Raw genomic sequence first — 242,821 nt, 5'->3', positions numbered from 1 at the left:
ATGGGCCAATGCAACTATTTCGCTTGTATTTATTGATGACAAGAGTGCCTACAAAAGGAGGGACAAAAAGTGTTTCGGGCAATATTATCCGCTCATCTACGGCCAAATGCTTTACAACATATTGGACAGCGCTTCACAGTGCAGATGGACAATGACCCATAGCCAAGTCAAGCTCACCTGACCTGAATCCAATTGAGTGTGCAGTTCAATTGCTGAAGAAACACCTAAATACACGGAGGGTTGAGGGGTAATTATTATATTCTGCTTAACATGTTTCACACCAATGGGTTCATTTCTTGTCATTTTCAGTCATGACCCAGATAACAACACCGGCGGTCTCGTGGGCACCGTCGGCGTACCCTTCCACATCTGTCACACACGAGCCTCAATGGAGCTGTTCCGGAATGAATGTCACCAGGTCACCCCCGAAGGCAGCGTGATGCCGCTCACATGCGCCCGACATCGGAGCACAGGCTGCCCCCCGCATCGAAAAAGGAAAGAAGCATGCGTGTTGCATGAGCAAATCAAATCCTTTTTTATTAATTTTTTTCATCCAGACAGATAAGAGTCAATTATGGCAACAATCAAGTGTGCATAAACAAATCAGACATCATCTTGTGGCAACTGTTAGCGAATACATAAGTGGTAGTTGCACTTACAAGTAAAAAGCGGGCAAAAAGCATTGGCTTATGTGTGTGTGTGTGTGTGTGTGTGTGTGCCCCCAGCAGGGAAGAGACGGACTGAACGTTTTTTTGAGAATCTGGTGCTTTGGATCTGTAGCAACAATACAGCAGCCGCTTTACATTCATGTTCAAGACTTTGCCCAAATGTGCATTTGGCGTGGCCGACCTTCACCTGCTGAGCGCACAGTCTGGAGAGCAGAGCAGAACACAACTTGCTGTGAGTCGACTGGAAATATATATCGTATATGGCTCTGGAAAAAAGTATTCGGGTTGGATGAGTGCTCATATTTTCAGTATTCTTGAAATAACATATTTGCTCAGAAACTATTTCATCACACAAGCGTAAGATGAGTTGTTGGGGAAAAGTGTTGTCTCTCTCTCTCGATCTCTCTCCCCCCACTGTGGATGTTATCTACTGTACGGATTATTGTGAAAAACTTACATTGCTATGTTTTTGTTTACATGGTTTTACATGCAGTCAAATCATAATGGAATACAATATATAGATTTTTAAAAAATATTTTCTTATTTTTCTGGATCAAGTGAGAGTTGTGGGAGCAGTGATGTGGCCAACAAATGAAATAATGTGATCATTCAAAAGGGGTGGATTAAGCAGGACAGGGGGACCATTATTCCACCCCCTGCCACCCCCTCCAAATAAAAAACATTCCCAGGCAAAACTAGCCACTGATAAAAGAAGACAAAAAAGCGCATAGCTTTCTCCAAATGCATCGGCCAAGAAACTAGTGCCCTTCTTTGCAAGCAATTTTAGCTGGTCATCTAATTTATGAATTTAAATTAATCTAACAAAATTTCTTATAATTATAGATCTTTTTTTTTTTCATTATTCAAAATAATCTCAATATGATACACATTTGTCTCTGTTTATTTACTATATACAGAAGTGCAAAAAGTCACAACCTTCGTCCCTTAGGTTAGAACTCATCATCTGCAGCATTTCTGACTTCACCAGCAGGGGCAAGTCTTCTCTCTCCGATTCACGCCGGCCACCCCTCCCCGCCCTCCCCCCACCGAAAAAAAAAAAATAAAAACAAACAATAATAATACTAATAACAATAATAATATCCAAACACCGCAAAATCTCAACTGCTCATTTTGGCCTGACATTCAGGGCAAATTTAAGAAATATTTCCAACCAAATGACATATATATTTTTTTTCTTTGAAATGGATACAGTAGAAAACAACGTTTACCCTAAAACACGGACAACCTATAGATTGATACAACATATATTCAAACATGATCTTGACACGCCGACATGGAAAACGGTTGTTGCTGCGATCCCAGCAAAACTAATTCCACATGTTGCACATATCAAAACAAACATCATGTAACACCAACTGGAAGAAAAAAAAAAGACATCCAGCTATACGAACGACGTGAATATTTAAAACGTTATCATTTATAAATGGTTTGAAGAAAAAAAATTATGAATGTCATACAACCTCAAAATCTACAACGGCTATATCGATGCTGTCAAGTAATATGGTTATATAGTAAGGCCCAAAAAAAAACAAAAAATCTACAACTACGCATCTCAAATAGATTCAAATCCTTAAGTAGTACATAAAAGCTCTTAAATGGATTTTCAAAGAGAAGAATCGTTACATCGAGAAAGACAAAAGCACAAACGTATCGCAAGCGGCGTGGTGAGAGAACTAGAAAACATCATTGGTGCTCTTTACCTGCATGGTGATTGACAAGTTTGGGCCGTGACCCAATTCATGGTCGTCTAAGGCTTTGTTAGGTACGATTACAATCGCTAGAGATGCGCGGTCACACCTCTGTGGCAACACAACGACGGTCAGATGAACACAACTGCGGTACGAACACAAACACGCGTGAACCAAAATGATTCCTCGACGAGAGACGCTGTAATGTAATTTTTTTTGGCTCCTGCGATTTTGAAGTTAAGCTTTCTAGAGGGTGCGGGGGGCTGGGGGGGAGCTGAATCCCTTTGTGTGTGTTTTGGCTAGAGGCAGTGATTCCCAACACTGTGTTGTAAGAGATCATCGGGTGGGCCGCGAGACTTTATCAGTCTGAAAATGTAAAAAATTATTAAATTATTAAATTTAATAAATAAAATTTTAAAAATTAATTTTTTAAATTAAATTATCCAAAAATGTAAAAAATAAATAAAAAAAGGACCTTTTCGCATCTACTTTGTGTAACTATAGTGACAGGAAGAGCAATAAAAAAAATCAACTAAACGGACCCAGAATTTATGCTGAAGAAGTTAATTTGTGAGTAAACTGAGACGAGGTTTTTTTTTTGTTGTTTTGGGGAGATTTTGGTTTGGTGGTGTGCCAAGGGATTTTTCGCATCGTCGCTTATGGGGCGAGAACCCCTGCATGCCCAAATATGGTCACGTCAGTATTTGTTTCATAGTCTGCCTGTACGCATCATCAACCAAATTAAAGTGTCGAAATAGCTTGAGGACAAACATATTAAATCTCCCGAAGGCCGCACTGTCCAAGACGCGTCATATATTCCCGCCTCTTCCCTCGCGTTGTGAATTATGTCACTGATTGAAGGTCTGGATGTTTTTAAGACCGCTGCAAATGATTAGGTTGGATCCATTTCGGCAAGACTTTTGTTAGTGTGGTGCGGTCAGGCCATCGCATTTATTTTATCTTTTGTGGCTTTAAGACCTTTAAAAAAGGTGTTTGAGAAGAAGATTTAACGACACTCCTTTTCGTTTGTGAAGTCAAGCCTTTTTCGTCTTGTTCGAGGCTCTGGAAACAAGCGCAAACTTGGATGCACACGTCCATAACATTTGAATCAATGACTGTGTAACAAATGAGTTGGGTTTTTTTTGGGAAGCTAGATGAGCACTTGGGTGTTGGGAATCGCTTCTGTCTGTGACATGTTACTCAGATAAACAATCGTTCAAGTGTACTTTTTTTCTTGTTGTTGTTCTAATGATCTAACAGACCTTATTGTCTTACATCGCTATTAGCGCGCGGCTCGACAGAGTTTCTTGAACAGAGCAACTCTTTAAAAAAGGACAAGGTAACAACAAGTCAGCTTAAGCAACACACTCCTATTCGAGAGGCTTGAGCGACAACAACGTAATCTCGACAGGACAAAGGGAGGGCAAAAAAACCCCCCCACCCCAACCAAAACAGCACTCTCGTCGATTAAAAGAGGAACTACATTGTTTACATTTAAAAGTCATACTTAAAAGATTTAAAAACATAAAAATTAGCACAAAAACCCACTTCTAAAATTATTAACACTTCTTAAACAATAGTAAGAGCCATACATTTGTTTTTTGTTGTTGTTTTTTTTCTGTTTCAATTTTTACCCTCGGTAAACAAATAACACTGCTGAGACAACACTCTGGTTTGAGCTGTATGGCCTCCATGGCACGTGACAAGGTGAGAAGCGCAAGCCTGGCTGTGCTTTCAAGGTACACAGGTAATGTTGGTTTACCCACAACATTCATATGTCCACAACCCTCATTTATTCATCCATCCGAGTCTAGTTTGACTAGTCGCGCGCGCACACACATACACACAATACCGCACGCGCTCAATCGCCTTAGCAGATTTCCTGTTTCAAAATGGCTGTGCCTTTCTCGTTTCGATTCAAATTCAAGGTGCATGTCTTTTTTTTTGTTTGTTTGTTTTGTTTTGTTTTCTTTCTTTTTTTTTTGTAAACGACGAAATATGGCTGATTAATTAAAAACAAAAAAAACAAAAAAGGAATAAAAAGAAATCTTGGTCGCCTGACGTACCAGAGGTGTACTTTTTAGACTCGCGCAACGTCACTCTTTGACCTTCTCCGCGTCCGGTGAAGTGAATTACAAACCGATCGAGAGCCATGATTTAGATGTACAGCGGTGTGATGAGACCCACTGACCCCCCTCACCCCCCCCCCCCAACCTTTTCCCTCATCCCTCCCCCCCCAGGCACCAAGATGGCCTCTTCTCTCTCAACTTTTTTACATGTGGGCAGATGGCACGGGTCGCACCCTGGATGTTTTGACAGACGGTAGACCCTCCTCGGTGCCGTTGCTTGACATTCTTAAAGTTTTATGGAAATAAAGGCTGAACTGTTTTGGCTCGGACGGTGCCAGCACACATTCATTTGATCTGGAAGGGGAGGAAAGAGGAGTTGGGCATTAGATATACCGCTACCTTTTGGAGGTTTTCACAGGAAAAAAAACACACGGGGGGGGGGGGGGGGGGGGGGGAACAAATGAACAGGAAAAAAAGAGCAACGTGACTGTCAAAAAGATTAGGATATGTGGCTTTGTGACTAGATTTCAGGATGAATTTAACAACACCGATAGGTGAATTTAATTTGACTTTCTATCTTCTGGAATTCCTGCCCAAAGTTTCAGTGCTTTTTTGCACACGCTGTTCTATAACTAGGACACCAAAAGTCACATCCCCATCAGGTTAGAAACCCAATCCAATGCTCCTTATCTCAGTCGGAAAAAAAAAAAAAAAAAACAAGCCGAACCCGAATGGAATTTCAATCAGGATCTCGGGAGTAGGAATATGCTTTGGACGAGCAGCATACAATAACCCCGTCTATTTATTGCCGGCGTTGTCTGGAACGTAACCTCTACGATCGACGAGAGATTTAGACTACAGGTGTCAAAACCCCCATAATTCCAAGGCCACGATTCTTCGGGGTTTTCCATGTTTATCTCCTCATCACATCTGATTCAAATGATTGTTATCAGGCGCCTGTACGCAGAAATTGTGAATGAGTTGATCACATCACCTCTGCGACTATATAGTTATTTTATTTCTGTGTTGGGATACGCTTAAAGCTTTATACATAATATTGCGGTCTCATTACGCATTGGAGGTGCGCTTGTTTTTGCCCAATTGGGGTCGGCACAATATCTATCCTCGACCACCCGGTGGAGGTTTTACAATTCATTCCAACAAGCGCAATCAAAAATGAAGAGACAATATTTCCCCACCAGTAGCTGTGCGTTTATGTAACTGAAGCCACTTGGCATGCGTATTTTACTTTCTTCAATGAAGTGCTTTTTATGCACTTTTTCCTTCTGGCTGTGCGGAAAGAGCCCATGTGGCAAATTAATCAGGGCCTCCAATCTAGGTACCGGGTTTGATTCCAGCCCCGGCCTCCCTGTGTGGAGTTTGCATGTTCTCCCCGGGCCTATGTGGGTTTTCTCCGGGTGCTCCGGTTTCCTCCCACATTCCAAAAAAACATGCGTGGCAGGCTGATTGAACACTCTAAATTGTCCCTAGGTGTGAGTGTGAGCGTGAATGGTTGTTCGTTTCTGTGTGCCCTGCGATTGGCTGGCAACCAATTCAGGGTGTCCCCCGCCTACTGCCCGAAGACAGCTGGGATAGGCTCCAGCACCCCCCGCGACCCTAGTGAGGATCAAGCGGCTCGGAAGATGAATGAAAAGATACGTTTTGAAAGGAGCCTTGAGGATTTTTTTTTTTATGGCTGTCAAAGCTCACAGCAAAATGCGAACCACTTCCTGAAGCGGCAACGTGGGACAGCTGAGTTAGCAAAGGCTTTGTTAGGCTGCGCCCCTAAAGGAAGCAAGCCTCGAGACGCGCTTTGCGGAAATCCCCCTATTCATTACTAGACAACTTTTCTCTTCCTTTAGTTTTCTGTGATTTGTCATTTGACTTGTTCAATAAAGATTGTTGCTGGAAAAAAAAAAAACAATTGGGCAACTTTTCCCTGCAACGTCACGACTCCTCACATTTTGCCATCGTGCAACCCAGACGATAGCTCACAACAGCACCTCGCTCTGAGTCACAGAAAGGCACTGAAGCGGACGTGCTTGGATATTTTCTCATGAATTTTCTCCTTCGGGAAAACAAGCAAGTTGTACAAGAAATACTTGAAACGGTTGCAAAAGTTTAGAAAAGGTCAAATTAAGTTTACTTGTCACGGTTCTTGTGCATCCTGAAATTTCAACCCCAAAGCCAAACATCCCCAACATTTTATAAGCGAGTGTATGCGTGATGGATTTAAACAAAGACTCACTGTTCTTGAGAGGAACTACATTTGAGTCAAGTACTTGTGACTACTCAGATGATCTGCAGATATTATTGGAATCTGGGTAGGGGTAGAAAGCAGACACGTGATTCAACCGAGTGCGATTCGAACACAAAATACAGCCGAACGCCATCCTGTCACTTTATGAGAAGTTCTCAGCTGGGAAAAAAAAAAAACAAAACAAAAAAGATAGAAGCTACACTTGAGAGAGAGAGAGAGTCAGCGCATCTGGACAGCATGAAGAAGGGGAGAGGCATTATTAGAATGATTATTATTATTAAGGCAGTGAAAGGTTCAGTGAGTTGGCTCCCCCCCATGCAAATTTAAGTCCTCCATGTTGTTGACCTGCACAACTCAACAGCAGAATGCACAAAACTGGCTCCTCCTCAAAAGATGTCGTTGGACAAACTTTTGCCTACAACGCGCCCGTAACAATATCGAGACTGTCGGGCTGGTAAACATGGTCAAGCTGGAATTTTACGTGCTGGAAGCAGCAGCGAAAAAAATGTCAAATAAAAAAAATTAAAAAGGAGAAAAAAAAAAAAAGCCAAGCACCAAAGGGCACAGAGAGCAGCTGTTGCACGAGCTGTGCGAATGGTGAATGTCGAGGGAGGGGGGAATTAAAAAAAAAAAAAAACAACCAAAAAAACTACCTCATACATACCAATTGCATGTATTCGTTGGTAGTCAACTTTGATAAGGAAGAGTCCTCAAAATAGGAAAGGACAAAAAAAACGGGAGTTACAAAGGAGGACAACACATTACAAATGCAACATAATTTGTTTTGTCAAGAAGGAAAGACGAGTATATTCCCGGTACACGTTGACATGTCGGACTCTCGTGTAGGCCAACAAGAGGGGGCAGCGTCGATTTTGCAACCCACCCGCCGGCTGTGAGACGTGAGCATCCCTTCGATCGTCCTTTGTGTAGTCAGAGAGAGAAAGAGAAAGAGAGGCGGTGGAGGTGCAAACCTGATTGGTGGAGGCAGTTGCGAAGGGAACGCTTGTGGCAGATGTGGTGGCTGCAGACACACTGACCGGGGTACCACCGTGCATCATGGGAACTTTTTTTTGGGAGGGGGGAGAATCATGTAAGCAAAAAATATACAGAGGGGCCAGTGTCGACGCACACACATGTACACACAACACAAGGGTAAAACAAAAGAGTGCCAGACAGGAAGTTCTCGAGGGATTAACACAGTTTTTGTTTCTCTGCCGACAGACCGTGAAAGTGTGGCTGAGGAATAAACCGGGCGAGTCATTCCCAACCACTGTAGGGCGTGAAATTACCCAATTTCAGTGAACTTATCATTTATTGACTGTACAATATATGCCAGTGGCAAATAGTGAGCAGGCAAATGAGAAATGATAAAATGGCAGATGGCAAGATTAAGCCGTGGATCCGCCGGTTGCCATTCATAGAACAGAATACTTTTGAGATCAATGGCCGGAAACGGGCCGTAACAAATATCAATCATCTAAAAACTGAACTGAGTAATATTTACACCCGCGCTGCAAGAAGGAGAGATACCGACGCTCGTTCCTACCGACTGCTGTCAGGCTGATGAATAAAAAATAACAATCATAATAATAATAATAATTTTTATCCATTTGTGTTCATATTGTATTTAATTGGAAGATGTTGTTTTTTTTTTGTTTGTTTGTTTTTTTCTTCTTTCTTCTTTCTACATACATTCTTCCTGCTGGAGGCTGTAAATTTCCCCAGTGTGGGACGAATAAAGGATATCTTATCTTATTTACTCATAAAGTCATTCCGGCAGAGATGAGCAGGGGGGGGGAAAGGTTCGAAACGGATCTCCCTCGGTATGTAATGGTTTGAAGTCTTCAAGTGAAAGGCACTCTTAAGTGTGAGCAGCCAGAAGCGAGGTTGACAACAGGCACCAGAGTGTAAGTGGTCAAAGCGACACACAGTCAAAAGAGCAAAATCAATTGAACTAAATACAATGAATACATGTGAATGAGAGGTAAAAAACAACACTGAATTATTTGTCTTTTGCGTAAAAAAAACAAAAACGTTTGGAGTGGTGTCAGCAGCGCAGTTTGCCACATTTAACGAACACAGCTCAGAGTAAAACTGGTGACATTACGATGCCGCATGCGAGCCACAGACAGGAAGTCATACAGAACTGAAAAAAAAAGGAGAATTGGAACCTACCAACGCCGGCTGCAGGGGTCATGCACAATATTGAGCCTGCCCATCATGCAATGCAACAGGAAGTGGATTGGATAAGGGGAAGAGAAATCAAAACAGCCCATCACAAGGTTCGTTAGAGTGAAGGTGGGGGGGAAGCGTAATATCTGTTGGTCAGTCATGTTTTCAAGTATGGTACACATGGCAAACCCGAGAAGGCTCAAAACATTCTAAACACAGGCTTGGAAAAAAAGTCCGGAAGCCACACTCTGCAGCCTGTTAGATCATCATGAGATGTCACCGCGGTTAGCGTCTTAAGCTCCACCACAAGCCCCAGTCATGAAATATGAGCGGCCACTCTCAATGAGCAAACTATGGGCTGTTTACAAAGTTGTGAATCCGAACCCAGATGCCTCGTTTCCACCAAGCGTGTGGACGGTTTGGTTCAGTTCGATACGTTTGTCTTTTTAAAAAAAAAAATTTTAACCTACCGAATACCTGACTATAGTCATCATTTCATCTGTACCCGCGGCGATAAAGAATGACAATCTACGTATTTGTATCTGTACGTGTGATAATTTGAGATTTTTTTTTTTTACCAATTAAAAAAAAAATCGATTTAAGATAAAATAAAAGCCACTACGTTGATTAGAAATTCATTCATTCATTCATCTTCCGAGCCGCTTGATCCTCACTAGGGTCGCGGGGGGTGCTGGAGCCTATCCCAGCTGTCTCCGGGCAGTAGGCGGGGGACACCCTGAATCGGTTGCCAGCCAATCGCAGGGCACACAGAAACAAACAACCATTCGCACTCACACTCACACCTAGGGACAATTTAGTGTTCAATCAGCCTGCCACGCATGTTTTTGGAATGTGGGAGGAAACCGGAGCACCCGGAGAAAACCCACGCAGGCCCGGGGAGAACATGCAAACTCCACACAGGGAGGCCGGAGCTGGAATCGAACCCGGTACCTCTGCACTGCAAAGCCGACGTGCTAACCACTGGACTACCTCGATTTTTTTTTACCAATTACAAAAAAAAATCGATTTAAGATAAAATAAAAACCACTACCTTGATTAGAAATAAAATGTTAAAATAAAACAACTGTGTCCAACAACTAAATCCAAACCATGTTGTGACTGGGAAGATAAACCGTTGGATTACAATAAAAGGAGGCTCCAAATTCAAACTTGAATGTGACGAACTGAAGTGAACCGTACCGCTTGGTGGAAATCGCCCATTTTTCCATCAGTAAAACTAGTAGGAGGGTTTGTGACTTCTTTTATGTGGCAATGCAAAGCAAACAGTGGCTACGTCTTGAGCTATCTATCTTTGTCATGTCCCTCTATCCAAAAGCTGAAATAAATAAATGAAATAAATCGCACGAGTTGGATAAATGGTTCCAGAATGTTATGAACAGCCGTCAGTCCAACCGGAGCCAAGCGGGAGCCGGGTTAGGCCGATCCGGGCACCGTCCCCGCTGCTCAGAGGGCAAAAGCTTGCGGTTTCGCATACCTGATGGGAGGAAAGCAGCCTGCTGCTGAAACTGCATGCTGGCCAGGGCCTGTTGGTACTGGAGCATGCCGGTGTTAAACACAGCAGAGGCCCCGTTGGCTTTCTCCAGGGCTGCCCGCTTTGGCAGGGGAGCCATGACACTGGGGCCGAGACCCTGCCCAGCCAGATGAGCGCAGGCCAGTGATAGAGAGATAAGAGTGTGTGGAGGGAAAAAAAAAAGATGAGTTGGAAAAAAAAACAAAAAACAAAACAACAACAACAAAAAAAAGGGGAATATATGTTAGAAGACATCATAGGAGAAGCATTACATCATCCTTGTGTGTACATCAACAATATGTTCATATCATCAGTAGCAAGCAAGCAGCACTCGGACACATGTACTACACAAGCAGGAGCATGGTGCCTACTGGAGCTACTGGCTAGTAAGCATTCGTGAATTATCATCTTCACTGGGAATATTAACTCGGGTATTTGCGGCTAAGTCACTGCAACAATAAGCAAGCATTCACAATCAAAGGACGACAATACAGCTGCTAACAAGAGGTGGGACGCACAGAGAGAGAGAGAGAGAGACAGAGAGAGAGAGAGAGGGAGGCTGCACTGCTAGCTCCATGATAAACTGTGGAAGCCGTGTTCAGTGATGGTTCACGCTCAGACAAAAGTCCAAAAAGGTCTCGGGTCAAAGCGCAAAAAATATCTTTTGACGCAAGACCACCTTTGAGCTCTGATTGGCGTGATTCATCTCTTTTGAATCACCTGTTAAGGGTGTGATCCCCCTGCCCCCCTACTGTGTAGCTGCAAGACGGTAAAGACCTCTTAGCCCCACCTGACGTGCACTAGCATCACATTCATGCACACACTCGATAGCTCCACCACAGTGAACAATTTGGACATTAGACAAAAAGCCATGCCACCGTTAAAAAAAAAAAAAAGGCTTCTCCTAAACCCTCACTAGCTTTGTGTTAAGAGACACGACAGGAGACGAATTGATGGCGGCTCATTGTGAATTTGTAATTGAGGTGACGTCATTTGGAATCCCCCTTCCAAACCCTAAACGGAAGAGCCGCAGTCAGTTCGTCACCCACATTAAAGACAGAAGGAAGAAAAACCAAAACAAACAAACAGACATTGCATCGAGACAAAGACGACCAAATAAGCATTAGTTAAAACACTGCTCAACAACAAAGCCACATGCCAAGCTAAAAGGTGAAAGGTCATAGTACCAGGTCAAAGGTTGCGTCGAGGGGTCGCTTCAGTGATTTGACAGCCGACTGAGTCTTAATTAGCAGGCAGCGAGCACATGATGGCAATGGGCCAATGGGGTTCAAGCGCATTAACATAAACCAGCAAGCAGAGGTGCATCATGGGGGCAGCAGTGCAGTTTGGGTATAGGTGAGAAAAAAAAAACAAATAAAAAAACAAATCATTGGAATGCATTTTTTTTTTTTTTTTTACAAGGGGATTACTGGACTAAGGCATGCACAATGTGGAGACTAGCTCTACTGCTGAACGGTTACACGATCATCATGAAACTACGTACAGTACTACTCGTCTACATTAGTTAACGTCACACACAAATGGATGGACGTAGCGATGAAAACATTGTTCAATCGGTATTTAACTCGATAATCGGATGAAGCGGAATACAGTGAACCCCCCGTAATCATGCAGGTCATCGTTCGCGCCCCGGCTGGATGGAAAATTTATCCGGAATAATTTTGGTAAGTTGTTTTCACAATCTACAAGTCTGAATTGAGAGTTGTGCTTTCATTGTGCTAACATGTTGGGCCACAACACGCTGGGGGTCTACTGGAAGATTTGCATTGTAAGAAAGAAGAGGCAGAGAAGGCCCCCTACTGTGTTCTAGTAATCGTCATTGTTGCCTGTGAAGTATCGTAATTTCTGTTACAGCTATGCTCATTTCTGAACAGGCGCCATGGGATACTTTTAAAAGTGGAATTTAATAAGTTGTAATCAATTTAACACACAGCTGCTTTCAATTCCACATATTGCTTGCCATTTTATAGAGAAAAAAAAAGCTTTTTCAGTTCTTTGGTTATCGGCAATAGAAAAACGTGTTTGCATGGGTCCAAAAAGTTGCAAAATTGAGCTTTAAAAACGACTTTCATTTTTTTAAAATGATGTGTTCTCCCTATTGCAAATTGTCAGCTATTGTGAGTCGGTCTGTAACATGTTCCCCGCAATAAATGGAGGTTCACTGTATAGCATCTGAGGTTTCACTGTGCACATCCTTCGTCACTTTGCAATGATTCACTTCCAGCTCACAGCCGCTCTACATCAACAATAGCGTATAAGAAACAAAACACACAAAGAACCGCCCCCTCCCTCCCCCCACAACAACCAGAAGAAAAGTGGGTGTGATAGTCCCACTTAAAGCGCAACAAAACCCGTTTATAAAGTCAAGAGGACAGGAAGTAACAAAGAGGAAGCCCCCCCCCCGCCCCTCCAAAGGGAAGAACTATCTTTCCTATTTGTGGGCTAGTATATTATCATAATGCTTGACCCGAGCCAACATTGAAATTAAAAAAAATTGATCTCGCACACGATGAATCTGTCAAACGTTGCTCACCATGGCAGCGGCGGCTGAGGCCTGGTTCACCTGGTGCTGGGTGGCCTTAATTTTAGCCTGCAGGTGCGCCGGCGGGTGGAAGTACTTGCACTTCTCGCGGGAGCACCGCCCCTTGATGTAGTCCATGCACACGGTGACGGTGTTGTCGGTGGTGTCGATCATGGTGCTGTCTGCGGGGTGGGCAAAGCGACAGTCGTCCTCCCCCCGGGAACAGTTGCCCCTCTGGTACTCGCGACACACCTAAAGCCCAAGAGACAGCCATAAGAATATACAGTGGTACCTTGACTTATGAGTTAATTTGTTCCGTGATCAAACGCGTAACTCAGTTTCGTCGTATTACAAATCAGGGTTACCCGTTGAAATGAACTGAAATACCAATAATCCATTCCACACCCCCAAAAATTTATTTGTGCTGATTCTGAGTCTGCCCTTGTTTTTTCTCAAGCACGTCAGGTTTTCAGAGTAATAAAAATAATACAAGGATCAATTTAAACTGTAATGTAGAAATATATTCAGTAATGAATGAAGGGTGGCGGCTCGGTAGTCCAGTGGTTAGTACGTCGGCTTCACAGTGCAGAGGTACCGGGTTCGATTCCAGCTCCGGCCTCCCTGTGTGGAGTTTGCATGTTCTCCCCGGGCCTGCGTGGGTTTTCTCCGGGTGCTCCGGTTTCCTCCCACATTCCAAAAAAAAACATGTGTGGCAGGCTGATTGAACACTCTAAATTGTCCCTAGGTGTGAGTGTGAGTGCGAATGGTTGTTCGTTTCTGTGTGCCCTGCGATTGGCTGGCAACCGATTCAGGGTGTCCCCCGCCTACTGCCCGAAGACTGCTGGGATAGGCTCCAGCACCCCCCGCGGCCCTAATGAGGATCAAGCGGCTCGGAAGATGAATGAATGAATGAATGAAGGGTTTGGTTCAGCAACAGCTGGAATGTCATACCTATAAATGACAAGATATGGTAAATGCGTATTGCGCGAGCTGTTAGAGGTCAAATTTAAAAACTAAAACTGAAAATATCTCAAAAACCTGATGTGAGGAAAATAGGTAGTTATGTCTAACATGTATTTTGTATTTAATACACTGCAGTGACTCAAATGCAAGCGGACATCTTTATCAACAATCCTCATTGTGATGTTTTTGGAGCTTCCTAATTCTGGCTTCACGTCATTTCAACAGCGTTTCATAGGCCTATGAGGTTACTATGATTATGCCAGACAACAACACTGAAAAAAAGAAAGAATTGGAGCCGTTCTCTTGCTCTGTGTAAAAGCAGCCGGTAGACATTTGGAGAGCTATTTGTTTTATTGTTGCAAAGCTGCCCACTCGATTTATAATTACATGTTTCGTATAACGTGCTACAATTTTTGTGGTATCCATGCCATTAACGCTCCATCATTTCTTGCTCTCATAAAACCAGCGCTTGGTACTGCACAATCCATTCGGCTTTTTTATGTTGATGCAGATCAAGTATGAGTCATCAAGGCATTTAGCTGTCTCGTTGAATGGTGCGCAGTTCTAAGAACTACAAAAAGGTTAAAAATGGATGAGACCAGCAGTGTTTGAAACTGAAAAAAAGGACTCTTACGAACATATTCATCCATACAGATACAGTAGCGTTTAGCAGTGATTTCCAATCACTGTGCTACAGCACATTAGTATCAAGTGTCTTGCAGGAAATCATCTAAATTCACTTAATTTACGAGAATTAGACTTTATTCACTTCAAATATATTTATTCATATACACTAGTTACGTACAAAAAAGGGACAAGCCGAAAGGAGAAGAAGAAGACGACGCTGGTTAGTACAAGACGAAGAGACATGAAGTGTAATTCAATCGTCTTCCACTAGAGGGCAGGAGATAAGGCTAAACTGTGTCGTGACCTGTTGCCATTCGGATAGATTTTATTGATCAAGTTGGGAAAATTCAATTGCCACGGCGGCAACATCCACATATTAAAAAAACTCACATTAATAGCACAAACCCATTAAGTACACATAAAAACAAAGAGTAGGAATGAAAATATGTTTATATACTGTACAAACAAGAAAGGAACAGCAACTTCAGATGTTGCTTGTTAATATATTGAGAGAGATGTTTCCACTGTAAAATGTGTGCCTTAATCAAAACTTGATTAAGTTAAAGTTGGCAAACGCTGCAGTAGTGCAAATATGTTTTATGTTCAATAAACAAACAAACAAAAAACAAACAAACTTCTTGTCAGACGATTTCTGTAGTTCACATATGAGACAGCGGGTGGCAGCACAATCCAAGTTGTGCCCACGTCCTGGGCTGTGAGTAAATACTTCAGCATGTGTAGTTTGGTAGCATGTTTTGATTAAAAGCTCAACATGCACATCTGGATACGCGCTTGATGATGCAAATAATCGCGAGGATTTGTCATCGTCTTGCATAATTTCAATGAAGATCTTTATACGGAATGATTTGTAATCATCAACATCTCTCCAGATTTGAACTGATGAGACTAAAAAATGTCTGTGGGTAGTTTCAATGGTTGAAAACCACTTTTGTTGTTTTACATAAGGATGGATTGGGATTCTGTTTAAAGTTGTTGGTCTTACTTTTCTGAGTAAAAACAATAAATACTCCAGGAAGCATTTTCATTTTCAGGGCTGTCGGTTTCTGTCATTTCAGTAGAAGAAGGCTGCGGTTACCTCAAGTCTGTCTGTTCTCAGCAGCTTCTGGGCTGCAGCGGCAGCGTTGGGGACTTGGCTGACGGCAGGGCTGGAAGCCATGAGGACTGGGGTGCTGGGCAGGATCTCCGGGGGCATCAGGCCTGGCGACACGGGGCTCAGGTAGGGATTAAAGGCCGCGGCTGCAGCTGCGGCCGCAGCGTTGGCGTTGGTGGCCAGGCCGGGTGTCACAGAGAACATGTGCTGAAGGATGGAGGAATGAGCTTAGGGTGAACAAAACAGATTTTGTTTGTGCAGACAATAACGCAGATGATCAAATCTGCTGCGGAGATAGTAAATGAGCCGCATTTACGGATTGAAAGATCTCTTCTCCTTCAATGATGATGATAAAAATAATCACACTAATAATGAACCACAATATGACAACAAATAATTTCAGAGACATGTACACATAATTATGAATTGCCAGACAAAGCACACACTGTAACCACGACAGCATAAACATAAGCAAGCATAAACAACCAACTAATAAATGATAATAATCACTAAAACCTTCATTTTAATGTCTGTGCAAGTGGCCAAGGATAGTTGCGGCCGCTAATCGCTTGAGTGAACAAATGCTCAGAAAGCAAACACGTACTAAGCAAAAATATACACGAGCTGACGACGGCCACAACTCACGCCGAGTCACTCAACAAGCGGACTGGTTAACCGGTTTGCCTGTCAACAGCCAGCCAACTCCAGACTGCAATTCACCGACACCCACGTCACTCACCAGACACTTGCCTTTTAAAGCCATACACACTCAAAGTCACTGATACTACAGTCAAACGTATGCATGCCGACCCCAAATAGACAAAATCGTGCCGTGCATATGCTATGAATGCAGAATCTCAAATATGTGGGGGTCCGCTATCGAGGTTGGCGTATTTGTGGGTGTGTCTTCTCACCATGGGCGGTAGCTGGGTGGCAGGCATCATGGCGTTGGCGAGCTGCATCTGTTGAGCCAGCATGACCATGTTCTTCTGCTGAATCAGGTTGTTTCTGCCATTGATCTCCAGTTGGTTCTTTAGGTGCGGAGGAGGGTGCAGGTATTTGCAGTTCTCTCTGGAACAGCGGCCCTGGAAAAGGAAGGACAAGGGTTTTCCTTATCTTATCTGTATTTATGGGCATTTAAAAAGGCAAAAGTGCTGGTGTGAAATTGTAAATGAGTCTCGTAAATCCGTCTGTCCGTTTACATTGCAAAACTCAGCTATGCCTCAATATGGACTACGCTGCAATTGGTTGACCACTAGTCTAGGGTGTACTTGGACCCTTGTCCAAAGTCACCTGGGATAGGCTCCAGTTCCTCAACAACTCTATAACGAGGACAACAGTACAGAAAGAAAATAAATTGATCGATAGCTTTTATACTCTTTTGTAAAAATCCACGAAAGGAGAATGACAGTCAAACAAACCAATTATTCGTCTCTACCTTGTTCTGAGTTGAACAAAAGCCACGACGGGAAGGCAAGCTTGGCAAAATATTGTCCACTTGAAAGCACATGCCCTGGGTCAAAAGCTTCCCATAAAGTGAATAAATCACTGATTGAGCAACAGAATAATTTTTTGGGCAATGATCAGCGCAACTGATTGACCAGGCAATGTGCTTTCCGCACATTGAACCCGCTATTCAATTCCGTTGCTGATTCTGATTCAGATTCTTGCTAGTGCCAATCGCATTTTTTTTTAATTTTATTTTTTTTGCATCCAAGTCCGAGTCATTTGTTTTCAAGTTTTTGCCGATACCAAGTCGGGATCCGATACCTCCGCAATACATGACCAAGAAAAAAAAAGAGCAAGCATTCACGCATGCTCTCAGGGTCACGCAACAGGTGGCCCGAGCGCACACACCACACATTACATGACGTAAAGGCCAACACAGACAAACAACGTTTGGAATAGACAGACGGGCCCAAGGGCCTGCTTGACCTCACTCAGCAACCCCCACTGGGAGACATCTCAGTCCACTATCATGACTTCACTCTCCTTCACTTTCACTCATACTGGATTACCAGACAGGTGCAAGGGTGAGAGGAGTGGGATCATGGTGAAGAAGTATACTTTGATTGCAGGGGGGGAGAGAGGGGGGGGGGGGGGAAATTTTTGGTCCCCTTAGATTGAAGTTGCTGTCTCAAGTTGTTATTGGATCTTGCTGAGCTAGCCATATATAGCGGTCACCTAGCATGACCGAACTGCAAATAATTGAGATTGAAATGAAATGGAAAAAAAACTGCAAATAATTGAGACTCCTTAAAATGTGAGAACACAACCATAAGAAACACTCATTCATTCATCATTCATCTTCCTAACCGCTTGATCCTCACTAGGGTTGCGGGGGGTGCCGGAGCCTATCCCAGCTGTCTCCGGGCAGTAGGCGGGGGACACCCTGAATCGGTTGCCAGCCAATCGCAGGGCACACAGAGACGAACAACCATTCGCACTCACACTCACACCTAGGGACGATTTAGAGTGTTCAATCAGCCTGCCACGCATGTTTTTGGAATGTGGGAGGAAACCGGAGCACCCGGAGAAAACCCACGCAGGCCCGGGGAGAACATGCAAACTCCACACAGGGAGGCCGGAGCTGGAATCGAACCCGGTACCTCTGCACTGTGAAGCCGACGTGCTAACCAATGGACTACCGGGCCGCCCCATAAGAAACACTCGATCATTTAAATTGTAAACACAGCACAAACTATTCCAAAAACATGTCAGAACATTCCACTTCAAAATAAAAGTAAATACAAAATACAATACAAAATAAAAGACACAAAAATAAATTACAACTTGCGGCTTTCCTTTATGCTTTTGAATATCCGCTCGGCATGCAGCGAAAAGATTGCGTGATTTATTAATAATCTGGCAAAAGCTGGCATATATATATATATATATATATATATACACATGCATCTTTTTTTTTAATTGACTATAATTTATGTCAATAGTAAAGCTAAACTGAGCCGCAGAATTATCCTCACCTGGGTTGAAAGGTTGAAATTACACGCCATTAAGTGTACGTGTTCTAATAGCACCGTCATTTAGAGAATGCCAGCGGCAGGCAGTGCGCTTGATGAGGGCCAAGCGTGTGCTAACGCGCGTGCGTTACGCCGATCACATTGCGTTCACCCCGTTTCACCCTCCCACGGCTGCCAACCGGATTCACAGCTGAGGCACTATCATAATTCTAAATAAAAGTCTACTTTTGCTGGTAGCCATGACATATTCAGAACAACAACAACAAAAAAAATGTCCGACTGGAGGAGAGGTTTGCGTCAGGGGAACTGTTAGAACTTGCGTGAGTGAAGATCATTCATCCGCACGCCGAGAGGAAACGTGGAGATGATTCAAAGAAGCAGGAGGAAGATTAGAAAGAAGAGGACATCACACCTTCCGCCCTGTTTGCGGTTGCTCGTCTGATCGTGACATCAACAGCCTCGAGTCGCAGCTCGAGACGGTATCCAAGGCAACAGAGCAGCCAGACACTCTCACATTACATCATGGTGCTTCCTTGAATTGTTTTTTTTTTTTCTGATAACAGAGTTACAAAGAAGCTTGGCAATGAAAATATTGAGGAAGACACCGCCCCGGAGCAAGGGCTGGTCCACAAAGAAGCCTCCTGATGTCAGGCCTTTTGCTCCCGTGGTTCCGTGGTTTTAATGAGTGTTGTTCACGCAAACATTATACAGTTGAAGGGGAAAACATTCATGTCTTAAAGTAATTACTTATCGACCCGGAGGAAAGAGTTGTAAATAGAGTACGCTTGCGGACAAAATGCTGAATTAGGGCTGGGCGATGGTTCAATGTCAGTGTTTAATCGTAGTTAAAAAAAAAAATGTGATCAACAGCGATAGAAATTGCACTCAATATGGTCTTGATTAAAAAATGTACCGGTACATATGTATAAAAAATCAGGAAGCAAACCTCGACCCTGTCATTCTGCGTCTACAGTACGACGTGAGATGCGTGCCGTAAAAGCCTGTTTTACAAACAGATTATCTCGAATGGTATTTTTCCTCTTGATATTTGTGTTTTACTATAGAAGTGAGGCTGCGTTCAAATCTCGCCACCAGTTTTACAATTGCACCCCCGCCCCCTCCCCCCTTTATTTGGTCAGAGAATGATAACAACTTATTTTTTTTCTCTACTATTATTACAAAACCATTTTTCCCATCTCGTTAGCCTAGCTACTTGATCGTCATCACGTCGGAAATGATTGCCTTACGATTCCATTCTTCCAACTATACGACTTCCTTTTCATGAGATTCTGATTTTGAGAAGTTCCGTATTCTCATTCTTGGTGACTTCTTAAGTGGCACACACTTAGCTCTCTTCTCTCGTCCTCAGCGGTCCCCAACCCGATCGGTTTACTGTCAGACAATATTTTCAGGGACTGGCCCTTAAGTCTGGATAAATACAAGCAAGTAATATGATCTGAGCTGAATGAAACCTGTGGTATTTTCTAAACATAATAATAAACATGGGCGGCCCGGTAGTCCAGTGGTTAGCACGTCGGCTTCACAGTGCAGAGGTACCGGGTTCGATTCCAGCTCCGGCCTCCCTGTGTGGAGTTTGCATGTTCTCCCCGGGCCTGCGTGGGTTTTCTCCGGGTGCTCCGGTTTCCTCCCACATTCCAAAAACATGCATGGCAGGCTGATTGAACACTCTAAATTGTCCCTCGTTGTGAGTGTGAGTGCGAATGGTTGTTCGTTTCTGTGTGCCCTGCGATTGGCTGGCAACCGATTCAGGGTGTCCCCCGCCTACTGCCCGAAGACAGCTGGGATAGGCTCCAGCACCCCCCGCGACCCTCGTGAGGATCAAGCGGCTCGGAAGATGAATGAATGAATGAATAATAAACATAAATCATGACGTCCAACGTCCTATCTGGCTGCAACACTCTCGTTGCCTTCATGACGCTTGCTTACGCCTCAAGCAAAACTTAAAATTGTCATATGTAATCCAATCATTACATAGAGGTATTGCAGGCATGATCTCATTAGGTTCTTATGACATGAACGTAAACGATAGCTGAACTAACCATTATTCTTGACTTCTGATTTCAAAACTCGTTATCCACCAAACTGTTCCAAAGTTTTGTCACGGCAAAATCCAGGCCATAGCGGAAACAAAATGCGTCCGGCTACCGCGCGGCCTGATTGATGACGTTCACTTGTAAAAACACGTCCCGCCCAGATCGCGCACTTGTCCAACTCTCCCTTCTAAATTGTTACACGCCCTTGCTTTAGACTCTGCAAGGTTTGAGCAAACAATGAAGTGAGGGTGAAAGAATGCCGGGCGGGGCTGCGTCCCATCCTTTTGGAGAGGAGAGGAGGCATGCGGCAAGCGGTATGCACAAAGAACGATGCACTTTGCTTCACCTAAGCCATCTGAACGACGTCGTACTCCCACGGCGAGAACAGAAATATTCTACTCCCCTTAAGGAGAAACAAAAGAGCAGCAGACAACGTGAGTCAGTTATACAATACTGCTGCTGTTTGCTCAGGGAACATTTAGCAGCATTTTTGGTCGCTGCGTAATACTCCGAGGCTAACGTTTGGATCAATTTTGCAAGATTAAATCCGGCTGTTGTCAAGTGTTTGTTAATAAAAGTTTGCAAGGACTTGTATAGCCATGATAAAAAAATAAAAAATAAAATAAAAATCATAAAATGAGTCCACAGCTAGTTTCTTCAGCTTCCTGTTCATTTTAAAGACCTTGTGAATTTACAGGCACATTTATGTGGAGCAACATATTCATGACAACCAAAACAGCTCGCAAGAGTTGAATTGAAGAGCCGATTGAGACATTTGGCAAAGGTTTTCTTGAAATAAATAAAAATCAATTTTCACGTTCTTATCAATAGCTACAATGGCATTGTTATGCCACACGCCCCCTAATAAATAAACACAAATTTTTAAAACTGTACTTTTAGGTGTTCCATGTTTTGATTTTGTGTCATTGATGTACTTTTAGTGGTGCCTGGCATTCCAATGAAGAAGAAATTGAAGAAAATATGGCGGTCTCGATGTATTATGAGTTACTAAAATCTTTGAATTTTAATGGACTAAATCAAACCCCAAATCACGTTCATATGTTCTAGTCGGCTTTTGCTGTCATTTTTTTGTTTCCTCGCAGGAGTTTTTGGCACGGTGCGATGAAACCAAGGTTGAACTTTCGGAACATCAATTCCAAAAGTTATGTTTGGCCCAAACAACACCGCTCATTATCAAAATAACGCTTAATGACGCACGGTGGTGCTTGTAACCTGATTTGGGGCCGTTTTTCTTCAGCTGGAACTGGTGGAAGGAATTATGAACAGTTTCGAATAGCCGTCAGCTTTAGTAAAAACAAAACAAAACATGCAGGCTTCTGATAAATAGCCCCCAAAAATGTAAGGGAAAGCCTACTTGAACATCAGGAATTGATTTGAGGTTATCTGAGGCACTTTAAATTGTCGTAGGTGTGGCAGATTGAATGTGACCGATTCAATTTGAACACAGCCACAGCCCAGTTATAAAAGAGACTGAGACAAGTCCTTGCCAACAATCAATTTGAGGAGTGGAAGCTATTAAATGTAAAAAAGGACAAATACATTTTCGTCCAATATCACGTTCGTTCCAAGTCCATGAGTGACGGACAGATTGCGTTACTCTGAATATCTGATCATGTTTACATATCGTGATAATTTAGGATGACGTTCACCACGGCAGGGGAATCTTTGATGGTCTGTCGTTGGGTAGGGATGGTTTAGATCACAGTATGTGAGGCTCTACTGTTCTCCGGCCGGCGTTCCAGTGACTTCTGTCCAAACATACACGGAGATGAAAGCGCTTTCTCCTCTCGCGCACACTGTGAATGAAGCTTTGTGTTGCCGGCCAGCGGCAGCCACTCAAAGGCTCACGCCCAGTGGTTGGTCTTTGTTGAACATGCCCTACCCTAAATAGCCTACAGCAGAAAAGTGCGGTTTAAAAAAAAAATATATATGTATATATATGCTGTATATATGTACACCAAAGACAGGATTAAACAATAAATATTGGAACACAAACAATGCAGCAACACAAGTAGACAGACAATAGAACAACACCCACAGGCATACATTCTTTATCCTTCAAACGACTATGACTGCAGTGACTGACAAGGGAAATGCGCTCAAATAACCTTTGAGAATAGGATTCTAAAAATCATCGCTTTGGACACAGAAAACCAAAAACCCTCTCTATGGATGGTGGCGGTGGGCAAAAGCAAAACCCCACCCGCTGCTTATACGAGAACTACACTTTGCAACCGTTTCTAAAAAAGAGTGAAAAAGTGACCCACGCCGGCTCGGTTTACTTGTTGCCATTGCATGTCTATTTCAGACCAGATATGTGATCAGCAGGGCTTATGAAGATGTGGCCGGCTGGGGCTTGTTAATCTACAATAATAGTTACAGTTTGCCCCTGGTGACGCATTACCACCCTGTCAGAACAATGGCAAAGGATTATGGGTGACAGTTCAGCTATAAAACGAAGACACATGCCAGCATTCCAAATATTGATGGATAATCGTGTCGAAATTTGAGGTTTTGAAGAATAGATGGAACGGATATATGTGGACAACCATATTGGGACACATGATTATTGCAAGTAATAGTGGACATGGAAGGAAATCCGGAGTTGATCGCAATCTTTTAGGCAACCTAATCATTCATCTCAAACAGGTTTGTTTAGGTTGAAAGCAAAGAATCGTGCAAAATGTAATGATCAAGTAAATAAAGTGTAATAAAGGGTCAAGTCCAAACCGTTACGCGTGCTTCTTCCTTTAGGGGAGGTGCCTGCATCTTCTTGAGATTTTTTTTTGGTTTTGTTTTTCAACCTATTAAGCCAACTCCAGAAATGTCAAAGGCAAAACCGATACATTTGAAACATTCCGATGGGTGCTGGAGAGGGATTTTATAAAATCTGTGAACAGATATTAAAAGCTTTTAAATATGGTATTGAGCTGGGATGGGATGGGATGGCCACCTTAGAGCGCCTTGTTGTCAGCCACAAACGCATGGCTGTGCAAGTACTTTATTCCATATAGTGTGTGTCATGGGGCGGCAGTCTCGTTATTTGTGTACACACAAACAGCCGAACGCTGTGAGTTATTCACACCGACAGGGTGTTGTTTCGAAGAAACGCCTGAGGTCAGATGTCACATACACGGACGGGAGCCCTGCGTCCAAAGTTAGACCGCTGTGGATTTGTTTTTCTTTTTTTTATGATCCGCCCCCTTTGCGCTGCATTTGTTGTCCCAAACTTGCTTTCCTGTGAATTTCTTCGACGCCGGATGAAGTTTCAAAAGACCACGCTGTTGTTTTGACAAGGCTGAGGTGTGCTCATTTCTATGCTGTTGATGTTAATTCATTCATTCATTCATCTTCCTAACCGCTTGATCCTCACTAGGGTCACGGAGCCTATCCCAGCTGTCTTCGGGCAGTAGGCGGGGGACACCCTGAATCGGTTGCCAGCCAATCGCAGGGCACACAGAAACGAACAACCACTCACACTCACACTCACACCTAGGGACAATTTAGACTGTTCAATCAACCTGCCACACATGTTTTTGGAATGTGGGAGGAAACCGGAGCACCCGGAGAAAACCCACGCAGGCCGGGGAGAACACGCAAACTCCACACAGGGAGGCCGGAGCTGGAATCGAACCCGGTACCTCTGCACTGTGAAGCCCACGTGCTAACCACTGGACTACCGGGCCGCCCTTGATGTTAATTGAGCTTTTTTTTTTGGGGGGGGGGGGGGTGATTTCATTTGAAATGATTGAATTTCACGTCTTGAATGTTTAATTCGATATTATGTCACTGGTAGAAATGGAAAGTTAAGGATAAGGGGAGGAGAGGAAGACGCGCACACAAATAAGGAAGGAAACATGAACCGTAGACTAATATAGACTTTGGAAACTACTCTCAGCATTTCAAGAGGTGAAAATAAAACCTGAGCGATATGCCACTTCTACTTCTTGAAGTCATTGATCCATGCGCTCTTTTTTTTTTTTAAATCTCGTCTGCAGTTTCAATCTCAACTCTGGGACGCCTGCATTGTAAAATCTACATTCACACACGCGCATGCTCCTCCGACGGTGAATTTATAGAATCAATCCAGCACATATTACACTAATCTGATCTCCAAAACGCTAATCCTATCCGCGGCTCTAATCCCACTGTCAACTGGCCCTAATCCTGTTTCTGTATGATTATCCCCTTCGGACTTGGCACCAGCTAGAGCAGGATCTTTTCACCCTCGCCCCCTTCCTGTTTCTATTAAGGACAAGAAAGCCGACAGCGGTGTAGGAGTCATTTAATTTGTTTCTGACACCGTTTTAAATTATGAGCAGACGTTAACGTGAAGTAAAACGAGAAAATACAATTAGCCGCTCCTCAAGGCGCTTTCTCATTTAACTGAGTTAAGAATACTAATTGGATTGCTAATAGAGATGATATACAATCCTATATGGGGGTCAGAACTGCCGGGATGAATAAGAGACTAATTTGATGGTGCATTGCAGCACGGATGAGTTGGGGAACATCGGCAGACTCAAAATGAAGCGCAAACAGCACAGGTACGAGACACAAGAGGGATTTCAAGAAATTCCCTTTATGGATCACCTGGAAAAATAATATGTGGTTGCATGACCGTTAAAAGAGTCAGTAACCAAGAGAGACTGCCGTTTCTAAGCCAGTTCAGAATAGAAGTGTGCTTGTGCAAAAAACAAAAACTAACAAGAAAAAAATCTCACACATGTAAATAAAGACCGCACCCAGAAAATCCAGACGGATCCTCTGTTGTATTTAAAAAAAAAGAAAACTGCCGTTTAGCCTCAAGGTTGGACACCATCGAAAAAAAAAAAGGCATCTTTCAGCTCCTTACGACCACAAACGAGAGGCTAATGAGTGGTATGGCTAAAAGCGAAGGAAAGTGTTTTTTTTTTTCATACTGGAATCTCCATCTATTTTCAGCATCGCTTGTCCTCATTAGGGTTGATGGCTGAGTTGAAGCCCAGATGATTTTGTGCAAGAGACCCCCGGAAGGGTTGCCAGGCAGTTGTGGGGCAGATTTACTAAAACCGTGTTGCCCCACAGTTAAACGTGTATTCCCCCACGCCCTCCCCCCCAAAAAATGCTTACTATTTTCTTAACATGAACTGTTAATGCAAATGATCACTAAATAATAAATGTCTACTCATTAGAATTGAACTTAGATGCAAATATCCAAATTCAAATACACTGTTCGCTCCGAGTACTTCTGGAAACAGCAAAAAAAAAGTGGTCGACACCCTGACAATTTTCTAATGGTAAAAAGTGTTATCTACACCGTGCAGCCCTCAAAGCGCCATACAAAGCTTCATATTCACACGTTCACACACACTCATACATCAAAGCAATGACCTTTCTAGATGGTTCATTCTTTATGCGTATCAATGACGCGGCGTCATTTTTAGTTAGACGTCTCCATGAAATGAGGAGATCGAGGAGTGTTTACTCTTATCCGCAAAATATTTCTACCTCCTCCCGCCTCACTACTCTGGCAATACGAGATGATTGGCACTCAACGTCCTGCTTTGTTCACAGTCATTTCACATCATGGACACGCTGCGTTCACATTAGAAGTGGCATTTGTTTTTTTTTCATTCATCTTCCGTACCGCTTGATCCTCACTAGGGTCGCGGGGGGTGCTGGAGCCCCGCCTACTGCCGTCTCCGGGCAGTAGGCGGGGGACACCCTGAATCGGTTGCCAGCCAATCGCAGGGCACACATAGACGAACAACCATTCGCACTCACACCTCGGGACAATTTCGAGTGTTCAATCAGCCTGCCGTGCATGTTTTTGGAATGTGGGAAGAAACCGGAGCACCCGGAGAAAACCCACGCAGGCCCGGGGAGAACATGCAAACTCCACACAGGGAGGCCGGAGCTGGAATCGAACCCGGTACCTCTGCATTGTGAAGCCGACGTGCTAACCACTGGACTACCGGGCCGCCCTAGCATTTGTTTTTGTAATGTGAAACTAAGAACTAAACCACATCATTTCAAGTGATCCCACTATGTTGGAGACTGAAATGTTGTCAAATTCCCAATACTAAAATGTAAAGAAACCTGTTTTAAGTGGCAAACAACCAGAGCAGCCCATCCCTTATGTCGCCCGTATTTCAAGACAAAGTTACGACGCAGCACACCTTTGCAAATATGACCATCAAACATCAGATGAAATCTCACCGGTGACATTTTTACAACTTATCATGATCATTAAAAAAAAAAGACTTAATTTCGCATCAATCCAAACGCAACGGCTGCATGAAAGAGACGGCAGAACAATAAAAATGTTGACAGGCCCAGACACTGCCATTTTATGAAGGAATGTAGTTATGAAAACAAAACGGCGTCACGGTTACAGCAAACCGGGGTCGAATAATAAAACGAGTCAGTTATGAGCTACGATTCGGTTGTCGGTGACAAGCGCTAGCAGCGGCCTGGTTGAGCGTATGTAGCTTCTGGCATTTGTCTTTCATGTTTCATGAGAAGGAAGAGGGGCTGAGAGTAAACCTGACTGACGGTGCTAAACGCTCACGTGAGGGAGGGGCGGCTTGCGCAAGTGTTTAGTAAATGAAGCTAATGCCCCCGGGGCGCTACGCTCACCAGTCAAGTGGGAGGGATAATGGCAGAGTTGTGTTGTTTGTAGGTGGTATTGGGCGTGTGAGAAAGATATGCCATTAGGAAAAAAAAAGATTATGTCGGACTACGGAACCAGAATAGCTCCCTGGCTACGATAAGAGGGAGTCACCGTGCCAAGGTTGACACCAATATTCCTTCCAGATGGCCAATCATCTTAAATCGAGCCTGCACCCGAATGTCTCCTCCCCCCACTTCAGCGCAAACACGTCCATTCGGAGCCAGGACATTACCACACAGGCAACAGCAAACATTCAAAACCCATCCAAAGAAAACATCAGAAAAATCTTTGCCCCCATCACTTTTGTAACAACGTTCCGAAAAAAGAGTTTGCTCACCATATGCACGCTTGTCGTTTAAATGTTGCACACCCAATGCCTTGTTTGGAAACTTTTCGGTTTGCGAATGCACTTTGTGGCTCATGCAGATCCCTCAGCGGTGATGGAAGAGATTTGCTGCATGCTTATGTTTGTAAGAGGCAGCCAACAATAATGTTTTGCATGGGCCGAAGTATTGGAATAGCATACAGAAAATGCTGATGAAATAATGACGGATCGTTTCACCGTATGGAAGGATACACAGAAGAACCTCAATTCATAATTTAAAGTGACATTTTAAGAAGCATTCATTCATTCATTCATTCATTCATCTTCCGAACCGCCTGATCATCACTCGGGTCGCGGGGGGTGCTGGAGCCTATCCCAGCTGTCTTTGGGCAGTAGGCGGGGGACACCCTGAATTGGTTGCCAGCCAATCGCAGGGCACACAGAGACGAACAACCATCCGCGCTCACACTCGCACCTCGGGACAATTTAGATTGTTCAATCAGCCTGCCACGCATATTTTCGGAATGTGGGAGGAAACCGGAGCACCCGGAGAAAACCCACGCAGGCCCGGGGAGAACATGCAAACTCCACACAGGGAGGCCGGAGCTGGAATCGAACCCGGTACCTCTGCACTGAGAAGCCGACGTGCTAACCACTGGACTACCGGGCCGCCATTTTAAGAAGCATATGATCTAAAATATTATTTATGAATTTCAAAAAAAAAAAAAAAAAAAAAAAGATGGTCATATGCTTCTAAAACGATTTTCCTGACATCTTCATCGCTACCTAGGAAGTCATCTTTGGCACAATGTGGATTGAAGATTATTTAACAGGGATAATTTGAGCGTCAACTGTCAAGGCATCACTATTTGCTCCTCCGCTGAACACGCGCACCCCTTGAAGTGTTTATGGTGCACGCCTGCGTAGGGGCAAAATACACACGGGAGGCGGCAGGTCGACAGAGAAGTGCTCATTGTATTAGCGGTGTTATAAAGGGAGCCCAGTGTGATGGTGGGACAGAGTCAGCTGACACGGAGAAGAAAAAAGGGGGCAGTGATCAGTGATCTGAGGACGATGTACTGTACACGCCGCAGAACGGTCGGCGAAAGAATGCTTCGGTGTACAGTATGTGAAAATTACTGTGCGACTGCGTGTAAGGTATTAGATCTTCGCTAAAGAATAGAAGCATCCCAAACAATAGCGAGAGTAAAACTAAAGCTCCTGTAAGGTAGGTGAGCTCTTAATAAAATTGGAGACGAATACACCCCCGCCCCCTGAGCGGCTTTGTGTCATAAAAATAAAACAAATAATAAAAGCTCACTTTGAGAAAACGCTTACACCTCACGCATGACGGAATTCCGGTCAAATGCTTTCAAGAAGGATTTTGCCATGGATGCGCCCACAGATATCCAATTAAAAATCCAATTAGAGGTGGAGAATTTATCTGTGGACTGCAGCAGACAGAAGTCCATGTGGACCCCCGGAGACGGTCTGAATTACAACATCACCGCAGGATTGGCTGGAAGTCAGCATGGCGCAACTAAAAACAAACCGAGCTAATCATAGGGGCGAAGAACTCCTCAGCTTGAAAACACATTCGTCTTAGTCAGATTACGTCTAGCATTACAATACTGCAAACAGGTGTCTTTTTTTTTTTACTTCGCATAAACATGTCTTCTTTGGACAAGCAAACAGGCAGACAAGCAAAGATTGGAATTCCACTTTTGCGAAGTTCACATGATGATATGCGGATAAACACCGAACAAACATATTTTGATAGCTATCAAACGGAAGGTTCGGTCTGTTTAGCATCACATCACCTTCCCTCGGTAACTCTACAAACGAGCTTTCGACAGGTGTGTTCACACCGAAAGTTATGATGAGTTGGCCCTGTATTAAAATTTGGACTTCAAGTTGAAGTTCAAGTCAACTTTATTGTCAAATGTGCAACATACAGCACAGATGAAATGTCTTTCCTCAGGAGAGAGAGGAGCCGCTGCGGGTGCCCGCGCCACCATCAAAAGAACAGTTAGCATAAAATGACAAAATAATAGACTTATGTTATAGACACGCGTTTGATAACCCATCCATCCATCCATCCATCTTCCGAGCCGCTTGATCCTCACTAGGTTCGCGGGGGGTGCTGGAGCCCATCCCAGCTGTCTTCGGGCAGTAGGCGGGGGACACCCTGAATCGGTTCCCAGCCAATCGCAGGGCACACATAGACGAACAACCATCCGCGCTCACACTCACACCTAGGGACAATTTAGAGTGTTCAATCAGCCTGCCACGCATGTTTTTGGAATGTGGGAGGAAACCGGAGCACCCGGAGAAAACCCACCCCGGGGAGAACATGCAAACTACACACAGGGAGGCCGGAGCTGGAATCGAACCCGGTACCTCTGCACTGTGAAGCCGACGTGCTAACCACTGGACTACCGGGCCGCCGCGTTTGATAACCCATATCATAAATTTAGATACCGAAATAAGCAATTTAATAATGTGGTGCCTGTGGAGACCAGGTACTGCCAAAACACCACATCGCTTGCGGGCATTGTGATTTTCTCAGAATGGGGTAGAATTGATCATTTGGAGAAAACACACACACACACACACATACACACTGAACCGCTTTATCCTCACAAGGGTCACGGTTGTGCTGGAGCCCAGCCCGGTTGATTTTGGACAGTGGGCGGGGCACACCCTGAACTGGTAGAAAGTCAATTATGTTTTCGAAAATCTTGTTCTTGCACAGTATGCACTTTTAGTCATTTTCGCCAGGTCATTTTTTTAATTCTTTACTTTAAACTCTGACTTTGTAACCGCTTTTAAGTGCACTTTTAATATAAGCATATCGAGTTGCCTTGTGGAAGAAACGCGCCATACTGTAAATCAACAACACCTCAGTAAACTGCTAAATGTCGAAACAATGTGAGCATTTTCATTTCTGCTTCAGCCCCCTCGACTTGGGATATTTTTTTTTTCAATGAGTGTTCTTGACAAGAATTTACCGTACATCAAGTTGGATGATCCCTTAATTTATCTGCAACTGCTTCGTCATCTACTAAAAAGGTAACTGCTGCTCGAACGGGGGCCATGTGCATTGTGTCATTCCATTTGGTGTACGCCGTGTGACAGAAGTGTCAAATACACATTAGCCCTCCCCAACCCAAAACGAACACAGCCACACACCGAGCGCGGCATGTTGATTTTACTCCTAAGCGGGATCACCGTCGTCGAGTAGCAACCTAACTAATATTTACACCACCGTGTATGTTTGCCTTTTACCTCACGGTGCTACCTAACCGCTCCACATAAACATGCTGTCATAGCCTGAGAAAAATAGGAGCTGGAGAGAAAAGAAAGACAGAAGGAGAAGGGATAGAGGGGAAGATAAGGTATGAGGGCCTTCGGCTCTGTGGGAATGTAATCTTGGCTCGGAGTTGGAACCTGCTCCGACAGCACCACTAACACAGACATAACACGCACGTGCATGTGCACACGGTCGGCCTGTTTTTTTTTTTGCACACCAGTCAGACATGATGATGGTGGGTGTGTCGGGCGAACCGGCAGACAGACAACGAGGTTAATGGCACGGAGGTATGTGTTCAAACTTCACTTGTTCCAGACCGTTACCACTCTGCTTGTTTTATGACAGAGTGGGCCTTGTTTGGTTGGATGAGACGACTGCTGCTGCTGCTGCTGGGTTCACACTAGGTCAGGGGTGATGTCATTTGCCTAAAAGCACATGCACTCGTTTATGTGTGTGTGTGTGGTGTGTTCGTGCGCGCGCGTGCATGTATGTAATGTGACCCATGGGTGTGGCCTGAGGTAAAAACCAGAGTGAGCAAGTGAAAATAAGCGCCAGTGGAAAGAAAATGGGCGACGAGAGTAGGCCGCTTGCTTCAAGTAACTTTTTCAGTACATTCTTTCCAGAGATTAAAAATGAGAAGAGTAAATAGGTGAATGTGTTTCTGTCAGGGCAATAACAAAAGTCCCACATAACAACTTAAATGATGCGGTTGCAGGTAATTACAACATTTCGCCCATCAGGTTTAGCATACCTCTCATTGCTGTTTCTCCTTTCGTAGGAGAACTAATACAGTTTAGGACGGAAAACAGAGCCATCATGGCAAATTGTGCATTATTGGTGTATAAAGTAGAACGACAACCAGGATGTGTCAAATTAATTGCATATCATTTTTATGAAAAAAAAAGTTGTGTACTTTATATATAAGTAATTACATCGTAGTTAATGTATAAACTTCATCTATGGAGACAAAAACAATAATCCTTCCATGTTTTTTGACTGAACAAAGCATACGAACATATTGTAGGGTGGAAAAGGCATGTGAACTTTTGTATCTAATGGTTGACACTCCTTTGGCAACAACAACCTCAATCAAACATTTCCTGTATAGCAGAAGTGCATAACCGTCAGGAGGAAGAAGACCATTCTGCTGTACAAAACTGGAAGGTCCAGCAGTATTCTTGGGATGTCTGGTGTGAATCGCTATTTTCTTCTGTTGTAGCCATTGTCCTGTTAAATTGGCAGACAGACTGTAGAATTTACAGTTATTAAAAAAAATCGTAGATTTAAAATGTCTGCATGACCTGTCAGTGAAATATTCAAATGATCTTTTCAAAAAAAAAAAAACCATCTCTCTGTGGTCCCATCTTATACCTCTCATGTCATTTTTCATTTCATTTCTTTCCATGTTATGGTGAGACAAAATTAGCCAATCAGAGAGTATAGAGACAGAAAGCGTGGCTGAGGGATGGATCAATCATTTGCGCACACGCACAGCTGCTCATACAGATGCATGCGGTTGCAACCGCCAGCGCCTATGTAAGATGATCACCTCTCTTATTTTTTTTTTTAATTATTGTACATTCCAAAAAAAAAATACAACAAGTCGATAACTATTCATGTTTCGCAACAGTCCCAACAAGACTGAGTCATGCTAGCAATGTAGCTGCCCTGGCGTATCATCGTGTAGTGAGCTAGAGGCGTTTCTTTGGGCAGCAATGCAAAGATGGGCAGGGTGGAATGAAGGGAGGCTATATTCAAATCTTGCTAGCATCTTGAAGACCGTATAATCTACCTTTAAGTTCCCCAGCAAAATGTCTTGATAAACTTTCCATTTTTAATTGTTTGATGGGCCATGAGACAATTAAATCTCATCCATCCAATCTCATCCATGAGCTGGTTTGGGATTAAACCAAATCCCAAACCCTTCCTGCATACGTCTCACGTGGAATGAGGTTTTGGGTTTCTCCACACAGCATTTTGTTTATTCCAAACAATTGTTGGAATCAGTACTTTCATATGTATACCTAAGTTTCATTATGTCCACACGAGTTTGCCAGCAGTGCTGGGGCTTTTACAAATCTTTTTTGGGAAAACGGTAGCTTCCTCCATGGTGTCCTTCAATGACATCAATTGTTGTTTAATGTGTTACTTATTTTAGATTTGTCAACATGGATGTTAGCGTGCACCAGAGATTTCTGTAAGTCATTAGCCGACACGCTATGATTTCTGTTTTCATTGTACACTGTGTTTTTGCAGTAATATTTACAGCCACACTTCAGGAGAGTTTCTGCAGTGTTGATCTTTCTTAATTTATGGGCAATCTGTCTTACTATGGACTGATGACGGATGAACATAAAGGATTTTAGAAATACCTTTGTAGCTTCATGTAACTCAACAATTCGGAATTGCGGGTATTTCAAGAGATTGGGTGTAAGGCAGGGTTCATACTGGCCAATGCTTCTTGAGAAAAGAAAATTCAAACATGGTGTTTTTATTTGGCTGGCCAGCTTTACCCAACATGTCCCATCTTGTCGTGTTAATTGGACTTAATGTTCACTGACTCCTGACTCCAATTAGTTGTTGGAAAAGTCCATTGCCGAGGGGTTCACATACTTTTGTGTTCGGAAAAAAAAATTAAAACATATAATCATCTATTGTCACGATCAGGATAAAGAACAGATGACTTTTTTTTTTAAATTAAAATCTTGCTTATTCTGAAGGGTTTGCATACTTTTTGGGGTGTGAAAATAGTGGAATCTGAAAAGCTGCTCAACCAAAAGAATGCACATCATGTACGTGTACGTCAATTACAAATTGACAGGGAGAGACAAAATTAAGACATTACAGCTGATCACAAAATCTGTGTGCAATAAACGCAAAATACTGGCCGATCTGATATAGCCGATTAGATCCTTGGAAAGTCGAGTTGTGACATTGGCTGGTGTTTGAGCACGGAAGTCCTATTGCAACATTTTCTCATGCAAGTGCAGCAAAAAACGATTAGCCTGTGAAGTCTAACATCAAAACCAGTCCATTAGCATCGAAACATTCATTCTGTCTGATGCGTTGGACTAATTCCACCCTCATGCCCATTGCAAGGAGCCTCACTTTTCAATTGTGAGTGTTCCAAGTGTGACTATTAGCGAGGGTGGCACTTAACCTTTCGCTCAGGAGTTAATCATTAAAAAGTTACAAGCCAACTTTAAAATGAGGGGGTCCAGCCAGCCATTATCCTTCTCCAAATATTTACATCTCTTCCATGTGACTGAGCTGCCTGCGCTGCACCAAACAGATACTCACACAGCAGGGAGAGCAGTGTGCTGGATAATTTGCACACACGGCTAGTTAATGACATATAAAAAAAATATAATAAATGCAGTTTATCTTCTGTCTAGTCTGGTCCAAACTCCGTTCCCAAATTCCCAACTGGACAGGAAAGTGTGTGTAGCGTGGAAAAAAAACAAAAAGAGGCCCAGTGAGACAGACTGTTGGTGAAATGACTGGATTTGGGTGTGACCTATTCAGCTATGCGCCGAAGATCATGTGAGACCTGTTCTAATTATACACTCTCCAGAAGAAGGTCGATCCTCACTCACATGCAGTGAGAGTGAGCACATGCATATCGAAGAGGCTGCAGGACAGTGAAAGGGGCGGGGTCAGACCATGGCATAATGGGGGCGAGGAGCGACATGAAGAAATGTTCGCCGTGAATGTCGGTACAGTACTGATGGTTTTTAGGTTATCAACTCAAGTGTCAAACAGAAACGGACACACATATTCTGTCCTGTTTGCAATGTGAGGTCCAAGTCGGAGTCTCATAACAGACCGCTTGGTTCACTCAAACAACCCCCTGTATGTCTGCCACTTATTCATTTCCGGTCGGTAGCCGATTCTGTCAGCAAGAATGCCAATTTAAACACGCGTTCGTGTATCGAGATGCTTCAGCATGCACGTTGCGGCTGTCCTGCTGCGTCAGTGCAAGTCGACACCGCATTGAACGCAGGGATCACGACATTCAGAAAGATGAAGGTCATTTGTACTGGCTTCCGCGGCACTTCCTTGAAGTGGTCAAAATGATCGTCTATTTAAGTCTTACATGCACGACAGATTTTATTTTGCCATAAATAAATTACCATTCATGAAAGATTTTTTTTTCAGCTGTCATGACAATGATCAAAATGCTAGCTCACTGCTAGCCCTGCTTGGGTTTATCTCAGATAGGCTTTCCATATGCTTTTTTTTTTAAGACCAAGCAATGAACTCAGCAGTGGTGTTGTAAAATTTCCTGGGGTAGCGTTAAAGACAAAGCAGCACTGACGTCCACCATCCTGCAACAATTCCGTGACGTATATTTTATTCTCAGGGTGAAAATAGCATACCTGTATACATTACATGTACAATCAGTCCCAACTATTTTGTCCTTATTTACGTAGTTCATGCAGTCCCCGTTAATTGTATCCTTTTCCATGAAGAAATCACCCAAGCCTAGCGTCACCCGACTTCTTTTAGCTAGTTTATCATTTTGATTTACAAGAACACCCGACGTAATAGTCGAGTGCAGCGCATGTGCGACGACATCGCTCTGAACACATCTGGCCGTAAAACACTGTCTCCTTTCCGAATGGACTGTCATCATTACATCCTGCCAGTGACCATGAATCACCACCGTCTGCAGGGTAGGGATGCCAGCTCAGAAAATGTATGAATGGGTCAAAGGTTACAGGTGAGGCTTGCACATGTTATGAGACCGAGGCCCTGATAATATTTGTCTGAAAGAGAAGGAGCAAATGTGATTTCTTTCCTTTGCCATATACGGTGGTATGTTTTTTTTGTTTTTTTTTAAACAAAAAAGCTCCTTCGAACCGCCTAAGAGCACAGGATGTGTTTTTTTGCGCAACATAATGGCACCATCGCCTCGCTTCTCTCTAGTTGTGCACCCGTGAAGGGCATCGATGTTGCTGACATTTTTTTTTTTAATACGTTTCCACCCAGCTGAGGTCCGCGTGTGTTGATGCTCGACATACATGCAACAGTGTTTACAGTGTACTCACACTCCAAAGCGACACACTGAATCAGTCGAGCAAGATCTCTTGTCCCCCCCCCCCCTACCTCTCTGTGTTTTTAATCACATGTTCCCATCACCTGACCAGAAATGGGTGGAACGAGGAAGAACACATGCTGGGGCCAGATGGTGCGCACTCCGCTGACTGTAAAAGACTGCTATTTGTATCTTGTGACTTTATGTCTGCCACGCATGTGCTCACTGTCTTATCAATGGCCTTTATCGTGCACGTGTAGCTCTTTGAACGCTCACCGCCAACCCGCTCCTCTTTCGGTTTCTTACCTTGAGTGAGTCGAAGCAAGCAATGACACGTCCGTTTTCCACCTGGCAGCTCTTGGCCGGATGAGCGAACTTGCACTCCTGGTCCGAGCGGGAGCACGTGCCTCTCTGAAACTCCCTGCATACCTCGAGCGTCAGCCACTTTGTGTCACGGATCTGTGCTATGTTCATCGCCATGGCAACGTGCCGGCACACCAAAAAAAAAATCAATTCCCAGCTGAGATTGGTTCGACGAGCCTCGATCAAAGCGTACCGCTCGGGTTTGAATCCACGATTTCGCTTTTTATTGTGTTTTTATGCTGATATTGCCTGCGAGGTTGTGGTGATGTTTGGGATTTTTTTTTTCTTTTCAAAAGAAAAAAGTTTCCTAAGAGTCCAGGGTGAAATGTTGCAGGACGAACTAAGGCCGTGAATGCTATTGCGCCATCTTCTCCATCGAGTAAATTGGTTTTATCCAGGAGGCAGCCTGCCTGAATATTCACTCTTATTACTCACTGATTCTTCTTGTCTGGTGCGTTCATGAGCCAAAGTGGCGTAGGAGAAAAAGCCCTCTGGTTATAAGATGCAGTGAAGCAGGCAACAAAGGTGATAGTCTGGGGTGTAGTCTGCTTTGGGGTCGGGGGATTAAGGACACTGAGGACTGTGTGGAGGCTTAAAGGGTCCAAGGCGAAGGTAAGTAAAGGCAAGGTGTGCGATGCTCTGTGTGGGCCTTGTGGCGAATCGGGCTGCCGGGGGGCTGTCAGGTGAGGCTTAGTGGAGGCTGCGGTCCACTGGGAGGGGTGGATGGCGGTGATGGCGGATGGAAGAACGGGTCGGAGCGCAGTCAGAGGAGGGCGCGGCCACTTTTCCTTGCGCTACGGCAGCAAGCGAGCGAGGCGGGAGGGGCGGGGAGAAGATAGAGCTTCAGCGGTAGAAGCGGGTCAAAGCTGCAGCACACATCAGCAAAGGCACTTCCTCTGGGGAGAGAGAGAGAGAAAACAAATGAGATGATATAATTTTTCATTTTTTGGGGGGGGGTCATGCTTTGGGATCAGGTTGTGATCTTTTGTTTTACGTCAAGGTCCGACAAAAGTATGCAAGCTGTGGGAATCAAGAATGTGTAAAAATGTCAGAAATGCGTCGGTTGTCAGCTAGACAAATAAAACGTTCACCCCCGCCCACTGCTCTAAACACACATGGTGTGCACACACTCATCACGCCACGGCGCACACAAACACACGCGCGCACACACTCAACGCACTGGCGCGTACAAAGCAGCCATTCAAAAAACTTTCCACCGCGTCGACGCAATGAAATGAGATGAAAAAATCCCGTGTCACTTACAGTGGAGTGCAGCAAAGCTGGCCATTGCAAATATGTCTGAAGATGAAAGAAGGGAAGAGAGTGAAAGAAAAGGGGAAGTCGAGGCAGGGCACAAGGGGGGGGGGGGAGAGGTTAGTCATTTCCCTCCTTGCGAAGTTCCGTGAGCGTGTGGGCCAATGGGAGCGAGGAGAGAGTTGCAGCAACATTCTGGGCTGAGCGCCAGGTGAGAAGAGGCGGAGCCGGGCCAAGGCTGACCCCGCCTGCTGCCAGAGTGAAAAAGAGTCAAAAGGAATCGCTCGGTTTTCTTGTACGCATTCTAACATAAGAAGGTGTTCTGTCATTAAATATCACACAAATGAGTTCTTCAACATCTTTAGGATTCGCTCATCATAACATGAAAGAAGGAATGTGTGTGTGTGTGTGGGGGGGGGGGGGGGGTATTTATTTATTTATTTTGCAAATTACTTTCCAGTTCTGGTCAAACCACGAGTGGAATTTGAATGGTTAGGCTGCCGAGGGATGATTCTGCTCTTATCAAAAGGAGAGGGTTAAGTCACCACACCCTGTGTCGAGAAATCATTTTTCCCAGTAACAGCGTGTGTGTGCACTTGAACAGGAACTTGCGAATGTTACGGCACTGCAGCACTGCAATGTGCTTGTAACAGAGCTCTGCACCAGCGCAGCCCAGGTCATGATGACCAAGCATCGTGGTTAGATGTCGTTCAAATGAAAAGGGAGAGTGACGTTGCGGCCTTCTTTTTGTCATTGCACGGCAGCTTCATAGCAAAAGTAAGCCCCGTCGCTCTGGATGACCTTTGAATTGCGAGCGTTATCTTAATACAAACACTGCACTGCACCCAATGCGCACTACGTATATGTACAAAAGAAAAAAAAAATGACCAACCAAAAGCAATGTTTCCCAACTTTTGCTGAGCAAGGCACATATTTTTATAGCAGGAAAATCTCACGGCATACAATCACCCAGAAGTACCGTTCATATTCAGAAAAAAAAAATGTCAACGTACACCAAAATGTGCCTTTTCAATTAAGCTAGCTGTGAAAGTGCCATTTTAAATCAAGACGCAATGTACTATATTTGAGAATCCGTTGTATGAATGGCAACTAGTAGCTTGTACCTTCTGCTATCTAGCGGAAGAGCATCCGAGTGCATGTCCACTTTTTTGCGACGTAATAAAAAGCACCGACCTCGTATGTTAAAATCATCTAATTCCGGACATACCAGTAACATGGCATGTAAAATAGACACCAAAATGGAACTGTGCTGCTCAGTGAAAATCAAGCTAACAAAAACATCGTCTGCTCGACTGCAGCTCGGGGTATTGTCGCGCTCAAACATCTACAGCTGTACAACAGCTAATGGGGTGGGGGTGGAGCCATCACTTACAACATTGTTCACACCGATGGCGCCGTGGGCTCGCTTCAGTCAAATAAAGACGGCAATAGCTTCTAATATAAAAAGCTGGCAAACCCCCTCAAGTTTTTCTACTTTGCAATTTCTATGTAAGGCAGCGAGGCTTCAGCGCTGTGAAGTAATCCTTATAATGAGCCCTCGATATGACCCATCATGTCTGAACATGGATATCCATCCCTTATTGATTGCTACATCTTTTACCGGGAGGCCAAGCCCTTTTTTGTACATTCATTGGAATCGTCTCATTCCTCGCTCGGTCTTGAAGATCTGCTTTTTCCAAATAACTCATACCAATACAGACTATGTTTCGTGTCCAAGGTCTTAATGTGGTGCAAGGTCAACCGCGTTGGAAGGAGGCAAGATGGTGAGAGAGCTTCCACAGAGCCTTTAGAGCACATTGGAGAAACATTGCAAGGCAAGGGCAAAAAAAGTGCGTGCAACATCAGATCATGGACGGTTTCTGACATGAACAGCGGGCGAGCATGTCTTTCTCTTGCTTCACTTTGCCAATGAGTCACAAAAGCAACTTTGGTAGTGTCGGTAAGCTGGATGCAAGAAACCTGACGATGGGGCACAGACGACGAGCACAGACAGAAATGCAGGCACAATAAAAAAAAAATATTTAAAGACAGGCAGGTCTCGGAGTTGTCAGTATGACTAACTGCTTGAGTACCGATGAGAAAACAAGAGAGGGTGCGGTTCACAGTTATGATAGGCCTTCCTGAAAGAGCACATGAGGCCATTCACCATTAGTGACACTTATAGCTCGAGTCGAGTTGAATTTTATGCGGCATTCTGCAAAATCCACATATGGCGCTTGTTTTGCTGCAAACAGAAAGTGCAAAATGATAGCTTGCAGCCAGCGCTTCTATTTTCAGCTTTTGACTGCAGGGGGAGAAGGTTTCCTTTTGTTTGCTGCGACTAGATTTCAGCATACTGATAGAAGTGGAGGCAAGGTGACAGTGTGCTGAGATAGGTCATCAAAGTGGAGGACGTCAGGAGGAAACGCAACACCGCAGGGCTCCATCATGCTGCTGCTGCAGCTACTCGGAATATCATAGCATGTCAATAACGCCCTATCTGACCTTTACATATATGCTTACCACTCTGTCTCTTGGGGGCTTCCACACACCGACGGAGAAAGACATTGAGAGCTGGACATAAAAATTTAATGTCTTAGCGGAACCCGCATCGGAGATTTTTGCTATATAAATGTGGAAAAAGTGTAAGCATGGTGTGTAAAAAATATAATGCAAGTATTGCTGAATTAGCTAATTGAGTTTTGAAGATTAGCAATTTTGACAACAATTAACATGCAGAATTCAACCGCCAAAATTGAAACACAGCACTTTGTAGTGGAAATAAAAATGTCATTGGTGAGATTATAATAAATAACAAGTGAATATGAAATGAATGAATAAAAAATAACAATCATAATAATAATAATAATTAAATGATGTGAAGGAAAATTGTAAATAGTACTGCGATTTATCCATTTTGTGTTCATATTGCATTTAATTGAAAGATGTTTGTTGTTTTTTCTCTTTCTTCTTTCTTCTTTCTACATACATTCTTGCTGCTGGAGGCTGTAAATTTCCCCAGTGTGGGACGAATAAAGGATATCTTATCTTATCTTATCTTATAAATATTGTACATACCACCAACCATAGCACATATTCTTCTGGTGTTTAGATAACCTACATTTTATTTTATCTTAGCCGTTAGCATAGCTTCTCTGTCTTCTCCAGTCACATACTCCTCGTCCTCCTTCCATAATAGCGATACTTGCCACAAGTGTATCTTATTTGCTAAAATGAAGTGGATGATTAGTGGCTACCACGCTAGCTAGCCAGCCGTTGTGGGCTAAGAGCAAGTTAGCTAGCACACCTAGCATTCCTTCATTAATTTTGATGCATGGGTAGAAAAGCAAGGATGATTGTGTGACTATTTAACGTGGAAGTGGCAACAACAGTGCTTACAACTCCAATACCAGATATGCTTGAAGCTATTTTCACACCGGGGCAGAGATGATGGTGTCACCATCAACAAGTAGGACAAATTCACAAGGTAATTTATAAACACCGTATACTGCTTGTTGGTACTCTTTTAACCTATTTTACATCAGGTCAGACACAGTAAAGTGGTTGATTAAAATGAATGAAAGGATGATAAAGGCCAGCGTAAGAGGACAATATACAGACACACGGCACTATCCTGAATATCGCCACTATAGTTGGCTATGCCATCAACATTCACCACCCTTCTTGTCATTTTCAAAATGAAGTCATAGCCACCTCATGACTTTTCGTTTAACTTGAGCCATTAAATAAAAACGGTGAGGTTGTCTTCGGCCAAGAGCGCACAAACAAGCCCCGTTTATTCTTCCGTAAATTAACCTCTGGAGACAATGAGGCTACTTGTTTAGCATGCGCACACACTGACCAACTGTGTCCCGATGGTGTGTGTCCTTAAGTTGTCGTGAATATAAGATTGTGTGCAAAATTGCACTTTTGCATGTTCGTGTGTGATATTAACAACAACGGCTAGCCTTATGGCTTAATGAGAAGTTCATTGGCTCGCATTTATGTAATCTGGATCACCATACTGAAACATCAGCAGCAGCTCACAGGCTGATTTCTACATAGTAACCCGAAAGCCAATTGTTTCTTTCTCCAGAACCAGCATGAGTCAGACTGTTTTCTGGGGAAACAGACTGAGGATTATCGTCAACATGTCTGATGTCATGTGAGAGGAAAAGAAAAAAAAAAGAGAGTACAAATAAATATTAGAGGTTAAGAAGACAAATAATGGTGTGATGACGTGTCATCGGCAACTTGTTTCTGCGCAGTGAGGAATTTCATGAGAGCGAGGGGTCTCCCTGTCAACCGAAGCCGTCACACAACTGCTGAAAAGTAGTCACAACACAGTAAGAACACAGAGAAAAGCCCCTGTGTGTAATAAAGGCTTAACCTGTCAGCACCGATGCTGTCAATCCCGCGTTAATACTCTATATCATGGGCTCCACACATGCATGCAGAGCTGTTCAGTGAGAGCAGCACACATCTCAGGTTTCTGCTTGACTCAAAACGGGTTACCCGTCCAATTTTCTTGCTGCACGCCAATGCAATCTCCCCCCAAAAAAATCTCTTGCCGCATTTGTGTACATACTTGTGATCATGTGCGCGCATGAGCGCCACTGCCTGAGCTACCTACGGACTCCCGGAAAGTCACAACAACAACATTCCACATCATTGCCTCAACCACAGACACACCACCAAGAGGAAGCCAGGAAAGATGTGAGGGAGGAGGCCAGAGGTAATGAGCAAGGAGGGAGGGGCAGGGGGAAGGGGGGGGGGGGGGGGTGAGAACCAAAGATAATTATTTAAGCCTCACAAGATTCACTCATCGTGTCATGACTTAAGCAGAATCCCATGCTGATGTGATTTGGGCCATTTCAGAGTAAAAAAAAAACGGCCCGACCCTTCTCGGCCAGGACAGAAGAACATTGAACGCATTTCCGAAGTGAAGTCGTGTCATATGACTAGAAAACAAAAACTAAACAGAACGACTTACTTACAATTCAGTTGAAACATTGAGGAGCACATTCCCTGAAAAGTACATTTGCTTGTTTTCCTTCCCCGTCTTGCCCCCCCATTTCCTTTTCTCAACTTTGTCCCTCCTTGGTAACTCCCCCTCCACTAGACACATGCAAACACTCACCAAGTCTCACACACACACACTCACACACACACACACATTCTCCTCCCGCGAACCGGAATGCTTGGCAAGATTCTACTGTACTGAAATACTGTGCATACCATATAAGGTAGTAGCAGTTTCACATGTCACATGTAATTTACATGCGGCGGGGCGGTAGTTTGCAGTGCGCACACACCTTGTGACACACACACACACACACACACACACATGCAAAATCATGCTTCCCCTTTTGGGCTGACGCAGCAATGGAGGGAAGAGGCAGAATGGAATCAAATGTCACCCCGTCGTTAAGGTGTGCCGAGTCAGACGGGAGAGACGAGTGGGTGATCTATTGATCTTCCTGGATCAACATCGGCCCTCCGCGCATATGCACCCCCCGGTCCACGCGTCCGAAAATCTTCTCGTGAACAAGCCTTGGCAAATGGCTATTGAGAATCCCCGCTTCAAGGCAAGAATGTTTCTTACTGCGTGCGTGCGCCAGTGCCAGTAGCCATAAAACAAACTGTAACAAACAGCAAATCAATAACCCCTTTTGGGCACACATACTGGATCCACACAGCTACACACTAAGGAACACCGATCCCCATATCGTCGCCTATGCTCCGATGCACAGACGCCCACTTTGGAAAAGTCGAGACTGCAGCACCCACAGGAGGAAAGATCGAGAGAAACCAAGCGAGGCCGCGGGAGGAGGAGGAGGAGGGTTACGAAGCAAGCGCTTACCTCTCACATTGCTCTCCAGATCATGCGTGAGTGCTTCCGCGTGTCGACCGACTCTTGTGTATGTGCGTGTGTTCAGACAGGCTGCGACAGCAGACCCCCAGGCACCGGCTGGACCATTCTCAGGCAGGCAGGCAGAGCACAGCACGGCAGAGCGACTGGCGGAGAGGAGAGGCAAGCGGGTGAATCAGCAATGAATGGAGTGGAGGAGCTGTGCGGAGCCCAGCACCAAAGTGAGAGAGGGAGGGAGCGAGGGAGGGAGGGAGGAAAGAGAGGAGGAGTGTATGTCTGCAAATGTGCACGTTGCAGCGTTGGCCGTTAACGCCAGTGTCTCCCCCACCGCTGCCTCCAAAAGCGGTCCAGCTAACTGCGTCGAGGGGGAGAACCGGCTCGAGTTTTCTCCCTAGATCCTGGATCTGCTCTGTCTGCCGCCCGAGGAAAGCGTCCGGGTGGGGGGGAATTCGGTAGCAACAGCTGTGGAGCAGGACGGCTATTAGGAGAAGGCGGAAGGAAGCTCTGACGGCAGAGGCCGCGCAGACCCCGCAGTCTCCTCACCTTCCTTCGATTGCTTGCTGCAGGCGGACCACGCCTCCTCCTCCTCACCCCCCCCCCCCCACCCCCCTTCCTTCCGCACCAGCAACATATGCTATCAGACCCGGAAGTAAACAGGGAAGTGGGTGGGGGTAAATTGAGACTTGAGGAAACAACACGGCTATGAGGGGGATGTAGGAAGATTAGTGACAGGAGGCCACAAAAAAAAACACAAAAAAAGCAGAGGAAGACGGGGGGAAGCACATCAAATGGAATATGAGGTCAATCCAGAGAGGAAAGGAAAGGAAGGCAAATGCAAAAAAACAAGGAATATGCTGGCTTTACATTTCCCTTGGACAATCGGTGGGCATCAGTGACCTCCAAGTCAACGGTTGCTTCACAATTTTATGACTAGAGAACCATTCATTCATTCATTCATTCATTCATCTTCCGAGCCTCACTAGGGTCGCGGGGGGTGCTGGAGCCTATCCCAGCTGTCTTCTGGCAGTAGGCGGGGGACACCCTGAATCGGTTGCCAGCCAATCGCAGGGCACACAGAAACGAACAACCATTCGCACTCACACTCACACCTAGGGACAATTTAGAGCGTCCAATCAGCTTGCCATGCATGTTTTTGGAATGTGGGAGGAAACCGGAGCACCCGGAGAAAACCCACGCAGGCCCGGGGAGAACATGCAAACTCCACACAGGGAGGCCGGAGCTGGAATCGAACCCGGTACCTCTGCACTGTGAAGCCGAGGTGCTAACCGCTGGACTACCGGGCCGCCGACTAGAGAACCAGATGTACGAAAAAAAAAAGAATGAAACCTGACCTTCTAGCAGCGATCAAGATTCTAGATAAGCACCAAAAAAATGACAACCACAACCAAGAAGCTGCAAGCCATGCTCGTAGTGAAAGTGCATTCGAATATTTCAGATGAAACACCCCAAAGCTTCGAATGCATCTTCCCGTTCCTTCGCAATTCTGGCACAGCTTCAAGACAAAAGCTCGCGATACGTTTGTCTAATTGACGCGGCGTGCCCTTAAACCCGGTGTTGCAAGCCGCAGTCACAGCTGCAACGCTAGCTCCCAGCACGCGGGTGCAATGTGCCCTGCACACCCAGACAACGGTTTGTTTGACCCACGGCAAGACAGACACGGTTATGTGATTCGGATTGGGCCACAAAGACAATGCTGTGGAGATAACGTATCACAATACCGCCAAAGATCTGCGCTCTCATGTGGAATTTCCCCTTTTTTACTGAAGCCGAGCACGAGCCAGCTCGCTTCCTCTCGGGCCTTCTTTTCCCATCATTTAAAATGATTATCATCGAGTGTTTACAGCCCCCCTCGAGTTGATCTGTCCATCACTTTGGCTCGATTCTCTAATCCAAATCTCCTGCACAAAAACCACAAACAATTTGTGACAACAACAGCCTTGTCCAATTGAACGTGTGATCCAAGTTTGCAGATGCCAGATGGGTTGCTCGTTTAGCTATTTAAGACTGGAAGACATTTGCTCCATCCATGTACAGTACAATAGAAACCAGTTCTTTGGTTAATGGCTTGCATCCGGTAAGAACAGCCAAGTTGAATTCTGTTTTCTTCCCTGACAACATCGTGGCTTTAACCTCTCCTGGGATCCATTGACATTTTTTGAATTCTACAATTTTAAGTACCTTATTGGTGTTCAAAAAACTACTTACACAATTAATAATAATTCAATGCAAGTCATGATTTATTTATTCTATTGTTATTATAAATGCACTAGCTGGTTCGCCGCGCTCCGGGCGGCTCATCAGCTAGTTCCTGCGGAAGGCTGGTAAGGTGGGCCTTCGGCCCACAAAAGTGTTGTTGCTTGGTTCAACTTTTTGTTCATCTTCATTGCTTATCGCGAAAATAAAGAGATGTTTAGCTCTACTAAATAACTAACAATTTCATTGCAATGCTTGTGGGTAGACAACATTTTTTCGCTAAGATGCCCGCGCGATCGTAGTGAGCCACTGCCGGAGCGGCGCAGTGGCGGCGCGGTGAAGTAGGTACGTTTTGAAAAGGGACAGACGGAAGGACAGACCGCGTGCGGGACGACGCGCAATATATATAGATTATTTTTATTTAAAAAACTCTGTGATAAAACTCTACTACTACAATTATTATTAGCGGTAGTGTAAAATAATAATAAAAATAATGAAAATAATAATAATACATTATTTTTTTATTATTATATAATTTACAAAAAAACATTTTACATCAGAATCGAATTTCTTTTTAATGGATATACATAAAACGTGTATACACTTACCCTTTCAGTGAATTGCAAATTACAAGAAAAAATCACCCTATTAATTTTTCTTTAAAAAACAAGAATTATAAGCAAGTGAAATAATGCTCCTCTCTAAGGCTCTGCGGACACACGAAACAAAGCGAGAATAAAACATTTTAAAAGACAAACCCCTGTCCCCAAAAAAAGGGGGTTTAACAATGAGTTCACGCACGTTAACGCTAACCAACCGAAAACAGGAAGTAGCATGTGTGTTATACAAAACGGAGTTGAAGGGGATTTCCACCAAATGGATACATCAAAGGTGTTCATTTTCAACAGTTTGAATGCTAAATGACAGCACGATAATAAACGGCTAACGTTTCCACTGCCGTCAAAACGTCTTTTTCCACTCTCTCTCCTTCCCCGAGGAAGAACAAATTGCCCACCTTATAAACTGCGCTATCATATCAGAGCTCGGCTATTTCCCATCTTCCTGTAAATGCCACTGGCTGGCAAACGTGAACTCTCACTCTCCTGAGGAAATGTCCTGCAGCTTTGGTGTGCCAACCTCTGACTGCTCATCTATCACTAACCCGCAAATACACATTAGGCTTCCATTACCGAGCATCCCAGCGATACAACTGCAATGGAGCACGCAGCCTGCCCGCTGAAAGGCCACCAGCTGGGAGTAGCAATCAAGCTAACCTATTTAACTTGAATATATTTTGGCGACGGCGGAATCAAAAAGTGAAAAGAACGCCGGCCGGGTCACTTCCTGATTGCGTTACATGTTATATTTGGACCTAGCGAGGCCTTTGCTATGTAAACAATTAGGCTGTAAATATGCGGGCAAGAAATCGCAAAGAGACAAGTTGTAAATAGGCGGCTGCTGAAAATCCACCGCGGAGAGCCGGTTTAGCGCTTTTCTGGCATTTTGTTTTATTTCATTTTTTTTCTTAACTTATTTTCCACACAGGGAGGGGGGAAAGGGAGGTAGGTGTAATTCAAGCAAGCTGTCAAGTTTGAAATACGGAGCGAGGAAATAGCACGCTGCCTCATCCTCATCTGGCACTGGAAAGAATGCGTGCGTGCATGGCCGTGTCTGTGTGCGCGCCTCTCCCTTCACAAGCTGGAAGCTTATCTTGCAGATAAAGAGGAATCGCATAGAAACACCCTTTCCGAAGAGGCCTTTCACTTGGGCTTCGAGCAGGTTCTCTGTCTAGATACGACGTGACATACAACTGCACAATCGAAAATATCCAACAAACCACCTTAACCCAAAAAATTTTAAAAACTTAGATACACTTCGACAATTGGACTGAACAATTGAAAGTCCACAATTCACAATTGGACTGAATAATTAAATGTGCTTCACAAGTAAACCTTGCCAAGCTAAAAAAAAAATGGAAACAAAACTGATCCATTACAAACATTGAAAAAAAAAAAATCAGTAAAGGTGAGCAGAGTGTTTACAGTGAGCTTACCTGCGCGTGTCTATCGCTGAAGTGCTACTTGGACGAAAAAAAAAAAACACTTTAAGCAAAGGTCACGTTGACGCAACGCGCGGCACCACGAAGGAACATTTTCGCTTCCCCCCCCCCAATTCGTCTGCTACTTTACTCGCTCTCTCCCCTCTCGCTCACTCACAATAGCGCCTTCTGCATAGCAACGGCCATACTGCAAGTGTGGTCAGGTTTACAGCGAACCATCACTGCGCAACATCAAGTCTCCATGACAACCACTCTTTTATCTCATTTGCATCTTCCGCTTGCATTATTTCATGCCAAATATGGTGACCTTATTCAGCTCAGTCTGCATCCACTTTTTTTTTTTTAACTTCCTCTTCCCCTACACTTTCACAACTGCGGTTGTAGTGCAACACTTATGTGTGGCCAAAGGACTGAGATGCAGCTCTTAAGTCGACCAAAAAAATGATGGCGTTGGTGGGCAGAATTATTATTATTATTTTTTTTTACTTTATAAAGATACAGTATTTCGCACAATGCTTCCATCTTTGTGAGATCAGTCTCGAGAAGGCCCTTGTCTGATACAAGTGTACAAAGCAAGGTCAATAAATGATCAAACAGACATTATGAGCCAGGCCCTCGCTCAAGTCCAACATCAGTGACCTAAAAAAAAAAATGTTCTTCAGGATGAATGGACAAAAATCTCAATCATCCCTCGCTGTTATGGCTGTGAAACTGGCAAACAACTTCAGCTTGAATAGCCTCGGCGTCCCAATACTTTTGTGCTCACAGATATGTTTGCATTCTTGCAGCCGGTGATCGTGTAGGGAGAGGAAGTGGCAGAGAATGAGAGCCGCTCGCACTGCGCAAAGATAAACCAAGATGCGGTTGCTTTTCAGAGAGACAAAAAATAAAAATAAAAATAAAAAAGAGAGAAAGGAAGTGATAACACCAACGGCAAGCAGGCAGGTTTCAACTCACCACCTTTCAATTGGTCTTCAGTCAGGGCCTCCGCTTATTTCTCCCCCAAGGACCGTGTCTCTGGAAGTATCACAGGAATGTCGATGCAGGCCTCTGGAGGTCTCTGGATGCTCCCCCACCACACACACACACAAGGCCACTCAGCACCTGTCTATGGCTGCGAGCGCACAGAAAGAGACGCAGTCAATCATGCTGGACAGCATAGCAAATGAGCAGAAAAGGGAAGGGCGAGCAGGGTCGATGGGGACTGGATAATTGTGACTCATCAGCCCAGATAAGACAGCAAGATCATATAAAAGTTGCATGTTTGGTCGAACAAATGATATTTGTGCCATTTGTGCAAACGATACAGTTCACATATTTTCTTGCGGTCACTCTGGCACGACTGTTTCATAAAAGGAAATAAAACTACAGGGTGCTCTGGAGAATTTGAAATCATGCAGATCGAGTTAAATAACTACGTTATCCAAGCGAAACTAAATAGGCTTCCTGGTGGAAAAAAATTGATTTGTTGAACAAAATTCCAACAGCATATTCAAATGGGTTTCGAATTTTATAGCCGGTTTCAGAAAGCTTCGCAGAATGTAACAGGCACTCCCCCCCGCCTGTGACATGACACTTTTTTTTAACCTTCTTTGAATTTGTTGTGCCAGAAAAATAAAGCACAGTTCACCCTTTTGCTTGACTGACATATTCTAACACACAAAATCTAAGGGATGGTTCATTTTACAGTGGAATGAAAGTTTCAATGGGTTAATAAGATAAGATAAGATAAGATAAGATAAGATGTCCTTTATTTGTCCCACAATGGGGAAATTTACAGCGTCCAGCAGCAAGAATGTATGTAGAAAGAAGAGAGGAGAAAGAGAAAAAAAAAACATCTTTCAATTAAATACAATATGAACACAAATGGATAAAAATTATTATTATTATGATTGGTATTTTTTATTCATCAGCCTGACAGCAGTCGGTAGGAACGAGTGTCGTCGGTATCTCTCCTTTTTACAGCACGGGTGTAACAGTCTCTGGCTGAAGGAGCTACCAAGTGCTGTCAGGGCGGGCTGGAGGGGGTGGGAGGGACTTGCCATCATAGCTTTTAGCTTAGTTAGCATCCTTCTGTTGCCCACCTCCATCCAGAGTGTCAAGGGAGCAGCCCAGGACAGAACTGGCCTTCCTGACCAGTCGCTCCAGTCTCTTTCTGTCCCGGGCTGAGATGCTGCCTGACCAGCAGACAATGCCATAATGGATGGCCGAGGCCACCACCGAGTTATAGAACGTCTTAAGGAGTGACCCCTGAACCCCAAAAGACCTCAGATTCCTGAGTAGGAAGAGTCGCCTCTGTCCTTTCCTAATGAGTGTGTGTGTGTGTGTGTGTGTGTTTATTATTTATTGATTTACTTGTGTTGAAATGCTGAATTGATGGATGAATTCCTTCTGTACTCATAACGGTGACACAAGTTCTCAACAAGGTTTCTCAGCTCCTCATCTCATGTGACTTACCAAGCAGGGCACCAGAGGCAGCGCCCGGCCGGCCTCTCCTCTCCTCTCCGGTGCTGCAGGGATGCTGGGACTCAGGGAATTGGAAGTCAATGAAACCATGCCTAATTTAGTCTTCGCTCCTCTCCTTGGGCTGCCAGGAATCAAGAGTGACACTCCTTCCTTTTTAGGGCTCCCAGGACGCTGTGATCGGCGAGTGCACGCCTGCGTTCCGATCCATGCTAAAGGGAGTGGTGGATGAGAAAGAGGCGACGGTCACAAATGGGATTATTCTCTAGATGTTAGCCGTGTCAATGTAACAAATTGAAACGGAGTACCTATCAATTAACTTTTCAGTTTACAAGCATCGTATCAACTCATTCAAGGATTTTGACAGGGAAAAGACTAGCATTTGGAAGTTGTGCGCCCCCAATAATTAGCGGCGATGAATAATCATGGACTCTATACTTAAACCCATTTAAAGAGGCTCCCACGCCATGTCACTTTATGTCATCTTGAGAAGCCCATGTGAAAATTAAACCACAGGCTGTGGGCTGAAGTCATTTTTTTTCTTTTTACAACTAAAATCATGATCTATATTTTTATCATTTGTGGGCTGCGTGATGGGCGACCCAGTTAGTCAAGTCAAGTACAACTTTATTGACATTTTTTCCCTCTCAAGACAACATACAAGAAGAACGCTGCAGGTGCCAAAAAAAACATAATGGAAGCAACTTTGGAATGTTTCCTTCCAACCCCTGGTGCATCAAAAAACAGCTAATATGCGCATTTGATCTTTTTATTTTATTTTATTTTTTTTTTTACCAAATCTACTTTTAGCATTTCCTTACAAAGTACAAAATAAAGAATGAAGTGACGTGAACAAAATCCTATCAAATTATCTTGACCCAACGGAGGATTGTCAAAACCGAGGGGAACTACTACTGCTACATCAAATAAGTGAGGTAGCAGACAGGCCACTAAGTAACCTAGCAACCAGCAAGCTCAACATAGCCCCTGTAATTCTAAAACTCATCAAAACGAGTGCCTGATATTATTGCATTACCTCAGCTAACCACAGGATCCGAGCCGTAAATACGAGCTCCCTGGACCCCAAGCACACGTCTGTGGCGGAAAAAAGAAAAAAAAAGTCAACAAAAGCTCTCCACTTGTTCTCTCCTGGATTCTTCTGCTTCAAGGAAGACCAAGGGAGGCAAAATTTGGTTTCATGGAGTGCTGTAACAAGAGAGTAGATAGCGACCAAAAGGGAATCGAGTGGAGCCTATGATTAGTGAGTCATAATGAGGGTTGTGGTATGGGACTATATTATTAAAGAGGAGCAGGAAAACCTATCGGTCTATATGTGAAGCACGCCGGGTGATGAGGACGAGTAATGCAAGGTTAAAAAGTCGACTAAAACCGCCCCGCAAGCCTTTAAGTCGCAAAATGGCATTATAAGCACTTCTCTTGTAATTTGAAGAGCAGAGGCTCCCTTTGTGGAATCGGGAATCTTTTTATTATTACCACTGAGAGTGTGTTTTGAGTCTGAGAAACAGCTCAGCCTTGGGGTAAGGGGGGGGGGGGGTCTTATATTTAGATTTTATGACCAATATCGAGTTCTAACCCAAGACGTTTTTTTTTCACCGGGGGTGATTAAAGCTGTCATGTCCGCTGGGCAAGAAGTTATGACAGCAATTTTGAGCAGCCCGTGTCACATGGCGCGGCGAGGACGTTGGTACGTACGTTCACCCCGATTCCCGAGTGATAACAGATGGAAAAAGTGCCAGTAAATAAGACAAAGTAACACTAGCAGCCATCTTGAAAGTCGTCTAATCGGTTTCAAATTGGTGCATGGCTTGCAAAAAACCTGTGGTTATCAAATGTTTTATTTACTTAGTACCATCTTAAAAACACACACACACACAGTCCTCAAAATACAGCCATCATCATTTTAATCTTGGATTAAAATACTGTGTCATAATTGTGGTATTGAAAAACCTTCGCCCTACAAAGTTGGGATGGGCGAGTACGGCTCGCGACGGCGTGGGTTTGTAATATAAAAGAAAGTACATTAAATTACTGGTAGCATCATATTATCTCTCGGACATACTAAGGACAAAAAGTATTTCTTGAGATGCTCGGAGGAGATTGTATGTGACAATCCTCCTCCCAATTGGGATTCCAATAGCCTACATTCCCCCGTTTCAAGGTCGACAGCAGAAGCAAATTAAATTACTTGTCCTGTTTTGTGCCGCCGGCGCCAGGTCAACAGCAACTTGGCTGAAATGATAAAGTGCTGGATTTTGCGGGGAGCGGTGTTTTTGTCCTGGCCCCCCTGTGGTGTCTATTTGCAGTGAATCGATGAAATCGAAAAACGACGTATTGACTTCAGCTTTTGCGATCGCTTGCGATGAAAGAGGGGAAAAAAAATGTGTTGGTTTTGCTTACGCTACCATGCTAACGACACATGTCTTCTGTCTGCACACCGAATGCCAGTTTGTTTGTTCCCGCCGCAATTATCACCGTTCATTGTTCACGCCCCCCGCTACATTGCGGACACATGCAGAACATTCATCAAACATTTCAGACATACTAACTCTTCTGCGTTCATTATTTGTTGATTTTTTTGTTTTTTTTTAAACTTCAGAAAGTCAAAATTTAAAGTTCATTCATTCATTCATCTTCCGAGCCGCTTGATCCTCACTAGGGTCGCGGGGGGTGCTGGAGCCCATCCCAGCCGTCTCCGGGCAGTAGGCGGGGGACACCCTGAATCGGTTGCCAGCCAATCGAAGGGCACACAGGAACGAACAACCATTCGCACTCACACTCACACCCAGGGACAATTTAGAGTGTTCAATCAGCCTGCCACGCATGTTTTTGGAATGTGGGAGGAAACTGGAGCACCCGGAGAATACCCACGCAGGCCCGGGGAGAACATGCAAACTCCACACAGGGAGGCCGGAGCTGGAATCGAACCCGGTACCTCTGCACTGTGAAGCAGACGTGCTAACCGTTGGACTACCGGGCCGCCAAAATTTAAAGTTGCGCGCCTTCAACGCTGTACTGCAACATGCTGCACTGAGGCCAAATGGGAAAAGATGTAGGGATGTTCAGGAAGTGTTTTTCGACTGATTTTAAAAGTATTTTAAGGCTGTGACAGGTAAAAATAAAAAAGTCTGATGTGGGCTTTCTGTAACTCTTGTGGATGGGTCCAAAATCCATCCCCTGTGATAAACAAAGGTCTCTGTAATTTCCATGGCAACCAATTGAAGTGCATGTAAAGACAATGCGCGTACGCTCAGAAATACCGAATTATCTCACTCTCTGCAGAGCCTTCTGGCACGTCTGTGAACATGTTGCATGGCTGCCTCTAACTGAGAAAAGTTTCTCTATGTGGCTGAGGGTGTTGCTTGCTATCAGCACTCAAACACACGATGATGTGGCTTTAGAAGAAAGTAAATGTCGCCGCTCAAAACAGTACAGGCAACCAGCCACACTGCTACTGCAACATTATTATGGGATACAGAGGAGCCATATTGATAGATGGTCCATGATTTCAAAACAGCCCTATCTCTGACTTTAGTGGATGACATTAAACTAAAAATATGCTTTGGGATGAAATCCCGCCAGTCACAGACATTAAACAGCAACAACTGCATTGCAAGAGTTTAAATAATGTATATATCAAGTACCAAGTGTAGACAAAAACCATACAGCTGGGAAGATAAACTCTTTAGAGGGTTTGCAGTGTTTGGGTGGAATATTGATGAGAAAGATGTATTGTGGTTAATGTGTAAGGTTCATGAACAGGAAGAGTGTTTTACAGGTCGTAAAATTATCAATCAATGAATGAAACCACTCCAACGGTTACAATCAACTTTTTGAATGAAAATGTGAACAGGTGAGTGTCAAAGTCCAAAGTGCTTACAATAACTTCGCTACGGTTACCTCCATTGCTTATTTAACTTCGTATTCAAACTATTTAGTATTTTATTCGCCCAATACGTCGTGGGCATAAATAAATTGGCCCCATTTGTGTGCACGTTGTGTCCAATTCCGTGTTCCTCAAATTATACTTTTGTGTGCACGTTAAATGCAGGCCGAGGTCACAATTTCATAGTCTCATGTCTGAGGCTTCTTAGTTTTAACAGTTTGTATGAGGACAAAATGCTTACCGTATTTTCGTCGTTTTTTTCCGTTTCATTTTGCCTCATGCGACACCACTGTTTGGTTTTCCTGGCGCCTGATACTATTGTCATCTAGAATCTTGCGAGATATTAATGTATATTTCGTAATAAGTCGGGTCTGTGTGTAACATATTTTGAGGAGTGGGGGGGAGAGAAAATAATGAACTGTATTTCCGTGTTGGCTAGCGACAGGCGACATTTTTTTTTAAATGATCACCACTCCTAAAAAAGGCGCAGCAGCAGCTACGTAATTATTTTTCGACCACGCTGGCTTGTGATGTCATAATGTCGTTTGTAACAAAGGCAAACTATTCGGCCAGCGCGCGTCCTTATACAAAGCTCTCCCCCAAACGCATCTCATGCGGTCTCTTATTAGTTGGGAGCGTCACCCGCCCATGAGAATCATGGCCAATCTCAAGGGAGAAACCAAGAAAGAATTCAAAATGAGGATACGCGCCTTCCCTGTAAGTATGTGACATCCTGCTCTCAGACAGTTGGGGGAAAAAAAACATTGCAAGCAGGTTCCCCACCGGCATGTGAAAAAAGAATACATGACCGATACTGACAAGCGCAAGCTGTCAACAAAACAAGACCAACGCCATGTCAGCCACATTCGTGAGTTGTCGCCTATGACAAGACAACCCGGACAACACAATGAATTGGACTCGCATGTGAAGAGTAGAAGAAAAAAAAAAGGACGGTAAAATGCAATGCGAATTTTGTGCAAGCAAGACAGGGGGCTATACTGTGACACTACTGTAAGCTTTTGCTCATTCTAAACGTAGAGCAATACATCTAAAACAGGCCGCTGTCCTGCCTGTTCCCAAGAGCAACACACCTGATTCGAATAATCATCATCATCTAACGCTGCTTCAGAGCTGACTGATGAGCTGATCATCTGAATCAGGTGTGTTGCAGCCGGGAGAGCTGAAACACTGTCTCAAATAGAACAATGGAAATGCCCTTCCACTAGTTGCCTGATGAAACATACCTTTTGGGTGACATTTTTGTTTGTGCCGTAAATTACGTGCTTGTCAGCCACACACCCACCCTTACTGAAGCAAGACACAAACATACGTTAGAAAATCGTATCAATCAGGGAACGGGAAGGGAAAAGAGCACTCGGGGAGAAATGTTTTATTTTTGTGTTGAATTTCCTGAACACACATTGTATTTGAAAAAGAAGTGTTTTCTTATATGTTGTGTCAGCTATTTTTGTGGGTGATAACCTTGAAGAATTGGTTTATTTCAAGGGGGAAAAAATCCAGAAAAGTGTAATGAAGCGATTTTGGGGGTGTTAATATCAGTATCAAGCGGTATAAATATCGGCGAGTGTGGACCTTTATTTACTGAGTATCAGATTGATACCAAAATATACAATATCGCACTCCATTAGCGGATAGTTGTGTACTTGTTCTGTCCACAACTCCACAAGATGAATTTGTGAGTGCAAAATGGCGGACTGCCCACAAGGGCCTCTCATTTATCGTGGGTTAAAAATATCCAGTTTGCCTTGGAAATTACTAAACTTATCACGTTTAAACATTTTCTTCATTTGTCTTAAGCTGCTGTGCTTCCTCATCAGGTCCTGTGGTGCCCTCTAGTGCATAGGTGTCAAACTCAGGTCCTGGAGGGCCGCTGTCCTGCATGTTTTCCAAGTCTACCTGTAGCAACACACCTGATTCAAAACAGGGAGACTCGGAAAAAAACATGCAGGACAGCGGCCTTCTAGGACCTGAGTTTGACACCCCTGCTCTAGTGGAAACAAAACACGCACGCGCATTGAAAGCAACCGGTCTCGCACATTGAGCCATGGTCTACCTTACCGTGTGTGATATCAGTCCCTTTCACCGATCCATTATAGATGACAATGGATGAGAAATATGTGGAGAACATCTGGGGCCTGCTAAAGAATGCCATCCAGGAGATCCAGAGGAAAAACAACAGCGGGCTGAGCTTCGAGGAGCTGTACAGGAATGCCTACACCATGGTTCTGCACAAGCATGGGGAGAAGCTCTACACAGGCCTGAGAGAGGTTGTCACAGAGCATCTCATCAACAAAGTAAAGAAATTGCACCCCGGTCAATTTGCGCATAAACCCACTGTTGATGAATACACTCCATCCCTTTTCCAGGTACGCCAGAATGTCCTCAAATGTCTAAATAACAAATTTCTGCAAATCCTAAATCAAGAGTGGAATGATCATCAAACTGCCACCATCATGATCAGAGACATCCTCATGTACATGGTAGGGAGGCAGAGTCATGCAGTATTATTATTATTTTTTTTGTAGATGTGTATATGGGGCACTCCCATATCACTCATCGGCCCCCCCTAGCAGTGGTGGCATTTTTATGATACTTTTATCTGATTAGTATGTTTTCATTCTTCTCATACTTTGGCAAAAATATTTATTCTTTTGTAATTAGAGCTTGGCCAACCTTGAAGTGTTTTGTTTTGGGCTCAATAACTGTCGTGCCATTCGTGAACTATTACTTGGGATGTTTGGGACCGTGTAAAATGACGAAAGGGCAGGTCTGCAGCCTAACTTTTCAACTCGGAGCGCAGTGGCCTGCAACTTTTAGGAACGCGCTATAAATCCAAGTGCGAAGCAAATATTCACATTTCCTTTCCCCTGTATTATTGATGCTTTCACAATAAATGCAGAAAGTGAACATCAGCGGCGGAATTTGCAGTTCATTGAATTTGCTCTGCGATTCCAGGACCGAGTTTATGTTCAGCAAAACGGCGTGGAGAACGTGTACAACCTCAGCGTCGTCGAATTCAGAGACCAGGTGGTCCACTACAGCTGCATTCGAAAGCACCTTTGGCAGACGCTACTGGACAAGATTGAACGAGAGAGGAGGGGAGAAGTTGTAGACAGGTATGGAGGAGTATTTGGGATCGCCTGCAGATAGCCGATCTCGGGGTAAAAGCGACTCCCATAAAACGCACTTTGAAGGCAGCACCTCATAACCGGCGCTGTGTGCACGCGGCGCATCAAACGCAAATAACGCCCGTAAATTTCACAGCAATCAAGTATGAGCGGTATCGGAAGCGAGCAAAACTCTGTGCTTCGCTTTAGACTTGAACGTGATCGCAGTTGAGTCACTCCTGCGGGGAATATCGTTGTATTTCTACAAAGTATCAATAAAGTTGAGTTGAGATTACAATCGTCTCAAAACTCGATTTTCCCCCTTTCGAGTAGCTATTGACTGGAAACATTTCAATTGCAGGGGATCCATCAGAAACACCTGCCAGATGCTGATGGTTCTCGGACTGGACAGCAGGATTGTATACGAGGAAGACTTTGAGCGTCCCTTCTTAGAAATGTCAGCTGAATTCTACGAGGTGAGTCCCTTCCGGGTGCTTGAGGGTACCCGGTGTCCATAACGTAACACCCCCATATTGGCCCCGCTTAGATGGAAAGCCAAAGGTTTCTCGCCGAAAACAGCACCAGCATCTACATTAAGAGGGTGGAGGCCCGAATCCACGAGGAGATCGAGCGCGTCAATCACTGTTTGGACAAGTCGACGGAGGATTCCATTCTCAAGGTGGTGGAAAGGGAGCTGATAACAAAACACATGAAAACCATAGTGGAGATGGAGAACTCCGGCATGGTCCACATGCTGCGGAATCACATCACAGAAGGTAGAGTAACCTTTGCAAATATTTATTGATGAGAATTTTATTTTGACAATCGTTATCTTTTCTCCTTTTGCCCGCAGACCTTTTGTGCATGTACAAGCTGTTCAGCCGTGTCCCCAACGGCCTAAAAACGATGTGCGATTGTATGAGCTCGTACTTGAGAGAGCAAGGCAGGGCTCTGGTGTCAGAAGAAGGAGATGGCAAAAATCCCGTCGACTATATCCAGGTATACTGATTGGAAAAGCAAACGGCACATTCGGAACTGCTGGGAAATATCTTGGGATGCACGGATGCCTTTTTTTTTTTTTAATGAAGTAATGTAATCATTGGGACGAGCGTATGCTCCTGGGAGGATCACTCGGGAAGCCGCGGGAGCTTGTGGGCGGGTGCACGTGGAGCGGAGGATGAGATTGAGTCAGAGAAACCTTTGTGATTGCTGGATGGGTCGCATAATTTTCGATCACTTTCAGTGTTGAACTATGTTTGCCTTAAAATACCTCCGCTCGCCCGACATGGCTCATAGTCCACCTGCCATGAAGCTCGATACCAGGCTGGTGAAGTGCTATATAGTCGATACGATATCCTTGACTTGTGTTTCCATGTTACGTTATCATGTTAGAAATGATCGCACTCAAAATATGTTGTGCTGTTGCCTCCTTAACAGGACCTGCTTAACCTGAAGATGGTGTTTGACCATTTCCTCCATGAGTCTTTCAACAATGACAAACTTTTCAAACAAACCATTGCAGGAGACTTTGAGTATTTCCTCAATCTCAACTCCCGCTCGCCAGAGTACCTATCGCACTTTATCGACGATAAGCTGAAGAAAGGAGTTCGAGGGGTACGCCCATCAAAGCATCGCACATCCCTTCATGCAGGAAACGCACTTATATTAATTATTATCCTCTGCGGTATTCTTATTAAGTTGACGGAACAGGAGGTGGAGTTGATTTTGGACAAGACCATGGTTTTGTTCAGATTTCTGCAAGAGAAGGATGTGTTTGAAAGGTACTACAAGCAGCATCTGGGCCGGAGACTGCTGAGCAACAAGAGCGCCTCGGACGATTTAGAGAAGAGCATGATCTCCAAGCTCAAAGTAAGACAAGGTTGGTTCTCTGAAAGTCACTCGTCCGGTAGTACGGCTCATCGTCTTGGCTCTTTGCAGACGGAATGTGGCTGTCAGTTCACCTCGAAACTGGAGGGAATGTTTCGAGATATGACCATCTCCAATGCTACCATGGATGAGTTCAGGCGACACATACGCGACATGTCGGTAAGACGCTAAAACTGAACTTTAGTAGATAAGGTACCAAGTCAACATAGGATGTTAAAAGACCCTGTGAAGTGATTTCAGAGAGAGGTTTCTCATGATATACTTATTTGAAGAAAATTGATGAACGACTGGGAACTATGTGAGACTGAATTGTGGAGGCGTACTGTTTTTGACTTAAGAACAAAAGCAGGTCTCTCCATCCTCAATTGTCTAAACCAGTGGTCCCCAACCGCCGGTCCGCGGATCGATACCGGTCCACAGGGCAAACTTGCCTTAATTCCGTTTTATTTATTTCCGAATACGAAATATATTTTATTTTGAAAAATTACCGGATTCTCCGTTACATCCGTTTGTGTCACGCTTGACTCACATCAAGCCACGCTTCTGCGTCACGTGACCGATTACGCTAAAAACAAAACGGCCTTAAAAGTACGTTTGAGACAACTGGATTAAAGTTATGGGTTTTTTTGGTCCCCATTAACCGCGAGAAACGAGGGATTGAGTATATTGTCCAAGAGTTTGATACCCGTCTGAAGGGAGGCCCAAAAGCCTGTTGTCTCATTAGCTAGCGATTTGCTAGCATCTTTCGTCACAGCGTGATTAGGACTGCAACGACTCGGTGTAATATACTCAGTCACCGGAAGGTTTTAACTGGATATATTTATTCGCTTCAAACATGCGCAGGCGGATAAAAAGATGCTAAACCAAGTCGCATCCCTTCTTTCAGTGGGGTGTAGCGTCACACGTTCAGCAGATGAATCCGCACTGTTAGATATATAAATAAATACTGGCTTGATTTTTCGTGATTGTGATGCCTCATTTTTTTTAAACTTTGATTTTTGGGGGGGCGGGGTTAGATTTGTGAGGTTTGTTAGCAATGTTGTCCTTCGTGGTGTCAAATTAAGAAGTTTATTTTGACTTTACAGAGACTGTAAATATTACATGTTTAGTTTTTAAAATACAATGTGATTGTGACTAATGTACGGTATGTATCGTGACTGTCTTTAAAATGTGTAAATACCTTTGGCCCCTTTCTGTCTCAGGCTTCTTTATGTGGCGTGGACCTGACCGTCCGAGTCCTCACAACTCGTTACTGGCCAACGCAGTCGGCGACGCCCAGATGCACCATCCCCCTAGCCCCTCAGCATGCTTTTGATGTGTTTAAGAGGTAGTAGTAGTTTAACTGACATGTTTGCCAGCTCTTAGTCCTTCTTTTTGAGAGGCTTCTCTTTGACAGGTTCTACCTCGCCAAACACAGTGGGAGACAGCTCACGCTACAGCATCATATGGGCGGGGCAGACCTAATTGCTACCTTCTACGGTGCTTTGAAAAAGGTTGGCGTACGATGCAACTTTGCAGGTTGTTGGAGGGCTTTTCTTGGGAGGAGGTATGAAAATATGGCTTTGTAACTCGTATCCAGGATGATGGTTCCGAAGCAAGCTTGGGAGGTGCCCAAATGAGTGGCTCAAACTCCCGGAAGACCATTCTGCAGGTGTCCACCTTCCAGATGACCATCCTCATGCTCTTCAACCACAGAGAATGCTGCACTTTTGAGGTTGGTTGCATCTAAAGCTTCATCCCATACCTCTGACTAAGACTTTCAAGCCATAAATTAAATGCTTTCTTTTTTTTTTTTTTTTAAGGAGATCCAGAACGAGACAGACATTCCCAGATGGGAGTTGGCGCGGGCGTTGCAGTCTTTAGCCTGTGGGAAGCCCACGCAGAGAGTTCTCACCAAAGAACCAAAATCCAAGGAGATTGAAAACGGACATTTGTTTACAGTCAATGACCAGTTTACTGCCAAAGTGCACAGAGTCAAAATACAGACAGGTGTGTGCATGACAAGACACAGTCGCAGCCGTTTGGAGCGGTGATTCTCAACTGGTGGGTCGAGACCCCGAAATGGGAACTGTTTTAGTGTGAGATTTGGAAAAGTACTCCAGAAATAAATCGGAGGGAGACTCGGCTTATGACGCTACCGGTTGCTGGCGGTTTACGTCACCGGCGTAGGACCAGTATGCTCACCGATTTGCTTTAACCATCGTCACGTAACTCATTCACTCCCAAAGACGTTTTTAAACGTCTTTTCAGACTTGGTCCAGAATTGAATGAGTTAATCATTTAATGAATACCTTTACTTTCACAATTGTAATTTCATTTCTTTTGAATTGAAACATGTGCATGGGTCCATCCTAACATTGAAGCAGACAACTCATCAACTTGCACCCTGTGTCCTTCCTAGTCGCTGCCAAACAAGGCGAGTCTGACCCGGAGAGGAAAGAGACACAGCAGAGAGTGGATGACGACAGGAAGGTCGTGATCGAAGCCGCCATCGTACGCATCATGAAGTCCAGGAAGAAGATTCAGCACAATGTCCTGGTGGCTGAGGTTTGTATTATTAAAAAAAAAAAAATAAATTATCTCCTGCTGTTGACAGCTCAAATCGCCGTCATTTGACATAGTGTGACTTGGATGTGTTCAGGTGACTCAGCAGCTGCAGGCGCGCTTCCTCCCCAGCCCCGTGGTCATCAAAAAGCGCATCGAGGGACTTATAGAAAGGGAATACTTGGCAAGGACTCCGGAGGACCGTAATATGTACACTTACATCGGATAGAAGGGGGGCGGTGCAGTGGGGGAGGATGGACGTACGCAAATGGGAGATCTGCACGGAAAATCCATCATCGCATCCTCACAACGCGTCTTCCTGCGATGAAGGAGCTACTTTTATTTTTGCACCCCCCCGGAGATGAGACGAACCAACCCGATGTGAAAATGTGAATCTGCACCTTATTTTTGTTGTTTCAGTACAGTCTAGAAAGTATTTTTAAAATGTAGATTGTTACAAAAAAAAACCTGAAATAAAGCGTATGGAGGCTCAATTACTCATAACTAGAATACGCTGAAGCCATTTTCATTTTGTATCATTGTATTTCTACGTTGAGAATTAAAAAAAAGCTTTATTAAGGAAAATGTTTGATAGTAGTTCTCCTGGGAGTTCTTTTTTATTGCATTGGAATAATTATTAAAATATTGTGTGGTATTTGATACTTTGAGGCACATTTTAGTATTTCTTTGTATATAGCTTGTCTTTGTTCGTACCTTTCTGTGTGGAGTTTGTTCTCTTGCATTTTCTCCCACCCAAATTCCCACACAAAATTCCATGACGGTCCCAAAATCTAAGCTGTCGACCCAAAATTGTTTTTCCCTTTAGAACTCAACATGTGTTGATATTAAGCCTGAGGACATAAGCAAAAACATGTTGAGTCATAGCTTTGAAAATCTTGATTTTTTTTTTTACTCAATGCAGACATTTTTGTACCAAATGTGTAGTTGTAAGATGAAATCTGTACAGTGTGGGTATGATGTCTGCGTCTGTGTGTCCTGGTAGAATGAGTCTTCAAAATACTGTTGTGCTTTAAATAAGCAACACCAAAATGCGTCTAGCTCCACGTTACTTGATTTAATCAGTTTGAATGGTCACGAGTTATACTACTTGATCCCTCAGCACTCCAGTCGGCTTTGCCTGCACAGCTTTGGCCAGCATCTCCAGCTGAGAGATGAAAGTCAGAACCTCCACTGTAGAACTGCGAGTCCAAGCAAGAGGCAGGTGGGTTGGGACGGCCTTCCGATCTGCGGCACGGACCGTTAACTTTTTAGAACGTGACGAAAAGGAAAGAAGGACACCTTGCAGCGAGCGTTGCCCCACCTTGAAAGAACTTTCCGCTGCGGGTTCCGCCGGCAGCCCTGGATAAGGCCAACCATACCACAGTGTCGGCTCCTTGCTCTGGACTGCGCAGCCTCTGCGCCATCATACTGTGGAACTGCGGCATTGATTGGGACACGGCTGCGGAAAAGGAAACAGCCACATTTAGAACGTGCAATTTACTATTTGTGTTATTGATCTGCTCGTTTGTATTGTGTCGAGACTCAAAACGTATGGTTAACTTTTCTCAACACGTTCGTGCCGAATTATTGTGAAAGTTGACTTCATTCGCAAGCAACGATGTCATGTCATGACACTTCCTCATCATCCAATTAAATCGCTCCGATATGATTACCGTAAAACAATTTCACCGGCTGGGTTAGAAAATGATTTTTATCTTTGACGGTACCTGGTGTATCCACCCAGCCCGGGTGCATCACAGAGAAGTGGATGTCAGGGTACTCTTTGGCCCACTGTTCCGTCAGCACCACCTGCTGTCTCTAAGAAGAACAACAAATTATTTATCCTTCAATGATACAGCATTGCCCCACCCCGCCCCTCCCTCCTAACCTTGTTCTGGGCGTACACCATGAGACCATCAAAGTCTCCTTTCTCTGACTGCAAGTCATCAATCTGGAGCTTCTGGACCAACATCCCCCCTGACGACACGGTGATCTAACAGAAGCATAGTTGTGCTGAGAGCCTTGAACAACAGGCACGGCTAATGGCGTGCACAAAAGTGGCACTGTGCAGTCCACTGGATCGTGTGCTGATTCATACCACCCTCGGTTCCCGGCTCTTTTGTAGAAGCGGTATGAGACTTTCAGTGAGAAGGTACATGCCTGATGAGATGGACAAAGGGCAGATATCACTCGGATGATCTCATACATCCTGGATGTGTACAGTACATGAGGTTTTCTCTACCCATTGTGTTGATAGCAAAGTTCTTCTCCAGGGCTTCAGTATTCACCTCTCTCTTGTGGATCATGCAGCCCGCGTTGTTGATCTATTGAAGATAATCAAATTCAGTGTTAGCTTCTAAGAAAATAGGCAAACTTTGTTGTTGTACAGTCCATACCAAGACATGTAAAGACGGATACTGCTTCTTGAAGGCCTCGGCAAATTCCCACACTTTGCGTGATTCGGACAAGTCCACAATATGGACGTACACCTCCTGGAATGAACACCATGATTACTACGCTCTCACTCCAACTTTGCAAAATACAAGGGGTCTTCAGTCCACCTTTCGCAGACCTGGCTGATATCTACCAGGCAGGAATTCCAGTCAAAGTAAGTCATTATAAACTAAAAAGAAAAACTTTTCTGGATTTACAAGCAGAATGTTCAAATCCAATCGGAACTCGTTTTCCTACAATTGAGGAATGGGGATTTTGGGTGTGAGTCCAAGGTCTAATTTTAATATATAAATATCACACGTGGAGCAACACACGTTTTCTGGGACAGACGGCTAATAGTTGCATGATGTCAATGACAACTTACAGTATTCCCAGATTCATGAATGATATCACCCTTGGCCTGTTCAGCTTTATCTTTGTTTCTACAGACCATGTGCACTCTCCCACCTGCAAGCATAAGTGTTAGTGTCATTTAATTTTGACATTTTAAAAAATGGCACAATGGTGTGTACCTTTCTTGGCTATAGCCATGGAAGTCGCTTTGCCTATTCCGCTGTTGGCTCCAGTGACCATAAAAGACCTTCCCACAACTGAAACATCCAGGTCCTGGGGCTCAAAGTTTTGAGAAGCTGCTTCATATCCCTTTCTACAAGAAGTAGAAATTACAGATTGAGCACACGCTTAGCAACAGGATCAGATTGGTTTGGCAATCATCTAAATCTGTGTCCAGATTTTAGTTCAATTGAGTTTGATTGCTGTCACCCTCAACACCAGTGAATCCCAACCACCGTGCCAGAGAAATCATGAGGTGTGCATTCGGAAATGATCCAATTTCACTTGATTGATCTAAAAGTATTTTTACTCGAAACGATGTAACTTTGTTCGGCTATCTATGCCAACGACGTAGAGCGACAGGCGGAACAGTGAAATGCTCTTCTACCTTCAACAGGGCTACATTTCGCGCGGAGTACATTGAGACAATGTCATTATTTCAATACACAATGTATACTTTTGTGAGATTTTTGTTTACTGCTGTTTGTAAAGTGTAAAATGTGCCAGCCTGATAAAGGTTGGTCAACTCGACACAAGACAAGAACTGTCAATGGGACAGTTGTGTTGGTACATAAAGGATGGCTTGTGTGGTGCCATTCAGTGATCAGGCCTTTCATAATTCCTCTACATCCGACCCTTTAGCTTAAAGAAATACACACAAAGAGAAGAATACTAGCACGAATAAGAGAGACAATCAGTTATATTACCCACCTATTTAGCATCGGAAAGAACAATGAAAGTAGTTGACTGACCTTGTATATTGGTGTATTCCGTTTAAAAACCAGATGGTGTTTCGGTACAGGGACATGGCATCAAATGGTAAGTTTGCAGAAGCCTGAAGTCGCTCGAGTTGCTTTGGACTACCACTGTGACAGACGAGTGTCACGTGGAGCTGGAGGGGAAGTAGCGTCCTGGCGCCCTCTGTCGACACTAAAATAGGTAGACTCATCGGGGGGCGTTCCGCAGCTCTAGTACGTCAGTGCGTCCGCCATATTTAATATTTTAATAAAATTATCCTTTGTTGTAAGTTAAATTTTGTTTTTCTTTCATGTTTGTAAGTTGACAATGTTATGCAGAGGTGTACTTATAACATTTTTATTTGCCAAATTGTATTATTTAGACTTGCAGCGGAGTTAGGGTAGCGTGAATGTTTTTTTTCCTCGGGGGTGGGAGGTTCGTAACAGAAAATAATTGAGTACCACTGTCCCAACCCCATGATCTCAGTACACGACATAAGTAGCCTAATTTGCCACATCCATTATGGCAATAAAGTTGACGTTTAATCCTGTCTATGCGGTATCACGCCCGCTTGTTTTAGCGTCTCATTTGTTCCAAATCGCGACGTAGTCACGTGATACTTCTTTAAATCTCGTGCTATAGGGCCAAGCGTACCCCCCTTTCAATCAGCCAATCAAGGTGCTCGAGGTGTGCGCATACTCACACGTAAACTGCAGGCACCGCCCATCGGGACGCGAGGAAAGGCGGAGCGTCGCAACTTTCTCCACTTGTGGCTGTCGACGGCGGACGACAGGACTGCTAAGTTAAGGTTATGTGCTTTAAAAGAATATCTTGACCCCGTGTGAGGGTTCGGTTTTATATTTTACTCTGTGGGACGCCTCGATTAACCAGCCGTCAACATGGTAAGTCAGCTCCACGCGTGCGTAGTAAAGATAAAAAGCTAGCATCACCTGTTTGCACCTGTTGTCGCTGACAGGTTGTTAGCATCAGAAACCTCCTAACAACGTCATCTCTATCCGGTTATTTGATATAATTATTATTGTTCATAAACATACGCCATGCCTTCTACTTTTAGTGAGCTTTTGCTGTGTTAAAAAAAATAAATGGGAAGAAAAAAAATCTACTCCCAATCATAAAACGGCAAAACAGGTTTGGTCACTTGGCCGTGTTATCCTCCTCCATTTGCCTGTCTGCTGAAACTGATCTTTTTGTCACTCTTTCTTTTTTTCTTTTTTTTAATTTGCCTTCTCCACACTTGACATGACATACATTTAAAATTAAATAAAAAGTTGCAATAAAATAACATAATAAACACTGCATTAAACACACCACTGTGATTCACTGCAGTTCTAGATTGTTGTAGAAACAAAACTATTAAATAAAAGCCAAAGTGGATAAAGGTACAAATTATAATACTGCTCTCATACTGAATTTCAATACATTGTATTCAATAGGTGTGTGTTTTTGCATTGCAGATTTGATTACTTTGAAAAAATATACAATACATTCAGTCGGGATGTGCTGATATTGTACTGCCTGTATTCATACTTGTAAAAATGCTCAAATACCACACACCGATACTACTTAACCAGCCAGACAAGTCTGTTTCGGGTAAGACATCCACCGTGTGCCGATACATTAAGGACACAGATGACATGACAACATTTTTAGATGGAAAAACTGCAAATAATGGATGCCATCGCAAGAAAAGTTTAGAATGGGCCTATATAAATAGTTTTTACTGTTTACAGGACACGTGCTTAACTCCTAATTATTCTACACACCACCCATTCCAAAATACATATTCCAAAAACAGGGTAATAACACCAATGAGCACGAAAAAATGGCATTCTAATACGACGCGAACGCCTCAGTTATGTTTTTTTCAGGTTGTCCCTGTGGAGGTGTTGCTATCATTCAAATCTTTGTTTGGACAGTCAAGTTATTCTTTAAAACGCCATGGCACTGGCAGAACATGCCTTGGTTAATTTAGTTAATAATGTCCTCAAGTAAACAGGCGTACAACTACTTTTGTGTCTCTATTGGTACGGGGGCCTGCGTTTGCCCCCTCTGACCAAAACCACCCGCCCCGTTGTCCTCGCTGTGTCTCCCGTGTCGTCAGATGCGCTTCCTGCTCCTCTTCAGTCGCCAGGGCAAGTTGCGTTTGCAGAAATGGTACACGCCCATGTCTGATCGGGAGAAAAAGAAGATCATCAGGGACATGACCACAGCCGTGTTGGCACGGCAACCGCGTACCTGTAACTTCCTGCACTGGAAAGACCTGAAGATTATTTACAAAAGGTGGGTGGGCCCTTGCATTCTTTCTTTACAGCCACTTGCAAAAGCGACTGTACCAGTTTCTTATCTTCCCTTCGATGCATACTCTGACTTCATAATGAGCCGACTGACTTACTGATCTTATTCTGTCCCTTTTCCCCCCCTTTTTAGATATGCAAGCTTGTACTTCTGCTTGGCTATAGAGAACCATGAGAATGAGCTGCTTGCTTTGGAGGTCATTCATCGCTACGTTGAGCTGTTGGACAGATACTTTGGCAATGTATTTTGTCGTTCGTCTTCTTCAATTACTATTCGAGCAGCAGTAGTCGTGTGGACATGATACGCACTTTTATTAGTAATAATGACGATCAGGACAACGATAATAATGAAAATAATCTCTTTTTACATACATTTAAATCGACATTTTTCATTCAGGGTTATTATATTCTCTGTAAGGTATTTGTAAATTCACCGAGTTGCATTTTTGGGGGCACCTGAACCTATCCTTTATTTGTCCCCCAAAAAATGTTTTGTGCTTTTTCTGCAATACCCTAAAATGCCACAAGATGGCGCCAAGCCCCGTCTAAAAATCGTTTACGACGAATGATGAGCTACAAATTTTTACTTTGCTTTACTCGGGCCCCTTTTTTCCTGAAAAGGTTGTTTTGTGTTCACCATCTTGGATTATCTGGAATAATCCCTGGCCCTTTTCTCCCAGGTGTGCGAGCTCGACATAATCTTTAACTTTGAGAAGGCCTATTTTATCTTGGACGAGTTCCTCATGGGAGGGGAAATCCAGGAAACCTCCAAACAGATTGTGAACCGCTCCATCGAAGCCTCAGACATGTTGCAGGAGGTGAGACGCTCCGGCGCACCGCACAACAACACAAAGTGGCTCGCAACTGTGACACGAGCGCCGAGCATCTGTTCTTTGCGACGCGCGAATCATTAACAAACGGCAACCACCAAGGCAGCCAAATGCAACGCCGGTATTTCCAATCAAGCGCTTCTATGTCACTCATCACACATTTTTGAGCTGTTAGAAATCCCCCCCCCCGCCACCCCTCATCTGTCTGTTCAATCAGAGTAGCAGGTGAGACTTATCCAAAACGATTTCGCATCATTTTGAACCACTAAACTGCATTTGCCTCAGTGTAAGTATTGCAATACATTACTGCACATCTCTATTTCATCCCACGCCCTAAAACGCACATTTAAGCGGCATTTACACGGACAGCAATTACCTGATGCCTAATAAATACCCCGATAGCTCCTTAAACATGACCACGTCTAATTGAGACTATTTCCTGACAGTCCTCACGAATAGAATATTGCTGTCCATGTAAAAATTGCCGCCGGCATGTACAAGGTGACGGCAACACCAGTCACACACAGTTGCGGCTTGTTAAGAAGAACGTGTTTGAAACTGCTGCGGACTGATTTCGGTTAAGCTCGGCATACACTACTAGACCAACAAACCGGTTTGATTTGCACAGTGTATGCCCAGCTTTTGTCTACGGGCCTCTCTCTAGTAATTTCCAGGTGGCATCAGTTTGACTCTTTTATAAACATGAAATAAAATGTTTGGGTCTGGGTGTTGGGTAGATCATTTCTTTGTTGTTCAATTCCCTTTGAAATGACTCGTGAGACTAAAAATGGCATTGTCACTGACTAACAACAACAAAAAAAACAAACATATTTGGGATATTTGAACACACATATCGAGGCAACATGAAAATACGTATTATATAAAAATATATGTTTCATCCGCGGCCCGGTAGTCCAGTGGTTAGCACGTGGGCTTCACAGTGCAGAGGTACCGGGTTCGATTCCAGCTGCGGCCTCCCTGTGTGGAGTTTGCATGTTCTCCCCGGGCCTGCGTGGGTTTTCTCCGGGTGCTCCGGTTTCCTCCCACATTCCAAAAACATGCATGGCAGGCTGATTGAACACTCTAAATTGTCCCTAGGTGTGAGTGTGAGCGTGGATGGTTGTTCGTCTCCGTGTGCCCTGCGATTGGCTGGCAACCGATTGAGGGTGTCCCCCGCCTACTGCCCGAAGACAGCTGGGATAGGCTCCAGCACCCCCCGCGACCCAAGTGAGGATCAAGCGGCTCGGAAGATGAATGAATGTTTCATCCTCTTTAAAGAAGGGCTAATATTACTATGACCTTCTGACCTATTGTGACCAGTTCCCCCATGTATATTATATTCGTATTTCTGTATTATACTGCACCCCGGTGGATAAAGTACACCCACAAAAAGGAGCGGCACAATGCCCATTGAATTGGAGGACCAAAAGAAGGCAAAAACGGTTGATTTTTTTTTTTTTGATTACTTCATTATAGAAAGCTTTTTATTATTATGAAAAAGAGTCTGGAATCGATGAATGCAGTACTCCCCCCTCCCTCAGGAAACAGAAAACATTTTGCAACCCCTACACCTCTCCGACTTCTAGGTATCATTTGTCCAGAGTCCAACATGAACAGCGGCCCCTGGGCCCATCACGTGACTGTGTTGTGCCACATGAAATTCCACCAGTACACACACACACACACACACGCACACATATAACAAACTCCAAGCATTGCCGCAGCAGAGAATGAATCGCCCAAGCACCAATGACCCAACTTTTTGTCTTGATGTTTATCTTCCTGAGCCGGTAGCTTTCCTACCAGGTTTTGCGCTGAGCTCCAGCATGGGAAACGTGTTGTTTCAGCGTAGTTGTGCGAATGTGAGCGTCTCCAGTAGTCAGTGTGATGGTCCAGTTTGATTCACGGTGGTGCTGCTGAGGTCTCCCGTTGCTTCTTGATGTTTGCTGTTGCGCGTGTGTGTTGCCCCCCCCCCCCACCCCCACCTTCCCCCAACACTTGTGCGTCGCTGTGGCAATCTCTCTTTTTTTTCCTCTCTGCCTGTCCCCCGCCAGTGTTAGTCGCGAGCGAGAGACAGATATTGCGTGGGAGTGGGGGGGGGGGGGGGTGCTGCGGCGTCGGTTTGGCGACCCTTCCCGCTCTGTGCGGTCAAGTGGTTTTTTTTCTTGGGTGTGTTCTGCTTCTCAGTAAGGCTCGACTAACACCTTGAATTTGGAATTGATGCCGTTAGCCGTCGGCTCCCATTGATTTTGATCATTATCGCTTCAGGATGGCAGCAATGATTGGTATGAGGTGGAGCTGTTTGGACCTTGAATATGGACAGACAGGTTAGATGTTCTGCTTGTGTGTAGTGACTGTGTGTCCGGTGTTCTCAGCACCTTTTTTTTTTTAATTCCAGGTGATGTGTAAACACACGTGCCTCTGAATATTCATCCTATCACACAATTGAGCAATTAAGACCCTCGGCAGGTGATTTATCCTTCCTTGTGTGCTTTTCTTCTTTTCTAGACAATGGAGGAGTACATGAGCAAGCCGGCATTTTGACACAAGGGCCAACGAAAGCGAAGGACCGAAGGGGGTGGGGGGGGAATGCAGCGATGACACGGAAGCCGGATTCATTGAGACGCAAGAAATCTTCATTTGCAAGTAAATTGTCTTGGTCCTGTAGTCGCTTGAAAGTGAAAAAAAGATTTTACAGGTGTGCTGAATGTTGTTAATATATTAGAATTGAATCGTGTGATAATTTAAATAAAACGTCTATTTAACGCAATTATTTCATGTCCAACGGCAAAGAAATCCGTTGCCAAATGAATCGCTTTTTAATCTCAAATTGATTGTGCCGCCGTTATTCTATTTTTTACAAGCAATTTATATCTTCTAATTAAATTTGTATTTTGTTAAACCAAGTCGCAGTGACGATTCCTGTTTTTTTTTTTTTTTAAATAATAATCAACACAACTCAGCAAGAAGAAAAATAATACCGCTGATGCTTTATTCATCTGTGCTTCATCACACATTATTGAGCATGTACAAAATGGTTTTAAAAATGAGCATACGTAGCACAACCACCGGTTAGGCTGACAATGCAGAGTTTTGTGGTATGAAAGCGATCGGAAGGCAGGCTGATATCGAGACTGGTAAATAACGATCCATACCCATGAGAACAACAACTTGACAAACCCCCGAATATGCGCGCAGCCATTCCGTTCCGGTCGTCTTGAATTGTAAAAGAACCTCGATTATATTCTGAAATGATAGGAAAGCGCTGGGATCTTTTTGGAGGCTGTCACAGTTTACATACACTTCAATTTTAACCGAAGTCAATTCCTTTTCAAGATAATCTAGTCTCTTTCGACAAACACGATGCAAAACTTTGAACAGTGTCACAAGACTCGATTATAGACTTTTATTGGATATTGATACTCGTTAAGAATTTTCGGATTGGTCAAAGTTGCAAACCCTGTCTTTTGAATAAGCTTGGTCTCATCTCCTATGATGTCACTATATTTCTATAATGACCTTGCAGCAAATAGGGACTTAATGTATAGTGTGTGTGTGTGCGTGTGTGTGTGTGTACAATAAAATTTGTAAACTAGATCACATCCACCATACAGAAAGTTTAAATACTACAATCATAGCGTTTACATTCCAGCCACGGCTTTGTCACGGTGCTCCTGCGCTTCTTCTCCCCCCGACGTGGCGCCTGCAACCGGGGCGGAGGTCTTGGCCCTCCCCCCCTCCTCCTCCTCCTCCTCATCCTCCTCCTTGCTGTGCACCTCAGTGGGCTTCTCCTCCTCGGCCTCCCTCTTGGCCACCGGTCTGCTCCCAGAGTCCGCCTGGCCCAAGTAGTCCTTCACGGCCCACTCGTACAGCTCATAGGGGAAGTGGCCCTTGGTCTGGGCCTGGGTGTCCCGCTTGGCGATGCCGTCGGGCGGGTACTCGGTCAGGATTTTGGCCGCCAGATAAGTGGTCACCTCGTCCTCCACGTCGTCGCCGCCGTCGTCGTCATCGCCGTCGTCAACCTGACGTCTGAAGGGCATCTTGTTGAGCTCGGACAAGAACAGATTCTCCCTGCGTCCGGCCGGAGGCGGGATTTTGACCGATCCGGCGTTCGGATCGGGGTTGCTCCCCGCCGGGATCCTATCCGAGGACGTCTTGATGGGTCTGGGCATCACCGGATACTCGTTACTGATCGTCTCCACGCCGATGATGTCCAAAAAGTCCTCTCGGTCCATGTCCTCGGGGGCAGCGGCTTTGCTCTTCACGGGCAGTCTTCGACTGAAGTAGCGAACTTTTGGGGTTTGTCCGGTCGAGTAGCGAGAAGAAGAGGGCGGCGGGTTACGGTGGAGCTTCCGGAGCTCCTCTGTCAGGAGCATGTCGATGAGGTCCTGCGGGGGGACGTGGAGCTTCAACGACAGCTCCAGGAGCTCCTTCAGCGTACGAGGATCCACGATGGAGGGACGGATTAGTCTCTTGCGTGGCTCTCCGGTCTGGTCCCTCTTCTGTGTCTGATCGCTCATCTCCAGAACTTTAAGGAGGTAATAATCGACCAGCTTGGTGTCGTCGTTGGCGTCCTCCTGGTCCTGACCCGAACGCCGCTGCACTTCCTCCCCGTCTTGGTCCTCCTGATCCCCGAGGGCCCCGTCTGCTTCCTCGTGGCTCCCGTTCACCATCTCTTCGGTCTCCTCTCGTTCCTCCACGGGCACCCACTCCTCTCCGGGGGCGGCGTCATCTTCGCCCTCCTCATCTTCGTCGCCAAAGACGTCTCTCTTCTGCCCCGCCGACATGGGCGTCCTCTCCAGCTCCTCGAAAATGGAGCGGAGGTTGGCGAGGCTCTGGGGTGTGTACTTCTGGTCCAGGTCCTCCGTAGCCCGCTTGGAGGCGTCCGTATTCTCCTCATCCTCAAACATCAGCGGGTACTTCTTGTGGGGCCTCGGGTAGTTGGCGTAATCGGCTGGAGAACTCTGAACGCTTTCCGTGCCTTTGCCGCGATGCCTGTGTAGGCGGCGGTCATTGTGGGGCGCCGACGCCGGGCTGAGCTTGGCCTGATCCTGGAGGGACTTGAGCAGGGATCTCATCAGCTGTTCCGCAGTGACGTCCTGGCGCTCCGCGGGAGCCGCCTCGTCTTCCTCCTCCTTCTCCTCCTGCTTCTGCCTTTGTTGCTGGGAGGCCAGCTGAAGCAAGACTCGGAACTTGTCCACTTCATCGTAGTCAGCAGGCGCAGGTCCGGGGCGACCCGCGCTACGCTGCTTCAGGTTCTCGATGTACTCCAGAGCTTTGAGCAAGTCGGAGCCGGCCGGCTGGCCTTCGTCGCCGTCGCCGCCTCTGAGACGGAAGTGGCGGGGGAGAGACGCGGCCTGCACGCCGCATCCGTGGAGGAGGACGGCGAGCAGGATCACGGCTGCCCCCGCGGGCAACTTGTGGTGGAAATGCAGCATATTATAGGCGAGTGATCCCCTGCACACACAGAAAAACAAGGCAGACTTGTTATCTATCGATACGTATCACTATTAATTATAGCCGTCTATTATATACCAAATATGTTACCGTTCGTGCGGTTCTGGTTGGAACAAAATGTCACTTATTTTCATCATTGTCTTTTTCAATTGCAGTCTCATTTTGATTTGACGTTTTTCAAGCTCTAATAATAATAATAATAATAATACATTTTATTTGTGGCCGCCTTTCTAGAAACTCAAGGACACCTTACAACAAACAGTTAAAATCATGAGTACAATGTTAAAAACAACATCAAATAAGACAAAAAAATAAATACAACAAAAATAAATAAATAAATAAAATAATGGCTTTATAAAAAGCTATTTATATTAAAGCTATCTATTCCATAATATAATTGAGGTTCCTGAGATTCTTTTTTAAATTATAAAATATGAATTAATTTATTACATTAAATAAATAAATTATAAAATATGAATTAATTTATTAAATTAAATAAATAAATGATAAAATATGAAATGTTTCCCTATCTATATCTATGTACAGTAGTAATAGGGAGAAATTTCATAAATAGATTTTTTTGCACCACCCATGATAAATTAGGAGACCAACATAATTGGGAAAAAAACACCTCTGAATACGGTATAGATGTTTTTCATTGTTCGTCGTCCTCCTCTTAAGATCATCTTATCACAGTGGTTAAAATCTCCCAAATATCTCCTCCGATTTTCCATTTATCTGCGTCTCCGTACGTATTTGCACAGGACGCGTTCGTTTCTATCCAGCCATCTTCGATCAATTCTCTGCATGACTCATTCCTCGCGTTGTGACGAGCAACGACGAGGTCTAATTGGATGGCAGCGTAAAAAAAAAAAAAAAAACAATCCCACCCTAGCTCTCAGACGTTTTCATTGCAATAATCCATATCAACAAATGTATGACGAGTCTGATTCATTGAGTGTAATCTATTTGGGGGGTCGATTTCGTGGTGGAATTAGTCAGGGAAATGCGCGTCTTACCTTTTGGGAAAAAAAATTTAAAAAAACAAGCGCTCAGACGACAGTGGAGGTGTTGGGCATGTCCTCTTGCAGCTTGATGTTGTGTTGTGAGTGCAGCACTCGGAGAGCTCCTCCGCATATATGAGAGGACACCTGACCACTGCGTCATCGCAGAACGCACGCACGCAAAAGACGGCCCCGCCCCGCCTGAGAAAAAAAAACAACATATAAATGATTCACGTTTTTATGGCATGGCATACCAAAAAGCTCTCGGTATTAAAAATAGCCTCCCAACGCTGTCTGTTGCACGGTGAGAGCTATTGATCGTTTATAAAGACTCCGGATGCATGCGTTTTGGAGCTGACGCTTGGCCCGACTGGCACTGCTTGCAGACAAAGGAGAAATCGCCATATCGCAACCCTTTTGTATTAAAAAATGTATTTACATTTAGGGTGCAGTGACTTGAATGGGGAAACAAAAACAATCGTGCATTGATTTCCCCCAGATGGGAGGGTAAATTAAAAACGAATATAAAATGATTATTATTTTTTAGATCGATAGAACGTGATAGCAGACTAGAAACAAGCATTGATGAATGTTCATCAATATTTAGTAGCAACCAAACATTTTAGGGACATTTTTTTTATCATCTGTATGCAAAGTTACATTTCCTTCTGTATCTTAAGGTGGTGAAATAGTTAAACCCTCCAGCATGACTCACAGGCGCTGTCGCAGTTCGGCAGCCCCTCCCCTCCCCCACCCCCTCCCCCCTCCTCCTTCTTCATCATCCTCCTTTTTCTTGAGATCAGCCAACCAGACGGTGATAAACAGCCTCCGGTTGACTCGGGGCCAAAGCTGCGACACTCCCAACTGGTGAGAAGATGGCGTCGCAGCGTGCCGCCTGCCAGATGAGGGCCAAGCATGTGGAGAGTGACAAGATTGATGGTGAGCTCCTACAAGCTCCTAAAGAGCACTTGTTTCCCCAAATACGATGGAAGCTGGTCATCAAACCATATGCCTCACGTCACCTATGCAGAAACATCCATCCATGCGTTTTAGACAGTGCGTGTCCTCAAAAGGGTCGCGGGTGGTCTGACGCCCGACTTCCTCCTGCATATCAAAAACATGTGGATTAGGCTCATCGACGATCTCACAAAACCAAGTATAGCCCTTACATTTGGGTAAATATATTTTCAATGGACATAAACTCAAGCTGGCGGCCCGGTAGTCCAGTGGTTAGCACGTGGGATTCACAGTGCAGAGGTACCGGGTTCGATTCCAGCTCCGGCCTCCCTGTGTGGAGTTTGCATGTTCTCCCCGGGCCTGCGTGGGTTTTCTCCGGGTGCTCCGGTTTCCTCCCACATTCCAAAAATATGCGTGGCAGGCTGATTGAACACTCTAAATTGTCCCTAGGTGTGAGTGTGTCCCCCGCCTACTGCCCGAAGACGGCTGGGATGGGCTCCAGCACCCCCCGCGACCCTAGTGAGGATCAAGCGGCTCGCAAGATGAATGAATGAATAAACTCAAGCTCTGCATGCACACACAATTGAAAACAAATGAAATAAGCAACATCTCTAAATTGGACCCAATTAGTTCAGTTGACTGAAAACTAAGTGAACCATAGGTGTGATTGCGAGCATGAGTGGCTGGCGACCAATCCGACCCTAATGAAGCGCCACAGAAAATGGATGCGTGGCTCTTTTATAGCCCTTTGTCGTCCATTTGTTTTTGTTTTTTTATTGCAACACTGCCTGGTTTTCCATGCCATTTGCATCTCTGTCCAGTCCATTAGCGTGGTGGGAAAGTCAAAGACGTCTCTTCATCTTCATTTTTTTTTTTACATGTCATCAGCCTCTTGCCTGGGATATCAAAGCGCAGATTTAAATCAGGTAATAAAAGGGCAGCGAGTATGTTTTGGAAAGTGTTTTCCAGTCTCGCAACCATCACGTTCCTCTTTCTGCGAGTGAGGCGGCAAGCAAATCTTTCCCCGCTTGCAAATCTCGATTGGCCATGAGCAGATTGCTGGATTGTGCATGTGCTGACATACCAAAATAGAAAGAAGTGCTCACTAAAGGCTCGGGCAGCCATTGATGCGGCTGTTGTGCCACAGTAAGGATGTATTGCAGAGCCTTATTGGCAATACTTACGCCCACATTCATTATTACTCACCAGAGGGTACTTAACTGTACCAAACACCAATCAATTATTTATATTGCACTTTTCATATAAAAATGCGACTCAAAGCGCTTTGCATTATGTTCAAAACAAGGCCTCAATGTGTGTGTGTGTGTGTGTGTGTGTGTCCTGATTTTCAGAATGATTAAAAAGGCCGGTGCCGGACAATCTCAGAGCACTGATGACTCAGTGGTGTGTTTTCATCATGTAGCATTTTCTCTTCTCTAATGTATAAATTCATGGTGTTTTTTTTTTTTCAAAGTCCCCCTCGAAGGATCTTTTCATCCATGGGTTAGAAATTAAAAAAAAAAAATGTAAAAAGTGAATCTCAGAAGTCCCCGTGGTGGTGGAAGAGGAACTGGTCCTTTGAGGCTCCTTTGAGGGGTGTCTAATGAGCTGTCATTCCATGCGGGTTTCAGAGGATAGTTTACAAGATCAAACGATACCATGAACAATTGCCAAAATCAACGATGTAAAATAATATAATTTTTCAAAACCAGAATTTGGTGAGCCGTCATTTCTGCAACGTGGGAGATTATGTGCAGATATTTTTTGTTGTTGTTGTTTTGCACTCAATAAGTTTGCCTCCAAAGAAAGTGGTGAGTGTGACGAGGAAGCGACCACATTAAAGTGTCCTTGGGTGTCTTAAAAGGCGCTTATAAATAAAATGTATTTTTATTATTCATTCATTCATTCATCTTCCGAACCGCTTGATCCTCACTAGGGTCACGGGGGGCGCTGGAGCCTATCCCAGCTGTCTAAGGGCAGTAGGCAGGGGACACCCTGAATCGGTTGCCAGCCAATCGCAGGGCACACAGAAACAAACAACCATTAGCACTCACACTCACACCGAGGGACAATTTAGAGTGTTCAATCAGCCTGCCACGCATGTTTTTGGAATGTGGGAGGAAGCCGGAGCACCCGGAGAAAACCCACGCAGGCCCAAGGAGAACATGCAAACTCCACACAGGGGGGCCGAAGCTGGAATCGAACCCGGTACCTCTGCACTGTGAAGCCGACGTGCTAACCACTGGACTACCGGGCCGCCGTATTTTTATTATTATTATTATTATTATTAGAGAAGAGGAAGAAACACTCTGGTGGTAGTGTGAGGGATTGCACAATGATTTATTATTATTTATAATATTGTGTTATTTCTTCATATATAAGCGCGTTTGTACTTTAAAAAAAAATTTGTAGCGCATGTATTTTGAACTGCACATTAATAAAAACAAAAGAGACATCACGCCCATCTGGGCTGGAACGGATGAATCCCTTTTCCATTTATTTCAATGGGAAACACTGCTTCAGTTCACAAATGTCGTTTGAGTCTGCAAACAAATTCAGTCCACAAACGGAGGTTCCGCGCTTGCCCCCTCCAAATGGCTCTTTTAAAAGTTGGGTTGCATATTTGTGTTTGAAGGACACGAGTCAAGAATAAATCCAAACATTTATTTTGGAACAAAAAGTCCTTCAAATGTGAGTAACTGTGAAAGGAGAGATGGACTCATGCTGATTTGTTTGTTTTCATCCTCATCTTCAGCAAGCCCGCTCCCCCTCCCCTCCCCACCACCACCATCGACAACAAGCCGCCCACCCACCCAAGGAACCATGGAGAAGAGAGGAGAGAATGGCACACCCGTTGTCATGGCACATCTTTTCATCCCACGTCTCCATGGCGACGCCGCCTCACGGCTTTTCAATTGCCTCCACCTTTTGTGTCTTTGCGCGGGTTTGCGTTTACGTTGCTCTCCTCCGACCGGCACCTCCTCTTCCCAATAGAGTCGCTTTCTTTGCTGATGCACCAATTATGGTGCCGGAGACATTGTGTTTGTTGCCTGGGCTGTCGGAAGGGAGAATGGAGCCTTAATTGAGTGCCCGTTTGGAGCAAATTAGGCTGGGAGAGAGATTTGAGCAGACGAGTGGGATGAAGGAGCAAAGTCTACTCTGCGGGCATATCCTGTATGAAAAGGCCACTTGTCCATGTACTGTCAGAAAAAAAACAGTGGGAGAGGACAGATCGCCGCATTATTGAGATCAATCGGGCTTCTATGCCTTTCACTCCTAATGGATATAGATTTTTTTTTTCAACGAAATTGCCTCCTATCCACTTGTGAGGTGTGCGGCATATGCAAGATAAAGATGGCCAACGTTGTGCTAAAAGATGACCATTTGCCACAAAAAAAAAATACTGACTAAATATTTTCTTTCTAAACAAAAATATACCTCTTTAAAAATACAAACCAGTCGCTAACACGAAAACATTCTCGCAACTCCTTCATGACGTCTCCCGACTACTGTCGCAGTCTTTATGTTGCTGTTCCATCAGAGGTCTGCTGGTGGTGTCAACGTGGATGAAGTTGGTTGCATTCACGTTGTCATACAGGAAGTCGAATAGAACTAGTCTACTTATTGTCTACCAGGTAAAATAGTCTATTTCTAGTACACAAGATAATCGAGTTTCCTTATAGTCTGCTATCTTAACTAGACTAGTTCAAGCTAAACCAATCTACTTCGAGTCGACTAACTTAACTAGTCTACCAGCCAAACATGTCTATTTCAATTCTACGAGCTCAGGTAGTTTATTTATAGTCAACCAACTAGTCTACTTCTAGTCTACAAACTAATCTACTTCGAGTCTACTGTTTTAACTAGTCTACTATCTGTAGTAGTTTATGTCTGGTCATATCATAGCGTCCCAATTGAATTGAAGTGCTGACCTTTGACTTGGCCACCCCAAAATCTTCATTTTTATATTTTTTGCCATTCAGAGTCAAGTCAAGTCAACAGAGCACTACAGAGTGCTGTACATGGAGCAATTTAACATGCACAATAAACAGTAAGACAAATCGGTAATAAAGGCGGTAGAAAGCACCAAACAGTAAAACCAAGAACAAATCTAAGTCATGCTGAGTCGAATGCCAAAGAATACAAGTGAGTTTTGAGGAGGATTTTGAAGATGGGCAGCAAGGAGGCTTGCCGAATGTTCAGTGGGAGGTCATTCCAGAGAGAGAGGGACCAGCAACAGAAAAGGCTCGATCTCCTCTGAGCCTCAGTTTAGTTCTTGGTACTTCTAAGAATGTAATAATTCAGAGGTGCACATAGAAACACCAACGACCATTTTTTTTGGTTTGTTTTCAGCACTTGATTTCCTGTTATTGCTGCAAATTAAGCCTTCCTTCATCTCTTGAAATCCACTGTGCTGCATTTTATTCTGGAATTGGTTTCCATCACTTTAAATGGTCAGCAATGGGGGGTTTGTTCATGAACTGACTGCACAAATTAATTCCTGATCGCTTCTCGTCACTTCAATGTTGGTTCTTGACATGACATTGTTTTGTTTCTTTCATGGATGCGCATCGGCGGGCGAGCGGCCTCCTCGGTGCTCTGGCTCATCCCTTTCAACGGTAACGACGCGCTTGCATACGAGCAAACGGATTATGTTAGTGTCTATGAAGGGCGAGGGGAGGGCAGGAGGAGCGGAGCGCGGTGGGCGTGTGACGCACACGCGCTGACGTCATTGAAGCCGCTCAGGCGCGATGCATTTGGGATGAAGGAACAATGTCATGCCGAGGGAGCATCATTAGAACGTACGCTGTCATTCATTGAAAAACACTCTATTTATAACAGCTAGCGAATGCACCACCGTCTGCATTTGCATTTGAAGTGACACACATCTCACTTGAAGTTGTGTCTTGTGAACACTTGCAAAATTTGAAATACTGCGTAACAATTTTCACTGCTCAGTTTTGGTGACTAGTCTGAGAGAGGTTTACTATTATTATTATTACTACAGTGGCACCTCGATTTACGAAATGAATCGGTTCTTGAACATTTTTTTAACGAGAAAATGTTGTAAGTAGAGACGTGTTTTCCATGTAAATGCGGTCGAGGTCCCTCTCAGCCACTAGCCAGGAAGATGTTCGGTAGTAGCCAATGGCAGAACAGCTATTAGTATGTTGCGTTCAGGAAACTCGGAGCTGCGAATAACAGCCCGTACTGTATCTTTCGTATCTTGAACATATCGGATGAAGAGACTTCGTGAGTAGAGGTACCACTGTAGGATTATTATTATTATTATTATTATTATTTAAGGACTAAAAATGAACAAGTTAGATCAGCCAATAACATTCCACCTCAAATGGCCTGTGCTGCAAGTATGTCAGGACAGTCTACTAGAACACTCGAACTTTATTTGAGGATGTTGAATGTCACATTCTGTCTGTTTTGATTGTGTTCCAGCTGCAGCTGGAGTGAAGGGCGTTTCCCTCCAGCAGGCGCACCTGTTCCGCGTTTCCCCATCAAGCCATGGAAAACAGACCCTTTCGATATCTTTCACAGTCGCTTTTATTTTCTCTTGGAACTATGTAAGTATTTTCATTATTCCTTTGTTTAATCGTTCTTGATCTTTGGTTTCCACATTATTGGACTTTCGATATGTCATTTGTGTATCCTCGGTGTTGTCTTGTACCTTGCCTTTGCGGGCGCTTTTTGTATTATGCGTTGTTTTTACTACTGGCTCCTTGTGACCCGTTTGATTGAAGAGGTTAGAGTTGAGAATCGGAAGTATGCGCTGCACTTTTTCAAAGTCTGTGTCTTATTGTTCCTTATTTGATTTGTGATTGTTTTAAAAATTATTTTTTGTTGAGCTTTTACCAAGATACCGTGATGTTTATTATCTTGCACGCATGCAAATAAAAACATACAAATAAACAAAAATAAGACCAAACCTAATACTAAAATGAAGCACGTTTGAAATAAAAAACTATTAAAAGCCAACAAACCCGATGGAACAAACTAAAACAATCGCATTTTCCAAACTCATCAAAGCTGAAATGTTATTCCAGGTTTAAAAAAAAAAAGCCCACAAATGTTGCTGTACACCTAAAGACACACGCTTTGAAATGACGATGAATTACTGTTGGAATTAAAGGACAACCATTTCATGTCGGCTCAGTCGCAAATGTAAGCCAGAAGCCAGCAGGGATGTCCACGAAGGCTTGACCGCCCGACTGCAAGCCACTCTGCGTTGCTTCCTACTTGTACCTCATCCACATTCGTCACTGTTAAGTCTGGCACACCCAGTGGCTGTTTTGTTTTCGACCAAGTGCCAATTCTTTGCCTTTCTCCGCAGTTCATCCTCTCAACAGAATTTCATTCACCCACGCCCACGGCCTCCTTCCAACAAGTTTCTGCTTCCTCCCTCTCAGCGCTCGCTTCTCCCGCCACTCCCCGTTGGCTGCGTGATGATGCTGTCCTCCACCTTCCAAGTACCCCCACCCACCCCCCTTCATTGATGCTATAAATACCCACCATCGGTGAGTCATCGTCCAGACGTATCGCCACCCCCCACCCCCTTCTCTCCTCCCCTCATCTTTCTCTGTGGCTGTCTCTTCATCATCACTGCTCCTCTTCACGTTAGTTCATGCATATTAACAGACGTCGTTTACGCACCTTCACGTTGGAGAAAATGCCCCCAATGGTGCCACAGGGGTTAACCGAAGGTCACTTTGTCACAAGCCGAAAGAAAACTACAGTTTGAACAAGCATGGCCATTTTTAATTGCCCTGCACCCTTTATACTATATTAGATTTGTTTTTTTGTTCCCCATTGAAATGAATAAACATGCCATGAAGCCGTTCAATGCCTCACCCGAAAAAAATTCACGTTTTTAGTTAAGAAAAATGGCACATTTATTCGATATGGATGATGTCCTTCCTTTTTCCCTACGGTTTTAGTGGTGCGCTCACTCTGCTCATGTCTCATCTAGCGGGGACATTTACAACATGTTAAAAAAAAAAAATCGGGTATCATTAGTTTTCCCATACAAGTTTAAGAAATCTTGTTCAAATGACATTTGCAATACACTCCCATGAAATTAGTCTATTTATCGCTTGTCTTTTTAAAAATCTTTTATTATGGCCTAAAATTCGATGGCTGTTTCAGCCAATATGAATGAACGATATACTTGTACGTCTCCATCATGAAAAGTGTGCTTTTTGTGAAACAATCGTCTATTTAATAGAGATTCTATTAGGCTCTGATTGAAGGACGCATCTTCGAACGGCGTGTTCTGTAACCATCGATATACCGCACGCACGCACACACTCTCTGGCCTTTGTTGCCATAGGAACACCAGTTTCAGGATGATCTCAAGCCAAGCGGCTGGTCACACGCCGCGCCTCAAAGGGAAAAAAAAGAGCACCCAACTTTACGCCACAAACTTTGAAATATTTTATTCCATAACATTCAAAGCCAAATCACAGAAATAAGGAAGGAGACACTTGTTTGAGGGGACCCCTTCCCTGCCCCCAGACATTAAGATGACTATTAAATCCTGTACAGCAATCATCTGCTTATTCATTATTCATAAATTATTTTTTAAAATCAATGCTCCATTATACACTGAAAATTGAACTCGTTATATTTTTGGGACTCTTTCTCTAACACTCCAAGATGCGGCCACCTCGGTGACAATGAAACAATTTTCAGTGAATCAAGGCGCTTCATTTAGTACTTTGCTGACAATGCGAGGCCATTATAGAGAATCAATTTTTGGGGTGGGCATCAATTGCTCTTTTACTTGTTATTGACCTCCTATTTTCACTAAGTCTTACATCTCAATTGAGAGTTGCGCAGAGGGATGGAGCTAAGTTTAGCCTGGGTTGTTAGTGGAGAGTCTTCACGTGTGTACGTACACACATTTTTATTCGACATAAAATGTACTTATAAAGAACGTGAGCTTGAAAAGAAATTGGACTTCTGATGTCACATTCATAGGAGCCCCAAAGACAAGCTCACGTGTCAGAAGGCAACAAGAATATAGACGCAAATATATGAAAACATAAGTTGCATTCCTGGGTGCTAAAATGTCAGAAATTCATTCCATGATCTCAATACATTTTTTTTTTGTTCCTTGGCTTTATGCCACAAAAAACTGCAGTAAATAATGTACATGAAATAAAATTTCATTTTTTCAGAACCTCATGTATGCATTTACTGCATCACATATTATCAATGTTACATGAAATCTGTAAAAAAAAACAAAAAAAAAAAACACACACAAGTGAAATTAATTCTGTAATATCAAGGAGTGTATGGAAAGCCCGATTGAGTGTATACTAGTCCCCTCTCTGTCCTCACTAGATCAACTTTGACATAGTAAGACATGCCATGAACGAGGAAAAACTGCGCACTAGTTGACACCTGCGTGTTACTCGTATTATTCGTGAGGTTACAAATTAGACGGGAAATGTACTAGTAGTGACACGATGTCAACTAGTGCAGTTTTGCGTCAAGACTAACCTGCAAATGGCCGACTGGTAATGCCAAAGTTGTGCAGGAGTGTGAAACAGAACAGTCATATGGGATACACTCTCTAACGGCTTTCCACAGGCCTGTGTTCATTTCCTCACATTCAGTTGCGCACATGCTACGTACGTCAATATTCGCCGTCTACTCAGGATGGGCATCGATGTTTGATTGAGGGGGATTTAATTTATTTTTTTGAAATATAATTTCAATGGGACAATAGATTTTTCAGAACTCTGAAAAATTAAGCGGTGTTGATTAAGATTTCTTTTCACGTACCAACAGAATTCTTTACCCATAAATTCATCAGTTATGATGGCCCATCCCTTCAAGTCTTCAATCCAAACAAAAGCAAAGTAACACACTTACATACACATGCTTTTCAGTGTCTCTCTACATTACTCCTATGGGTTCCGATGTCGTTCTCTTGGTTTTCTATGCCACCGCTTGAGCACTTTAAAAAGTTCAGTGAAGAGATGCCACCTTTTTTTTTGAAATGTTCCTATGTAATTGAAACCAAAATTGGAGAATAAATATTGCACAAGTAATGGTTATATTCACAGGTAAAAAAAAAAGATGCCTGAGGAAGGAGTGTAAATGTATTAGTACAATTTAGAAGGAAAAAAAAGGCAAAGTATTTACAGCACGTTCCCTTGGAGACATCCATTCCAATGTGATAGCTAAGTAATGCTTAAATGCTTGATTGGTAACTTTAACGTGAAATTTAGGTGCTGGGAAGCAAACTGCCTATAATGTGAGTTTGCCGCAACCCGAAGAGAAGAAAATAATGTCATAAGTTATCCACATGACAAAGCGTATTGCGACAATAAGGTAAAAAGTAAGCTAGTAGCGGAGAGGGAAAAAGGAAGCTAACCTAGCAAGTTAGCCGCATCCAAACACCGCGCATCATGAAGAGAACATGATGTAGTGATTCAGTCACAACCCAACTAGATTGATTGTAACGTTAAATGATCCGCAACCCGAGAAAATATAGCGTACATTATCTACAACCCGACAAGGCGCCTCATGATGAGAAGACGGCAATAAGTTAGCCATAAGCTTATAAAGCGCATCATGACAAAAGGAGCCTAACGCAGTAAATCGCAACTCATCAAGGCGCAACATGAAGTACCACAGCGTGGTCAACGAGCCGCAACCTAACTAGGCATGGCATGATAATGACAAGAACCTAAAGAAGGAAGTTAGCTCCAACCCGACACGGCGCCTCATTACCAACTCAGCGTAGCAAATCGGCTGCAACCCAACAAGGAGCAGAACCAAACATGGTATTCTCCCCAACCCGACAAGGCGCACGACGACTAGAAGAATTTAGGTTACCCGCAACCTGACGGCGCACATCCTGACGAGAACATCACAGAGTAAGTCAGTCACATACCAACAAAGCGGATCATGACTTGAATAAAACAAGATGGCCACAACCCAACAAGGTGCATCATGAGAACATGACATCAGCCACATCCCGACCAGGCACATCAAGACAAGAGTAACATAACGTAGTAAATTAGTTGCGAACTGACAAGGCGCGCCATGAAAAACACATATTGTGCTTGAGCCAGCTGCAACCCGACAGGGAACACCATAAGTTATCCAAAGCCTGACTCCGTGCTTCATGACGAGAAGAACGTTGCACGTTTGACTAAAGCGACTACGGGCTCCTCATATTGGGAGTGGAATCAAAATGGCACCAAAGGCCTAAGAGCGAAGTGGTCACGGCGTAGACAGAAGTCGGTGAACACGTACTCAAGTAAACAAACTTTTGGGACATGAGTTTATCCAAAAAAAAACGTCTTTGGGTGAACATACAAATCACAAATGCGCAAAAGTCGTAAATAAAACACAATGGTGCTCTTCCAATAAGAATAATAAAACCCACAAATGAACACAAAAACATCCGACTGACAACTCATGGCTTTGCAAGACTTTTTGCACCAAAAAAAAAAGTATATTTACAAGAAGAAGCAACAAAAGCAAAGATTGAAAACCTGGATCCTATTTGGAAGTAAGAGAGAATAGATGATCAGAATCATTGCAGTATTGAGCGAGAACAGTGATATTTGAATATCGCTCACGTCAGGTGGAATCCCTCGAAAATGATCTCTTTTCGGGACCCCCCCAAAACATGACCATTGTCAAAGAGCCGTTTCCAACAATTGGGATTGGTTAAAAATCACACTGAAATGTGTCGACTGATCACGCATATCTATTTGTGTGTGTGTGTGTGTGTGTGGGGGGGAAGAAAAAATCACCGCACAATAATGTCACAAAAGTGAACCAAAGGTCATTTGCCAATTTCATTGTTTTGTGTGTCACCAGCATAGATGCTGCGGATGAACAAAAACATTAATTATTGGCGGTGACACAAGTACCAATTAAATGCACTTCAACGTGATTGGCAGAAGGTACAAAATGAACTAACCGTGTATCAACTTTACTAGCATGTTTGAAAATGTAAACGGGACAAATGTTAAAAATGTCTCACTTCAGCCTATACCCTTTTTAAAAAATAAGAGTATTTTTGTTCTGTGAAAAAAAAGGATGACCCCAATTCACTATCACGTTTGTTTGACATTCTTGTGCGGTGACACGTTTCAAATATAAAAGAAAAAAATATATATATCAGCACTGGCTCAATTAAGTCCCCGACCGACTCTTGATGTTTTCACTCCTTACTGTTGATTCTAATGAACTCATTAACTATTGATGAGGCGCTGCTCAGATGGCCACATTTCCGCCTCCGGTTTATTTTGGCCACGGCCACCTATTTGTTTCCCTTTCGTGCAGAAGTCCGCGACTGGCCTTGGTTGCCGCGGCAACCAAGGCCGAAACGCACCGCTGAGAGCTTGGCAGGAGTGCGAGTCACTGGTTTGTGTGGAAGGTGGATTCTTCCCATGTGTTTAATCAATACCAGGGGTCTGTCTTGTCGTGTTTTTATCGAAATCATAAGGCACCCCCGCTCTCCCTCCCCCAAAGTCGTTTTTTCAGGGGCATCGGACCCTCTCGTGTTAGTACATGCTCTCGTGCGTGTGTGGCCGTGTGTTATTTGCCTCCGTACATCCTTGCAATGTCTTCTTGGTAGTGCGTTTTGAGCTCTTTGCGCTTGAGTTTGAATGCGTCTGTGACCAGGCCAGTCTCTGGTGTCCAAGGTTCCGAGCACAGCCGCACTTTTTTGGGGATCTCGAACCGCTCTAGTTTTGCTGCGTGGGCGAGAGCAGAAAAGGGTTGGTGAACATGACGGTTTTTGAAATATGAACATACAAGCACCAGACAAGTAAAAAAAAGTATTGTATACATAAACCATGATTATTTGCAGTTGGCGTCGTCTAGATATTTTTTTTAATGAAAATTATACTCTGGCAATTCTTTTTTAAGGACAGAAAACCCCCTACATGAGAGAGCAGCTTCAGTCAGGATGCGGAGCACTTCCTTCTCTATCTGGGGGTTGTTGCAGATCTCTTCCCACGAGCCCCGCACCTTCATCCGCTCCGCCAGTGCCATCAGCAGTTTATGGTTTGGCACCACGAAGCTAATCACGTACGACTGGTCACTGCAGACCAACATAAAGACGTTTAAAAACAAAACAACAACAACAAAAAAGGTCTGCCTATTTTGTCAAAGGACTTTACCTGTTGGCATAGGCACAGATGTTGTCTACTAGCGAGCAGTTCTTCAGAACGGCCTCCACTTTTCCCAAAGAGACGTACTCACCGGCCTGTAGTTTCACCAAGTCCTTTTTGCGATCTGTGGGAAGATAACATGTCACAATCCGAAAAGGTCCCTCTTGTGTATTCTCTGTTCTGTGGTTAAATAGCAGAAATTTGAGAATACAGTAGTTGACACCCTCCTTCAAAAAAAAAAAAATGTAATTGCCTAGAGGTGTCAAAGATGGTGGCAAAGAGGTACTTTTCTATTAATTAGAAAGTGATCTTAACTCGCCACCTGGCGGCACTTCATTGGTTATTGAACAATTTATTCTGACGAATTTTTTTTTTATACAGTATATATAAACAAAGAAGCTGCAAACTGTTTATTGCCACTGCCAGTTGGAGTTTACTGTCAAATTAAACACAAGAGAGAATTACAAGTTTTGTATTTGCTAAATGTCCATTTAGCTTTATATTTCATTTTCGGTCATGTTAGACTGCCCCCAAGTGGCCAGGTTGTGCAGACCAGAAGGAGCCGCAATGAATCATGATGCACAAACCGTTTCGTTCATTACATTCTATTTAATTACGTCGTTAGTACGGTAAAATTTTAATAATATCCACCTAACCCATTGAAAAAAAATGATGTCACCTTTCATTTTCATTCAAACACGACAGCTCATCTTTAACAGGTTTCTCACCGATGATCTTAAGACATCCGTCGGGGTGAAACTCTCCAATGTCTCCAGTGCAGAACCATCGCTGGCCATTCCCGTCCACGAAAAAGTCCTCGCGGTTCTTGGTTTCATTTTTGTAGTAACCCATTGTTACATTAGGTCCGCCGATCAAGATTTCCCCGCGCGGGTTGGGCTTGTCCGTACTGTAGTAGCGTCCTGTTGGACGCACAAAGTCACCTCTTCAGAACCGGTCAACTTTGAGTCCAAAGTTGCTTTGCTGAACTTACCCTCTTCCCAGTCCTTGAGCATAAATTCTGAGCATACAAGCGGTGCGCCCACCCGTCCGGTGCTGTAGTCCCAAACTGCAAAGTATCAAAAAAAAAAATAAATCACCTTTTTTTTTTTAATGGTGAATGACTGAATTGACTGGCAAATATTAATGCATCAGCAAGATAAATTAATGACAAAGAATTTACTCTTAACAAGAATTCACAAGCACCAGGGTTATCATTATAGTTAGTTTCTATTTCCTTTTGACTTTTATTTATTTTTTTCAAATTCAGTGAGTTTGTCACCGAAAATAACACAAATAATTGAATTTGTGAAAAGCCAAACGCAAAACGGCTGGGTGCTCGCTGCAAATGGGAGGCCAACGGTGTTTCTGTACTGACCCTCACTGATGGTGCCCGCTCCACAGGTCTCCGTGAGGCCGTATCCCTGCCCCACGGGGCAGCACAGACAGATGTTCATGAAGCGCTGCGTGGCGGCCGACAGCGGGGCTCCGCCTGAGAGTAGCACCCGTGTGTTGCCGCCCAGCAGTGCCCGGACACGCTTGAACACCAAACTAAGACGTTTTATAGGGATAAATGGTGGTCAGACAGTGGGGTGGGGTGGGGGTGGGGGGCATTCGGACAAGAGGAAAATTCGATTTTCTGTTGAAGATACTGGATGAAAACGATTTTAGTCCATTGCGTGGAGTGGGCCATCGTCACCTGTCACAAAGAGGCGTGCTGTAGCCTTTGGAGATCTGCTCCATCTTGTAGTTGTACGCCAGCACGAAGAGCGTCTTTTGCAATTTGCTCATTCCCTCCACCTTTGTCATCACGTTCTTATAAATGCGGTCCATTATTTCCTGCACATCCAGGCAAGGAGAGTCATCAGTTCACATTCGGCGCGTTGAAAACGCAGCATCCGAAGACTCACCGGTACGGCGGCCATGAGCGTCGGTCTCAACATGCTGGTGTCCCCTTTGCTGCCTTTTTTGATTTTGGTGGACTGCAACGATTGACAACACACCGCATCAACTCTCCGTCAGTGTCTTTGGAACACGCAATGTGACCCGAGCGTTAAATAAATGCTCAATGTCATGTGTGCAGGCGGCAAGCATGCGTTTCGTACGCCGACCTGGTCGGCGAGAGTCTGCGGGGAGGAATAGCCGATGCGACAGCCGTGAGAGACGCACACCAGCTCGGCGCTGAGTTCTAAAACGTGGGCCAGCGGCAGGTAGCCAATGTAGGTGTCCGTTTCGCTGCCAACACAGAAACAACAGCTGCTCGGTATCCTTATTTTGCAAATGGTGGCCGTTTCTCTTCCTGTAGACGTCCCAATACTTTTGTCCGAGTCGCATGTTAACTGACACACATTATCGTTAGCCATTATCGGTGGCCATTTAGCTCTGAGGTGCAGTGCATTAGACGGCAGTAATTACGCCGAGGAAGTCTCGGAGACCTCAGCGGTCCATTTTGATCTCTGCGTACTTGAGGTTGGGAATTCGCTCTGCCATCCCGGTGATGCCGGCGATGATGTTGCCGTGGGAGATCATGACCCCCTTGGGGATGCCCGTGGAGCCGCTGGTGTACATGATGACGGCGATGTCCGACGACTGCGGCTGTCTGCCGTGAGTCGCTACTGTGCACACAGACAAGATGGCAGACGCGGGTTGAACGCAGAGCTGAGGGGGGGGGGGAGCCATTTTGTGTACCTTCTCTGAATCAAATGGAAAAACGATTAATTCACGAAGAGCGACGCCCCGTTAATCCGATGACAATGTCTTTTTTGTGTGTGTTACACATCAATCCAATTTCACATCAGGGTACTTGCAGTTCGCCGGCAAAATGAGAAAGCTTTTTTAATCCGGTTGCGCAAACGCTCACAATTTTCAGGCCTGGATCCCATCTCTTTAACGGCGTCCATGCTGTGGATGGTGACGCCTCTGGGGATGTCCTGCCAGCTCGGCGGCTTCTTGTCGACTACGATGACATACTGCAGCCTCGGAACATCGCACAACATCGCCTGATGGGAGGAAGTATGATGACAATTGACATTGATTTCACTGAACCGAATGTTTGAAAATAGTACAGCGAACCCCCCCACCCCCTTTTATGTGCAGATTTTAAAGCAATTTTTTTAAATGGGTTTGACGGGTATACAGCCATGTCTAAATTTTGAATTTTGCGCTTTCAGTGTAGCACCACGACAGTCTGGTCAGCAGTGAGCTGTACTGGAAGAGATGCAGTGAAATTCATAAGACGAGAATACAGAGAAGCTCCCCCTACTGGACATTGTTGTTTTGTTCCCAAAGAACAGAGAGAATATATGCGTGTGAGTATCACTGTTTGTTTGTTCAAGTGAGTGTCAAGAGAGTAACAAAATTATTGAAAAAAAACCCGTTATTTATTACACATGTCAATTTGACATTTCAGTACAGATTTGAGCATAGATTCTGGAAGTTGACACACATGATTGGCTTTCGCGGGCCCCATGAAATGACGTGGCGGGCTGGATCTGGCCTCTGGGCCTTGAGTTTAAGACCCATGTTTCAATCTGTCAAACTATTAAAAAATTGTTTTTTTTTAATTGTCTCTCTCGATTGCGATTTTCACCAAAAGCCAGTGGATCTCAAATGAATATCCCCTTGCCACAAGCAGCGGTTTAGTGAACTATGATTCTATTCGAACGACTTTTGCAGTAATACGATAGATGTCGCCGGCAGGTACCTTGAGACGACTCTGCAGCAGGTCGTTACTGGTAATGATGTGGGTGACCTCGGTCTCATTCAGACCGTGGGCGATGGCCATGGGTCCCAGAGTGGCGTACAGGGTGACGACTGTCAAATAACAGAGGGGAAAAGCCACCAATCAGAGTACTTCAATAGTCAAATGACCCATACTAACCGCTGATTTTCATGAATTTAGAATGGGGAGAAAGGTGCACATTTCTCTCCATCCCAAACTGTTGCCGCGGTGATTGTGCGGCGCTTCGTGTCGTTTTGCGCTTAGGTGATTGTTTCAGGGAAGGAAATTGCAACCACCTGTGGATGGCCAATTGCTGAGCTCTGACCCGATTGGCTTGCAGCTCAGGTGTATTCCTTTTAAAAAGGGGTTGACAAGGTCATTTCAGGGCCGGTCGGCTGGCTGAACCTCGACGCCGGTGTACTTTAATATGGCTCGCTGTGTCCAAACGAAACAAGCTAAAAGGGTAAATATTAAACCGGCTGAACCGATTTTTACTCCTTTTCCACACAACCTGCCTTTTTCGCCAACTAACAATTGGAGTACATGTCACTCACGTGGGAAATTGTACATGAAGCAGGCTTGAGCCGCCACGATCCACTCGGCTCTGGTCTCGCAGAAGATGGCAATGTTGCACCGAGGTCTCTGGCCGAGGGACGCCAGGCCGCTTCCGAACATCCTGGCTGCCTGGTAAGTCTCCTCATATGACAGCCAGTTGTAGTTTCCAAGAATGACCTGCACGCGCCACATATTTCAACACTGTTCACTCGTGTGACCACTCTTAAGTTTATCTCTTAAAGTTAACGAAACTATTGAGGGGAATTGTTTGATTTCTAGAAATCTTTCTTGGACGGCTCATCGTGGTCTCGTTTCATTCAGATCTAGTCAAATAGTGCCACATGCAGGGCCCTCACTGCTACGGCACCGACTGCCTCCCTGTGCACAAAACGGCTTTTGTTTTTACTTGTTGAAAATAGACTCGGTGTTCTCTTTCTTTGCCTAAGCCTGCTAATTAATTACACTGCAATGAAATTGGTGGAAATCATGTGACGGTGCCATGAAACCGCTGGTCAGGAATAGAACATTTTCCACATGACGGTTCGAGATCCGAATATTTTTGGTCGGCAAATTATAGTCGCAAGTCGAGGCACTGCTGTAGGAATGTTCTCTCACCTTCTTAAAGACCTTCCCATTAGGTTGGAGCTCATCCTCCTCACTCAGCACTTCCCTGGTCCCCAGACAGTCCCTCTGGGGAAACCTTTTGGCTGCATATTCAAACACTTTATCCAGCGTGTCAACCCCGGGGTGCAGCCACGCCACCAGCTCCCGTTGGCTGTTGATGGCCCTGTACGGGCCCGCCGGGTGGCCGCTAATTGAACGCGCTTTGATGCGGCGGGCCCGTTCTAAATTGGTGCCTGCCCCGGAAAGGAAGTACCAGGGTATGAAGGTGATCACAGAGTAGACCCAGACAACAGATCGAAAGACCTGCAGGAGCAGGGGGTTGATGTCCTCCTTCAGCTTCATCTTTAGAGGAAAGATATAAATTGGGGAGGGGGAAAAAAAAAAAGAGGAAGACCAGGAGACGTCTTGGAGGAAGATCAGTGGTTGTGCTTGATTTCTGTGAGCGAGGCAACCTGACCTGCAATGCAGGAAAATGCAGCCTGCATTAGCAAAATCAAATGCACAAAACTCTATACAACCCTACAGACAACGGTAAATAAATCTATTCTTAGCACCTTCTCTCAGTCAGCAATGTTTGCCATCCGCAAGACCTCAAAATTATCAGCTGTGTATCAGAGCGAGAATGGCTGTCTATCAAGTTTTATCAGCTCAAGCTTATTTTTTTTTTTTGCATGTTTTTATACTTGAAATTTCCTCACTGTTGTAAAGTTAATTAGTTAATGACAGACAGAGTATTGTCATTAAATGCTCTGCCTGTCATTCATTTCTTTGATCTAAGCATTAAGAGACCAAAAGTTAATTATCCGCCTATCTGGAAAAGGTGATTCATGTATTAGATTTTTTTTTCTGACTAATCTGGAACAGCCTAAAAAAATCTATGCTAATCAGACTGTCCTAACAAAGATCTAAGCAACATAGAAAAATAGATGAAAATTGAAAACAAGCTCACCCTACTCTCGCCACAATGCAAAATAAAGATATATTAGTTGTGAGGCTAGGGTTCAATTTCTTAAATGGGATGTCTTTCAGCAAACTAATATAACGGTGTAGCATAGAATGTAACACTAGACAATGACGAGGGTTGGGCCAACATGATAAAATGCCAACTATCTGACTGTCATGGTGTGTGCGCCGATTCTGTTGATGAATAGGTTCCATCCCAAGAACTATGCTTGGTCCTTTTGGTGACCACAAGAGCTAAAAAGAAGTCTGCATGTTCTTAAGCATTCTCTATTCAGGCTCCAGTACTCTGGAATACCCTACCTGCAAAAAAATAGAGCAGCTATATTTTTCGAAAGCTCGATGAAAGATTTATTTTTACACTTAATTTAATAAACCACACCTACTTTGCAAATTGCCTCTTTGCCATCTGGGTTTGGCCTGTTTTAATGTCACTTCTCCGCTTTCCTCCCTCCTCCTGAGTAAATGAGGTGAGGTTGGGAGGAGGCTACACTGACCGGGGCAGGTTGTGAAGGGTTCCTTACTTTCCTTTTTTGTTTTATTTTTTTAAACCTACTTGCCCGGTTGCGAGGTTTTAACAAGGGGACGTGATCCATCCCTGTCAACTGTGGGCCTGTGCAGCTTTTTGAGACTCTTGCGATGACTAGCAGACTTGAAATTCAGAGGTTATGCTCAAGTATCGATTACTTTGGCCTTAAGACACACAGATAACATTTGACGAGACACACGACCACAGATCGGAAACGTATAGCATGTTTGTTCACAAAGACTGTGTGAGGAAATGTGGTTTAAAGGTACCACACAAAGCATCTAAAGCAACATCGCGTTTAAATTTAATGGGGGAAAAAGCCCCTTGCTTGTAAACTCGCAATTAGCTTGGACATACGCTCGCAAAAAAAGCAAATTTTTATCCATTTTCATTGAGACTGATGGCAGCTGCTGACGCCATCGAAATCCTTAAGTGCACGCAATTAAATCACAATCGAAGTTGTATTTTGGCAAAGCAAGTCCGGAGTGACGCGCGCTTTAGCATCCCGGATGCTAACAATCGGCAATATTTGCCAAGCTTCAATACATTCTCACCTCATCCGCTACGCGTGAGCCACTGCCGGATTGATTCAGGTACTGTTAACCTTCAGTGCTAAGTTCCTGCATTATGTTGAGGTCGTTTAAAAGCGCTGTGCAATTGGCCTCAAGTCAATATTTGCAGTAATTTATGAAAGCCGGATAAAATTGGTTAAAATGGTACATTTTAGCGGCAGTCGGGCTGGCATTCCTAGCCCGGAAGCGACTGGATGACGTTTCGCGTTTGGCGGCCCGTGATTGGAGAACTGGAGGTGGCGCGTGCTCGGATAGCGGGGACGTCAGTCGGGTTACTATCGGTCAATTTCACAGAGACAAAAACAGAAATGGGTCGCTGTTTATGAAATTTTTTTGTTTAGCTATTAATAAAATGTATTAAATGGAAACCAGTTTTATGTTTATAGGAGCAAGTATCAGCAAACCAGTTGAATGAATCCATATTAGTGTATTTATTTTACCTAGTGCAAAGTCAATTCCACGTTTACGTTCAATTACATTGTTCTGTTAACTTCATAAATAAAGTTTTGAAAACTAACATTTAGTAACATAGAACTGAGTTGCTCTAACTCAAAGCTTTTGAGGAACTATATCAAAAAATATCAGTTGGATATAATCAAAACATACAAGTTCAGAGAACTAGAACTTTTGAGTTCGCCAATTCCCAAAGAGTGAGGCTATTTATTCGGGTTTGCAGTGTAGCCAGTGAATGTCCATCCAATCCATCTATTATCTATAACCGCTCATCCTGTACAGTGTCGTGGGGAGTTGGAGACTGTTCCAGCTGACTTTGTGTGAAAGGCAGACTCTAAACAAACTCACTGAAACTGCCTGCACAGAAACCAAGCAAGTGAGTAGTAGACGGAAATTGTGTGTAACATTTCTTCTACCTCTGTTCTCAAATGATGAAAAACATTGAAAGTGAGAGCAACATAGATAAGTGCCTTTGACCCGTTGACTGTCAACATTGAGCCCTTCTTCGCTACTCCTCGGAGCATCCACACACTTGTGAGGCCATATGTCTGCTTGTGGGTCGTTCTTCCCTCAAATGCATGCAAAGAAGAACTTCGATGAACATGCTGAGATAAAACTTGCGATCACAAGACGAGTCAAAGCAAGTGCGTAATAATGGCGTTCCTCGGGGCTATGCTTCCGAGAAGGTCTTTGACAGGGGCAGATGTTCATATCGAGAACAGCGCTTTCATCCGACCCCCTCCTTCTGTGAAATGTGTGTCCAATCTGATAATGGCGCATGCTCTAGCCACATCTTAAAAGCAACACGGGCAGACAGGAAATGGAACCCCGTCAGTGTCTGTTTCTGGGTGACCTTTTCTTCCTGAAGGGCTAAATAGTTGTTCCTTGGGGAAACACCTTTGACTGAACTGACCCCTGTCATGTGACTTGTTGCACTTCCTCTCAATGACGTGAAAGCAGGAGATTGTTCCAAAGAGACAAAAAAGCAGAAGGCTCCTAAGAAGGCAACTTTGTTAGATTTCAATCAAAGCCAAGCAGGTGAACCCCCTAACTTGGCGCCTTTAGAATGAAACCCCTCGGTGTCCAGTTGAACGTCCAGAAATAGCGAGCAGGGGGAGGAGGGAAAGGCTTGTGTGGGGATTAGGGAACAAAAGGATCCTTCTCTGTCATCAAAGAGGATTGGCTCCCGACTCATCCTTTGCTCTGTGGCGACAGCTTTTTTTTCTTTTTGGGGGGAGAGGGAAGCGACGGCTGGAGGGAAGGCGGGAGGGCCGCAGCGGAGGAGTTTGATGGCAGGGATGCAGATTTCAAAGTAATCTTTAACTTTAAGCCCTGCGGTCCCCTATGAAATGAAGCTGGCGGCCCCAGACGCCGTGTTGCCTGTGGCTCTCAGTGGTAGGCTGCCACCCCTCCTTTTCTCTGCCGCTTTCGTCACGGTGGCATTTAAGCGGTGTTACTCACTGACTGGATGACCAAATGAAGGGCTGCCTTTGAAAACCTGAATGAGGTGGATTTTTATCTTTTTGCTCCCGAGACCAGTGTCGCCTCTTAAAACAACACTAAGCCCAGATAAATGCCCACTGTGTTAGTTGGATTCCACCGACTCTTAATCCAAAAAGAGACATCTTTTTGACTCGTGAGCAGATAACACAACTTGGGCCTTTTTCAACACACGAGGAGTTGTTCACTCAATTTTTTTTTGGGGGGGCGGGGGGGGGGGGTTTGACACGCGAGCAAAAATTGAAGCTACAAGTGCTTTACGACAGGCAGCTGTTTAGCATATCAAAACACATTTTTCGACAATTGGTCTCTTTCCTGCCACTGCCAGTTGAAGTTGACTGTCAAGATAAACATAAAGAGAATTGCCCGTTGTGTATTTAAAACGAGCTTTGTAGCTTTGCCTTAACTGTGTGAGCCATTGTTGTGAAACGAGAAATTTAGCGAGGAGTGCTGGCGACGGCAGTTGAAGTCAACTCCGTTTTTTGATTTGTTTTTTTAATAGAAATGGATGAAGAATAAAATCGGCCAGCTTTGGTTTGATTATTAAGCTGTAATGTAAAAAAAAAAAGAAAAAAAGAAAGCAAACATGAACTCTGGCCAGCAGATGGCAGCATTGGGTCGCTTTTGAATCGCCATGTCTCAATTGAACATGGCTACGGAAAACCATGAACAAGGGGGATCTTTAAAAACGTGACGTTACAAGTGGTTCAAATAAAATTGAACTTTTACTTCAGTAATGACATTCTAAAGTAATAGTATTCTTATTTGTGTACTATTTCTTTTAGTCACTAAACTACCTTTGTTCTTTTCTAAATTGGCAGTTTGTAAGAAAGCGTCCCCGCAAGGATCCGTGGCAGCTCCGAAAAGTGAAACATGATGATGATGATGAAGAAATTGTGGAGCTGGTGCTGGTACGAGCTTTCAAAGAGGTACCATTTTCATTTGCATTCCCGATGTCTTGTTGAGCACATCACTCACATCGATGTGGCCCACATCTCACGTGCCGCACAACAAATAAGACACTAACTGTCAGTCTGCTGCTGAATGAAAGGCTTTACTTATACTTTAGATTTTCCAAAGTATCTGGATCCAGATGATTTTACTTTGTGCAACCACTTGAAAAAAAAATAAAATGGAGTTAATTAAACACAAACAAAAAACTTTTTGTTAGGCATGAAGCAGATCGTTAGTGAAGTTGATCTATTCTCGTGGGTTATATGACTTGGAAAACAAACTTAAGGCCGTGAGATGATTTCAAACCCCTAGGAGGTCATCTGCACGCCCTTTGTCCCGTTACTTTACAACACTACTTATTTTGACCCCCTGCCCAAAAGTTATTTCTCTCATCTTGTGAAGGTGCATGTACCCTCAGGGTCATTGGCTCGGAACCCCCTGCTGGGTCAGTCCACCGTGGGGAGTCGGGCATTAATACAATGGAACATTTTGGTAGAAAAAGTGGATTTTAGAGGACACCAAGCTGGTCACTTTTTTAATAAAGAATTGGATTATAGTATTAGAAAACATCCTGGGGACTGTACAAGTACTTACATTTGAGTACCCGCCAATACCAAGTACTGATACTTGAGAATCTTGCAAATCTGTTTGATAATGTTTTTTTTTGTGAGTGTGTTAATCAAATACTGTTACAAACACAAACTTTTAGGCATAGCATAAGTTTCACTCAAATGCAATGCGTCACGCATGCACATATCACATCTACTTTATTAAAGTATGGTTAAAACTAGATTTGTTTAATCAAATGAAACTATTTTGCTATACTGATCTTTCCGTTCCAGTACTTCCGGAGGGGACTGTTTGTGGGTCAGATCTAAATCCTGCAACAGTCACTCCCATCATTGAAGCGTTTACACCTCTAAATACAAGAGGGAGCTTCTGCTTTTGGATCCCAGAGTTTATTACCATGACCCAGTCGCTGAAGCAGCTTGAGGCACAGACCGCGGACTCGGAACTCACACCAGAACTAACCACCGTCCTAATCCTGTGGATGGATGCTGTGAAATTGATTTTCAAATCTCTTTCCCAATTTGTCACAAGTTGGCATCATGTGCTTACAGTAGATGGAACCAATGTTAGATATGTTCGAATGCCCACACCCTTTTTTTTTTGTTCTTTCTGCTATTCAGCACTACAGCAATGGACAGCGCCAAAACGTTTCCATTAATGACTGACACCTACCTTCCTTCCTTCACAGGGCGTCTTAATTTTTTGGAACCCAGGGAAATTTTTCCAAGGGCAGTCCTCATAATCCTAACTCTAATTAAAGATGTGTCCCAAAGGGACATAGGACTTAAACACTTTCTTATTTTTGAGAAAAATAATATTTTTCTGCAGGCAATTTTTTTTAATATTATGAAAATAAAGTGGTGTATCGGTGCCTTGAGGTACAAGTTACCTGACTTGAAATTGTTACTTCCAGTTTAATTTGACTGTTTTTACATAACGTGGTTTGTGAGTAACAATAACAATATTAGAGGACTGTGATTCACAAGCGCCGCACCAGCAGTGGGTTTTAGTGGTTCATTTGTGCATCTTTCTACATTTCTGTTAAGTAGTATGCTGTGAGATTTTTCTTTGTAAAATATGTGCCTTGGTTCAATAAAAGTGGCCAACACGGAGCATTTGATGCATTCAGTGTATTAGCGACCTCGTGTGGCTGAATTCGTCAATGCGGCTGTCTTGTAGAACTGCCCAAATTGGCAAGCGGTTACTTCTATGAAATCAAGTGTGAAAACGGGAATCAGTCACAGGCATTGAGAGACGATAAATATTCTCAGAATTTTCGCTGGATACATTTTGACAAGCAGACAAAACATTATGACCAATGGCAAAATAACTATGTTAAATAGAGCAAATGTATAAAATATTTTACCTTGACAAAAACTATTCACTTTGTTGATTCATCAAGTGCCTGTGGAGGTGTAGGAAACACAATTCAAGGTGTGTGTCTCTCTCTCTCTCTCTCGCACAAACACACACGTGCAGACAGCATACTCTGTCGAGGGTATCCCACCTGACATACAGGTGGATAATAATCTGCATTTACTTTTTTTTTCTCATGGGCCCGTAAACCGTTAGCTAAACTATTAAGCGCTCCTTGCATGACCACAGGCTGTATTGTTAACAAATTCTGCTCTCCTTCTCTTTCTTTTTTTTTTTTTCCAGGCAGCTCACCTGGCCTCTACTGACAGTTCCCTTTTGTCATGGTAACACCGCTCGGTTGGAGCTCAAGCCCTCGGCTGTTGTGGGTCGTATGTATTTGATCACATCAAACACATCCGAAAAACAGTCCCTCTTTTTCGGCCTGCCGTCGTAACGATAATACCTTGAGGCAGGTAACCAGGGAATGGATTTCCTCCCTGAATGTCATCCTCTTCCTAACAATGCCCACTTTATGGTGTAAAAGCTGGTAGAAATCATCCCACAGCATCATGCAGTTTGTAAAATGCAAATGTTCAGTCGTGTAGATTCCTGGAAGGTCTGCACACTCAAATGCCAGGTCTTTGTGAGAAAAAAAAAAGACACCGCTATAAATTACTTTCAAATTTTCCCACCATTAATGTAACTTATGACCTGTACAATGCAATTGAATTAGAAAAAAAACCAATCTTTTTGCGAGGAAATAAAAATGAATAACTGAAATGTGTTTGCATAAGTGCGCACACCCTAGTACAACTGGAATGTGGCTGTGTTCAGAGTTAACCAATCACATTCAGCCGCCTGTTAAATAGAAGCTGGCACACCTTAAAAGGCCTCTGATGAACCCCCGGTTTCATGCTGTTCTAATAGGCTTTTCCTGACATATTTTGAACTCTTCTCTTTTATTTTTTTGAAAGTTTGATGCAAGCACACCACCTGTTATTTTGAACTGCTTATCATTTCCAACACAGTTTCAACTGAAGAGAAACCCCCCTCCGCCTCCGAAGCATGATCTTGCCACCACCATGCTTCACTTCAGGTAGGATATTTTTGTGGAGATGAAAAGTGATGTGTTTGCACGAAACATACAGTACCTTTTTGGAATTCTGGCCAAAAAATTCAATATTGGTTTCACTGCACCATAACAAACATGTGGTTTGACCGTGTGTTGTGGTCACAAAAACCGGGCATGTAAACTGGGGTGTGTAGACTTTTTGTATGCATGTAGTCAAGTATGACTCGGGCAAATACAACAGATTTAATGCTAATCCCAACAGTACACTGCGTCTTTTTCAACATTTCTGGGTGTTTCGCAATAACGTAGGGAAAAAAAATATTTTTAACAATTGGTTTGTTGACATAAAATATGATTGAATAGAATGCCTTTGTTCAAATTTTCAAAACAGCGCAATGTAAACTTTTCTGAAGCTATACATTTAACTTCAACACATTTTAATCTTTGAATCACCTTGTAGTATTTGTTTTTCTTGCAGAATAAGATCATTCTTCTCTCATTTTTCTGATCATGCTACAGTGCGTTTTGATTCAGATGCAATCCGATTTAGAAATATACACTGTTTTTGCAGTTTTCAATCCTTCAGATCACGATACTCCACAAAGGTTGAATTGAGGCAACGGGACTCCTTTTGTTTATTGAATGTGCTGGGGAAGGGGGGGGGGGGGGGGGCGGGGGGGTCCAAAACGTTCAAAAAGGCTATGAGACCAATATTTTGTTTATTACTTCCATGTCAGTAATTCCTGAGCTGTTTTCCGGCATAATAAACATTGGTGTCTATCTTCATAAATTCCTTGGCAAGACACGGAAGAAAAGAAAGACGATTTACACAAAGCCGTCTATAATGACGCCTGTGCTGACCATATAAAGGCCAACGCGACTCTCTTTAGTTAAGATTCAGATCAATAACTTTTTTTTTTATTATTAAGTGCGAGGATTATCTCAATTAGCCAATGCTGAGCGGTACAATAAATGAGGGATTTATTCGAACAGACCAAGCGCACCCATTTGCTTTACACTTCACGCCCAAATCTACAGCATTTGTATGAGAGCCATAACTTTGTCTTTGGGGACTGGCAAATGACTACTTGTCGTCATGTGTGCACTTTGAAGACTTGTGCTTCCCCCCCCCCCCCCCCCCCCCCAACCCCCTCGAAAGGCCAGAATGACTTCTTGCGTTTCGTGAAGGCAACACACTGTTTCTTTTCAGAGACATTTTGTACTTCATTTTTAATGCATTTTGTCCGCCGCCACAGTACATTTCTGACTCGGTTTGCCCTGCTAATTGATTTGACACGCTGGATCCAATGTCCTTTTCATGATAGTCAAACTTTACTATGACTTTTATGGACATATAATGTTTCCACATGCCCTCTTGTCACACAGTGCTGTGTGCGTGTGCCCCAAAAGCAAAATGCAATACAAATATTGAATTTAATATGGGGGAGGAAAAAAAAAAGGAATGCAACCCCCCGCCAAAAAAACCTTACATCCTTAATTTGATGCTTTTTCCTGCTTCATTTGCATATTTGTCGTTTTTCCTGAAAGTTACACGATCTTTATTAATAGTTATGAGAGAATGTTAGTTATAACAATGCACCAGTTTGTCCTACGGGGGTCATGACCAGTTATATCTTGGGGATGTCGGTCACTCGGCAGCCTATTGTCTTATTCCTGGGGGAGAAGGGAGCCAAAAATGTATCGGTCTGTTAAACACGCCTAATTATCATAATTATCACAACTTGACAAGGCTTCAGTAAGTCAAATGATCCCTCATGTGCTTCTATGTGTCCCTAATCGAGAATTTGCACGGCTGTGTTACACTGCCGTGTGTCTCCAACACATGTCCTTGCAGCTCTCATTGTTGCTGCAACCATTTGATGAAGCTTTTTTTTTTTTTTTTTTTTCTAGGGCGGTATTGTGTAGTTTCAAAAACGAAACAATAAAAGACGCTCATCACATTTTAGCGCACTCATTACATGTGCAATCGGATTTGAAAGTTCATATTTCCATCTGCTGTTCGGGGCGTTGAATGTGAACAACATGGCACCACTTTGTAAGGTGTTTACTGCCTTGTCGTAACACGCGGCCTGCAACATATTATTAAACATAATGCTGAATTAATAGGAATAAGCAACTAGTATAAATAATCCAATGCACAGGATTATTATACAATAAATGAAAACTGTAAAAAGTAAAAAAAAAAAAAAAAGGGAACCATTCTTGCAAATTTGTAAACACGTTTTGCAAAACGTAAAACTAAATTGTGCAAATGTAAAATGTGAAAATGTAACACAATATATGTGAAAGAGGGGTAAAAAAAGATGAATGCTTGCCTCCTGTTGTCCATCTAATATCTTGGCAAGTGTAAACGGATCCATGATTTTTATGAGTGTAAGAAAATAATGTTTTGGGCCTCAGGGGGGGAAAAAGCCTCCATCAGTTTGATTGTTTTCATTTCTATTCTTTGCCTGTAAAGACTTTCATCATTTTTTCCAGACCACATTGCAAAGACACCATTAACAGGTTATGATTGCTATTTGCATGCTGTGTCACGCTTGTATCCCTGTTTGAATGCCTTTTATTTGGGGGGGGGGGAACCCCCACAACCACCTCCAACTAAATAAGATAAGAAAACCTTTTATTTGTCTCACAATGTAGAAATTTGCAATCTACAGCAGCAAAATTTGGAGGGAAGAAAGTAGAAAAAAACGAAGTGTTTGCATGCACAGATACATTTTAAATGTGTGTGGATTTTTTTTTCAATGAGTCATTTCACAACATTGCTCATCACTGAAGAAAACAATCCCTTCACTGAAGCATGATTGTCACAGCATCATATGTTTTGGGGCTGTTTTTCTTTCCGCTGGAACCAGGGCCTTAGACACGGTGGAAGCAATTATGAACAATTCCAAAACAAAAAGCAGTGAGCGTTAGCACAAAACCTTCAGGCTTCTGCAAGAAGACAAAAAAAAAACTAAACTGCTTGAACACTGAAGTGTAGTTTGGATTAATCACAGGAACTTAAAATACCACCAGGTAGATTGAGGTTAAATGTGATTGGTTCACTCAAAACATAGTCACATCCCAGTTATAAGAGGGTGTGCACAATTTTGCAATTTGATTCCTGGTTCCAGTTTTCTTATGACAAAAACCTAGTATTTGACCAAGGGTATATAGACTTTTTATAGCCACAAGACTGTTTTAATTTGTATTAAACAAAGTCGAAGAAAAGTAAAATAATTTTAAAATGAATTTTAAGACCTTGGGGGTCACTCAAAAATGTTCAATGTTCAAACTGCATGTAATATTAAGCTTAAAATAATATTTAGGAATAAAACCTAGTTTTTAAAAAATGAACACTTAGGCCTACTAAGCGACTGTATTTTGGTCATGGTAATGCTACTTGGGGAGTTTAAAGTATTTTTGCAGGTGTAAAAAAAGTTCGAGAAACATTGATTTCGATGATCTATTGCAGACAAGTAGACCGATAGTCGTCCCTCGAGTGAAATGAAGGCAATCAAAAGACAATGTGGAGTTATGCTCTGAGCCTACAAGACATCAAACAGGTAAAAGCGTCATCCATTGCTTTTTAAAACCTGTGAAAAAAAGTTGCATCCACCATAAACTTGTGACATCGCAGCCAGATGACCCTCTTGAGGGCAAGCCACCATCCAGAGGGGCTAACTCGGGGTCCAATCAGAACGCCCCGCGACCTCTGGACGTCCGGAGACAGAACCAATCACCAGGCTCGCCTGCGAATTACAGGGGACAGCCACCACGGATAAAATTGTTTGACTACCCCTCCGTCCTCCCAAAACATCCTCGCAATCCTCAAAGGACGACTTGCGAAACTCCATTAAGTTTGACGCAAAACCCCCAGAAGAACTTTGCCCAATTCGGTTCTTATTGACAGTTTTTTTTTTTATTGAGACGAACAACCTGTTGAGCGAGGAAAGCAGGCAGGCTTCACCCTGCAAATAAGGAGTGCTGCTGCACATATTTTCTTTTTTTGACAGGGCTGGGGATTCAAAACAAGCATTTTGGAACGCACTTTTTTGGGAGGGGTGGTGGGGGGCTGACAGACGATAAAGAGACATGACAGCACTTGCAGGAGGTTTAACGAGAATGATGAGACCCGGTCCACACCAGAATTACGCGCGGGGAGGCTATTCTCTGGAAGGTAAAACCATTAAAAAAAAAGAAGCAAATCTATTATAGTATGTGGGTTTTGTTTATTATTTTACTACTTTCCCATCGTGTTAATATTTTTATGCATTTATATTTTGGGGCTGACCCCCACTTCACTGGACCATCGGCAGTGTCCACCCCACTTGGTCAGGGTCGCGTCAACCAGCTCGGCGGCGTGTTCATCAACGGCCGGCCTCTGCCCAACCACATCCGCCACAAGATCGTGGAGATGGCCCATCACGGGGTCCGGCCCTGCGTCATCTCCCGCCAGCTGAGGGTCTCTCACGGCTGCGTGTCCAAGATCTTGTGCCGCTACCAGGAGACTGGATCCATTCGGCCCGGAGCCATCGGAGGGAGCAAGCCAAAGGTACGAATGCCATTCGACGGATTTTGAAATTGTTATTTCGACATGCATGAGACCTTAGTGCAGCACTTTTGCGATGTTTTTTTTTTCTTTCTTTATTCCATTTGTCATCGAGATGCTTTCTTTAAATGGGGTTTTGGTATTTTTTTGTATCGCAAAAATAGAAACACAAACAGAATGTAAAACGATGCTCGACAACAATATATTCTTTTCCTTATCCGTTCCGTAATATATTGCATCTAGAAATAAGCACGCGTTTTTCCCCCCTGAAACAAGCACAACCGCATTTTGTCTGCATATGAAAAGTCAGATTATTATTTATTTCCCCCCGAAACATTCTTGCATGCTCAAACAAAAACGAAACATGCAATTTAGGAGCAGAAATCTGTTCATATATGCTGGATTAAAAAAAAAAGTTAACATTTTTAATATTCTTTTATTTTGGAGCATTATTCCGTGTCTGTCGGAGTAATCGTCAGCGTTTCCCCTCAGAAATATAAGCACAAACAGCAATTGATAAACATGGTGCATGTAAAAAGTGACTTGACTTGTTATTCTATGTTAAAAATAAGCATGATTTTTTTTTGCAAAAATATGAGCTCAAAAGGCATTCAAAATGCTATATATAAAAAGACAGCATGTTTTTTAAAATTCTCATTTTGATATTAAAATAATGTTGCATGCTTACAGAAATAATTATGTGAGCTCCAATAATTAATGCTGTACTGTATATAAAAATCGAACATGTTTTTGTTATTCCTCGTTTTTAATAAAGTTCATATATTGCATACTAATAGAAAAAATCGTGCTTTTTGTAAAAAAAAAAGTTTATCTCGAACAAGAACAAACATGCTGTACGTAAAAAGTGATCATATTTTTATTACAAGTCATTTCTTGAATGCGAGTAGCTCTTCACTTTCACTAAGATACAGAAAACGACATCATGTGTATTATTTTAGAGAAATGTGAGCACGGGCATTTTTTATGAAGTGCTAAATATAAAAAAAGTGATCGTGTTTTTTTATTGTTCGTTCCTCATAAAGCAAAGTGCTTCTCCAGAATTGGACAAGAAGATTGAGGAGTACAAGAGGGAAAACCCGGGAATGTTCAGCTGGGAAATTAGGGACAAGTTATTAAAAGATGGCATCTGTGATAGAAACAGCGTTCCTTCAGGTAAATAAAAACAAAAAAGCTCATTTCTGCTTCCATAACGTCTGGAGTTTTCCTTCAATTATATTTTTTTCTTCTTCCCAATTAAAGTGAGTGCCATCAGTCGCGTTATGAGGTCCAAATTCGGCAGTTTGGGTGACGACGATGAGGATGGTGATGAGGTGGTGAAGAGGGAGATGGAAGACAACGAACCGAGGACTAAACACAGCATCGATGGCATCCTGGGGGACAGATGTAAGTTTTCTTCCGTATTTTCGTGTCACACTACACGCGATAGTCAGAACCTCCGCGTTGGTTTTTGTAAAAAAAAAAAAAAAACGAAACTGCACACTTCTTTCTTCGAACTTTGTGCACGATCAAAATCTTGACAGAAGTCGGCCAAAACTCACAATTCCGTTTGAGGCCGAACGAAGCAAAGTGGGTGATGAATTATTCGTATTTATGCAAAAAAAAAAAAAGGCAGTTCGATTGGTGGAAATGGAGCGGAGCCAATTGATTGACACCTGTTGATTTAAGACCTGTTGCATTGTCTTTCCCCTCGAGGAAATGGGGGCTCAATGGAGTTAATGATTGATGAAGACTGTAACTCCCTGCGGTGTCCTCGTAAAAAAAAATCACTGCACGTTCGTGCACAGATTTCACGTCGACGGCCGGTTAAATTCCCCCTTCGGATAAGCGGTTCAGAAAACGCACGGCTGGAAACACCAAAACACCAAAACAGGTGATTTGAGCTCAGTTTTGCAAGTCCAAATTGAGCATTTAGCGCTTTTGTCACGGCTCTGTGCTCAAGGAAACGCGTTCCTAGCCGCAAGATTCAAATCCCAACCTTTGCTTCTTCACTTTCATCTACAACAAGGAATGCCACCCCCCTCGATCTTTTTTTTTTTTTTTTTCGAACCGCCTCGGGCGCCAACATTCATTCATTATCTGGGGGCAATTCGCTTCCCGAAACTTCACCGAACGGCTCTTATTCAGAAATGACTTTTACTACATCGCAAATAAGCAGTTTAATACGTGCGCCCTATTGATGTCAAATGAAAACGTTTTACATTTATGACAACATTGTCAAATCAATAATAACCTGGTGGAATTGTCACATAGTATAATTTGTCGTCGATCTTAAATTGCGTTTATGTCGTCGATCTAAAATAATGTTTACAGCTATTTAAGACCCACACAATTTCCTCTTGTTTGTTCTCATTTCCCAGACTTATTTCCTTTTGATAGAATCAAAAAGGGCATGGAAAAGTTTAGCATAAAACTGAAACTATGGAAAATATAATGCAATGTGACAAATAAGATTGTAGATAGCTAGCTAGCTAGCCAAATAGCTAGCTAATGAGCTGCTACATAAATAAATATTTTCACAGCGTCAACCTCTTATAGCACACACACCACAGATATGCTTAATGTTTAGCGATAAAAATGAATCGTGAAACAATTAAAAAAAAAGGCGCACGGGAAACATTTTAAAAATACAATATATCAAATCAAGTAAGCTAATATCTAAAAAATCTTGGACTTTTCTAGAGCTTGTTGATGACCCGCTTCTATGAAGTATTTACATCAAATAGACGAAATCCTACAAACAGCTTTCGTCCCATTCATATACAGAGCAGCAGTATATCTTTCTTGTGTCTCTTTGTGGAAGTAGTTGTTGTTTTTCCCTTTTATGGCTGCTCATTAGAATATGAAAAGGGAGCTTTCGGGGCCAGGGAGCAGGGGGGTGACTCAAGGAGAGTGTCTTCTGGCCAAATATTGATTAAGTAGGTGTTTGCAGAGGCCATTGTTGCGGCGCAGAGAGGCCTGTTGCTCTCTGCCCCTTTCTCCTCCAGCGCTATTGTTGCCTTTCCTTAACTGCTCACATCAAAGCTGACTCATTTAGATTTATTTGTCTGGGAAAAGGACAGCGAAAAGGTTTGGGAGATGCATCCAAAGTGCTGGTCCGTTTTGCCTTGGGGTCCGCATGGAATTAGCGAGCGGGTCTGTCAAGCTGTTGTTTGTGTTTTGGACGTTAAGCGTGTGCAGAATTTCAACCGCAGCGGTGGAGTGAGTTGTTTGTGTTTATTCATGGCATTTGAGTACGCGCAGCTTTTGAATTCACAATGAGGCAATCCATTAAAGACCCTGTAAGGTTCATTCAAAAATGTGTTTGTAAATACATTTGCTGGTTATTGTAGAAAATGTGCAAAGACTAGGAACTATGTAGCCTTATGGAGCTACTGCATTCAACTGTTTTTCACCATTTTGTTTTTGGGGCTTGGATTAGCATCCGGCATGAGTCCCTCTTCCTCTGATCCGCAGATGATTATTTGTTAGCTCACGTGCTAGCTGGTGTTTAGTGATGACCTAATATTCTCGATGAAGTCACATTGGCATTTACCTTTTATTTTTTTAAATTATACAGATATGGCCGAGTTGCTCACGACGTTTTTCGCTGCGGTGTGACAAATTTAGAAGGCATATTTTATTTCACTTGACAGGTACTTTAAGTGATAGCATCCTCGCTTCTGTTTACTACTGTTTGCATTTTAGCCTCATTGAACTAATTCAAGCAGGCCGAGAAAGAGGAGTCGCCACTCTTGCAAATATCCATTTATGGCAGCGGGGTGGGAGAGAGGGGAGGGGGAAAAAGAACAGCTCAGAAATGCAAACAGTCAAAGGGATATAACTTTTTCTTTTCAAGGGAGTCCCGCCGTGCCGCGTTGAATGAGGGCCCGCTTCTTTCAAATGTGCCATGGTGAACGCAGTCAACATGTAATAATTGCTCTCATTGAGGTGCATTCCAGCAATCTGCCGCCATTCTGCAGCTTCAATTGTGCAGCGGGGCAGGCGAGCAACCCCGAGGGCTCCAAGGAATCAAGCTTTGACAAAAACATGAAAGATTGCACCGCTTTTCTCGCTAAGGAGCCTAGCGGGACTTTGTTTGTGTCAACACGCCGACTCCCCGCAACTTTGGCGCGAGGTAGATTTGGAGCAAGCGAGGCGAAACCGTAATCCAATTCGAAAGCTTTCTAACATCCGAGAATATAAACAGCAGCATTTTTACAGCCGGGCCGCAACCTTATTAAGTGGCGATGGCGTTTCCATGGTGAATGCGTTTCAATATGGGATGTTTAGCGGGACAGTCGTCAGTGTAGCCAGCGGAATGTCTGCTCAAACGGCTACAGTTCCATTTTCCTCTCAGGGCACGGGAGCAATTTTTATGTGGGCTTCGTTCTCTTGTGTTTTTGGGGCTTATAATGGCAGTTTCGTCAAAAGGCCCGCTTCGAAAATAGTTTACGGGAACTGTGCCAAAGTCTTAAGCCTCGATCGTAGCATTGTTGATTTTGTGTCCTTTTTCACCGCAGCTTTGATGTTGACACAGAAAAATAGGACACGTTTCATTTTGAGGCAAGTTCCAGCAATTTGATGTTCAGTTCTCAGCATGTGCAGTTTAAGGATAGAGAACTACAGTATATGCTACACAAACACTGTAAAGTTAGGCCCCAAAGTAGTCATATCCTGGCCAACTTTGATTGAAAAAACGTTTTTTGGCGGATGAATATCGTATGGCTGAAAATAATAAAAGAACGTGGCAAATGACTGTAATATGTGAAAGATTGAGATTGTGCAATATTATGCCAAATTTCCTTTTTTTTTTTAGAAATTTAGAAAACAAATTTGACAAAAAGTTCTACAACCAAAACTATTCATATCCCTCCATCCAGGCATTTGGAGTTGATTAGAAAGCTCTTGACCACGTGTGTCAAACCCAAGGCCCTGGGGTCAGATTTGGCCAGCCACATCATTTTATTTGGGCCACGAAAGCAAATGATGTGACTTCATGTTTCTTTCTAAAATATCAAAAGTGCAAATTTTCTTCACTTAAAAAAAAAATTGAAATATTGCAAACATTTTTTTGTTACCAATTCCCCTTTTAAAATAAATATATTTAGGCGGTACGTCGGAGATATGAAACATTTTTACAAATGTAAAACAAAAAAGAAATCTTGCAATGTTGCTAACACTTGCTAGCTTGTTCTGGCAGTGTGTTGTTAAAATAAATACATAAAAAATAAAGATGATGGCCAGCATATAAATCCTTTTGGGTTCAACTGTAATGTATTATCATTGGATTTGTATTATATTACCAAACAATTTCGTCATATCCAGGAAAAAAAATATTTCCTGTGTACCACGGCAAAAGCAACACGTCTGACTTTTGCACATTACTGTATGTATACAGAGTGCTGGAATTCCTTCCCACTGTCCCACTTCTCTTATATAAACACACTTTCATTGGAATGATTCTTAAAACTCTGCACCCCCCCCCGCCCCCCTGAAAAAAGAGTGAAAGCAAATCCACTTGAGCTGATCTGCAACTGAATGCGACTCTATGCTTCATTAAAGCCTCTTTCTCTGTTGGCACCAGCATTGTGATCCTCCCAATATTAATTCAAAGGACAATTAATGAATTCAGGCCAACTTTGAAGTAATGGGCCGGGGTCTCGCCCTGTGCCGGCCCCCTCAGCACTGATGTACTCTCCTCCGCATTCTCCCCGCTAACCCCAGAGACAGCGTGAAGTGGCTGAAAGAGAAGCCATGAGCAATGGAAGGTCAAGGAGAGGAGCCCCAGTAGAAAAGGAGCTCTCTATTTCCTTGGAAGTATTAGCCAAGCAAAACTCTCTGATGGTGAGGATAAAGGAGCGGGAAGAGAAAAAAAAGGGGGTGGGGTGGGGGTGCGAGGGGACTCTGCAAAGAGGAGCACAATGGGATAGTTAATTGACTAAAGCCAGACAGCGTTGTCAATCACTTAACTTTGTTTAGCCTACCATCTTTTTTTTTTCCTCTCCCTTTTTGCCCTTTTTTTAAAATCAGTGGGCACATTGTGAACATGCCAGCACCGCTGGGCCCATGTTTTGAGTTATGCCTTTTTGATTCAGTCCTTAAAGTCATCGATGCTGGAAGTTCGCAGCCTCATACAGTTTGAATTTGCCTTTGCCACCACAATGGAGTTGAAATTTTATACTTGACTTGCATATGGATCGTTTTATTTCAAGTTTCATTGAAGAGGCTTCACAAAAAATATGGCATTTACCATTTTGGAATTGCAGCGATTTTATTCAGAGTCCCGCATCGCCTTTGGAGAATATCAATTTGTTGCCCTCATAAATGAAAAAAAAAAATACAAATATGTAAACCGTCAACATATTTATCAACACCTGAAAGTGAAGCTACTGTGCATAAAGTAGAAACGCATTCCATTCTAAAATGACCTAAACATAAAAGTACGTTTTTGTATTTCAAATCCGTGGCGGTGATGTTTGAAGGTAAAATCCCTAAAAAAGTGTCGTTGTTTAAATTACGTCTCGGCCTAACTGGAGTTAAAAGGGGACTGATGGAAAAGTGTAGGAATGCGAAGGTTGGTTCTGCGTCTGTGAGGTGGACTTGGAGGGTCGCCAGCGAGGTGATCTTTGCAGCAAAAGTGCGCAAGAGCTGTGAAAAGGTCAGGGGCTAACCAAGGGTCACTTGACTGTTAAAACTATCAGGCCCCATGGAGGAGGTTAGAATAATGTTTAGGGAAAGGAAAACTATTGCCCGCGCCGCTCATGTCACATGTCGGAGGCCGTTTGCATCGGGCTTTTAGAAGTAAAATCGGCTCAAACGAGTTGTTTGTTCACACGGTTTCAGGACTGCAAACAAACAAACAAAATAGGACCTCAAAGCAAAAGTCGCGCTGAGAATAGTACACACACAACTGTACAGTTTACAGCCATGAGCGGAAAATATTGTCAGTGACTCATGTGTGATGTTTCAGTAGTTTAGTTACTTCATGTTTTCGTCTTTGAATTAGCTTGAGCTTTAGCATTAGCATGTTTAGCTTACAAAAATCTGCAGCATGATTGAGACAATCTGAGGGAGCCCCCCCCCCCAAAAAATTAATATATTTATATACACATTTTCACTGATTGTGGATGGCGTTCATTGTAGTCGGTTTGCATATATTGTATACCGTATTTTATTTATTTTTTTAATGACGACATCGCCAGCATGTGACTTGTCATATATATTTCAGTTTTTTTTTTCAGATCACTGCGATCGTTTAAAAAAAATTTTTTTTTTTGGACAACATTCCAATTAAATTGTTCAAAAAGCCTATAATTAGCTCTTCTTTGAAATACCCCCTCAGTCTCCTTTCGTCAGCGCACTGGAGGCTTGAATGTGGTTATTTCTTGTCGTCTGTCTCGCGCAAACCCACGCAGGCTAGTTAGTGCCCATTTGAATGGAACACGCCACCTGTTGCTGCGTCCCGCGCGGGCTCACCGCTGCTTGCTTTGTCCCTGCCCCGAGGGTGGAAGTACCACCGTGAAAGTGTCACCTAACCGCACCACAAGTGGAACTAAATAATCAGCGCCGCACACCGGGCACATATAATGCCCATGCGGTGCCATTGGTGGATTTTGTTTGTCAGCGATATTAGAAAGAGAGACATTTTTCAACGTCGTATCACCCGCTAGCTCTTTCTAAAGCGCCAACCGCCTTTGGACTTATTCACTCAATCTTTTTATGTCCATCATCATCACCATCATTCCCCCCCCCCCCCCCCCCCCCACCCGGTTTCCCATGAAGGCAGCTGCAGGTTTCTGCATGGGGGCTCTTTAGCAAGTCAAGTGAGCAGCCCACTGACTCCCACCCAACACCCCTCCCCCCCTCCTCCTCCTCCTCCTCGTCCCCCCGCCCCTAAACTGTTCACTCCAGCTGAGCCTATAAGCTGTCAGTTAACTATTCTTTTCCTCCCATGCATCTGCTCTACGTGGGCCTGCCAATATTTTATTCAGGGTGCCGACTCGCACTCTGAGCTGTGGGATGAATAGAGCCAGATCTACTTCCCTGGGCAAATAACTAGTTCATTTGTCTCTTCTGCCCTTTGTTTTTCATTGGCAACACATGTCACAGGCTCAATTACCTTCTCTATTAACAACCCTGGGGAGGAAGGGCAAGCCGGCCCCCTTACCAAGGCGAGGCTGTAAAGTGGCCCATATGCTGCGCTTCTCTTTTCCTTTCCGTCACAATCACTTTTCATTTTGCTCTCACTCTCCGCACCCGATTCATACAGGGGGCTTGCTTTGGTAATAGAAATGGAAAACCTTTATTGTGCGGATACCAAATTGAGGTGCAGGCCCAAGTTTAGATGATTAAGATACAGAGATTAAAAAGTATACGAAGATAAGCAGTGTGGCACAATATCATCAACTTTAAATAAGATTTTCATTTATTATGATCTCCCGTTGGGAAATCCCCTGCTCTATATTATAAAAAAAATTCATGTCAGCGCAATATGGAGCAAGGCAGGGATGGTCCACTTTAATGATGGGTGGGGTGGGGGGTGCAATTTTCATCAGTGCTCCTGGGGAGCTACATAGGACCACGCAGTTTCTTATCACAAGTATGACAAAAATGCTGCAGATTAAATCTTTTTTTGGGATAAGCGTTGGTGTTTCTGAGTTCAATACAGTGCTGCTGACCTTCTCTGTTCATTTGCAAGATGATACAGAAAGTATAATTCATTCATTCATTCATTCATTCATCTTCCTAACCGCTTGATCCTCACTAGGGTCGCGGGGGGTGCTGGAGCCTATCCCAGCTGTCTTCGGGCAGTAGGCGGGGGACACCCTGAATCGGTTGCCAGCCAATCGCAGGGCACACAGAAACGAACCACCATTCGCACTCACACTCACACCTAGGGACAATTTAGAGTGTTCAATCAGCCTGCCACGCATGTTTTTGGAATGTGGGAGGAAACCGGAGCACCCGGAGAAAACCCACGCAGGCCCGGGGAGAACATGCAAACTCCACACAGGGAGGCCGGAGGTGGAATCGAACCCGGTACCTCTGCACTGTGAAGCCGACGTGCTAACCACTGGACTACCGGGCCGCCACAGAAAGTATCATTGTATTTTATTTTGCCAGCTCCAGAGTATATCATACTCATCTTTAAATTTGGATGATGCTCCAAAGTTTCATCCATACTGTTTTTTGTTGGCTTGCTTGCCTTTATGCCCTATTGTTGATTTTTTTTCTTCCTTTTTTGGATGAATCAATGCTACAGGTGCAGTTCAAGAAACTGGATGTGACTGAAATTACCCTGATTAACCCTCAGGGAGATAATCTCCCCCGGCCTGATCAGTGCCCAAGCTTCGGTGGCGGCTCAGTCGCCTAATCCACCCTGTTTTTGAGCGCGATATTGAGCCCCAACAATTTGCAAAAGCGCTAACCTGTTGAATTCGCCCTACGCGCGACAACGTCTCCGCTATCAATCCAGTTGTCGCATGCTTGTTATGATCCGATTAACCCGCATCTTATAAATGTCTGTTTTACGGATCATTCTGCAGTAGCCCCAATTTCCGCCCCCGCAGTAATAATCTATCTTGCCATTAAGATTCTTGTCGGAGCCACCGCCAAACTGTGAGCGGCCATGAAGTATTCTCAGCTCCCCAGAGCTTTAGCTCCAGCGTAAAATTTGATTTGGGTGTTTAAGTAAGGAGGGCGAGGCCTCCCTTTGTGTGTTTAGTATCCTCTTCTCCTGCTTGTAATGGGGAATGTGTGGGAACAAATTTGCGACTGCATGCGATGGAAAGTGGCCTCATCGGGAAGGTGGCGACACAGCGGGGATGATCTTGGCGCCCATGCACCCATCTTCAGGTGCCACCAGCCTACTCTCCAAGTCGACCCCCACCCTTGGCTTCACCACCCTTCCTACCCCGAAAAAAAAAAAAAAAAAAAAGCCAATGCCCCTCAGGCAGTCGAGGGAGGGGATGAAGGGGTTGCTCTCCCGCTGTGCCCCTCTGCATCCCCCAGTGGCACTTCTTGGACCCCTTTGTGGCCCAGCCCTCCCTTCCACCCTTCATTCCCCCACTGCAACCCCCCTCCCCTCCCACTCACTCCCCTACTGGGCAGGTGACAGGCCCCTGAATGCGGGCCCGGGCGTCCCTGATGGCTCCTACAGATGGAGCGTGGTAATCGGTCCAATAGAGGCCTGCCACAGGCTTTTCCCTGCGAAAATACAAAGGCTTGGCCACATCACTTCCACCAAAAAGCAAGGAAAAAAACAAAAAAACGCAAGACGGAGAGGAAGATTGCAAAAGAGAGTGCAAAGCAGAGGATGACAAAAGCAACACTGTCATCCGCCATTAGGATCGCGTCTGTGACGGAGTGTTTTCTCTAGTTTCTAATAATCAAAACAAGGAACAAGGGGGGGGGGGGGGGAATAAAAGGCAGCAAAAGGAGGCAAGAGCCAACCCCCGCTTTGCAGTTAACATGACTTACTGTGCCGATGGGGAACTTTATGAGCTCCCTTTCCCTCCTCCAGGAACCCATTCTGCAGCATCTTTAATTCTCTGACTTTTTTTTTTTTGTTTGTTTGGTGCAAATTAAGGAATGTTGCAAATCCATGACGAAGCAATGCTTATGTTTGAAGAGTATCAAGTGATGTTTCCCTGTAGGCCTCATCAACAAACCACAACCTCATAGTCCAGGAGTATTTGAGCGTTCGGCCTCAAATCGCCCTGTGCTTGCCTGCGTGCCAGCGTGGCATAATAAACAAGATTAGTTTTGCGAATGGAAACTAAGAAAATAACTAAAACGGAAATTGAAACAAAAAAAGTAACAAAATAGCGATGATCATCGCTAAAATGTCCTTCATGTTCGTTCTTGTCAATTCATTTCAATACATGAGCCCTTGGGGTTGTTAAAAAATATAGTTTTGGCAGTACGACAGAACAGCCGTTAGCCGCGAGAACGACGGTGGGACAGTCGTCTGAGAGAGGTGGTCCCCTTTTTTTTTTTTTTTTTTTTTTTTCACCGTGAAGCGATGTCATCTGGCAGCAGCACATGCAAAAGCGCCACCAGATGACCTCTCTGAGGCAATAAACGTGTTTTTATAGCTCGGATGTCTGCGCGGATTTTGGGTCATTTAACTCAATCCAAAATGTGATGCGATGGATCAAGTGCCCTTTTTTTTGGGTGCATGAATAAAAAATAAATAAATAAATAAATATTGGTGGGCGGCCCGGTAGTCCAGTGGTTAGCACGTGGGCTTCACAGTGCAGAGGTACCGGGTTCGATTCCAGCTTCGGCCTCCCTGTGTGGAGTTTGCATGTTCTACCCAGGCCTGCGTGGGTTTTCTCCGGGTGCTCCGGTTTCCTCCCACATTCCAAAAACATGCATGGACGCTCTAAATTGTCCCTAGGTGTGATTGTGAGCGTGGATGGTTGTTCGTCTCTGTGTGCCCTGCGATTGGCTGGCAACCGATTCAGGGTGTCCCCCGCCTACTGCCCGGAGACAGCTGGGATAGGCTCCAGCACCCCCCGCGACCCTAGTGAGGATTAAGCGGCTTGGAAGATGAATGAATGAATAAATATTTGTTATTTTTTTATAATCTTTTTAAAAATAAAAAACAATATTTTTTTTTTATCTTGCAGACAAGTAACAAACATTTTTGGGGAAACGACAACAAACACTAGAATGAATGAAACCTGAAATCAAATTTTTGAGAAACTATTATAAACCACTCTTGTAACTCATTAAAATTAACAATATCAAAAAAATGAATAAAAGAATCATAATGAAAATTCCAAAACGATTATAACCCGGGTAGCAAAGACCTCGCCTGAGCCTCCGAATCTTCTGCGCCGGCAGTTTGCAGCACCGCAGACTTCCCAGGGCCCAAATCCGTGTGTAATGCCTGGTCAGACGCACACTAGCAACCGGCGCAAACATTTCCTGCTTGGCTCCAGAGGCAAGGGGAGATCCCTGCAAGCCCCCCAGCCCTCTCCTGCGTCGATGTCTGACTTGGCACTTTTTAATTAAAACTTTAAATCTGGAGGGCAGAAGGAAAGTGGACGAGTGAGCCTGGGCGGGAAACAGACAAGCCTCAGTGCCGGCCGGCGCTTGGGGCTAACCTTCTCACTTCTTGTTTGGCGATGTCAAAAAAGGTGCAGTGAACCCTCCTTCGTGAGCTTGAGAGGGTCCTCTGGAGTGGATTTGGGGGGAGTGGATTCGTTCTTTCTGAAGTCCATCTGTGTCGAACACATTGTGCCAGACAGTGTTCTTTGAGCGAAAGCCCGCAAAGGCCCGAGACGTAGCAGATGCATGTTTGTGACTGAGAAAGAGAAGTGAGACTGCATATGTGTAATTGGGGACAATAGCGGGCTGTCACGCTAGTTAGCGAAGCCTAATCATTATTTAATAGACGGGTGGGGTGACCCCCCCACCCCCACCCCTGCAGACAATGCAATAGTCTCCGTCCTCTACTTTAAGGCCTTCATTGATTCAAATCTTCTGCTGAATTAGAGCCCAAAAGCCGTCCCTCGGTCGCCCGCTCGCTCTCTCCGGCCTTCAACTGAACAAACAGATTAAGAAGCACCTGCAAAGGGCCGAGCACCCTTAACTCCGGGACCCTATCGGCATATAGCGCACAGCGTGGCTAAGACCGGGACAGACACAGTGTCCCGTGGAATGGAAACCCCGGTGAGATCTCGTTCTCCTTAATCCGTGTTCAAGCAATCTCCGGCTTTTGATCCCTTCAGGAACCACCGAGGAGTTTAAAAGAAGCGGGAGAAGACAATCTAAAGTGGCTCTGGTACCATGTGCTGCATTCACTGAGACCTTTTGTCTCGGATCTGGCTTTTGTATCGCGGCTTAGTGCACCTCCGCGGGACTCCTCGAGTGACACTTTATTTGTTTTGCAGCCAGTCATTCGGACGAGGGCTCCGACGTGGACTCCGAGCCGGGCCTGCCCCTCAAGAGGAAGCAACGGCGCAGTCGGACCACCTTCACGGCGGAGCAGCTGGAGGAACTGGAGAGGGCCTTCGAGCGCACGCACTATCCCGACATCTACACGCGGGAGGAACTAGCACAGAGGGCTAAACTCACCGAGGCTCGTGTTCAGGTTCGTGCTCTCCCATCTCGCCCCCCCCCCCCCCCCCCCCAAAATCCAATCTTGACTGCAAGTGGCTTTGTTGTGGATCATGCGGGTGTTAAATGGCCTCGGGATGTTGTCACTTATTCCGTACAGCCCTGAGACACGTGTTAAATCGTCAAGCCCTCGACATGTAGACAGACACACTACGCCCACTGTATGTGAGGACGGCTTCCTATTTTTGTCAGCGGGGATGTGAAGATCCCCGAAATACATCTCGGCTTGTTCAGATGGCGTGCCGATAGAAGTTTTAACAGCTGGAACAGCCCTCTGGCTTTATTTGAACCCGGTGACTCGCCGCCGCACACAAAGATGTCTGTGGTTTTCACGACACGCTTCTCATGTTAAGATCTCTATCAGTTCAGCTCCCTGTAATGACACAGAATAGTTTTTTCTTTTTTTTTTAACAAGTGATGAAAAAGTCAACTTTTCTTTAGTGAGGTCATCAGATAAATTTGTGTCTTCCAACCTTTGCCACCCAAGGCTCCCATTTAGAAAACCCTCATGGCACGCCACCCTCCCAAAACATTCATTCATTCATTCATTCATTCATCTTCCGAGCCGCTTGATCCTCATTAGGGTCGCGGGGGGTGCTGGAGCCTATCCCAGCTGTCTTCGGGCAGTAGGCAGGGGACACCCTGAATCGGTTGCCAGCCAATCGCAGGGCACACAGAAACGAACAACCATTCACACTCACACCTAGGGACAATTTAGAGTGTTCAATCAGCCTGCCACGCATGTTTTTGGAATGTGGGAGGAAACCGGAGCACCCGGAGAAAACCCACGCAGGCCCGGAGAGAACATGCAAACTCCACACAGGGAGGCCGGAGCTGGAATCGAACCCGGTACCTCTGCACTGTGAAGCCGACGTGCTAGCCACTGGACTACCGGGCCGCCCCCTCCCAAAACAAAAATGTCACAAAATTTATGAGTTACAGTAATGATGATCTCGTTTCAATTTACTCCCAAACCGACTTATGTCATGCTTGCAGGAATACGTTCTTCCTAACCAAGATGTATGACAGAAGAATCATTTTGTACGTTTTATTCACAAAAATCGACTCCCTCAAAATTGTAACATTATTGAGGCAATATGTTTGTCCTTCCTAATCTGCAAAAAAAATATTAGGCCCGTTCACATTCTAAAAACACAGTGTCGGTGCAAGTAGGAAATGTCTGCCATCTACTGGTGATTGGAGAAATTACAATTTAATACAACAGTTGCCAGCAGGTGGAAACATACTGGTTTTATTATTCCTTCTGCCATCAGAACATTGCAATTATTGGCCTGTCGCAAACATAGATAAACAAAGATTTCGGAAATAATTGAGACAAATAACTTATACTATATATACAAATAGTTGATCTCCCATCACACGCCACCCCGGGTGGCAATCACCGCTGAACACTATTTTGTTCTGCTGTCAGGTGTGGTTCAGCAACAGAAGAGCCCGGTGGAGGAAGCAAGCGGGAGCCAATCAGCTGATGGCGTTCAATCACCTCATCCCGGGCGGTTTCCCTCCATCAGCTATGTCGGGCCTGCAGCCCTATCAGCTGCCTGAGAGTCCCTATCCTGCAACTTCAATAGCTCAAGGTGAGCCCCCTTAGAGAAGTTCCCGTACTGGAGCCTATCCCGGCTGTCTTCGGGCAGTTGGCAGGGGACACCCTGAACTGGTCGCCAGCCAGTCGCAGGGAACTCATAGAAGAACAGTTTGTGCTCGCAGTCACACCTTGGGACAATTTAGGGTGTTCCGTTAGCCTGCAATGCATGCTTTTGGAATGTGGGAGGAAACCGGAGTACCCGGAGAAAAGCCACTCAGGCACAGGGACAACATGCAAATTCCACACAGGAACGCTACAGCCCTGCACTGTGAGCTGCATGTACTGACCACTCATCCAACCTCAACGGCATACTTTTCATCATCTGCTCTCCTTTAAGCTTCATTCTAATATGACTCTTAGCGGGGTTTCTTTATTTGCGAACAGCAACCGAACAGCCCGGCACGGTCCATCGACCGCAGCCTCTGCCGCCGACATCCGTGCACCAGAGCGGGCTCGGCTCGTCGTCCAGCGCTCAGGACGGAGGTTCGGCGTACTGCCTTTCCTCCGGACGTCACGGCTTCTCAGGATACTCGGACGGCTTCGTGGCACCGGCCGGACACGGCAACACCGTCAACCCCGCTGCCATCGGCAACAGCCTCTCGCCTCAGGTTGGTCCATGCAGTTTGTCCATATCATTGCCTTGGCATTGACGAGATCCTTGCTGGTATTTGAAAAAAAAAAAGGGAGAATTTCATTTGTGTTCACACGGATGGGTTGATGAATTTCCAATGCGGCAAATGTCAGTCTTTAGAGGAAGTCGGCAGATAAGACGAGCGCGTGCGCGTATGGCTGCGGCGCGATGACGCAAATCAAAACTGAAAAGACAATTATGACCGATTACACAGTCATCAGGCTCCATCAGGGGCTCCCTACCGGGCCTGAAGATGGTCTAACAGGCGGAAAACGAGCTTTTAGCCTCCACAAAGGGTGGTCGGGCTCAGATGCAATGCATGCTGGGTACTAATTCCCACGAGAGAGAATCTCTGCATCCTGTCAGGCGCAGATAAAAAAAAAGTGCCTCAAGGCAGGTTTGTTACGAGTTTGCATTCCCTACGTTAAGGGTTATCTATCATATGGCCTGCGCTGGGAGGAAGTGATAGGTGGCTCACGGTCGGATGGACGGCTTTGAAAAGAAAAAGCAGGTGTTGCCGCCAAATGAGCTTTTTGCCTAACACATGTGTGGAAGCATATATCGACAAAATAGGTGTGATGAACCATCTTGCCGCACATTATCGGTTTGCAAGAGATTATTATTATTATTATTTTAGCGGATTACACTTTAGAACTTGTAGACGCTCCTGTCCTGTGAATTCATACACTCGCAGGGTCACAAAGTGCGCGGCGTGCCAATAAAGAAGGCCAAAGGTTGAGTGTCCTACTGGCTGGTTTCAGCATTAACCTTTGGGCGGGCAGTTTTGCACACAAGGTCTTACATGGATACGGCGTGCCAGGAATGTCAGTCTGGAATTGCAATCAGACGTTTGCCCGAGTGTCTTAATTGAAGGGGACGAAGTCATCTCTCCTCTTGTAACGCGGTGTGTAATTTATGCAAATGATTCACTTTGTTGGCTAATTTCTTTTAATTTGTGTATTCATTGCAGCTGTTGGAATGCGTCTGGCAACGTGGCTCTTTCCATTTCAGATTAGGAAATAATTCATTTCCTGATTTGGGCTAAATTAGAGAGCAGGAGTGATTACGTTCAATGACATTGAGAGATAATGAAGACTTGAAGAACTTCACAGTCACGAGTTAGCTTTTTTTTTTAAAAAACACTCTCTTTTGTTTCGTGTTTTTAAAATAATCATGACCTGACTGCAGTATGTGATAAATATATGTGGAAAAAAATCCATCCATCTCTGATACAAGAAACCGACGCACCCTTGCGAAAACAACCAATCCGAGGCAGATGGTGTGAATGAGGATGTAACGATAAAAACAAAAAGAAACTTCAAACCGATTTTAATATTATTATTACACAGCTTTATGAAAAATATATTTTTGTAGGGTAACAAGGTGACGGCAAATTTGTCCACGGATGATATTGATCACGTACTACTGTCAAGTCAAAATGATGACGAAGCTAACAAAATGCGGTTTATTTATTTTTTTGTGTCCTTAATTTGTAAACCCACCATTTAATTCTCCCTTATTTGCTTATCTGAACTGCAACTTGAGTGAGTGAGCCGGACTTGTTGCTCCTCTACACCCGTCAGGAGATTCAGATGTTCGCTTAACTCCAGATATGGTCATATCAGGACCTAGCGGCTGATATGGGATAAGGTTGTCTTTAGATGAGTGAGATAGTCGTCGGAGATATATGTGATCGGAGCGCTCGCGGTCTCCTCTTTCGGCGCAAGGTCTCTGGCATCCCTCTGCTGATCTGGTGCATACCGAAGCAATCCGTTCTCACCAAGGAAGCGAGCGGCTGGGATTTGCACCCCCACTGAGACCTAATCCCCGGAACAACCTTAAAACAGACACGGCACCACCAACGGCTGCCGTAGAAATGTCGGCTCATGGACGCGTATTATTTCCTAAGCCTACACCAACGACTACTTGAGACTAAAAATTCTGCATTCTAGCAATGCATGTTACGGCTTCATAATTTTTTTTTCCATATCCTATATAATTACGTGAAAGCACCATTGTTAGAATAATTAATTTTTATGCGGTGGAATATATATATTTTTAATTTCTAATCACACACATTTAATCAGTCTCACTCTACCCTACGCTACAGTTGTATACTTTTTAATTGGCAAGATTTTATGTATTAGCATGAACTTGATTCGATGAATTGAAAAAAAAATAGCATCTACTTTGATTATTTTTAAATTGTTTCAATCTTCTTTTTGGTCATTGTACATTATTAAGTGTGCGCATATCCCTTGTGAGTGTGCTGTGAGTGGTTGACCCAGTGAATTTATCTCGCCGGCTCATGAGCTAGTTAGCTAGCAATTTATGCTAGCTTGTAATCGATCTAGCTACCTATCGATCTAGGAAAGTTCATTCTACTACATGCGCTGTGCAGTGATCCCGGCAAAAAATATTACGGGTTAAAAAAATAAATAAACCGGTCCGATTACAGGGAGACATATCAACTTCAAATCAGAGAAGAAAAAAAAAAGCAGTTTTGTTTGATTGATGTGCCTGATGACTGCGTCTCTTCTGTTTCCGGTCGTTAAAAATATTGCGATTTTTTTTTTCTTGCACAGATCTTTATTGGTTGAATCGGGGTTAACATAAGTTGACGATATGTGAGGTCTGATCACTGACAGCCTACATCACATCCATCAGTCATCAATCATGATCACAGCACACATGCCAGATGGCCCCCAAGTTTGGGAAGCCTCATTTTCTGCCTCAATCTGCTTTACGTCTTAGTCATTCATTATTTCTGCTGTCTTTCCATCCCAGGCCCCCTCACCTCTTCTTCTCATTACACAGACTGTAACTCTTTCTCTCCAAGTCCCCTTCGATGTCCAGCCGCCCCCTTTTTTACTTTTAAAAGACAATTTCATGACTTTGTTTCTCACGCAAACCTGTGCGCAGCTGTTCGTGATGTATCACGCCCCTGACATCAGAGCAAAAACTGCAAAGAAATTATGCACACGAGCAGCGGTTCGGGTTCGACACATTGGCGACGTCTCATACACACACACGCACACACACACACACACACCCCAACCCCTTGTTCCCACGTACCCTTTTGGCCTCTCGGCCTCACAAGGACACGGTGATTTTAGGGCATCAAGGGATTTTGAAAGAGGGCGTGTTTTAGAACAGACACACCAGTCTGAGCGCAGACATAAACATAAATTTGGGACACTTCAAAGTTGCAGAAAGTGCGTATTTTCCAATTGTTTGATGCAAATATTTGACTAGATTAAGCCAGAACTGCTTCATGACTCCTGCAAAAAAGCGGGTTTTACAGTTAGCGTAGTGCTTAGTCTTTGGCGACTTTGTTTTTTAATTTAGCAGTGGTAAATTACACACACAAAAAATTGTGGATGAGCATCCACTTTCTCTGTTATGTATGTATGAATAAATAAAAAATGGCGACTAGATGTTGGACAGATGCTGGTCTGCTTGCTGGCCACTTTTGAGTTGCCCTTGAGCAAGGTGTCACAGCCTTTATTGTGGTGAATGAAATAGACGTACACATATTTCTACATACCATCTCATGCTGACGCTTCTGAAATAGTGCTTCCGCACCTCTGTTTCGAAGCAAACCACATCTCATGGCCTCGCGCATTGCGAAACGTGTTTTGACCGTAAAGTTGAACGCAAATCTTCTATAGATGTGACCAGCAATGAAAAAAAATAGGATTGCTCTGTCCACAAGTCTGACAGTGAAGATCTAATGAAAGCTTCCCTATAGTAACCCAGAGCCATCAACGCCCGTGTTCCCTTGTCAGTTCAAGCAGAATAAAAAGAAACCACATGTATGAGGTTTCGCCAGTGTGGTCTCACAATGAACAATGACTGCGCCTCCACTCCTCTGAGCCCACCTGAGTCGAGTTGATTGAATGTCTTTTAGTCCGTCTTCTAATCCCCCAAGCTTCCTTCTTTCTCTCTCTCTCTCCCCACAGGTGATGGGCCTTTTGAACCCGAGCGGAGTGCCTCATCAGCCCCAGAGTGACTTTGCTATTTCCCCCCTGACCGGAGGCTTGGAGCCTAACGCCGGCATGGCTGCCAGCTGTCACGGCTCCCAACGGCTGGAGGCTTTACCGGGTCTGACCGGCATGCCCGCCCTGCCGAGCACTCAGTCTTACTGCCCGTCTTCCTACACCTCGCCAGCCTACGCCGTCGACCACCACCCATCGTACCAGTATGGACAATACAGTCAGAGCAAGGTAGGCCTGAAATCCATACATTTTTCTCCGCAGTGAAATTTCAGGTTTTATGATGAATCTTTACCAAAAACTACCCTGAAACAAATTTGTATGAAAACCAAAACTATATTTCCCATAGGAAATCATTTAAATCCACCAAATTTGTTTCAGAAATCCGTTTTATGGAGAGTAACATTATTTTCAGAAAACTATACAATTACAAAGTGGATAAATGTAACGGCACGTTTACCTTTACTGAAGACTCTTGATGGCGTACGAAAGACGCTCTTCATGAGCAATGCAGAACTGCTTTATGAAAATTTAGGAATCCACATTTTCCTGAATATTTTTGAATAAAATGCATACTCTCGGCGTGACCTGGTGAGGTGGCTTGTGGTGTTGATGTGGGTGCCTGGGTGTGAGCTGTGGCCAACAGCAGGTCTTCTTTGAGTGTTCTTGTTGTGTTAATGTATTTTATTGAGGCCACCACAGCTCCCCCCCCCCCCCATGCAAGTACATTTTATGAAGTAATAATAATAATTCAGCAGTTTTGTCACACTTTTTCCTTCGAATCTGGTGTGTGCGCCTTGGCCACTTGGGGGCAGTATAAGACAGACATATAGATGTACTGTATTGGATGCTCAGGTCCTCACTCGTCTTCTCCATATGGCATTTTAAGAAATATTAGTCCTCTCTTCGCAGAGGAGAAAGCATATATGCCTGTGAGTGTTGGTAATATGGTCTGTCTACAGTTGTTGCAGCACAGATTGAGTTCAGCTAAAGGGCAACAACACAGTATAGATGCTAATTGTTAGCCTGCGTCCCGATGGCAGCATTGTGGAAATAAAAATTAAGTGGCTGTTTTAAATATACAATGTGTAAATCTCTTTGTTTTATGTTTAACTTCAGCTGAGCAGGGCAATGCAAAATTTTGACTAATTATATCTGCCCAATTGCTGTTTGTGGTCAACCGTATGTCAAGGCACAGCTGTATTTCATCAACACTAAGTCAACGGTTTATTTATTTTCCATGTAATGCCAACACCCCGAGAAAGTGAATATGTTCTTTCACCCACTAGAAAAGTATCACATTTATAGATTTATACAAATTTTAGACTGCAGTGAATGAGCTGCTGTTAAAGCGAATTACAAATAGTATGTATTCTCTTTTTATGTAAGCTCGTCATTTATCCCCGGCTCGATTGGGCAATTCGGTTTAGGATTTCTGACTAACATAAACCACGCTAATTACACCGGTCCTTCTGATGAGTGCGCGGCTCAAATGGGCTGGCCCTGCGCTGAGATTACATGTACATCCATTGTTGGCCAGGTTACCTCCGTTTACATTACACTCATCAAACGAGCCATGTAGCTTGACGCTGAGGCAATCCGGGGGTGGGGCTCCCTTCTCTGTCCTTTCATGACCCTCGTGATGATGAGCTGGCCCATCGGACTTGAGTACGGCTCACCTATCCATGTAATGACCCCCGTGTTGGCCCAACTCAAAGAAAGGAGCCACTTACCAAAAAGTGTGTTTGACAGGAGAGAGGGGAGCGTGTAGCTCCTCGTGGGGTACACTAGCACATGTTGACTGGCCCATCAGTGGCTACATCTTGATCTCGTTAATTTAGTCCGTCCTGGGAGAGAACCGCATGTAGCTTTTGGGGCAGGAGAGGCATGTATGTGTGTGTGTGCGCGTGTGTGTGTGTGTGTGCATACATGTGTTAAGGAAGGGGCTCTTTAACAGGGGGCGATTATGACCCTTGGCAGTCCTGTATTGAAACCATGTGTCCAACAGGAGGTCAGATTTAGTTATTGATCAACGGAGCAGAACTAGAGTGATCCAGGCGGAGGCTTCGCTCTACCAACCACGTTGGGTTGAAAAAGAGGTCTCAAGAGATCCCCAAAAGCTCTTCACCTGTTTTTGTAGGAGGTTTATTGTTCAACCCGGGAACCCGCTTTCCATTTTCACCTGCTCTGAAATGTTGTGCTATGCTCAGGTTAACACCTCTAAAAACAGAGGTGGCAGAAGTATTCTCTATATTTAAGAACAAGTTCATGTGTAAATTACAAGGAAAAAAAAGCTTTGTCATAGTTTTGGAAATGCCTCATCTATCTATCTATCTAGCTATCTATCTATCTATCTAGCTATCTAGCTATCTATCTAGCTATCTAGCTATCTAGCTATCTAGCTAGCTATCTAGCTAGCTATCTAGCTAGCTATCCAGCTAGCTATCTAGCTAGCTATCTAGCTATCTAGCTATCTAGCTATCCATCCATCTATCCATCTATCCAGCTAGCTATCTAGCTAGCTATCTAGCTATCTAGCTATCTACAAACAATGGTGCAACACATGTAGACAGACAATACTCACATATACAATCAATGGTGCAACACATGTAGACAGACAATACTCACATATACAATCAATGGTGCAACACATGTAGACAGACAATACTCACATATACAATCAATGGTGCAACACATGTAGACAGACAATACTCACATATACAATCAATGGTGCAACACATGTAGACAGACAATACTCACATATACAATCAATGGTGCAACACATGTAGACAGACAATACTCACATATACAATCAATGGTGCAACACATGTAGACAGACAATACTCACATATACAATCAATGGTGCAACACATGTAGACAGACAATACTCACATATGACTATTTATATTGTCCATTATTTGCCTGCATGACTGTAAAAAAAAATGCCACTCGAGAGTCAAGCGGCAAACCCCGAGGAGCCGCAATGAATTCATCATACTGCACAAATGTTTGCTCTTTGTTAGTTCCCGTCCCAAAATTCGTCCAACCGGCCAAACTTTTTAACCAACCCTTTGTCTGCCCTTCTCACCTTCAGGTGCCTTTTATTATTTAAAGCGAGATTGAGGCTTTCATCGACATTGAGGCTTTCCTGCACCGCCAGTCTGACCTCCCCCCCCCAATGCCCCTCCCAACGCCCCACCACTCCCTACCCCAACCGCTGCTTTTGCCAACCACCCCCAAGGCTGACCACGAGGACTACCACATTGAGAAAGAGATGCCAGTGGCGCTGGTGGAGGTATTTCATTACTGCAATGCAGGGCGTACTAATGGGGGGGTGGGGGTGGGACGGGAATAATTAGGACCAAAGGTGCAGCCTCTCCAGTTACCTCATGCGTCTCGTCGTGCGCCAAGGGCCGAGCCTGCGTGTTCATGCTTGGAGAGGAGAAGGAAAAGCGGGATTGAGACGGGGTTTGAGGGGGCGGGAAGGGGGGGGGGGGTTCGTAATACTTTCAAGATTCTGAACTTGATTTTTGCAAGGCTGACTTTAGACCCATTTCCACTATGCAGTGCATTGTCAAAACTTTGTAAAACATACTCAAATAATACTTGGGGTCCCAAAACAAATGGTGGAGCCTGACAAGTTGATTGGAATCACCATCTCATCTAAACATCTTTTTGGATTTATTATTTTTTTTAAACCAAGCATTTTATTTTTGCTTTCTGGGACCAAGTTGACCGAGGATGAATGGATTTTCCTTTTCTTCATCAAAAAAAAAAAAAAGGCCAGATGTTCATCCTCAGGCTGAACACGATGGAAAAGATATAAATCTACCCTGATGTGGTTTCTCGTTGAAGACGATTTAAACACGTCCATGGAAGGGAAGAACCACAGATGTGTGTGAAACGAGACAAGTAGACAACCCAAAGAAAGTGCAATACCTTCATACCTCATAAACGAGCGCAGACCACATGCACTCGATAGTGTTCTCCAAGATATGCTCCTGCTATTTTTTTGTTGTTGTTTTGTTGTTAACCGTTATTCATTTCGGGTTGTGCGCGTGACCAATCAGGGCAACTTGTTAAGACTGATGAAAATTTAAGCCAACAAAAAAAAAAAATTGAAGAAAACATTCGCAACAGGTGAACACACTTGACGGTTCCTTTCTTTTGCGTGTATTGAATGAATTTCCGTAAACATTTTTGATCCGTTCCTTATTTATTTAGTTTTTCTTAATTGCTCCGTGTCTTCTGTAATTACATCCTCGCAAGTGCTTATGTAAGTCTTACAAACAATGTTTATTATTCATGTCATTGCCTCCCCTCCCCCTCCTCAAATCATTTTGTATCATTCTCGTTTGGCTTAAAAACCATTTTGTTTGAAGACTTTTTTTGTGTACAATACAGCACTATTTACTATTTATAATAAACAATGTAAAAAAAAAACTTAAGCAGTGGATATTTGATATGTACATTACCCCTTTATCGCAGGTTTATCATTTGTGCCCCAACCACTATGGTGCTTTGAGATGTGGCTTTAATTGATTTAATTTAATTTCGCCACTACACTTCGTGACTCAGTGAACTGTAATATTAGTCATTTTTAACAGAGGATAAAGAAAATATGAATGTCAATTTGTCTGTACGCATGTGTTGCTCCACCATTGGCGTTCAAATATTCCTTCCACAAAGGGTTAAAATGCAACATATCTCAAAACTTGTGTAATCGGGTCACTCCCATCTCAAGGCACAACTGCACATTGCAATTTTTTGCAATAAATGTAAGGGTTTTAATGGTGCACTTCCTGCAATACCCTTGCATTTGAGAAAGGAGATGCGTGCTAATGGCATAAATGCCAAAGTCGTTTTTGGAGTACAAGAAAAAAAAATCAAACAAGGATAATCCAGTTGCTTTGATTCATCGTTTAAGATTCACTATGACCTGGTTGACTACCTCAAAAGACTTGGAGATAAAGACCATTTTAATCAAACGGATGGAGATTAAAAAAAAAAAAGACTTAAGGCTAGGGCGGTTAGCACACGTGCAGAGGTGTAGGGTTCGATTCCGGCTCCGGGTTTTCTCCGGGTACTCCGGTTTCCTCCCACAATCGAAAAAACAAGCTTGGCAAGTTAATGGGACACTTTAAAAATTGTCCCTAGGTGTGAGTGTGAGCGCGAATGGTTGATCGTCTATGTGTTCCCTGCGATTGGCTGGCAACCAGTTCAGGGTGTCCCCCGCCTAGCGCCCAATGGCGGCTGGGGTAGGCTCCAGCCTGCCCCGCGGCCCTTGTGAGGATAAAGCAGGTCAGAAAATTAATGGACTAAAGGCTACTATGCTATTAAGCGAACAATTTATCTCCGACAATATTTTTCCTGACAGCGATCACAATGTGTCCGTGAACTGCTCAACTCGTGCACCCTCTTGGAGCACTAAATCATAAATATATCCCATTTCATAATCACTCCTTTTGGACAAATTCCTTCTCTCGAGGGGGTCCTTCGCAGCCCTTGATGGTTAAAGCAGAACTGCTGTAAATCACCTGAGCGCCCACTGACTCGCAGACACACTTGGACATCAGTCACTGACATGGCTGCATGAGAGGCTCTTGTTCTCCCGCCCCCCACCCACCTGCCAAAAAAACAGACGAACAAGAAGAAGAGATCCCTCTTCCCTCTTCTTCACCGCTAGCCACCTCCACAAAAGGCTGCAGACATCCCTGGTGAGTTTTTATCACTGCCGCTATTTTTTTTTTTTCTTCTCATGTGGAGGATTGAGGGATCAGGTGTGCAGCTGTTAGCGTCATTCATGTGTCAAATGATTCAGTCCGCTAGTGTGGGAAGACATGCACGGAATGCACATGTTGTTTCAAGACACTCGACTTGTTCGGATCAGCAACTTCAAGTTCAAGTCACTTGTTTTTGTTTTTTTTTAATTGTTCTTAATGATATTTGGAACTATTGTCAAAGTTTGAAATGCGTTCATTTTGAAACACATAAACACATGCAATCATTAAAAAAAATAACATTTAAATTATTGACATTTTTTTCTCAATTTTGTTTCTCAGATGATTTTATTGATTTTATGATCATGATTTGCCTGGTCAACCTGGAAGGGGGATTTCCTGGTTCTGTGGTCCCTTCTCAAGGTTTTTTTGAGGTTTTGCTTGCCCTCTTGGCAGGGGGGGGGGGTGGTTAGATCAGGACATGTTGTCATACAGTATTTGTCAACTGAGGGCCAGTGAAGCCTTTTGAAACTCTTGTGATTAAGGGCTACAGAAATAAATTTGACTTGACTTGAACCGCTTATCCTCGTGAGGGTCTATTTTGGCTAAAAACTGCCAATCTGATATCGGCCAAACTGCACGGATCACTTTTCTTTAATTTCTCCGCATAAAAATGGATACATCTTAATGACAAAATAAAGGTATATGCAAAATGTTGCTATCCATGGAGTTTTAAAATGAATTATCTAATTGAAATTAGAATTGCACTGCAGTCAGTGCCAGTCTTTTTTTTGTTCTTCTTTTTCTTAAGAAGGGCGAAACTTAAATATACAATGACTAAAAAAAAAAAAAAAAAAAAAAAGGGCACAAGAGAAGCTTTGAGGTGGTGTGTCAGTCAAGCAGCAACACACTGGAGACAACTTAACCTTTGACCCCGGCCCTCTTTGAAATGAGTAGACTACTTGACCGGAGGTGACAACAATCCATGAGTTGATGCGCCTTCAAGCACTCAAATTGAAAGTGAAGAAAAGCGGACAAAGGAGTTGAAAAAGAAATGTTTCCAATGGGAAGAAAGGCAGCAAATGCTTTGAATCACAATGTCAGAGTGGAATGTTGATTGTAGATTCACTTTTTTTTTTTTTGTTTGGGGGGGGTTTGGGAATTTAACCTGCACAAGAATCAAAAGTTAATCACGAGTCTTTTGGTATGCTGTGTTCAACAGGAAACAGAATTTTATCAGGGAAACTTTCAGTATGCCTCTTGGTGCAACTTCCTGCTGTGTTGGCTTTGCGCTCCTCCCTCCTTGACACTTTCTTACCTTTTTATTCATTTGAGAGGAACACTCAGCCCAGCTTTGGACGTGAACCTTCCTTCTGATCGATTATCCAGATGCCAGCGGGCACCACGTCAACAGCACGTCCGCATCCAACCACCCGGAGAGCAACAACATCGATGCTTGATTTCAAAGGTAGATTTCATGAGAAGGATCATGGCGGAATATGTGTTGGACTTGGGTACAAAGCGCAGCCTGTGCGGCACAAGTTTACCCAAAACGGGGGTTCTTTTTGGGGGGGAACCATGGTCGAATCTAAAAGTATTGCTTTGGTTCCACCTTGTGGCAACTTGAGCCATAACTTGTCTCATAAGACTATCCGGCATGATCATTTGTTGCAAAGTTTCCAAGCTCCACCTCTTTGAAAACCACTGTTCTAAAAAGTGGACAGGCGATGATGTTTTGACAATGACCAAGCCAAAGAATCATCAGCGCTGACCACTTCAGCCAAGACCTGCTTGTGATTTAGCAAAAATGCCTGTACTAACATTTCACTCTCTCTCTCTCTCTCTCTCTCTCTCGCTCTCCCCCGCTCTCCCCCGCTCTCCCCCCTTACATCCAACAATCAAAAATGTCACGCGAGCCGGCCCGCTGGCAGGAATAGACAGCTGCCTCTGATGATCGCAGGGAAGGGTGGAAACATGGAGAACTGTGGGTCAACGGCAGGCTGGAATCTCCTCCCGTGAGGCCCAATCAGGATCAATAACACACACACACACACACACACACACACACACACACACACACACAGTGATGTAGACTCAACTTGATGTGTGGTGACGTTGGTAGGACTGAAAAGTAGTTTTAATTTCACAGAGCATCCCACATTATGGTCTTACTGCAATGTTTTTAATTTATTCAACCTTGTCTCAGACATGCGTTTTTCCCCGAATTCTCAATTTAAAAGGGAAGTCAACACAAAAACGTTCTTAACGACGATAAATTCGAGAAGCTCCACTAGTCCAAACATGGCATTCTCATTAATATTGTGTTTGTGGAATATGAATTAGGGGTGCCGGAGGGGAGGGGGGCATTTTACCACTTGCTGACTGAAAATGACATCACTTTTTCTCGGAGCTCACGTCTCATTTTTCTTCAAGAATAATAAATGCGAGTCTTGCTGCATGCTCTGTCTACATATGTTGCTGCACCATTTGTGTCGCTTAAAGGGTTATTCTGTCGCAATATCACTGCTATTCATTAGCTTGTCTATGGCGTTTTGGATTGCTTTTTAGCATTAAGCTAAATAGACGTTCATGTGACAAAGTAATGTTTGTTTTAAATACCCAACATGGCTCTTTGTTTCATTAATTTGGCAGAAAGCTTCAACTGCGTGTGGCATAGGCAGTTGTAAGCCTGTTTTTTGAAGATTGGTCATAATCTGGAAAACAATTTTTTTTCCTCCGAACAATGGTGTGTATGTTGGTGACTCCCATCGCAAGGCACCAATGTCTTGGAAAATAATTTAAAACAGCTCAATATCTGGTTAGTGATGCAGTTTCACACTATAACCACAATTTCGTGATAAAAAGTATTGCCAGATTTATATCTCTCCAACTGTGTCAAAAGTAAGACCTGTATTCCTTTGTCCTTTGGCGTGTTGCGCATAGTCAGTGTACGCAAATGTATGCCTGCATCGCCTCAGAGTAAAATTCAATGACATCCCACACTCCAATTGGCTCTCATTGAGAAAACAACAACAACAACAACAACAAAAATGGCAAGAGTCACCAGAAACAGGGCGACATTCCTTCACCGTGAAATGGTAACTGATCTTTGGTGAGGGGGACGCATGGCTACAGGGTTGCGTCAACCTTGTGCTGACCTCGTATGATCTAAGTTTACAAAGTGGTGACGAAACGTGAACCACAGTCTGCAGAATTAACTTCAATTGCACAGCCGGATTATGGGGGGAGGTGTGGGTGTGTGTGCGCGCGCGTGTGTTTTGTGCACTTTTCAAGAGAACACACGCTTCTAATTTGCTCACATGTGCGCGCACACACACACACTGCAAATATGACCCGTTCTGAACAGGGAGATGATGAACAGGCCAATAAGCAACGATTGGTAGTACTGGAGTCCAAATTCAATTCTGAATTTGGAGATTTTTTTCAGTGTACGACTACATACACCATCCTCAAACACTCAACGTATACATTTAACTATTTAACATCTCTCCAAGTAAAAAAAAAAAGGATGATGTGGAAAATTCACACCAATATTTGTAAACATTGTATGAAGCTAAATGTAATTTTCAGTCTGAACTGCTTTACAAACAACACCTGATGAAGTACAAGAGTTGAATCAGTACTCGCAAAATACTTTTGCCACCTCTGCTTATTGGCTGCTTGATACCATCAGATTCATCGAAGGGGAAGAGGGGTCGAGTAATGAAGTCATTTGCACACGCTCTTCATGCAATTGAATCAGCGAGGTCAAAGGTTTTGCAAGGACGGACAGCGCTCGTCTAATTTGAACGATCCGCTCAGTGAGGTTGTAGCAATCCCTGGGGCTGCGGGGACCTGCTTCCACTTCCTACGACGTAATTGCCTCATCCTTTTTTTAGAAGTGCGGGTCAACACGTAAGGAGGAGGAACTGCTGAGCGTATTCAATATTGTTTACACATCAAATAAAATAAAACAAATCTGTGCTGAGCTCTTTTATTGTCATAGCTTCACATGAGCATGCATTAAAGTCATCCCTGTGCATATAAGCACACGCCATGATTGACAAACAAAAGAAGAGTGGGCTTCTACCCTCTTGCACGCGGAGAGGTTAAACCTCCATCAGGGTGACTGGGTCACCGTCGTAGAATTAAAGTCAAGTTGGCAGTCGTCACAGAACTCACGAGTAGCATTCATGATGAACTATGAGGGAGCAAACATTTATCATGAGAGCAAGAATGTGTACTTGGATGCTGCACGTGTCAGGTATTGCATGCACTTACTTGTTGGAGTATTTCTGTCACATTAACTCCCAGGGTAAAATTAACCTGAGCTTTTATATGCAGGTACACTGTTGAGAAATACAAAAGAGAAAAGAAATGAAGTCACCGAAGCTACCGACCTACTCCTCTTGTCTCTTATGTTGCACGTACCTTTTGTGCCTTTGAGGGAATGTACCAGCATTACATTCGTCAAAAAAATTTTTTTTCTCAAGAGTATCTGCAATCGTCTTCGTTCATTTAGAACTAAATCAGAAAAACTCTTTCGAGCAGAACTGAATAGCCCGAACAGAAGATAGATTGGAAACTGCTTTCTGTCCGTGGACATTATGACACCAGACCTATTAAGGTAATGTCCTAACTACCTGTAATAATAGCAGAAAGTGGAATGACATCTATTCAATCCACTTTTAGGTCTGTCTACCTTCCTGTTGGGAGACTTTTCACACAACTTGTGACCTGTTGTTTCTTGTGACGTATTGTTTTGTGTTTTTTGTTATTGTAAAGTGTCCTTGGGTGTCTTGAAAGGCGCTTATAAATAAAATGTATTATTATTATTGTTATTATTTGTCTCACAGTCCAACAGGAATCGCCACCATTTGTAGATGGTGATTTGCTGGCCTCTACCGGTGAAAAGATGTTATTGCTCTGTTTTTGATGGTGAGCAAGCAGATTTGCTTCCTGCAGTTGCCAGTACAATGTCTGCGTGTGTGTGTGTGTGTGTGTGTGTGTGTGAGGAAGTACCTCTTCCTTGAATCTCGAGATCATCTACCAACAAAAGACAAAATTATCTTATTTTCTATCGGAGTGGTAGTAGTCAAAATTGTACAACACAAAAATGTATATATAAAAAATATAATCCAACAAAAATAACCCCAAAACATTTATCCTTAATTTGTTTTCATCAGTGCTCTTAAATCACAGTGTCCGCTCACTGGTGATCTATTTATTGATTTATTTTTAATATTTTAGAACAGACCCCATAACCTTACTCAACTCATGTTGTCCTTGGGGCAAAGTCGCACCTTCTGTCACAATGGGATTTTTGTTGTTTTTTTTTTAGGACAATGCCCATTAAAGAGCATAGCAAAAAGTCACCATATAGGTATGCTCCTCTCCTCCCACTTCCTGTGTGTAACTGCTCACCCTCCCCTCTCTGCTCAACTGAGCAGAAGGGGGAAAAAAGAGGCTAGATTCATATCATGACGTTTCAGATTTAGCGCTATCTGTAAGCAACCATCATGTTGTTGCTCAAAAACAAAAAAAAACAACCTTTAAAAAAAGTTCATTAGCAGTGACGGAATGTTTCAGCGGCAATTGAAACCACGGTAAACCAACAAACCATTTGGCCTCATGGCAAGTTCCCTACTGGACTCAGAGAGCCAGATAGATTGATGAAATGCAAGAAAATGCGTTATTTATTCAATTATTTTAATTTTTGAATGTACAGTATCACCTTATCTCTACATTTGGCATTTGGTCAATTATCGTCAATTATCAGACGCAGTGGGGCGTGTTTGAGTTCTACTTGTAGATCATTTTTCTGGTGTACAATATGGAAAGTACACATTAGGGGTGTGGGCTTACCTGATGTGCCGGGATCTGAAAAGCAAATAAAAGAGAAAACATATTATTTATTGCATTTTAATGGAGTGTTGATGACCGCGATATCGTTGCAATTGCGATATTCAACATCACATTTTCGTCATTGGCAAGGTAGCGAACGGGGAATGCTCAAGGAAACCCTGGCGGCCTCATTCAGATCAATTTTTGGAATACCGCCGTCAACGAGATTTCTATTGCGTAATCTGACGCCACCCAGGAAACCAGTTAATTGTACGCCATTCGTAACCAGGAAACCTTTACCCACAAGCCCATGTATGTGCTTCCGTCACTCACCTTGCGTCGGGGGAGGGTTGATAATGATATTGCATACGTTTCCCAGGACAACCTCGCTCACGTTCTGAAGAGATTGGAAGTCGTTGATCGAGAATAGGAAGTTGTCAGACGGTTGGTTCGCGATGGCCTCCAGCTCGATCTCATTGGCGAATCCCACTCCGATCGCGAAGACGGTGACCCCGTGTTGTCTGAGGCGCATCGCAGGCTGAACTACGTCGTCGGCGGAGCTTCCGTCTGTGATGACCACGGCGATCTGAGGCACCCCCTGGCTCGCTCGGCTTCCTGCGCTTTCGTTGAACAGCTGCGTCCGGATGAAGTCGATGGCCTTGCCAGTCTCTGTAGCTCCTCGCAGGTAGGGGAGGTTATCCAGTTCGACCAGCAGAGAGTTCTTATCCGTGAGTTCTAGCAACGAGAACTCTAGAACAGGGTCGGAGCTGTATTGTACCAAACCCACGCGGACATTGTTTGGACCGATGTCAAAACCAGACACCACGGTCCGGAGAAACCTTCGGACCTCCTGGAAATTGGCATTGCCAATGCTGCCCGAACCGTCCACCAAGAAGACCACATCAGCCACTGTGGCATTCACACATTCTGAGAGGGGGGGAAACAAAGTTAGGACCTTTTAATCTTCATCAGCAGAGAATGCGCATCCCGCTGAGCCTGGCGGGTTCAAGGAAACTGTGGCGGCCTGATTCAGATACATTTTCGGAATACCCCCGTCAACGAGATTTCTATTCACGTAATCCGACGCCACCCAGGAAACCAGTTAATTGTACGCCATTCGTAACCAGGAAACCTTTACCCACAAGCCCATGTATGTGCTTCCGTCACTCACCTTGCGTCGGGGGAGGGTTGATAATGATATTGCATACGTTTCCCAGGACAACCTCGCTCACGTTCTGAAGAGATTGGAAGTCGTTGATCGAGAATAGGAAGTTGTCAGACGGTTGGTTCGCGATGGCCTCCAGCTCGATCTCATTGGCGAATCCCACTCCGATCGCGAAGACGGTGACCCCGTGTTGTCTGAGGCGCATCGCAGGCTGAACTACGTCGTCGGCGGAGCTTCCGTCTGTGATGACCACGGCGATCTGAGGCACCCCCTGGCTCGCTCGGCTTCCTGCGCTTTCGTTGAACAGCTGCGTCCGGATGAAGTCGATGGCCTTGCCAGTCTCTGTAGCTCCTCGCAGGTAGGGGAGGTTATCCAGTTCGACCAGCAGAGAGTTCTTATCCGTGAGTTCTAGCAACGAGAACTCTAGAACAGGGTCGGAGCTGTATTGTACCAAACCCACGCGGACATTGTTTGGACCGATGTCAAAACCAGACACCACGGTCCGGAGAAACCTTCGGACCTCCTGGAAATTGGCATTGCCAATGCTGCCCGAACCGTCCACCAAGAAGACCACATCAGCCACTGTGGCATTCACACATTCTGAGAGGGGGGGAAACAAAGTTAGGACCTTTTAATCTTCATCAGCAGAGAATGCGCATCCCGCTGAGCCTGGCGGGTTCAAGGAAACTGTGGCGGCCTGATTCAGATACATTTTCGGAATACCCCCGTCAACGAGATTTCTATTCACGTAATCCGACGCCACCCAGGAAACCAGTTAATTGTACGCCATTCGTAACCAGGAAACCTTTACCCACAAGCCCATGTATGTGCTTCCGTCACTCACCTTGCGTCGGGGGAGGGTTGATAATGATATTGCATACGTTTCCCAGGACAACCTCGCTCACGTTCTGAAGAGATTGGAAGTCGTTGATCGAGAATAGGAAGTTGTCAGACGGTTGGTTCGCGATGGCCTCCAGCTCGATCTCATTGGCGAATCCCACTCCGATCGCGAAGACGGTGACCCCGTGTTGTCTGAGGCGCATCGCAGGCTGAACTACGTCGTCGGCGGAGCTTCCGTCTGTGATGACCACGGCGATCTGAGGCACCCCCTGGCTCGCTCGGCTTCCTGCGCTTTCGTTGAACAGCTGCGTCCGGATGAAGTCGATGGCCTTGCCAGTCTCTGTAGCTCCTCGCAGGTAGGGGAGGTTATCCAGTTCGACCAGCAGAGAGTTCTTATCCGTGAGTTCTAGCAACGAGAACTCTAGAACAGGGTCGGAGCTGTATTGTACCAAACCCACGCGGACATTGTTTGGACCGATGTCAAAACCAGACACCACGGTCCGGAGAAACCTTCGGACCTCCTGGAAATTGGCATTGCCAATGCTGCCCGAACCGTCCACCAAGAAGACCACATCAGCCACTGTGGCATTCACACATTCTGAGAGGGGGGGAAACAAAGTTAGGACCTTTTAATCTTCATCAGCAGAGAATGCGCATCCCGCTGAGCCTGGCGGGTTCAAGGAAACTGTGGCGGCCTGATTCAGATACATTTTCGGAATACCCCCGTCAACGAGATTTCTATTCACGTAATCCGACGCCACCCAGGAAACCAGTTAATTGTACGCCATTCGTAACCAGGAAACCTTTACCCACAAGCCCATGTATGTGCTTCCGTCACTCACCTTGCGTCGGGGGGGGGTTGATAATAGATTCGCATACGTTTTCCAGGACAACCTCGCTCACGTTCTGAAGGGATTGGAAGTTGTCGATCAAGAATCGGAAATTCTCAGATGGTTCATTCGCGATGGCCTCCAGCTGGTTCACATTGGCTCCTCCCACTCCAACAGCGAAGACGGTGACCCTGTGTTCTCTGAGGCGCATCGCAGGCTGAACTACGTCGTCGGCAGAGACTCCATCTGTGATGACTACGGCGATCTGAGGCACCCCCTGGCTCGCTCGGCTTCCTGCGCTTTCGTTGAACAGCTGCGTCCGGATGAAGTCGATGGCCCTGCCTGTCTGTTTATCTCCCCCCAGGTAGGGGAGGTTACCCAGTTCGGCCAGCAGAGAGTCCTTATTCGTGAGTTCTAGCAACGAGAACTCTAGAACAGGGTTTTGGTTGTATTGTGCCAAACCCACGCGGACATTGTCAGGACCGATGTCCAAACCGGACACCACGTTCTGGAGAAACTCTCGGACCTCCTGGAAATTGGCATTGCCAATGCTGCCCGAACTGTCCACCAAGAAGACCACATCAGCCACTGAGGCATTCACACATGCTGGGAGGGGGGAGAGAACAAAGTTCTTTGGCCTGGAATACAATGCACCATGTGTACGTGTAGACTGTTACCTGGAGTGCTGGCAGTAGGGGCTTAAAAGCAAAGAAAATAGAGATTTATTTATTTTTATTCCATTTGAATTTATGAATGAACAGTGCCATCTTCACTCGAAATTAAACGTTTGATGAATACTTTTTAAACAGGTTGGGATCATGTGACAGGTTGTGAAGTGGATATTTGCTGGTGGCCATCTGATGAACTGCTAATAACATTATTATAACCTATATATAACCTAATACTCTCGTAAAACCGTTGCTCGGCTAAAATGATCAGTGAAATATAAGGCAAAAAATAACAATGGAGTGTCTAAAATTTGTAACATATTTGCTGAAGACTTGGTTGGACGCTGTTAGCCAACTGAGTGTTTGAGCTTCCTTTACAGATGAATGTTGTGGAATACAATGCGCCACGTGTACGTGTGGAAGGTTACCTTGGCTGCTGACAGTCGTATCTTAAAAGCAAAGCAAAGAAAAAAAAACAGGTTATTTATTGCATTTGAATTTATGAATGGAAAACGCTGGGAAGTTACCTGTGCTGCTGTCCCCTGAAATGTAAAGAATGAAAAATAACGTGTTATTGTATTCCATTTTATGTCATAAATGGACTTATCGTCACATCAAAGAAGGCGTTTCGAGAATACTTTTTAAAAGGGGGTGGTGACGTGATCATGTGCCAGGTTGTGAAGTGGATATTAGCATGCGGCTCTCTGATGAACTGCTAGTAATGCAACATTGTCTTGGCGAAAACCCGTTGCCTGCCTAAAATTATTGGTCAGATATGATGTAAAAAGAACAACACTCTACAGAAGATCTTGAAACATATTTGTTTTCGACTTGGTTGGGCGCATTGGGCATTTGAGTGTTTGAGCTTCCGTTGTTGGGCAATGTTCTGGAATACAATGCGCTTTGTGTACGTGTAGACGGTTACCTTGGCTGCTGGCGGTCGTATCTTAAAAGCGAAGCAAAGAAAAAAAAAACATGTTATTTATTCCATTTGAATTTGTGAATGGAAAACGTTGGGAAGTTGGGCACTTGAGCGTTTGAGCTTCCAATTGTCGATCAATGTTCTGGAAAGCGTACGTGTTGACGGTTACCTTGGCTGCTGATAGTCGTATCTTAAAAGCAAAGAAAAAAAACGTGTATTTATTCCATTTGAAATGATGAATGGAAAACGTTGGGAAGTTACCTCCGCCGTCATCGTCTGAAATGTTTAAACGAAGAGACAAATATGTTATTTATTCCATCATATGTCATAAATGGACAGTGTTATCGTCACTTCGAATGAGGCTAAAACGATCAGTGAGATATAAGGCAAAAATAACAACGGATTATCTATAATTTTTTTTAACATATTTGCTCAAGACTTGGTTGGACGCCGTCAGGCACTTGAGCACTTGAGCATTTGATTTGCCCTTCAATCATTGTTCTGGTGCACAATTTGCCACGTGTATGCGTGGAGGGTTACCTTGGCTGCTGGCAGTCGTATCTTAAAAGCAAAGAAAAGAAAAATAAAACGGGTTATTTATTCCATTTGAACTCATGAGAGTGCATTATTACCTTAGGCAGTTGGTCAAACATGTTTTTTCAGTCACTGTGGTGATGGAATAGTGTGCAAAAGTTGTGAGCTGGGGGCCGTCTGATGAACTGCTAATTATGCAACCTTATACTGGAGTGAAACCGGTGCTCAGCTAGAATTACCATTAAGATTTGATGCAAATATAACAAGATTGTTTGTAAAATCTTTTAAGATATCGCTTTAGACTTGGTTGGACGCCGTTGGGCATTGGAGTGTTTCAGCTTCCCTTGTAGGGCAATGTTCTGGAATACAATTGTACGCGTCGATGGTTACCTTGGCTGCTGGCGGTAGTATCTTAAAAGCAAAGAAAAGGAAAAAAAAAAGTAAAACCATAGCCCGGCTAAAATTATCAGTAAGATATGATGCAAAAAGAACAACATTCTACTTAAGATCTTTCAACATATTGTTTTCAACTTGGTCGGATGCACTTGGGCATTTGAGCTTCCCTTGTCGATTAATGTTCTGCAATACAATGCGCCACATGTACTTGAAGACGATTACCTTGGCTGCTGGCAGTCGTATCTTAAAAGCAAAGAAAAGAGAACATGTTGCTTTAGACTTGGTTGGAGGCAGTTGGGCACTTGAGGATTTCAGCTTCCTTGACAGATCAATGTTGTGGAATCTAATGCGCCATGTGCACGTGTAGACGGTTACCTCGACTGCTGGGATTAGTATCTAAAAAGCAAAGAAAAGACAAAAGAAACATGTTATTTATTCCATTTTAATTCATAAGTGTAAATTATGACCTCATCTCCACATTAGGCAGTTGCTCAAAAAGGTTTTTTCAGTCACTGGGGCGATGGAATAGTGTGCAAAGTTTTGAGTTGGGTATAAGCTGGTCGCCTTTTGATTAACTTCTCATCGTGCAACCTTATACTTGAGTAAGAGCGTAGCCCGGCTAAAATGATTAGAAAGATATACTGCAAAAATAACAAAATTCTACATAAAATCTTTAAAAGCATTCGCCATTGGGCATTGGAGTGTTTCAGCTTCCCTTGTAGGGCAATGTTCTGGAATACAATGCGCCGTGTGTATGTGTCGATGGTTACCTTGGCTGCTGGCGGTAGTATCTTAAAAGCAAAGAAAAGGAAAAAAAAAAGTAAAACCATAGCCCGGCTAAAATTATCAGTAAGATATGATGCAAAAAGAACAACATTCTACTTAAGATCTTTCAACATATTATTTTCAACTTGGTCGGGATGCACTTGGGCATTTGAGCTTCATGTTCTGCAATACAACGCGCCACGTGTACATGTCGATGGTTACCTCGACTGCTGGTAGTAAGATCTTAAAAGCAAAAAAAAAAAAAAAAAAAAAAAAGGGGAAAAAACATGTTATTTATTCCATTTTAATTTTTGAATGGACAACATTGGGAAGTTACCTATTGCGCCGCCACCTGAAAAGTAAACAAAGAGCAAAAACGTGATTTATTCCTTTGAAATTTTTTGATGGACAGTATTATCTTCACTATAAATTTGGCATTTGGTGAACACTTTTTAAATGAGTGTGGCTATGGGATCAAGTGCCAGGTTGTGAAGTGGATATTAGCATGCGGCTCTCTGATGAACTGCTAGTAATGCAACCTTGTCTTGTCGAAAACCCGTTGCCTGCCTAAAATTATTGGTCAGATATGATGTAAAAAGAAAGACACTCTACAGAAGATCTTGAAACATATTTGTTTTCGACTTGGTTGGGCGCATTGGGCATTTGAGTGTTTGGGCTTCCATTGTTGGGCAATGTTCTGGAATACAATGCGCTTTGTGTACGTGTAGACGGTTACCTTGGCTGCTGGCGGTCGTATCTTAAAAGCAAAGCAAAGAAAAAAAAACATGTTATTTATTCCATTTGAATTTGTGAATGGAAAACGTTGGGAAGTTGGGCACTTGAGCGTTTGAGCTTCCATTGTCGATCAATGTTCTGGAAAGCGTACGTGTTGACGGTTACCTTGGCTGCTGATAGTCGTATCTTAAAAGCAAAGAAAAAAAAACGTGTATTTATTCCATTTGAAATGATGAATGGAAAACGTTGGGAAGTTACCTCCGCCGTCATCGTCTGAAATGTTTAAATGAAGAGACAAATATGTTATTTATTCCATCATATGTCATAAATGGACAGTGTTATCGTCACTTCGAATAAGGCTAAAACGATCAGTGAGATATAAGGCAAAAATAACAACGGATTATCTATAATTTTTTTTAACATATTTGCTCAAGACTTGGTTGGACGCCGTCAGGCACTTGAGCACTTGAGCATTTGATTTGCCCTTCAATCATTGTTCAGCTGCACAATTTGCCACGTGTACGCGTGGAGGGTTACCTTGGCTGCTGGCAGTCGTATCTTAAAAGCAAAGAAAAGAAAAAAAACCAGGTTATTTATTCCATTTGAACTCATGAGAGTGCATTATTACCTTAGGCAGTTGGTCAAACATGTTTTTTCAGTCACTGTGGTGATGGAATAGTGTGCAAAAGTTGTGAGCTGGGGGCCGTCTGATGAACTGCTAATTATGCAACCTTATACTGGAGTGAAACCGGTGCTCAGCTAGAATTACCATTAAGATTTGATGCAAATATAACAAGATTGTTTGTAAAATCTTTTAAGATATCGCTTTAGACTTGGTTGGACGCCGTTGGGCATTGGAGTGTTTCAGCTTCCCTTGTAGGGCAATGTTCTGGAATACAATTGTACGCGTCGATGGTTACCTTGGCTGCTGGCAGTAGTACCTTAAAAGCAAAGAAAAGGAAAAAAAAAAAAGTAAAACCATAGCCCGGCTAAAATTATCAGTAAGATATGATGCAAAAAGAACAACATTCTACTTAAGATCTTTCAACATATTGTTTTCAACTTGGTCGGATGCACTTGGGCATTTGAGCTTCCCTTGTCGATTAATGTTCTGCAATACAATGCGCCACATGTACTTGAAGACGATTACCTTGGCTGCTGGCAGTCGTATCTTAAAAGCAAAAAAAAGAGAACATGTTGCTTTAGACTTGGTTGGAGGCAGTTGGGCACTTGAGGATTTCAGCTTCCTTGACAGATCAATGTTGTGGAATCTAATGCGCCATGTGCACGTGTAGACGGTTACCTCGACTGCTGGGAGTAGTATCTAAAAAGCAAAGACAAAAAAACATGTTATTTATTCCATTTTAAGTCATGAGTGTAAATTATGACCTCATCTCCACATTAGGCAGTTGGTCAAAAAGGTTTTTTCAGTCACTGGGGCGATGGAATAGTGTGCAAAGTTTTGAGTTGGGTATAAGCTGGTCGCCTTTTGATTAACTTCTCATCGTGCAACCTTATACTTGAGTAAGAGCGTAGCCCGGCTAAAATGATTAGAAGGATATTCTGCAAAAATAACAAAATTCTACATAAAATCTTTAAAAGCATTAAAAGCATTTGCCATTGGGCATTGGAGTGTTTCAGCTTCCCTTGTAGGGCAATGTTCTGGAATACAATGCGCCGTATATACGCGTCGATGGTTACCTTGGCTGCTGGCGGTAGTATCTTAAAAGCAAAGAAAAGGAAAAAAAAAAGTAAAACCATAGCCCGGCTAAAATTATCAGTAAGATATGATGCAAAAGAAAGCCATTCTACTTAAGATCTTTCAACATATTGTTTTTAACTTGGTCGGGATGCACTTGGGCATTTGAGCTTCATGTTCTGCAATACAACGCGCCACGTGTACGTGTCGATGGTTACCTCGACTGCTGGCAGTAAGATCTTAAAAGCAAAAAAAAAGAAAAAAAAACATGTTATTTATTCCATTTTAATTTTTTGAATGGACAACATTGGGAAGTTACCTATTGCGCCGCCACCTGAAAAGTAAACAAAGAGCAAAAACGTGATTTATTCCTTTGAATTTTTTGATGGACAGTATTATCTTCACTATAAATTTGGCATTTGGTGAACACTTTTTAAATGAGTGTGGCTATGGGATCAAGTGCCAGGTTGTGAAGTGGATCTTGGCTGGTGGCAATCTGATAAAACTGCTTTTCGTGCAACCCTTTACTGTAGCTATAAGGTTGCTAAAATTATTTGTAAGATATTTCGCATGAATAACAGCAGAATCGGTCTACGAAAGGCATTCTCTTTAGACTCAGTTGGACGCAGTTGGGAATTTGATTGTTTGAGCTTCCCTTGTCAATGGGAGTTGCATCTTTTAAATTAAAATAAAGAAAGAAAGAAAGATAGTGATAGAGAGAAACATATATATATATATATATATTCATATTCATTCATTCATTCATTCATCTTATACATTTTATCTCAATAGCCTCTCTGCAGACCCTCCTGCAGTAGTGGATGTTACCTACCATCATCAGTGATTTGCGCTGTTAAAAAAAAAAAAAAGAAAAGGACATTGTTTACCTCATGAAACAACATACAAACACAACAGTGTGTATTCTGGCTACTGAAGAGCCATGTAACATTTGCGTTCTGTTTCTACAGTTTCAGGGGTGCTTAATTTTGGAAGGTCAATATGTTATTGTGAAAGGCACACCGGATGTTACTGCCTGAGTCACTTCCTTTTTTTACTTTGAAGTGCATGCAAGTGTCTTTCAGTTTGTGTTCCGTTTGACACCTTCTTGACTCGCCTCTACGGCGAATAAAAGGCATGAAACATCGACAGGTGTGGCCATTGAAGGAGTTATTAGTCTGTCTGGCCGTAGCGGGGACGTGGCATGTGCAGAACAGTGTGTCTTTTCATTTCTTCTCAGGAAAAGAGAGGAAAATGCATGTTCGTTGCGCCATTAACATGAAATCGTCAAAGACAGCAAGTCATTTTTGGCGCTTTAGATTGGTCATGAGAACAAAACAACAGACCTACGTCACTGACCAGTAGTATCCATTGTTGGGGGCAGGGGGGGAATCAAATGGAACAAATTTGCATCTATGATCCTGAGGGTGTTTTTTTTCTCTACGGTCTATAAAAGGACATGGATGCACAATTTGTCGTGGTTGAGAATCAGCTGTGAGCACTCTTTGCTAACAGCTGCCAGAGTGTGTCTCGACATGACCGAACAGCTCTGTTCATACTGCGTAGAGAAGAAATTAGTCTTTATTTGTTTGAAGATGAAGAAGATGAATTATGCCACAATAACAACCACAAACAAAGCGCGGTTATGTTTTTTTTCCTCCTCAATTTAGGTTAAGTCCAACTCAAGTGTCAATTCATGTCTCGGAGGCTTTGCCTTTCACTTTCACTTTCCTGGTGGGAGTGAGTGCAGATGCTTTTTACCGCGATACATATTCGACGCCAAAACGTTGAATGTTACAGATCAATGTGATATATATTTTGAAACTAAAGGTCTATTTAGTCCTTCATTTCACTTAAATCACTTTTTTTAATTGTTTTTTTTTCTCGAAACAACAAACCTGCCTACATGCTATGCGCTACCAAAAGGAGAATTGTGATCACAATCATATCCTGACAGGGATTTTTGTTTTTCATTTGCAGCATTGATGTACAGCTTACTTTTTATATTTCAATGCAAATTTTGACTCATTCAAGCCTTTAAATAACAAATGTAACAGTGACTCACCATTAACCAGCGCTACAGACACCAACAGAAAGCAATAGCAAATAAAGTGGTCCATTTCTGACCCAAACACCTGACGTCTCCTAGGAAGGACGCTTTCAGAAATGACTTCTTTTGAGTCATTTGTTTCCTCACCTTCCTTGTTGTCGACTAATTTGTTTCCTTTAATCTCAGTAGACACACCCTCTACTCTTCATTGACAGGAATGTTGTATGGTTACCTCGAGACGGAAAGCAGCTTCATGTCATTTACTGTTTTGGTGTCGTATTGAATTATTATTATTGCAAAACAGAAGAGAACATATTCTGCTTCGTCAATGCCGACGGAAATTAGGATTCGGTTAATTCTCAAAACGTAAGCACAGCACGTTTTCCAGCCACGCTGCTCCCCCAAAAACCCCCTAGTCAAACTCCACCTTTAAATTGCAATAAAATACTAGAAGTTAAACAGACAGACTCTGGGCCATTGCTCAACCGCGAATCCGTCATCATCTCCTAAGTGATTTGTCCGTTTCCTGGTCTTTTGTCTTGTGCTTGAGTACTGCAACTGTTTGTATTGTTTCTTTCAGGACGTCTTGCTGATTTGGTTTTTAATTCTGTCTTTGTAGTCTTAAAGTTTTATGTGTCTCACGTTGCTATTTTAGAAACCTCCCTTGGGACTACGGCTGAAAGTTAGCATTTATGCTAAGTCCAGGCGCATTGGGTCGAATTGTGGTGTGAGGGTACGTCATGGGTGCCGTCAGTTCTTCAGTTGTTGGTTCGGGTCCTGGATCTTCGGTTCCTTCGTCGACTGTTCCTGGTGGAGATTTGTTTGGAATTTCCGGGTGTGATCCAGTTGGCGGATCGAAGCTTTCTGTTGTGAGAGGCGTGCGTGTGTGTGTGTGTGCACTTTTAAGTGCACACACACGCTTCTAATTTACATGCGCACGCGTTCGCACACACACACACACACACACACACACTCACACACACATTCCTGCACTTGTGGCACAGTGAGGACCAAGTAAAAAGGAGTTGATTTTGGAGGGTGTCAAAGTGAGGACCGGCCAAAATGTCCTCGCTTCGTCAAAATGTCCTCACTCTGTTGGTTAAAAACTCATGCCGGTCCTCACAATGCGAAGAGTACAAGAACACACGCACACGCACACCCACACACACGCCATGATGAGAAGCCAAACACGGATTTGCACATGCTCTTCATCATCATCATCATTTATTAGCTATATATGTATACACATAACAGAATTCAACAGGTGCGGACGCATGCATAAATTGCTCGGATCAAACATTACATTACTGGACTAGTCAATGCTTAAAATGCTTAAAACACTCTGTGCTTAAATCTTTGTTCAGAAGACGGACTGCATTAGGGAAAAAACTTTCGCGATGGCGACTAGTTTTACCAAGTATCGATCTGTATCTTCTACCGGATGGAAGTTCTTCAAAAAATTCGTTAGCAGGATGAGAGTCATCTTGTGTGATTGAATAAGCTCTCCGCAGTGAGCGCTGAACATAGATCTCGTCCAAAGACGTTACATCATGACCGATAATTCTGGAAGCGGTTTTAACGACTCGCTCGAGCAAGCGCCGGTCGTCGACCGTTGCACGACCAAACCAGACCGTGATCGAGAGCGATAAAACGCTCTCGATCACCGCCCGGTAGAATTTGGTCAGAATGCGCTGGCCGACCCCGAAGCTCCTCAAGCGTCGCAGAAAGAACATGCGTTGCTGAGCTTTTGCTCTTCATACAATTAAATCAGCAAGGTCAAAGGTTTGTGAGGATGGACAGTGCTTGTCAAATTTGAACGATCCGGGGGCTGTGGGGACCTGCTTCCACTTCCTACTTCCTGCGGGTCAAAATGTAAGTAGGGGGAACTGCTGACCATATTCAACATTGTTTACATATAAAATAAAATAAAACAAATCCTTGCTGAGCTCTTTTATTGTCATAGCTTGACAAGCATGCATTAAAGTCATCCCTGTGTATACAATCAAAATGCCATGATTGACAAACTGGAAGAACAGTGGACTTCTCCCCTCTTGCACGCAAAGGAGTTAGACTTCCATCAAGGGACTGGTCCCAAGGTCAACGTGAAGTTAAATTGGCAGTCGGCACAGAACTCACGAGTAGCATTTATGATGAGCTATGAGAGAGCAAACATTTATAATGAGAGCCAGAATGGGTACTTCGGTGCTGCACGCGTCAGGTCTTGCATGCACTTACTTGTCGGAATCTTTCTGGCACAAAATCTCCCAGGGTAAAATTACCCAGAGCTTTTACCTCCAGGCACGCTGTTGAAAAAAAAAAAAAGTTAAGTCACTGTAACTACCTACCTCCTCCCCTTGTCTCTTATGTTGCAAATACTACTACTTGCTTGTGCCTTTGAAGGAAACAATGTACTAGGAAACAATGTACTAGCATTCACTGGAAGAATGTCCCAGCATTACATTCGTCAATTTTTTTTCCATAGTATCTGCAATCGTCTTCGTTCATTTAGAACTAAATCAGAAAAACTCTTTCGAGCAGAACTGAATAGCCCGAACAGAAGATAGATTGGAAACTGCTTTCTGTCCGTGGATGTCAACATTATGACACCAGACCTACTAGGGTAATGTCCTAACTACCTGTAATAATAGCAGAACGTGGAATAACATCTATTCAAGACACTTTTAGGTCTGTCTACCTTCCTGTTGGGAGACTTTTCACAGTATTTGTCTCACAGTCCAACAGGAATCGCCACCATTTGTAGATGGTGATTTGCTGGCCTCTACCGGTGAAAACATATTATTGCTCTGTTTTTGATGGTGAGCAAGTGGATTTGCTTCCAGCAGTTGCCAGGACAATCCTTGTGTGTGTGCGCGTGCGTGTGTGTGTGCGTGTGTGCGTGAGTAAGTACCTCTTCTTTCAAACACGTCACCTACCAACAAAAGACAAAATTATATTATTTTGGATATGAGTGGTTGCAGTCAAAATTGTCCAACACAAACATGCATATATAAAAATATAATCGAACAAAAAACAAAACTTGTATCCTTTCGTCATTGGCGGGGTAGCGAACGGGGAATGCGCATCCCGCTTTGCCTGGCGGGTTCAAGGAAACCCTGGCGGCCTGATTCAGATCAATTTTCGTAATACCCCCGTCAACGAGATTTCTATCCACGTAATCCGACGCCACGCAGCAAACCAGTTAATTGTACGCCATTCGTAACCAGGAAACCTTTACCCACAAGCCACTGTCTGTGCTTCCGCGACTCACCTTGCAACTGGCCGGTAATGGCTTCGCATATGTTTTCCAGGACAACCTCGCTCACGTTCTGAAGAGATTGGAAGTTGTCGATCAAGAATCGGAAGTCCTCAGACGGTTGGTTCGCGATGGCCTCCAGCTGGTTCACATTGGCTCCTCCCACTCCGATCGCGAAGACGGTGACCCCGTGTTCTCTGAGGCGCATCGCAGGCTGAACTACGTCGTCGCCGGAGACTCCGTCTGTGATGACCACGGCGATCTGAGGCACCCCCTGGCTCGCTCGGCTTCCTGCGTTTTCGTTGAACAGCTGCGTCCGGATGAAGTCGATGGCCCTGCCTGTCTGTGTACCTCCCCCCAGGAAGGGGAGGCTACCCAGTTCGGCCAGCAGAGAGTTCTTATCCGGGAGTTCTAGCAACGAGAACTCTAGAACAGGGTTTTGGTTGTATTGTGCCAAACCCACGCGGACATTGTCAAAACCGATGTCCAAATCAGACACCGTGTTCTGGAGAAACTCTCGGACCTCCTGGAAATTGGCATTGCCAATGCTGCCCGAACTGTCCACCAAGAAGACCACATCAGCCACTGTGGCATTCAAACATGCTGAGAGGGGGGAGAGAACAAAGTTATGACATTTTAATCTTCATCCATATTCTTTATTTTCTCATGTTGAATTTTCACTTGTATTGCTCAGAAAACTGTTCTTCCTGTTTTTGATACGTTAACCTCAGCACTTTTTTTTTGGACCTCATGTTCTTTTGCAAGGAAATCAGATCACAACTGAGGGGCCGGACCGGGGCGTGGTATGCAAATATCGGGGGCAGTGCTTTTCTTGTATTTTGCTTAATATATAAACAATAAAAGTCCGACTGGAGGACAAGGAACTCTAAGAGTGACCACGGGGCAACTACCGTCGTTCGCCCTCAGAGATCCTCTTCTGTCGATCAGAAAGACAATCTTCCCTGTGTGTCGAGTCATTTGTTTAACTTTGTCCGAGTAAAATCTCTGACAGATACTGAAGCCCCCGTTGCTTCTGATGCTGCCTTATCAGTATATAAATGAGGCAACAGTGTGAAGGGATTTGAGTCCCAAGGGTAGAAAAGCGCTTTTCAAGTGACAGCCCGTTTACTGAGGTGAGTATACCGAAGGTGTGGGAGGTTAGCTTTAACAGAGCAAAAAGTAACCATATAGGTATGCTCCTCGCCTCCCACCCGCCTTTGTGTGTGTAACTGCTCACCCCTCCCCTCTCTGCTCAACTGCGCAGAAGAAAAAATTAGATGCAAGATTCATATCACAAGCTTCAGATTTAGCGCTATCTGTACGCGACCATCATATTGGGCCCTCTTGTAAGTCCCCTAAAAAAAAAATTAAAAAGCTCAATTCCAGTGACAGAATGTTTCAGCGGTTATTGAAACCTTGACTTTATAAACCACGGTAAACCATCAAACCATTTTGCTTCATGGCAAGTTCCCTACTGGGCTCAGAGAGCCAGATAGATTGATGAAATGCAAGAAAATGCGTTTTTACATTGATTAATTTTTTGAATGTACAGTACCACCTTATCTCTACATTTGGCATTTGGTCAATTATTGTTAAAAGACGGTGGCGGTGGACAATGAGCAGACGCAGTTGGGCCCTTGCGTGTTTGAGTTTTCCATGGAGATGATTTTTCTGGTGTTCAATATGGAAAGTACACAATGGGTGTGTGGGCTTACCTGATGGGAAGGGATCTGAAAAGCAAATAAAAGAGAAAACATTTATTGCATTTTAATCTTCAAAGGTACAGTATTACCTTTCTGCAGTGATATATATACAACAAGAAAATTCACGAAATTAAAGTCGCAATCACTGTGGGTATTGGAGAATGAGTGGGCGCTAGGGCTGCATGTTATTGAAAAAAAAACACATAATGTGAGTGTTGATGACCGCAATATCGTTGCAATTGCGAAATTCAACATCACATTTTCGTCATTGGCGAGGTAGCGAATGGGGAATGCGCGTCCTGCTGAGCCTGGCGGGTTCAAAGAAACCCTGGCGGCCTGATTCAGATCAATTTTCGGAATACCCCCGTCAACGAGCTTTCTATTCACATAATCCGACGCTACACAGCAAACCAGTTAATTGTACGCCATTCGTAACCAGGAAACCTTTAACCACAAGCCCCCGTCTGTGCTTCCGCGACTCACCTCCCAACCGGTCGGTAATGGCATCGCATATGTTTTCCAGGACAACCTCGCTCACGTTCTGAAGAGATTGGAAGTTGTCGATCAAGAATCGGAAGTCCTCAGACGGTTGGTTCGCGATGGCGTTGAGCTCGTTCACATTGGCTCCTCCCACTCCAACAGCGAAGACGGTGACCCCGTGTTCTCTGAGGCGCATCGCAGGCTGAACTACGTCGTCCCCGGAGACTCCATCTGTGATGACCACGGCGATCTGAGGCACCCCCTGGCTCGCTCGGCTTCCTGCGTTTTCGTTGAACAGCTGCGTCCGGATGAAGTCGATGGCCCTGCCTGTCTGTGTACCTCCCCCCAGGAAGGGGAGGTTACCCAGTTCAGCCAGCAGAGAGTTCTTATCCGTGAGTTGTAGCAATGAGAACTCTAGAACAGGGTTTTGGTTGTATTGTGCCAAACCCACGCGGACATTGTCAGGACCGATATCCAAACCAGACACCACGGTCTGGAGAAACTCTCGGACCTCCTGGAAATTGGCACCTCCAATGCTGCCCGAACTGTCCACCAAGAAGACCACATCAGCCACTGTGGCATCCACACATGCTGAGAGGGGGGAGAGAACAAAGTAAACCATCAAACCATTTTGCCTCATGGCAAGTTCCCTACTGGGCTCAGAGAGCCAGATAGATTGATGAAATGCAAGAAATGCGTTATTACATTGATTTAATTTTTGAATGTACAGTACCACCTGATTTATACATTTGGCATTTGGTCAATTATCGTTAAAAGACGGTGGCGGTGGACAATGAGCAGACGCAGTTGGGCCCTTGTGTGTTTGAGTTTTCCTTGGAGATGAGTTTTCAGGTGTTCAATATGGAAAGTACACAATGGGTGTGTGGGCTTACCTGATGGGAAGGGATCTGAAAAGCAAATTAAAGAGAAAACATGTTATTTATTGCATTTTAATCTTCAAAGGTACAGTATTACCTTTCTGCAGTGATATATATACAACAAGAAAATTCACCAAATTAAAGTCGCAATCACTGTGGGTATTGGAGAATGAGTGGGCGCTAGGGCTGCATGTTATTGGAAAAAAAACACGTAACGTGAGTGTTGATGACCGCAATATCGTTGCAATTGCGAAATTCAACATCACATTTTCGTCATTGGCGAGGTAGCGAACGGGGAATGCGCGTCCCGCTTTGCCTGGCGGGTTCAAGGAAACCCTGGCGACCTGATTCAGATCAATTTTCGGGATACCCCCCGTCAACGAGTTTTCTATTCACATAATCCGACGCTACCCAGCACACCAGTTAATTGTACACCATTCGTAACCAGGAAACCTTTACCCACAAGGCCCTGTCTGTGCTTTCGCGACTCACCTATCAACTGGTCGGTAATGGCTTCGCATATGTTTTCCAGGACAACCTGGCTCACACTCTGAAGGGATTGGAAGTTGTCAATCAAGAATCGGAAGTGGTCAGATGGTTCATTCGCGATGGCCTCCAGCTCGTTCACATTGGCTCCTCCCACTCCAATCGCGAAGACGGTGACCCCGTGTTCTCTGAGGCGCATCGCAGGCTGAACTACGTCGTCCCCGGAGACTCCGTCTGTGATGACCACGGCGATTTGAGGCACCCCCTGGCTCGCTCGGCTTCCTGCGTTTTCGTTGAACAGCTGCGTCCGGATGAAGTCGATGGCCCTGCCCGTCTGTGTACCTCCCCCCAGGTAGGGGAGGTTACCCAGTTCGGCCAGCAGAGAGTTCTTATCCGCGAGTTCTAGCAACGAGAACTCTAGAACAGGGTTTTGGTTGTATTGTGCCAAACCCACGCGGACATTGTCAGGACCGATGTTCAAACCAGACACCACGTTCTGGAGAAACTCTCGGACCTCCTGGAAATTGGCATTGCCAATGCTGCCCGAACTGTCCACCAAGAAGACCACATCAGCCACTGTGGCATCCACACATGCTGAGAGGGGGGAGAGAACAAAGTTAGGACCTTTTAATCTTCATCTATACATGATGTTGACTCGGTAGCCTACCAGAAGTGGTTGGTGTTTATTTCAGCACTTTAGTTTCTCATGTTGAACAGTGTTATTTTTGAAGTGTTACCTTCCAACACTGTGATTTAAGGGTCTCTTATTAATTTTTATGATCCGAAGCAAATTCAGTGTTCATTACTTCTATTGCTCAGAAAAATGTTTTACTGTTTCTTATATGTTGACCTAAGCACTTTTTATGGACCTGATGTTCTATTTTTATCTTGTCAATGTCCCCCGCCTACTGCCCGGAGATGGCTGGGATAGGCTCCAGCACCCCCCGCGACCCTAGTGAGGATCAAGCGGTACGGAAGATGAATGAATGAATGAATGAATGAATGTTTGGAGATTTACAAAACCAAACAAAACCGTGACATTCACGCTGGCGATCGAAACTCAAGGTTCCAGGTTGGATTTGGGACGAGTCTCAACTACGGCAGTAAGTGAATGGCTCGTTCACTTACTGCATCCGTTCAATTCTGTTTGCAAACAATGAAAGACTTTGTAATGCCACTTTTTTTGTCTTTTGAATTACCTCAATAGTGTGATGAATTAAAAATGAAAATAGGGGTTTTCTCAGCACTTTTTAGATGAGATTAAAATATAGATTAATTAGATCAATTAATTACAGATCATAATTAAATAATCTTTTTTTAATCGCATTAAAAAATAGCTTAAAAATTGCATGAATATTCAATGACCTAGATTATTATGCAATGGCCTGGAATGAGCAGAAAATGCCAAATTGAATATTTTGAATTGATAAAACATGTAGAAAGCGCGAATGGTGAAAAATATTAATTTCTGTATTTTGCATTTGAATTTTGAAAAAAAAAAACGACAATGGCAGGAATAAGATGAACAGTTTAAAATTGGAGTCGGTCAAAAAAATGCGTAAAATTGAAAAAGAAAAGTTTGGCTAACATATTTTAAAAATTCAACAACCCAATCCAATAGACAATAGGAAGAAAGCAAAAAGCTGAAAAATGTAATGAAAGAAGCATGACTTGCTCCATAAAGATACTGAAGCCCCCGTTGCTCCTGATGCTGCGTTGTCAGTATGTAAATGAGGCAAGAGTGTGAAGGGATTTGAGTCTCAAAAGTAGAAAAGTGCTTTTCAAGTGACAGCCCGTTTTCCAAGGTGAGTACACCGAAGGTGTGGGAGGTTACCTCCAGTGCCGGTCACTGAAATAGTCAAGAAAAAAAGACCAACATGTTATTTATTCCATTTTAAGTCATGAATGGACAGTATTATCACCACTTCAAAGAAGGCATTTGGTGACTCCTTTTTCAACGGCTGTGGTTATTGGATCACGTGTCAGGTTGTGAAGCGGATATTAGCGAGTGGCTGTCTGATGAACTGCTTGTCACGCAACCTGATACTGTCGTAAAACTGTTGCCCGGCGAATATTATCGGTTAGATATGATGCAAATGGAACACAATTGTTTGTAAGATCTTTAAAAATATTGCTTTAGACTTGGTTGGACGATGTTGGGCACTTGAGTGTTTGAGCATGTTCTGGGATACAATGCGCCACGTGTACGTGTGGATGCTTACCTTGGCTGCCGGTAGTCGTATCTTAAAAGCAAAGGAAAGAGAGCATGTTGCTTTCGACTTGATTGGACGCCGTCGGCCATTTGAGCTTCTTTTGCAGATCAATGTTGTGGAATACAATGCGCCATGTGTACGTGTGGATGCTTACCTAGGCTGCTGGGAGTAGTACCTTCAAAGCAAAGAAAAGAGAAAAAACAAGTTATTTATTCAATTTTAAGTCATTAATGGACAGTGTTCTTGTCACTTCAAACAAGGCATTTAGTGAATACTTTTTAAAAACGGCTGTGGCTATGAGATCATCTGACAATTTATGACGTGGATATTAGCTAGTGGCCGTCTAATGAACTGTTCCTAATAATGCAACCGAAAACTGTTGCCGGGCGAAATGATCAGTCAGAGGTTCTGCAAAAATAACAACATTTTACAGAAGATCTTGAAACACATTTGCTTAATGAATGGGCAATGTTATCATCACTTCAAAGAAGGCGTTTGGTGAATACTTTTTAAACAGCTGTGGCGATGGGCTCACTAGCCAGCTTGGGACGTGGATATTTGCTGGTGGCAATCTGATAAACTGCTTATAATGCAACCTTGTACTGTAGTAAAACTGTTGCCCAGATGAAATTATCGGTAAGATATGATGCAAATAAAACAAAATTGTAACATTTTGAAACGTATTGCTTTAGACTTGGACGCAGTTGGGCATTTCGAGTGTTTCAGCTTCCATTGTCGGGCAATGTTCTGGAATACAATGCGCCGTGTGTACGTGTCGATGGTTACCTTGGCTGCTGTCAGCATCTTAAAAGCAGAGAGCAAAAACATGTTATTTATTCCATTTATAACCACGAAAGGACAACGCTGAGAAGTTACCTCTGATGTCATCGCCTGAAATTAAGATTAAGATATCCTTTATCTGTCCCACACTGGGCTTCCCCCCAGTATGGGACAGATGGGACAGCCTTACATTTACATTACAGAAATGTCAATGAAAAAAAGCCCATGTCATTTATTTCATGCGAATTTTTGTTTTGAATTTGCGGCATTGATGTACAGCTTAGTTTTTATATTTCAATACAAATTAAACTCATTCAAGCCTTTAAAATAACAAATGTTACAAGGACTCACCATGAACCAGCGCTGCAGACCCCAACAGAAATAAATACCAAATAGACGGATCCATTTCTGACCCAAACACCTGATGTCTCTGAGGAAGGACGCTTTCAGAAATGACTTCCTTTCTTTTTATCCCTTCTTGTTGCCAATTAATTTGTCTGCTTTCATCTCGGTAGGCACACCCTCTACATTTCATTGGTCGTAATGTTGTATTGTTACCTTGAGAGTGAAAGCAGCTTCATGCCATTAACCGTTTTGGTGACGCAATTTAATATTATTACCTAGAAACAGAAGAGAACATATTCTGCTTAGCGATGGCGACCTCACAGCTTTTCAAATCGGGGATTCTGTTTATTCACAAAGCACCAGCGCAGCACGTTTTCCAGCCGTCATCATCTCCAAGTGATTTGTCCGTCCTGGTCTTTTGTCTTGTGATTGAGTACTGCAACCGTTTGTATTGTTTCTTTCACGACGTCTTACATACATGTATTTGGTTTTTATTTCTGTCATTGTAGTCTTAACATTTAAAGTGTCTCATTGTGCTTTTTTTTTAGAAACCTGCCTTGGGGCTACAGCTGAAAATTAGCATTCATGCTAAGTCCGGCGCATTGACGCTGTTTATTCTTGTGTTGATTAGTGTGCGCTGTCCCAGTGAAACAAATAAATATATAAAACAATTCAAAAATAAAATATCTTAATGTTTGAAGGGGTCTCCCTTCCAAAGAAGTGGGCGTATGCATCATTGTGGTATAGCCAGTTGAGTTTAATGAATTCAGGCATGGTACCAACAAGCATGATGTTAACCGTGTACACCGATACATGCGATTGACTCTTCAGATTGTAGCTCGGTGTGAAGAAAATAACAACTCAGATGAGGGTAGACATTGTGGATCAGTGATATCCCGACAGGCTTTTAGGACTGCAGTTTTCTCATCGATTACTTTGTCACACTCTCCAGCTCTCCCCAAATTCTTGAACGGACTTGGCCACGGTGCCGTCCGGTTTCATCCTGTCATTCAAAATTCTCCCGTCGAAGTTTCCGCACAGGCCTCCCACTTTTCGTTTGTATGTTCGTGGTAGCGTGATTTCTGTGGGAATAGAGAATTTATTTTCAAGGTGGGAAAAAAATATTTACATAGGATAAGATTTTATAGTTTTCATTCAAATTCAATGCTGGGTAATCGTGACTGTTGAGATCCACCTGTCAAATTCAAGTGGCAAAGCGGCTAGATCGTTGGTGGTTTAGAAGGGGCCGGGGGGGGAATAAAAATAACAAAATAATCACCTGCGTCACTGTGTCCATCAAACTTGACAGAAAGACCAAAGTCGGTCGTGAGATAAATGTGAGACAAATGCTTCCTAATGTTTAGACCAAGCGAGGGTGAAACAGGTGTCTTAGTTCTCCGTCCATCCACCTGCAAGGAAATCGAATCACAACTTTTGAACCATTCACAAACAAATCATCCCAAAATATCAAATACATAATTTTAAATGCCCTCGAAACTCACAAACAACTTCTGAAGCTTCTTGAATTCCACAGTGTGATTGTACACTTTGATCTTGAGACTTTGCAATCCGTGGTGTTCTTCATGATCGTTACTTTCATCCTCGTCGCTGTCTTCTTCACTGCTTTGATCACCATCATCATCATCATCATTATCATCACCATCTGGTGTATTGATACCCTCTATGTAAACATCCTGGACATTACTGGGCAGGTTTCTGGTTCGGACCAGCACATAGGAGTGTTCTCCCTCAAAATCATGCTTCATGTTATCAAAGGTCCTGTACGCGGGGTCTCCATTGATTCTGCACTCATCAAAACCTGTTGCGTGACATAAATGCAATATTTTGAATTGATTAGAAATATAAAACGTATGGCCAGGTCTGACACGTCGAACATATTCATTCACCCTACCCGTTTTGCGGCAGTAATAATGCCCCTCTTCATTTTGAAGGCAAACATCATTTCCGTCGCACTCTTCTTCATCACACTCAATCGCCGCGGCGTCCTCCTCCTTCTCACATCTACATTTGTGACGGCAGTGTTTGGTGTACCACACTTGTCCCAACTGAAACGACGCCAAAGCAGCAAAATAACAGTCACGCACATGAAGCCAATCGATTCCGTGAAACTCTGAATTGTCACCTACCGCGTACTTATTGCCATCTCTGTCCACGCATCCACATTGTCGGATCGGCACACAAACTCCCAGCTTCAGCACATAGCCGTCGTCACACACGCACCCCGGCTCGCAAACCGCGCTGTCGTTACAATGCGGCGGACCGTTCAAAAATCTGCAGGTCGGACCGCAGGCCGGGATACAAGCGCTGTAATGACTATTCTGTCGGCAGGGAGGTGCTGCTGACAGAGACAAAGAGACGGAACATGGTACGGTATTCAGTTGATATGTAATACGTTGAAAAGCTATGCTAAGAATTTGTCGTACAGTAGTTAGTTTTTGCCGGCACTGGGTTAAGGTCTCCACATCGTCTTGTATTCTTTGGCGTTCGACTCAGCATGACTTAGATTTGTTCTTGATTTTACTACTTGGTGCTTTCTACCGCCTTGATTACCGATTACACGATAAACTTGCTGTTTATTGTGTATGTTAAATCGCTCCATGTACAGCACTTTGTATGCAGCGATGGCTGTTTGAAAGTGCTCGAGAAATACTGTTGACTTGACTTTCATTCATTCATTCATTCATCTTCCTAACCGCTGGATCCTCACTAGGGTCGCGGGGGGTGCTGGAGCCTATCCCAGCTGTCTCCGGGCAGTAGACGGGGGACACCCTGAATCGGTTGCCAGCCAATCGCAGGGCACACAGAGACAAACAACCATTCACGCTCACACTCACACCTAGGGACAATTTAGAGTGTTCAATCAGCCTGCCATGCATATTTTTGGAATGTGGGAGGAAACCGGAGCACCCGGAGAAAACCCACGCAGGCCCGGGGAGAACATGCAAAGTCCACACAGGGAGGCCAGAGCTGGAATCGAACCCGGTACCTCTGCACTGTGAAGCCGACGTGCTAACCACTGGAGTACCGGGCCGCCCACTGTTGACTTTATTAGTGTAATATGTTGCACATGTAAAAGTACTGCGTTGGTGATATTGACTGTAGGTTATTGCAAGGTTCCGAGTCTCTCAACGAGTTCATACTCACTCGATTCAGGTGTCGTTGGGGGCTGTGGTCTCCCGGTTGTCGCCGGTTGAGATGCATTCGGATGTTGTGGTTTGTGGGTCATTGTCGATTGTGGTTCAGTTGTTGCGTTTGGAGGCTGAGGTTCAGGACTCGTGGTTGATGGAGGTTCTGGTGTTCCTGGTGGAGTTTCCGGGTGTGATCCAGTTGTCGGAACGAAGATTTCTGTTGTTAGAGGTATGGGTCGAGTTGTGGTGTGAGGATACGTCATGGGTGGCGTCACTTCTTCAGTTGTTGGTTCGGGTCCCGGATCTTCGGTTCCTTCGTCGACTGTTACTGGTGGAGTTTTGTTTGGAGTTTCCGGGTGTGATCCAGTTGTCGGATCGAAGCTTTCTGTTGTTAGAGGTGTGGGTCGAGTTGTGGTGTGAGGGTACGTCATGGGTGCCGTCACTTCTTCAGTTGTTGGTTCGGGTCCCGGATCTTCGGTTCCTTCGTCGACAGGATGGTTGGTTGATGATGGGCGAGCTGTGACGGTTGTCCGAGGTTCAATCGTGGTGGTCGCGGCAGGGGTTTCGATTGAGACGTTCACATTGGAATTCGGAGTTGTCGTCGGTGTGATTGTTTGCGTTTCATAATCGGTTGTGTGCGTTGTTGTTTTTACTGTCGAAGTTGGGGGTTGTGTCGTTGATACGTTTCCTGCCGTAGGTTCCAAACCTTCCGTTGTAACTGAAGGAGTTGTCATGGATGCAGGGGTAGTAGGTTCCGCCAGGTCTGCAAAACGAGTCACTTTTTAATCAGCGACGCCGATTATAACCTAAGCAGATCGTCGGTTGAAGTAAGCGATTACCTGAACAGCGCCCGCTGTAAAGGGAAATGTCATCGATGGCCACATCTGACTGCTCATTAGAACCTCGTCGACCCTCAAAAATGATCTAATATGAAAAGCACATTTTGATTCTCCTCTTAGCACTTTTGTGGTAAAGATGCACGTGAAACTATTTTCCCCGACCTGAAAAGATCCAGTTGCGGTGAAGTCAACCTGAGCCAGACGCCACATATTCCCTTGATTATTCCTGGTCCAACTAATAGCTTGAGCCTTTTTGTCTTGGAGCAAATAGACATGAAGGCCCATGGTTTCAGCCGAGCCGTACATATGGTACCAGAAGTGCAGACACTGAGGACCAGTGGCAGAACACTCGGCGCTGATGAGCCGAGCTGTATCTCCAAGTGATGGGCCGTTGGCTTCAGTGTAAAGGTAGTGGCCATCTAAATTACGACACAAGCATCTCATTCGTTAACTCTTCACATTATGAACGAAGAATATGATTTCATAGGGAATGCGGATGGCGCAAGTTGAATTTTTAGGGGTGTCAGAGTGCACTCATGTGCGACTAATTGATTATCAAATTCATCGACAATTATTTTTGTAATCATATAGCGCCATCGTTGAACTTAAAATGTTGCAAATCCTAAAACTTCATTCAGCCTCTCAACAGTAATTATTCTCCGATTTGTGAAATTCATGAAAGCAGACTGATTATCTTTTTGCGTGTCATGAAATTTGCAAACATCTGCTTATACTTCAGAAAAGCATTCATGGACCAGGAAGTGAATCAGGTTGAGTACGACTTCAATTCCTCTCATGTGATAATGCTCAATTGTTTTGTTTTGTTACTAATGATGGCTCCATTTCATTCAAAACCAACACTTTTACTGTATTATTGTTTTGTCAGCAAAGTTCAGGCTTTGGTCAAATAAGTAGCATTTTCCAAAGGCTATTTTGACGACACCCAAACGTAACACTCGATATGTAACAGATGTAAACGAATATGGAACCGAGTCACCGTTGTTGAACTTTGTACCGAGAGGAGTGCCGACTTTTGTAATTGGCTTCTGTAATTATCATTAAAAACATTCTGGCCTCATTAAAAGAATGACAGACTAGGAATGAGTCAAAAGGTTAATTACGTCCTGTGGTGTGATCTGAGGAGGGCCCAGTCATGAGTGTATGGGTTGAGCCACTTTGTCTTGTCCAGTCAAAGACATCAGCGACCAGCTGCTTCCACTGGCATAGATCTTTCTCAAAATTACAACCGAGTTGGCACACTGGAAAGTCAGACATGGGACATTATTGACAGTAAATGAGTTATGAGTATAGAATAAAATAATGACAAAACTCCAAGGTCCAAGGAAAGCTACGCATCAATCACTGTACCCGAGTGAGGTGGTCTTCTGTTCTGTGCATCCTCAGGAACATTGTCACTCATAATTCCATTTGTTGTTGCTTCAGTGACAGCAGCCACCGTGGCGTTTGCTCCGGGTGGCCGAGCTGTAGCAGGGCGTTGATCCGTAACGTTGACTGCCGGAAGCTCCGTGACTGCAGTCACAGGCGTTGTGATACTTGGAGGAATCGTATGGTTTCCTTCAGGTTTGGGATTGTGCGTCGTCACCACACCACTTAGCTCTAAAGACAGAGGTTGATGTTGGAATTTCAAATGGCCAGAGGAACATATGCGTAATTCTACGGCATTTTTCAGACCTGAACAATGGCCATTGTACAGTGTCACATCGTCTATGGCGACATCTGATCTTTCATTGGAGCCTCTGCGCCCCTCAATAATGATCTAGAAGGGAAAACACGTTTTTTTTCCTTCTTATTTGCTAAATCGTAGGTTACTAATCCGTATTGCGACATGAATGGCAAACAATGTTTACGTGGTCGAAGTTTACCTGGAAAGCTCCTTTCACAGTCAAATCCACCTCAGCCAAGTGCCACATATTTCCTTGATCATTCCTCTTCCACCAAATAGGATCCGCTTTTTTGTCCCGCAGTAAATATAGATGGAGGCCCATAGTGTCGGCCGAGCCGGACATATGGTACCAGAATTGCAGACATTGAGGACCGGAAGCAGAGCACTGTGAACTGATGAGACGAGCTGTGTCTCCATGTGATGCGTTGTCGGCTTCAATGTAAAGATAGTGGCCATCTGGATGATGACACAAGAGTTTTATTAGTTCACCCGTCACATCATGAATGAGAAATATCCTGTTACAGTTTATCTTCAAAACTGCCATGCTGTTCTTATGTATAAATTATGATATCTTACAATAGGTGACGCGGCAGTTAGCTTCCCACGGTTTGCCGTACCGAAGGCCTTTTCACTATTTTGTGGGGAAAAACCTGGTTGTCATTATAAAGTATACGTTAGAAAGGCGTCCGTCGTAAGCAAAATCAGCGAATGGAAAATGGAAAATCAGGACTTTGAAATGTGAACGTTATAGGGGTGAAAACATTGTAAACGGGGTACGTTGAAACGTGTTTCGACTGTGTGTCGTACATGTAAAAGATAACCCATTTTTGTCCTTGGCCAATTGAGAACAGCTCAAAAAGAAAAATCAAAAACAAACAGCCTTGAAGTACAAGGAAGTTGGTACCAAAGGGCGTGCCTAATGTCAGAATCCACCTGACATTTTGTGTACCGGTAATTATTTTCAATCACTTTCTATTCTAACAAAATGATCATTACTCAGATGGTTGAATTACATTCTGTGGTGTGATCTGAAGAGGGCCCAGTCATGAGGGTAGGGGTTGAGCCTCTATGGCGTGCCCAGTCAAATGCATCGGTAACCAGCTGCTCCCATTGGCATAGGTCTTGGTCAAAATTACAGTTGAGTTGGCATTCTGGAAAGTCAGAAATAATTACGTGATTGGTAACAAACCCAGAAACTAGTTTAGAAAAAAAAAAAACTTCATGGAAAATCACAGACCAATCACCGTACCTGACTGTGGTGGTCCGCTCTGTGCAGCTCCACGAACGATGCCATCAATAATCAAATTCGTCGTTGCTTCAATGACAGGATGTTGTGTGGCGTTTGCCACGGGGGGCCAAGATGGAACAGGGAATCGATCTGTAACATTCACCGCAGGATGCTCAGTCACCAAAGCAGGTGTGACACTTGGAAGGGCGGTGACATTTCCCTCAGGTTTGCCACCTCTTAGCTCGAAACATATAATTGCAATGAGTTATAATTGGTAACCAAGGTTACCTATTTGTATTATTCAGGGTGTTCCAAACGTCTTGGGCACATTTTAAGTCCCCATATCTAGTTAATAATAATAATAATAACAATACATTTCATTTATAAGCACCTTTCAAGACACTCTAGTACTTAGTACTGTAGGTACTAAGATAAAAGTCGTGCCATTTTAAAGCGAATGACGACGTTTTTCGTGAGGCTATTGATTTTTTTTACATTTATTTTCAGACCCATTAATGGTGTTCACTCGACCAGAAAAGGCGGAATCATGGACTGTTGTTCAACGTGCATTTGCGCAGAAAATTCAGAAAGGAGCCACCAGAGAGGAAGTCCATTGTGACATGGGCTTGGTAAATTCATAACGGACGGGTGCTTATGCTTTAAGCTGAAGCACGAATAACAGAAGCTGTTGCAACCATTGCCAATGCAATGCTGGGACGGGTTTGGCAAGAATTTGACTATGGGTTTCATGTGTGTCGTGTGACCAATGGTGCTCACATTGAACATTCCACGTAAAAATTGAGATTACAAGCTTTCTGAATTTACCAGATGCGTTTTTATATCCTCAATAGTTTCCGAGATATTTAATGTCAAAATGTGCCCAAGACATTTGAAATACCCCGTATACTACTGGCACGGTGTGTGTGTGTGTGTGTGTGTATATATATATATATATATATATATATATATATATATATATATATATATATATATATATATATATATATATATATATTGTTTTTTCACACCTGAACACTGTCCATGGTAAAGTGTTACATCATCTATCGCGACATCAGATTCTTTATTGGAGCCCCTGCGCCCCTCTATGATGATCTTAGAAAGGAAAAACAACAGGTTATTTTATTTTATTTTTTTTAATGTCTGGAACTGCTGATATTCTCTGACTCCAGAAATACCGGCTGAAATGATGTCATGGAGATGACTGACCTGGAAAGCTCCTGCAACTGTCAGGTCCACCTGAGCCAAGTGCCACATATTTCCTTGATCATTCCTTTTCCACCAAATGGCATCAGCCTTTTTGTCCTGCAGTAAATATAGATGGAGTCCCATAGTATCGGCCGAGCCGTACATATGGTACCAGAAGTGCAGACACTGAGGACCAGAGGCAGTACATTCGGAACTGATGAGACGAGCTGTATCGCCATGTGACACTGTACTGGCCTCAATGTAGAGGTAGTGACCATCTAGAGAAGAGAAATCAAACTTTTGTCGAATAAGTTCTTCATCTCTGTGTTGTATGCTTGGTTTATCCAAGATCTTACCTCCAGTGTGGTCAGAGGAGGGGCCCGTCATTAGGGTCGGCGTAGAACCACTTTGCCATGTCCAGTCAAAAGCATCCGTTATCATCTGTTTCCAGGCGCAGAAATCCCGATCGAAGCTACAATTCAGGCTACAAACTGCCAGAGAAAAGTAACAGTAGCGCAACGTTGTAAAAATGGGCTACTTCAAAAATGTGGTTCCAGTTGAGTGTCCTGAAACATGCCTTGCCACCACCTTTTGGCAATGAACCTATCAATACTAAATTCAAAACTTTATTATAAATGTTCTTTATATTGTCTCCATAGTGTGAACAGTCTAAGACGTCTGCGTAAAGTTGAACTGTCTTTGCACTAACCTGGGTCGGAGGGAAAGACTTCTGTAGTTAAGGGAGGTCCCGTTCCACCTCCCAGACTACCTAAAGAAAGAGTTAGATAACATTGTGAAAACTCCATCTACTGGCGTTTTAATCGTAACACCACAAGATGCATTTTTGTATGAATCATTGATTACTTGAGCAAGAGTGGAACTGGATGGAAATGTCATCGATTGCCACATCTGATAGAGCATCGGAGCCTCTGATGCCCTCCACAATGATCTGTTAGGGGTCAGTATATGACAATAACCAAAGTAAGGCCAAAAAAGCTTTGGATACAAATCAACAGAGAATCCACACATTGTGCAAGGCTAACCTGAAAAGGATTGAAGACATCGATATCGACTTGTCCTAGATGCCATTCTTGCCCGCGGTTATTTTTTATGGACCATATCTTGGTAGCTATATTTCCTTGGAGCAGGTACATATTAAGGGTCATGGCCGTGGCAGAGCCGTACATATGGTACCAGAATTGGAGGCAGACCGGGCCACTGTAGTGGCACTCTGAGCTCAACAGACGAGCTGGGTCTCCTTGCGTTACACTGTCGCCCTCGATGTACATATAGAATCCCCCTAGAAGGACAATTACAGTGGTGGAAAGTTGATAAAAAAAAACATCCGGTATGCATAATACGGACATCAGGTTTTACCGCCAGTGGTGTGGTCGTGATTTGGCCCGCTTCCGATTGTCGGGGTGGCACCGGAATATCTCGTCCAATCAAAGGTGTCCTGTATGAGTTGCTGCCAGCCACACAGATTTTTCTCAAAGTCACAGTTTAGGGGACACGCTATGGGGAAAGAAATGTTAGCAACGACAAGAATTCAACTTCACTCTGGGAATATTACAATACCAAAGTCAACTGAACTTAATCCAGCTCTCTATAGAATTATAATATGCAAATGTTGAAATATTTCTTTCAAAATGAATAATTGGACGATATGACTGAAGAAGTGAAATGTCTTACAAACAGGCTCTGGTGTTTGAGATGGAAGAGTTGGAGAGGGCGAAGTTATTGGAGGATTTTCTGTCGTTTGGGATTCGGCTGAAAAGGCCAAAACATAAATAAGAAACTGCGATCGTAATGCACTATGGTTGTAAAGTCTGATCTCATAATTTTGTACAGAACACAAAATTAAATTCTTTCCAGGTCACACCGTGCTCATGATCAAGCCGCACAAAACTCACCACAGGGTGAACCTGTTGGCCAATCGGGTAGCGTCACTCCTGCCACACGGCAAGCAACCGTATAGGACTGAAGTGATTCACACAAGGTGTGTTGGTTGCCACTCGTGGCACAATAGTCGTGAACGCAACTATTGATGTAGACGCTCGGGTGAATGGTTTCATGGCAGGGCTTGAAGGGAGCCCCGAAGATGGCGAAACACTCGGCGTAAGCCTCATTCTCCTCTTCCGCAGTTTCACAGCGTTGGGGATCGTTTGGATGGGAAACGCATCTTGGGAGAAAAGGATCAAAGGCGATGACTATTACATTTATTCTTACTTTATGTTCCAATTAAGCACAAATCGAGGGAAGGGAATTGGATGGTTGAAAGTCCTGGGACAAATTCCTAATTCGAACACTAGAGGGCAACAGAGTGACCATAAAAAGCAATAAGAGCCAGCTCCGTAAATCCTGAACCATGAGTTTAACCCTTGTGTGCTCCAAATTAAAAAGGCCTTAAGTTACGCATTTTACAAATTTTGTAATGATGTATTTTGTGTTATACAAACATTCTTTTTTTTTCCAAACACTCAAAATGTTCAGAGACATCTGTGCTATCCATAGATACATAGTTTTTATTAGTTCTTTGGGATTTTTTAGTCTTTATTTTTTGCAAAAGGAAAAAAAAATGTGTCTGGAGGTCCCAACCAAGCCCTACTAACAATCCCGACCGGACGCGTTCATGTAAAATGCATTGGTTTGAAGCCTCCTGCAAAAAGGCAAACTCATTTGCGATCCTCTGGCGCCACCTAAAAGTTGCACAATTGGAATGACCTCAACCCAACAATGTGGCATGCATACGTCTGTCCAAGCGAAAACAAAGCGATTGATGTAAAATTCGCGTGAAATGCATGTTTACACATTAGGTTTACGATGCATTCAAAAATATGAATTATAATGGGTCTCTATGGTGCAAAATATGTAAATTGTGACGATTAAGGTATCAAAACGTTTTTTTATTATTGCTGCAATGCCTGAGAATTATCAGTCGGTGACGTCATGAAATTTAGGCCATTTTAGAACCCCTCCATGAGTTCCAGCTCTCTCGTGTTTTTCTGAATGCCTTTGCCTTTGATTCAAAGACATCATTTTACATTTATCGCAAGCGGTGCACTACGAGGGTTAAATAAATTATAAGATTAGTATCGGTTAAGAATACATACCAGAGTCAATGCTCTATAAAAAGCCTTACAGGATAATTATGTATTTAGCCAAGCTTAAAGAGCGCTTAAGGGAACAAAACATTCCTTTTCTTTTCTTGACTTTGCAGTCATTACTAAAATGACATTATTTAGAGTCACAAAGATATGAATCAAATGCTAAGCAATACTTATGAAACCGCTTTGAGTGAAGAAGGTTACATTATGACTATCGCTTCATCTCCAAGCAATGTCATATGATCCATTGGCTTTAATGTTCAAAAGTAAAATAACTCACTCGTTACGGTGCGGGGCCCTCCAGCTATCGGCAAACTCAAACGGGTCTGTGGCATTTTGGCCGCTTGGCTTGATGAAGTCATCATCCTGCTGTTCGGAGTAGGTACCGCACAGGCCGCACAGTTGATATTTGTAGCTCTCATCCACCTGCAAGAAGAACCTGTTCTTCCCATCGACCACCATTCTTAGTCCAAAGCTCGTCTCCAAGACAACGTAGCTGTTATTCTCATAAACCCAGACAGACCCATAAGATGCGGTAATGGAATAAGGCAGTTCCACATAAGTTGCATTGACCTGAAGAGACAAAGAGAGAGAGAGAAAAAAACAAAACATACTTTTGTGATATCTTGCACAATTTCTATTTCCCTACACCGTATTGTGATGCTTGCAGCTTAAGGAGCAGTCAAATGGGTCAACTGGAAATCTCGTCTAAGCGTTTAGCAGCAACTTCCTTCTTCTTCTTCTTCTAAATGTATTTTTGTGACATTTATTTATCCATTTGTACACCGCTAAGCATTTTCAGAGGTGTGGAAAACCGGAACCGATCCCAAGTCACATATAGAAACAAACAACCATTCATTTTCTTGTTTTGTAGCCAAAAAAAAAAAAAGTGATCCTATGAATGACCGTGATTTGATTTATGACCAAAATAATTGTGATTCATATTTTTTCATGATCGAGCGGCCCAACAAGCAGGCACTCATCATGCAGGTGAGGATGAGGTCGACTTTTTGGATTGCACTAACTGAAAAACTCTTGAATTTCTTGTTGTGTTTCACAGCAACTATATTCCTCGAAATAAAATTCAGCTGAAGGTTTTCAAGACCATTCAAGAAAGAGGAACTACAATGCATACACATTCATTATATCTAAAAAGGTCACTTTTGAGCACTGAAAAAAATGACAAAACTATTCCGATGGGGTTCTTACTTACATACACTTTGGCGCTCTGATTCAACGTGAGGTGCAAATCCTCAATTTGTAGAGTCACAGCATCCAGCTTGGACCGGGTGAAGTTATGAAGCGGAGGATGCATGTTGTGACCGGTCACCGTGAAATGGACTGAGCTCCCCGCTCCACATGTGGTAGCCAAAGTGTAACTGCATCCTCCTTCAAAGTCATACGCCATCCCGTCAAATGTGACATAGTGCGGATCGCCATACACGCTACAGGTGGCGGGTTCGATCGGGAAGCATCCTTTGACCCCGTCCTCCACTTTACAAACTTCACTTCTGGCGCATTGCATTTTAGTGCACTGGATATTATTGCCGCCCATGCAGCGGCACAGCTGCAAACACTCTCCTTCCAAGATCGTTTGGCCTCTCTGCAAAAAGATTTGTGAGAATCAAGAGCTGTCCTGTGACGGTAGGCAAGTACAGTGTTGCCTCTACTTACGAAATTAATTGATTCTTGAAGACATTTCTGAACTAGAAAATTTTGACAAGGCCGCTGCATAAACAGTATCTACACAATAACCTGGGTTCGATTGGCCATCACTGACTGGTTTATTTTGTGCACCGACGTATACCTTAAACTAATTGTGTGAAAAAAAATCCAGTTTTTAATGGATGCCTTGGTATATGTCTTGATTTTTTAAAAAAATCTTTATTTTTCACTAATGAAGGGTTAGGTACCTCTAATACGGTTAAGCATCCCTGATCGACACACATCGACACATTCTCAGCCAATGGCATGCCAGAATAATGCTCGGTAATAGCCAATGGCAGAGCAGCTCTAAGCATGTTGCGTTCAACGAAACTCGGAGCTGCGTATGGCAGGCCAAACTGTATTTTTACCTTTATGTTGAAATGTATTTCGTACCAAGCAGCAATATTTTCCTGTTGAGGCATTTCGTAACTTGAAATTTGAGTATGAAGAGACGTTCGTCATTAGAGGTACCACTGTAGAGTGGTTTGATTCATCCATCTGTCTTACCTCATAGTGTTTGCCTTCATGCCAACACCCACACTCCTCTACTGGAACGCATTTGCCCCCGCTGAGTTTGAAGCCTTCGTCGCACTCACACCTTTCCTCACACCTTCCACAAGATCCCAGGATGTCCTGGATGGAGCACACGTCGGGACATCCCCGGGCACACGAGTTGTAATGACTGTTCTCACCACACTGTGGAGCTGTGGGACAGAAAGAGATACGACACCTTTAACCGTCATCTTTTTATTGTTGTCATCAATTTCATCCCGTTTATTGCAACAGATGTGAGAGCAATTGGGGCAATGAAGTAACATACGGCAGATTGTAGAGTTCCACCACGCAGGCACAGCGACTCCAGCATCCCCGCAGGTGTCGGCGTACTTCCCCAATGTCTCACAGAGCACCGAAGGGTCACCGTGAGCGGAGCACATTTTGTTCAAACATCCCCTGAAGTAGCTTTCGGCTCGCAGAAAGGATCGGCACGCTGCAAACGGCCCAGTACTGGACAGGAGGGCTCCACAGTTTAGCTCATTGCCATACTCGGTCTCTTCCACAGGGTCACACTGATGAGGAACTAGACTTGTGTCACAGGTGGAGTTTGTTTGCCTGCTCTGCCAACTGTTCGCCAAATCTGTGGCATCGCGTGCAGGTGCTCCGTCAGGATTTCTCAAGTCATCTTCTTGGAGATGGTTAAAGTTTCCACATAAGCCGCAGACTTTCTCAGAGTAAACGCTTGGCAGAGATATATGTACATCCCCTGCATTGTCGTATGACACGGACAGGCCAAAGCGGGTTTCAAGTACAACCGCTGCCTGGTTACTCTTGATTTTAATTGTCTTACTCCGGAAGCTGAGTGGAAGATTCCTCCAGATCCCGTTGACCTAAAGGGACAAAATCATTTCGATATTTATTTCTCCTCAGTCATAATGATACTCAAAGGAATATGGCAGCTGAATTCAACAACCTGCTCAATTTGTACGTTCATTGATTTTTTTTTTTTTAAATCTCCTAAAAATGAGAAGTCATTCATTCATTCATCTTCCGAGCTGCTTGATCCTCACTAGGGTCGCGGGGGGTGCTGGAGCCTACCCCAGCTGTCTCCGGGCAGTAGGCAGGGGACACCCTAAATCGGTTGCCAGCCAATCGCAGGGCACACAGAGACGAACAACCATCCAGGTTCACAATCACACCTAGGGACAATTTAGAGCGTCCAATCAGCCTGCCACGCATGTTTTTGGAATGTGGGAGGAAACCGGAGCACCCGGAGAAAACCCACGCAGGCCCGGGGAGAACATTCAAACTTGACACAGGGAGGCCGGAGCTGGAATCGAACCCGGTACCTCTGCACTGTGAAGCCCACGTGCTAACCACTGGACTACCGGGCCGCCAAATGAGAAGTCATGAATGAAAAATGTTGAGTCAACAATCGGACACAATACCACTACATCGTTATTGAGAAGCCTGCGTCTTAACTAAATCAATGATTAAACGCAGCGGAACCATGAATTAAATTCCCCTTCCATTGCAACCAGTAATTTTCTGCTCACAAAATAATTGAAACATGTTTGGGTTCTGCTTGAAGGAAAATCATTCAAATTCATGGCATTTGCTAACCTGGCGCTCTTTGAACTCTCGAGGCTTCTGCTTCGTGAGCTGTATGGCCATACTGCTGTTTTATCTCCTGGCGAATTTGTTTCATTTGTATTTAGTCATACCCTGACTAGTTTTTTTGGTATCACAGCACGGATTCTATCAATCAGTTACTGTATTTTGGTCCTACCGCGGCAACTCACCACAACTCTGCGCGTCTGCCGTTTCAGAAGAGACACTCTGTCATTCCCCACAGTCACGATGACCTGCCGCACAGCTGGAAGTGATGAATTCCCATCCTGCTCATTGAGCACTTCCACGCTGAAGGTGGACAAAGCCTCAGAGGAAGAGCAGGTCTTGGCCAGGATGTAGTTGCAGGGGGCCATGAAGCGGAATAACACTCGATCAAAGGTGCTGCAGTCTGTGTTGCTATGTATTGTACACATCCCGGTGTTGGACACCTCCCTGGGGCTTCGTATTTGAGGATTGCAGCTTTGACCCTTGGGACACGGAGAGGGAGCGCAATAAAGCCGCCTGTCTGAGCAGACGCAGCGAGTGGACCGGTCCGTCCAAATCTCTTGGTTTGGCTCACACTGGGGTCCTGTGGGAGACGAGATTCAATAAATGATCACTTTGAATACAGCGGCTCCCAAGTAGATGACGGCGGGAGGCATTTTTATGGTCTGAACAAACATTTTGAATGAAAATTTGTTAGCGATAATTCTTGAACAGACATTTGTTAACATACTGAAGCAAAATGGATGTTTGGTTTCAGCAATACTGACCAGTAAGTAACAAATGTTAACAAAGGACCAGGTCACAAACAAAGGTCCTTCAGTGTTTACTTGCACACTTTAGTATATTGATTAGTGGGACCAAAACTAGTTTATCATTGGCCATAATCTCCTCCAGATCAACCCTAGGAAAACGAAGGAGTTGGTTGTGGATTTCTGCAGGAAACAGTCCTCACCAAGTCAAGTCAAGTCAAGAGTATTTCTCGAGCACTTTCAAACAGCCATCGCTGCATACAAAGTGCTGTACATGGAGCGATTTAACATACACAATAAACAGTAAGACGAATCGGTAATCAAGGCGGTAGAAAGCACCAAGCAGTAAAATCAAGAACAAATCTAAGTCATGCTGAGTCAAACGCCAAAGAATACAAGTGAGTTTTGAGGAGGGCTTTAAACATGGGCAGCGAGGAGGCTTGCCGAATGTTCACTGGGAGGTCATTCCAGAGAGAGGGACCAGCAACAGAAAAGGCTCGATCCCCTCTGAGCCTCAGTTTAGTACTTGATACTTCTAACAAAGACTGGTCCACAGACCTGAGGCGCCGGGCAGGTGTGTAGGGCACCAGCACCGATGAACATCCAGGGTATGGACATAGAGAGGCTGACCTCCTACAAGTACCGAGGTGTTCTTCTGAACGACAAACTGGACTGGTCTACAAACACGGACACCCTGATTAGAAAAGGACAGAGCCGACCGACTCTTCCTACTCAGGAAACTGAGGTCTTATGGGGTTCAGCGGTCGCTCCTTAAGACTCGGTGGTGGCCTCGGCCATCCGTTATGGCATTGTCTGCTGGTCAGGCAGCATCTCAGCCCGGGACAGAAAGAGACTGGGACGACTGGTCAGGAAGGCCAGTTCGGTCCTGGGCTGCTCCCTTGACACTCTGGAGGAGGTGGGCAACAGAAGGATGCTAACTAAGCTAAAAGCTATGATGGACAGTCCCTCCCACTCTCTCCAACCCGCCCTGACAGCACTTGGTAGCTCCTTCAGCCAGAGACTGTTACACCCGCACTGTAAAAAGGCGAGATACCGACGACGCTCGTTCCTACAGACTGATGTCAGGCTGCTGAATAAAAATAATAACAATAATAATAATAATAATAATAATAATTAAATGATGTGATGTGTGTGATGTGAAAAACAATTGTAAATAGCACTGCAATTTATCCATTCATTCATTCATTCATCTTCCGAACTGCTTGATCCTCACTAGGGTCGCGGTGGGTGCTGGATCCTATCCCAGCTGTCTTCGGGCAGTAGGCGGGTGACACCCCGAATTGCTAGCCAGCCAATCGCAGGGCACACAGAGACAAACAACCATGCATGCCCTCACCCACAACTAGGTACAATTTTGAGTGATCAATCAGCCTGCCGTGCATGTTTTTGGAATGTGGGAGCAAACCGGAGTACCCGGAGAAAACCCACGCAGGCCCGGGGAGAACATGCAAACTCCACACAGGGAGGCCGGAGCTGGAATCGAACCCGGTACCTCTGCACTGTGAAGCCGACGTGCTAACCACTGGACTACCGGGCCATCCTCTGCGATTTATCCATTTTGTATTTATATTGCACTTAATTGAACGGTGTTCTTTCTTCCCACATTCTTGCTGCCGGAGGCTGTAAATTTCCCTAGTGTGGGACAAATAAATAAAGGATAAAACCAGACAGTACTCACCACAAGAGCCACTCCTTACTCCAATGCTGTTAAATGTGACCTGAGTCTCCAAGGACACAGCTCGGACTGCTTCAAGGACAACCTGGTTAAAAAACGATTGTTGATATTGTCTCGCATATTTTACCAAACAATTAACATCGTTTCAAACTCTTCTTCTTACCTTCGTCCCGGACTCAATGATGTTTAATGGCACAAAAACCTGCCGCCAAGAATCTCGGGACAGGTCAGGCGCCATCCAGATTTCCACGACGGTTCCAGTGGTGCTTTTGAGCAAAGCTCGAAGTTTCAAAGCATTAGGAGGGGCCAAGTACCAGAACTCAAGACAGGCTTGGCCTTGATCCAGCGCATCACTTTCTATTGTATCCAGCGTTGTCGTATCTGCAGGTGAAAAGCCAGTCAGACGATCCACATATGCTTTTATGACTCATTCAAAATAAAACTGCAACTTTTTGTTTTCAGTTTTCTATGTGGACTCTCTTTTTCCAGTATTCCAATGACAGCATGATGAAAGTTTTCTTCACATAAACTTGTCCGAGGCTAATGGAGCCGTGGACTGATAGCCCACCACATATCCTGAAGGGTGATGCAGTGTTAAGTTCAGGAACGGTCGTGCAAATGAATCTCAACAGTTAAACATTTCCAACAATTAGGAAGAACTAATCCTGATGTCAAAATGATCTTGAGTGCCGGTAGTCGCAAGTCATGTTGTCTTTCTTACCTGATCCGTTGTGTGTCGATGCCCAGTTGCACACCGTGTCGGCACTTTTGCTGAATGAACACTGTGTGACGTATTCTGTCAAAGTAGAAAACGGAATAAATGCACTGCACTGCACGTTTTTTTTAAAAATCGTGGTAAGTTTTGAAAAATCAAAGCAATGACCTCATACCTGAATCTCTTCTCCAGTTGGGTAATTTAATGGATGACATGTCATTTTCTGCCCTATTTCAAAATTGCAAATATATTAAAGCCTTTGTTACCAATTATCTTCTGCGCCCAAAAAAATTTAAAAATATAAAACCACGCTAGCTTAAGTGGAAGAGCGTGACGTTGAATTTATTACCTGCAATGGGTTCCACTCCGAGTTAGAAAGATAAGCGTCACTGTGACCAACAAATCTGTGCGGAAGCCTCCAAGCATGGCTGATCCCTTCACACCAGCTCTTCCGACGCTAATACTCTCACCTTGACGATCTTCCGGAAGGGATGATGAGGACTGACTTGTTTTTTTTTTGAGGGACCACAGTTGAATAAATGTGAGCTTTTCCAACTGCCGGGACAAACCAGGATGCTCCCTCGTGTCACACTGCGGCGAGCGCGCAGGGCGTCAGGTTTTTATAGCCCACCTCTTGAACCAGGTAACCGCGGCGGTGGGTGGGGAGAACAGGTTGAAGACAAAGGACTGGGTCCTGCCGCAGAGCACGACGGTCTTCCACTGACGACAGCTGCGACACAGTTTACAGGAAATGGCAATAGATAAGGTCGGTGTTTTCATGTTGCTAGGCCATAAAAAAAAGCAGAGGTGAAGAAATGCTTGAAAATAGTTGGAAAAACATACTGGAAAAAAGATCATCCAATGGATTAAAAGTTCACGGATATCTCTGGATTAAAAAAAAAATAGTAGCACTGATTTATTTGATTTTTTTGATTTTTGCGGTGCTTCTTTCATGAAAGTTTGCGAGCCTTATCAAATTAATTTAGAGCACACAGGTGTCAAACTGGGCGGCCCGGTAGTCCAGTGGTTAGCACGTCGGCTTCACAGTGCAGAGGTACCGGGTTCGATTCCACCTCCGGCCTCCCTGTGTGGAGTTTGCATGTTCTCCCCGGGTCTGCGTGGGTTTTCTCCGGGTGCTCCGGTTTCCTCCCACATTCCAAAAACATGCGTGGCAGGCTGATTGAACACTCTAAATTGTCCCTAGGTGTGAGTGTGAGTGCGAGTGGTTGTTCGTTTGTGTGCCCTGCGATTGGCTGGCAACCGATTCAGGGTGTCCCCCGCCTACTGCCCGAAGACAGCTGGGATAGGCTCCAGCACCCCCCGCGACCCTAGTGAGGAGCAAGCGGCTCGGAAGATGAATGAATGAATGAATGAAGGTGTCAAACTCAAGGGCAGGGGGCCAGATTCGGCCCTGCCACGTCGTTTTATCTGGCCCGCGGAAGCAAATCAAACAGGTCAACGTTACTTGCTGCTTACAAAAATCTCCACCAAAATTGACAGTTTTTATACGGAGCGAATAAGAGAGATATTGTAAGCATTTTCTTAGAACCAAACCACTCAACAAATCACTCGATGGACATTGTTGACATATACGCAGTTTCAATCACATAAATTGGCGCTATTTTGTGCATCTGCCAATTGTTCTTTAGTTTTTTATGAGTTGAGATTGTTTTTCAGATCAGATATGAACAAATCAGCAAATCCATCATCAACCCTATTAAAACAAAGACAATAAATTGAGCCCGAATTTAAACCCACAAAGCAGTTTTGTGTATGGCCGACCAAATTCAATGCATCTCGCTGAACACGCCATCGTGCAACCGCGGGTGGGAAGAGAGATAAGCCGAACATCCGCCTTTTACATTCCAGAACTACAGCCAGTATGTCAACAGGGAGAGCAAACCAAAAACAAACATCGGAACTGTCCATTTGAAGGGAAGCGAAGCAGCTGCACAGCAGCTATCGCTGCTATACATCTACAGTATGATTAACTACACTATCTTAAATATTTTCAGAGAACATAAGGACCATCTGGGATGGTGATGCAACCTATCGGCTGTTATCTAATGTGACAGCCGGCTGATTTATCGACAGATAATGCAGATTTACCATCTTGCGCTTGAGCTATTGCACAGGGGATTCCAATACGTTTTCTTGACTTGGTTAATGTTCGGTCACACTCGGTTATTCATTTGCTGTGCATTGCACGTACTGTACCGCGCGGCATTACTCAAGCAAAATACTGAGATTGTACAGTCACTGGTACAATGTTATGTACTGTTGGGTTACTGGAAAGGGTTTGCCTGTCTGATGATAAGGCTCCAAGTGTCAATCATTCAATAGATATCAGGCATAAAAGTTCCATTGGGATGGGGGACTAGCAGTGGGGATGAATACATTTTTCTGAATCTGACATTCATATACCACAATGTAGCCCCGCCCAATAATGACTCGACAGTAAATACAGTCATCGATTGCTGCACTTAATGACATCCATAAACCTGCAGCTCTTCGCACACATCCGGAATGTCTCGAGCAAATAAAAAAAAGGGCCATTTGTTATCAACCTCGCCCACTGAAGGCGGAAGAGACTGAAACAAGAAAAAAAAAATACATAAAGAAGGACCGGGATTAGGCACATCTTGTGCCATGTTCCTTCTGCACCTTCCTCCAAAGGTATTGGAACACTGAAGCAAATTCACTTTGTTTTTGTTATGGAAAGGTTTGGGTTTGATATTAAAAGATAAAACAGGCCAAATTAAACTTTGTGTTGTCCCTGTTAAGAACAAAAATGTGAACCAATGTAAGAAAACAAACTTGTCTTTCTTTATCAGAATATGTGAATACATAAATGAACCAAAACAAGAGAGAAGAAAAACGCTTTGTCCCTCATGCTAAAACATTCAAAATAAATTTTAAAAAATGACCCCCCCCCCCTCATTCTTTCCAATTTGTCACGTTGTTTCGAACGCTCTTCTTTGTGTTGTTCAGAGTTGAGCAATACTGTTAGCAGGCGTCGGTTAATTGGTCTTTGTTAGTCTGAAGTGGAGAGAACATTACACACAACCTGTTTTGGCCTTCATCTTTCTTTCTTTTTAATGAGGACATGTTTTTAAAAAAACATGTTTTACAACTCCTAAATAAGCTGACGTCCTTCCCTTTGAATTTGAGTACGTTGTCAAAAAGATTGAAGGATGATTTATTGCTGCCACACGACGGCATTTTGACTTTCGGAGTGTGACCTGAAAAGCGTCAATCCCCCTGTTCACCACAAGGGGCACTCTGTTTCCTTCTGAAAAGGTCCTCAACCTCGCAGCATTTATCGTCTGTCACTTGCAGCTTATTTTTCAAGCCACAATAGTTTCGGCCACTGATGGAAATCCAATTCAAATGGAATGAATTGGACAAAAATAATTATTTTGATTCTGAAAAACACAACTAATAGAAGAGAGAGGGTTTTTTTTTTTTTAGCATGGATTTTCTATTTTCTGTAGCCGTCCTCTTTGAATGGGGGCCATTCATGGCCCACCGATGAACTGAGTATGAATTTAATTACGATAATAACTGATCCATCCATCTACTCTGTTAAACCAAGATAATTGTCATTTGCAGTCTGATAAGGAATCGGGTCCAGTGATTTTCTCACTGATAAGCTTCATGCGCCGTTACAATACGGGGGGCAGACTGTGGCCCAGTGTCCTATCTCCCCCTCAATTAACTTCAAACTGCTCTCCATTACACGCTACAATGACATACGCCATTTCATTACCTCATACGGCTTCCATCAGCGCCACTAATTGTTTTTCTTTTCCACCTCTCTCCATCTCGCCAGTGTGAAGATATCCCGTGTTCGCAAAGAGATGGAAGGATGCAGGTGGTCAAGGAAAAAGAAGGTGCATATGACACAGACTTCCCAACTGTCTGGTGTAATTGTGTGATTTACCAAGGGGGGGGGGGGGGGAGAAGAGCAAAGGAATAGCTTTAACCTTCAGACATGCTCTCCGTTTAACTTTTAATTGACGTTAGTTTGAAGGTGATGAATACATTCCGTAACCTTCCAACAAATAATTGACATTGCGCCGCGTAAACAATTTTAAATGATTAAAAAAAATATATATATAGTTACGTCTGCAGTACTGTATGCGCCTCGGCTGAATAAAAGATTTGAAAAATTGGTACGCTCAAAATCTTGAGTCAAGATAGAAAACATTCCTATCTCATGCTAACGTCGTACTTAAAAAAAACAAAACATTTTTCCACGACCACCTTGCGGAGATGGTGGAGGTGATGACATCATCAGCTCTTAGTCCAGAGAGACACTGACAAACCAAAACCACAAAATGTTACTTGACCTTAAACAGGAAAGAAGTCTCTTAATTAATATTGCAGGTAGAGAAGGATGATGTAATATCTGAGCAGGCCTCCGTGGACAAAAGCACACGCCTCATTGGCTTGAGTTCATATTTTAGATTTTGTTTCACACGCCACAGCAGGCGGCCATTGCTCTCAGTGTCCCCTTTTGGGCCAAAATGAGTCCAAATCATCCAGCTTAACTTACAAGCGAGGACCGCAAACCGAGGCTCGGTATCCCGTGGGAAGGCTGAATTTGTTTCAGTCATGCCATCCAGGATTTGATTCGCTCACAGAACCCAGCCGAGACCAGCTTGTGATGAGGTGCTGAGGTATAGAAATCACATCTACGCTGTTTTACATTAGTTACTACTCTGAGAGAGTGACAAATGGGGGGGGGGGGGGGGGCAGAAAAAAAATGTAAAAAGCAAAGGCAAGAGAATTTGAAGGTGCTTGAAGCAAAGCAAAGAGGTTGGCTGGCTAAATTGCAGTGGAGCATGTGAGACCTCTATCAAAGCTCACATGCATACACAATTAGAGAAATGGAAAACGAACCCTTTGGTATTTTAATTACTAACTGATCTGCATATATTCGAATAACAATGAATTTGCCCAAGGTGCCCTGACGGGAAGAAGAACATTTCCTTCTTTTCGTGGCTTAACAAGGCATGCTCAGTCAACTTCGTCGTACTTCATGCTTTTTTATTATTATTTTTTTTAATAGCATACAATAGTTTTGCATCCCATTTATTTACTGTAATAATGTTTTTTACACTGCGATGATGAATTAAGTACAAATTTAGGTTCCAAAGGCCCCCCCCCCCCCCCCATTGGAAAGTAACTCCACCGTGTATTATCGAACATTGCTTAAATTGTTGCTTGTATTCAAATATTCATGTCTGCGGAGCACCTGCCCCCCCCATCCATCGTGAAGTTACACGACCGCTTGCCTTTTTTTTTTTTTTTTCAATGATATACGCCATTATATGCCGGAAGTGTCTTTTTAGGATTGGCAAGAAATAAGCAAGCATAGAATGATCAAAACCTTTTGGTATGATAACGACGACGGTCGTACTCAGAGGTACACCCAGTCACGTTAATTGACGGACGAAAATGGTGTCCAGTTCATCTACTGGGTGCCGCTTAAATAGTAAAGATGTTATTTCGTCATTCGAACATAGAATGACTGTTCTGTTCTTTTGTCTTGCTGGGCGAACATTTACAGAGTAAATGACGGAGGGGCCACAATTCTTCTTCAGCCTGACTGGGCGGCCATCTTGGAATCTACACTTCCTGTTTTATGTATGTATGTTTTTTTTTTTTTTTATTGGAAACAAGAACCAATATTCATTCATCTTCCGAGCCGCTTGATCCTCACTAGGGTCGCGGGGGGTGCTGGAGCCTATCCCAGCTGTCTTTGGGCAGTAGGCGGGGGACACCCTGAATCGGTTGCCAGCCAATCGCAGGGCACACAGAAACGAACAACCACTCACACTCACACCTAGGGACAATTTAGAGTGTTCAATCAGCCTGCCACGCATGTTTTTGGAATGTGGGAGGAAACCGGAGCACCCGGAGAAAACCCACGCAGGCCCGGAGAGAACATGCAAACTCCACACAGGGAGGCCGGAGCTGGAATCGAACCCGGTACCTCTGCACTGTGAAGCCCACGTGCTAACCACTGGACTAGCGGGCCGCCCTGAATGAATGAATGAATGAACAAGAACCAATAATATAGTTTAATTTTCAAATGCATATAGATGAGAAGCACTACTCAAAAAAACAAAACCCCGCGGCGGTTCCAATGGCTTTCTGAATGCTCGCCTCACATTGAACAACTTGATCAAGTACTGATAAGCCCGCCTTTTTCTTGACTGAATCTTGTATTGACACACGGGGAACAGGGAGCCCGCTGACGTTCTCTGGAGGACTTGGAACACTGACATGAAATGACCCCTCAACACGTTTCCAAGTCGATAAACAATTTGAGCACTACAAAAGCACAACAGCTACCATTCTATTGTCCGACCAGGAAAACATGCGTCCTTTTAAAATGTCAAATGAAACAAGCCTTTCCAAGAGTGCGCTGTTCTATTGATTTAAACCAAACTCATCATTTGACCGCCGTGCTCAAATTATGGGCTCCCTCCATACTGGACACGAGCAGAAAAAAAAAAGTGTTTGTGAACAACTTGTAGAAAAAGTACAGAAATCTCTTACTGAGACAGATAAAAATAAAGAAAAAACGTTGAATGGAAGCAGCGTAAGTATGACATTTCTGGGCCCTGAAGCAAAAATGATACGCGTTGTAGGGATTGTTTATCCAGTTTTGTCACATTGTCAAAATTTGGGAATGACGCGATTCATTTTTTCCTGCGTGTTTGTGTGCCTCTTTGTGCGTCACGTCGTCCTGTGTGATGTGTTCTTCAGGCCTCAGTGGCTCCGTGATGAATCCTTATGGCCCGGTGGGCATCTGCCTCCGCTACAGCTGGGCCAGCCTAATGAACTGGACCCATATACTGTCATAATCAGATTAATTACAATGTACGGGTACAAAATGACCAAAATCAATCGGGAGCACGTGAGAAGCCGCTCCGCGGCGAAAGGATGATTAGACAATGTCGACAGGCGGAGAGTGTCAAGGTCAGCAGCAAGCTGGATGCTTCTAAGTTTGGGTAAAGAAACGCGGGAAGAAAATTCATTTAAAACCAAAAAAAAAAAAAAAATACATCGGCATTCCGTGTGCCTGCTGTTGTTGTCTGCATATGAAAATGACAGCGAATGGATGGAGATTCTCGATACTGTGGAGGGACATATGGTGACAACGGTCCACCTTGTTTGTCCTCGTCGCCTTGTCCAAGGACAGTTTGACACCTGGCGTAAGACGGAGATCCCCAGTATGACTTGAAATAAATTTGCTGACATATTTGCATAAACATTTTGGCTGAGACTCTATTGTAGGAGCCATTCTTTGAGGACAAGTGTCAGGGCTCAACTGGGGGAGGTTTGATGCCAGGGGGAGGCTTAGTCTTGATGTTCAAAGTCTTTTTAAGGGAATTAATAGCTGCTTTGTTGTGAGTCAGTGTCTGCATCACGAAACCTTTCAATGGTGGATCGAAAACATCTTGAATGCGTGCCAAAAAGCATACGGAGTACTATCGTCAGCGGTTCCACAAGCCCCACCCCCCTGACTCCTCTGTCCAATCACAATCATAAAACGCCAACATAAAAAAAAAATCACAAGTTCTCCATCCGCATAAATCTATTGCTAGCTTGCGCCCTTAAAGGGCCACTACATGCACATCGCAAATGTATGACGTCATCCAGGCATTTCTCTACAATACTGTCCTTGACTTGTACAGTATATTTCGTTCACAACGCTCCATGTGTGTGAATGAAAGCACCCTGCATTCTGTCTTCCTGCCTGCCTTTCAACATACCCACCTGAGCGGGAGACGGAGGACATTTTCACAATATTGATGTAGCAATTTGCTGCAGCGCAGTCATTTTTGTACCATTTTCTGTTCTGTATGGCAAGGTGGGTGGGTGGGTGGGTGGGTGGGTAGGTAGGTAGGTAGGTAGGTAGGTAGGTAGGTAGGTAGGTAGGTAGGTAGGTAGGTAGGTAGGTAGGTAGGTAGGTAGGTAGGTAGGTAGGTAGGTAGGTAGGTAGGTAGGTAGGTAGGTAGGTAGGTAGGTAGGTAGGTAGGTAGGTAGGTAGGTAGGTAGGTAGGTAGGTAGGTAGGTAGGTAGGTAGGTAGGTAGGTAGGTAGGTAGGTAGGTAGGTAGGTAGGTAGGTAGGTAGGTAGGTAGGTAGGTAGGTAGGTAGGTAGATAGGTAGATAGGTAGATAGATAGATAGATAGATAGATAGATAGATAGATAGATAGATAGATAGATAGATAGATAGATAGATAGATAGATAGATAGATAGATAGATAGATAGATAGATAGATAGATAGATAGATAGATAGATAGATAGATAGATAGATAGATAGATAGATAGATAGAACCAAATAAAGAATGATATGCAAATTCGCCAACATCTTGGGATCCACTGTCTTAGTGTTGCTTTGCTGCCACCTTGTGGCATCTTAGTGACAACGACTTTGATTTAAGTAGTGCCTGACTGCTACATAGTGGTCTTTTTTTAAAATCAGGTACGTTAATTATCATCACTTGTGCCAGGAGTCTCAATTAGCCTCATGTTTTAAAAAAAATAAATATAACCATAATGTATTAAGGCAACAACAATAAATAATTTCTTTTCCCAATGTGATCTCTTCAGCACATTTCACACCTGTATTCTAGCAAGCCACAATATACATGATAGGCTTTTTATGGAAGATAAATCTTTACAATAACGCTGCACTCCAAATGGAACAGAGGAAAATGCCAATAAGGAACATTTCTGATTATGTGCCAAGCCGTCATGCAAATTTCATCATAAATGCTGCCTGTGAGTCAGTAATTGACTGTGCCTGCCCTTTCGTTACAGCCACCTCTCCTCCTACACCTCCACTGTACAACGCCCAAGTGCACATTTCCATGCAAATAGACTTGAATTGCCTCACCAAATATTTAAAATACCCACATCACCGCTTTCTGCCGGCGTGCGCTGTCTGAAGCTAAAAAGCGAAGTGGCTCTGGCTGTCTTTTTTTTTTTTTCCAGAGCCGCGTTGAAGCTGCGGGCCCATTTTCTGTCTTTTGCTGACAGCCGTGATGTGTGTGAAGCCCTCGTTCCTCAGCTGGGAAATCAGCCTTAGTACGGCGCCGTCACAAACAATCAGCCCTCATTACCCACTACGCAGTGCTACTTTTCGATCCCATTTACCTACAATGTCTCGATAGCACGCGCATGTGCCAATGTGTTTGTCTTGCCGTGTGAATATCTTATTTCGCTTTTGTGGATGCAAGCTAAAATGGTGTACTTTTCATTGAAATGCTGTTTGCCGCATTACTTTGGCTGTCTAGCCTGATTTAAATGCTCTGCGGTCAGAGTGTTGTTGGTGTTACTTAGAACTTGAAAACCTTGCATGATGGAAAGCAACCGTTAAGTCGAGAAATGCTTTTATGTTATTAATTTTTTTTTTAAAAAGTAGCCCAACTGAACTAATTATGTCCATGCCAGACCGAAACTTGCTAATGATCTTTCTGCCTCTTTGAACAATGTAATTTTAAATGTAATGTACAAATTTGTTCGGCGAAGCTGCACAAATCGTAAAAATACGCAAACATGAAAAATGCGAATTTCCACCAAAACCACGGGACACATTGTAGTTACAGCTTTCCTTGGGAGTGTTATGACTGAGTGTATGATTGATCGAGTTACTCGAAATGTAACAAAAAATCGCTTGCGTCTCTCAACATTATCGTTCATCGCAGATGACAATTTTTAATTTTCGTAGCGATTTTAGAGTGCGTCATGGAAGTTAACATTTTTGATGTGCTTTTGCGGGCCATATAAATAGATGCGGTGGCCCAGATCTGGCCCCTGGGCCTTGAGTTTGACACCAGCATTCAAACAGTTTAAACTAATGAAAGATTTGTTTGTTTGTGTTCATGTTTTTCTTGTTTTTTGTTTTTTTTTAATCCATGGAAGCGTGTTGCTGTTCGAATTAGTCCCTTTCATCATTTTGAATAGGTCCCTTTTGCACTATTAAGCTTTCCGAAGCACGCAATGCTTCATCGCTCATTAAAAGCAAATAACATGCTCGCTTGTATTGACTTGTAATGGTATTTAGCAAACAAACTAAACTCTACTGAGAAGTTTTATGTTTAATAATCTACACAATACATTTGCAAACACTGGAAGTTGTTTCACTGATATCACCCGAGTGGAAAATGATTAAAGTAATTATTTTCCTCATTTTGCTTTCCATCTCAAACCATATTTTTTCCTTTTTTTTCTCAGAGATTCTTGTGCACCATACTAAATTGACTAATCCCTATTTGTTTCTTGTTTTTGTCACTTTTCAGAGCTTTAATGGAGGGCAGTTGAAGTCAAACAAATAATTATTTAGGAAGTGTCATTTTGCTGTTTTTTTTTTTTTTGATGTGTTGATTGAGGCACAAAATGTGAATTTCGAGTGGTAACCTGCAATGCGAATTGGCTTATGTTGCACCTTGCATTTCATCCATCCATCCATTTTTTGGTCTAGGAAGGAATTTCTATCTCAAGGCACAGTGGAATCTCCATTTTCTCTTTTTTTGTAGCACAGTGGCTGTTTTGTTTCATTTTGGGCTTCCATGAAACATTTAAACAACCAACCCATTTTCCCCTGCAGAGCGTAATGGGTAGAAAAACAACGGATGTTTGACTCTAGCATTTGAAAATGTTGCTTATTCCAAGACACATGACAAAACAAAACAAGCTCAGCAGGTAGGGCCGTCATCTTCCCTCCAGATTGTCCGGCACCAAATGAGACTTGCCGGCGCAGATTTAGCAATTCAAATGACCTCTGCTGTGTTTCGCATTAAGATGCAGCATCGAGGAAAAAGCTTAATAATGGCTTTCATTTACCCCCTAGCCAGACTAATCACATCTGCATTGGTTCCACTCACCGCTCTGGCTAACACGGTGCACTTACCGACACCGGAAGTGTAAGTGGCAGTGGAAACAGGTCAATATCCTCAATGTAAGGAATGCGCCCAAATTGAGGCATTAATCAAGATTATAGTGGGAAGAAATGACAGTCGATGTATTATCATTATTATTATTATTATTCTAGGGCGACCCGGTAGTCCAGTGGTTAGCACGTGGGCTTCACAGTGTAGAGGTACCGGGTTCGATTCCAGCTCCGGCCTCCCTGTGTGGAGTTTGCATGTTCTCCCCGGGCCTGCGTGGGTTTTCTCCGGGTGCTCCGGTTTCCTCCCACATTCCAAAAATATGCGTGGCAGGCTGATTGAACACTCTAAATTGTCCCTAGGTGTGAGTGTGAGGGTGAATGGTTGTTCGTCTCTGTGTGCCCTGCGATTGGCTGGCAACCGATTCAGGGTGTCCCCCGACTACTGCCCCAAGACAGCTGGGATAGGCTCCAGCACCCCCCGCGACCCTAGTTAGGATCAAGCGGTTAGGAAGATGAATGAATGAATGAATGAATGAATGAATTATTCTATTGTATTCAGTGTTTTTAGGAAATATGTCTTGCACAGAAATCATTAATTCAGATTCAAATGATTTCATTTCGAAAAAAACGTTTTCAAAGCTGTATTTACTATTGTCCTTGTCCAGGTTGGCAATTGCTTACTCAAAATATTTGCATGCATTACTGTCTCGTACATTCATTCAAAAGGTAGTGCTTGCGGTGTTATCAACCTGTCTTCATAGCCTCGCAGTTGTGCTGGTACAGGAACGATCCGAAAGCCGCTTGGTGCTCGGAAAAAAAAAAAATCTACCAAAGGGCTTTGATAATTAATCATTCAGAACTGAAGGTTCCATTTGTGGAGAATGTGTCCATTTGCCGCATGGTCGAATAACTGAATAAGTCAACAACAACAATGAGAGAGAGGATTTGTCCTTGGCTCAGCCATTTCTCAAAATAAACCTCCTGAGGCTAAAATTGACACGAGAAAGCGGGAGGAATTGTGGGAAGCCAACTTGGTCTCTTTGAAATAATAAAGATGGAACGCGACCCTCATACTTTATTCAGTGTTTTTTTTTTTCTTGCATCAGAACGACTATTAATAAGCCTTCTGGTGTCGCATTCTGTGTGGTGTAAAGAGTAGACCGGGGCAGGATGATCAATTTTGTGACTGCAGGAGTCAGTGTTAAAGCACGTTATAAAACATTCCATTTTACATTTGGGTCCTCTGTGTCGTGTCAGTTCTAAATGAGAAAGAACATAATCAACTTCACGGAAAGAATCATATTGAATTTATCAAGCGAACTGAAAAAGTGAATAGATGCAGTGTCGGGCTGGGCACGAAAATGCAATCTTCGCCTCAATATGTTCTCCGGGGGACAAGAACGTAAGACAAAATGATAAAAAGGACACACTGATCCCCTTTATCCAAATCCGGATGTTTTTCTTTGTTATATTTTATGATGGATGAAGTACTTGGGATTTAGACATTTGCAATTACAACATTATTTGTTTCGCCCCCCCCCCCCTCCCAATTGTTGGCTCAAATGGCGTCATGTCCACGGAATTACTAAACAATCTTTTCCTGCGTTATTATTAGCACGATGCCGACAAGGCAATTTAACAAGAGTATTTGGGTTTGGAGAATTGTTTGCATCTGCCGTCTAAAGTTTGACTTTCCGCGTGAGGCTTTGTTACTTTTCCTTCAGCGAAGAAATGCGGGGTTGAACCATTTTGGTTCAAGTACTTCAAGTCATGTGCAGTAAGTGGACTAAAAATGCTCGGTGGTGATTCTTGGCTGAAGACCGAGCAATGGAGGCAAGGCAAAGCAGGTGTCTTCTCAATGTGCTTCACACAGCTAAAAGCGGAGCACCTAAAAGGATTCACAAAGAGCTAAAGTCATTCACAGGCAAAGCAAATAATTACTCGGAGTCGTTTTTTGGGAACAATTATATGATCGCAGAAACATTTGTTGATAGTTAAGAAGTGGTCAATAAATAGTGTGGAATTGATTGGTGATTAATTTTGTCTCCAAGCAATTTGAGGGCACAATTTGTCTGCGTCCAGCAAAGTCCGTAGCAGGTCAACATGAGCTCAGCTATGTCATGTCGGGCCGCATCCGCGATATGGCAACTCACGACGACAACGTCTGTGACGACTGACGTTGGCTTACAAAAAAAAAAAAAAACAAGGGTGCCGTCACGATACATCCAGTTGAATGCTAAGTGACTGGCGCTCACTGGCTCTTGTGTTGCCCCATCAGGGATTAACAACGCTGATCTCGAGTTTGTCTCATCATGTGTGGAATTGTTTGAAGAAATGGGGCATTGGCTGGAGGCCCGATCATCCTTAAACTCTCCGAACTGTCCCCAGACCACCCCCCCACCCTTGCAAGTTTTTGTCAGGCTTTAGCTTCAAAATGGTCTCACCTCAATTGTCTCATCTTGCCCTAAATGGACGATCTTTCAAAAAACAAAGGCATCTTCTTGGACATCCCTGAATAAAACATGACATGGGTTTTGTTCACTCTCTCCTGCTGGTATGCCGGTTGACAACTAAACACTGTGGCCTGCCACCCCCCCCCCCCCCCCTTCCCCACTGCTTTTCATCAAAATTGCACGGATCGCACAACCTGTCCGTGGACTTGCGTCCAACGGCAATGCAAGGCGCAGTTGGAAAGAGGAAACAGGAAGCTGAAAAGGAAGGCGACGTGTACAGAATTATCGGCTAGACTGTGGGGAAGGAATAAAGGAACTACTACCAACTACTGTATTAGCTTTTTTGAAAGCCAAGATGGTCAATATCAGGCCCAACGTTTCCTTTTTTCTATTATTAATTGTATATTGGTTGATTTTGTTTGTTGTTAGCTCTGCACAACATGACTTGGCAACAAAAGTGAACTGAATGTCCCCTCTGGTCCTGTGCCACTGATTGGGATTTGCACACGACACAATTAAATGGAAATGCAGCCTCATCGGCAAATGTACCCACTGCGTATGGAACGTGAAGTTCCGTGTTAGCTGCAGTAACTTGTGGCTGGCCCCGCACTCAGTTTTATTTTATTTTTTTTCCTGCCAACCACTTCTACTCCTGCTGGGTCACCATCTTGTGTCTGGACAAGTGAGCAATTTCCATGCATGAGTTCGAGAGTGAAGAAAAGGACAACTTTGAAAAGAAGAAGTGGCCTCTATCTTTGAGTCAGACTGTGGCCGCAATAGTTTGCTTCATTTTGCCAAGTGTGTCCTCAGAATCCACCACAGGCACATTGCTTATATGAAGGAAAGGGACCGGGGGGGGGGGCATACATTTTTGTTTGGCCAATATTTTCTCTTTAAAAAAAAAAATACAGAAATAACTATTCCACCTTTGTTGATCCTGAAGATGACTCTTAGGGGGCCTATGCTTTCACACGTTCGACAAAGTACAATTGATCGTCACTCTGCCGGATGTGTAAAGCTGATCAAAATTAGACGATTGACTAAGGATGAGAGTCCAAAACTGGTTGCCCCAGCAATTCGACGGAAATAGCTGACAAAAAAAATAATAATAGCCAAAACACAGAGGATACACAACTGAGACGACGCTTAACAACAACAAAAAAATACTTGCTATGAAGAATGCAAAAACGAGGCGAGAAAAAATACAAGAAAGCTCAAGTAGAAAATTCAACACTTGGAGACAAAGTCCTGAGCACGGTAATAATAATCCGACAAAGGTTTGGCGGCTCGATAGTCCATTAATACGTGGCTAATTGATATGAACATTGGCGGCGGGTGTGCACGCTGGAGGGAAGGCACTCCTCTGCCACCTGCCAAAGACGCACAAGAACAGGATCGTGACATCCACATTATGAACGTGCGCGACCAACACCTGCAGTCCATAAGTGGATCGACTCAAACACACATTTAAGTCGATTAAACGACTTAAACGTTTAAGTTTAAGTCGTTTAAGTTGTGGCGCTAGTGTCAGTACACAGTTCTCTAAGCTCAGTATTCAGACTGACTCGGGTCAGTTTACACTCGGAAAATAAAAGTAACACATCTAAAGTAGTACAGTCAATGTTTTAGTCTGGATTTTGGCAGCTGACAGTTGGCGAACGGAGTTGAGCTGATTGAGATTGAGAATCAAGTGTAGCAGGTGGAGGATCATCTCTGCCCAGGTGGGTAAGAAAGCTCGTCTTACTCGGGTTTATTTTGGCTTACGGTGTTGGAGGCATGTGTAGAATTGAAAGCTTCAGTGGTGAAAATCTCCGATCAACCTGAAGATATACTCACGCTTAGCCATTGCCTTCAGCGGCAAAGGTTATTATCTCGTGATGTTGCGCTCAAGCTGGACTGCCAGAGAGAGAAAAGGTGAGAGAGGTGAGCAAGTGGCTTTTAAATCTCTCTCTCTTGGGTCGTGAGACGGCGTTAAACATGTCTGCCGCAGATAGTGATCCCTTCTTAAAACACGGTTTATGCCTGTCGCGATCAGCGAGCGAGGACGCCCACGGCTGACCACGCGACATGACATGATTTCTTCTGCTGAATTATGCTGACAAAGTTTGCGGTTAAGTGTGGACGTGTCCATGATTAACATGTCAAATAAACCCAATTTACGCAGACATTTCAGATTCATGCCTCGTTTCGTATTCAGTCTGCATGTAAAATATCTGCCTGCCTCTGAATTTGACAGCTTTTGCGAAATATTCCAGGATTAAATAAAACGCACGGGGATTAAATAAAACGGGGATCGGATTATGCACAAAACAACAAACACGTTGAAAAGCCTGCCTTGAAACCTCCCGGACGTATGTAAAGGCCGTCGTTGCGATCAGCATTCCAATCGTAAATTTAAGAGGTACTGTTGGGATGTGTGACCAGCAGCTCATTTGTTCTCTCACTTGCGTGTGATTTACATTGAAGAAGAAGGAAAAAAAAAAGCCCAAAGTGCATTTCACAAATAGTCAGGTAGACCGCATGCTGCTTAAATGCAATCTAAAGGATTTGGTGCTTGGATTTCCTGCCGGGAGAAGCCATAATGACCACATGCTTTATTTAGCATTCATGCTGCAAAGCGCCTCAAGCTTTAGTGTAGCGCAACTGTTTGATTCAAAAGATTTCTACCTCATATTATCATGGACATCAATATAACACCGCGGCAAAACCATGCTCGATCACCAGTTCAAGTCGCTAAAAAATTTCTTCATTTATTAAGCTGTGATTCATTCAAATGCGAAGGACACGTTGGTCTTGCAGGAAAGACAAAGGTAATACTTCTCAAAAGTGACTGACTGTGGTTACATTATCTTTCCCAAAGTCCTCCGTGAAGATCTTAGAGCCATGAATGGTGCAAGCAATAAAACAATGAGCTAACTAATCACTTTGATTCGAATAGAATCTTCATGGCTGACTACGGTACTTCCTTCTGCGCAAAAGCATTACAGCTAGAAATAGTGAAACAATGAAATAATCTCAACTGTCCCCGGTGAAGCTTACTGTCAAACTAAACATCAAATCATGAGTTAAAAACAACCACGTAGCTTTGTTTAGCCGAATGCTAACAAACAATGCCAAACGCCACAGACTAAAATATAGTATCTCTGCAGTGGTGTTTTAATGCCAATTTGCACACAAATGGTGGTGCAACACATGCAGATAGACAATTCAGCAAAACTGGCAAGCCTTACCTTCTGCAGAAACAAAATCGCCTAATTGTTACGGCAGCTTACTGTGTCACTCAAAGTAGTTGTGAAACTAGTATAATGCCCCCCGCTTGCCAAATCCCATACACCAGAAGGGGGCTACAATGACTTTCGTTCCATTCAATTTCTGTCATTCCTGCTTTTATACAGTAGACTATCATGGGGTGCTATGTTCATTTGTGACAACATTCATTCATCTTCCGAGTCGCTTTATCCTCACTAGGGTCGCGGAGGGTGCTGGAGCCTATCCCAGCTGTCTTCGGGCAGTAGGCGGGGGACACCCTGAATCGGTTGCCAGCCAATCGCAGGGCACACAGAAACGAAGAACCATTCGCACTCACACTCACACCTAGGGACAATTTAGAGTGTTCAATCAGCCTGCCACGCATGTTTTTGGAATGTGGGAGGAAACCGGAGCACCCGGAGAAAACCCACGCAGGCCCGGGGAGAACATGCAAACTCCACACAGGGAGGCCGGAGCTGGAATCGAACCCGGTACCTCTGCACTGTGAAGCCCATGTGCTAACCACTGGACTACCGGGCCGCCCTGTGACAACATTACACGTTTAAATTTTTTGTGAGCCTGGACTGAATTAATTTCACTACTGTTCATTTAATTTGGGGAAAGATCGTTTGAGATAAGAGTTTTTTGAGTTTCGAGCGTGGTCACGGAATAAATGAAGATCGCATCTCAAGGCAGCACTGTGTATTTAATGATTCAAACCGGGGAAAATAATTATCGTCCGACCTCGATAGTCCGCCGTGCTTTACTCTTCCTTCCACTCCGTTTTTCTTGTCTCTCAATAGCAATCAATAGTTATCATCTGCCCCGGCATCGAGATAGAAACTGCATATAGCCGCCATTCGGAGTTTGATGGTGCTTTTTCATTATGGCTGACACCGGTCTAAACAGAACCAGCCTATTTCCCTGCCACCAGACAAACACCGTCTCCATAATTGTACCAGATAAAAGAGAGGCAGGAGAGAAAATTGACTTTCACGTAATGGGGAATCACTAACTGGAGACCACGCCATTTTTTTTTTCTCCTTCCACCACCTTTCTGTGAAGTCTGGACGTGAATATCTTCCCATTCGCTGTGATCTGTCAATTTCTGCTCCAATTATATGAATTATCTAGTTCAGTAATAAGCCATCTTCCATTGGTTATCGATCCGCCTTTGTATCCCGCTGCCTATCTGTCAATTTTTCCAAGTGTCAGTTTGTAGTTCGGTCGGCTTGCTTTGTTGAAACTCGTTTTTTTTGTTTTTTTTGTTTCATGAAATAAATAAATCATATCTGCGCAGTGGAGTGGAAAGCATAACCAATGGCAGTCGGAGAAAAGGCAATTTAGGGAGAAGTGCTCTGGCCTGCTGAAGGAGCAGAATGTTTCTATTTTTTTTTTTTAAATGGTGAAGTATAACCAATACATTACAAAACACATCACTGCAGGTTTGTTGAAAAAGCCAAGTAGGCCCTTCACTTCCCCTCGATGAAAATGGACATTATCATGGTCTACATGGTTAGGCTATGACAGTCACTTTCAGAAAATGTCAGGGTGGGGGGGGGGGAGAGGCTTTTTATTGCGGCGGCATGCAGACGGTGAAGAGCTCCAGGTGAACGACGGAGCAAGAGGTGGTTGCGTTTCAAATCACTTACATATCAAAGGTGAAGGTGTTTCGCGAGGCGCAGCGTGGCGCCGGCAGCACACTGACACATTGCTTCTTTATTCACGGCATGTGTTACTTTTACCGTTCACGTGTGCGTCATTATCTAGTCATCTAACAAAATGACAAGATGTTCGGTCTCGGTAATATCAAGACCGCTTTTGAGGGATACGAGTCTCGTCTCAGCATGCGCTCGCTTCTAATTCCATTTTGTGTGTGACTCAGGATTTATTCTCAATCCACACAAACTGTGTGGACAGCGGTGCTCAGAACTGAAACCCTTATTTCCAAATATGCTCAGTTTCACATTTTAACACAAATCACTACTATTGACCTTTCCCGATGTTATTTGAAAAATTACTAACCGATTTATTCATTGTATTTTTTTTTAATTACTAAATCGATCAATCGGATGGGCGGCCCGGTAGTCCAGTGGTTAGCACGTCGGCTTCACAGTGCAGAGGTACCGGGTTCGATTCCAGCTCCGACCTCCCTGTGTGGAGTTTGCATGTTCTCCCCGGGCCTGCGTGGGTTTTCTCCGGGTGCTCCGGTTTCCTCCCACATTCCAAAAATATGCATGGCAGGCTGATTGGACGCTCTAAATTGTCCCTAGTTGTGAGTGTGACTGCGAATGGTTGTTCGTTTCTGTGTGCCCTGCGATTGGCTGGCAACCGATTCAGGGTGTCCCCCGCCTACTGCCCGGAAACGGCTGGGATGGGCTCCAGCACCCCCCGCGACCCTAGTGAGGATCAAGCGGCTCGGAAGATGAATGAATGAATCAATCGGATATCGGAATTTTATCTGGCCAAATATCGGACTCGTCATCAACCTAAAAAATTTTTTTTTAAATGTTGTTCAAGCCATGCTGTTATTTATGATTGTCATGATGATCATCCCATATTGAGGCCACGCGCCACACCCGATATGTGTCAGCCAAGAAAATACAGCTCAAATGATCACAATACCAAATGCAAACGATGGACGCCATAGATCCAATACAATTACATATCCGAGTGCCATATCGATTTGGAACATTTTTGAAGTTTGGAAAATGGCAGCAAGCCAACGCTCGGATCGGATAATGGATCGTGTTCGGATGTGAATTCGCAAAGACAAATTTATTCAGAGTATTACCCTCTATCCATTTAAGAGCCATTTCAAAGCAGCATGATTAAAAAAATATATCTCTATTTTCCATACTATGTTTCATAGCCTGCGTCGGCCATCCCATCCCAAATTATATTAAGTGAATTAACATTGTATTATCATTTTTGAGAAATCCCTCCCAAATTTCTCTGCCTCACCTTTCCTGAAATACACCGAGTTCCCTGTCCCGTTCGTTTGGCTCAATTGAATCCATCTGATGTGACTATTGTTTGAAAACCAGGCAGGGTGCTTCATCGAAAGCTGAAGAAAGTTGTTACATAGGAGAAGAGAGAAGCCTGTAATTCTCCCTGTTATTTGACACTGTGGCAGTGTCGGTCCTTTGTGAAAAAGCAGTATGGTGGGTATAATGCGGCCTTGGATAAAGAGCGGCTCTCAGTTCAAGGGGAATGAATGACTGACACAGAATCATTATCATATTAACACTTGGAGCTTGAGAAAATCTGCCCTTCGCTACAAAAAAAGTAGGTTGACGTCGGTTACGCGTGCTAGCATTGACCATGGAAAGAGGAAAAAATTGTATCCCTTATACACACACACACACATTTCATTTGATTGGTGATCGTTTTCGTTTCTGCAGAATATCGAAAATACTACAATACATACATGATGATAAAGCTCGTAGTTCTAGAGCTCACTAATGGCTTGCTAACAATTATGCTAGCATGCTGGGATTCAAAGTGATTTTCAATATACAGCGGTGCAGCGTATTTACACCACAATCCGTTCAGCGATGCAGGTCGAACATTGATTTGGTCGAACATTGATTTGGTCGATTCCAATATTTCCCATCGACATAAATTAAGTGCGATAGTTTCCATTAACTGAGGACGCCATAATGGCGCGAGTGTGGATGGTCATACGCCGGCGCCTTCTGACCAAAATCAACTGGCATCGGCTCGAGCTTACCCGCAACGGAAAAACTCTCTTGGCTCCGTGATCACGAAGGAATGGACGTATGGTCGTATTTTGAGTCTTCAATGAACTTAAGATGCATGTTTTTGGAATATGTGAGCGAGCCGGTGTGGTCGGAGAAGACCCTATTGGGACATATTTTTCCAGATAATTATGGTTTGAACTCCCGAAACGGAGACATACCTGTGGCTAAACTGATGAGAGTCTGAATTGTGGGCATATTGCGCCCAGGGGAGGTTGGAGGACTAAAGATGGGTGTCGCTTGCTGGTTTGCCTGCTCTGCCTGGCTATCGGCATGAAAACCCCAATTAGCGCGATTGCATCATTTGTGAATTCTGACGAACCAATATCGTCAACAGCTATCGTGTTTTTCAAGGAAATATTTCATTCGTGCGAGATGCCCTCTCGAAGCCATGCCAATTATGTCTCGTCATGGTTTCAGGCATGCTGCTTGCTTACAAGCGAGGGATACCAGCTAGTAATGAATGCTTTTTTTTGTCTTCAGCTACCGCAGGACTGATAAAAAAAAATAAAAATGCTGCAGCAGGCTTTGTATACGTACGAGACAAATTCACCTGCGAACAACATTAAACGTTGACCTTAAAGTGGATTGTGATCAGTCTGTCAAATATGTTGCAAAGCGGTACAGAAAAATGCGCCTCCCGAGGAAATGTTACCAACGCCGCAAGATAAACGTTCACTTTTTGATGCATATATTAGTATAATGCCACAGGTCTCAGAACAGATTAATTTAAATATGCATAGGAATCCGGAAAGGTATTTACGACAAGCCACAGACTGGCTGAGGATTTACCCGATCATGTTTTGAATTACAAAATGAGTCTTGGTCAGGTATGTTATGTATTCAGCTATTTATTTATTTTTATTATTAGTATTTATTTTTTTTTGGTGACACTTTTATTTCTTGTTCCTATTCACCTTCAAGGAAGGAGACCGTCTAGATTTTGGCTTCGTTTTTGTCACAGCCGTGTGTGTTGAATTGCTCTTTGGAATTCAAAAGGCGGCACTGTAATACACAGTGCTCACCACCTCTTATTGATTATCCTTCAAAACACTTTTGACAGGGGACTCTTTGGAGAATTCTGTAACAGAATTCAAAACCGAGGAGGAAGATGTCGTGAGATGTTCTATTGTGGGTGAAGTCAGTCTGTCATAACTGCTTGCTCTTAGTGAAAGGACGAGTGGAGGTAAAACCATTTGTGTGCAGTCCTCACATGACCACGCGGACACCAAAACACTTGACAACATAGTTTGAAGGATCCTCGCAGCTTTCAGCAACAAGTCTGACTTGTGTCTAGCTTTATTTATTGACACACACATGTCAAAGGAACATTGATGACACACATTTTGAAATGTCTTCGACCTCGTATTTTGTTCATTCGTGAAAACCTGACCACCTTGATGCATTTTGCCAAGCAGGTTATTTACCACTAAGAGCAGTGAGAAAACAAAACAAAACAAAAAAAAACAGCCCTCGATGACATGCTCCGACTGGTCAATTGGATTAATGTTGCAACATCGTTGCAAAGGTTAACAGACCAGAGTGCTTTTGTTTTACAAAGTAATAAAATATAAAAAAATATATTTGAATAGTAACAATTCCAAACATTAAACCTATAGAAACTATGTAATTACAGTGGAATAACAAAACAACATTTCAAAGAACATTTTTTTTCCTAAAATAATCACATTGAAATACTCTTTACACTCATAAATGTATTTTGACACAACAAAAAAAAAAACATTGGTATGCTGAAATAAAGGAAGTATTAATGCTGAACCGTGATTGGTCATGTTTAACAAATACGGAACACGACTAACCAACTTTTGGATCAAACATTTTCTTCTTGTTAACATCATCAGTTTTCCGCAAAGTCAAATTCCAGCAGTTTAATACGAGATAGCCCATTTGTGGTCAACTCCCAATCAGTGCGCTTGTTTAATGAATGAATGTCTTTGCAACTTTCCCCAAACAGGCTGCAGAGGCGGCATCAGCAGAATTGTTGCAGACGCGTGCCAATGTTGTCACGACTTTTAATTATTCATTAAAAGCACGCGGCCTGTTTGCCGAGATAAGACGCCAGCTCATTCGGTTCGTCTGCAGCCATGAGAGCAGCGTGGGGCGCTCTTGTGTGCTCCGTTTTCTTGGAAACAAACTTGAACTCAGCTGGACTCTGACTCATTCAATTAAAATGTCGGACGTTTTCAATTTCAACGACTTTGTCGTACTCGTTTTCCTACATTGCTTTCTCAATTCATCTTGATTTTTGTAGGGCTAAAATTCAAATGGAATTTTTTGTGAGATTAAGAAACTCATTATAGATCAATAGATCGCTAGATAGATAGATCAAATTATAACAACGCACAAATGATAAATATATCCTTGCTAATACAGCGACCGTCGCTCAAGTTCGAGCGCAGCTGGCGTGACAGGCGCAAGGTCTTGCATTGCCCCCCCTCCCCCCTCCTATTTGTATTCAGCTCACAATAGTTGAGTGACGGGGCGTGGTCATGCGACCGGATATAACTAAATAAATTTAAAAAAACATCAATTAGGCTTTCAAGGGTTCCTCTCTCCTTTATCTGTTCTAATCACATACAGAGTGTGGATGAACTGAACGGTGATTGGACAAACGAAATCTGTAACAAACATATTTGTTGACAAGAAAAAGCGCACCGACAAAGTATCAACAGAAATTGCCGATCACAAGTAGCGAGGAAAAACAAGGCATGAACAATAAGCGCTCGCAAAAGGCAAGGTAAAGCCGTAAGAATAAACGAAATGACAAGAGTCCATCCATCCATCCATTTTCTGAACCGCTTAATCCTCACTAGGGTCGCGGGGGGTGCTGGAGCCTATCCCAGCCGTCTTCGGGCAGTAGGCGGGGGACACCCTGGATCAGTTGCCAGCCAATCGCAGGGCACACATAGACGAACAACCATCCACGCTCACATTCACACCTAGGGACAATTTAGAGCGTCCAATCAGCCAGCCATGCATGTTTTTGGAATGTGGGAAGAAACCGGAGCACCCGGAGAAAACCCACGCAGGCCCGGGGAGAACATGCAAACTCCACACAGGGAGGCCGGAGCTGGAATCAAACCCGGTACCTCTGCAATGTGAAGCCGACGTGCTATCCACTGGACTACAGGGTTGCCCTGACAAGAGTCCAATTACACGAAAACAAAACAAGAGCAAGATCAAAAACTAAATAACATCAATGCGTCCTACCAAGGGACAATGACCAGATCAAGAGGTCTAGAAAACAACACTTGGTTGCTTTCTTGTGGCATCTTATACCGTCACAGAAACAACCCATCGTGAGTTTTTTGTGAGTTCCACTGTTGTTGTCCGATCGGTATTTAATGCCACCCCTCTGAGCATTTAACCCTCAAAGGACTAATGTAATAACCTGACAGCTGTGACCTTCAAGACTGATCTGCAAGGTGTGTATCTACTGCAGTAGCGGACGGCGTCAGACATCTCTTGGGGGGTTGGGGGGGGAGTATTGGTAAGCCATTAGATGGAACAGAGGCGAGAGAGAGACAGTAATTTGTCTGAGCTGCGTCATGTCGAGCAGAGTCCGGGTCGCAGGTGGGTTTGAGGGCAGGGTGTTTACTAACGACACATGATGAGCATGGACTGCTGGTGGAGCAGAAAAGTCACGGGGCATGAGGAAAATCACCCCGAGCTGAATGACACCTTAGGCTCATTTTGTCACGGGCGGCTCAAGTTCACACACTCGTCTTAGGTAGAAGTACAGAAAAAAAAAATCATTGACTAACTGGAAGTGGAGGCACATCGAGAGGAGCCAGATGAGGTGGCTTGGGCATCCGATTCGGATGCCTCCTGAGCGCCTCCCCGGTGAGGTGTTCCGGTCATGTTCCACCGGGAGGAGACCCTGAGGAAGACCCAGGACACGCTGGAGAGACTATGTCACCCAGCTTGCCTGGGAACGACTCGGGATCCCCCGGGGAGAGCTGGAAGAAGTAGCTAGGGAGAGGGAAGTCTGGGCTTCCCTGCTAAAGCTGTTGCCCCCGCGACCCGGCCCCGGATAAGCGGTAGATGATGGATGGATGGATGGATGGATAACTGGAAGTGAAAGCAAGAGACTCTGCGAAGGGAAGAATCTTGGAATTTTTAGACACAAGGCAGTGAATTGGTCATGACGCATACTTAGCGGACGTCAAACAAATCTTTTAAACAAGGTCAAAAAAATTGGATACATTTCTGACCACACACAGCATTAAGTGTGGTGATATTAAACTGGAATTACTCTGAGACGCCCGCTCAAGTGCACGGCAATTAATTTAAGCACAAAATGTTATAGGCGTATGTGTCAGGGTTTATTTATGAATTTCTAATAATGAGTTTCAAGCCACTGATAGACGTAGCCAGAGTCTCATGACATCTGACCAATGAAATGACTTGCCATGTCACAGTGGACCAATGAAACTGTCCAAGAACGCCCCTGTGCTGAATACTCATCATTTATTTGTGGTTGGAGTGCACACGCCTGAGGGCGGAGTGGAGAGAGCGAGATAAACGAGGATGTGCGTACGCACGGCTGTTAAGGAGCAATTGAGAGGGGAAAATCAGCATCTTGAATTGACTTTATTGAGCGTAGGGAACAAGTGCCATAAATGCATCCATCCCGTCTAAGCTCACCGCGAATTTGCCTCATGCTGACAACAAGAGACTGAGAACGCTTCTGTGTTCTGCGAATAGGTCACACACTCCAACATGCTCTCCTTGCTCCTCAAACAGCGCCCCCCCCCCCCCCATCTGTCCGATTAGATTTTGGGCTCAGACATTACCAGGAATGCCACAGGGAACTGGAGGAACCAGCCCAAACTGAAATCCCTCAGCACCTGCCCAACACGGCATCACGCTGTTTTAATTTAATATGACCCTGCCGGAGGGTTTCAGAAGCAGCCAATTAAAAAAATAATAATAATCTTGTTCATGGGCAAAAGGCTTGCCAATGTGTCGGTTTACCTCCAAATTCACAGACTTGAACCCCTTCGAAACCAACTTATAAATGCCACGTCTCGGTGTCTTCTTAGTAGACCAAGTAACAGTAGCTCCAAAAAAAAAAAATAACTCAGCACATTTTCTGAATTTGTTTTTACATATTGGACTTTGTCGCATTGCAAACCAATGCGTTAAACACAGTTGTTGTTCCACTATTTGGGTGAATCAGCCCTTTTAACCTTTGTGTTCTTTGGGCCGTCAGACAAGCACAAAGAACATCGGAACATGATGTCCTTGTCATTAGCCCAGCATGGACTCTCTTCAGTCTTACTTTACTGCTTTATATTGCACCCCCCCACCAAGGTGGTTGCTGGACAGGCGCAAGAAAAAAGGCAGCAACAGAAAAGGGAGACAATAGCCTCTGATTATGTCAGGTTGGTCTTTTTGCACTTGGGAAAATTGTCATAATTGAGAAAAGTGGTCAAGTCCTTGGGAGTCAGGGGGGTGGGGGGGGGGCTGAATGACTGAGGTGAAAACAATGACCGTTATGATCGTTAAGTCTGGATATGGCCTCGGTGAGATCGAGCTGTCGGAGAGGGCAAATGCAGTCTCCTATAAAGGCACCCTGATCAAATCAGGTGTTTGGTGAAGTGGTGAGCGGGGGTGGGGGGGCACGTAACAGTCCCTTTTGCCTACTTTCGTAAGATACTCAACACACCACGGCTTGAAATAAAGAAACAAAAGTGAAATAAGAAACATCAAATGAATGTGGACAGATAGAGATGAAGACAAAGTGAGAGCTCGCGTGTTGTGGGAAGTCCTCTGGTAGTTTAGGCCCATAGCCGCAAAACAATGTCGTGACCGGGAAAAGACGAGCCGAACCCGCACAAGAATTCAGAGACCAAACGCTTATTGGCCCCGGGAGAGGAGATGAAATGAAACAGGAAAAACACAACATGAGCCACCACCCAGTGCACAATTATAAGCGCTTTCTATACCAAAGAGGTAATGACGTAGAAAGGACTTAAAAAGAGAACCTTGGGTGAAAATCTCAAAAAGAATCTCAATGCTGTTGTGGACACTTTTGATCCGGTCTGGTCACTTTGAATCCATACTTTCCTGAATAGTCTTGTTTCAGAATTTGTAACCGCACAGCAAATGGAAGAGAAATGTTTTTGTTTTGGAAAACCCACATTCAAAAGATTACCGACCGGAATACCCATTAGAGGGCACTCTTTATCTGTATCTATAAACCGGTTCAGCACTTGGTTTCTGTGAATTTTTATAATTTTTTTTACCTTGGAACCCACCCTTGATAACATGTTACTCTCAAACAAATTAACAGTAACCCGCTCCCCATGTTTGTGTACCCACCTTAGGCATAGAATATTCAACTGAAAAAAAAACTAATAATACGAGTGACCACATGGCAGTGGCGGAATCTTTTGGTGATAATACGTCTCAAAGACAGCAAATCGTTTCATGTCCATCGGCGGCCTTGATTCATCAGCAGGTTTCTCGCTCTAGTGCTGCGTTGTCAGAAATTACCAGGAAATCACATTTTTTAATATCTTCATTACACAAAATACATGCAAAAGTGCCTATGGCAGATCCTCGGGCTTTTCTTGGAGCAGCTGAAAGATCAATGAGCTGTTGGTTTCTTAGAAATGCAGCAAATGAATTCTTCTAGGGGGAAAAAAAAAAGTTCCAATGTCCTTCTGGTATTGAGCCATGAGGAAATAATCACAATCAAAAGAGACCAATGTGCTGAGCATTAGCGGATTAAGTTGTTGTTTTTTTTTTTAAAGAGACAGCAGGAGTGATTGTGATGCTGTGCTGTTTACCATCTTATGTCTGAGAGTTCCCCGATGAGAAGAACTCGGATACATTGGAAGGAGTTCTTTTATTTCCCCTTTAATGAGCTCATAGCCGGCAGGTAGCTGTTGTCTCCTACTGTGTGTTCTCAATTGATAGTTTCCCTTTCAAACACACCTCACGAGCCCCTGCAGCCCACAAACGCCTGCTCGCTATTGTGCGCCATAATTTGCCCTGACACCGACTCTGATCCTAAGACACCACGAGCCAGGAGGAGATCTTCTTTCAAAAGGGAAAACTAGCGCCGGCTGTGTTCATGGGACAACACGTAATAACTGTACGTGTGAAAATGGCTTCCTGTTATGCTGATGTGTCCTTTTTTCGGAGGTGTTAAAAGACCCACCTGACAACTCTCGGCGGGTGACCGCCGATTCATCTCTCCGGCGCGTTTACTTTCAACCAGGTCGTAAAGGGAATTCTCAACGGCAGCGCGGGGGTGAGCAAAGACGGTGAACAATGAAATATTTCTTACCCGTGGTTGCCAAGTAGCTAAATATCAGCGGACAATAGATAAAGAAAGACAGAGTGTATGTTAAAGACTCTGTAAAGTGAACTCGGAGATATGTTTCTAAATATATTGTACAGGTTTGGAGATAACCTGCACAAAGACACAAAAGGGCTACTTCGCTTTGGCTAGCGTGCTAGCAAGGCTGCTTTAGGGTGCCTCGTTATTGGCCGTGAGTGTGTGCAGGTCAAGCATAGAAAGAAGGAATGGAAGGAGGGGAGATTTAAAAAAAATTTAAACTCTAACTTGACAGCTTGGGACCTTGGGCTGACCTTTAGAGTGCCTCGTTGTCCATGGTGCGTGGACATGCGGCAAAGACAGAAGGCAGAAAAGCAAGGTCAAAAATATATTAAAAGTTTGACGAGACAGTCACTGCGTGTACAGGGGCTTAGGCGTCGGCGTTGCTGCTTTCGAGCGCCTCATTGTCACAATGTGGAAAAGCCCCACGACAACCTAATGGCATACAGTATATTCTGCCAACTAGAGGCTTGAACTGAATATATTTTCACTATCACATAAGCTAACAACACTTAGAGTGTGGAAAAGAGGTGAAGAAGCATCTACCAGCCATGCTGTGTGGACTTGAGATGGTGCCGCTGAAGAATAGACAGGAGGCAGAGCTCCAGGTGGCAGAGATACAATACAATACAATACAATACATTCTGATTTATATAGCGCTTTCACAACAGCGGCAGCTGTAACAAAGCGCTTTACAAAACAGTTAACATAAAGTAAAATAATAAACACAACACACAACATAAAACACAAACAGTCGTGCAGTCCTAACCACTTTTCCGTCACACGCTTTGTTGTTTGAAGCGGTTTGAGATGAAAGAGGAGAGAATCAAAGTGTCCTTTAACCAGTGGATCAGAGACGTCATGCTCAAAATGAGCACACGTCGGCTACAAGCTAAGTTTCAAAGTCAACAAGAAGCTGTAGCATCCATTGACGAAAAAAGAGATTGGTTCACTTCTCCTGTCCCATGGAAATCCACTTCAATTCCAAGCGGCGACTCACGGTTCCAAATACGCATCGGTGCTCTTCGCCAACGCTCCTCTCTCCTCATCCTCAACTTCAGCGGCCATCCATCCAGCCGCACCGACGCCAACTGTCCAACAGCGCTGACATAGCCACTGAAGAAATCGGGGTTGTGAAAAATGCTGCCCATTACTGGCGCAAAAAACACAAGCGCCCCAGGTCTGTCCAGCACCGACAGTCAATGGCGCCGACATTCGTCCCAATCAAAATCTGTGCTGGTACAGGCGTGCTGCCGAGAAGGCGCAACCACCAAGCACAGATACTGCTCCTTTGACGAATGTCGTGGCCAAAAAGCGCTGAAAACAGTCCATATCAGGTCCACACGATCAAACAACAAACAACATGTGACAAAACAAAAGACAAAAACAGCAAAAAAGAACAAAAAAGCAAGGCTCTTGAAGAGCACTTGCCGAAGGCTGCCTACTCGGGCGCCATCTCATCATCATGAAGATGGAGGTTTTGAAGAGAAAATCAGAGACGCCAGACTGAGATGGTTGAGACATGTCCAGAGGAGAGAGGGCGAATAAATTGGGAGAAGGATACTGAGTCTTGAAGTGCCAGGCAGGAGGCCGAGTGGAAGACCAAAGAGGAGGTTTATGGAGGGAAAAGCCGAAAAGAAGAAGACAAACTAACTCATCTTCTCTTTGGTGTGTCAAATGTACAAGACATGTCATTTCCCTTTACATGGACTTTAAGGCACTTTGTTGGATATGCTCAGTTCTGCTCTTGAGAGCAGATTTGTGAGTCTCGAGACAATTCATTCATTCATTCATTCATCTTCCGAGCCGCTTGATCCTCACTAGGGTTGCGGGGGGTGCTGGAGCCTATCCCAGCTGTCTTCGGGCAGTAGGCGGGGGACACCCTGAATCGGTTGCCAGCCAATCGCACGGCACACAGAAAGGAACAACCATTCGCACTCACATTCACACCTAGGGACAATTTAGAGTGTTCAATCAGCCTGCCACGCATGTTTTTGGAACGTGGGAGGAAACCGGAGCACCCGGAGAAAACCCACGCAGGCCCGTGGAGAACATGCAAACTCCACACAGGGAGGCCGGAGCTGGAATCAAACCCGGTACCTCTGCACTGTGAAGCTGACGTGCTAACCACTGGACTGCCGGGCCGCTTCTCGAGACAATATCGGTTAAAAAAAAAATAAATAAAATAAAGCCAACTCTGCATTGTGTCTATCCAGTAAATGTGCAAGAGCACAGTCATAAAACCCTTCAGGATTTAAACCCGGCTTTGAAGCAAAGGCCGTACCGGACGCAGCGTGGAGTGATACTGTGGACTCAATTTAATTAGGTGCTTCGGTGATGGATTTGTTCGGGGGATGGTACCATTAGTAAAAAACACAAACTCTTTGTTTGTTTTTTTTTTGTTCTTTTCACGCGGTTGTTACAAAGTGGTCATGTTGGGAGTAATTAACAAAGGTGTGCGTTGGCCTAATGAGCTTCCACGCTTGAACCTCTTGAGGGAAATTAACTCTTGCCGGTTTCTCTGGTTTAAGTTTATGTTTGCGGAGGAGGCGGGAGAGATTATTGATTATCTCTTGCCGTTTCTATCCAGCAGAAGAAATCCCTGTCGAGGATCTACGGAGCATAAAGCTCAATGCAGGTTAAAAATAAGAATATGACTAATATTTTCCCAGAATAGTTTCTTGTTCAACTGAGACACTAGAGTGGGTCATTTTTTTTGGGGGGGGGGGGCTTTCAAACGGCCTTTTCTAGTCTGATATTCTCCCCACACTGCTTTTACCGTTCTGTATTAACAGCACTGAACCGTGTATTTGTCCTGTTGAGGCAGTTGAGAGCAGATTCACAAACGCAATGCCGACCTGCAGGCTAAACAAAAGCAAAACAAAAGCAAAACAAAAGCAAGTTCAAAGACATGAAGGAGGCTTTTCTTTCAAGTCTTAAAATGACCGAATGCCGCGAGACGACGACGCCATTTGGTATCCAAGTCTGTCGGTCAAAGTCGATCAAGGACGAACGATGCAGCGCGTTTGTGACGGGTTCATTATTACGGGTAATCATCTCAGCCTAAATGCTCATCGGCCGTGCAATTTCGGGTGATTTTAGGCGATGCCTAAAGCAGCATGACAGAACTCTGACTTCTGCTTGGAAAATTGGCGCCAATATCTCTTGGCTTTTGATACTCGGGTTGCATTCGGGTGTCTCTTTGGGTTGCACGCCATCATAACTCTAAAATAAAATCAATAAAAGAAACAATCCGGCTATTCTTCTTTGCTCATTTGTCTTGACGTAGGATTCATTGCAAATGTGTTCTGTACACTTCTGACAAGAGATGGAGGGGGGGGGGGTGGCTAAGATTTGATTTATTGACGTGAAAAATGTGGCTGGGGATGTGGAATTGATTGTTCATTAATCACGCATTAGATTATATATATATACAGTATATATATTTTTTTACCGTCACTGTTTCATGTTCTTCGGTCTAACTCTTGCTTGAGCATGATTAACAAGAAAAAAAACTATCAAGATCCCTCTAATATGTCACTTAATTACTGATTAAATGTGTAATTAATCACTTTGACAATGACAGCTCGTCCCAATCACAAATGTTCTGGTTGGCTTGGCCGGCTATCAGGCTTTATTGTCCCTGGAATCCACGTGCGCAAATAACCTTTCCTTCATGCAGGAGCCTTCGACGAAGTCTTTGCGTACAGCCCGAGCCGTCATATGCGTTGCAGCACGATGACACAGTGTAGAATCTCACAGAAAGTGAAGTTTAGGGGCAGTTTTAAGTTTAATTTTCAGTTGAAATTTAAATAATTTACCTGCAGCATAAATGGTACTGTTCAATATCATTCATTTGGCATTGCGGGATTTGGTTCCGGGTCCCTCTGGACTGTCAACGAGCACCACCGAAAGATGTTTTTGTTTGTATTCCCCCTGCCCCTCCAGTAACTTTAGATTCCGATTGTGTCTCGGTGATAGCAGCGACAGCAATTTAGTGTTTGAAAGCTTTTGAAAAGATCCTCTTCAAAGCAGCACAGCCGGGGAAAGAGCGACGAGAACAAATAGCAGATGGCGTTGAAACTCGGCGGTCACATCAGGAGGTGAAACAAGTGCACATTTTTCATTAGCGCCGAGTGCCGTAAATGTAACAACACCCGAATATGCACGTTCCCTACTTGACGTCGTATTCGGCGCTCAAGGACCGATCCGATATTTGTATTCGTAGGTGTTTGAAAGAAAGAGGTCAATGATCAGAAATGCAGGAAGGGAGACGTAAACAGAGAGCTGATTAGGGATGGACAATAACTACCTATCAAATTGCAAATCACTTCATTAGCATGGCTAATTGTTTGGCCGCAGCACTTCCCAATAGTTTATTTTCACCGCCAACTCTCGGTCAAGCAACTTGCAAATCAGTACGGCAGACGTGCTCGAGGACAAGCGCAAACCTTTCATGAGCATAAGCAGTGCAAAAATGGATTGGATGGATACACGGTCGCGAGTTGACAGGTTTTCTTCGAATGGTGTGGCTCATGGCTTTCTAACTGGAGAATATCCATCCATCCATCCATTTTCTGAACCGCTTAATCCTCACTAGGGTCGCGGGGGGTGCTGGAGCCTATCCCAGCCGTCTCCGGGCAGTAGGCGGGGGACACCCAGAATCGGTTGCCAGCCAATCGCAGGGCACACATAGACGAACAACCATCCACGCTCACAATCACACCTAGGGACAATTTAGAGCGTCCAATCAGCCTGCCATGCATGTTTTTGGAATGTGGGAGGAAACCGGAGCACCCGGAAAAAACCCATGCAAGCCCGGGGAGAAGATGCAAACTCCACACAGGGAGGCCGGAGCTGGAATCGAACCCAGTACCTCTGCACTGTGAAGCCGACGTGCTAACCACTGGACTACCGGGCCACTGGAGAATATAACCCCCGCAATGTTGAATATTTTAGAGAAGCAGGCAGTTACAGTCGTTTGTGGGTAATCAAATCCGATGTCCGTCTAGGGTTTCACAAACGTGTATTGGCTTCCCTTTGCCCGAGGATATCTGCTCGGTGAATAACCGACGAGTGGATTTTCCATGCCACTCCCGCTGCTCTCATGCTGTGCCATCTAAGACATTTTTAGCATGCCTTCCGCATGCTAAACCCAAACCTGCCATTGATTCATAATCTATGGCTCCCTTGCATATGTTTGGCTACAAAAAAAAATGTCATCAACAATCCTATTCTACATTCATTCATTCATTCATCTTCCGTACCGCTTGATCCTCACTAGGGTCGCGGGGGGTGCCGGAGCCCATCCCAGCCGTCTCCGGGCAGTAGGCGGGGGACACCCAGAATCGGTTGCCAGCCAATCGCAGGGCACACATAGACGAACAACCATCCACGCTCACACTCACACCTAGGGACAATTTAGAGTGTTCAATCAGCCTGCCATGCATATTTTTGGAATGTGGGAGGAAACCGGAGCACCCGGAGAAAACCCACGCAGGCCCGGGGAGAACATGTAAACTCCACACAGGGAGGCCGGAGCTGGAATCGAACCCGGTACCTCTGCACTGTGAAGCCGACGTGCTAACCACTGGACTACCGGGCCGCCCCCTATTCTACATGTCTCATGCTATTCTGTTCCCCTTTGCAAGCAGAGAAAGTTATTTGATGCCGGTGTGGGTCACCCCCCGCCCCCCTCCCACCTTCTCGCAAACTTTATTATCACTCTTCCATAACCCGTCCACCTTGTCCGCTCTCTTCGCCCCGTGTCGCCAGGCAATGGGAGCCGCTGAGAGCGCACGAGGCAGGATTCAGAGGTCATTTTGTGAGTGCGGCTACTAATTAACAGAGATGGAATTAATCATTTCAAGGGAGATGAAGTGGAGCACACAGTTCAGACCTCTGTTTTATCTCTGTGTTTTTGCTTGCCTCTCTAAAGTAGTAAAAAAAACACTTAATTCCATTTCCATGGACACAGGCATCTCTACCTTCCGGGATTCAGGCCGGTTTCTATGGATGACATTTAATTCTGCTATTCTTCCCTATCAGTGCCATTATAGTTGCTCCTTCAAATTGAAGCTTACTTCCTGTGTATGGATACTGTTTTTATGTTCCTCCATCATGTTTTTTTTTCTCACAATATGCCAATGATGGTATGGTGATTTTCATGTCTATTTCAGCCATTTTGAAACATCATCGACTTGAAAAAAAAAAAAAAGAGCAGCACAGAGTCTGTCAAAAGGCACGTTGAGTTTGATTGCCCTGTTGTAATAGAAATGCAAATCCTTTTGCGAAAGAGCTGAGCTGATGTGGCAAGTCAGGCAAAGTCAGCACATTTCTATGGAAAAGCGGATCACCAAGCTCATCCATCCAATCGCAGGGTTCTTACTTACTCGTGTCTATACCACAATATCTTTGGAGAAGAGGCAGTAGTAAATAGGATGCATCTAGATTATTTTTAGGGGATGTGGGCTATGACTAAAAACGAAACCAGTAGTCACTTGTCAAAATCTTATCATCCCAATCTCCAATTTACTCATCCAATTACAAACCACACTCATAGCCTGGCGCTACAACATTATTGCAATCGACTTCTTCTAGCGATTAGCGATTCTGCAGCTCTGTTATGTGAATTGGTGTAAATTTTAGGTAAATGAGGAAATTCACTCAGTGTAGTTCCTGTTGAAGAACAGAGGTACATGTTGGCACATTCACATGAAACCACATTAAATGGATTTTTACATGAATGTTTAAAAAAAAAAAAATTAAACTAACAACATCTGCCAAACCCTTCATAGTGCTCGAATGTTGCAGGCATTTTCACCTAAAATTGTATTTCCTTCCATTCGAGTGCGCACCGAAGGTTTAGCCTTGGCATTGATAAAAGGCAAAAGAATGTTTGAGTTGTGCTTGTGGCATTAATTAAATTTCCGCCAACATTTCTGTACACATTTACTGCCGGAACATTATTTCGTCGTCAAGGAGATGCTAACGTAGCAACCAGCCGTAACGTTTAATTGACTTTCTAATTAATAATTCACTTTTTGGGGGGGGGGGCATTCAATGGCAGGCAAGTGAAAATAGTGAAAGCAGTGCCGTCTCATTACAGGTGATGATATTGCAGCCGAGACAGATGCCATAGTTCTGCCGCTGCCAAGGAATCAATGACATGGCTGCCAGTTCAAATCACGCTCACGGCTGTCAGGAAAATGAAGTGCGGCTCGGCTTAGATACGAGACGGACGGATGGATTGTCTTAAAACTAAATTACACAACAATGGAATGATGGATACATTGTTGAAAAAGTATTAATGTCACTCTGAAAATAAAATACAGCAGTCTGAGGAGTGTGGAAAGGGCTGGAAAGGCAGTCAGTAGTTTGAGGAAGACTGATAAACATTTAACAGTATGCCCTTTATTAAACCGAAATGTCAGTTTTTGGCAATGTACGCTATTGTTCTATTGCCATGCATCCAAATAAATGTTGTTGTTTTTTTAAAATCTAGTAATCCTAAATTACAAACAAAGCTGCAACGGAAACAATCGGACCATTTTTTTGTTAATATGAGATGCCCCACACTTGTTTTCATTATTCTTCATGTGTCGTTTACTCAAAATGACCAACACAAGCACAACCACACATGTAAAAATTGCTCAATAGACAATCGAGAGTCTGGTCAACAAAACCAAAAGTCTCGTGTAGTGCCCAGATTAACCTGTGAGAGGCAGCATAGCACCCAGACTTGAAGAAAATACAAAAGAAGAAGAATGAGTATTTGAAGATGTAGAAGCTAGGCTATCTTAATCCAGTAGCCATTGCTCTGGCAAACTCTTCCCATTGTAACTTTGATGAGCTTGATTTCGCACCGCTGGATAACTGGTCAGCATAGTTCTTTAAAGACATCTGATGATGAGTACTTTGCTGATTTTGTTTGGAAGGGAGGAATCCTTTTCAAAATCGGCTAGATTAGCTTTGTGTTGCCTTCGATTCTGTCCTTCTATTACAAAAAGAAGGAAACGTTTCGATTGGCCGGGAATCAAGTTGGCTGTGTTCACTCCCACGACGACGCAACCCCCCCCCCCCCCCCATTTCTAACTGCTTCTGTCACTAGAAAACTCCGCCCACGTGCAGTTAGATTGCACTTTGCGCTGGACTTGAACTGTACTATCATTTGACGCTCACTATGAAATGCAAATGAGGCAAATAGTTTAAATAAAGGCCATCCAGGTCTATGGTGACGTTAATGCAAATATATCCTCAATAGAAATTGTATGCAATCCTCAGCTGGTTCACCAAGTCCATGTCAAGGGAGTTATTAAGATAAAAGCATATGAAATGGGGAGGGGGGAGGAGTGGAGGTGAGGTGATGATAACATTTTAAATTCTGGTTAGTTTTAGTCAATTAGAGGGATCTGCATCCCCTGCATCTTGCATCCCCGAGACAAATGCTGACGCTCGGCTCAGAGGGCAGAAAGCAGCCCCGACTCAGATGTAATGTGGTCATAGAAAGTGAAGCCTTTGATATTGGTCCCCGTGGGCAGCATCGTTTTGAATTCCGCAACGGGAACGAGTGAAGCCTGACAGAAGACCGCAGAGTCGGAGCAACGCTGGGAAACAACAACATACGCTGAATACATTTGGAGGGGGGGGAAAAAATGACTATCCTTTGATATTCAGATCAGTCCTCGGCTGCGAAGCTCCTCGGTGATTTATACCAACAGAGTGCATTTAAGAAAATACATGTTGACTTTTTGCACTCACTAAAAGCATACAAGGTTGTGGCATACATCCACAAACGTTTTCATGAAATGACTATACGGAGCTAAAAGTTTCCATTTTACAACGTGCCTGATCATATAGAAGCATGGACATACTAATTACTTTCCACCAGAGACCAACGAGACCCTAAGCCTAATAATAGTGGTAATTCTGCGTTCCACATCAGAGCTAGCAAAGTGCTGACAAAAAGGATTTGCCTGAAAATGAACCAAGCAAGCAGTCAATAGCATTCATGAGCTCTGTCAGCAATATTTGACTTTTCTGGCCATCTTTGTACAAAATGTTCTAATCGCAATATCATCTCTCAATTGATCCGGCAGGATTATTGTGATTTATCCATTAAAATTCGGAAGACAGTCCCCTCTTTTTTTAACTTCTTCTTATAAGAACTTACTTGAATTGTTTGGGAAAAAAAGGACATCTAGTATTTTCACATATCAACATCTCATGTTTTGTCATTTAGCATCGTCGTCTTTAGCATGTCTGACATCCACCTCAAATCGAGTATGTTCCTGTTTTCTTACGCACGGGAATGTAGCTTGGTGAGGCTGCTATGAGTAGTTCATACAGAGCTTTTGTCCGATTTCCGATTTGTTTAAGGGAGTTGTAGCATCACAACAGGGGTGACGTTTAGCGCGAGCGTACAGCTAGTGGACTGAAAGGCTAAGCTAGCTCATACAAGGCGTACTTGTCTTTGTTTTCTTTTGAGTTTGATGGTGAACTTCAACTGACAGTGGCAATCAACAGCTGGAAGCCTCTTTTTTGTTTTTTAAAGAAGAACTATTCCCTCTTTCCAAAAGTGTTGCTTATAGTGAGCTGAACGCACGTATCGGAAACCTGCACTTGCAAGTCAAAGCAAATGACAAGCCAGTTTCACCTCATTATAACTAATTAGATAACTATTGGCTAGTTTTCTAAACCAAATGCTGCTCAAATTCCTTCACCCCCCATTCCCCACCCCTCAAATAACGTCAAGCGCCATTCATATATTGAAAAAATTTTTACATGGCCTTTAATGTCAGCTCCTATCTGTTGCTTCGTGACCTGCCTCTCAGGTCCCCCGGTCTAATTTTCATTGTCTTGACACTTGGTACTCTCGGAGATGTTGCCCTCCTCTGCCGAGAAGATTGGACTCTCCCCTTTAGCCACTCAACCCTAACAGCTTCATCAGTAACCAGGTAGGTGTTATTTTGACAAGGATTTCAATGGCAAGTCCTTTTCATATCATCACCTATATGAGTGTGAAAAGCAATACGCATGGGCATGCATGGATGGATACACAATCAGCGAAGCTCCAACGGCTTTCCAAACAAACATTAGTGACTGCTCAAGTGCGCGCGCGTGGACGCTCACGCCAAGAATGGCTTGTCGCCACATGTCACGCATGCCAAATTTATAAGCAAAAGCGTTGAGGGCTGCGGGGCTCATCGAGTGGCTTAGTGCCTCTTCACGCACCCTCGGGTTGGCGAACGTGCTGACAGCTCCATTAGAAAAGAGCAGGTGATTGCATTCTATTCCGTTCCCAACGCACGCATGACTAGCCCGACGCAGCGGTTGGTGGGAGGAACCCGCCCGAGCGCCGTTCCATTGGCTTTATGTCACTTTTAATACAAAACCCAAAGGCGGGATGGCTTCACCTTTTCAACACTTTCACAAGACCTGAGATTCTTAACATTGAGATTCTGTTTGAGTCGAGCTTAACCAGCCATACACACCTAAGACCCTTGAGAAAAATTGAAGCAATATAAAAAATATTTTAAAAAAAGTAGCTACTTTTTTTTTTGCGTGAAAAAAAATTAGCACAGCACTTGTTATCTTGACGGTCATGATGTGTAAAGGACATGGCAGCCTGTGCACTCTTTCATCATTGGAGAAAAAAAAAAATGCACGTCAGGTTGAACAGTTTCTCCGACTAGATCCAAAGCCGATCCTGATAGCGACTCGCCAATCTCGTTGCGCTTTTTTTTTTTTAAGCTTCCACCAGCTTTGCCTTCCCCCACCGCTCTCCTCCATCTTCCTCATGCAGGGTGGCTGGCACATGTAGTGACAGCCAGCCTGTTGGCTCCAGCTCAACCCCGTCTTGCTGTCTTGTCCTTTCAATGCCGAGCGTGGGCTGACGATTATCAGAACTGTGTCTGCACAAGACCTCTTGTTTTGACAGTGGCCTGTACTTCCTTGCATCCGTCGTTCCTTGCACTGGCACATGCAGCAGTTGAACTAGAATAAACTGTGCCTTTAACGTCAATACAAGTTTTTATTTATATTTACAGTCCTAACTTTGGTGGCGGCACATTTTCACACAGCAAATTGAAATATGATTTCCCCCAATCGCTGAGATGTTGATTAATCATGAATGGATTGTTCATTTGTTAATGCCAGACAATATATTTTGAAGAGATTGATAGATCACAATTTTCACCCTCAGCGTATACTGTATGTCCTATGGAAAATAAACCGGACTGTGCTTACGGGTGAACAGTAGCAGCGCGAGCGAGTGCTGTAAAACAAGATAAAGCGGGCCAAGTAAAAGATCACAATCTCCAAAATCCATCCGGCTCTTCTGTCAGCCTGCCGCCTCCAGTCAGACTAAAGACAGAAGTTGACCGCTGAAATAGGAGACAATTAACTTCGGCCCCGGCGCGCTAACTTGGAGCCGTGAGCCAGCTAACAAGCAGTGACGGGCAAACACTTTTCTTGGTTGCTAACTCGTTTCTACATACCACCTGACACACGGCATCAAATGAAGCCCCCTTTCCCACTGCAGAGGAACGACTCCCTTCACCATTGATCGACTCGCTATTGACACTTTCCATTGGCAAAATTAGCATTATTTCAAGGAGCGCAATTTCAATAGGAAAGATTTATTTGTGAACAAACGAGCAGAACTTGATTTTTGATTGTCGCATTTTTGCCCACAGGTGTCAAACTCAAGGGCCGGGGGCCAGATGTGGCCCGTCACGTCATTTAGAATGGCCCGCGAAAGCAAATCAAAGATGACAACTTCCATCAATTTTCACATACAATAAATCTGTAAGCATTTTCTCGCTACCAAACCCGTTATTACAGTTACTCTAACAATAACCGAATAAAACGTTACTCTTGTCTTCTATATATAGTTTCAGTCCTGCAAGGGAAACAGTAATTATGTGGCGCACGACAAAAATGAGCTTTCAACACATGCAAGTCAAAAAAATAAAATAAAAATGTATATATATATATATTTATATATATACACACACACACACACACACACACACACACACACACACACACACACACACACAAACACACACACAGTACATATATCCTTGCATACTCGGCTACAGTAAGTGTATGTGCAGTGTGTTCCTTGGCGGTTTTCTCTTCCAGTGTGCGAGTGCTGTGTTTACTTTAGATGACAGATGCAATCTTCCCCTGTATCAGCTTCTCAGGTCAATCTATTTCTTATTACTCTATCCAAACAACGTCATCTGGCCTGGGACACACACACAGACACTCACCAATATTTTGAAAATTAGCAGACAAAGCAAATACGTGTTCCCGCTGCTTGAAAATACATGTCATTGGATTTCAACGTCCTCGGAAGTTTACTCCGCATTTTCCTCCAGCCCCTCTCTTTCTCACTCTTGGCTATTATTCACTTTGCTCGTGTGATTTACTTTCTATTGGGGGATTAAAAATCAATTATGCAGGAAGCCATGCGTAGGTGTGATTATTGCAGCGCATGACGGCGCCATTCATCACACGACCACCCTTCTCCATAGCCTCCGGTTGCACAACGCACGCCGGGATAGCCATCATTGAGCGTGGACCCTGCCCTAACTATTAGTTGTTGTTTTTTTTCTTATTTCTCATTTACATCGTATACAAAGGATAACCCAGCTTCTGATGTTTAAGCTATTTTTTTTTAATGGGCAGGTATTACCGCACAAAGTAATTCTCCAATTGATTAACGGCAATTACGGCAGCTTTTGAGTTATTTGCTGCGACTCCAATAACGCAGTTAAGAGGCTTAACATGGTACACTCTAAATGGTCTCAGCAAATACCTTTGACTATTGACTGTCCCGATTGAGTTATCGTCTTGCACTGTATCCTCACGTTCACATATGAATCACTTACATTGAATTAGAAGGAAACGCGAACAACAAAAAGGGCATCGGAGTAATCATGAACCACTTTATTTCCAAAAATTAAAGCAAATCTATTCATCGGAGTTGACTGATGTGTCCTTCACTTTTACTTGAGCTGAGCCAATAAAAACTCATAAATGCAGTTCGTTGAAAACTGAAGTTGAGCTAAGGGTGAGTGAGCTCAGTCATCAGCTCCGGATTGGTTCACTCCATTTAAAACTCAATGACGGGCACAATCGAGTGACGTAATGGCGGAAGCGTTCGCCTGGCAGAGAAACCTCAATGCCGATGATGCAGACAAAAATCGAACTTGCAGGTCTTTTGATGCAGGACCGAGTCAAAGCACCCTGGATATGGATGTCTTTTTTTTTTTTTTTCCTTGCTTGGGTTCATATAGATTTGGCCCCTGCCTTCTTGTTGAGAGCCAAAGCGAGAAGAACGCACCCTGCTCTGCGCATCTCATAATCTTCCGTGTCCTGCTCCCTGAAGTCTCTGCGGCATTCTATAAATATTGTGTTGTCTGCCCTCTGGATGTCCCCCCCTCCCCCTGCTACATTCTTCTTTTTACACAAAACAGTGTGCTACATTTCTTCACCCCATCTCAACGATGACTTATTCAATATTGCTGCGCCTGCAGACATCAATTAAACTTTTGTGGTGTATTCTGTACGTTCAGCCAATACGATTGCGGCATCGTTTTACTGGCCCATATTCCCGATATTGACATTTTAATCAATGCTTAACTTTATAAAAAATGAAAACAGAGCTTTCGGAATGTCTCAGTCTTGCAGTGTACAACATTTGGATCAAACAAGTTGGCCAACATATTTTGTCTAAACCGCAGTGATCCACGCACAAGCATCGTCAACGTGGGTCTCGGTCTATGCAGCGCCTCGCTGCATACAGACGTTCGCCATTTGCTTTCATGTGTGTCAGATTCGGGACTTTTGCAGAAAAGTCACGTCTGTTTACTCTGAATGGTTCAAAGATAATTTACCTGGATTAGGGGAGCCATCTGCGCCTGCCATCCCAAATTGCTCTGGAGGTGTCTCAATAAATAGCGAGCAGGCTGGGTGGCAGGCAGTGCAATGGAAAGGCACTCAGAGATTTGCTTAATACTGCGATGTCTGACTTGGTTCAAAATGTTGACCCCCTTTCTTCATTTCTGGAAACTTCTTAGACTAAGCGTAAGCGTTCACATTCAAGACAAATTCACCGAGCAATAAAGTCGGGAAACATGCAGACTAACGAGATTTTGGAGACTGAAACGCAAGGCAAGCGCCACTGCATGCATTCGTTGCAACAAGGACCTTCTTGCAAATTCTGAACTCGAGACGGACGGGCTAAAATTCCACCACGTGCTACATTTTGGTCACATAAGTTTGCCGTGGCCGCTAGGGAATTCGAAGTAAATGTAGCCTGGAGTCATAATCAGCACGTGGCTAATATCACGTTTACTTCCTTGTGTGTTGGTGCATGAAATTATAGCTGAAGGTGTGTACTGGAAACCCATTTAGAGTATATTTCAGTTGAGACAAGTCTGCCGAAATGACAGAAAATGTCGCTCCGCATCATTGCTTCCCACATAGCGCTGATAGAGATTCGTCACGTTTATGCTTTTTTTTTGTGTGTTTTGTTTTGTTTGATGCTTCATGCCAAGCGAGGCTCTTCAGTTGCGATGCAGGCACGGGCTTGTTCCATTTCGGCCATTTTTTTGCCCTTATCAACCGGTGTGGCGTGTGAAGGCATTTCTTTTGGATGCACAATGCCGCCCCGCTTCGTGTAAAGCATTGTGTGAAGTCTTATTTGAAGTCTACCTAGTCAGTTTGAGACAATCCTGGCCATCGGGTGAGTGCGCTCTCGTGTGGAAAGAAGAAGCTCCAAACATGCCCAAGGTGAGTGTATTGATTTTTTTTTTTTTTTTTAAAGGCTGAATCTGGTGGGATTCAAAAACATGCCGGAATGCAGAAAAAAAAAAAAGACACCCTATTCTCCTCCAACTCACAACCACCAGCCCAGAATCGCTGTGAATACCATCCTGAGGATACACCGACTCGTTGTCTATTTGGAGACTTGCATGATATTTACTCTCGCCACAACCGTTCCTGGTTGACCCAAACAAAGACCTGACATTAATTGAGTGTTGATGGCTCCGTTTTCACGACATAACTTCTCAGCCTCTCTCTCTCTTGGCAAAGAAAACCCTTCCACTGATTGCAAGCCTATGGGAAAGGGAAGCCATATAACCTCTTTGGCTTATACCCAATGGATGGTGACCTGAGCACCAGGCCATCGAGCCCCATCTTGTGACTCTTGTCCGGGTCGAGGGGAAAAAGTAGTCCATTTATTGTCATTGTTGTACGGGTTTCTGAGATGTGGCTTGTCTGGTCCCTCACTTAGGACTCGTTTGCCCTTGGTGACCCCCACAGCTTGGACAACCCCTCCAACAAGATGATATGACAGCTCAGGGAGTGGAAATGACAATGAGTTCGTCCCAAAAATTAAAAGTACTCGATATCGCTTCTCTTCAGCATGCAAAAGTGTGAAACTGAGTATCTTCAGAATTTTGGGGACGAATAAAAACAATCTCTACTTGCTTGTTCACTGAAGCTTTTCGAAGCGGCTGAAAGCCAACACTGAAGCATGAGCAAGTGCCCCTTGTGTTGTTCTTTGATGCGGAAGAACCCAACCAAACACCTTTAGGAGGAACTGTAACAGATAGTGAGCCACAAAATCCTTTTTTGGGTCCAAATGCCTGTGGTGCTCCAAAATCAAAGCCTTATCGAAACCCTTAGCCAGACGAATGGCAGATAGCAACTCGGGGGGGCGGAACACTTGTGGCAGCTGAGGCGTAAAACATTCTGAATAGAATTTGTTGCTGCCATCTTTGCCTGAAATTAGATCTGGGAAGCTCGGACCTGGGCGGCCATATCCGGATTGCTTTACAACCGCTGCAAATAAGACAATAAACATTCAGTTTGGGAGATGTGACAAACGTATATTAGCCTCGGGCATCAATTTGGGCAGACAGATTAGAACATGTTCACTTCTTATTTCCATTTTGTTCTTATTTCCACACCTAAAATTTTATTTAAGTGATGATTTGATAAAAAAAAATAAAAATAAAAAGTCTGGCTGCACTGTCGATGAACCTTCCTACAAGTTTGAGCCAGGGGATCTACAATCTGCTGATGCTGCTTGCACCCGGGGATGGGCACATCCTTCTTGCTATATCAGACTTATATATTTTATGTATACAGTAGATGCGCGTGAAGCTATGCCAGGGTGTATGCACACAACAACACACACACAGACACACACACACAGAGAGCAGGGGCTGAAAATGCAAAGCTGGTGGAAAAAAATTGCGCAAATGGAGTGCAAGCAATATTTCTGGCTTTCTTCTCCAGTGATGATTCGACCGACCACACGGACACGTGAGAGCGAGCAGAGGCCTGGCCTCGGAGACGGCGAACTGCAGCATCCAATGTTGGAGCATTAGCGGCGGTCGACCCATCGGACCTTGATATTAAAACAGGCAAGTCCAAGAGATTTAAAAAAAAAAAAACAGCATAAAATTTTGTTTTTATTTACACAGAAAGAAGAAAATGACATTAAAAAAAAGGTCTAATGAATCCAACTGACCACTGTAAAAAGAATCCAGAGCAGTAGAACCATTTCATTGAGTATGCCATTCCTCATCATCTGAGATTCTCGCGTTGCAAATATGGAGTAATCAAATCATCTACTGTATCTGTTAACATTCGCAATCAGCCCTGATGAGTTGTTTAGCACTTTGTTTCAAATGCAACACAGTTGCCATGGCACATGAGCCTTTAAACGGTGATTTAAAAAAATAAAATAAAGTATGTTGCGGAGTTCAATAGAGTAACGCGGTTTTTGTTTCAGAAGACATAAGCAATACAAATCTTCATTTCTGTTTTCGGTGAACGAGGGGAAAAAAAAACCCAGCAGGGGGAACGCGTTGCACTTTCACTCAAGCGCCCCCATAACTCCAAAGAGCTTTTTCCACACCTGTTCGCTCGCTACGTCAAAACCGATGTATCGCTTTGCCGTTTGTAAATGTTGAACTCATATAGCCGCGTTTTTTTTTCCTTCCCCCTCCAAGTCGCAGATGTCTTGGTTTTATTTTCACAAACCTCCGTTCCGTTAAGGTTTGCCCCTCAGACAAGCAAAATTAAATTTAAAAAAACGCAGTAAATAAAGAAGAGGAAGTAGTGGACCAGGTTTGGTACAATATTTGTAAAGCCATCATGGTGATGATTTTTGGTGCTTGTGATTTAATTTTATTTAAACATTCGTATCTCTCGGACGGTGAGGCCCCTCCTTCTCTATATCACGGATGTGATTGGTCATTAGCTTAGCCCTGAGCAACCGTGATGTCATTTTCTCCAAAATGGCCGCCCCGGACGGTGAGGCCCCTCCTTCTCTAGCACGGATGTAATTGGTCATTAGCTGAGCCCTGAGCAACCGTGATGTCATTTTCTCCAAAATGGCCGCCCCCCCGGACGGTGAGGCCCCTCCTTCTCTAGCACGGATGTGATTGGTCATTAGCTGAGCCCTGAGTAACCGTGATGTCATTTTCAGCAAAATGGCCGCCACCCGGATGGTGAGGCCCCTCCTTCTTTCGCACGGATGTGATTGGTCAATAGCTTGAGCAACCATGATGTCATTTTCAGCAAAATGGCCGCCCCCGGACGGTGAGGCCCCTCCTTCTCTAGCACGGATTTGATTGGTCATTAGCTGAGCCCTGAGCAACCGTGATGTCATTTTCTGCTAAATGGCCGCCCCCCGGATGGTGAGGCCCCTCCTTCTTTCGCACGGATGTGATTGGTCATTAGCTTAGCCCTGAGCAACCGTGATGTAATTTTCAGCAAAATGGCCGCCGCCCGGACGGTGAGGCCCCTCCTTCTCTAGCACGGATGTGATTGGTCAATAGCTTGAGCAACCATGATGTCATTTTCAGCAAAATGGCCGCCCCCGGACGGTGAGGCCCCTCCTTCTCTAGCACGGATGTGATTGGTCATTAGCTGAGCCCTGAGCAACCGTGATGTCATTTTCTCCAAAATGGCCGCCACCCGGATGGTGAGGCCCCTCCTTCTTTCGCACGGATGTGATTGGTCTATAGCTTGAGCAACCATGATGTCATTTTCAGCAAAATGGCCGCCCCCTGGACGGTGAGGCCCCTCCTTCTCTAGCACGGATGTGATTGGTCATTAGCTGAGCCCTGAGCATCCGTGATGTCATTTTCAGCAAAATGGCCGCCCCCCGCAGCTGGACAAAAACTGGTGGATTTTACTGCTTCACTCATATCCCACACACGGCATATTAATCAAAATGTCATGTTTGAACAAGTGGTACTGCAAAGAACATAAATCTATCAAGAACATTTGGGGGTTGACATCCCCCCTTTAAGTTTTACCAGCGCTTTGCATTTTTTCAGTGCTTCAAGGTTTGCAATCGACGGCACGGTTGCCGGTAACATTTTTACAACGGCGGGGGCTCGAGCGAACACGCATTTTCACAATCCCCGTGCTCTCGTGAAATTGACAGATGCTTTGTTGGCTCAATGAATTTTCCAAGCTCTCTTGACATGCCCCGTTCAAGTGTTAACAAGGCCACTCCAAAAAAACAAAAAAAAAAAAACATGGAAATACTCTACAAAATACATACATGGAATCTGTAAAATGATAAATACCTGACGTTTTCTCTTCCTACAACCTCCATTATCAAAGTGTGGAACACAGTTTTCTATGCATTCCCCGACTTCAATGGTGAACGTGGCACTGCCCTTTTGTGAAGTAGAACTCGAGCGATGCTCCCCACCTCTGCCACTTATCCACCGCGCGACTTTGAAGAAACTCAAAAGAGGCCACAGCCGGCAAGCGGCCCGCAGGGGTGACAGATTTATATCGGCCCAATCAAACCTCTCAGACTGCCAGCAGCTGACCTGAGCGGCGTAGAGAAATAAAAGTCACAATGCATATTACAGTCCCACCGAGGCTGTCGCCCTCTGCAGCTCAAGGCCCGTCGTTAGTAGAGTTCCTCATAAGAGCTTTCCCATATGCGTCTCTCCCAAAATGTTATGATTGGGACGTAACGTGTTATGACGGCGACTTCCCAAACTGTGATTCGGGTCAAGTGAAGGACAGTTAATTGGACCTGCTTACGAGCGCCGGAGAAGCATGATTACCTACTGGACATTGACGAGACTCCAAATTGATCTGAGCTCACTGCTCGGAAGCCAAAAATGGAATTGAATGCCGGCTTTTTAATTTAAGCGTCTGGTCTTGCCTTTTGAAAGCAGGGAGGGGGAATCTATTTTACTTTTGTTTCTTCATTCAGCCTGCTAGACGAGTTGTGCATTTGGAGAAATGAATCCAATTCTTCTATCGTCGTCTTCCACACAATTTCGGCCTGTCTCACAAATAAACCTAATTTTCTGTTTTCCTCCTAGGTGAAAAATGCCAAACTTGATGAACAACAACAAACGGAAGCAGGGTTCCGCCACAGCTTCTCCTGGAAGGACAGCGATTTTTCAATAAAGAAGAACAACATGCTGGTACACCTCGAAACACCTGTCCAAGAGGCACTCATCACGCCAAACAATTTCAACCTTATTTCCAAAAGTGTGTACACCGATGTCCGAGTGCTATTTGGGAACGGCAGTGGTACCTCTACTTATGAAATTATTTGGTTCTGGAAGAAATTTCTTAACACACACTTTGTTAATTACAGCACTTTGTATGCAGCGTAGAAAAGTTCGCAAACAGAGACGCGTTTTCCATGTAAATGCCCTAATCCGTTCCGAGCCCCTCAAAATTCCGACATAAATGTTTTATGAAGCATAAACGTGCATCAAAATACGTAACAAAGGCATGCTACAATTAACGTCGAGGCTCAATATGAAAATCAAGGTCCCATCATCAATATGAAATTGATCTTTTCGATCAATTACGCTGTTGTCGTTTGTGAAATTAGATCCAGTCCACGCCAGCTTTAATTTTACGTCCACGTCTTGGTTTTCATTCGAAGAGTCATTTGAAAAGTGGCCGATTGATAGGTCGTCTTCGTTCCTCTTCATCGAGTTTGACAGGCGAATGGAGGAAGAGAAGCACGCCGGACTGGACTGTGATTAATAGCTTGATAGTGCTACTTTGTCGAACACAAAGTAGAAAAATAACAAGCCTTAAATTATGTGTGAAGCAATTTGGGACATCTTTCAGGCCACTTTATCTGACATCAGAAGACAGAAAAGAAAAAAAAAAAAAAGAGTTGGATAATGACTTCAAGAATTGCGCACTGTTGAAACCAGGAAAGTGACACATTTTGACGCCGGGGCCATTATTTAAATATCTACCACCGCCATACCCCCTGAATTTGTATTCACAGTGTGAAGGGCAATATTTTTTTATTTTTTTTTTGGTGACCTTGGTTTTCGATGCATGCTAATTTATACTAATGTAAGCATTCCTTGCCTTGCTGATGCGCAGTGGAAGGAGTTTCTTTTTGCCTCTTCTTAGGTGGGGTAAGGTCCTCGTCTGAAAACCAAAATACCAACCTGTGCCCCCCCCCCCCCCATATCCCTCGAGAACAGGGAATGTGTTGCGATGGAAGGAGAAGCGATCTTTAGAAACTGAAATGAATGCTTTAGTTTGGTCTGCCGCCTCTTCGCTTAATGCCATATTTTGCATATTTTGCGTGGGAATGAGATATTTTAATGAAAGTAAGTACAATGCAGAAAATGTCTTTATAGTGATGATTTAGACGTGGAGAGGGCAGAATGATGGGAATATATTTGGAGGGATAAACAGAGGGAGGCGGGGGGGGGGGGGCAGATATGCGGCTCCCTCATCCAAGCCAATTCCTTGCCGTGCAAATTTTACCACAGTCTTTGCGCTTAATTGATTCGCCGAGAGGATGATAATCTGTGTTCCGTGATAAGAGGCTGCTGCTTTGAGTGCCATTTTGTTTGATACAAAAATAGAATATCAATCCAAGTATTTCACGCAAAAAGGACAAAAGTAAACGAATCACCGCAAATAGCCGGCCGACTGAATCTGAATCCAATTACGATTCTTTTTTCCCCCCCCTGCGTTGTAATACGGTTGCTTCCGAAATCCCCACTGAATATGAATTAGCGGCGTTTCTAGCGTCTAGGTTAATGACATCAAGAGCTGTACACTTGATGACTAAGTGCTCTTGCAATCAAGCCCTTCAAGGCATATGGTGCAATTGCCGGTAAGACGGAGGGAGAAATGTTCATGCGAGTTACCGAAGAGTCGCACTCGGAAGCTTGTTTTGTTTGTAACAAAATCTTGCCGTCACCGGCTAGCGAACAAGACGAGCAGAGAATCATTTCAAATTTTCCCTCACCCGTCACACAAAAGGTACTTCTCTGCTGAAGAAAAAAAAAAAGAAGAAAAAGAAGAACTCGGGTTAGCCACCCAACTGCATTGCTAACCTGTATTGAGTTTTGAGGCTTTACAATAAGAAAAAATTATACCGTGGAAGGGGGGGGGGGGCGCCGGTGTTGACTCGCAGACGAGCACAAGGCTGCTTAGGGGTGTCATCTCCTCCGAGTTAATTGCCGTGCCCTTCTCTTAACAAAACGAGTGCAAGAAATAACTCATGTGCCCCTTGGTTAGCTCATTAGCGATCTCCAAATTCCTCGCTCGGCAACTTTTCTCACCCCGGCCACCTCACTCCGCCGTCTCACTTCACTTTGGCGCAACGCAAACAAGCAGCGTTCCTGAATCGTTGTCGTATTCAATTCACATTCGCGGGGTCAAGCTGCCTTTCTTGGGTGGCTCGATCACAAGTGAGTGTCCGCACTCAACGTTACAATTCCGCTGCATAGCAAGTGAGCAAGGCAAGGCGATTTGATGCATTTTGTGACGATTCAGAAATGATATCATCCTCAAGGCCGTTCACACGTCGAGTGAGGATTTAAGAAGAAAAAAAAATTAACCCGATATGAGCAAGCACTTGGCAGCCGAGGCGTGAATTTAGACTCACTGTAAAGCAGCCAGGGGCAGCGGGTGAGAGAACAACAGCGGGCAACAACTGGTCCACTCCCGACATCCGTCGTCCACATGTTATGCAAGATGCTTCAAAAGCAAAGCCCGTATCATCAAATATCATTTGCATTCCATAGAAAATCATCTGATACATGAGAACTCCAAAGGCAAAGTGTCCTTGGCAAAACGGTTGTCGAGGCACGTCCATTTTGGTTCCCCATTAGTGACCTATGGCTGAGATGAATCCATCTTAGGATCAACGCGCTCGCGAGTCTTATGAGCTCAACTGAGCCTTGCAAAGTCACTTTGATGACCGTCATCCATATTTCTATGTGGATCTTGATGCTTAAATTACATTTTTAAAAAAAACACTTTATTGACTCACGGTTAGATTTTTTTTTTTTTGGTTTTACTTCAAAATGATTGCAAAAGGTCACTCCACTGCAGAAAACAAATCAATTATTTCTGCAATGCATACATTGAACTGTGGCATAATTAAATGCACAGACATGAAGCATGGAGCCTGTAACTGAAAACTGTGACTTTTTTAAGCATTGCAAAGTCTCTGTGGGATGTCAAATGGGCAATCATAATGCCGCTCTTGGTGCCATGTTTGTCCGAGAAAAGACAGCAATCTATCTCGAGAAACCGATGACAACGTTGCTCCTCCAGACCTGGTCTGTTCTTTGAGATGAAATGGTCGGAAGTAAGAGTTTGCCAACAAAAGAAATAAGAGAAAAATCAAAATAGCATTTTTCCTACTTCCGCTATGGATGGCTGCTTTGTAATGGAATGATTCCTCGTCAAGGGGGGGGGGGGGGGGGGGGGGCTATTTCTGATAACCTTGCGTTTTCCTCAAACTTAAACCAGATGTCCAGTTGGATGTTTAAAAAAAAAATGTCATGACCCTGCCTCAAGTTTGTTTTTTTTTGAAAACCAAAAAAAAAAAAAGACAGTGGCAACATTTGGCTCCCCGTATATTTATGCGCATACTAATAAAGTGAAGTCACCAGAGCTATCTGTCAAAATCAAGAAGCAATATGCGGGAATGATTAGTTATGCCTGACTGAGTTTCCTTAACATTCTCCATCTGCACGCACCGCTAAGGTATGGAATAAGCAGAGTTGGGTAAAGGGCTGTGTACTGACAAGGTTAAGCTGACGCGGTTGCAGGAAAAATATGCCATGTACAAAAGTCACAGAGATCTGGCCACTGGAAAGGCTCTTTTAACAAAACGAGAACCAACATGGAGAATACCAAAGGTGCATACATTTATAATAGTGCAGTCAGTGACTTGGTTAGCATTCGAGGCTTATTGCGAGTCACCTCAACTGTTATTCTTGTTTTAGGCTTATTTTTTTTTAAGGGAATGAGCGGAGCCGCTTCAAGTGCCCGGGAATCAAGTCGGCTGTGTTCGCTCCCACAACGGCGCAAACGGAACATAATAAATCTCGACCCATGCACATGCATCATGCCTGGCACAAAAACAGGGCCCTATAATATTGACTTTAACACCGATGTCAAGCATTAAATATTTAAAGAATGAAAAACGTGATATCCAGATACAATCAATTTTTTAAAAAACGGTCAATGAAGACACCGACAGGTAAAAATCACTCCATGTCACCCAGACATAAGTAGAAAGCTAGTTATTTACTGATATTGATACCACTTACCCGTGTAGATGTGTGCGTCGTCAGATTTCCCGAAAGTTCCAGACAGAATATAATTGGACTGCAGAAACGTGAACTCTGAAAGAGGAAACAAAGCTATTTATTACAGAATAAACAGGTCGTAAGACCGACAAAGTATAACAAAAGTCGCTGGTACAACGCCAGAATAATGAGTGAAACAAAAACGCTTGTCAGAAAAAAAAGACACCCCCCAAAAAATCCAAAACTGGTTCAACACCAAACAAAAAACACAAAAAACAACTTACAATGACAACCAGGTGGAATCCGAAAACCGAGAACATGAACGCTTGAGTCGTGGAGAAGAATTTGTGGCTTGGAAGTAGAACCGGGAGCACGGCAAACAGAAGGACCAAGCCAGAGAACTCCTTAAATACTTGGCTTGATTAAATGAGCAACAGGTGTGCGGGGAGGAGAGTCCCTTTTCTGCCACCGGGTGGGGGTACACAAGAACAGAACATACCAGCGTGTGTGTGTGTCATCATGGTGGCAGGAGGAGGTTGATTTTTAGCTTTGGACTACAAAAAACATTTGGAGTTGCATTTTTTATTTTTCATGAAAAGCACTTTGTAAATTAAAAAAAAAAAAGGATTGCGGCGGCCCGGTAGCCCAGTGGTTAGCACATCGACTTCACAGTGCAGAGGTACCGGGTTCGATTCCAGCTCCGACCTCCCTGTGTGGAGTTTGCATGTTCTCCCCGGGTCTGCGTGGGTTTTCTCCGGGTGCTCCGGTTTCCTCCCACGTTCCAAAAACATGCGTGGCAGGCTGATTGGACGCTCTAAATTGTCCATAGTTGTGCGGCTCGGAAGATGAATGAATGAATGAGTTGCATTTTATTTTATTTATTCATGAAAAGGACTTCGTAAATTAAGAAAAAAAATGGATTGCTTGTGTTTTTCACAACTGATTCTTCATTTCCTCACTATACTACATCGTTACTTTAAATGTAAAATGTAAAAAACTGTGAATTTCCCCAGTGTGGGACAAATAAAGGATATCTTATCTTATCTTATCTTACTTGACCTCGAGCTTGCTCCCATTTTTCCTCCTCCTCTTGGTTTTTAGATGTTGTATCCTGCAATATTTTCCCAATTTACAGTCCAGCCCAGTGAGCAAAAATTTGAACAGAAAAAGGTTAATTTGATTAGGAATTCCCGGTCCTCACTAATAATGCTAAAAAAATATATATATTTTTAATTTTTTACTGTAAATATCCCATTTTTCCTGCAATGCCGCCAGCTACTTAAGAGCGCTCCTTCATTTCCTTGACCTAACATCTACCTAGCTGTCATTTCACATTCCTTTTTCATGGGTAATGACACACGGGCTGACCACATACTGTGCACACTCGCTGTGAAAGACATCACGTGTCCAAAAAGCTTTTCCTGCTTTAATATGATTTGGCTTTATAGTGCAACAGGCTTTAATGGCAGACAGAACATTATATTAGGATTACGGTGACTAGGATTGCAGGTTTCCAAGACCCCTGACTGGGAGGAAACTCACCTTACCTGTCAGGCAACGATGGAAGATTTTGTGTCTTTGGCGTGTCGGGCTGTGACGGTGACATTTTGCTACCTGATGAAAGACGAAGAATTTTACTGTCATGAAATGAACTGAACCACGCCATGTAGCCTGATAACATGATACAGTAAGTTGCCCACTGTAGTAACCGCCATCCCTGAAAGGGTTAAGGGACCAATTTAGCCTCACATGAGCAAGCACGAGGCGACACGAGGTCTGTTTTCCTTTTCCGTACCGTCAAATGGCTTGGGTGTCGTTTTGATTAAGCATGGGTGTAAATTTCCCCAGTGTGGGACGAATAAAGGATATCTTATTTATTTTATTTGCTTCTTCTGTACTCTTTGTGCTGTTTGACTTTGGTGGCCATGTGTATCCCAACATCGATCGGCGTTTACACACCATTTCTATTCTAATGTAAAAGATTCTGGGCGGCCCGGTAGTCCAGTGGTTAGCTCGTGGGCTTCACAGTGCAGAGGTACCGGGTTCGATTCCAGCTCCGGCCTCCCTGTGTGGAGTGTGCATGTTCTCCCCGGGCCTGCGTGGGTTTTCTCCGGGTGCTCCGGTTTCCTCCCACATTCCAAAAACGTGCGTGGCAGGCTGATTGAACGCTCTAAATTGTCCCTAGGTGTGAGTGTGAGCGTGGATGGTTGTTCGTCTCTGTGTGCCCTGCGATTGGTTGGCAACCGATTCAGGGTGTCCCCCGCCTACTGCCCGGAGACAGCTGGGATAGGCTCCAGCACCCCCCGCGACCCTAGTGAGGATCAAGCGGTTAGGAAGATGAATGAATGAATGAATGAATGTAAAAGATTCTGAAGATGAATTCCAGTACGGGAATATCTGACCCCTGTGTTGGGTTTCCTCTTTACACTGGAGATGACTCTAAATTGGGCCACAAGGGAGTAAAAAGTGAAAACTGTTGTCACTGGAAACATGCATATAGCCAATCAGCCGGGCTTCACAAAAAAACAAGACGGTTATCGCCCTTTTGTCGGGACAGAGCCCTGTGGAAAATCTGCAAGTATGGATGGCAATAGATTGTGGCATGGCATTGTTTCCAAATACAGCTTCTTCTTCCTCACCTCAACATAGTTCTTTTGTAACCAAAACTCCACGACATAGGGGTGGAAAAAGTGCTACTTCTGTCTCAATGAAGCACCTCAATTCACTTTGACACTTCGACCTGATGGTGTCCACGTCCTATTTTGTCTGAATGAACCTCCTCAACTCACGTCAACACGGGCACCAAGATGGCAGCAAAGCAATTCCCCATTGATGTTGCGAGCACATCAACGCACGGCCACACTGAAACACTGCGGTCGTAGTTAATAGCAACCGCCCCCAAAACGGGGTGATGGTCTCCAAGCTGTCACAACAGAGCGTCAAGGATAAGCACTGGAGAGTGGCTCTGCCTTTACGGCAGCTCCTATATTTTTTTTTTGTTCTTCCGCTTTCTTCCTTTCATAACTTTGCTGCTGTAAATTGGGAATTTCTCCAATGCGAGACGAGCAAAGCTTTTTCTGATTCTTATTCTTATTGGATCGTTTCCGGTCAGTCCCTGCAGCGCAAGTCAAGCCTGGTCGCATTCGAAAAAAATTTTAAAAAATCAATCAATCAATTACAAATGCGGTTAAGATGGCAAGCGTGTTTAATTTTGCCGAGTGGTCAGAACTCTCGTACAACGAAAAGTCAATATTTCAACACAAAGATGGCAACAAAAATAAGCAAATAAATAAATAAATAAAGTTGAGTTCACAGCTTGCATCTTCGCTCCGTTTCATCTTCAAGGCCGGCGCGTTCTGGGCCTCGTCAGTCTTTAACGTGGGTTCAAGCCGGATTCACGAGACTCAACTTCACCATCTATTTATTTATTTTTTTGAACAATTTCCCAGCTCACTTGGGTCATTGCATAGCAGGAGGCTAAGAACTACCTTTTCTCTTCGACGCCTGTGAAGGTGCCCCTTGCGCCGAACGTATTTCTCCTGCTGGGCCCAGACATCTCTGAGCTTTATTTTCAAACATGGCCTTTCCGTATCGAAATCCTGTTTTTGCTCAGTTTGTGTGTCGTTCGCATGCGGCCAGAGAAGATGAAGACAATGAAGAACAACTTAGCGCTTAATACCACTTAATACCAAGGGAAAAATGTGAACCCTTTAGAAGTATTGGATTCGTATTTGTAGCCACTTATGATCAAATCCTGCGTCAAGGTCACCACAAGGGTGCCTTTCCCTTTTATGCTTCCCTCGAGTATTTCAATGTGTTAATTATCTCGGTCAAAGAAAAAAAATAATAAATCACCAGTGCACAAGGTCTTTTTTTTTTAGGTCAATAGTTGGTTAACATGTTTGTTATGTACCGTAGTTGCGGAAATTCCAGATCACAAGTGTCAAACTCAAGGCGTGAGGGCCAGATCCGGCCCGCCAGGTCATTCCATGTGGCTCACGAAAGCAAATTGTCACGTTGTGCCCGAAGCGATAGAATGATCGCTCCGTGCACAACAAAATAAGGAAGTGGATCCCTGAAATAGCAGACACAAAAAGAGATCTTGTCAGATAACAAAAGGAGTCTTTAATAACGAACACAAAATAACCCGACAGGGAGAATAACAAAAAGCGCTGGTCAAAATAGGGACCAGGGATAAAATAAAAGGACATCAGAAAACGATTGCGGAAAAAGATGGCAAGGAGGGTCAGATTAGAATAATGAATATAAGTTTCACTCGCAAGAGGAAACAACGACGCGTAAATACAGCACAAGGCTAAGAGGCAATGAATAAATGCAAGTAGGAATTGGGCGAGAGAAATTTTGGCACGGCGTGGAATTCTCCGGCAGTGAGTAGACTGCCAGAGCGTCCAAATAAAGGCTGTGCAATTACTCCCTAATGGGTGACAGGTGTGTAAATGGCGGGCAGAAAGCCCGCCCTCTGCTGGCAACCACGGGACGTGACACAAATCACTGGTGTCAAAATGTTAAAATCCGTCATAAAATTTCAAATGGCCATTTGTAATCAATAACGTTGAGATTTCGCAATCATTTTGAGACCTTGTTTACACTCACTTGAACTATAATTGCAAGCAATCTATTCATTTGTTGTGTACAGGTAATAAATGTGTAGTTCCATAACGGCCCTCCGGGGGGAGACGTAACTCCAAATCGGCCCGTGACGAAAATGAGTTTGAAACTCCTGCTATAGATGCATGATGTCAATACTGTATGTAGAATAAAACTTCTTCAATGAGTTTCTGGATTATTGGCTGTAATTGGGGATGGGAATTCAAATCAGGTACTTTTTGCGAACTGGTTGTTGCCTATTCGCGGGAATTCGAATGAGCTTTGCGCCTGTTCCAAATGTTAGCCCTCTTGTCAAAAAACTGGAAAGAAACGAAACGTGGAAAGGATGCGAATTCTCAAAGTCAAGACGGCGGGATTGCAGCCTGTCCTTCATAGACACGCCGACTTCTAGCAAACCGGGAGTTCATCGTGTGTGTGTTTACCGCGCGCGAGGAAGGACAAGCAAGTCGATGAACAGCAACGGCCGACCGACTCCTACAAAGCAGTCATCCGAGGCCATCTTGCACCCGTGCCCACGGAGGTAATCATGTGGAATGTCATTACAAATGCCGCTTCATTTGCCAACTCCCATATAATTTGACACATGGCCATCCTGTCGAGATGTCTTGAAGGCCCATTTGTGGGAGAAGTGGGCGCGGGGGGATTTTGGAGGAGCCATGCGCTCCGTGCCTTTCCGCCATTTCTCTGCTTTGCTTTTTTTTTTGAGTCTCTTAATCCCTTGGCAAACTGGGATGAGACTGCAACTCCCTGGGAGTGCTAACAGCACATCAATAATACATCCAGTCCTGCTGCATTCTATCGAAACCCTGTGCGCACACACACACACACTCTTAACACACATGCATATACCCTTTCCATTCTCCCCCAGACTCGGACTTGACTCCGCTGTCACCGTCATAAAAGCCCGGCATTATTTATTCATGGCGGACCCAAAATCGGAGTTAAAACGCTGCAGAAAAGATGTGACACCTGGGGTGTTTTTTTTTCAAAAGGCAAAAGGTGACAAGTGTCACGGAGGCTTGGGCTCTGTCTGACAGGAGGCGCCGACGTGTTTGCGTTTGGATATAGTCGAGGCGGAGGCTCGCCCTTTTTCTTTTGGGACGCAAGTGGACGCAAAACAAGCGCGCATGTCCACTATTGATTCTTTGCGGAGAACATTCGGGAGGGGGGGGGGGTAGATAAAGCCGGCGAAATATTTGCTGTATCAATAATGGTGTGACAACTGAGATCACAGCAAACACTCACGCTATTGATAATAAATAAAAAGGGATGACGTACACCGGCATGGAGGGTCTGAAATGTGTCCTTTGTCGTATTTTCATCTGTACTCATGACTGGGTGAGAGGAATGCAAATGTCGCTGTTTGTTATTCCGCTCTTCAAAGAGGTCAGGAAAAATTACAACAACAACAAAAAAAAAACGAAGTGGCAACCATTTGGGGGGGTAACTCATTAATTTGAGCGCATACGGCGAGTGCATCTTTTCGTCTTTCTCTGGAGGTTTATCATCTTTGGCGACTTTGGTCAAGGTCAAATGGCTTATTTTACTTGCGCACATAAACACCATCTTAAAGGCGTCAGGCCTCCATCTGGCTTGCGTCTGTGAATATGAGATCAAGGTCAAATATGAAACGCAAGGACATTCATCGGGAAAAGTGGAGGGGGGCGGAGTCGGATAGGAAGAACCACAAAATTGGATGATTGGCAATTCTAAATCATTTTTTTGGGCACAGTTTTGGCCATCATGAGCGCATCGCGTGCCTTTTGTTTTTACAGCGGTGATCTGCAATTAAAATGCTACTGAAATCATTGCCAATGCACTTTGTCAAGGACAAAACATAAAATGTCCTTTTAATCCGCATTCGTCACATGTCCTTCCAGAGTCGTATTGATATTGGAGCAAGCTATGCCTTGAGGTTATTGGATTTCTGTTTTGTCAGGTTTTTTTTTTTTTGGCCAACATTAACAACGCGTCGGAGACAGAATCTCAATTATGACTGCGCTTATGTCGAGACAAACCTCTCCGCATGAGCTGCATTGCCTTCGGGGCGGGAATCAGATCAAATGGGAACACCGATACAACTGGTGGTATGGAAGGTAATCAATAGCTGCCTCGTGCTTTAACAACAAGAAAAAGAAACAAAGATGAAGGAAGTAAAAGCGGAACCGTAAGAAGTGTAAAAAATGTTCAAAACCCAGAACAACGAGATTTTGTTTTAATGGCCCAGGGGTTAGGTGTGTTATTATTGTGTTATTATTATTATTATTGTGTTGTTATTTTTCTTCAGTTGTAGGAAAAATAAATGGCTGTATCATTAATTTACAAATTTACCGTCGATCAGAATTATCTATTTGAAAAGCCGAATGAGACCGACGAAACCCACACGGAGTCAATTTGTGTTGACACTTCCTTTCTTTTGAAGCTTCGCTGCTCGTTTCATCGAGTTTGTCATTTAAGACTCAAGACGACTAAATAAACAAATGAATGTCCTTGAGTCCTCGGTGAGGAGGATGAAAGTCAAATATTAAGCTCAATTGCATCTCTTCGATTGATCGTCTTCTTGTCATTAGGTCCGATCACTTGTGTTTCAAACAGCTTTATTTATTTATTTTTTTTGGGGGGGGGCGGGATGCAAATGAGCAATTACAGGAGGCTGAAGATGGAAGAGGAAATCAAGCTTGGCCGCATGCAGGGTTTATTTAAAAAAAAATAATAATAAATAAAATCTAAATAAATCTAAATCTAAATAAAAGCTGCATCAATATAATTGCACAAATGTTGCCTCCGCGTGAACATTTTCAACGTGTCTCTGCAGAGACCCAATGACAATTTTCCTCAGATTTGGGCCGCCTAATGCAACCACAAAGAACTGCATGAAGACATTATTTGTCATATTTAAAATACATTTTCTATAGCGCTGACGCTTCGTAGCGAGAGCTCATCTCGGTTTGCTATGGTCAAAAGTTGAGGCACCATTTTATTATTTTTTTTAAATCACCACATTTGTACTTTTGTAAAAAAAAAAATAATTAAAAAAAAGTTGGGCCATACTTTGTCCAGTTCGATTTGAGTCACGATAGGTCCGACATCAGCGACCAATAAAGAGTACAATTCACTCGGCGCAATAATCAAGTGTCCCAATACTTAAGAGTTGACCTTGTCTGGCGGCAATCTTAAAAAGGTGCCGCTGCAACGTGTTGAATCGCCAAGCAGCCGAATTGAGCGGCGGAGCGCTAACCCCAGTCGAGAAAGGATCGACTTTCTGTGGGCGTCTCCTAGCCAACTTCAAAGTCTGCTTTGAAGTCGCAGGCTAGGAAGATCCGTGTGTCGTGGTCTACGCTCTTTTGTTAGCTAATGCGCTCTGCTGCAAACAGGGCAGAGGCTGAGAAAACGCCTGCGAAGAATCAAAAGCGTCCGAGTCACGTGGATCACGGCTCAAACGGGTCACGTGAAACGGAGAACGCCGTTGACGTGGACGATCCAAAAGTGGGCACGGGAAGCCGATTTTGCATTTGTCAAGTTGTCTTTTTGTTTTTTTGATGAAAATCACATTGCCTGACCTTGAGCCCGTAGCGGGGAGCAAGCGGAACCATAATTAAGCTTAATTAGAGCCCGTTCCCCCATTCCGTTTGTCAGCAAAGTCCTGATTTTCAAGATTTTGACCGAAACATCAATTGCGTGTGCGGCGACAACGCAAAGCTTTGAATCCCTAATTGGATCCACCCACCTCGGTGTTTGCAATCAGGAAATATTGAACAATTTAAATTTCTGATTGTCCCGGCCCCATTTAACGAGCGGATTGTGCCACATTGCAGGATAATCAGCCAGGTTAAAGTGATTCTCAAGCAGAGACGTGCGGTCAGGGGAGGCAGGTGAGGCAGAGCCTCACCTCTGAATGCCCATTGCATTGCGCAATCATCACAAACTGGGTTGATACTTTCAACTGGCTTGTGCTGCTTGCCGTATAGCTGCATGTTGCAAATATAATGTTTTGCCAATTGAATAATTGCTAAACATAAAATATTTAGCTTTATATATTTGTAAATATGACACTAAAGGAGTCAGTGCCTCACCAACCATGCACTTCACCGCACGCCACTGTTCTCAAGTCATTCCAACGGACGAGAAGAGACCGCGCGCGCTAACGTAGTGACCGGATAAAGTTAGCCTAGCTTCTCGCATTCCTTCCTCTCTGTATCTTCCGGCACTCTGAATTTTCCCGTGGGCCTAATTTGCTGGAATTTACAGTGCTTTGATGCCTTCCCCCAGTCGGCGCTTTCAAGTCGCCGACATGATGACCGAAGGTGTTTTGAGGAGCCGAGAGGCGGGATGTTATTACTTGCTTCGCAGTGTTCTCAAGTCAAATTGAAAATTGTCGGCACCGTTTTGAATGCGGATTATGTGAGCTTGCATTAAGAAACCTGTGATGGAAAATTGCTCCATTTTAAATTCGTCAAGAAACGATATTGCCAAAATGTGGCTCCTCGTTAGGATCCAAACATACTGCAGTTTGTTTTGTTTGATTCTCTGATGTTCAATTGCAAAAAAAAATAATAATAAAAGTGACTATTTGTGTCCGAGACAAGAAATGAGTTTGACAACCCTTGCTCTAAATTGCCCCTAAGTGAGATTGTTTCTCTCTATGTGCCCTGCGATTAGCTTACTTGCCACCAGTCCAGGGCGAACTCCATCCCTCGCGCAAAGTCAACTTGGATAGGCTTCGTCTCGCCCTTGACTCTCATCAGGACAAGCAGGATAGAAAATTGATGGAAGGGTATTTTCACATTGACACGGTAAACTGCAGCGACTGCAAAGACAAAAAGATTGCTTTGCGCGGAGAACTGCGAGGGTTTATTCTAGGATTTGGTCTCTCTCTGTCACTTGATGTGGGTTTGGCATCGTTTAAGCCAGACGGAATTTACATTTAAATTGGGAAGTGGCACTAAGTTAGACAACAAAAGCTGGCTGAGCAGGGGGGAGCGCTATTCATGATGTGTTCAGATTTTTCAGATGGGTTTGGAGAACTCGAGGACCCCCTGGAAACCCCTGATTTTTTTTTTTCTGGAAAAGAAATAGAAAACACATGGAGGCAATTGTTTGCAAGCGCACTCTCGAGCAACATTGATCAAACTCATTACTCTCCCACTTGTGACATGCATGAGCGGCAAATTGCGCATTAATGCTCAGCTTGATTGCTTTTGTTGGAGGAAAGTCAGTCAAACTTCACTCGGAGAGCCGCTATTGATTTTGGCTGTTGATCATAGCTGAGTTCTATTTATCCCTCGCAATATTGCCTCCACTTCCAAGATTGCCATCGGTTTAAGCAAACAAGGACTGCTTCAGGAGGTCGATAGGACTCAAATGACCCTTAACCCTCACCTAATCACAAAATGTATTCATTCATTCATTCATTCATTCATCTTCCGTACCGCTTGATCCTCACTAGGGTCGCGGGGGGTGCCGGAGCCTATCCCAGCTGTCTTCGGGCAGTAGGCGGGGGACACCCTGAATCGGTTGCCAGCCAATCGCAGGGCACACAGAGACGAACAACCATCCACGCTCACACTCACACCTAGGGACAATTTAGAGTGTTCAATCAGCCTGCCGCGCATGTTTTTGGAATGTGGGAGGAAACCGGAGCACCCGGAGAAAACCCACGCAGGCCCGGGGAGAACATGCAAACTCCACACAGGGAGGCCGGAGCTGGAATCGAACCCGGACCCTCTGCACTGTGAAGCCGACGTGCTAACCACTGGTCAACCGGGCCGCCCATAAAATTGATATCAACATGAAAATGAATGATGAGGACAGAAGCGGTCATGAATCAAAAAGGGCACTTTGTGTGTCTAAGTGGGGAAAAAAATATGAATAGCTTCCCACATTTTGTTTACACAAATCCAATAAAAAAACAACTGGTTCCCAGTTGAAGATTTGGAAAAATATGATCTTGGATCGTATCGATTAAAAAACAGATGAGGTTTAATCTAGATCCATTTAAATTTGGACCCAGGGCAAAGGAAAGCAACAATCTATTTTTCTGTACATCAGCATAATCAGTTACATGGAGCAATCTCGGTTAGATCCTGACTGAAGTTGATTTGGAACGAGCAGGTTCAAATGTCCTTCAAATTCACGTCTAGTGGAGCCAGCGAGTCTCACCAAATCAAAATACAAGTACACAGCCGCAACCATCATACGTTGGAACAGTCAAACTAAATGACACCGACCGCCGTGACATTTTGGAGTCTGACTTGCGTCAATTATTACCCTTTCATCTCTCTGCCCCACCTAAAGAAAGATAAATGATGTCGTAATGTCAGACCTGCACTGTTGACTTCAGACGCTAACATCCATCCATCCATTTTCTCAACCGCGTATCCTCACGAGGGCCGCGCGGGGTGGGGGTGCAGGGACACCCTGAACCGGTTGCCAGCCAATCGCAGGGCACACAAGCATCCATGCTAACACTCACACTGAGGGACAATTTAGAGTGTTCCATGAACCTCCCATGCATGTTTTTGGAATGCGGGAGGAAACCGGAGTACCCGAAGAAAACCCACGTAGGCACAGGGAGAACATGCAAAATTCGGACAGGAAAGCCGCAGCCGGAATCGAACCACGGGCCAACGCGCTAACCAGTCGTCCACCGCGCCGAGCGAGAAACATCGTTCCATATCTCATCATCCAAGACATATCCCTCACTGAAATTGTTACGCCGTTTTCAAAATGGTGTTATTTTCTCTCGTATGCCTCCTTATCTGGCTCTCCGCTTTATTTAACTGAAAGTCAGGCTAAGTTATTGACCTTCAACAAGAACTTTATCACAGAGAGGTGCACAGCTCCATTTCAACCGGTCATGTTTGCAGAGGGGCAATAAATTGCGGGTGGCAATAACGCGACGGAACAACGACTGTAATGACAAGCAATAACACCGAATTGAAAAGGAAGCATCAGCGGTTAAGAGATAAGCATGACAAAATGTTAAAAGTGAGGCTTGCTATCTGCAAACATCATTGGCCGGTATTACCGACGGAGGGGGGGAATAAATAGGAGCATTTTACATCGGGGAGGATTTGACATTCACAAAAACAAAAATAATAATTTCGTCAATCTTACACATGAGGAACGAGCAGCCGAAATCGCATGAATGACACCAGGGTCAATTTTCGTATGGGTGACGGCATATCAAAAAAAAAGACGGAACGCGGGTTACAGACCCCAAAATACAGGTTTGAAAAAAAAAAAAGATAATGTAACCGGCAGGGTTAATCTCACCCACGTGCACACTGTTGCAAGCGTCTAGTCTTTGTGAATGTCCTGCTGGAAGGCGCCTTCCCCGCTGCGCGCCACTATGCCTTTCCGTCGGCCGAGCCCTGCATCAGTCCTCATCAGCTTAGACCTTGTTCCCACTGTGCGTCTCTTTTTTTTTTTTTTTTTTGCACAATAGCGCCATTCCATCCATGATCCCGGGCAGCCATTTCATCGATTGCACTTTAACGTAAGATTAGCTCTCGTGCACCTTGTAGCTTTTACAGCTTCACGTTTTTAATATTGATTATTGTAATATTGAGAGGCACGGGCCTATATTATCCATTTCTGTTCAACCTTGAGGGTTTTTTTTTAAGCCAATAAATTTACAACATAAGTGACCAGTATTTTCAGTACCATTGAATTACATTGTGGATGGTGTCTGTCGATAAATTAAAAAGTCAACATGTCTGGCCATAACCTCTGCTGCACGTCGCTGTTATTTGAAAGCCAGACAAATAAAAGCTGTCACCTTATTAGCAGCATATTAACCAAAAATGGATTTTCACCTGAAATAAAATGTCAGAGGAAATTACTTGTGAGCCGCAAGAAAAACTATTTGTTAGATGTCTTGTTTCAATCTAACAAATACGTTCATCTGTCTCACTATAATAAACGGAAGGCTATTTGTAGAATGTCGTCAAATCCGTAGATAAATGCCACCATGTCAGTCATTCCCGGTCTCCCGACTGATAAATTATCTTCCTGGGTAGAATTTGAATGTTGCTTGGGTACTTTGGCTTCCTACGAAATTGCAAAATAATGCATCGAATGCTATCTTAGTTAACATTTGCAAATCGAGATTATGTTTGTGTTCCAGACCGCAGTTGAAAATGTATTTACCTTCTTTTTGTTCGTTTATGTTTGAAATACGGTAGAAATAAGTGAAAACATCCTTAAGAAATAACATGTTAGTGAGTTAGTAGTACTTAGCCTTACTGGTGAGTAAGGCTAGCATACTTTAGCATACACATTCTGGCATAAAATGGCCGGCACGTTAAAACTCAAGAAAAGGAAGGGGATTTCTGGGGGCAGACTTTCACATCTTGTGCAATTAACACTCGCTGGCTGAAAACAGCGCCGTTTTCTTCGGGCTAGCTAGCATCGGGCTAGCTAGCTTCAGGCTTGCTACGATAGTGGCTTGCTCGCAAGTCTGCCGAGAAATGTTGGTGGCTGTTCTAAATAAGTTTAATGAGAGGGTGAAAGTTGTGTATCGAAGTGTTTTGCATGCTTACACCTTCGATTTACTTATAATTATCCGCGATTTTAGCTTCAATGGATAAGGAAACAGCGCCTTTTTCTTCGGGCTAGCTAGCATCGGGCTAGCTAGCTTCAGACTTGCCACGATAGCGGCTTGCTCTCAAGTCTGCCGAGAAATGTTGGTGGCTGTTCTAAATAAGTTTAATGAGAGGGTGAAAGTTGTGTATCGAAGTGTTTTGCATGCTTACACCTTCGATTTAGCTTCAATGGATAAGGAAACAGCGCCTTTTTCTTCGGGCTAGCTAGCATCGGGCTAGCTAGCTTCAGGCTTGCTACGATAGTGGCTTGCTCGCAAGTCTGCCGAGAAATGTTGGTGGCTGTTCTAAATAAGTTTAATGAGAGGGTGAAAGTTGTGTATCGAAGTGTTTTGCATGCTTACACCTTCGATTTACTTATAATTATCCGCGATTTTAGCTTCAATAGGATAAGGCGATATCTTGAATTGGATTTCTGCATAGAGTAGCTTTGCCTAAAGATTAGCACAATTCCCCCCTCCTCCTCTCGAGCTGAACACCCCCTACTGAACCCTTCATCTCGTGCCACTCCTAGATTAGCATATCAGAATGTTCCTAGAGGGCGGGGACGGGGGGGGGGGGGGGGGGGGGGGAGAAGAAGAAACAAAAGATAAAAATAATTGGGGGTGGGGTGGGGGGGCGGGAAAAAGTTTGAGGCGTTCCATTCATTTTTGATGTGGTTGTCATGGAAACAGCACCCTGTCCGTGGCGGCGATAGGGCATGACTGATGCAGCTCTCAACCAAATGATGGGGATGAAACCGCTGCTCTCTGACTCGGTGCATGAACATAAGCCGACTCTGCCAGAGGAGCAGACGATCACCCCGCTGGGAGAAGCCTTGAAGAATCGACGTGAAACTCGGACAATAGTTTTGCAGCATCCAAGCAATTAATAGGGCCATAATACACCACTTACCGCAGCACTTTATTGTCGCTCTTTATCGCTTAGTGTCGCTGGAAATTGGAATCTGAAGTCATTTTGGTTGGGAGGCAGCAGTATATTTTATTTAGTGCAGATTGCGGAGTGTGAGGCATGGCGAAATTAAACAATAGCTCCAACAATGTCTGCAGTCTCGCTGTCAGAATTCTATTTTTACAAAAATACTACATATACTATATACAAAATATTTTGTGCAGCTTGTAGCCAACGCATGCACATTTTGAGCATGACGTCTCCGATCCACTGGTTAAAGGACACTTTGATTCTCTCCTCTTTCATCTCAAACTGCTTCAAACAACAAAGCGTGTGACGGAAAAGTGGTTAGGACCGCACGACTGTCCGTGTTTTATGTTATGTTATGTGTTGTGTTTATTTATTTGACTTTATGTGAACCGTTTTGTTAAGCGCTTTGTTACAGCTTCCGCTGTTGTAAAATATATAAATATAAATGCTATATAAATCAGCATGTATTGTATTGTTTTGTATTGTATGGAACAAAGACGGTAGAATGCACTGAACAGCAAAACCAAGAACAAATCCGAGTCATGCTGAATCAAATGCCAAAGAATGCAAGTGAGTTTTGAGGCGGGTTTTAAAGATGGGAACCCACCAAATAACCCCTTGTATACTGTGGAAATTAATTGTAATGACCCATTTCATAAATCGGTGTTTGATACGTGTCTGTCCACGAGCTATCCCTGACCAGATGTTAGGTTGGGATAATGAATGACATGAAAGAATGGAAAGTCACATCTGGACCCGCCTCTCCCTGGAGTGTTGTTCTCTCTTCTAGCTCGGTGACCTTTGACCCAGGAAGGCTAATTAGGCAGCTCACGTGAAAAAAAGTGGAAGAAATGCAGCACCACAATAATGCAGATGAGGAATGTACCCTCAGTGGCTTTTTAGCACAGTCAGTCAAGGTCTCCCGCTGCGTTCCGCAGTAAAGCACATGCAGACCGTGGTCTTGCCAAATTCACACGACCGACACAATTTGCTCCTTTCTAAAATGACCACTCGGGGTAGTTTTTGAAACTAACCGTTTTGGTTTTGGTTATATGAATGCATTCTATTTCATTTCCTGACATGACAACATTTAAATCAAATGTATGCTACGGCCTTTCCAAGCTGTCTTTGGGCTTTTTTTTTAAACATTGATGGAAGGGTTTAAAGAGAACTAGGCAAAGTATTTCAAGTTCTCTTGAAATATTCCCATAGGTAATATAGTTATGATAGCGCACATCAGCTGGGACATTCACAAACCTTTTGAGTAAGACTCGGAGGCAATAATAACCAAATTGATTGACATTTCACTGTTGTTCACGTTTGTAATAATATGCTTTCAAGTTAGGCATGGAAACGACTTTATCATCATATGATGACAGCTCAATAGCTGTCAGGATACTGTGTGGAGGATAACATCTTTATTGTTTTCCATCTTTGTATGCTGACAGAGCCCTGTCCCACAATTGGAGGGGGGCGGGGGGTGTAATTTGATGTATGATGAATAGCCACAACTATTCAAAGTCCCGGTTGTTGTTTTTGTCTTGTGTCAAAAGGCGGCCATTTAACTTGTCTTTTCTTCCACCTTGGTACAGTAGGTAGTAAGTGTAGAAGTATCATTCGTTCCACTCGACATCATTGTTGACTGATCAAAGCTAAATCATACGTGTCGATAACCAGCCTTCCATTCAGTACAAATCTGTCTGGGCAAAGCTTTGGATTTCGCACGTTTGTTTTGCCCACAGCCAAGTTGCAGAGCTTTGATTTGTCACTCCGTTTGGTTCCGCAGTTTGAAATCAGCCAAGGTGAGACTGCATATTCATGGCTCGGCCATTTGCAGCCCATTAGCA

General features: G+C 43.9%; 9 protein-coding genes and 5 long non-coding RNA genes across 36 annotated transcripts; 5 read left to right on the top strand and 9 right to left on the bottom strand.

Moving 5' to 3' along the window:
- Positions 1-3,877: 3,877 nt before the first annotated feature.
- mbnl1 (muscleblind-like splicing regulator 1) lies at positions 3,878-48,783 on the bottom strand. 16 transcript variants are annotated; one of them, XM_052088186.1, is made up of 12 exons: positions 48,759-48,783; positions 36,346-37,298; positions 16,567-16,737; positions 15,638-15,859; positions 12,964-13,203; positions 11,597-11,650; positions 10,374-10,527; positions 8,882-8,917; positions 7,678-7,769; positions 7,371-7,415; positions 6,695-6,766; positions 3,878-4,800 (listed from the first exon to the last, which is right to left on the bottom strand). In XM_052088186.1, exons 2-11 carry the CDS (start codon positions 36,517-36,519, stop codon positions 6,710-6,712), a joined length of 1,245 nt encoding a protein of 414 aa, XP_051944146.1. In that variant the 5' UTR covers positions 36,520-37,298; positions 48,759-48,783; the 3' UTR covers positions 3,878-4,800; positions 6,695-6,709. The 16 variants fall into 16 exon arrangements, with proteins under 16 accessions (XP_051944146.1, XP_051944144.1, XP_051944142.1 ...); XM_052088184.1 differs by lacking the exon at positions 48,759-48,783 and adding an exon at positions 47,796-47,993; XM_052088182.1 differs by lacking the exon at positions 48,759-48,783 and adding an exon at positions 43,520-44,037.
- Positions 9,338-10,336, bottom strand: LOC127616566 (uncharacterized). The gene is made up of 2 exons (XR_007967130.1): positions 10,277-10,336; positions 9,338-10,214 (listed from the first exon to the last, which is right to left on the bottom strand). It is a non-coding gene; the product is annotated as an uncharacterized LOC127616566 (long non-coding RNA).
- Positions 48,784-54,556: 5,773 nt separating the features above from the next.
- On the top strand, positions 54,557-62,387 carry LOC127615811 (cullin-3-like). 3 transcript variants are annotated; one of them, XM_052087123.1, is made up of 16 exons: positions 54,557-54,885; positions 56,286-56,483; positions 56,556-56,669; positions 57,145-57,305; positions 57,658-57,772; positions 57,844-58,072; positions 58,150-58,295; positions 58,734-58,910; positions 58,995-59,165; positions 59,235-59,342; positions 60,386-60,510; positions 60,580-60,676; positions 60,763-60,897; positions 60,986-61,172; positions 61,585-61,730; positions 61,825-62,387. In XM_052087123.1, the coding sequence occupies exons 1-16, from the start codon at positions 54,781-54,783 to the stop codon at positions 61,954-61,956; spliced, it is 2,346 nt and encodes a 781-aa protein (XP_051943083.1). In that variant the 5' UTR covers positions 54,557-54,780; the 3' UTR covers positions 61,957-62,387. The 3 variants fall into 3 exon arrangements, with proteins under 3 accessions (XP_051943083.1, XP_051943084.1, XP_051943085.1); XM_052087124.1 differs by lacking the exon at positions 56,556-56,669; XM_052087125.1 differs by lacking the exon at positions 61,825-62,387 and having other exon boundaries at positions 60,986-61,226; positions 61,585-61,689.
- A 400-nt stretch (positions 62,388-62,787) lies between these two features.
- On the bottom strand, positions 62,788-65,725 carry LOC127615808 (dehydrogenase/reductase SDR family member 12-like). Its single transcript, XM_052087120.1, is given in 11 exon segments — positions 62,788-62,972; positions 63,049-63,186; positions 63,455-63,545; positions 63,616-63,720; positions 63,826-63,887; positions 63,970-64,051; positions 64,124-64,219; positions 64,546-64,628; positions 64,694-64,827; positions 65,486-65,688; positions 65,690-65,725. Coding segments are annotated over 11 exon segments (1,176 nt in total). The 3' UTR covers positions 62,788-62,826.
- Positions 65,726-66,198: 473 nt separating this feature from the next.
- ap1s3b (adaptor related protein complex 1 subunit sigma 3b) lies at positions 66,199-71,192 on the top strand. 2 transcript variants are annotated; one of them, XM_052087121.1, is made up of 6 exons: positions 66,199-66,373; positions 67,594-67,772; positions 67,920-68,028; positions 68,467-68,604; positions 70,885-70,943; positions 71,125-71,192. In XM_052087121.1, the coding sequence occupies exons 1-5, from the start codon at positions 66,371-66,373 to the stop codon at positions 70,927-70,929; spliced, it is 474 nt and encodes a 157-aa protein (XP_051943081.1). In that variant the 5' UTR covers positions 66,199-66,370; the 3' UTR covers positions 70,930-70,943; positions 71,125-71,192. The 2 variants fall into 2 exon arrangements, with proteins under 2 accessions (XP_051943081.1, XP_051943082.1); XM_052087122.1 differs by lacking the exon at positions 70,885-70,943.
- Positions 71,193-72,190: 998 nt separating this feature from the next.
- On the bottom strand, positions 72,191-74,054 carry scg2b (secretogranin II b). The gene has a single exon (XM_052087119.1). The coding sequence runs from the start codon at positions 74,052-74,054 to the stop codon at positions 72,258-72,260; it is 1,797 nt and encodes a 598-aa protein (XP_051943079.1). The 3' UTR covers positions 72,191-72,257.
- A 6,285-nt stretch (positions 74,055-80,339) lies between these two features.
- On the top strand, positions 80,340-90,413 carry LOC127616389 (uncharacterized). The gene is made up of 4 exons (XR_007967101.1): positions 80,340-80,653; positions 81,489-81,613; positions 82,381-82,564; positions 90,273-90,413. It is a non-coding gene; the product is annotated as an uncharacterized LOC127616389 (long non-coding RNA).
- Positions 83,457-86,801, bottom strand: LOC127616388 (uncharacterized). The gene is made up of 2 exons (XR_007967100.1): positions 85,075-86,801; positions 83,457-85,040 (listed from the first exon to the last, which is right to left on the bottom strand). It is a non-coding gene; the product is annotated as an uncharacterized LOC127616388 (long non-coding RNA).
- On the bottom strand, positions 87,389-95,362 carry acsl3b (acyl-CoA synthetase long chain family member 3b). The gene is made up of 15 exons (XM_052087936.1): positions 95,133-95,362; positions 93,081-93,546; positions 92,465-92,642; positions 91,893-92,002; positions 91,050-91,188; positions 90,654-90,804; positions 90,301-90,424; positions 90,100-90,171; positions 89,889-90,028; positions 89,568-89,740; positions 89,184-89,258; positions 88,921-89,112; positions 88,202-88,316; positions 87,965-88,122; positions 87,389-87,772 (listed from the first exon to the last, which is right to left on the bottom strand). The coding sequence occupies exons 1-15, from the start codon at positions 95,135-95,137 to the stop codon at positions 87,615-87,617; spliced, it is 2,256 nt and encodes a 751-aa protein (XP_051943896.1). The 5' UTR covers positions 95,138-95,362; the 3' UTR covers positions 87,389-87,614.
- pax3a (paired box 3a) lies at positions 91,061-129,407 on the top strand. Of its 3 annotated transcripts, none has more exons than XM_052087942.1 (13): positions 91,061-91,201; positions 91,360-91,497; positions 97,925-98,032; positions 100,287-100,372; positions 101,012-101,079; positions 105,378-105,613; positions 106,654-106,783; positions 106,871-107,014; positions 118,513-118,712; positions 120,171-120,336; positions 120,729-120,952; positions 124,938-125,201; positions 128,065-129,407. In XM_052087942.1, exons 5-13 carry the CDS (start codon positions 101,049-101,051, stop codon positions 128,080-128,082), a joined length of 1,413 nt encoding a protein of 470 aa, XP_051943902.1. In that variant the 5' UTR covers positions 91,061-91,201; positions 91,360-91,497; positions 97,925-98,032; positions 100,287-100,372; positions 101,012-101,048; the 3' UTR covers positions 128,083-129,407. The 3 variants fall into 3 exon arrangements, with proteins under 3 accessions (XP_051943902.1, XP_051943901.1, XP_051943900.1); XM_052087941.1 differs by having other exon boundaries at positions 100,287-100,456; XM_052087940.1 differs by having other exon boundaries at positions 100,287-101,079.
- A 5,261-nt stretch (positions 129,408-134,668) lies between these two features.
- LOC127617006 (collagen alpha-4(VI) chain-like) lies at positions 134,669-156,282 on the bottom strand. Its single transcript, XM_052088870.1, has 13 exons — positions 156,273-156,282; positions 156,158-156,178; positions 155,770-155,784; positions 154,278-154,529; positions 150,450-150,739; positions 139,382-139,433; positions 138,544-139,137; positions 137,706-138,299; positions 136,868-137,461; positions 136,556-136,570; positions 135,713-135,736; positions 134,972-135,039; positions 134,669-134,891 (listed from the first exon to the last, which is right to left on the bottom strand). The coding sequence occupies exons 1-13, from the start codon at positions 156,280-156,282 to the stop codon at positions 134,811-134,813; spliced, it is 2,610 nt and encodes an 869-aa protein (XP_051944830.1). The 3' UTR covers positions 134,669-134,810.
- Positions 149,074-149,975, bottom strand: LOC127616386 (uncharacterized). The gene is made up of 3 exons (XR_007967098.1): positions 149,772-149,975; positions 149,371-149,438; positions 149,074-149,290 (listed from the first exon to the last, which is right to left on the bottom strand). It is a non-coding gene; the product is annotated as an uncharacterized LOC127616386 (long non-coding RNA).
- Positions 151,915-152,694, top strand: LOC127616387 (uncharacterized). The gene is made up of 2 exons (XR_007967099.1): positions 151,915-152,406; positions 152,437-152,694. It is a non-coding gene; the product is annotated as an uncharacterized LOC127616387 (long non-coding RNA).
- Positions 156,283-158,009: 1,727 nt separating the features above from the next.
- On the bottom strand, positions 158,010-227,257 carry LOC127616373 (zonadhesin-like). 3 transcript variants are annotated; one of them, XM_052087929.1, is made up of 36 exons: positions 227,106-227,257; positions 226,843-226,917; positions 176,097-176,195; positions 175,815-175,970; positions 175,641-175,693; positions 175,472-175,546; positions 174,914-175,131; positions 174,754-174,835; positions 172,491-172,888; positions 171,014-171,578; positions 170,701-170,897; positions 169,700-170,089; positions 168,767-169,059; positions 167,293-167,561; positions 167,072-167,149; positions 166,757-166,894; positions 166,423-166,679; positions 166,244-166,328; positions 166,089-166,148; positions 165,736-165,870; positions 165,401-165,657; positions 165,202-165,286; positions 164,195-164,323; positions 163,959-164,096; positions 163,145-163,401; positions 162,954-163,038; positions 162,630-162,878; positions 162,383-162,520; positions 161,424-161,680; positions 161,262-161,346; positions 160,439-161,185; positions 159,421-159,632; positions 159,186-159,339; positions 158,776-159,092; positions 158,553-158,682; positions 158,010-158,355 (listed from the first exon to the last, which is right to left on the bottom strand). In XM_052087929.1, the coding sequence occupies exons 4-36, from the start codon at positions 175,889-175,891 to the stop codon at positions 158,213-158,215; spliced, it is 6,753 nt and encodes a 2,250-aa protein (XP_051943889.1). In that variant the 5' UTR covers positions 175,892-175,970; positions 176,097-176,195; positions 226,843-226,917; positions 227,106-227,257; the 3' UTR covers positions 158,010-158,212. The 3 variants fall into 3 exon arrangements, with proteins under 3 accessions (XP_051943889.1, XP_051943888.1, XP_051943890.1); XM_052087928.1 differs by lacking the exons at positions 176,097-176,195; positions 226,843-226,917; positions 227,106-227,257 and having other exon boundaries at positions 175,815-176,057; XM_052087930.1 differs by lacking the exons at positions 176,097-176,195; positions 226,843-226,917; positions 227,106-227,257 and having other exon boundaries at positions 159,421-159,629; positions 175,815-176,057.
- Between the last annotated feature and the right edge of the window lie 15,564 nt (positions 227,258-242,821).

Source organism: Hippocampus zosterae, chromosome 15 (assembly GCF_025434085.1).
Source record: "Hippocampus zosterae strain Florida chromosome 15, ASM2543408v3, whole genome shotgun sequence".
Taxonomy (NCBI): Eukaryota; Metazoa; Chordata; class Actinopteri; order Syngnathiformes; family Syngnathidae; genus Hippocampus; species Hippocampus zosterae.
The sequence above is the reverse complement of the archived record's forward strand: the minus strand, read 5'-3'. Positions and strand labels throughout refer to the sequence as shown.

Bases quoted from the DNA above. Each gene is read 5' to 3' on its own strand.
- pax3a (XM_052087942.1), top strand. From the start codon at position 101,049: ATGATCTTGCCACCACCATGCTTCACTTCAG. The intron at 106,784-106,870 runs GTAAATAAAAAC...TCCCAATTAAAG, and splicing joins TAGAAACAGCGTTCCTTCAG to TGAGTGCCATCAGTCGCGTT. The intron at 118,713-120,170 runs GTTCGTGCTCTC...TTCTGCTGTCAG, and splicing joins TCACCGAGGCTCGTGTTCAG to GTGTGGTTCAGCAACAGAAG.
- LOC127616373 (XM_052087929.1), bottom strand. From the start codon at position 175,891: ATGCTTGGAGGCTTCCGCACAGATTTGTTGGTCACAGTGACGCTTATC. The intron at 169,060-169,699 runs GTAAGTAAGAAC...TTGTCTCTTCAG, and splicing joins ATCAGAGCGCCAAAGTGTAT to GTCAATGCAACTTATGTGGA. The intron at 163,402-163,958 runs GTAATTCAACCA...GTCATCATCCAG, and splicing joins TTCAGATCACACCACAGAAT to ATGGCCACTATCTTTACATT.
- scg2b (XM_052087119.1), bottom strand. From the start codon at position 74,054: ATGCTGCATTTCCACCACAAGTTGCCCGCGGGGGCAGCCGTGATCCTG.
- ap1s3b (XM_052087121.1), top strand. The intron at 68,029-68,466 runs GTATTTTGTCGT...CTTTTCTCCCAG, and splicing joins TGGACAGATACTTTGGCAAT to GTGTGCGAGCTCGACATAAT. The intron at 68,605-70,884 runs GTGAGACGCTCC...TTATCGCTTCAG, and splicing joins CCTCAGACATGTTGCAGGAG to GATGGCAGCAATGATTGGTA.
- mbnl1 (XM_052088186.1), bottom strand. From the start codon at position 36,519: ATGGCGATGAACATAGCACAGATCCGTGACACAAAGTGGCTGACGCTC. The intron at 16,738-36,345 runs GTAAGAAACCGA...TTCCTTTTCCAG, and splicing joins CTTGCTTCGACTCACTCAAG to GGCCGCTGTTCCAGAGAGAA. The intron at 8,918-10,373 runs GTATGCGAAACC...CATGATGGGCAG, and splicing joins GGCTGCTTTCCTCCCATCAG to GCTCAATATTGTGCATGACC.
- LOC127617006 (XM_052088870.1), bottom strand. The intron at 139,138-139,381 runs GTGAGTGACGGA...CCCCCCTCTCAG, and splicing joins CAACCCCCCCCCGACGCAAG to AATGTGTGAATGCCACAGTG. The intron at 135,040-135,712 runs GTACTTCCTCAC...ATTTCTCAACAG, and splicing joins TCTCGAGATTCAAGGAAGAG to TGTACCTGCATATAAAAGCT.
- acsl3b (XM_052087936.1), bottom strand. The intron at 90,172-90,300 runs GTCGGCGTACGA...CAATCGTTGCAG, and splicing joins CGCAGACTCTCGCCGACCAG to TCCACCAAAATCAAAAAAGG. The intron at 89,741-89,888 runs GTGACGATGGCC...AAAACGTCTTAG, and splicing joins AGCACGCCTCTTTGTGACAG to TTTGGTGTTCAAGCGTGTCC.
- LOC127615811 (XM_052087123.1), top strand. From the start codon at position 54,781: ATGCGGTCTCTTATTAGTTGGGAGCGTCACCCGCCCATGAGAATCATG. The intron at 59,343-60,385 runs GTAAGACGCTAA...TTTCTGTCTCAG, and splicing joins GACACATACGCGACATGTCG to GCTTCTTTATGTGGCGTGGA. The intron at 61,731-61,824 runs GTTTGTATTATT...GGATGTGTTCAG, and splicing joins ACAATGTCCTGGTGGCTGAG to GTGACTCAGCAGCTGCAGGC.